The 288358-nt window shown below is 42.4% G+C and overlaps 4 protein-coding genes across 5 annotated transcripts; 1 reads left to right on the top strand and 3 right to left on the bottom strand.

The window, feature by feature from the left end:
- Nucleotides 1-50431: 50431 nt before the first annotated feature.
- On the bottom strand, nt 50432-55894 carry EMX2 (empty spiracles homeobox 2). 2 transcript variants are annotated; one of them, XM_068399589.1, is made up of 3 exons: nt 55504-55894; nt 53350-53534; nt 50432-50599 (listed from the first exon to the last, which is right to left on the bottom strand). In XM_068399589.1, exons 1-3 carry the CDS (start codon nt 55892-55894, stop codon nt 50432-50434), a joined length of 744 nt encoding a protein of 247 aa, XP_068255690.1. The 2 variants fall into 2 exon arrangements, with proteins under 2 accessions (XP_068255690.1, XP_068255691.1); XM_068399590.1 differs by lacking the exon at nt 53350-53534 and having other exon boundaries at nt 50496-50599.
- Nucleotides 55895-139263: 83369 nt separating this feature from the next.
- On the top strand, nt 139264-203383 carry PDZD8 (PDZ domain containing 8). Its single transcript, XM_068398782.1, has 5 exons — nt 139264-140214; nt 159780-159902; nt 164701-164803; nt 197463-197625; nt 198771-203383. Exons 1-5 carry the CDS (start codon nt 139313-139315, stop codon nt 200966-200968), a joined length of 3489 nt encoding a protein of 1162 aa, XP_068254883.1. The 5' UTR covers nt 139264-139312; the 3' UTR covers nt 200969-203383.
- Nucleotides 203384-206807: 3424 nt separating this feature from the next.
- Nucleotides 206808-236429, bottom strand: SLC18A2 (solute carrier family 18 member A2). Its single transcript, XM_068398783.1, has 15 exons — nt 236309-236429; nt 234193-234544; nt 226662-226720; nt 224649-224732; nt 221741-221833; nt 221226-221315; nt 221075-221118; nt 220939-220999; nt 215424-215519; nt 212278-212356; nt 211980-212031; nt 211465-211528; nt 210256-210375; nt 209561-209694; nt 206808-206935 (listed from the first exon to the last, which is right to left on the bottom strand). Exons 1-15 carry the CDS (start codon nt 236427-236429, stop codon nt 206828-206830), a joined length of 1557 nt encoding a protein of 518 aa, XP_068254884.1. The 3' UTR covers nt 206808-206827.
- Nucleotides 236430-268765: 32336 nt separating this feature from the next.
- On the bottom strand, nt 268766-274080 carry KCNK18 (potassium two pore domain channel subfamily K member 18). The gene is made up of 3 exons (XM_068400161.1): nt 273864-274080; nt 272616-272762; nt 268766-269577 (listed from the first exon to the last, which is right to left on the bottom strand). Exons 1-3 carry the CDS (start codon nt 274078-274080, stop codon nt 268766-268768), a joined length of 1176 nt encoding a protein of 391 aa, XP_068256262.1.
- Between the last annotated feature and the right edge of the window lie 14278 nt (nt 274081-288358).

Raw genomic sequence — 288358 nt, 5'->3', positions numbered from 1 at the left:
ATTGGACTGGTTTCTACTCCTTGTGCATTGCTCAGTTGAAAGCTGAGATTCTGAGTGAGAATTAGCAGAAGAGTGAAATTCATTGCAAATCCTGCAATCACAGAATAGAGGTGCAGACTTATGCACCTCTCCATCATATCTTAATAGTTAGCTTCTTTAAAACTCCTGGTAACCGTGAACAGAAAAGCCCATCCTTGAGACTGAACTCTGTCCTGTTTTCACAACAGCAGCCAGATCCTGAGATGAATAGCTGGGACTTAAAGCTCTTTCAGAAAACGAAAAACCCTGTCAATTCTAATATTTGCTACCAGCTCAGAAATAGCATTCTGTAATATTTTTCAGCCCTTTTAGCTCCCAGTCCTTCAAGGAAGGTTTGTGTTTCACAAAGACAAAGACTCCCTAAAAGCAAAAGAGTTCCCCACAAAGGAAGCCAGTTTGTGGTTTGATGGGTGATGGCTTCGTTTCTTTCACATTTTTTCTTCTAAATATTTGCCTGATCGTAATATCCAAGTCAAGAAAAGGCAAAAATAATCTCAGCCCCTGGGAATAAGATTAGTGGTTGTTTACCTGTGAGTTTTCTTCTAATGGATGGTAGGAATGAAAAGCCTCGTTGTTCAAAGGCAGATAAATAAAACCCCACTTACTGTAGATATTGAGAGAGTATATGTATCTATATGCCATACAGAACTCTGCCATTAGCTAATAATAGCATTAACAGTTCAGAAGGAAAAAAAAAGTCTCTAATACTTAGTCTTAGCAGTTGATAATGTAAAATAGGGTGGCATTTGGAAGCATAGGATGATGCCAGTCCCTGGGGAGAGAAAGGTGTTAACTTCTAATAGCTTTTCAGTAATAGCCAAGCATCTGCAGTCCCCCATAAAAAAGGGTTTTTAAAAATTAATAGAGCTGAATGTGCTTCACACTGAGGAGAATGCCAGATTAATAAGCGCATTAAGGACCGCTTTGGATTGGAAATAATTATGGAAGATGACAAGGAGCAGAGGTGGCATTGGTGGTGCTTTCAGGAATGCATTTTAAAAAGCAGTTTAAAGAGCCTTCAGATGTTGGTATTATCCTGCGTGACCAAATTAAGAGCAAATGAGAAAAGTTTATCTGGCATTTTGGAGTATTGAAAGGGCTTAGTGTTATAAATTATACAGTATGAGGATAGGCAGTGGCGAGTAAATTCATGTTAAACATTATTGGCAGTTTAAATAGCAACTGCTTTATAAAGCACTAAATATTTTAATTTGGAAGTCAAAGTATATTCAGTCCCCTTCCAAAAAAGCATGTTTGACTTATTTATTTGCCAGCACAATCATTAGACATTTTCTCAGTGATGAATTGGTGTATATCTTTCCCAATAGGCTGTTGTAAATGTAGAATAATAGAGATGGGTTATAGGTTTAGAATTGGTTTAGAGCTTTACTGATGAAAAAGTTGAAAGCCACAATGACATCTTAATCTTTAGCTGCAGGCTAGGCTGTACGCATTCAAGGCTATTTCCAAATGGGTCTAGTGCTTATCAATATTTAATTGTCTTGTTTCAGCTCCTTTTTTACTACTTGCTCTTTCAACCCTTACAGGACAGATATCCTCACACCAAGTTTCTTGATGTTATTGATACAAACTAAATCAGACTCCATTTCTTGATGATGTTAATAAAAACAAAGGTTTCAAAGTTTTAATAGCTATATGATTCTCTGACACAGCAAGTCCTTTGTGCATACATTAGAGCTGTTGCAATTCTACCTGATGGGTAGTTAGTGCAGAGACTGTCATCCACAAATCACACAAGGCAGGCCACAGTGCTTCCACAGCAAATAAAGCAACAACAAAGTGCTATTTCATGTCTGCATAATGACCAGTTTCCCTAAACGCAAAAATATTAATGAAAAAAGGAATAGCTTTTACATGAAGACAAAAGTCTGCAGACTTCCAAATTGTTTTTAAGACTTTTTCCTCTTAGTCTAAACTTGTGTTGCTTTTTTCTTTTACCTGATTAAGTATTTGCAAGAAGTTTCAAAAAAGAATGCCTTTAATATCCAATTTTCTAATAATTACTTTCAGAAAAAGCAAAACTAATATTGAGATATCTTCTAGGTGAGTGATACTTGTAAAGAGGCAAACCCCACAATTATAGCAGCATCTTCCATTAAACAGTTCTAAGTACCGTATATGCAACATGCTGGAGACTCATTATTTCAAATCCAACTTCTCAAAGATTTATTTTTCTTTTGAAACAATTTCTGACAGCTTTTGATCTTCTAAACTGAAAAAAATCAAAGAAATCTGTTTCTCTGGCATATTAATAGCAAAGGAATTTCTGGATGCTGCAAAGTAGGAACTGAATATAATAGCATCTCAGTTTTATTCATCTTCAAAGAAAACCAAATATATTTTTGAGACTAAAAAAATAGGATACCCTACAGATTTTGAAGGGATGGGATAAACCTCTTTTCACAAGAAAAGATGACAAGAAATTCATCTTGAAGGACGTTCACTATGCCTCTGTCCATTTAATACATTTACAAGCCAGCTGCCATGAGTTAATCTGGCTTTTACATCTGAAGCAAAATTATTTTATAATTTGGAGCTCACATGCCTGAGAGATATTTTTCTTTTCCCAAATTCTTTGGATATTATAGATCAACCTGCCAACAGACGTGGCAGTAGTGTACACTGTCACTAAAATTTATGCAAGAGTTTCATTAAAAATCCTTTTGTAAAAGTTATATGTATGAATCTTAAAATCTTTCATTCATGTCTTCCTCACTCCAACTCTTTGAAGGTGTAAAAATTAAATAAGCAATAGCAATTGATCATCAGTTATCAGGATGTATGTGTTGTATGTGCACATGTATATCTATATTACTACAACGAAACTAATATACAGTCAAACCCTTAAGAAAGAAATACTTTAAAACCCACATTTTACAAAGATTCATAAATTTTGGTAATCTTGCAGAGTTTTTCTTGTACAGCTGACTGGTCAAAATATTATCTTTCTTTAATACCATTCTGCTAGCTGAATAGGTCCAAAACATTCATCACACACAGTCATGAGCTTAGCTATGGCTGCCATAGGAAGTTTCAATCCTGTGAGTATTGTGTTACTTATAGTGCCAGGCTTGTCAAGAGAAGGTCAAAGTGACATCTCAAAGAAGTGGTTGGTCATTAAAAATCAGTAGGGTATGCTAATTTCCAGAGATAAATTATACAAAAAAAAAAGATAATTTAGACCGTAGACGGTGAAGTTAGACAATGCAAAAAAACTACCAGCTGTGATAGGGCTGAAAAACTCTTGCTATGGAAACTGCTAGATTACACATCCTAGGTAATATAATGAAAATCGTAACATGTGCATGTTATTAGCATCCAAAAAAGAACAAAATAAGGAATTATGCACAGTAAGGTACATGAGAGAAATTGTAAAACCTGCAGCCACTCTGATAGTCCAGAGAATTTTACGTGTATTAGCCAGTTGAATGGCATATCTTCCTATGTTTAGTAGATGCAATTCATGGATGGCATAACTACTGCTTTTCAAAACACCTTGTCTGTATATGTATAAAGAAAAGGTTGAGGGTTTTGATTCTATCTTAAATAATAGAAAGAAACAAACCTTGATGGAAATGCTTAGCTGGCATAAATTGCCACTGTTTAGTTATCTATGGCAAATTATGCCAGGTGAGATTCAAAGGATTCCAAAGATGGCACTGCCTCTGCATGATTAGGCTTGAAGTCACAGTAGAGGTTATCATAGTAAAACGATGACATTTGAAAGGCCATGTTTTAAGAAAAAATAAAGGAAAACAAACATCTTAAAAATCACATTTAGGGGACAAAAAAAGACACAAATATTTGACTCTGCATGAAATGGATTCCAAATTCACACAAACCACTACCAGTTGCGCTTTCTCATGTCTTATTTTTCCAACGAAAGTCTCTTTCTAAACTTCATTTTTACAAAAAAAACCACAGTATCTTATGACAACCAGCTATACTGCACTATAACCATTAAATCATTCACTTCTACATGAGTAGTTCTAACAGTTGTTTGCTGGGTTTCATTATAGAAAGAAATATTACTTCTTATAAACTATGAAGTACATAAACATGGGATGGTATAAGAACATATATATATAAGTCCTTCATATCCTGAGCCTCTCCTAACTCCCCAATAGTCTGACCCAGCACTGAGATCCCAAAACTTCTCTCAGCCCCAAATCCAATGTTTTTCAATTCTCCTGTCCCAAAGCCCTGAAGCACCCATTTTAGAAGAGTTACATTTCTCCTCGCTAATGTACCCTTTATCCCAATCTCCATAAATGTATAAAACCTTAGCTTCTTTCTAAAGTGACACTAGCCTGACCAGAAATGTATTAGGCACTGCTCTGAAAGTAAGAGAGGAAACGTATACAGGAACAGGCAGGTGGTTCTAGGCAAGGGACAGGAAAAATTGTGAAGTAACTAAATCCAGTCAGTGTCTTCTCTCTGCTGCAATTTTTGCTTCTGTCATGAGCCATGTCAGTAATACTGTAAGACCAGTCAATGCAGACGAAATCTCTGGATAAGTGCCTTGCCCAGAGAAATCCCAGAAGCAGATTTAATACTGTGTGAACGCAGTATGGGAAGCAACCAAGCAGGATGTACATAGATATTCCTGTGCTCACCACCAGGAAAATCTTCAGTCAGGTCTCCATCAGCTCCATGCTAATGGAGGAGCTGTCAGAAAATTGCAGGGAGGAAAGGAGCGTGGTCTAGAGATGGAAATATGAGAGGGATTGGTGGGTCAGTACCAGCAGAGATGTCCTCTACCATTTTTCCATTCTTCACAACACCAGCTCCTTCAGCCCTGCTGAAAAAGAAAGCCTCACAATTAGATCCCAAGGGATCTACCTAAAACAACAGCAATTCCATTTGAATAACAAGGATCTGTGCTCCATGGCTTTTCATCTGCGGACCCTAAGAGTCAAAGGGACTACTGCTGAGGGTTTTGAGAAAGGTGACTAAGAAATATATTTTCCATAGAGACAGCTCAGTATGGAATGGTCCAAAAGACTCCATATCTGAAGAAACCCTATGGTATCGGCAAGCTCCTAAGCTACTCAGAAGTCTTTGCCTGAAAGTTTCCAAATATTTCCAAAAGCTGCATCAAATTCTCAGCTGGGTGGGGAGCCAAGCAAAGCAAGGGCAGATGCGAGTTTATTAGCAGCTTCCTGCTTCTGCTGCTGCCCTCTTGTTTCCAGGCTCAGATGCATATGGAGCATCTGGGTGCTTATAACAGTTAAATTCTGTTACTTCTGGCTATTCGCACTGTTTTCAGGCTGGCACTGAGGTGATGTGGGGAAGAACAGGATATTCCCTCTGCATGGATGTTGTATTGGCCATTGTGTAATGATATTTTACAATAGTATTACCAGTTTTCCGCCAGTCACGTGTTCCCTCTTCCACACTGGTTGCTGTTTCTGGCATGGCAGTGAGTCTGTAGCTTTAGACGGAACATGTGAAGCCTGAGCTCAAACACAATTGCAAGGCAAAAAAAAATGCTTTAGTACCATGCAACAATGATAAATTGCCAACACATACTGAATATAGATAGGCAGGAGATGTCTGTACAACTCCCTCTCCTAGAAGGAAACTAAAAGCAAACCTGTAGCAGACCTGGAAAAGAGATGGGGTAGATATAGCCCAAGTTCTGATGAAAGTAATTCAGATTAAGTTGTTGATGATTTTGTGCCTCATGTTACAAAGTCTGCCTATAATCTGATGATCTTTACTAGCTTGAATCATTTTGAAGAGAAAAGAGCATTAAGTCAACGAGCTGACAATGAAAAAGGAAAGTATCTATTTGGCCACTTAAGTGAATGCTGTAATCTTTAAAGTGTCTTCTCACTTGAGTTACCATATTGCTGAAGCCAGAAAACTTTGCTTTGTCACAGAAGACTTGTTTGTACCTGCCAGGACAAACAGACGATCAGCAAAACTGAATGGAAAGTCAGACAAGAATCCTGATTTAATACCTCCCTCAGACAACGCCACTCTCCTTGGATGCAGAAAACAGATCAAGACGTTCAAAAGAAGCTCCTTCCTTGCAGTGTCTACTGTCACTGTTGCTGTCACCAGCTTGCCTGCATGTGTGATAAGCATTTCAAAGTGAGGTGCTGGAAGGTGTTTTGGTTTGTCACTGCTTACCAAGCTGGCAGTGGTCAGAGCACATGTCAATGCACTTGAAGTTACAAGGAAATTACATGAAGTGTGGAAAGTACATCAAGATTTACCTAGATGGTGCACAGTCAATGATAGGAAGTTTTCTTACTTGACAGGACACTTCTCCAAAACCACTGGAGGTGACCACTGGAAACATCATAGTAGTCACCTGGAAGCTCTGGTAGCCAACATGAAAAGCATCCTGGGTGATTTTATCAGAGTTTTACCAGTAGAGTCACATCTATTTTTAGATCCATGTAATGAAATGATTAGCAAACATGTGAGTAATGGTTGTCAAGAGCAAAGTACTTGCTTAGTGCTTTGAACTCCAAAAGTTTCTTTCATGATGATCTGTTTAAACATCATCTAGAAATCTAAGCATGGCTTTGCTGGATTGTTTTCTCTCTGGTTGTTTTCATGACTAGGTGATTTCAGCTTACATTTGCAAGTAAAAAGACCAATAGCTTTGAATATGCGTGCTAAAACTGCGAGTTCATCAAAGAAAAAAAAAAGGTTTGAATGTAAATAAGAGTTGCCGTTCATCATTTTTTGGCTCATAGTGATATAGGAAGTGAAACAGAGGAGCACTTCCTAGTGTTTAAATGTCTTTTTCCCTAATATTTCTCTAAAGTGAGCAAAGAGAGTCATTATATAAGAAATGGCAGTGCTGCTCTGGTTACAACCTGGCTGCTATGAAGAAACAACAAACTACTTGAATTACCCAGCAAAGATGACCTGGTGCTTGAATTCAAACAAGACTCTCTTACCTGATTACAGCAAAAAAGGAAGAACGAGAAGCCTGACTTGCAGAGCGTGCATTATATTCTTGATGACATTCACAGCTGTAGACTTTTGTGAAGTTGGTTTTCAGTATGTTAGTGAAAATGTACTGTCATTATAAAATAGATGTAAAAAGGGATCTCTGTTTAAAAGTGCCATCCATCCTATCAAGCCTTCACTTTCTGCCAAAAGCAATCTCAGCCATCTCAAATTATAAGTACACAGAAGTGTATCAGTTTCTCCTTTGTTTTAACAACCAGTTTAACCATTTCTAGTTAAAATAGTTCATTACAGATACATTAGAAATCAGTTTATGTAAATAATACTTCTCCAGATTCCGTATGTCTAAGGAATGACAAAACACTAAAGGTTCAAAAAAGCTTTTGTCAGATGTAGAACTTATCCTGGAATAGGTCCGCTTGCTTTGAAGGACTTCTGATCAGCATCAAGGCTCACAAAGCTTCCCTGATAACACTGATTTTTCTAGGTTTTGAAGATTAAGACATTGGCCTTAGAATATCCATCTGAGAAAAGGATCTAGTTAGTCTCTTCTCTACGTATTGTTACATTTCATTCATGTTTGAAAAGCACACTGACACCTTCATGTGTAAAGCACCAGGGAAGGAGATGCTGCAAGAGGCAAGAGAAACAGGGAGCTGAAACAAAAGTCCTAAACTTTGAGAATTTTCCAGTCTGGAGCAGGACCTCATGATTCTCGCCCCTTTCATTTGTTACCCCAGTTTTTGTTATTTGCACACTCCTAACCAATGAAAATATGAAAAAATACTTTCCAAAGCTTTAATTAAAAACTTCTTCTCTCTAGTCACTTAGGCTGTCATTTAATTCATATTAACCGTAATTTTGAGGCAAAACATTTTTTTCTTCATATTTGGAAGCTTAATGAACCAAGTAACGATGGAAATATTCTGTCTCCTGCTTTAAATAAATTGTTAAGGAACAATGTTATCCTGAAACCTGAACATTCGTGTTAAAGGGGAGAGCAAATTTGATTACGTGATCCATCTATTTATTTTAATCTGCTCATTCTTTGAAAAAATGAATGAGACTTTAAACACACACAGCAGTTTTACAAGGAGCAACTTTTTTTCTAATTATGTATTCTTTACTTATTAATCAGTGCTACAATTTCCTGTGACATTTAACACAGACACAAGTTATTTTCATTCCAAAAGTTAACAGTTCACTGTATCACTATACACATGGCACAAGCATTGCAAATGTAAATAAATGTAGGCGTCTGGGTTTTAACCACTGCTCTCAGAGAAACGTCTCTTTTAATGTGGTGTAACTTGCAATCACACTGAATGTCATCACAGCTTTTCGGAGTGGGCAAGTCTTCATGCAAACTTAATTTTTCACAGAAAAAAAATCCTGGCATTTGTGCAAAAATAATGAAGCCCATAAAAGAGGAAAGAGAGGAATGTAGCTAATAATCCTATTTATGTTCTTATGCACTACATTTCATTTACTAGAAATAGCATGACTAAATTCTAATAAATAAATATACTAATTGGTCATTGGAAATGCAAATTTCAACAACAATCTTTAATGCAGTATAATAAAACCCATTACAAGCACCAGCTTTGTAGATGCTTTGATTGTAAATAAGAGATTAGTTTTAAATTCAGATGTGCTGAGCAAGTTGGCATAATTTCAGGTAGCAGTGGATTTAGGCTGCTTGCCAATCTGTGGGAAGAGCAGATATATTAATACCTGCACTGTTTCTACTCTCATATATGCAGTCTGAGTATTTGCTATTTGCTACATTAAATTATATCGGGTGGCAGACATAAATATGGTTTTCGTCTTCCAGTTTCTTGCAGATCACTTTTCTTAGTTTTAGTGGATTCCATGGGGCCATATTGTCTCAGAGCTTGTTTCACTTTTCCATCATGTCCAAATTACCTGTCTTGATGACCACAGGATAAGACACCTTCTCTCTGAAAATGAAAAACTAATGTGCCATTTCCCTTGCAGCTGGGATATTGCAAACATGTGCCTTCACCATCCTTCATTTTCTCTTTCTGTGGTATTGTCCATCCCAGTTCCCATGAAATCAATAAGCAAATTTCTCCTTTGCAAATCTGCAGATGGTCTCAACTATCCTAGGCCCAGGCCAGTTTACAGTGGCCAAAGGTCTATTCCTTGCCTGACATGACTTAAATTACCACTGAGAAAGGATATATGTGTGATATCGCTTGAGTAGACAAAGATCTTGGTCCTACAACATACAAAATAGTAGAAGTTTTGGCCCCAGTGCCAGAGGGAGAAAATCAAACACTTAATTTTGGATAGGGCCACAATAATGTGATTTGTAGTAATGTTCCTCACTAACCTTTACTGATTTTAACACTTTTATCCTTCTAGGCTGTATTTCCACTTCTCCAGACTTTTACCCAAGCCTTCATGGGAGAAAAATATCTTACAGAGTTATTAACAAAAAATATTTTATTAGCCTGAACAGTGCTGCCCTGATGACAGTTTATCAGCTGGTACTAGAGACCTTTGAGCTTTCCCAGCCTCAGCCACCTGTCTTCCTAAAATGAAGAATTCAGCTGACACTTGGGTAAACATAATTGATGAGTTTTGCAAGCCACATCTTTCAGATTTTTTAAAGAGGTGGCAGCTTAAGCTCTAAATCACAATTGTATCTATTTTATTTGTTTATATCTCAGCATTAAAAAAAAAATTGCAGCTGACTCTAAACCACAAGGCTGTGTGGAGCTAATCAATGTGACCACATGTTGTTACTACTGGTTTCCTCTCCAATCCCCTCACCTTAATTATTATCTCCCATGCCCACTTGTTGCATCCTGCCTTAAATTAATTGTAAATTCTTTAGTACTGGGAGTGTTTCCAGCTCTACTTCAGCACACCTCCAAGCACAGGAGTCTGAGCAGGACCTAAGGGACTTTTGTAATAGGAATAATTAGTACTGAAATTGGGATGGTTTGGCTTGAAGGGGAAAAGCCACAACAGGGAAATTGATTGAGGTGTCTAAAACAAAGTCTGTTTTCCTAAAAAAAAAGGCCTGAGTGGCATCTCTGAGTGATGATATAACAGAGTGACAGATCTTTTTGATATACCAGGTAAGCACAGTACCTGAGGTAGGCAACTTTGACATGTGGTGCAAACACTTTGGGGCAAGCCATCCCTTCTTGCCCTCAGGAGCAGACAGCTGACTACTTTATCTTGAATTTTCCCTCACATTCCTTGGTGACATATAAGTTTCCTCAGGAATTTTCATGGCCAAGTCCCAGCAAAAGTCTGAGCACCTTGAGAAAATCCCAGTCTGTGCAACCAGTATTTTTCTCCTTTCTACTTTGAAAGGCCAGTAGACCTTCCACAGCACCCTAGATTGTGTAAGAAACACCCTTTTAGCAACATTTTGAGAATAGCCAGGTTGTTTTTTCATAGAAAGGAATGGCAAGACTTAACTGGTTTGGAGTAAACTTTGGTACCCATGGGATCCAAAGGACAGGCTCCAGTTTTACAGACCTTGGACATTTATGTTTCATACTTTTATTGTAACCCATTGCAGCCTGATCAACACTCCTGCATTTTTTATAAATTGAATACTGTGTGAAGTGGTCGTATAGTTTAGTTAATCAGCTAGATCTCCCTGTGGGACATTTTTCAGTCTTCAGCAATGTCTGTAGCAATCCAAAGATCTTTATACAAATTTATCAATTATTTATGAAAAGAGTACTTAACTGTAGTACAACAGACCCAAAGACCAAAATTCATCCCTCATGAAAGTAAGCCGAGCTACACATACTTCAGTGAAGACCTGCCTCCATTACATTACTGCTGCATTTGACTGCCAGCCTTGAATATGCTGAACTGTTATTAATAAATGATCTTAATGATTGTTTTTAGCTAAAACAATAATTTACAAATTTCCTGTATACATGCACACACAAAATTGCCACAAGGTTTTATATTTTGATCTTTTATTTCTCATATCCTGTTGAATGCCCTACATAAATTATTCATTTCTAGCCTTGCTGTGTCCCTGTTTCTTAGTTATGACTTGCTGATGCCAAAGAATAAAATGTGATTCAGCCCTCCAGCGCACGAAGAGGGCCCACTGGGGCTGGCTTTAGTCCGCTCCCTGTCATTGCAACCTGCTGGGTTTGCGCAAATAATTTAGCTTTGGGGCTAAAACAGCTAGCCTCGGTATTTCCAAGGTAGTAGGATATTAATGATCATAAAACCCACTTCCCGACTCTGTCCCAAGAGACCTTTCGAAGTTGTTTTATGAGAGACTAGAGAGATCTATTAATGAGTCAAGTAATTGTTACCTGTGGGCACAGATTTAGAACAACTTCATGCTTCAGATTCCAAAAGCATAGATGTTTTTGTTACAACCATGTCATGCGCAGCAAACAAAAGGGATGTTCACAGAATCAGAGATATGGATGTTAGGCTGCACAATATGTATTTTTTTTACACTCAGATAAACAGAAGATTTGGTATCATAAGCTCTTGTAACCAAAAACAAAAAAATCAAAACAATAAATGGAGTAATTTTCTATAAAATGAGCATGATGAAATCTACATGTTATTTACAAGCACACACAAAATTAAACTACATTTCCTGTTGAATTTACAGTGTTAAACAAAGGCACAATATCAGATCCTGATACCACTGTGTTAATTCAGGATGTGCTCGCTTTTGTTTTATTTCCAATATTTAGTTCTTAATTTAATCTTGTGTACTAATCTGGTATATTTATAGTTACAAACATATTCATGAGATGATATTATATAATTGTAGTATAATCTATTTCAGCATAGCCTTTTTGCACAATACCAGCAAGCATACAAGAGACTCAAAAACTCAAACGGCCACATGGCCATCTTGTGAGATGATCTTTTAAGTTCTTTGGGATTCCTTAAAGCTTTCAGTAGTACCTCTGCTCCATCGCTGGGCAGACTAGAGGACAGGGACAGGTATCAGGGCTGTGGGTAGCATGGCTTGTACTGTTTGTATTCTCTATTTTCCACAGTCCTTAGGGGGCAAATAAAACTTCAAGGTGGTCTTGAAGCTACCGTTACTCCAGAAGCCACATGATGCCCTGAACATACTGAGAAGCTGTGAAGCACGGAGGTAGGTCAGAGGTATGTGAGACAGGATCAGGTCCCCAAAGTCACGTAAAGGGAGGAAAAAAAACAGTTTGACAAGAATTCTTGCTTTCAGTTTAGCTCCTCTCTGTGTTTGGGGGGCTTTGCTGAAATGATGTGACTATCATGAAATGATGTGACACTTATGACAAGCATATGTATGCACAGGCATGCAAAAACTTTCTTTCCGGATTCCTCCCTTGTGAGTGTGAAAATGAGACGTCTCTCATTGTCTGTAAAAAGTGGCATCACCACTCCACCCAAACTTCTCCACAATCCCTCAAAGAATGATGGTCTCATTTTCTCTGTCACTGCACTCACTCCTTTCCTCGCAGTTCAGTTGAACTTCTCACTCTTCAACAACTACTAATTCCTGAAGGACCTCAGCGCCAAGCACCCCAGCTGCCTATGATCTTTCACTCAAAATCAGTCCTTTCCTTGTATCATCTCTTACCCTATTACACTGCACTATATTGCCTGAAAGCTCTGGAGATCAGCAGCTATGCAGCACTATATAGGTGGGAACAGACTTGACATCTATAGGAAACGTACTCTCTTCTCTACAAGCATATATTGTTTGTGTCCCCAGATTGTAAGCAGAAACCATTTTATAACTTTTTTTTCATGCCATTATGGGCCAATACAACAGTTAAACATGTGCAATATGGCCAAGGTAGTGGATCCACAGCAAAAGAGAAGATTCAGAGAGTGAATTATTTCAAAGATATCGCAAATGTTATGTTTTCTTCTCTGCCCCCACTTCTCCAAATCCCCCAACAGCCATGAGATGATGAAGGAAGGGGAAGGAAGCACCTGGCTTCATGTAGCCCATCATTGTGCTCCTCAGGAAGAGCTTTTAGGAGCCTCAGCTGTGCTCCCTTAGAGGAGAAGCTCAGGTATCAGCTTCTCTAGCAAGCAGAGACCCTTGCACAGGGGACAGGCAGACTCGAGCAAACGTGGGGAAATGGGTATTTGCACAGCAGAAAACCATTTTTTGCAAGTCATTTTATCTGTTCCCTCTTGGTTTCACTTCAGCTGCTCGTGGGTCTATAACAGACCCTCCTCAAGAGACAGCATTATCTTCTGGTGGTTTGAACAGTTTAATCATCATTTGAAAGCCATTACAATGGGTTTCATCACCTTCAGGCACACATGGCCATTACACTTCTTCTGGGGTACCCCATGTGCAGAACACAAGGAGATGAGTCAGGAAGGAAAAGTTCTTATTTCAGACTAAATGCCTTCAAAAGTTAGTGATGATTATCTAAAAAGATTTAAAAAATAACTGCAAGTGTCAAGGCTTAAGGTTCATTATAGAGTACATTAAAAGGGATGAAGAGATCTGGGTACCTGCTTGCAAGTACTCAGTGGTTACAGTAGTCAAGACAGGTAAGGAGGTCATTTAAAGTGTAGCTTAATGCAATCAAAAAGAAAAAAGATTTCTATTCACAAAGGGAAAATGACTAAAATAACACCCGGAAAACTGATATAATGGATATCAGAATCTCACCCAAAGCAGCAAGAAAGGTAATTACCAGATTCATGTCATACAGGAAACACATGGTCTAAATTTTTCTTTTAGATGGAGCTCAACCCCTCTGTGAGATTCTACCCCAACAGCGGCGTTTTGCTGCTTTGTGGGTGTCTGATGAGTTAATGTAAGACGAGGTCAGGGCTGGCTTATGGCCAGGCATGCGACAACCATAAAAGATTTTCTCAGTGTTCTTGAATACAAAACGCACTGTCAGTAAATGCATCCTTAGTGTAAAGCCACTGAAATCAGGTATTGTGCAATAAATCAGTTTGATTTTATGATCTGCAGTTGCTCAATTGATATTCTGCTGACCTAAGCTGGATCTCATCTAGCTAGCTGTTTCACTTTCTAGATTTCCCTTCCTCAAACAGTATTTCTTACTTTTGTTGTGGAGTTTGCATTTTACACCAAAAAAAAGGTAAAGATATATCCCAGACCCAGCTGGGTCCCAAGTATCTGTTTACTGAAAATGTGAAATTATGCAAGCCTTGATAAAACTGCCTCTGTTGTTGTGTTTTGGAGTCTTCAGAAACGCAGAACATAGTGAGCACTTGAACAAGGCTGGCAATCCTTTTAAAGGAGAACCACCACCTATACTATGAGACGATTTTTAAAGCGTTTTCATTCCTAAAGTCATAGATTATCACTTACATGCTTTTGTAAACCCTATTACATATTTAGCTGCAGCTTGTGTACCTAAATGGGATAAAAATACAACTTTGCTTCTTCCATCTTTTTGTTTTTATTTTATATTCCTTGTTTGCGGTTTATATAGCAACCACTTGTCTCAAACAGGAATGAAACTTTTTTTTTCCTGCTGAGAGGTATGAATTCCTGAATGGCAATTTAGCATGTACACTTCAGGGAAACACTGCATGACTTTTCATGTGATTTACAACAACCTTTCATTAAAAATGAGCATGACTTGGATCCTAGTGCATAAGAGCAGCAAAAGGTAAATGGTAGTCTCCAGAAACTGGAGCTTTTTTTATCTAACTGGAGAGACTGAGTATTGCGTTATTATTTGAAATATTCTCCCTCCTTTTCATATGTTAAGAATACTAAGGTAGCTGTTGGGAGTAGCAGAAAAACATGGGGATCTGTATCAGTTTGGGGAAGTGGAGTCATAGGGAGTGAGCTGGTCAGGGGCCCTCTCTGCTCACATCTAATAAACTATCTGACATTCTAGTGGGAGAAGGGTTAAGTTTTAGAGCTGATCCATTTGACCCAGTTTGCCCATTAGCCTGCGTACAATCAGGAGTGCGTGTCTAGAAGATACGTTCTTGCCTGTTGGACTCCACACCAGCATCACTGGCTAAAATCAACAATATTCTCATGCAGAAATCCAGAGTAAATAGGGATATTGGTCCCTGCTGGCCTTAAAATCTATGAATATATGTCCAATATAGCCACTTCCAAATGAAGATCATCTACCATGTAATTTTCAGAGAGATTGAAGCCATGGCAAGGGTAGGACAAGAATAGCATCAAATAAAGGCAAATATTCCTGAAATCTGCATGCTATTATTTCTGCCCAGAAAAAGGGTCTGCAGGTCCAGGATGGTGGTAGTGGGAAAGAACATCTGGCAGCTGGAAGGTAACCAGAAATAAGGAACATATGGAAAAGGGGCTGTGGAGAGGCGGGGATGGGGTTATTTCCAATACCCTGTGTCATAATGCCTAACCCCAGATTTAGTAGGGGCCACTGAGCGGGTTTGTGTGGTGTTTGCCAGTGCTTTGTGTAGCATTATTGTTGCTTTGTTTTGTTTCTAAGGAGAATTACAATCTGTTACTATATTAAATACGGGTTTTGTACGTGTGTAGAGATGCGTGTGTTTCTCTTCTGCTTTAAAGCATGGTTTTCAGCTTCAGAAAACATTTTCAGATTCAGAAAGCGTGGAAGAGCCAAGGAAATGTGAATTGTTTGTCTACATTACCTGGGAACTACATGACTTGCTGTTTCCTAGGGAAAGCTCTATAATTTGATCGCAAATCTATATTTAAATGTGGGAGAGAGTCTAAAGGGAACCTGACACCTCCACTGTAAAAATTCAGATAATACAGACTTCAGGAGTTTAGAGTTCAAGGTATTTACATATTGACATTTTCCAGCACCGGTGCAAGCAATCTAACAGCACAGGATTTGCTACCAAATGAGTGTTTGGGTTGGGTTGGGGGTTTTTCAGCTCTCATTTAAGTGCGAATTCCTAGATATCTGAATTTACAAAGGCAGGTCCACTGGATTTCCATTTGCATATTTTTGGCAGCAGTCCACCTCATTAATGCAGGAGAGAATCAGCCAATACTATAAGAAAAACGCATATGACACTCAAGGGAATTAGAAATATATTGTTAATTTGACAAAGTGTTAATAGGCCCCCTAATGTCACCAGTTTTTTCTAGCAGTTGTCTGCAATGTTTATTTCTTGTTGGACCAACAAAATCCTGGTTCATATTATAGACATGAGCTCCACGGTGATGGTGGCTCTTTAAGAGAGATGTGTTCTCCAGTGGGTTTTCAGCATTTAGTACTCCTTCATTTTCATCAAGGAAAAGTCTCTAAGTCAAAGGAGGGAGGAAATCAAACTCTAACTTAAATCTCTCATGTAAAAGTAGATATTATTTTTGAGTTATGCCTCCTGAGAAACTTTTCATTGACCTCTAAAGCAGAAAGGCTGCAATGGAGCGGTTATCAGGTTTAACTTTTGTGACCCACAGCTGAAATCATTGTAGACTAGTGGCTAGAGGGAGATTAAATTCAGAATGTCCTGTAAGCTGAAAGAAATATGAATCTAAGCAGTGCTCTTTAAGGAGCATTAAAGAGTGTGTATAGAAACTTTAAAATTCCTCTGTGTTAAGTTATTTGGTGTTCCTTTGCCGTTCCTCATAGATTTATAAAGGACTACACCATTATTTTTGACCTTTTGGTGCTAAGGGCCAGGAGGTTGCAAGTTTTGCTCTAGTAATTACCTATCAGTCTAACAAAGTAACCTTAATTAGTGGGATTTTTTCAAACCATATATAGGAATGGGGCATGGTGTGAACATATGTTATTATGATTTAACACCTTGCTCAGATCTCATGTATATCCTTTGTCTTCTGCTGTCACCGCTGTAATTAGGCAGCAGAGGTGCAATATATTGAGATTTTTGTCAATACCTGCCCACAGCTCTAAATGCACGTGTGATAGAAATGAAGGCTAATATGCAAAGAAAAGCTATAATGACCATTGCAGACAACTGCGCTCCACTTAGCTCACTGTAGTGAGCTCACCCTAGTGCACACGCTTTCTTCATGTGATCACTATGGTTTCATCAGGATGGTTTATTGCTTAGAAAGAGTGGGGTTTTGTCTTTCATTTTAGTGCAAATCTGTTTTATCTTCCCTCAGTCTGACTTTTGATTAGGACAGGTTGGTGAGTGCTGCAGACAACACTAGTATCTCACAGTCTGTGGATTTTCAATTCAATTTGCACTGATTAATCAACTTCATTATGTATAAATTCCAAGCACCTCTGTACCATGCTTCCCTCCCTCTGTGCAAGAGGACTTGAGAAAAGATCTTCTTACTGAACAGTAGGCAGAATGTTTTCCATCTTTCCCTGCCCCTACACACTGGGACCACATACACCCAGTTAGTTTGTGTAAAGGTCACATGAAAAAAATGAATTTAATCTGCACAACGATGTATTGCTAGAAATACTCATTAGGTAAAATATTGGTTGGCACACATTTACCCAAAATGTTCCACTTCCTTCTCATTTGTTTCCTGTCTAGCAACACGATCTCAGTCCCCAGAGGGTTTCTTCTCCTGATCCCAAGAGAAAAATTTATTCACTCAGGGATTAAAAACCATGCTGTATGATATAGGTAACTAATCACAACTAATCACATAACTCAGACATTGACTATCAAATCATTTCAGTGAAATCTTTTCACCAAAAAAAGAAAGCAGCATAAAAAACTCTTATGAAGGAAATGGGATTTCTTTTTTTAAGTTTGCCAGGAGACAGTCAGAAAGCAGGAAAAAGGCAAATTTCACTAATTTATTTATTGTGAATAACATGATGTCACCTGTTTTCTTCATCAAGCATATATTGTTCAGCAGATAGCACAAACAGTACCCTCATTATATGAGCGACCTGCTTTTATTATCATTTGCACTTTTCCCTCAATATATTATTTGGAATTACCAAAAACACTTTACAATTGCTACAACAGTAAATAACTTATTTCTAAGGATCCCTATTGCAATTTTTGTTGTGATAAAATAGCACTTGTACCCTGTGAAATTTGTGAGCTACCAGTTTCTAAAAGAACTTTTCTTATCTCTTACTTTTTTTCACAAACTCATGGGAAATCTTCCTCCAAGCCACCTTAGGATATAGTTCATTAAAGCTGTGTACATGATGAAGAGCCATCTGGGAGGGAAGGGGTGCTGCTACAATACATAGTAGGAGGATGGATGCAGAATACACAGGATGTGTATAGTGGGGGAGGGATGAAAAAGGATGGAAGTGGCATATGGGAATGTAATCTAAGTACTGGAGAAATATAAATTATTACAAATGCATACATTAGGCTTTAAATTAAGATGAACAATTCCTCCCATTGAAGTCCATGAAAGTTCTTGAAAGTAAAGGAGTAATTAGTATGAACTGGAGTACGTATTTTGCAAATAAGCCAAGAAATCACATAAAGTAGGTAGTTAAAAGTAGACATGTAGATTCAAGTGAATTGTCTAACTTTTCTTCATAATTAGGGGGAAAAAATAGGCACTGCAAGGGCAATTCATCCTACCAAAAAAATCTAAAACAATCAGCTGAATTGCACCTTATTCTTCACTGTTGACTGTGATAGTCACGTACGAGTCCAGACTCCATCCAGACAAATAGCTCAGATGAAGATGTCTGTATTTCAAGCAGCTAAAACTAGGCGAGAGGAACTTTACGCCATGTATGTGCATGTTCCAACAAACTCAGAGGAGAAATAAGCAACAGAGGGAATAAAGAAAAATTTGTTTTAATAAAAGACACATCCTCATATAACTCTCTGTAGTTTCATTTTGTGGTATAATAGTTATGCTGCTCAGTAGCTGACTGAAAAGTGAAAACTCTTGATACTGTAAATTATCCTTTAATGTAATTAAAAATTATAATTGTTAACAAAGATTCATGATCTATTAAATGCTGCTTTAGTTATATCTTTCAGTTATAATATGTAACAAAAATACTAAAAGCCTTCTATCCCAGAGGTATGTATGCCATCCTTTTCTAGATGCATAAGAGTCAATGTTCTGTAAACATCAACTTTACACATTTTTGTCTAATGAAGACACGGTGAGAATCTCTCATTAGGTTAATGTGTCAGTGTATCCAAGTTACATCATCAGGACAGTTTAACGAAACAAATGTATCAACATATGTACCTTATGTTTAAAACACAGAGCTAAGAAAAGAAATTCTGGAGTTTACAAATCTCAGGCGATAAACCATCTCTGAATGTAGATATGCAAGATTATTTCCTTTTTTCCACTGTTTCCTGTGTAAGTGGCAATGTATTTATTTCCCCCAATAGGCTTTCTTGCTGGAAAGGAAGATACAGGGCTGAAAAATTGCACAGGAGGAAAGGCTTCCACAGCTTTACTCCTTTACAAGTCATCTGTATGTAACAAGGCTTTAAAAATATTTTCATTTTTATGTAGATTTCCTTAGTATCCATCGATACAACATCTCAATACTGTGCATAAACTAATGTACACTTAGACATGGCTCAATCCTTACTCTGATTTCTACCAGTGCAACATCGACTTCAATGTGCTTATTTCAGATTTTCGCTAAAGGAATTGAAATTGGAGGCAGACTTCTCTTTTAGCAGCACTCAGCATTATGTAGTTCAGCAGAATTTACTCAGTTTCTATTAGCACTTATTTAAAGTTGACCACAAGTGTCAAATGAAGCTCCCATTTATAGAAATCAAGGTACTTAATTAAAATCTTACCAATAAAAAAGGGATTTTCTATTGTGTAATTGGAAGTCCAGATACTTAATCCTACTTAAAAATAACAAGTACTCACACTTTTAAATAAAGTGCCGTTTTTATTTTACTTTCAATAGTGTGTGAACAGTAAGCTCCCTATGGTTTTAACCACTGAATTCTTATAATTTAAATGTTTTTGAACTTCTGGTAAATGTTCATATTTGGTTTTGACTTTGAATTTTATTATATCATTTTATACTGTGAAGTTCCTTAGACCCTTGTCAGAATAGGGAAGTTTCCTTTAGAAATCAAGTTTTCATCAGGATTAATAAAAGAAAATAGGTTGTATTTTTTTAACTAGTGTTAAGGAATATCTAATATGCCAAGTCGCTCGAACCAGAAGTTCAGGGTCAGACCCAAAGGCTTTGAGACTGCTTTTCTACCTGACCATCCAAGGCAAATGATGAGTTAGAGGGTGTGTAACGATGATTTAGAGTCTGTGTAACAGCAACTATCTAACATTATGGAAATCCTCTCCTCTACAGACCTCAGGGTTTTACAACAGGAATCTGCATTTCATTTGACAGATGGAGAAACCGAGGTACAAAGAATGGGGTAAGATGTATCTCAGGTGATTCAGCAGGACAGTGGCAGGTCTCTGTGAGGCGGCCAGTGCCACATCCAGTAGGTCAGGCTGCCTGAAAAATAAACTATCAGGGCCTCAGACTCCACAGCTCCCTTCAGGAAGCAGACAAAACACTGAAAAATCAGTTCTGAATGTGGAAGACAGATATTTTGAATCAACACATCTTTTTGACCAGCGGGAGCTCCAAATGCAGAAAGACCAGCACAACGCTGTGTTATAACAATTACACCATTCATTTCCAAACTTACATCCATGAGCGTGCTTGCTGAGCTTCTTGAGGCGCTATAGCAACTTATGAAACGATCGGGAACGTATTTATTTAGACATTGTTTAAATAGGACCATCTGGGAATTCTTTTTAATATAAGCAGAAACTAATAGAGAACTTATCCATTTGGAGGGATACTGTGCAGGGACTGGTGTGTGCTTACATGTTCAAATTAAATTGCCTTTTTTGCTTGTTCTGCATGCTAGGCAAGTTATGAATCATTGTCTTTGAATAATTTTATCTACAATTTGAGATCATTGTGCTGTGCTGTATTGCCATGGACAAAGTATTTTTAATCATTGCTGAAGTGTGGGTGGAGCAGCAGAAGGCATCTCAGAAGTCTTGTAACATTTGCCTTCTTGCGTCTGAAGGCAAACCAAAACTGTGAGGTTCCTCTTTGGAGAGAACCTCCTCCTCTCCAGAAATCACCATAGGTTTTGGCAGAATTACATGCCCTTTGGCAGGTGCTGTGAGGGCTTGAGAATTGTCAGGCCTTCATTTGCCAGGGGAGAAAACTGATCCAAAGCTTAAAGGAGTTAATTGAGAGTGTTCCCGTGGATTCAACGAGCTTTAGAGCAAGCCTAGGTCAGAGATGATGCACCTCAATAAAGCATTTCTAAGCAACAAGTATGACTTCATACTAGCTACACCCCATAAAAGCCAATTTGGTTACTTTTGGTTAGATTCAAAAGACTGTCAGGGACCACTGAGGTGTCCTGGCCTTTCCCTCTCTGGGGTGGTTTGCATTTTAGGATCATCTAGGCATTTCACCTGCCGCATGGGAACAGGAACACAGAGGACTGAGTGCAGTTGTAGGGACCTCAGATGTTTGTGCAGCCCTTCATTTCACCTGCTGTCTTTCTGGGACACGGAACTATGAAAGGCTAAAGCTACAGCTGCTGGTGTCCACTGCAGAATGCTGGGAACCAAGCTGTGCTGTACAGGGATTAATGGGTGGGTGCTCTGTGGATCTGTCTGAATTGGGCCCAAAAGAGCACGTATTGCATGGGTGCTTGTAACAGCCAACACTGGAATTCTGTGACTCACGTGAGCTCTTCTAGACCCATTTATTCTTCTACTAATTCACAGTCTCAGTCAAAATGGACACTGGGATATCTCTGCCCTAGTGAACTCTGTTACCTATGTGAGAGGGAATGATGCTTTCTACACCATCCTCCAAAGCATGGTCAACAACATAGGTTAACCAACAGTATGATGTGTGTCTCAGAGAAACAAACTAGAGGTATGATTTAAGGGCTTTGGAGATGTCCAGTCTTATTTACCACTGACATATTTGTTCAATTTTTAATTATTCTCATGAGTAGAGCAGTTAACATATTACAGCTCAAAACACTGTTCATCCTCTATACTTTCTTTGCTGAGCTGGACACACTGCAATAAGCTAGAGGCTTAACTAAAACACAAACTATGACTAGTCCTTGTCAAGTATCCAGAATATAAACATGGAGATACAGTGCCTGTTTTCAGATTCCTTTGAAATGGATGGACAGTCATCCACAGAGATGACTGAACTTCTCTAAGGTTTCAAGTCTTGTAAAGATGCTTAACTTGCCTGAAATTAGGAAGCATTAAGCCTGTGAGTGAAAGTTAAAACCCCTTTCACTTCCTATCTATAACCCAAGCTGTGTGCCCTATTCTTAGCCTAGAAGCTTACAACAGACATAACACAAACCATAACCACTATTTAGTTGATAGGATAAAAACTGCAAATATAAGAATATCTGTTTTGTTCTTATTCTAATTATTATGCACTTTCTCCAGTTTTCTCCAGAGATTTGAGACTTGTTTGTTGCAGCAGACATATCTATTATTAATCTTTAGGTAGTTAGTAGAATAATTTGCAACATTCATTAACAAGTATCACCTTATGGATTACTAAAAAGCATCTATGCTTTGCTAATGAGCCCCAGTAGTGCAATACTTTACATATTTTATAGCCAGACAATTATGTGATGCCTTGCTTTCATAGTCAATCTGCAAATAAATTGTTTCAGACATAAAGATAGATAGCTAACATGAGAGTAGTTAGCACTGGGAAATCTTGCCTCCTGAGCTGTTGAGTTATAACTGTGAAGAGATGACACATTTCCAAAGTATTCTTTTATTATTTCTAAAATCCTGCAGCCCACAAAAAAAATGCTTGTTATTCACACTTAGGATAAATCATAATAAATGCAAAAAAAAAAAGGAGCCAAGGAGATTCAGAACTAAATTGTTCCTCCGTGGAGTGTTTTGCTACTTTGATTTTAAACAGGTTGCATCTAAAAATACAGATATTTAACCCATGCCCATTTAAGGTGATAGTAAAATCTGTATTACATCAGTAAGTAGCTGGTGAAATCATTCAGCTCTCAAAAAATGGCAGTATTTAGTATTAAGCTGTACATTTACATGAACTGGGTACCTCCATGAAGTCAAGACATTCACCAGTTTATATAAGTGAAGAATTCAACCATTTTGCCTCACATTCATCCAGGAAAAAATATTTGCTTCAATTCCAAGGTGTCCTTGTGAAACAACATGCTGTTCTTTTACTTCCCCTGTTATTCTAGATTTCTCATGTCTCCCTTTTGTCTTTGTCCTGTTTAAAAATATCAGTAAAGCAAACCCATCACAAGTGGTGGCAGTTCAGGCGTCTAGCACTGGCCTGCCTGTGTCTCAGTACAGTTCTGGAGGGACCACCTCGAGGCATATGGGAATAATTCACTCTCAGTGCCCATTAAATCTTTAGCCTCCCCTTTGAGACTGCAACAAGGGTGCCAATTAATGTCAATTGTCGTGGTGGTTTATGTGACTGGGACACCTGCCCACGAGGAGCTGAACAGAGATCACCAGCTGAGACGGTGCAGCACTTGACTGTGATGCTCCAGTATATAAATAATTTCATATGTGATAAAGCAGTGTTGACTCATCACAAATTTCATTCATTACCAACATAAGTGGGATGGGAGCTGGAGTTCAACCGGAGGGGAAGGCTCTGTGGCACAGCTCAGTTCTGCTGTGGTCTTTTCCTCTTTCCATGACCTCTCTCTTGCAGCAGGGCTGACATTCTCTATTTTCTTCTTTGCAAACTGACAAGAATCTATGCTTCATTGATAGCTGCTGCTTACACAGCTTTGCAGTCCAGCAGGTACAGACCAAGCCTGTGAAAAAGAAGAAGAAGGAAAAAAATACTTCTATTCTGTGTAAAACCAGCTAAAAAACAAGTTCTGCAACAAGTGAAACATCTGGCTTTTTGCCTCAAGCTTATTAAGCTTTCAGGATGACCAGGTCAAATCATTTAGACTGAAACATCCTTTAAAAATACTTACTGCCCACCACCACTCCATACAGCAAGGAGTAGATGATGCCCTTCCCATCACCATAGATTAGCCTTTCTACACACTGCAGAATTACATTTTTTAGAAAAAAGCCCCCAGGTCAGCAAGGCCAGCCCAGTTCCATGGCAGGTCCCTAAAACCCTGCAAAACTCCACAGTTAACACTATCCACAGTGCCTTGAGAAACAACATGCTGAGCCTTTCCTGCTCAGCCTGCTGGAGGGTCCGGCTGACGGAGAGATACTTGTGTGAGGCAGCACCACTGTTATAGCTGCAATGTGAGGGGAGAAGGTAGAAATCATTGTACTTTTTTAATTAGTGTAACACTTAAGAGATGCACAAGGCATTTACAAAGTTCTCAGATTCCTTGGTCTAGGAACTAGATTGCCCACCCAGACGTCATCTACTTTGGCAGGACAACAGAGAGGAAAAACTAACAGGATTTCCTAGGGTATCCCCATTTTTTGTCCCTTCCTGACCTCCTGGGGACTATATTGGTGGACTGAGCCCACAAGCATTAAAACTATAGATCAGATTAAAAAATGAATCACGGTGTATTTTAAGGATAGTAGTACATTTAAACTGGATTTTGACAAGTATGTAATGGTGTGGGGTTTTCTCCCTCAGGACACATTTATGATAAGTGTAAAATGGGTACTCAAGCCTGTAAGACAAAAAGTCTCAATATCAGTAATGTCATCTACATGTCTCTCAGTGCACCATGTTTCCTAGCTGAGCACATCAAATCCCACAGCAGAATTGTATCAGGCAGGGCTGAAGTCTGTCTTCAGAACACGGGCTCATCTTCTCACCTTGGTCTCCACTTGCTTGCATACTAGGATTTTTTTTTTCCCCTTTACTAGATGTTTCTTTTTTCAGTGTTCCTGGGGCTTTTTTTTGTTTGTTTGCTTTGTCACGAAAAAGTATTTGAAAAAGAATTCAGCAACGAAAAATAAAAGAGGGAATTAACTATTTAATTAAAAATGTAAAAGGTCTCTGGGAAGTCTCACTTAGGCTTTCAGAAAAGCAAAACATTCTAACCAACTCTGATACCAGTAGATAATACATGTTTATGTATGCGTGCATGTGTTTATGTAACATTCGAAGTGGCAACTTCTTTGAGAAGTGAATTCACAAATGAAACACAACTCATATCCATTTCTCTTTAAATCTCGCTTCTTTACAGAATAACTGTCATGCCAGATGCAAATTATTTAAGTAGTGTTTGTTCTATACCTCCACAAAAGCGGGTCAGAAACATTCTAGGAGTGATCAATTATTGTAATTTACCATTCTTCAAAAGTTTCTTAGCTTATTAAAGAGAGTGGAGTGTTAACCAGAAAACATCTCCTGCAAGCTTCTACTCTCCACATCTTCCCTTGTTGTACCCCTAACTGTATCCTGTGGTGACTGGGTATGACTGCCCACATCTCACCCTTGTGTTTCCAAAATCCATTTTTTGGCACGGCACAGCTAATTTTGAAAGTAAATATGGCAAAGCAAACTAGTTGGTTTAGGAGTGGAGGGACTAACGAACCTTGGGCTTCCCCCAGCCAGGCTTGTGCACCCACCCTGACTACAGACGACACTGAAGTTTCCCTTTCTGCCTCATATGTTTATATATTTCCCCTTTCTTTTCCCAGATGTGTTCACTCACTGATTTTCACTGGAATAATATTTGGCCTCGTTCCTTGATTTTCAGTGGAGCCTCTGTTAAAATTAATTGGTCCCCCAGGACCGACAACATTTGTCGATATCGCCAATAACCTGTTACAGAGAGAAGTGGATTCTACCCACCCAAGAGAATAATTAGGGAGAAAATTCAGTGGGGAAAGCTTCATGGAGAATTTTTACTCTCTTGCTCACTGGCATGGGCTTTACTAGGAAATTGGCTTATAGTGCTGACGTACTGATGAACTGATTCGTGTGACCGAATGGCTGTCAGCGCGTATTTGAACTCATTGGCAAAGAGTTCAGTGGGATCTCATGTTGTGCCACAACATGAGATGAATGATTTTCTCTTTTTCTTCCTATATGTCCAGCTATTCCTCAGTTATATTCTGTTTGTAAACTGGCCCCATCACCTTGGAATCTGAATCACCCATCTGCCAGTAAGCTATGGAAACTGCGGAGTGGTAATGCCACCCTGCAATTAGTTGTACAATATAATTAGTGTATTTTCCAGGATTTCTGAGTCATGTCCTTGCAACATTCTGCAGTGAGAATTATAGAGGTGTTTTAGGCTTAGGTGTTCATGGGAATCAGAATCCCTCTGTGAGATGCTCCTGAAAACATTAAAGACTGTTCAGAGTAAAATCAAATTATAGTGAGATATTATTATACTGGGTTTGAGAACTGATGCTGGATTGCACACATTTAGGCATATAATTGTACACACTGGAATAAAAAAAGAATAAAAAGAAACTTCTGAATATTAAACTTTGATTGTAAGTATATCAGGGCAATGTCTTTATTTTCTTACAAATCTAGATATCATTGAACCGCTAAAAAAGCAAGGAATAAATATCCAAAATCAGACATTCTAATTACATCTCCCATCCCTCCAGATTTTTCCCATGCATACTGCAAAGTTAAGGGTTGAGCCCATCCACTACGCAGGTTCATCCTTTCTTTGGCAAACTGTAAAATTTTCCTGGTATCAGAAAACTGCAGCAGCATGGAGAAGTTTCCATCCAGGCTTCCATTTTCTTATCCCTTTGACGTCAGACTCACAGTAAATGACAACGAGCATCCAAACATTAATTTCTACCTGGTAGGGGTGTTCGGTTGCCACCCCAGCAGCCAAACATTAGATGGATCCCGCGGAGCTGTGCGAGGGGTGGCAGAGGTGTACGCTCATGTTTATTCCATAATGGAACGAGGTGTGATCCTCTGAGTGCTGAACTCTGCACATTTCCTGATGCATAACCGGAGTTTTTCTCATTTAGCCAATTGCCCTGCACTCTGGCTGTGGGTGTGTGATTTGCATAATCATTGCCCAGGTACAGAACAGTGTGTGCATCCCCCTGCTCTGGCAATCAGCCGCCGCTCACCCAATCAGGGATTTGCATAATCCCTTTGCAGCTCTTTCCCAGCAGCTTCACTCTGGATATTCAAATCCCTCCATTCTCGTTGGCTGCTGCAACTCCTCTGTGCCAATTGGTTTCTCTGCTGCTTCATTTTTCAGATGTTTTCCAGCAATAGACATTTCTTTTGCTCCTGTTGTCCTTTTCCATGAAAAGAAGAGAGAAATCACCCTGAAATCTCCACACAGATTGGTCTCTCCAGTAACTTCCTCTTCCATTCCCTTTTTATCTTCCCTGTCCTGTCATCCCACCCAGGGCAAGGCTCCCAGGCAATCTGGTTGTGGTTCCACCGGGAGATCCATGTCCCGATTTCCACTCAAGCTTTGCAAGATGACAGGTACAGCCAGGCCAGATCCTTTGGGAAGGAGAAAGGGAAAGGAGAGGAAGCGGGGAGGAATACAGAAGAACTTACGAATGGATAGATCACCTCCAGAGATACAGCTCCCAATGACCTTACTGTACTTAATCTATATAATTTCCATTGCTATTTCTGGCCTTTCTGATCTTGCACCATTGAGTCTAATGTGCTTTCAGGGCAATGCAATATATAAACCAGCTAACCTGAGCTCCACAATACCAGTGTCCCTCATTTGCCCCATTTAATATTACTGTAAGTTACAGAGCTATGAAATTTACAGGTGAAATCCTGACTTCAGAGAGGTCAGTGAACAGTAGAAGCACATTGGATGAAAGCAGCAGATGAGTGTGGCTGATTTTCCCTTCAACCATTTTAAATGTGTATACGTAACTCCATTTGCTTTTAGTGTGTTGTACCAGTGCACAGGAAAATCACATATAATGAGTGCATGATGAATCATCAGTCTCAGAAATAAGGCTGATTACCAACACCAACATTATTGTAATGTTGAGGTCACGGCTTCAACCTGGAAAAAGTATTTCAAACCTCAAGATAATTACTTTGTTTTGAAAAAAACAAATGGTATTAACTTCAACTGCTAATGGAATAAAAGGTGCTCCCAGTCTGACTCCTGAGGTCATAGGCTATTTGTGATATACAACACCTTTTCCAAGACCTTTCAAGGAAATAACCTTAAGAATGATGTATGGCACAGCCTAATAATCTAAGAAGAGTTCTTTTGCTGACCAGTCAAACAGTCGCGCACTTCAGATTCCCCACATTTTATGATTTCACAGAATACCATAGCCCATAAATCTTTGGTAAATACGTACTTATCTCTAAAGCACCTATACACATTGTTGACAACGTTTTTGTAGAACTGTAAATTCTGACTAGTTACAGGTATTTTAATGTTTCTGTAGCTCAGATATTCACTGATCTGCCTTAGGAAGAAATATGCTTAAGGCAAAATTTTTACTTTATTGCTCTCTGTAATAGGCAGATATTTTTCTTGCAAGGGATTTCCTGCAATAAATACCATTGTCATTCTTACGACTGAAGTTGTTGCCTTGAAACACCTTGTCCTGAAATACTGCCTTTCCAAGCCATTATTACATAATTACTACAGCGTTTGGCCTAGTTACACAAAACATACAGGATGATGCTCTTTTCTTTTCAGTATTCCCAAGGATAGGAAAAAGAAATATTTATTTTTCACATGAAAAACGGTTAGCTTAGAACTACGGAGAGACAGGTAGAAAACCCCTTTGAGTTGTGTCTGGGGCTGTATGTGCTTTGTAGCTCCAGTGAACAACCTGCAATGGAGAACGATTTCAAAAAACACAATAGAAATTATCCAATTACTATTAAACCCGTCAAACCACAGGGTGACAAAGGAATTGCTTGAAGTGGTGCCGGGGTGTCACAGGCTGACGAGACGCTTTATACTGCCTGTGAGCTCTGCTGTAACACACACACAACAGGTGGGTTCAGAGGATGGGCTCAACATCACCACTGTCTTCTGTTCTCAGCTGGTATATGGTGCTGAAGGGGCAGAAGCAGAACTATCCACCAGAGCAGATCTTTCTTGTTGGATTTGTGGCAACACAAGCAAACCAGAGGAAAATGAAGGTTCAGTGGGGATAGTCTAGCCCAAATCAGCAGCCACATTCAGCCACTTTCAGGTGTGCCCAAAGCAGTACGTACAGTCCATGCCTGGATATTGAGGATAAATGATTCTGGCCCTCATCATAGAATTATCCAAACCCAAGTACTTAAAATGCTGTCTGCACAGAGGACTGTGGTTGACATCATCACAGGGAGGCCTGAAATAATCTCCCATAGTTGAACAGAAGCATACAGCTGAAAAATTACTTTAATTTGTCCTTTGAAAAATCAAAAATTTGCTGTGAAGCCAGGCAAATGTAGCAGATGAAACCCATTCTTTCACCAGTCTGGACTGTTCTCTTTCCCCATTGCATATTTGTCTCAATGCCAGTTAGACAATTCTAATACAATACTTGCGAATAAAATGGTTTTATTACACAAAATGCAAAAATGATTTATTAGTGTCCCAGACCTCATTGCAGACATCTAGTTTAATTTGTTTTTCAAAAAAAATTCTCTTTTTCTCCCCTCTGGATTATAATCTTGCTTTACATGCAATTAAATGTTTGCTTTCCTCTTGGAGTACTGCAGCTTCCTGTTTGCAAGTACTAGGACTCATGCTCTTTAAACTGCAGTTGGTATTAATAAAGATCTCAGTGACTGACAAGTCCCTACTTCATGCCTCTTTATTTTACTCTTGGGAGATAGTTGAGCTGTATTGTTTGATTTGTATACATTGATGTTCTGATAGCACTGGCCACTCCTATTTCAGCTGGAGTGGAAATACATTCCTTGTTGGCTCCTTATTAAACATTTGTTAGCCAATTTTTATGTCTGCTCAGAATCTCTTCTTTTCTGACCACTTAAACACTGCTCTAATTTTTTGTCATTTTCTAATCTCCCATAGTCGTCTGAGTGTAGGAAGAAAAATAATTCCCTTATTTATGTCTGATTCTCCCTTAACTTAACCAGTTCTTCCAAAAATGTCTCTATATAATTACTGTGTTGTTAAACCACCTATCCGGAATTCCTTAGAAATGCACTTCTTATCTCCCTTGGAAGTAAATCACAGCTTAATCACCTGCCAAAGCTGGTATTAAGTGTCCAATTAAAAAACAAACCTTTGCAGCTTATCACTTTCTGCGGTAAGGAACAGGTGTGTTTTTAGGTGAGTCCTGGGCCAATTTCTATTGAATTATCTGGTAGGACTCCCACTGGCTTCAGAGGGTGTGGAATGAGGTAGACGGTGGAGGATTTGTTTGGGGTAAGGATTTGATGGATGTCTTCTGAGCCTGGATAACTCCCCCAAGGCTCATCGAAGGCTGCAGGTCCAAAATTCCTAAGGATCTGTCCCTATTACGTTCCACAGCCATACAGCTGTGTTTTTGCACATTAAGCAGAACTGGAAAGAAACAGCATTAGGAAAAGCTGCTGGAATAGCTGAGGAATCACTGAGGGGCACATCCTAACCGAATGTCTTAGTCATTGGCCCAGGCTTCCTAGCCCTGTTTTGAGATGGTGAATAGCTGTCACTGCGGCACCTGGAGAAGGTGTTATTGTCATTGCCTGACTGATGAATTTGGCACGAAGTTTGTCCTGGTTGCACCGTTATGGTTGTCCCATTATTCGTGAGTACAAAGTCAGCACAATTCTGTGCAAATTACACCAAGAAATTGTTCCAAGAAAGCATTCAGCCCATGTTGTTGGGCATTTAGGTGGGTTTATGCCGGAAAGCTGCTGATGTCAGGAGCTTTCCTCTACAGGAAATTTCAACGACTGTGCAGGAGAGCAAAGAGAAATCAATGCAACAGCAGAGTCTCAGCTTGAGCTGTAGCATACCTGGAGTGCTGTACCAGGGAAAAAGGGGTAGCAGTCATATTTACCTTGCCCCTAAACCTGCCCATGCTTTAAATTAATCCCTACCCAGTAAAGCAGAGCTGCACCAGTTTCTTTTTCTGGGAATGTCTGTATCTGGGGAGGTAACCAGCTGGATTTGCTCTTTATTGAACTGTACGTGTTCCATCACCATGCACAGAGAGAGATTATTTACCTTACACTTGTGCTGTCCTATTTCTGTGTTGGTGATGAATTCACATCCAAAGCTATGTGCAGTACACAGTAAGTGCAGCATCTCTTGTAAGCCCTTCCTGACCCCAAACACCAGTCCAGCCATCTTCAACATTGCGTCTCAATCGTTCCTAGCGATACTAACAATCAAGCCAATCTCCAGAGACTCTCCTCTTTTCTACACACAGTATTTCTGCGGTGCTGAATAATGCACTGCACACACCCTCGTTTTCAGATATCTTCATTTTTTAATCTTTTATGTGACCTTTACACATGATGAATGATAAAAGGTAGTTCTTCCATATCCAGAAATGGTGTCATTCCATAAACAGGCCATTTTGTCAGGATAGCGCAAAAAATACTCATACTCTCTTAATAAATGTCCTAAAGGTATGCCAAAGCACAGAAGACTGTGACTGAATGGAAACTTGAATTCTTCTGATTCACTCTGCTATTACAATGTACAAAGCCCTTTCCAGAGGATGTTGTTGCAAATGGATATGCTGGGTCAGATCTTGAAGACCCTGCTTAAGGAAAACTCCTGCTGAACTCAAGCCCTGGGTGAGAAGTGAAGTCAGACCCTCAAAGTCTGTTCAAATAAATCAGGGCTGATTATCAATGAGTGATGAAATCACCGTTTTTGCACAATGATGTGTACACATTTGGTTGTTTGCGTTTTTTGTAGTTACATTCATTTCAGTCATCTTGTTAAATGAAAAACAGATGCCACCATCAGGTATTAAAGCTCACAAAGATGGATTTTCACATTTCTTTCGTGAGTGTTTTTATCAATAATACACATGAAAAGAGCCTGGGAAGTTTTATTACATTAATTTAGCCACCATAAATCAGCACAGAATACAAAACTCATTTAAATTACCACCTTAGGGCCAACATAGGAATGATGAAGTGTTATGTTCCAACCCTTACCACAGATTTGGTGACAATCCTCTTTTTAAACATTGGTGAAGTGATTCACGAGGGAGTTAGGGAGTGTGATGGACTTTGTGAAGGTTTTATTCTGCTCATCCAGAGAAGACACGAAAGCAAAGGCAGCAGACCTGACGCAAAAGTAGCTCACCAGTGAGGGTATGTTAGCAGCCCCTGCCAGGGCCAGGGCAAAGGAGAGGAGATGTGACCTCTGCCCGCTACACAGTGTTTGCTCAGCCTTAGTGCAGCTCACGCTTTTGCCTGGGAAAGACACCAGTTTCCTACCTGGTGTGTTGTCCTCCGGAGGAGTAATCACACAAAAGGGATTTGAACTGCTGGGGGCGAGCCAGAAGGAAGGACGCAAGCCATGGGAGAACATGTGTCACCGGTCCTCCCACCGCAGGGGCTGCAAAGGTAGAACTCTTTTTGTTCGTGCAATAGCAGCTGGTGCTTTTAGCTCTAAAGCACTGAGAGCTCTGGTTCAAACCCTGCTCTGTTAGCCAAGTTAGCAGTGGCCACAGATGCTTTCCTAATCCAACCACATCTCGCATCCCGCACCTCAGCCCTGCTTTACAGGAATCCCATTTGGCTGTATAATTGCTGCCACAATTGTGGTAATTTCCTCTTGTGAATAAATGACATTAACTATTGTTGGGATTTTTTTATTGTTATTATTTGCTCGCTCCATCAGTCCTTTGGCTTCCTATGGACATGGCCAACAATGTCAAGCAGAAATTGTTGTTTTGTTTGAATACTGCCATATGTCCCCTAAAGCTGGTATTAAGCCTTTTTATAGCAGCCTTCCAGTACCTGAAGGGGGCCTACAAGAAAGCTGAAGAGGGACTTCTTACAAGGGCGTGGAGTGTTAGGATGAGGGGTAACAGTTTTAAACTGAAAGAGGGTAGATTTAGATTAGATATTAGGAAGAAATTCTTTACTGTGAAGGCAGTGAGACACTGGACCAGGCTGCGCAGACAAGTTGTGGATGCCCCCTCCCTGTCAGTGTTCAAGGCCAGGTTGCATGGGGCTTTGAGCAACCTGGTCTAGTGGAAAGATGTCCCTGCCTGTGGTAGGGGGATTGGAACTAGATGATCTTTAAGGTCCCTTCCAACCCAAACCATTATATGGTTCTATGATTCTACGATTGAGACCAGCAGTTTCTTCCAGAGACAACATGTTCAATAACTATCAGATGATCATGACTAACTGGTTTATGGAGTCAAGTTAGTGGTCTGGAAGTGAAAGGATTAATTTTTTTGTTTGCTTTTTTTAATCTCGACACCAACCCTCAGAGCCAGAGTTATCCCATTTTTGTCACTCCGTCAAGCTGTGGTTATACCGATTCATCAAAATTATTTGAAATTCTTTTCCCTTGCCCTTTGAGATCAGGGGCTTCTTTGTTCTTTAATATTTTCCTCTCCTCAGTATATTTTAGGATGGTTCTCTAACACTGTCTTGTTAAACTTAATTGAACAGGACCTTAATCGAGGTGACTACATCAAATCTCATGTTTTCCTCTTCTCTAACCAGTACTGTACCCACTTCCAGGAGCTATTCTTTTGGAGAAACTGTTTCTTAGGAAGTATAAATATTTGGAAAACAAATTAGCTCCAAATGTGACTAGCCACTTACGCATAAGCCATGATTTGCCTATTTTCCCATGCTTTGTTTCTTGTACCAGTCAAAGGAAAGCTAAAAACAAAATAGATTAAATGTTTTCGCAACATAGCATCAAAGGCTATAATTTTGTCCATTCACATAATTTAAACAAGATCAGACTAAGTGAATACTTGGACAGCACCCATTCTAAACTCACAGGAAACCTAAACGTTTCAGGAACCGATGGTGTCTGAGCAAGATGGGCAGTTAGTGCTGAAGTGATGCCACAGTGTGGTTTTCAGACAAAATTGTGAAAAACTAATCAGTTTGAGTATATCCAGTCAAAATGAAGGAATGTTTTGTGCACCAGATTTATGGTTTTAGTTAGCAGAAGTGAGATTTGTTGACTACAACATATCTTTTCAAAGCACTTTTAAGTGGGGACGTGGTGCTTTCCAATCACTGAATGTTGTTCACAAAGGATTTTTTTTCCACTGGCTCTTGTTTTTGACCTGAAATGCAAAGCTAGTTCTTGATCCCATGATACTTTTCGAAGTATTAAGTACACAGCAAAATAAATATGCACAATGAACTAATTAGCCAGTGAAAACCAGCCTATTTTTCTGCTTGTGAGTTGTCTCAGCAGAATGTGACTTCTATAAATATGGAAGCTTATAAATCCTAACACTTTGCTCATTTACAATGCTAACAAGATGAGAATCATTTCATTTAAAAGAAGAGCAAGCCTGGAGCTGAGAGCTTCCCAAAACCTTTCTGACGATGCTCACAGCCTGCAGCAACACTATGTCCACCTCCTGTGCTGAGGCCAGTACCGAAGACAGCAGGTCTTCTCCATGGCTGCTCAAGCCCAACGAGCCTCAGCAGGCCACAGGGCTGTGTTCAATTAGTTGTGTGAGAGACAACTGCAAGCTCCTTCTCATGTCCAACAGGCTCATCAAATCAAATATGTTACATCCGTTGCACTGGAGTCCTGGTGAGATATTACGTCACCCAGAAGGAAAAATATTCACATTTGGATCGTCCAGATGCAAACCCAGGAGCTTATTAATGAAATTGTGTTTGAAGACATTGAATCATATTCAGTTATGTCTTCTAATAGTTGCCCAATTGCATATCATGCATATTCAGCCTTGAGGTACTCCACTTAAATGTCTTTGCATTGCTTGTGAAAACATCAATTGCTTTGTAAAGGCTAAATAAATATGTAATTGCATTTCAGTAATATATTTTTCTCCAAAACAATTCTTAAAAACACTCACAGATAAACCCTTTACCATTTAAACTGTGCATAAAACATGAGGTTTTTTTCAGGGTGAAATCCTGGCCCCAATGAAATCAATGGGAGTTTTGCCACTGACTTCAGTGGGGCCAAGATTTCTCCCTTGATGCACATGATATATTTTTCCTGACATTTAGTATGATGAAACAGCCCTGGTTCTGATTAGTCCAGGGTATAAATAGTATCAGTCAACTAGAGCAAAATTCAAATCAAACCTCAGGCATCTTTGCTGATGGCGCTTTGTTTCGTAGTGCTATGTACTAGCAAGGAGACCCAAATGGCTATTTGGAGTCAAGGACTTCATCTGAATCTCTTTCTGTGGATGTGCATTTAACCATAAATCAATGCATGGGGAGCAAAGGGTTAGTAATCAGGGAGGCATCTATTCATACGTCTTGTGACTTATATTTTTCCAGCGTGGATTCTTCATTAAAAGAACGCTTGATGTCTCACAGCTTGTTACCAAATTGGGCCTTGACTCTTAATATAATTTAGATGTGTTTAAAATACGCTTCTCAGAAAAGCTGCCTCCACATTTATGAAAACTATATGCAATAATATTAGAAAGAAATCTGCTGCTTGTTTTGACAAGTTTTATTTTTTAATGTCTTATGAATGAGCATATGAATATATTTTAACCTGTTGCTTTCTGTTTGAATCAACGATACTGAAGGAGGAGATCTACATAGCTTGTCTTCTGAGACCATTCAATAAATTGCTTGCACATTACACAGCAGAGGAAAATATTTCTAATCTTTCCCTAAAATTCTGATTCATTTTCTTACACAAAAGGAGAACAAAAATGGGGTGGTGTCATCTGAAAGTAAAACTAATGGAGAGACAGCGGCAGAGATGAATAGATGTTAGATCTAAAGGGAATCATAATCTTGTCGTTTACTTTACAGAGTTAATCCATAGTTTCTAGGGCCTAATTGCGTAGTTTCCTTGGCCCACGCAATGCTGTCCGTAGAGCATCTTCCAGACGGCTCCAGCACGGATGGGAACTCGCCAGCCGGAGGGAGACAGCAGCAGGGAGGCAATGGCACTGCCCCGCCACGCCGCTCGCCTCCCAACTCCCTCTTATTGCTGCCTCGTTATCTGCCTCCGCAACGCATGCGGCGCTGTGATACTGCATGAGACGTGATAGAGAATAAGGACCTGTTATTTGCCTGCTCTTCAGGCAAAGCTCCCACTGGCATCTCCGAGCCCTTAAATAGTACAGTATGTTGCAAGTGGAATTGTTTATTGTGTTCAGTCAGAGCCGGCTACAGCCAGCTCTCACTACTGACTCAACTACACGAAAGCTCGCCCTCCTGTCATCCCACACGGCAACGCTCACTGGGCCCAGTTCTGTTTCCACTTAAGTGCTGGAATAAATGGAGTCAAGACAGCTCCACCACCTCCTTCTTCTGAATGCCGGCGCTCTTGAAAAGCAATGAGAGCGCCTGGAAGATGGAGGCGGCAGGTCAGACGTTGCGTTGGTGCAAAGGCAGTGTGATTTACACAGCCCCTTGAGCAAGGGGTGACCTGAGTGCCTGAGATCTGCTTTTACTGCAGCTCGCCCCTCTAAAAACCAGCACATCAAAACCATGGAGTAGCTCGAAGTGAATATGGGCAGCAGGATTTAGTCTCTAGTGGGCCAAAAAGATAGACTGTCCCCTGCTCTCCTGCTTTGTGCTCCAGTAGCACCCAGGCATAGCCCCTCGCTGTAGATTTATCCCCGGACATCTCCAAACATCTAACAGTGGCTGGAATTAGGACTTACAGGTATTGTTGCAATTTACTTGGCTTTCTGAATTCTCCTTGCAGCCTTATTCACACATACCACTTGGGAATGCTGCATGCAGCAGGTTGTATTCTCGTTTCAGCAGTGTTAAAATTCATCTGGTATCTCTCTCTTGCTAAGTGCAGGTAGAGACACACTCTTGAGTGAATAGGATATGCTCCACTTGTGAAGTGTAGAAGCAGGTCAATAGATGACTTTCAAAAGGAACCATTTAGGATAATTAAGCAGCACATACACACCAGCAAGAGTTTATTTTGTATTGGAAGGCATGTGGTTAGGGAAACAATAGCAGTTTTTTCCCTGGAGAATGTTAATTAAATTGAACACCCTGGAAAACTGAACTATTCTTACCACAAATCTATAAATCAAACTGTTCTGTTTGCTTAATATAATGCTTTGCTATTCTAGTCACACTGAAGTGGGCCAGCCGCACAATGCCAAGATATTTCCATGATGAGCACATTAGAAACACTGATTGACTATAGATCTTATGGATGTAAGGCCAAACCCATATCTCATTTACTCCAGAATAACTAAGATCAAAATCTGGCCCACGCTGTTCAGATTAGTACATAAATAGCATGAAAGGTTTGTGAGCTCTCTAGCAGATGCATTATGTACTTGTTATTTGTACTGTAGATGTCCCTGGCAGCTCCAGTAGTGGACCAGGACTTTGCTGTGCTAGATGGTGTACAAATACAGAGCAAAAGGATTTGTCTTTCTGGTTTGCCAAACTAGCTTGAAAATACCTGTGAGCAGATATTCATCTCCCCTACTTCTCTTCTTACTTGAATGACAGAGCAACACTCTCTGCCAGAGGGTACTGGAGGGCAGGCGTTAGCAGGGTGGTCTACTTGGTTCCCTCTTCTCAGAGGCTAAAGCAGCTCTTTTCATTAAGAGGTATTCTAACTCTGAAGCTCATATTCCCAGTTTGTATATCCTGGGGCCAACTTTTCAGCTGGCATAAACCAAATTTCCCAACCAGACTGTGGCTGGCAGTTGGGGATTTGGCCATCTCAGTAGCAGCCCCTGAGAGCATCACTCCCAACAGGGCTCAGTGCTGTGGTGGGACTTCAGCTGCTACTCAGATCTGTATCACAGGCCACATCAAAATACACTGCACACACGGGGGCCAGTGTTCATGTTCTCCTCCTTGCAATACTCTGGGTTGATCCAGAATCTGGTAAAATATTTTCATGTTCTCTTGAGTGGGCTATGACTCAGGTTCCCATGGAAAACTCTTGCCTTTCCCATTACACGCAGCTGTCCCTCTTTGGAAGAAAGGTCATCTTAGTTCCAGCCTTCCAACTTGCTGCCTACATCTCACTTAGATGCTAAACAGAGTTTAAGTAAGGAAAAGATCAGAAATTTAAGGTTCTGAAAGGAGTTTTGCATGCACTGAGGCAATGAGTTTACTATCAGGCTCTGTGTTCTGCAAAAGCAATGCACATGAGTGAGTGTGTGTCCCTTAGTGGCAAGCTTTAGGAATGGTCACGTATAGAGAAACGAAGGAGCCACACCAACCTTCACATGGGTGAATTACTGGCTGTACAAATCAGCAGTGGATCAATATCTCTGGAAGAGGTTCTCCTTAAATGGAAATGGTCCGAGGGATGCATAATTGGTAACGGTCTTTGTGGTATACAGAAGATTTTCTGGGCCGTATATGGATCACAGAGGCTGTATTAGTCAGCAGAACAGTGATTAGACTCAAATAGCCATAGGAATGTAGAATCAGGAGGACATAGTTGTACCCTGAGCACCTTAAACTCACCAGAGGCATGTCTGCTGCGCCGTTAGCTGAAAGGGCTCTCGCTACAAGGTCACCTGCGTGGCATCCCAGTAGTGAATGTAAAGGCATCTGACACCAGTTGTGACACAAGACAGCCTCATTTATCACAATGTGTAAGTCCTGTTTATTGAAAAGTTAAAAAAAAAGGTGACTTCTTCCACCAGTCTCAGCATGACAGCTAAAAGCTTTGCAGAAATTTCTGCATCCTTTTCCAAGCAAAGCTCACTGGCTGCCTTTCAACCGTACCTCATCCCTGCGCCAGAAGTGGAAAGGTTTCCAGTGTTTGACCTGGTGGCTCCATTTGGAAGAGCAATCTTACCTTGAACTAGTACCTCTGCAGTGACAACAGATAGGCAGGAAAATACAGATATTTTGTGTCACCCTAAAAAACTAAGAAAAAGTGCCAGTGTGGAACAAGGGCTATGAACATGTGCACAGATCTTTCACAATTTACTGATCTGCATTTTAAGATAAAACGTAAAACCTTTATTTTAGAGCATGTAGATTTACTGGTCCTGAATGTATAGCCCAAATATGCTACATATACCCACTGGAATGGTTTAGCTGCTACTGAATTGCAGTTATTTCTTGAAAAAAAAAAAAAAAACCAAAACAGTTCTTCAGCATTAAAATAGTGTCATGAGATGCACATAGCTGGAACTTGCCAAAACATGTAATTTAGCCTTTTTAAGGGAGTTATTTTTAATTCTGTCATGTATTGGGCTTTCTCACAAGATTCACAGAAGTATGTTATATTAAGGGAAAGGTCTGGTATAAACCACAGTTGTTCAGCCAGCCATCAGTCACATTACAGGAAAAAATGAACACTTCTTTCATTCTCGCTTTTGACCCCTCCAACATTGTATTGTCCCTGCTAATGAGCTGAACATTTTTGCTGATTTGTTATATGTAGCAAATATAGAAGCAATGAAACCCATCTGTGTAATTTATTCATTGATTTGGACTTGAATCCAAGTGTGTTCTAAGTAGCTCTTGTCTCTGTGCATGTGTGTGTGAGACAAAGAATAGCTCAGCAGCAACAAAAAAGTCTTAAACTTACCTGCTTGAAATATTTATGAATAATGGAAAATATCCTGAATCTCCTTGTGTGCGACCCAGCATCCATCTCAGAAATGGTTTACTGTTGAGCAAGGGCCAGCAGTCTCAGCCCTATGTTTGTGGTAAGATGACAAGATCGGTTTTAGGGAGGTTTTCTGATAACCCTTTCCGTTTAAAAAAAAAAAAAATCAAGGAAGGCTGGAAAGCTGCAATAAAGCTTTCAGGGGGAGGGGACTTTATGCCCCCTGCTTAGTGCTGAAAAAATACATCATGACAGCAATTCTGCGGCTCCCATCCGATCGCCACTTTCTGTAAAACATTTCTGATTGGGGGGGGAGTTGTGGTTTCTACCCAGAGCTCTTCAAAACACTGCCGATTCCAAGTCACCTGTTAAAAACCTGTTTTCCCTTAAGCCACACAAGGGCCTATCTCTTCTTTCAGACGCAAAGTAACCTTGTGATGGAATTGTTTTTAAACAGATGGTTTCAGCCTGTTTTAAGTTTCTTTTTCACACTTCCAGCCGCTGTGGGTGTTTGTTCTGGGATCCAAGGGTTTACAAAGCCTTCCACCCAAACAGTCCCGCCTGCACGAGCAGGACAGCAACTCCTTCCCTGCTTTATTATGAATGAAGGAGAGAGGTTTATGTGAGCCAAGTTTCTGGAGGGGTGAAGGCCTACATGCGCCTCCCAAACTTTCTGATCATGCAGCCACTCTCTGACCGGGAGGTGCAAAGGCCGAGCTGCCGAATGGTGCTCCCTGCTCTGTGGAGACCCTCTGGTTCCTCCTTCCAACAGTCTGGTGTCAAACCTTATGAGATCCAAATGAAGGAAGGGGAGAAAAAGATCCAAAAATCCTGGAAGAACAAATTAAACCACGGATGATATATTACACTCAGCACATATAGTAACAGTCTGATTGAACAGAGATGGGGTTTCCCTCAGGAACATTTCTTTCTTGATGAGTTGAGCATTAACAAGCTGACCAGGTCTGAGATAAGTCAAAGACTTTTTCTCGGTTCTGCAGCTTTTTTTTTTTTCCTCCCTGGCTGAGTGCTGGTGGCAACAGATTAACAGGTCACCGGACTGGGTCTGAGAATTGCTGCCAATTACCTCGGCTCTGCTTGTTGCACTACAGTCTAATGGCATCATTTAACATGCACTTCTCTCCCAACACCCCAGCTGGCACCCAATAAAAACCGTGATTGATAGATAAGCCTGCCTGGGTACATCCAGGGGGGAGCAGGGCTCATCATTTCGGAGGTGAATGTCCTTTCCCCTTCCTTTTCGCTTCTTCCCCATCCAGACAGCGTGATCAGGAACCTGCAAAGGCTGTTTGCCAGGGGGACGTCGAGCCCTCCGGCCATCCAGCCTGCTCAGCCGGCTCGTCTGGAGAGAGGGGAGAAGCGGGGCCGAGCCCGCCCGGGGGAAGCGGCCCCGACCCGGCGCCTCCCTCCCGCACCGGCTGCCAGTCGCTGAGTTTGAGCCTCTGCTGTTCCCCTCAGACAGCAATTACGGCGAGAAACATCTGAATCAACACAGCATCATTTACTTAAAGAATTGACAGCCCTTGCACTTGAACTGGTTTAAATTAGTCGACGCCACATTCTTTTCCTCCTGTGTGTTTTGTTTTCTGCCCTTTTTTTTCCTTCCTTTAAATAGGAATATATAATTGCAGTAATTCACCCAGCTGAATGCGAAACAGCTCAGTGGGGAGCGGGGGGAGACAGAGAAGCCGAGGGCACGGCTGGAGGGACTGAGCGAGGGAGGTGCGCACCCGCGGGCGAGCCGCAGCCGAGCGCTCCCCGTCGCCCCGTTCCCCACGTTCTGCGGGAGGCTGCGGAGGGCTCCGCAGGTGCGGAGGGCGCCGGCCTCCACCGGGACGGGCCGCGGGAGGGCCGGGGGGCGGCCGGGTCCCGGCCGGGAGGGGCAGCGTTTCCTAGCCCTGGCTTCATCACGGGGACTTACCTTCCGGACATGTGCAGATGGAAAAGCGGGGACATTAAAATCAAATTACATATATGTGTAAAGGCAGAGCCTTTCGTTAGCAGCAGGAACGATTAAACGGAGCAGCTCGGGAAAACTCTTGTATGAATATTTCATGTTAAAGGATGCAATTCCCCCGAAGGTACAAGAGCTCTCCTTAATTAAACTGGTGTAAAAGTTGCCTTTTACTCCTTTTTCATTTAATCCACAGAGGCGAGCGGGGAAAGTGCCCGAGTTTTACCCTTATACCCAAAAAAGAAGAAGCGGCCGCGTCCCGCGGGAGGGGGGACCCGGCGGGGCTGCAGCTCCCGCAGCGCTGGGCGCATCCGCAGGGCCGGGAACAGGGACAGGGAGCCCGGGGAGATGCGGGAGCCGGTGGTCGGGACGGGGGAAGCTCCCGGGAGGGCAGAGGAGGGCAGCGGCCGAGAGGGACCAGCTCTACTCCTGCATCTGCCGGCCCTGTGTCCTGCCGCCGCGCATCTCCATCCTTTCCACACGTCTCCCCAAGGTCCCTCCAACAAGGGGGGGCTATAGAAAGTTGGCAGCCGATGTCACCCCCCGGTTTGCTGCCGCTGAGCTCAGAGCCATCCCCCCACCCACCTTTTACCCCCGTGCCCAGGGTGGAAAAGGCAACAGAAAGGCTCTTGCCGGCAGAGCTGCCCGGAGCTGAGCTTTTGCCCACCGACGGCCGTGGGTCGTTTCGGGGGGCTGCGCCCCTCTCCCGGCAGCTGCGGGGGGTGGGGGCGGCTGGCGGGTCCCTGCCGGGGCACCCGGGGCTGAGCCGCCGGGAAACTTTGATCTGCAGCTGCAGCGGTTTCCATGGCAATGCGTGGGGTGGCAGCGGGAGGGTGGTCCCCGCCACGGGGGACACGGCTGCTGCCCACCCCGGGCTGCCCCCTGCCTCCCTTCCTGCCTTCTCGAGCCCAGGATTGGGCCCCTGGGCAACAGAAACACCCACCGGGGAGAGGAAAGAGGCCACCGGGAGGACACCGCAGCTCGGCCCCGCCGCGGTGCAGCCCTGCCTGCCCTGCCTGGAGCCGGTGCTCGACGCTGCACAGGCGGAACGGCTCCTACCGCCCGGGCAGGGCTCCCCCTTCTGCCGAGGGGGGCTCTTTGGGGGTCGCCTTGATTTGCCAGGGGAAACCGACAGACAGACCGACCCCAACCTCTCAGGACTTTGCCACAATGGTGGCAAAAACAGCGGATTTCCGAAAAGCCCTTGACTCTCCCAAAGGCTAATTGGCGTGAATTTCCCAGCCGGTCCGACGCTGAGCTCACGACTCTTCCCCATACTCCCTCTGACAACGTCCCTGCCACACTTTCATTCATTCTCACACTGCGACCTTGGCTTCTCCTTCCACACATGACATTTCCCTCTCTCTCTCCCCCTTCCTCCCTCCCTTCTTTTCTTCCTTCCTTCTCTTTCTTTTTTCTATCTTCTTTCTTTCTTTTTCTTCTTCCTTTCTTTCTTCTCTTTCTTTCTTTTTTCTACTTTCTTTCCTTCCTTCTTTCTTCCTTTCGTCTTTCTGTATCTTTTCTCTCATCTCTCTCTCATCTCTCTTTCTGCTTCTTTCACTCTTTATCTCATTTTCTCGTTCTTTTTCTCTCTCTTCCTTACAGATTTTAGTCAGTGCTTTCGCGAGGATCTGGCTTCCTATTATTTTGCATTCCCCGGGAATTAAAATAAAATAACGTTATTGTTATGAAAAGACCTTTTCAGGTTTTATTTGAACAGCCGTTACTCTTCCAAATCCCGTCTTCCTCTTTCGTCCCTTTTGCATGACTCTAAGCAGTGACATTTGGCAGCCCAAGGGGAAGCACGCAAGGTCCGGGCTTACAGACCGCTTCAAAAAGGCAACAAAGAGGGTGACACAGGAGATGATAACTCTCCGAAAAAAAAAAAAAAAAAAAAAAAGCTGTATAATCATATTTGGATCCTAAACATCCCATCACGGCAAACGTCTCCTCTCGGCATACGTATGCCAAATAAAATAGCCGTGATCGTGTGGATTATAAATGAGATCACAGAAGAGTTTATCTGGGAATATCTCCCTCTCGCAACCCACAAGAATGCACTTTCTTCCCTGCCTCTGATACCAACTTGCTGATATAAAGATAAAATAACAGCCGTGGCTGTGTTCTCCGGCCTCGTGGAGAAAGTCGGGGCTTCGCGCTCTCTGTGAACACAGCAAAACCGCTAAAAGGTTGTTCAAACACCGATAAAGCTACCAGCGAAACCCACAAAAACACGGGAATTCGGCAGCTTCTTACTACTTAGAGGCTTGGATCAGCTGCTGTTTCCACACATTGACAGATGAGTCCCCACATCTTATCTGAGTTTGTCTGGGGCCAGGTCACCAACACTCATTCAGTCAACACTTTCACTCGGGGACTGAAATAGTTTTGAATTCCTCCTGGTTTCTTTTTTACCTTTTTAAATAAAAAACACAATTATATGGGCGGGGGGGAAGCCAGTGAAGCCGAGCATCGCTGCTCTCTTGGGCTGTTCCTTTCCTGCCCGGGAATCGTTGAGACTTTCCAGAGCTCCGTGTGTCAGACGGGGGAGAGCGGAGAGGGGAAAGAGGGGGCACTAGTTTGTCCTCTCCTTCCCAGGAAAAGACCCTCACTTTTAAAAGATAATCCCAAGCAAGAGGCTTGGTTTCCTGGTGAGGCTGCGGGGTGGCTTTCTGCCCCCTCTTCAAGTCTCCAACGAACGTTTGCAGGCGACGCAGGAGGCGAGGAGAACCTCCGCTCCCACTTTATAACCAGGTTGTAAACGCCTCGCGGAGGTTTACTCACACTCAAACGGTTAATTAAGAAAACATTAAGGGTCCAGCTTAAACCAACAAAAGCCAGGCAGCTCCGAGAAGGGTTCCTGCTCCCCCTCCCCGCCCCGAGACGCCGTACCCCCCATCCCCTCCTGCAGCTGGGACTGCCCGGGTGCCTGACCCCCGCCTGAGAGCCCTTCTCGTCCTTCTCTTACTGCTTCTCCTCTCCTTCCCTTCCAGGGGGAATCGTCACCAGTGCCCAAAGCCTTCCCCGCTCCCTCCCTCATCCCCCGCCCCGGACCAAAGTCAGATGGGACTCGATGGTTTTTTGGAGCACCCTTCCCAGAATGGCAAAGAAAAGAGTCACCCACGGGAGGGTGTCGTGGGACCTGAGTGGAGAGCATCGCGGGGGGGTGTGGGGTGATGTCCCCGCCTCTCCCCGGCCGGTCCCCACCAGCCCGAGCGAAGGACCGGGGCGTTTCTACCTGTCCAGGTTAACGGGCCGGGTTTTCTCCCATCTCCCAGGGATGGTGCACCATGAGCGAGAGGACTGTGTGCCTGAGAGCTCCTTTGCTTTCCCCAGCTCCTGCCTCTGCCTGCTCCATTATTTAACTGTCCCAGGGAAAAAAATCGGTCAGTTTTTCTATCTGTCCAGCCTTAGGGAGGGAATAAGGATTAATACGGGGGAGGCGACGTGCAGAGCATTGGTGGAAAAGGGTGGACTTTGTTTTAAGACATCAAAAAGGAAAGACAGAAAAGGATGGACACTACCTTCCAATACACTTTAGTTAGCTGGCGACAAAAACTCCGGGCATGCACTGAATGCATAATTACCCCCAACTGAAAATTCCCTATCTAATTTGATATTTGGTGCTCAGCAGAAGCTAGCCTTCGTAAATAATATACAAAGTAAGAAACCTAATCCAGCAGGCTAGAATGTTTAATTCATCATTATGCGAGCTAATTGGAAGGTGATTATATGGTAATTGCTCATTAGTGGTGTATATTTATCGCTGTACCTTATGTCAAGGCCATGGGAATTGTGTAGAGTCTGTTCTCTCATTTCAAGGATCAGTTTCAGAAGCAGGAGCAAAGCGGGCGAGATCAAGTTCTTCCTGACGTCAGGTCCAGCCGTGGGCGATGGAGAGCGGGTCTATATAAATGCTCACCCGGAGCCCCCGCAGCATCCAAGGCTCCAGCCGGGCCGTGCGGGAGGGGAGCAGGGGCTGCGAGGCAGCAGGGCCGAGCGGCCCCGCGGCGGTGGGGAGGAGGAGGAAGCAGAGCCCTCTTCGCCTGCTCCCGGGCCGGGGAAGCCACCTGCGAGAAGGGCTGAGCCCCGGCGGGGAGAGGTGCCCGCAGCAGCCGCCCGCCCCGCTCCTTGCGGGGGGAGCCACGGAGGGGGCTGGGGCGGCCACGTCGCCCCCTCCCCGGGGAAGAGGGGACCGAGGTGGGCTACCGGCGGGGTTCGCTCACCCTGCAACAGGCGTTAATTGCAAAAGGCCAATTAAAAGCGAGCGAGGGAAGGTGATTAATAATCCTTTCGCTTTCAAGCGTGGACCACAGCCTGGGCTTCCCCGGCTGAGAGCGTGTCCCACCAGGAGAAGGGATGGAGAGGAGAGAGGTTACGGCTCGGGGTCAGGAGGTTCTCTAAACTCCCGCGTCCCCCTCGCAGCGGGACCCTTTGGAGAAGTAAATCAGTTGCTGTATTAGCTCCCAGCGGTTATGAACCGCTGAGGGACACGGCAGCAGGGACTGAGAGAATCCTGTTTATCAGGGAATCCGGGCTGGCCGGAGCTGCTTTGCCTATTTCCTACGGGGCAGGCAGATAGGCTGTGTGCTAATTAGGGGGGACCCGCTAATTTCCGCCAAGCCCTGCGAAGTAACAGCGCGATCCATCAAAGCGGGGGGAGGTAAATAAACAGCGTTTCGAAACACAACACAGCGAGGACTCCAAAGGCCTCTGGCCTCACCCTGGTCGAGTGGCAAAGAGAGGGGTGCGTGGGTGCGTGTTTGGGCCGGCGTGGGGGGTGCAAATCACACTGCGTGGCAGCCGGTGGGAACTGGCCGCGGAGGGGCTGGGAGCCGCCGGCTTTGTTCGAAGGGAAAGGGTTAAAAATCCAAGGCCAGGGGAGCCAGATCCTGGGCGCGGAGCAGAGCCGGGAAGGCGCTGCGCGGAGCCGGCGGAGTTGCGGCGAGGTCAGGATGCGGCCCCCTGCGCCTCTCACCTCGGCATCGGGGCGGGCCGGGCGGGGAGAGGCATCGGCGGGATCCCCCGGTCCTCGGGACAGATGCTGGGTGGTGACACGGCTGAGAGGAGCCGGGGGGAGGCGAGACGGGGCGGGGGGGCGGGTTGTGCCGCCCTTGGTCGATAGACAGGGTAAAGGGATGGAGGAGGGAGACGGCGCAAAACCGGCCGGTCCGATTTGCGGTCACTTGCCAGCAGCCGTGCGCGGGGGGTTGCGCACCGCTCCGCGCCCGCGGGCCGCCCCCGCGCAGCGTTGCCGGCGGGCAGAGCCGGGGGGCGGCCCTGGGCAGGTGACGTGGGGGGTGGGGGGGTCTCCGCTCGGCCTGCAGCCCCCTGCCCAGCCCGGGAGGGTACCTGGCCAGATCCCTGGCGAGGCGCGGAGGGCAGCGGGCTTTCCGCGGGGCCGTCTGGCCTCCGGGGAGGCCGGAGGCCTCCGGCAGCCGGCACCGAGTTTACCTTCGAAAGAACCGTAAAAATCCTCCCGAGTCTGCAATTCGCCACCCAAAATACACCCTCCCTCCTTCCCCCACCCCTCTCAGTTATTTAATATAAAATGTATTTTTAAACACCCTCTCGGATAGCATCTCGCCAATATTTATATTTCCACGTTGCCTGGCATCCACTGTCCCACATTAGACTCTGCCTCTCTCTCTCCCGCTCTCTAATCCTGCCACTTTAAATAGATGAATTAATAAAGCAAATGAGGGTCTAATAAGCTGACTGTCCTGCCTATTGAGGCAGGGGGAGAGAGACTAGAAAGTGCGCCAAATTTGTTTGCAGTGGATCAAGGCTAGCCGCCTTTGCTTCACTTTCTTTATCTTAATTCCGACTTGAAAAGATATAATTATCTAGTTTGAACAGAGCTGCTATCAAATCCTTCTCTAGGCAAGGCAGGGGAGAGCTGGAGTGGATTGCAGTGTTCTGAGCCGCTTGGTGCAGCCGGAGATAGGGAGTAATGAAGTTGTGGAGTCCTGAGATACAAAGGGCATTAACCTCATTAGCATGAAACCTTTTCTTCTAACCATTGTGGGACCCTTTCAGACTCCTAATCCCCCCTATTTTCAAAGCTTGGTTTGTAATAAAGCTTTTAGGGTTTTTTTTCAAAGCTAATGGCATTCTCTGAAGATTTTATTGCTGTTACGCTACATAGGACGCTTAATTTTTTCCCCTCTCTCCCTCTCTTCCCTCACGGTTAAAAAAAAAAAATGGAGGGGGGGGGGGGACTATATGGTTGCTGCAGAAATAAGCCTTTTATCAAGATGGGAAACAATTTCTAGAAAGGCCCAAGTCTGCTGTTCTTAATGTTCGCCCGTTTGCCATGGGTTTGAAGAGGAGTGCAAGGCAACCTGGGCAAACTCAGGTGAGCCGTACGCCCTGCTTGGTTTCACGATCTGCACCATCAGCTGTTCGAGGAGGGGGGAAAAGCAACGAGAAGTTTACCTTGGGAATAGCTCTACTAAATAATTAGCCTAGATTTAAATGGAAAGGACTGCATTGCGACATGCGTCCTAACCCTGCCTGGGCCTCTCTCATATTTGTAGCGCTAGTGAATGGAAAGTCACCGGGATTGTATAAGAAGCAACGTTAAAAAAAAAAATAAGACCGGATTTTTAAAAAAAAAAAAATTTACATAGTACCCGATAGAGCCAACACGTGCACAGAATGTCTAATCTTAACTTTTCAAGGCAGGATGTTTAACAAAGCTCGTATTTTCGCGCTGCATTGTAACTTCGCCTTATCACAGTGTAAAGGGTAGTCAGATTGTCCTAAATTATGTCCAACTAGCCCCCCTGGATCCACGGATTAAGAGATTAAAGGAGACCACTGGGCAATGCCTCCTCTTTCCCCTTCATATTCCTGGTATGATAATTGCCTAAACTGATTTGCACTTTCACAAAAGCTTGCAGGATTCTTTGTAGCTCGAACAGAGCAGACGAGGTTTCTCTATCAATGGAAATAAAACTGATTAATGCAGTCTATCAGGCTAAGGAGCAAATGAAGCATGAAAAAACAACTGTGTACCCCCAGAAAACCAGCTAGTTTCCTCAAGGACCCAGAGCAACTTTTTTTTTCCCCCCCCTCCACGTCTTTAATGTCAGAGTTTTACCCTGAGCCCGGGATCGCTCCCTTAGGGCGGCGGGGAGCGCAGCAGCCGGGGCGCAGTCCCTGCCCCCCAGGACCGGCTCCTCACTGCAAGGACCTGGAGAGGGCATTTAAAAGGCGGGGAAAAAAAAAAAAAAAAAGAAAAAAAAAGAAAGGAAAAATTCTCTCCCGCTAAATAAAATGCATTTTTTTGCCAAGGAAAGCCCCTATACCTCTCAGCTGTGCGGAGCAGTTTCACCGTCCTATTACGAGCCGGTTCGCACTTCAGTTTCTAAACTGGGAAGGGGTTGGGTTTGGTGGTGGTGGTTTTGTGTTGCCTTTTTTTTTTTTCCTTAAAGGTATTTATTTACAGCAAGTGGGTCTCTGCGGCTTCTTTTTAGAGGTCTCTTTCCCAACCAGCGGATTCACCAGGAAAAGGTGCCCGTGGCCGCAGGAATGCGCGGGGCGGCCGGGGGAGCGAGGGCTCCGCGCCCGGGGGTTCAGCGGCCGAAAATAAGGGGGGGTGGGATGGGGAAACTACCGCTTTCCGATAAATTTTGGGGGGAAAGAGTGAAAATATATTGCTTAAAAATTTAGGGCATATTGATAAATCTTTATTGACAAAATATTGACAATGACATACTTCTTGGAAGTATATAGTGTGTTAGAATTCTAACAAATTAAACACAAAACACAAAAATATTTACATTCTGGTATAGAAGACATGAAGGAAACATTTGTCACTTTTTTTTTAGTAGCTCTATGATCTCGGAATATTATAAGGTCAGTGCTTGAAAATTGCCCCAATGAAAATGGCCATTCAAAAAAGAAAAATTAAAAAAAAATCAATCCGCGATTTTAAGTCCCTTTTCTCTGGATCCTCCCAGCCTGGGAGGTGTCCCCACCGCCAAACCTGGTCGCTGGGTTTGCGCTTTATTAATCTTAAAAAATAATCATCATCCGGTTTTGCAATGGGGATACAATGGGGGGGAGAAGAATAATTTGATTTGATTTTTTTTTTTTTGGCAGCAAAAGTTACGACCAGCCCCAAACGCCCCCCCCCCCTTCCCACCCGTCCCTCCCCTGCCCCACCGTGTTTGTCCATCCGGAAGGAACACTATGCTTTGTTACTGCTACTTCATTTAGCTTTCACAAACACTTTGACGCCAGAAGTTATCATAAAATGTTTACAGACTGCACATTTCTCGTAAAATAAAATTAAAAAGCACACAGAACCTGTCTTAAAGGGAAAAAAATTACAATTCATTTCTGTCTGTAGGAACCGGAGTAATTTTTTTCCGTTTTTTTCTTTTTTTTTTCCTTTTTTTTTTTTTTTGCCCAGACGGCTTTACACATGCAATTCAAGTTTCTGAAACAGGTGTGGGTCTTGGCTGCTTATGGAAATTTCTCTTTTAAAGACGGAAAAAACTGTGAAGTGCAAAATGTCCTGTAAGGTGGTTATTTTTCTGGTTTGGTTGGGGGTTTTTTTGTTTCGTTTTTTTTTTTTCTTTTTAAGATTTTTTTTCCCAATATTTTTTAATTTTATTTTTTGACGTTACGCTTTTAAAAGTGGACTGCGAGAAACGGAATACCTGTCAATCACCTCGTCGCGGTGTTTTGGCTTTGATTGACAGATCCCCCCTTGCCAGAGCGCTGCCGGCAGTGCCACAGTCCGGACCTCTCGCCGTCTCGCCCTCGCTGGCTCCCAGCTGCCCTCCCAGGCGGGAATCGCATTTTTGATGAAGATCTCCGTGTCCCTTCCCCGCACCGCCACGCCGGATGGGGGGTGGGGGGTGTGTGTGAGCCTTTAACACTTTCTGTTGTTGGGGTGCCTGGCTTTGAAAAGTCCAAAAGTGCCAGTTTTTAATCGTCCGACGTGACGTCGATTTCCTCTGGACTGGCTTGTTTGGTGGCGATTCTCCACCGGTTAATGTGATGAGTCCCTTTTTTCTTCTGTTGTGAGTCTGAACCTTCTTCTTCCAACTTTTGCCGCTTGAACTTTGTCCGTCTGTTCTGAAACCAAACTTTTACCTGCGGGTAGAAAGGCACCGGGCGTTAGTCCGACGCCTGCCCGGACACCGGTGCTGCCCGCCTCCCGCTGCCCTGCCGAGTTCTGCTTGCTCCGTGCCCTGCCTGTTCCGTGCCCTGCCTGCTCCGTGCCTTGCCTGTTCCGTGCCCCGCCTGCACCGTGCCCTGCCTGCTCCGTGCCCTGCCTGCTCCGTGCCCTGCCTGCGCCGTGCCCTGCCTGCGCCGTGCCCTGCCTGCACCGCTACCCAGCCTGGAGCGGGGCGAGCAGAGCCGGGCCCCCTGTGCCACCTACACCTCCCCGGGAAAGGCAGAGGAACACTGACCCGCGCCCACCAAGCACCTCCAGAAGCCCACGCGTGGGCAGCCGCACCGATACGTGTGTGTGGGTCCGCTCTCCGCAGCCGCGCAGCCGAGCGCGGGGCGGGCAGCGCTGCAGGCGGGAGGCACCGTGTGCGCACCTGGCGCAGGGACGCAGATCTTCCGCGCACGAGTAGCCCCGCGCGTGGCGCCAGGCACCCCACGCAGGGAAAACCACGCGTGGCTACGCGGCGGTGGGCTGTCAGCACGCCGGCCCCGCCGTCGGGGCAGCCACCGGGGCGGCTCTTGTTACCGGCGCCCGCCGAGGTGTCCCCCGGCCTCCGACACGGGGAAAGCGATCCGGGGCTGCGGCGGGGCAGGCCGGGCCGGCTGGGAGGCGGCCCCCGACAGGCACCCCCGGGCCCGGCCCGGCCCGGCCCGGCCGGCGGGGCAAAGCAGGGCGAGGGCCTCGTCCCTCCTAACGGTGCGGCGGGATGGGGCCGGGGGGCGGCGGAGCGAGTTCTTTTCCTCTTGGAAAAGAGAAGAAAATGAAAGAAAAAGGCCCGAAATGGAAAACGTCCGGCGCTCCCCGCAGCGTCTCGCCGGGACGCGCCGTCCAGGAGCGATCGTAGTGAGGCGAAACCCGCAAGTGCCATTGTAAATAACCCTCTGAATTTGCGCAGCGCTGAATAAATCTGACTTAACCATCCGGCAGCTGACTTCAGTGCTTTAATTACAGATAGTATTGATCTGGGAGCTATCTCCAGGGCTGGCCACGCTCCTTGTAGAGGCCAAAGGTAAACATATTATTTTTTTAAAGCAGTTTAAACTCTGGTTCTGTCTGAAAGTGCCTGATAAAGGCCCCAGCAAGGGGGGAAAGGGGAACTGGAGCATTTTAATAAGCTGGTTTAACCCGCTTCGCTGCCTCTTCAGAACAGAGACCTGCCTGGCCGGACACACATCTCTGCTGCATTTTCATATTCTCCAAAAGTCCCCCATTAAAAAGCTGAACGGGGAACAAGGGGTGAGTTTAATTTGCTTTTAGTTTGCTAATTGAAGGGGAGGACGGTTCATTTCTGCACGCTGATCTCCCAAAAGGGAGCTCATTTGTAGGGGACTGGGGGTTTGACATCCGGACAAAAGACCCCAACCAGCTTCGGAATCAAGCAGCACAAAGACCACCTTAAATACAGCTTTCCAGTGGAAATAAGCCTGTGACCGGTCCCTTGTTCGAAGAACCTCATAAAAGTGGCGATCCCTTTTTATTGTTTTGTTAGGGAGACATTTTAAAACAAAAGCTCCAACCTCTTTATTGCTTCCCCCACGAAAAGGAGGGTTTTTTTTAAAAAAAAAAGTGTTACAACTTAATCCGCCCAGAGAACGCTGTGTTTACTGGGAACTTTGAACTAGGCTGCGGCTGGGTATTTTGGCTTTTTTTTTTTTTTTAAAGTACAGTGCCACATACTGTAGCAGAGACAATCCCCATCTGGAGCCCTCTCTCCACGAGTCTCCTGGAAGGGCACAAAACAAAAAGCCCGACACAACAACAACAACAACCACCAACCCCCCCAACACCCCAGCCTTTCTTCCGGCGAGGAGAAAACCCCGTGAAAAACGCCCTCGCAGTGGGCCCGCCGGCCGTGGGTCCCCGTCGTCGGGGGGAACCCCGCGCCCACCCCCGCTCCGCGCCGCCCCACGGGTGTCCGACCTCGGTACCCACGGAGACCCTCGCCCCGGGACAACCGAAGCAGAAACGCCGCTAATCGTCCCTCCAGATAGACGACCGAAATAGTCTGCGGTGCGGTTCTGGCCCGCAGCCAGCCAGCGGGGGGGGCGGGGGGGGAGATTCCTTGTAGTTAGCAATTTCTTTGCTTTTATTTTTCATCTTTATGCCCTTCTGAACTGGCTCCTCATATCCCCGCTGCCGGACGCGGGGCTAGAAACGAGTGAAAAATCATCCAAAAACCTGTATTTCTGCCGTAGTGTCCAAAGGGGGGTTCTCCCCCCCCCTCCCATCTTTTGTTTTGGGGGCTTTTTCCCTGACATTCAACTACTTCTTCACAGTCACACGAGTCCCGCAGGAAAATATCCAGGATCGCCTTTCCTTTGCAGATCGCAGACCTCGCCGCTCCCCTTCCCGCTGGGGCCGGGGCTCCGGCCGGGTCTCTCCAGGGAGACCCAAACGGTGCCCCGGGACCTCCGGCTTCCCACGCCCGACAGAGGCCCCGCCACCCCCGGCACAGGGGGTTCGTCTCACGAACGGGACAGGGTTTTATAACACCCAGGTGCGGAGGGAACCCTCACTCCGCTCCATCGGCTCGGGGCTAGAGGCCTAAATACCCCCAGAATTTGCCCCTGTTTTTTCCCACACGTCCGGGCCGGCCGGGTGGGTTTTCCCAAGGAGATCCCGGTACTTTCACTTTCCCAGCTGCCCGCTCTCCCTGCTTCCCCCTTACCTGAGTTTCCGTGAGGCTGAGGCTGTGTGCCAGCTGTTTTCTCTCTGCTCCTACTACATAATGGTTCTTCTCAAAGGCATGTTCCAGTCTCAGTAATTGGGATGGGGAGAAAGCTGTACGGATCCGTTTGGGTTTCCTGGCCAGTGCATTGTGCAATAGGAAGCTCTCCGGGCTGGTTTCATTCCCTGGGCAACAGGGTAAAACAGAGATTAGCAAAACACCTTCCCCAAACGCACTCGAGAGGACTTTTTAGCACAAGAATTTTTGTCTCCCACCATTACCCGCACGAGAAATCTGACTATAGTTTCTTTTTTATTTTTAGCTCCTTTTTTTAATTAAATATTCCTTCGATAAATAGGTGGAAGGAACGAGCAGGGGAAGAAGAGAACCGGGAAAAATAAAAATACTAAAACCCAACCAAGGGAGCACTACGGCAAAATAATAATTAAACAAAAAGGCAAAAGAATTGGGGAGAGCCCAGCTGCGGTGTCTGCGGCTTCATCCCGCAGCTTCCCCTCGCCCACCGGCAGCCTCACATCTTCCCTGGTTTGTCTGGTATTTACACCCTCCCGGCGCGGCCAACGGGGCAGCGGTGCTCGGTGCGGCCCCGGCCGGCCGCCGCGCTCCGGGAGCCGCCAGCCCGCTCCCCCGGCCTCTCCCCGCTTCCCTCGCCCAAAACGGCCGGAGCCTTTCTCCTCCCTCTCCCTTTCGTTTTGCCGGTGTGCTCGCCGGAGCCGAGCCGTGCCCCTGCCCGCTGCCCGCTGCCCCGGCGGCGGCTGGGACCGGCGGGGAAATACAGGAACACACTTAGGGGAGGCCACGGGGCGGCCATCCCAGCCGGCCTGCTGCAAGGGGGGGTCAGCAGGGGCTTTTTGGTGGGTTTCTCCCTCCGGGTTGGTCCTGTGCCGCTTCTCCGCGCCGGTCCTTTCAAGGTGGGAAAGGCACCGAGGGTCTCTCTCCGTAAGTGCATTAAAAATCGTTGCAGGAGGAGGATGTGTTTGAAATCAGGCTGTGGCTCAACACCAGGACATTTCCGCCTTTCATCTACCACTCTTTACCAATAGCCTGATGACTGCGACGAATAATTTGGTGAGCGAACCCTGTAATTTTGTTCTGAGAGGGTAATAATCCATTTTGTATCTCTGTCCGCCTGGCTTCGGAGAGAGCGGCTCCTTTTCCAACCCGGGTGCAACGACTCGGCTGCAGAAGGCCGGGGAACTGGATATTGCAGGTGGTTTGTTTTCGTTCGGAAATAATAAATAAAAATAGCGGGGGAAAAAAAAGCAGATGGATCCCTCCGAGCGGAGGCTGATTTTTTTGTGTGTGTGTGTATAACGAAAGAGGCAGGAGCTGGACCCATTACGGAAGAAATCGGCTCACCCTTCGGAGAAGAAGCTGCCGGTTGCAAAGGGTTAAACAAGGGGAATTTTATTGATTGTGCGCCATTGGATTTGGTTATTTTCCTTCAGCCGGTTATTAATCGCTTGGCAGCTGGGAGCCCTTCCCTGCCCGTACGGACGGACTCGCCCCCTCCACCCCCAGCCCTGGCTCTCCTCCGCAGCCCCATCTCCCCACGCTGCTCCGGCGCTGGGATTTTTTTCCCCCTTCTCCTTTCTCTGGGGTTCGTTTCATTTTTCTCCCTTCCCCACTAACAAGGGGAGCGGTCGGATTTGGGGCGGCGGCGGCTCCCCGCGGCCCCGGCAGCCCGAAGGGCACCGCCGCCTTCCCGGGGGAGCCTAAACCTCACGACCCTTCCATTCCCCTCTCTTCTGGGCGGCTTTCTTCGGGGGCTCCTGCTTTTAACCCACCGGAACAAAAAACATCCACCTTTTTTTCCCCCCTGTTTTTAATCCCCGGTTCTTTCGGAGCGAGGAAGTCCCAGCCGGCCTTGCCTTCCCGCCTGCCCCCCTCCTCCCAGGGAAACCAAAACAAACCGGGAAAAAAGAAGCAAAGCAAAACCAAGCCCAAGCCCCTGGGCTCTGACAGCTCCCCAAGTTCGGTGGCGGGCGAAGCAGGCACAAAAGTCCCTCGACCCAGCCGAGCCGAGCCCACGGCTCCCGGCAGCGGCCGCCCGCCCACCCACCCGCGGACCCCGGCATCCGGCCGCCGGAGCATGGAGGGGTGGATCGGAGGGAGAAGAAAAGTTGCACGTACCTTGGAACCTGTGGCCCAGATACCGGTAGCGGTGTATTAGCCAGGGGTAGAAGGTGGAGGGGTCCCTTTGCTGCGAGGCGAAGAGCGGGTGCGTGGAGTGCGAAGCGGGCAGCGGGTGGGCGGCCAGGGCGTGGGGAGGGGGAACGGGATGGACCGGCACGGCCGGGTTAGGCGGGTGGGAGACGGCCTCTGCAAAGACCAAGTCCGGGTTGGAGTAGACCCCCCTGCCAGTGGAGTGGAAGCCGTTGAGAAAAGGGTTCATCGGGCTGGAATTGGCATAGCTGAGCGCCGCCGGCCGGATCGGATCCTCGGAGCGAGACGCGGGCAAGGGGCTGTCTTTGGCCACCAGCGACTCGATGGTGAAACACCGCTTGGGTGTGGGCTGAAACATGCTGCCGCGGCGAGAGTCCCCGACCAAATCTCTGCCTGGCTCTCTCTGGTGCGCGGGAGGCGATCCGGGGAAGTTTGCAGCAGGGAGTGACTTGAGGAGGGATAGATACACACATAAATAGACAGGGGCTGGAGGAAAAGGAGGCAGCGGCAGCCAGCGGTACCCAAAAGGGAGACACACACACACACACGCACCACGCACACACACACACACAAAAAGTTGCTGGGAGAAGTTTCCCTCCTGCAAGGAAAAGGCGGTCGCCCCCCCCCCCTCCCTCCCTAAGTCCAAAGACAATCCATGGATGTGATCGGCCCCTTCACAAGTTGTGCAAACGATTTGTTAGTTCATGAGCCTAATTAGTGCTGGGATCACATAAACAGCTTCCTCTGAAGCCTGGTAAATGGCTTGATGATTGGTCGCTATTACTCGCCTTGAGGTTGAAGGGGGAGACTCTTTAAAGTGCGTCAGAGGGGAGGCGAGCGCCGGGCAGCGCCATCGGGAGGGATGGAGCCGCGGCGCGGCGCGGATCGGAGTGCGGCGGGAGCGCGCCCCCCCGCGCAGCCTCGCCCCCGCCGCCTCCGCCCCCGCGCAGCGCCGCGGCGGCCCCGCTCCGCTACCGCGCTGCCCTCCCTCCCCTGCCGCGGCCCGGCGATCGAGGTAGGGGGACGGGGGGGCACAGGGGGGTGCTCAGCGGGGGCGCGGCGACGGGGGGGGGGGGTACAGCGCGGAGCAGGGGGCGGGGGACGCCGCATCTCCTCTCGGGGTTGTGGGGGGGACTTAGGGCCGCTCCGCCAGCGTGACACCCCTCTCCCTGCCACCTCTCGGGTGCTCTCGGCCCGGTGAGGTTACCTTGATGAGCCCCGGGGCGTCCCGGAGAGCTGCCCCGCTTGGGAAAGGTTTCGTCCCGGGGAGAGAACGGGTCGCCCTCCTCCTCCTCCGAACTTACTTATTCCCCCCTTGGCTCCTCCGCGCTCCCCGCACCCGCGGTGCGGAAAACAAAGCGGAGGGCAGTTGCATTATGCAAAGCTGGGACTCGCCGGGCTCTCGCAGACGGGACAGAGGAGCAAGTCCCCGGTTCCAGCCTTGTCCGTATTTTCGCGATTACCTTTGGGTCCGGGGATGATTTTAGGGCTGAGTTCTCCTCCTCCCATTGGCTGGGGCTGCAGAATAATTATGATCACATCCTAATACTCTTGGCTGGTGCTTACTGTTTATTGGTAGTTAAGGATCTATTATCTATTCATCAGCCTCCCATTTTTGCCAATTACATTCTTCTAAAGTGAAGTACCAGCAGGTATTTTGCACATTTACAATTAATGATAAAAAATCTGGCGTACTTTAAATCTATTACGCCGCTGTGTAATTTATCTTAAAGATGCGGAATTGCTAATGTAAATTAATGTTTCTGTTGAACCAAGGGATAGGGGGGAGTCTTAAAACAAGTCTAGCGTTTCATTCCTTCGTTCCCGGACTTTGTTTTCTATTTTCTTTCCACTTTATACACAAAGAATCCGTTACTCCGCTGCATTAAAATATGCTAAAAAATTGTTGTCTAAACGGTCCTCGCTTCTTTCCAGTAAAGGGCGAGCTGAACTTTCTTCGCCTTCCCCGCTCTCTCCTAAAAGCCCCTGTTTGCAGCCAGCCGGTATTTTTAACACAACACCGAACGGACGACTAAATAGAAGTGACAAAACTTCTCAAGGATGCCGCTGTTCGGGCGCCTTTGTTTGGGGGACGTGTTTTCCTTTGTGTACCCCACGCTGTCTGCACTTTGTGAAGGGAGAAGTTCACTTTCCGTACGACATATAAATCTGTTCTCCAGGCGCTGGGCGGCTGTACGTACAGACATCCATATCCACACGTGCAGCCGATTGCAGAGACAAAGTGAGAGAGATGGTTGTAAGGCAGGCGCGTTGGCGTAACTCAAGTCTCCCGACAGATTTTTGCAGCGAGGTGCCTTTCTCTCAGGTCTCACACACGTTTGGGAAAACCTCTCCTGCCCGCAGACACCCGGGCGCAGGGCTCCGGCCCCGCTGCGCTGAGCTTGCTGCGGAGAGGAGAAAAGGATTTCCCTCCAGCCCCACTCGTGTCCCTCGTGAATCGCTCGTATTTTAACTTTTGAAGTTCCCTCGCCCCTTTTTCCGTGCAATCTTTTTCCCCTTGGGAAGGCTCTTCTCGCAGGGATCTGGGGTTATTGACACGGGCGAGGCTGAGAAAGCACCCTAAATACGACGGGTGTTTGATGTGCTGAATTCGACTGGGGTCTTGGTTCCTGAGCACTGAAAAGGAAAAAAAAAAAGGGAAACTTCTCCTAGGAAGAGCCGTGTTCTGTATCGGCATGTTTACACTTCCCCGGGACTGCAGAATGAATCTGAATTGGAAAAACTTCAACTCCTTTTTTCTTTTTTTTTTTTTCCCAGACATCCTGACATAATCACAGGGCTCCTTTGAAAACTGCATCGGTAATTCAGCAGTTGGGGAGGGGGGAATTATATCCGTGTGAGAAAAAACATCACACACGCAGAGCGGGGATAACCCTCCAGAACGCTCGATAAATTTTCCCCGACCCTCTTTAGTGCTGAGGAAATATCCTCTAGCCTAAAATCCCTTTCCGAAGGGGGGTCCCGTTGCTCTGGGGCTCAGCGGAGGAGGCTGCGGCTGCAGCGGGGAGCTCTCCCCTGCCAAGTCCCGTTTCGCCCGGGTAAGCGGGTGATCTCGGCCGCAGCAACCTGGAGGTCCCCGAGCCGCACCGAGCCCCGCTCGCTCCCTGTGCTACATGCGTACATAGACATATCTATGCATATATATATGTGTGCGTGGATACATACAGGCAGAGAAACCGCAAATGGAGCCTGGGGAGCACCAGCTCTCTCTGGGTTTTGTCATAGCGAAAATAGGCCGGGGACAGTCAGAACAAAAACCAAAGGAACTCGGGATGGTTTTTCCCAGGATTTACCGCTTCCCCCTACATTTCTGTATCACTCTCCCACTCGTCGCCGGGGCCTTTTTCTCCCGCGTAGCCCACGGCCCCTGCGGACCCGGTGCCCGGCTCTGCCCCGGCCGGGGCTGCTGCGCTCCAGCCCGGGCTGCTCCGGGAGCATCTTCCCGAAGCTCTTCTCTTGAACTTTTCCTACCCAGCGTCTTGACAGCCTGCTCTCGCTGTCCTCTTGGCGTCTACAAGGAGAAAATCTGGCAGGGGCTCCCTTCCCAGCAATCCCCGATCAGCTCCAAGCGCACTTAGAGGCAGCCTCTCTCGGAGGGAGGGGTGCGCTACATTCGCAGTCAAATTACATGGCTGGCCTCAAAGGCACTAGCTTCGGATTTCCAAACTAATACTCATCTTTTAAAAGCCGAGCCAAGAAGAAAATGCGAGGAAGGCCTCACATGCGGGAGACCTCGGGGTAAGACGGTTGTTTACGGGCTGATCCAGGCTGAACTTTCTCGGGTGGGGGGGATGGCGGTGAGGGAAGTTTCAGCCTCTCCTTAACTTTCTTTTCCAGGCATGATCCGTCTCCCCCTTCTCTCTCCGGTCCCAGGGATCTGTGCCCACAGCGGGGAGGAGAGGTGGCCCAGGCAGGTCGTGTCTGGAGGGGGGGCTGCGTGAGTTAAAGGAGCGGCTGAAATGCCTAATTTAGTTCGTTTCTGGATGTTCTATATCCCAGTCAGTATGTCTGAGCGTGCTGCGAGCCCTTCACAAAAACCCAGTACGTGACGGGAGAGACGGGAGCCCGGGCCGCGAAGGGCAGCCCGGCGCTGAGCCGAGCCGTGCCGGGCTCCCCAGAGCCGGGACGGGCTGCGGGGCTCCGGGAGCGCCCGGGTCCTGTCCGGTCCCTTCGGGGCGCCCCGGGGGCCTCCGCCGAGCAGGTGGATTTCGTCCGAAGGGCTGTCGCTGCCGGCTCTGGTTACCCCCGAGCACCCGCAGCCCCGCGTGAACAGGGCCTCGCCCCCCACGCAGCCAGGGCTCCCGAGTGCGGTCGACACACGGAGTGCTTTCCACGGGCCTCCTCATCGAGGAGAGCATCCTTGAAACCCTCACCCCCCTATTCCGGCCCTGCAAAGCCGGAGCGGCGCTGGTGCCACCGGGGGCCCGTCTCACCGGCGGCGCGGGCTGCAGCGGCCGAGGGGTACCGGGAAACGGCCTTAGCGCCCGGGTTCCCTCCCGCCAGGCCCGGCAATCAGCAATCCGGAACCATCGCTTTATTTTTTTTTCTCGATGCTAATTCAGAGCATCCTTCTTTCTCGCTCCCGAAACCTCCCACCTGGCCTCGCACCCCCGGCCGGCAGCGAGGGGCTGCTTGCGCTCGGCGCTGTACAAGCCCGGCCCGGCGCTCGCCAGCCGTGGGCAGCCCCGGTCTTTGTTTCGCGCATCTATTTTCGTCTCGGGGAGGTCGGACTTGCGGTTCCGAAATGACGTTAGTAACGCGGGACATCAAGAAAAAGAGCAAATCTCCGGGTTTACACACGAAGCCGTAATCTGCACCGATCCGTGCCAGGCTCCCGGTCAATTTTAAATGTCAACATGTGCGGAGGAAGAGGGAGAAAATACCGGAGCTGCGTGCGGGCGCAGTGAGCAGCGGGATAAAGAGAGCGCACCTCGACGGGACGGACCCGACGCGCATCCCTGCACATGTCTCCTGCCGGTCCCTGCCCGGTTTCTGCCCGGTCCCTGCCCGGTCCTTGCCTGGACCCTGCCCGATCGCTGCCCGGTCCCTGCGCGGTCCAGCCCCTGCCACTGCGCGGGGCGCGGTGGCGGCAGCCGCGGGCGCGCATCCGCAGGGCGGCAGCGCCCCCTGCCGGCCGCCGGGCATAGGCCGCCCGCCCCGCGGCGCCGCCGCCGGCAGCGGCTTTGGGGAGGGCCCGGCTGCCCCCCCGGGGCGCGCAGGCAGCCGCCCGTGGGAGACCTGCGCTCGCCGAGCCCGGGAAAAAGCCACAGGGAACCTTAAGGCTGCTGTACATATATATATGTGTGTGTATATATAAAGCCCATAAGGGCTTTCGGTTTTTTTTTGGAGGGGCGCAGGCTGTTCACGCACACACCTACACGCACAGACACACTCACCTACACGCACAGACGCACACGTGTGTATGCACACACGTCCACGCACACGCACTTTACATCCCACACAACGCTTATTTTAAGCCCAGCGTTTTAAATAGCCACCCCCAACAGACCAGTCGCACCTCTAAAACCGTAACTGCAGGGAAGCCTCCGTGACAGCTTCCAAACGGCGGATTCAGCCCTTGCCCTTATTTTCACACCTCGTTCAAAATCGTGGCTTGCTACACGCCATGTATGGCAACTTCTCGCAGTCGTGCGTGGCGCGATATGGGCGAGAGGCGTTTTTAAACGTGTCTGCCTTCCCTGCCCGCCCGGCGGGTTGACCTGTCGGCTCCATTCCGAAAAGAATCGGAAAGCCCATGGGGGCTCCCGTGGCCTCGGAAACTCTCGGGGTGTCGGCGGTACCGCACGCCGGGGAGTTACTGTCCGTTTCCAGCAGCCGGGTGCTGAACTCGCAAACAGGCTTTGCCCGACACCAGCTACCTGGGGAACCCCTGGAACTGCGGGTTTCGGACCATTTCTCATCTGTAAAAGCCCGTGTCTGCCACGAGGGCTCTCCCTGGGTGCAAACTCGCCAAACTCAAAAAAAACCCCAACCCAAAACTAAAACAGAGGCAGAGCTGCAGGCCAGCAAGGGACAGCAAGTGTCCGGGCTCCGGACATCCCACGGGAAACCTCTCGTCATGTCGTTTGCGAGCGACAAAGTGCCCGAGCCTCCACCGGCGGGGCCGAGGTTGCTTTTGCGTGGGAAGAGCATGCGGGGGCAGCTCTTGCACCCGGTGCTTATTTTTCTTGGTAGAAGACGATGCATCCCAAAACAGAAAGGCACCGTCCACGACATAACCCCCCGCTCTCCACCTGGGCGGGACGTTAACTGCCCCGAGCGGGGCGGTGGGGACACGGGTGGGCTCCGGGGGTGCGAGGCGCCGTGGAGCTGCCTTATCTCACCGGCTTTGGTCTCCTCGCTCTCCCCCCACCCCGACCCCCAGTTAGTGTTCCCCATCAGTGCCGCTCCTGGGCAGCGGAGTCGGTCTGTTCTGCAGTCGGCGGGAAGGCGCGGAGCTGCCTCCCTGCCCGGGTGCCGGCACGTCCCGCACCGCAGCCCCGGCGGGTCCCACACCGCAGCTCCCGCCGGTCCCGCACCGCAGCCCCGGCGGGTCCCACACCGGACCCACACCGGAGCCCCCGGCCCGAGGTGGCAGAGGGATCCCCGCGGGAGGGAGCACGCCCGAGGAGGGGGCTGTAGTTACAAACTCCCTTAACTTTCCTCTGGAGTGAGCGCACCACTGTCGGTACGGGGGGGAAAAAAACAAACTAAAACATTTCTTCAAAAGCTTTGTTTCTAAAGAAAAATAGAAAATCACACCATTATTTACCACTAGTTCTATTCGGCACTTTTTGTTACTACTTTTAGTACTTTTAGTTTCTCATTCACACATTCAATTTTGATAATTAGTCCTTTTTACTGTGCTCCTAAAGGGCCCGATCCTGCGGTCCCGCCTAAGCACGTTTGCTTTTCATTCCACGAAGCGTTTTGCTGGGCAATAGGAAGGATCATCGCTATTTTCTTCAGGATCCAGGACTTTTTATGCAACAGACGGTGCCATGTGCTGAACTCCCGTGCTGGCCTCCCGCAGCGGGAAGCCCCTGCCTGGCCCTGCCGCGGGGCGGGGAGGGCGGTGTCCCCGGGAAACCGCAAATGCCACGGGCGGCCGGTGCCGCCTCACCGAGCAGCTGCGGACCCAGCCGCTTGGGTCGAGCCTGGAGGGAAGTTAGCTCTGCTGGGAGTCAGCTCCCTCTCCTCCTTCTGCTCGATGGTCGGATCGGGGTGTTTGTTTTTTTTTTTTGTGTTCACTTTCGGCCATCGTTTGGGTAAATTCGAGCCTGCAAAGAGCAGAGGGTTTTTCGGGGACGATTCACTCTGTAACCCCCCCAGCCCCTCCATCCATCCGAGACATCGGTCTCGCGGTGACCCGCATGAGGCAGGAGGAGTTTGCAGTGAAAGAGACGGAACAACTCTCAAATAATTCTCCAAGCTTCGAAAGTGTAGTGATTCAATATTGACACATTGAAGTGTCATTTAGGTTACTAATTAATACGTATTTCATTTTAAATAATGCATTTTTTCCAGGACTTGAAGTACATATTTGCTTGCAGTGGCATCTTGGAATAGAAAAATAAGTATCCGGCTTTGACACGCATAACCTCGCTGAATTCCTTCCCTGGCTGATTTGTGTTCCCAAACATTCAAGCTCGCAGGGATGTGCGCGTTGTGGAAGCCATACCGAGTGTAATAAAACAGAGCTCCTAAAGCAAAAGCAGCAGTTTCCGTGGATGTTTCAGGCCGCCGAGGCCCGGGGTGGCTTTTTTTTTACATGCATAATGTATGTCAAACACATACGTGGGGGCTTTTGCTTAAACTGCGTGAGTGATTCCATCGGGCTACCGCTCCGTTACGTTGTGTTGGATGCTCCCATGCATTCAGCCCCAGAGTAGTTCCGAACTAAAGGCGCTTTTACAGTCTAATTTTTTTTTTCTTTCCTGGAAGGGAAAAAGATCAGGAAAAAGCTTGTTTCGGAGTTTTAGAAAACTTCACCTCGGTGCAGTGCACAAATGAGGGGATACCTGGGGCAGAGGTGCCTGCCTTTCCCCGGGTCCCTTGGCTGGCCATGCCCCTCCGGAGGGCTCAGCTCGCTCACCGCTGCTCCGGCTCTTTTCGCCGCAGGAACAACGGGGAAGGTCAGGCCGTTGCGGGGAATCATCGCAGAAGTGCGGTGCCCGCCTCCGCGCCCCCTACTCCGCGGGCGCGCACCGGGCTGCGAGGGGGCACGGACCGTGGTGCTCGGCCGACCGCTTCATAACCTCCAAACCTCTCTGTAAGCACCTAGACACACCGATCCGGTGGCAGGGAGCAGGCGTACGAGCAGGGAGCGGGACCGTGGCACCGAGCACTGGTAACGCCTGGCCGGGCAGGGCTTTGCCCCCGGGCACGGTGCGGGGCTGCAGCAGCTCCGGGGAGCCGGCCTCCTCGCTCCCCTCTCCGGCCGTTCAGACGGAGGAGTAGCAGCCGGGAAACGAAAGTGACCCCCTCTCCCGACTCCTGCTAGGTCTGGGCTGTTTGATGCTTCAGTCCAACGAAAGTCTGAACTCGAGGGATAATTTTCTCCATATGGGCAAGCGAGCGCGCACACGGCGGTTCTCTCCAGAAATCGCCTACCTCCAATTGCTTTTCACTTTCCACAGACAGTTACAGGGAGAAGGAAAAAAAAAAAAGAAAAAGAAAAAAAAAAGATGATACGGTAAAGAAAGTGGTTTTTTTTGATCGCAGGTTGGAGAAGGCAGCGGGAGCTCCGGGCAGAGCGGGCGAGCTGCCCCGCGCTCCGCGCCCCTCCGCGGGGAAGGCGCCCCACTACGCAGCGCAGCCAGCAGCTTTCGGGGAGGGGGGTCCCGGAGAGGGAGAGCTCCCCACAGCCAAAGACAAGGGATGGTGAAGGCAGAGCAGGAGCCTGGACCTCCTTGTAGGAACCAGTGCGTGAGGCTGAGAGGGGTCTGCTCCACAGACAGTACCGCAGCAGAGCCCCGCTGCTGAAAATCTGCTCTGCAGCTTCCCCGCGCCCCAGCGCAGCGCAGCCAAGCCCCGGCTAGCCCTGCCCGCAGCTCCCCGCACAGGTAGAGCAAAAAACGGGCAGCGGAGGCACGGTTGCAGGCAGGGCGGCGGCGAGGCGGCGCGCCCCGGAGACCCGAGGGGGCCGGCGGCAGGGAGAAGGGCCGCCCGGTCTCCGCTTCCCACCTTTCGGGGAGGTTAGCACGGGGGGGCTTGTCTCCCCTTTCGCCGTTACTTCAGGAGAAGGGAGCGGGGGAGGAAGAGGAGAAGCTTGCGGAGGGTTTGGGGAAGGCTGCAGCCGGGCCGCGGTGTGATATTGCAGAGAGGAACAGAGCGGCTCCGGGGGGCAGCGGAGCGGGGCGCAATGCGTGACCCCCCAGGGGGCAGCGGGGACCCTCGCAGTCGGTGTAATTTATTTTATTATTTCTTTTAAAGGCATCAGTGAAACTAAGGGATTTATTGATAGTTCGCTCCTTCCAGCCCAGCGATGAAACCCACGCATCAGCAGGAGAGGATGTTTACGGAGATGGCCGATGGTCCCTCGCCTCATTCCCCGCTTGTATCGCGACGGGATCGAATTGCTCCACGAAGCGATCTTCCAAAATTCGGGCGATTCCTTATAAACGAGCAAACCCGGTGTGTTTATTTGTTTGTTTTTTTTTTTTTAATTTGTTTGTAAGAGTTGTGCCGTTTTGCCGCTTGCAATTTAACTGCGCGCTGATGCAGAGCAGTCCCGCTCCCGGCGATCGCCGCCGTGACGTTAAGGAAATACTACAGGTGTTACTGCGGTGTTTGGGAATTAATTCTCCTTCCTTCTCCCCCCTCCTCCTTCCCGGAGTTATTTCCTAGCCTACCCAGATAGCTGGGAAAGGGTCCCAAATACCCCGGAGCTGTAAATTGAGCGCTGAAATACTTGATCTCACTGATCTTTGGAGAGTTAAATCTGGCCTCATTTTACAGGAGGAAGCGAAGTCAATCTCGGAGGTTTTGCGAAGAAAGGCTGTTATTTCCTAGAGGATAGGCGTTTAAGTTGTTAAATATTAGTTTTTAATTGCATATTGTTCTTTTGAAAAATAATATTTATACTTAGGTCCGGGCAGGTATTCAATTGAATTTTCAAGCCATCAGCTAACCATTCTTTACACGACTGATGGAAAATCGCCCATTGTGCGGACGCCCGGCTATGTTTCTTCAGCAGACGGCGCTTGAAGTGTTCACCATTGTCCCCCGTGCCCCTCACCGAGGCCGCCGGGCAGCGCCGGGCCCGGGGCTTCACACGCCCCGCGGGCGCGGAGCGGGCGTTAGCGGTGAGCCCGGCTCTGACCCGCGGAGCGGGGCTGCGCGGGGATGCGATATCTAACAAAACTGAGCTGCGAACTACGGGAGGGAGCAGGAGAGGCTCTTTCTGGCGCAGCCGGTCAAAGCCAGAGAGCGAAGAAACTAAGGAACTGGTAAAAATGAATAAACCCTTCGGTATTACACGCAGCCGCGAACCCCGCGGTGATTTACGAGGTCCCCGAGGCCAACCGCATCCCCGCGGCAGGGATCTGGTGGAGGGTCGCTGCGGGCGCCTCCAGCCCTTGGGGGGCTCCGCGGGGGCCGGGAGCTGAACCCCGGCTGTGGGGCCGGGGGGTGCGTACCCCAGCCGGGACTTACTGCACATGTGGAGGGGGTACCCCTCGGCTCCGCAGGGCTGACCCTGGCCTCCCCCACCAGCGCCGTCCCCCTCTGCTCCCCAGCACCCTCAGCTCTGCTCCTTATATAGAAGCACCACTGACACTTTCTTTTCGGGCCGAACCCGTTTGCAAATACCTTCAATCGGAGGCTTTGAGCCCCCCCCCCCCCAGCACTCTCCCTCCATCCGAGGAGGCCATTTTGCAAAATTACTCTTGCTTCCCTCTACCCCCAGCCCTCCCTGTGCCCTGTCCCCGCACCCTGCTGGCTCTCCCCCACCCCTTCCCCCAGCAGCACCATTTGCAACCCCCCGGCCTCAGCATCCCCCGGGACTGGGCCACTGCTCCCTCATGCAGGCCCCCAGAACCACAGAGGGGGCCGGGGTCCCTTGGGCCCACAGGCCGCAGGTCACCCTCTGCTTTACGGAGAGGCACAAGGACCTCTGGACAGGTAAACACGCTTTAAAACCAGTGGTACAGGCACTTTGCACTGGAGCTGCCTGGTTTGGAATTCAAGTTTGTGGGTTTGGAGGGGGTGAGAGACTTATTTTGGCGTGTAAATATTTCTGCTCTCCATAAACTGGCAGAGTGGACTAAAACGAACACATGCGGTTCAGCATCTGTTTAGCTAGATGCATTTCACAGAGGAATATTGGCTTTTCACCTCCAGGTCCTAAATGGGAAATAAAAAGAGGTTGGTGTCCTCTATTCTGTTTGCAATTGCCTATCCCAGGATTAAAGAGATCTCCATTTTACTGGCTGTCTTTCATTTAACTGTTTGGAGACCAGAGATGGAAAATATTTGCCGAGAAGAAAAGAATAGCTGCATGGGATCATTTGCAATTCAGTGTGAAAATATTCTACCAAACCCATTTTCTATCCCAGTGCAGCTGAAAAAAATAGCACATAGCCGTCAACAGCCCATTCCGCTCTGCTGGACAGCACGGAAAGTTTTAGGCAACTAAATTCCTAATGGGAGACAGCAGCAAACAGCACAATCATGTCTTTGACTAAACTATGTGGCAGCTTTAATTGCTAGAAATGTTAGTAATGGCTAAAATATTACAGTTTTGGTAAATGGGAGACTTCCCACGAATGGTAAACGGTATAGCCTATATGGATAGAACCCAACAGCAGCATGAGCTTCAAGTGGCCCACTTGGAAGCGCAGAGGAATGAACACTTGGAAGGAAGTCAGGATAAAAGCAGAGCCGTCCAGCGTAGCACACAGGGTGTGTGCTTGAGAGAAGCACATCCAGAAACAACTGCTTTTCAAATTGACGCTGACAAAGAAATGAGCATCATTTATGTTTAAATACCTTTTCGTTGTCGCTACTACCATGGGCAGAACATTTCATATAAAAATATGCTTCGTAAAGCATGAGCAGAGCTGGCCACCCTCAAATCGCCCCCAAAGCCTTGATTTACTTCTTGCAGAGGACTCTGCTCCTGACGCTGGGAGCAAATCCCTGAGCCCTGAGCTCCCCGGCCTGTGCTTGTCCCCAGGGCTGGGGGGACGCCGCAGTGGGGCAGTGCCCACTTGTGGCTGACCTTGTTTGGAGCAGAAGATGCAAAAAGTCCCTGCAGGGGGGCCAGCCAGAAGACTCTTGGAAAATGCAGTGCTTGACTTGTTCAGAGTTGATTCTTGCTTGCTTGGGACACCCCAAAATGGACAAGGAGGGAGGAAGAAGGGAATTACAGGCATCTGCGTATCCACTCTGTGTTACAGTTGCATGTGAACACCCAGGACCCCGGCGGAGCCCCAGCTCTCATGAATCCCATCACTGGAGTCAAGTCATGTACAGTTCAATGGAACTCCGATACTGTGGAATCTAAAAGCTTTCTTGGAGGAACGTTTGGTTATGGATTCTTCATCTGCCTTGCAATAACATTTAGCAGACTCTGTCAAGAATTAGGGCTCAGTTGTGCCAGGCTCCTCTTCGGTGCACAGATGACAGTCCCTGGCACAGGGGTCTAAGAGGGCAAAGTAAGTGCTGTGTCTTGAACAAAGCAAGAAGACAAAGTGTCAAAACCACAGTAGGTGAGAAATGGTGAAGCTGAGGACAAAAGGACTGCTCCCAACTCCAGTGTACTGATTATGAACTGTTTTCTGCTCTGGCTAAAGTCGGTGGTAAAATGTCTCTTGATACTCAGGGTGCAAGATTAAACCTTGTTGCATGATGCAATGATGGCATTTAGCTCTCAAATACTATTTCTCATCTTGTTTTTTCTACAGTCTTAAACAAGTGCATCATCATGCAATGCTATACATTATTTGGTATAGAGACAGAACCATCAAGAATGTCAAAAAGCAAATCACAGGACAAGCTGCAGAAGCAGGATGTGCAGTCACAGTGAAGGTGTCAAGCGTACGTGATTTAGGAATTACATTGCAACACTTACTCTCTGAGCTACTGCATCACTATGAACGATGCTTTGTCAATACTTCCTATAGAAAATCTCCCTTCATACTTAGAACAATTAGATAGTTAGCAAGTCATCAAAAAATGGCCATCTGAGCTCAGAGGAGGGAGATTGCTACCAAATTCCCTTTCTGACAATGATGCTATATAACCCATATCTGTGGTCAAAATGAAGGAAGAAAACTGAGGTCTCAGAGGGAATCAATCACAACAGATTTATTTAGTTTTGCATTTTTCCTGATTTTTTCAACTTTTTCAATAGACACTGATCCCTCACCTGTCATCCTTAGATTGGAGAGTCTCAGACAAGGGGTAAGGAACTATAGCTCCAGTCACAGCTTCCTACTTCAACTTAATCAAAACCTGCCAGTAGCTGGGGAAGCTCACTGAAACGAATGGGAAAGGTAAAGTGCTTGCAGGTACATACCCACTCAGTCCCAGCCTCCCTCTTCAGCCGTATCAGACTGGAGACTGCACCTTAACCAGTGATGAACTCCACCTTCAGCTCCAAGCACGTTTCTTGCTGTCAGACATGTTCTGGAGAAGACGCAGACTGCCATTGTTTCTGAGCAAACTATTCCCTTAAGGCTGTCTGTCAGGCAACTTTTCTGAGTCATAAACATGTTCTGCAATTTAGATCAGAAACATTTAGCGACTACCAAACAAAAACATACAACACACGCAAGCAGCCAAAATAGCATAAATAAAACCGGTCCGGCCTCTGCTATGCAAATACTTTCAGTTAGGTAAAGCAGCGCTACATTACTTTCAAAAAGTTCATTAAAAGGTTCCCTGGAGCTGTATTTTTTACCCACAGCAGTCAGTTTTCAGGTCACTTGCCAAGCAACCTGCCAGAGATCGTCGGGCGCTGGCTGTATTATTCGGCCTTGCTGTTTGCAGTACTGTTGTTCCAGGCAGGCAGGCTCCATGGAACAAAAGGATGGTCCCTGCCCCAGAGCACTTCCACTCTTAATCTAAGATGTAAAAGAGAGGCGGGGGGGGAGGGGGGAATAAAAAGGAAAAGAAAACAGCAGGTGGAGACAGGGAAGTGAAAAGAAAGGATGAGACAGGACTGATTAGTGTGATACTGAGCGGCCTCAACACAACAGCTGCTATTTGGCCTCGTATTCTTTGCATAAGAGATGGCTGGATGGGGCCTATAGGGAACTTGCCAGCACATTTTACCACATGAGCCATACGTTATGTGTCACAACTGCCAAAAGCGCTTTGGGGTTGTAAGGATGGTTTGTGGTTGTGGCTTGGCAAAAAGTACAAGGAGGCAAGAGCGTGTGTCTTTCAACTGCACTGATATGCCAAGAATAAAGAAAAAAATATTAGCAAGGCTCTCCAGCCCAGTCCCTGTGACGCTATCATGAAAAGAAATGTTTATTTATAACAAGAGAGCAAATTTGTGAATCACAAAACCTAACTGGCAGCCTCAAGTGATTTGGAAGAATCAGTTTGAAAGTCTCTCCCCCCCTCCCCAAGCTGCAGTTGCAGGCTAAGTCACTTCGCGTCGATTTGCAGCCCACACAGTGCTCGGCGAGCCTGGTTTTTGAAGGGAGGCTGGGAGCAGCGTTTGGGAGCTCCTGGTTCCTGCAAGGAACTGCCAGATGTTCACAGGAGGGTGTCATACAGTCAGGGTAGGAGCTGAACTGCCCCAGTGGTTTTTTCTTTTGCTTGCACGTATCTGGCATGATACGCACCTCAGTTTGGAAACCTTGACCCATATTAGGTTACACTTCCAGTTAAAAAATCATTCATGTCAGCTTGAAAACCACATCCTTCAAAACATAATAACGTCCTTTAACATTCTTTCGCTCCCCCCCGCCCCATGGCCTCTGATTTAGTAGGGTTTTGAGAGCATCATGTGCTCGAACTCTGAGCTGCTCCCAGGCATCTAAAAAAGTAATTGGAGTATTTAGGCTTTAAATGGATTCTCTTTTCAATCTAAATGGTATCACACATCAGAGATGTCAGTATGAGTGGTTGAAGAGAGATTAGAAATTCTCCTGAAAAGTCTGGTATTAAATCATCTGCATGTCCACATATTTGGTTGAAGAATGTCTGATTGTCCTAGGCCTCATCTCCTCTGTGCCCCCACCACCTCAGAGAATATGGTATAAAAAAAACTTCTTGCCTGAAGACATGGGGTGTCAGTCCCGCTATTGGCTGTTCATTTGGGGTTCCTCAGGACCTCTCCCTGAAAGAATACTGAATGGAGACTCCTGAGCCCAGACCCAGGCACTTATTTTGTTGCCCAACTTTAGCCAGTAGTTGATGGAATTAGACACTAAAACATGTTCAGGATTTATGCCTTCATCTTTTTCTTCCCTTGCATACAATCTAGTGCCTATCAACCATTGCAAATAGGAATATGGTAAGTAATGGCTAAATTCTGCTCCAAGTTCAGACCTGAGAGCAGTTGTTATAATTAAGCCGTATTAGTTAGTTACCATTTTAGTTTCTTTTTCTAAGCTCACAAGTTTTATCTTCTTTGAAAAGAGGCATAAACAACAGCAGGAATGGCCCTGCCTCACATGGGGTAACGGTTGGTACCACTGCACAAAGAGGCTGAGGATGCACTTGCACTCTGTCCCTCGTGTCCCCCTGCCACTGGACAGGTTACCACTGGAAGGAGATTACAGTCAGCATCAGACTGCTCAGTATCACAGTGATATCCTGCACATACACTCTCTGGAAAGTCTAACCTGTCAATATTTACATAGCAAAGATACTATAAATAAAATCAAACCTTCATCTTTCTGCTTTCCTAATTGTAGATCCAGATATTGATCCTAAAACAGTGCACACCTGAAGCAGACTTTGCTAATTATGAGTGGCCCAAATGATCACTCTCTAATGTTCTAATAACTATCATCAGCTTTGTTTTCTTTCTTTACTTTGTTTACAGAGGAGCTGCTGCATGGATATTCTCACTTTCTATTAGGGTAACTAAATTTGCAGAGCTGTGTGCAGGATCATTCCTGATACAGAAACAGAGACAGGCCCTTTTCCTACTCCTTCCCTTCCAAAACATATAAAAATTATGAAGAGGTCAACAACTTAGAATGCAATGCAAGTTTTCCTATGCTATTGTACTCAGTAACGTGGAAATGGCAACAGCAGCTCTTCTGCTAACTGGACTGTTCTTATTACAGTAATTGCTACAATAATTCGGAAACACACCATCTCAAATACACATGCCCAGCTATACCAATAGATAATAAGATTTTAAAGTCACCAGCACTGAATTTAATCATATCTACCAACCCTTAGCAAATATTTTGTCTTAAAAACCTGTCAGAATTCCTCTACTTTGTCATTCTGTCTGTGTGGTCACCCTTCTGAGCATGCCAGAATGCAATGTTAATCCTAAACAATGACATCTCCAGGGTGGATTTTACATTCTGCAAGATCAGTTTCTTTATGCCTGGGAAGGAGTTTGGTGACTCACACCAGCCCAGTAACCGAAGGTAACTATGCAATATATACAGTGACTCCAGCAGCTTCCCCAAGGGCTCTCGTTCCACACCCTCTGCCACGAGTCACAAAGCAGCTGACCAGATTTCAGATTTTTCATATAAAATACCGAACCTTACACTTAGCATGTCTTAGCCACCTGGGCTTGGGGCATGCACATCATCAAGGGAGAAAATCCCTGCAACTTAAGTGCAGTTTAAAAAATGGATTAATGTTTTTTAAACACTCCTCTCCCTTGTCCTGAGCTACCAGCACCAAAGCAGTCATGCCCAAGGACTCCAAGAGCCAAGTCAAGGGGCATGATGAACTGTCTCTCTTTCAAGTGTCTGCAGCCTCTACATTTGCTGTTTTATTTGGGCTTTCTGAAAATGCCCTTCAATGAACTGAATTACTTTCAGTTGTAAATCTAAGATGGAAAAATGCAATATTAGGCATATCTGGCTCGCCATCCCTCAAGTAATATCCATATGCACATTCCTTCCCTTTGCCAATCTCTGTTTGCTCATGATTCTGTTGGATTTTAAGCAAAGGACCTTGCATATGGTAGCAGCACTCCACTGGTCACAATTCAAGGCAGCTGCAGATTTCTAAATGAAATACAATGTGGAAGTCCTTAAAATAAACAGAGACGCTTGGACTTTAAAGAACAGAAGTGTTTGAGATTCACTAAATATACACAACAGCTCATTCTTTGTGCTTCTGAAGCTCACTGGAGGAAGCAGGGCTTGTCATTTAGTAGAGTAATTATAATGACTCATTATTATGATTATTAATTATAATCATATAATCACAGTAATGATTAATAATTATAGTCATTACTATTTATATTAGAAGAGATCCTAGAGGCCCCAGTCAGGATAGTGGGCCCCATTGTGTTTCATATGGTAAGGACAGATGATTAGGGGCACCCTAATGATACGGGGACTGTGGTCAAGGACCCGGATCCTCCAGATCTGAGCACTGCGTTTGCTTAATGCAATGTGCATACTGCGGTGGGGCACCACGCTGGGTGTGAAGGGAGATGTGCAGTGCTGTCAGGAATGGGGTGTCAAAAGGCAGATGATACCCCGGGGAACGGCAAGGGGACAATGACAGGGGAAAGACTAATTGACAGTTACAGCTTAGAGGAGGGACCTGCAGCTGCAATGTTTGCAAAAAATAGTGTCTGCTTCTATGCATCTCCTGGTCCTCCTCTTTGTGACAATCTCGTGCTTGGGCAAGATGGGGTACTGTGATGAGCACTGCCTAACTCCAGCAGTTTCCAACTCATCAGGCTCTTCTTGCCCAGTCAGCTCATGTAGATGTACTTCTCTAGGTACATCTGCCCTGTACTTCCTGCCTTGACTTGTGAGTGACTTACCTCCTTCTCCCCTCTCTTCTCTAGCATTGCCACACCATCATCTACATGATTTAAACTTGGGATTCTGAGATGTAAAAATACCACTCGTGCTTGTGTAAATGTTCATTTTATCATATTATACCATAACTTCTGCCAAGCAGGGGACAACAGTCTATCTTGTCTGCGCAGGCACTGCCTGCAGTAACTGCTGAGCTCGCGACCCTCCACAGCACACTTTGTTCACTCCTGGAGTTTGCTCTCTGCAGCAGCTTAACACAGCGCGTGCTAATGCAATAGTCTAATATTGCATGCTCAGAAGCCTCGTGAAGATGAGGCACTACCAAAATTACTGGGCCTAAGCATAAGCGTAAAGATAAGTTGTGTAAGCTTTTGCAAGATTAAGCCCTTGGCCTTTTGTTCTGCCTATACATAAATTGCTGCTTTCTTGACACCTCCTTGTACGTGTTTGGCTTTGAAGATGCAAAAGGTATGGAGCTCTGCATCCAGTGCTGTAATTTCTCTGTTCTTCTCCAGTCTGCTCCTAAACTGAAATTTCTCTATTCTTCTAGTCTAGTCCCAAGTTGCTCGGTTAACCAGCAAAAGCTGTTGGGATTACTCTGTTTAGAGACTACAGGACAGATTCAACTAATGAGTTGTGAGCCAGTCTAACTTAACGAACTTAAAATGTGTCTATACTAGCTCAAGTGATAGAAACAAGGAACAAAGTCCTTTTGTAAAATGAGTGAAAATCCATTGCTTCAAAACCTGAGGAATATAAAAAATAGTGATGCTTTATACATCTCCCCCCACCTCCCCCAAACGGAGAAGCACAGGTGATAATAGGCTTATCTTGTTCTTATCAAACACTGAAAAGTCGATCTCCCATTGCACAGGCATATCTGCTGCAAACTTCATTAGGAAAGTTAATGAGAGTGTATTTGGTATGTGCTCTGTGACACAATGCAGAAAGAAAAACAGGAGCAGCCCTGGAGGTATGTTGGTTCTTTCAGCAACGCAAGAAGAGGGACTGGCCAGTACAGATGTCCTTGTTTCTGCAGGACAGGGGTGCTGTTTAATTGCACAATGTGATGCGATTCTTCAGGGGATTATTTTGTTATTAAAAAGCTTTACCTCCCTAGGTATTCTCAATAAAAACTTCCACGGAAAGAAAATCTGAGGCTGGAAAATGAAGTTTGGAAATGACAAAGTTAAAGCTTTCCTATGATCCAGTCCCTGATTACGTGATCACATATGTATGTCGAACAGGGAGCAAGGCGGAGCTGGATACTCTGAGTGAGTGAGTTATGGTGGAGCCTTGTCTGATTCACTACAAAGGTTGGATGGTATGCACTCTATGAGACATGTGGCCGCACAGCAAACAATGAGCATAAAAATAAAAATTGAACAGCTGCCTCCTTTGCTAAGCACGTCCATCTTGTACATTGAGCAAGCCTGGGTTCCTGCGAGGGGGAAAAAAAAGCGGCTGATTGTATTAGCTATATATATACACTGCATGCAGATACATCAATATCGGATGCTTTATAAGGCTGGGATATGTCCTGGACTCCAGACAGATATAAGAATAAAAGACATCTTAGAGAATACTGCCTTTCTGGCAACATGTGTTGGCTCAAAGGAATTGTAAAGGAAGTAAATTAAATACTACTAAGAATGTACGTATTTATAGCACTTTTCATACAAGGATCCCAAAACACCTCTCAAAAAATTAAGCTTCACAACATTGCTGTGATCTAAGTAACAAGCATCGTTTTTTTCCAATGTGCTAAGTGAATCAGAAAAAAACGAGGTAGTTTAACCAGACCATCAAGAGCAAGAATGTCTGAATTTTAGGCTCACAATATGACTCTTAGACAAACTGTCTTCTACGAAAACAGCCAGGGAAACTATTGATTTTCATGCTTCCTTACCCTTTTCCAGCAGTCCAGCACAATGCTCAGGCATATGGTTAACTTAAGGCCATTGACTGTTGTCCTGTGTTTCCGAAAAACCTTTTGGCATGAAGTACATATAGTTTTGAGCAAAAAAGTAGGTTTATAAGAGTAATGGTCATTTTACCAACTGTGCCTAGAATTTCCTGGACGTTATGAATGTTCAGCTGAATCCCCAGTGTCAGATTGTATTAAAAGACTGTCCTCAGAAAGGAACATTCCAAGTTTCCATGTTCTTTGCCAGTTTCCAATGATTTGACGTTTATTTGAGCTATTGTGCAAAGTTTTCTGTTGAGTCAGATCATTCAGGACTAGCTGCTGAGACCACAGAGTGTCAGCAGAATATAATTCATCTGCAGCTAATGGCAGCACAGTTTATCAAATAGGTAATGCTTCTTCACGCCGAGATACGCCACTAGGAAATTGGGTGGGTTTTTTTTCCCATTAAAACAGGAATTAAGCATTCCGTTGCCCCTTTGGTTGCTTGTTGGATCTCTTTAGGAGGAGAAATTTCTGTAGCATCTTTCTGGGGTGAGAAGAGAGAGGGAGAAGCAATATATTGATTTTAAAGAATGCCCTCAGCACCCTGTTTTCTGCATCATCCGTGCTGCCTTGGGTCTTTGTTGGCTTTTTGGCTGATTTAGCTTTATCTTTCTGCTTCCTACATGTACACACACATCTGATCAACCTCTGCCTTTTCAGTCTATTCCTAGGGGAATTCCCTCAGACTGCACAAAGTGCTCATACTAAGCTTTTTTCCTTCGTAATAGAAGAAATACCCACCAAGATTACGCCTCGCTTTTGTAGTATGAGTTACAGTTGAATAAAACTTCCCCAGCTGCACAGTGAGACCAGGTCTTTGAGCCCACATATGCTTTATGTGAAAACATCTCACCCATAAAGGTAAAGCAAGAAAAAAAAATGTTGTGAACTGTTCTCAAAAGTAAGTATGTATGGAGCTCTAATTAGTTTTTACCTCTGTAGATGGGACATCTTGGCTTCAAGATAGAGCTTGAGTTGACTTAATTGCTTAGATCTTAAGCTATGCAAGGCAAAGACCCTCTGTGCTTGTGTAGTATCTAGCAGCGCTGGAACCAGACTGAAGTTCCTCAGCAAGATCTCAATGCAAATAATGAATGCAGCTACATAAGAGGACATTGAGTGACTCATTCTAAACCACAAGATGTTTGGACTGCAAATAAAGAAAGATATGTGGGATATAATCTGCTGTTGAGTTTTAACACAATTCCTGTTAACTCGGAGCTCGACACAGCCAGAACAATAGCAGGCTATAGATTTTGTTTGCATCCCTGACATTTACTAAGCGCTGCAAGACTAAAACATTTTGAAGGTTATATCCAGTGTCCTGTGGAATGAATGACAAATGTCCACTCTTACACTCTTGCAAGATCTGAGCAGGAATAAGACAACTCTATAGACTGAGGCAAGTTTATTATTACAAATACCTTATTAAATCTAAATGGTAATGGCATTCCAATTAGCTCATTGTTAGGAATCTTTCATGTTTGACTTTCATTTAGACTGATTACGGGAATAATGCAGACCCTGTATAAGTAATTGGCACAAAATAAAAGCGTTCGAGCTGCAAAAACCCTCCTAGAGGCTGCGCTCTTTAAAAAAAAAAATAAATAAAAGCTTCCTATCTTTCCCAGCTCATGAGCTCTCTCTGTTCACCATAATAATGAGACAACCCATTGAGTCTCCTGTGGGCTTGGTGGTATCAGAGCTCCCTTTTTACCTACCCCTCTCTTCTCAGGAGCTGTAGGGGGGCTCCTTCTCTTTTACTCTCCACCACCCTATTCTCTGCTCCCTCCGTTGCAAGCCTCAGCACTGTTTTATTGATCCTGCTCAACTGTGGATTCTTTCACACACAGATCACAGGCTAGCCTCCATCTCTCCCACACCCGCCTCCTCTTCCTATCAGCCCTGTCGGTCTCTCCAGACAAACAGCTGGGAACATGCCTTTCTGTGTCCTGGCTCCCTGCTCCTTGCAGAGAAAAGGTGTTTTCTGCTGCAGGAGAGCCTCCACGAGCCTGACAGAGGCTATCGGTGACTCCTCACAGCAGGTTCCTGCTTGTCTCCTTCAGAGGAGTGGATATGGGAAAGGACTTTTTCAAGAATATACTGCAACCTGGGATGGAGATTGTCCTTTCTTCCCTTGGTGGAAGGAGGTCCAGAGAAAGAGCACCCACCATGGAGTCCCTCTTGCCATGAGGAGGGCCAGAGCGCAGCCCTTGTAGAACTCAACCAGGCTGGTGAGTCCTGGTTTCCCCCCACGGGTTAATTTCCAGTTGGGCAAGGGTGCACTGAGCCTGGAGGACCCGGCTCACAACCGGGTGTGGGCTGAGGAGGAAACATCTCATTGTGAAAGACACTGGTTTCAGGGAAAGGCATCCAAAACCATTGCCTGGAGCCCCAGCTCGTTAGGTTAAGAGAAGGAGCAGCACGAGATATTTGGTGAGAGAAGAGAAGGCCGCATGCATTCATCTCTGCCAGACCTCCCTTCCTCCTTCTCTGACTAAGCTGGTGCCAGCCCTGTCCTGTTTCTGGGCACAGAGACTACAGTAAAATGTGCCATGTAGGAAAGCTTTCCTGCTCTTTGGTCTGGGTATGCACCTCGGTTGCACCCTGCTCTACGCCGAGGCCAGACACAAGCCTACATCTTCTGCCCCTTCCCACCCCACTGTGGGTGGGAAGGAAACCCAGCAGGTGGGCTGTGGGGACCTGAGACATACTCCAGCCACTTCCCCACCACTGGGATGAAGCTAGGAGCAGCACTCTGAATCACAGCTTCCTGGCAGTGTAGACACAGCATGTGTTAGCCGTATGACAGCACGCCAGGAAAGGTCTCTCTGGTGTGGGAAGGGGAAGGGCCAGCAGTTCCTACTTAGGAACTCTTTGGCTTCTGCAGGGCTCTGGAGTGTGTGCTAGAAGCTACGTGTAAGCAGCAGCAGCAGCAGCAGCAGGGTTTTGGGAAAAGCTGGGGAAGTAGATGGCAACAGCAGGCAGCTGTAGAATAACAGGCAACTGAAAACTGGGACCAAACAGCCTGAAAGCTGGGTCAGGATCTGTTCTGCTGCTCTTAGAGAAGAATGGTGGTACCCACGGCATAAAGGTGCTGGACTAATTGGGCAGTGGAGCAGGGCCCCAGAAAGGCTGTGAGATCCCCATCCTTGGAGGTTCTCAATACTCAGATGAACAAAGCCCTGAGCAACCTGGTCTGAATTCAGTGTTGACCCTACTTTGAGCAGGAGCTTAGACTGGAGATCTCCGGAGGTCTCTTTTGACAGTAATTGTATGACTGAATATGGGTTGGGAACAGCTATTTTGGTCTCTCCATTTGGTGAAAGCATCTTTTATTTCTGACAGCATTGATTAAAGAATCTCTTCCATTACTGGAACTGCACAGTGTTTGGAGAAACCTGCCCGTGCTGGAGGGTATTGTCCCTGGGGTGCCAGTGGTCCCCATGCTCACCAGACAACCAGCCTGCAAACCTGTAGATCAGCTTGGTAATCCTTTGCATTTGATCTCCTACAGTGCCTCTGTAGGGTTGGGGACCATTAGCCTGCTGGTAGCATACCTTTATTCCTTCCTCTTGCCTGTTAAGGACCAGTGGGTGACTGTCCTGATGAAATTAGGGAAAGACTCCCATGGATTTCCATAGATGGGTCAAGACTTTCAAATCTTTCTGCGCAGTGATGCTTATTGGACTCTTCGTATTGGCTGGATCATGATCTGGTTTGAAAATCAGTAGTGTTTTACAACATTTAATCTACCGAAACCTGGTATCACAGTCTTGGTAGGAATTAGTTGCCTTTAAAAAAAAAAATCAAATAATTAAGTAACTGGCTCAAAAAGCTATGACAAGTGAAATGATGAGAACTTATGGGCACATGCCTAGCTAAAACACATAGCTAAGCACGTGCTTAACTACTTTTCTGGACTGAATATGGGTACTTTCTTGAACCGAAATGGAAAATTGCTTCATAGCTGAAAGATATAAACAGACCTGTACAAGAGAGCCTGTATTGTGTGAATGAGAAATATTCCCATGCATGGCTAAGTTTTAAATTAACTCTGATTTTTATGGGACTCTTTGAACCAGAAACCACGACAGAACTTTTAATACTAAGCTGGCAGTAATTTAGGCTTTGCTGTATTGTCAGGCGTATTTATCCTGCCTTTGTATTTGTAACTGGTTTATATTTACTTGTCACATTAAAATAACCAAGAATTCACTTTTGCGTGTTTGAGCCATTCTGATGAGGTATATGCGGATAAGAGCCTTGCTATCTGTCTGCAGTCATAAAGATAAAAAACTTGCTGACATCCCAAACAAGCTGTAAACTAGTAGTTTAACAAAGTTCGTGTTAATGCTTAAAATTGCTATGTTGTCATTGTAAATTAGGAACTTCAGGTGAAACCTTGGATGTGTCAAAGTCATCTGCAACAACGGATCTGGAGGCGGTAACTGGCTTAATAGCTACAAAATTCTTCTGAATAACCCTACTTACACTTCTGTCTGTAAGGTTAACCAGAAAGGAAATTACGCAGAGTAAATTTTCTCTGTTTAAAACCCATAAGCCTTACAAATTATATTTACATTTAATTAAAAAGTAGACACATTAGCCATTTTTTTTCTGCACGTTTTTTCAGATGCTGCACTGGTTCAGAATTTCTCTGCAAGATGTTTAATGATAATCTTTTTATAAATAATAAGACAGTTAGACAGGGTTGACTTTAACCCCAAGTCTTGATTTGTAAGTTTAATAAGTTTCCAAACATGTTATCAAGAATTGTGGACAAAAAAAAAAGGGAAAAAAAAAAGGAGAGAGAACAAAGAATCAAGATGCATTAATAATACTCAGGAGTGATATTGTTCCGCCCTCAGAGCTGGATGAATTCCTTGTGTAGCCCTTGAAATTTAACCTTCTTATCTGTTTCAGAATTAAATCATCTCCTTATCTCAGCCGTATATCCATACTGTACTCTTTATCATAGAATATATTCGTTGTCAACATCCTAAAAGTTATAGCCAGAATGATTAGTGAATTTGGTATCTGGATTTTGACATGAGGCTCCTCAGAGAGTGCCTAATTTGGGTTGTGATTCCATGGCTTCTGCTAAGAAGCGTATTTAATTGTGGGAAAAAAATAATTGGAGGCTGCTGAACATTAGATTCCCAAAGCTAACATGAATTTCAAGTACTGTTCAGCTACCAAGACAACTCTGTCCTCTGCATACACCAGTATCGACCTGTGGTCTCTGAGGGAGCTCCAGGAAAGGACACATGAAACAAGTCCCAAGGTGAACTTTCAGATTAGGAACAAAACCTTGTTCACGGGTGAAAGCAGACCTCCAGGACAATGCTGTCCCTAAGCCCTGCATTGCTAAATTAACACCATCTGAACTAAATTAAGCCTTTTTTGGGATCAAGGTGTAGAGGACACGAATGCATTGCTCATAACAAGCAAGTTCAAATGAGAAAGATGAGATAATCAGGCCAGGGGGAGGTGAAAGAGGGAATTCTGATGATTATAGTTCTTTGGAAATCCAGCGGAGGGAGGATCCCTATGGCTGAAAAACATTTCCACACCTAGAATTTGTGGAGGATGAGGTTTTGGTGGTGACTAGTTCTTTGATGTCTCTTCCTTTCCCCGCCTTTATCTCAGCTTCACTTGAGCCTCAACCAGCAGCTTGCTCCCAGGTGAGGTTAATTCCTAGATGCTGTGAGGAGCTATCAACCGACTTCTTAAAACACTGTTTAATTAGCAGTGATATTTCATTTTCAGAATGGAAGCATGTACACAAAGGGCTGGAGTTACGAATTACAGTAACAGAGGATAATCTACAGAGAGACAACAAGATATATTAACGCAGTGCCCAGACATGCCCATGTATTGTGCTTAAAGCTGTCCAAGTGATGAGTGTGTATGTGGGATATTTGACTAAAGGCTCACATAGCAGAAAACAAAATAAAGCAAATAGAAGAAGGGATAGAGAGGTGAAGAGGAAGGAAAAACTAAGACTTAATTCCCCAAGCCACTACGCCACCTGCAAATTCAGACATCGATAGTCTTCCACTGGAGAGGCAGTTGCACTGGGCAAAAATTAGACAGGTTTCCCTGTGTGTGGTGTGATGCAATAGCACAAAGAAATACATGTCATAGTTGTCTTACAGGTCAGGAGCCTGTACTGGTACCATGTCCATATTTAACAATACATAGTTCACAAATGAAACTAATTTACCATAAAGTCAAATTTAATTCCTTTTTTTTTCTGGAGCTCCAGTGCTACTTTGGAAAACCTAATTAGCTGCTCACTACAAAAAGTATTGTTTTCTCCTGCACCAATGGATCCCCTTTTTTAACATTAAGTTTAGAGAAACACACCCAGCTAATAACCCCAGCTCCCTATCCCCCAGCTTCCACTTGACAAAACCAGACCAGTTCAGAGTAAAGAGCCAGTGAGAAGAACAAACCAAACCTGAACAATCTGTGTGTGAAAAACACGGCTGAATGGTTTGAGCAGTTTCAGGCCTGACACTGAAGTTCCTCTCTGGCAAAAGCAAATGAAGGGCATGATGGGATCATCAAGTCTTTCTTTGCATAAATTACAGCAAGGCCAGGGATTTGTTAGTAAACTAAACACAAATTAAGCTGTTATTAACCAGGAAAACCAACGTAGTTGACAAGCAGCATTTTAACAAAATAGATCTTCAACAATAAAATGTCCTGATGAGTATTCCTCAGGTTTCTGCCCTTTTCTCAGAAGAGCAAACATTGCATTATCGCGTTTTAGAAATCCTTACTGCTTTGTTCCCAAAATGTCCTGAAAAAATTCACACATTTTCCTCTGTTCTCATTTACAGCTTGAAGGTCCATCTATGTTTTCCACAGCACATTATGAAACTGGCACTTCCCTTATCCTCTTTCCATCTGGAAAGGGTGGTTTTGTTCAAGATCTTCAAAGGGGAGTGAGCCACTCAAGTGTCTTTAGGGATCCAGTCCAACGGACTCACAAAGAGTTCAGCAGAGGAAGAGGAGGCACAGACTAGGGGTGGGTGACGGAGAACTTCCCATGGGATCATCCCAGGGTTGATGTTAGTGGTGAGTAAACACAATTGGATGAGTCACAACTTGTAAGAAAGATCCAGCTCCTCAGAGGTACCCACGCTACTGGGCCCAGATCCTTGGAGCATTACAGGTATACAATGCCCATTGATTGCAGAGGGATTAAGCACATCAAGACCGTTCTCTATGGATTTGGGAACTGAGCAGAGATCTCAGACTCCAACCACTATAAAACAAAATGGGTGACTTCAGGATAGCCCAGAAGAGAGGAACAAGGAATGGTATGGGGTCATCAAGTACAAACAACCAAGCAGAGCACCAAGCTTGCCAAGGTCCTTCTGTATGGCTCGCTGAAGTCAATGAAAAGATCCTTCAGGATTTCAGTAGATGAGCCCCAGTGCTCTACTATTCAGCTGAGCGGGTTGGAACATTGCCTGTCTCCTGCCTCTTCTCAGGGTGAGTGAAAAGCAGCCCAGAGACGTTAAGGCAAATTCACCCTTTGATTTAAACAAGGTTTGGCCAGGGCCCAGGCTGGCCCAAAGTGAGCCTCTGGTTATATCAACAGTTGTAAGTGACTTAGCCTGTGTCAAAGTGCAAACGACATCTCCGTCTGCCACGTGCAAACCCTGCAACAGTAAAGATGTCATTAGATACTCCACATCTGAGGCAGACCACTCTCGCCAAGCCCAGACCCTGTAGAATTTGGCATGACTTATAAAGATTAATCTATTAGTATTTATTATCATTACTATTTAATATTATTCTCCGAATTGTGAGCAGGGGAGTTGAGGTTGTGGGTAACCTGCAGGCAAATTAAATTTCAGGACGAGCAAATTTCTGGACTTCTAGAGCTATTTCTCTTTGCTTTGCAGGGAGCGTGCCTGTCTGGCTGAGCAATATGTGGAGCTAGGGTGACAGCCTGTGGCAAAACAGAAGAATTTCAATATCTTAATCCTTTTGATTTCCACTTGCTTTTGATCTTTTCTCCACTTCCTGCTTGTCAGGCCAGACAAAGGTGGTAATGTTGTGGTTGCTACCATCACCCCTGGTTTGAAGGATGGGAAATTGCCATCCTTTCTCCCTCTTTCCCCACTCCTCTTCTACGTTGCTGTTTTCAGGTGCTGCATTACCTAACAGCCCATTTGACGAAAGTGCGCCGTTCCCGGCTGCATAACCTGAAGGAAATAATCTTGTGTGCATCTTTGCAAGCATCACTCAGGTGGGATGGCTGGTTGGCTTCTTTTAACTCGAAAAGAGAGGAGCGATGGAGCAGCCTAACCCTCAGTTCTGCATTTTTTCAAATTTTGCTTCTGGCCTATTCCTCCTTCCGTGACTTGGGCCCTTTTAGAGCCACCTGATGTTGAGGTCTTCTAGTCGGCAGGGCAAAAATCAGCTATCTTAAGAGCAAGGCAGCAGCCTCTGCACTTCTAATAACACTTTAGGCATTTTTCATTCCTAAAATGTTTATTCTGGGTCACAGTTTTCTGCTGCTGCTGCTTCTTTCTCTTGAGCAGTAGAGTTAAAAACAAATAAATCTATATTATTTCTATACTCTGCCTGAATTAATCAAATAAATTTTCTTTAAAGCGACACTAAATGAGTCACAGATGGTTTTGCCCTTTTACAGGTTGCAGAAATCACCCATTACAGTTCTTTTAATTTATCAGTGAGGGAAAATAAGATGGCCTCTTGCTCCCTTTGCAATAATAATCAGAAACAGTCTATTTGGAGTTCAATTTACCCCAAATATGTATTGATAGTTGCAATGAGGAATATGTGACCTCTCTGGGAGTCAGCAGTGGATGGAAGGTGGATAGCTTTTATAAAACCACCTTTAATAAAAAAGAGTGTTATATTGAGTATGTTTGGTGGTGTATTTAAGCATATGGTTTCCATATCAGGAGCTAAGATGGCAAACACATGCTTTACCTTCTGACTAACCTTTCTTATACTCATCACTCCTTGCAAAAAGAAAGCTGCAAGGGATTTTTTTATTTTATTTTATTTTATTTTTTTATTTTATAACTGATTATATGGAAGAGACAAAGAAATTTCACAAGGAACGTAAAGCTCGTGTCTCGTTTGCTTATTTTTTTTTTTCCCGCTAGTACAAAGAGAGGAGCCGATGAGATTTGTCCGTAGGCTTAGCCCGGCTCTCCCGGCGGGATCCCTCGGGAGGGGACCAAGCCGCCGCCGCCAAGAAGCAGCGAAGATGTGCTGCGGCTCCGCGGCCCCGAGCACACCCCGGGCGGCGGGGCCGGGCTCCCCGCGGGACCCCGGGGCAGATCCCTGCGACTGGATCCGGCTCCCCGCGGGACCCCGGGGCAGATCTCCGCCACCGGATCCGCTCCCCTCCGCCGCCTCCTTCGCCTTGGCAAAACGCCGCCTGCGAAAAGCATCCCCGGGCGGCCCCGGCCCTTCCCGGGGGGTCGGGGGTGGCAGGGCTGGCGGTGCGGGGGCGAGCAGGGCTTTGCCTGCGGGTCCCAGCGGTGCAGCCCCCGCCCGGGGCCGGGGCCGGGGCCGGGGCAGCCCGGCGCTGGCTGCCGAGGCGCTGCGGAGAGGTGCTGCCTGGCCCCGCCAGTGATAAATCTAGCGGTCCCCTTGCTTTTTCGTCACTTGCCTAATCCCGTGCCCTTCTTTTCATGTGCGGTAATTGCTCGCAGCCGCCCCCGCAGCCCGAGCCGTGCGGAGCTCGCGAAGGCAGAACAATGGCAACAGCTGTTTCATTTCGCCCCGGGCCGACGCTTCCTGTTCAGTCTGCAGCTGCCCTTCTGGGTCCAATTTATGGTCCTGGGTTGGGGTGGTGTTATTTTTTTTCCCCCTATGACCCCGCTGTACGCTGAGGAGGGATCTGGAGGAGCGCACGCTCCAGCCCGTTTCTGGTACAGCCGGCCCCGGCGGGACCCTCCGCCCAGCCCCGGGCTGCTGGAGAGAAGGGGGGCAAGGGGAGCAGGGGGGGTGCCCTGCTTCTTCAAACAAAAATAATAACAAATATCGGGGGGAAAAAACCCCAAACACCCCGATGTGATATAAATGAGCTGTAAGGCTGGGCTGCAGTGCAAGGCAGGCAGCCCCTGAGCACATACGTCCCCGTGGGGAGTGGGGTGGCCAAGGTCTGGTCAGGGTTGGCTGGTCAGCAAGGACCGACCCCAGCTCCACAGGCCCCACAGAGCACAGCCCGCGGTGCTGGTGGCCTTTGGGGGTGCTCTTAATCCCCTCCCACCCTGACCCCCAGGCTCCTCATCCCTTGATTTCCCAACCCCCAAAAAAACATTGCCTGGGCGAGGGGAGGCAAATGGGCTCAGCCCTTCCAGGGGGGAAGGAGAGTTGGTTTCAGGCTGGATCCCACAAGTGTTTGGGGCCAGGATTGGGCCTTGTTAGGCTGTGGGCTTGTTTAAAGCTCTGGAGTTGACCAGGTCATTCCTTTCAAGTCGGGTTCATACCCAGGATCTGTAGGATCAGCGCTTCATACTTCACCTTTTAACGTGAATTCTTCCTTCCTCCCTTTATTTTTTTTACCCCTGAGAAAGCGGATGCATTCTTTCCTGAGTTAATTGTATCTTTCTGTGTTGGATAAGGCATATCTCATCAGAGGGGGAGAGAGATTTAATGTGAACTTCAAGCTGCCTTCTTCATGCTACAGAAAAGAAATCCCTAATCAGCACAGTATATATTTTGTATAATTGCTCTTTGACATTCCCCCTTTCCTTGCTAATTAAAGTGAAAGAAAATGGTGTTGAAATGTTCCAGTGTGTTTTTATAGGACAAGAAAAACTAAAACCCTCTGTTGTTTATAAATACAGGGTATTTTCATGGTTCAGATAATCAGCTGTTTTCACAGGCATGCTGCTGAAATTTATTATTATTTTTCTTTTGAGCCAGGCATTGAGCACATCTACAGTTTTGGATCAGCTTCGCAGGGGTGCAAATGGCCACGGCTTGGTGGAGGTTACCTGGTCGCCTCCAGCCCAGCCAGGGTTGTGACAAGGGATGCTGTATGCCTGCTGGGAATCAGGAAAAAGGTTGTCTCCTCCTGCACTGTGCAAGAACCTCAAACCAAGATATTTTGGAGTAAAATACTCAGTTTTATGCAGTGAAATATTTTTTTTCTTTCTAGAGTGAAAATTGAAGCAATAAAAAGCGAGTAAAGTGTAAACAGTAGCAGGGATCTGTAGCTACTGCTGATTATTTCCAGTGTTCTGGAGATTGTACGATGATTTTTTGCAGTTTTGCCCTAGCAGAAAGGGGTTGTCCTCTCCTCCCTTCAGGTTTGTGTTTTAAAGGCTGAACAGTTCATCCACACGCAGACACCCCCCGCCTCCCCCCCCCGCCATCCTTCCTGAGCTCCAGGCACAGAGATGGCCTGGCTACTCTTCTCCCCATCACCTGAATCGCCAGCCTCCATGTGTCTCTCGCACATGAGCTCTTGCAGCCCGTGAGGAGCTCTTCCACCTCCGGAGCAGCCCCTCTCCTGGGAAGCAGCAGTGGGGCTGTCCTGGCCCCCTCCCTGGGGAGCCTGGCACCATGGTGGGCCCTGGAGCAGGTACAGGGCTTGGCCACCTTCTGCCCACCCCCATTCCTGAAATAGGTACAGGAAAGAAAATTGAGTCTCTAATGGATTGATGAGGTGGGGAAGCCTCCTCAAGGTCTTCCCTGGCATGTCTGGCCCTGATTTCTCTTCCTTGAGGTTTTCCATAGGGAGGGTGGGCCTGATCCGTCATGCAGAGGACTGAGCGGCTCCTTCGGGTGCTCACTGCCAGCCAAAGGAAGACTGCAATGTTGATGACTCCAGATTTTATCCCAGGTCTCCTGGGATGGATACTAGATTTTTTTTTTTATAAAGTTCTGAGAGTTGAGGGGTGGGAGGGAATGACAATATTACCCTCCTTTTTTTTTGTATTTAGGAAACACTGAGGTTTTGGAAACTGCACTAATGGTCACAGTAGCAGGAAAAACAGAGAAAATACTTGCAGATGCAAACAAGTCCAAAACCAGAACAACAAAAAAAGAAGATAGTCTCGAATGTATGATTTCTTTCAAAATCTCGTGATTATTTATGCCAGACTTTTGATTTTAAGTAGGCAGTTCTTGATTACTAGAGCTAAAATCACCACAGCTGCCACAGTGGTGGCATTGACTACCCTTCTCCACCCTCAGCATGTGAAGTTTGTGGTAATATTTTACCCAGATAGAAAGGTGTCTGAAGGATTTTAAGAGCAAACACTCCACAGGAATGGCTTGGATGTACTTGCAGAGTGCCACATGACTCAAGAAAGGCAGTACATGCTTATCACTGGCAGTTAAGGATAGTTTGTCAGCAATTTCTTTTTAGGGGAGACAGCATTATATACATTTAGTGAGTATACATGTATGGTGTGTATATACTTTTTTTCTAATGTGTATTTATTGCTGATTCCTGGTATTTATTTGGGCAAGGCTAAGTGGCACTGAACAGCTGTCACTACATTGACTCTCATTTGTCACGTTCCCCTGTTCATATGAAATGCTTACACTATTTGGGATGTGATCACACCCTCTGCTACCGAGGACAAGAAACCTCCTAGGTCCTATCCAAGCTGCATGGGAGAGGGAATGGGACAAGGAAGACACTGTTCTGTCTTGCGCTGCTCAGCCCCACTGCATCTGTGCCTCAGGTCTTGCTACTCTGAGCATCCAGAGGGTGATACTGGGTGATACTGGTCATCACTCACCTGCTTCCCAAATCCACTAGGATTTCCCTACTCATGGCAGTGATGATGCTCATGCTCCCTGTAAGCCCCCAGCATTGTGGTGGAGGACTGGGCAGATGTCTCCAAGGAGATTATTGCCATTGTGGTGAATGAAGGTGTCTCACAATAAAGTGGAGTCGCAGACCATCTGCAAGTCCTCTGAGATCAGGGGATTATTCCCACAGTTTCAGGAACTCTGCGCATATGAGGTTCATATCACCCTCACGAGGGAAGCATACTCTGTCCTTCCAATGCGAGCATCTTGTATTTTTTACTTCATAATAACCTTCTGCAAGTTTTTACAATTTGTTCTCAAGGTAGTACTAAAACCAGCTCTTTCTCTTCCTCCCCTCAAGCCCTTTTTTAAAGAGATATTTTTATTTTTTACACCTCTTGCATGAGGGGGCAGGAAGAAATGTGGTCACCTGTGTGTCCTATCCTGATTCCCCCCCTTACTGACTGTAGGGCTGATTTTGTCTCTGGTGCAGTTTTGTTTCTGCTGGATGATACATTAAGGCCATTTGGGTGCCAGGAGGTCATCTAAGCCCACGAGTGCTGCAGCCCTGATCTCAGAGGCAGCCCTGTGTCACCTGGGACACATCTCTGTCCACCACACACTCCCCATTAGGGATCAGGACATTAATCCTTCTTGAACCAGAGAAAATCCTGAAGTTCCAGGTGCTGCCCTTTGCCCCAAGGCTGCCTCCCCCCACCTCCCCTCCAAAACAATTTGGGTATCTATCTGAAATACCACCATGTTTAATTATTTGCTCTTTTTTTCTATAAGCAGGTTCTTGCCAGGGGACGTGCTACCAAAGCGTCAGTACTTGTTCTCTGGATGGGATCTCCTGCATCATGATGCTAATACTTGGCATCTTTTTGAGCCAAGTGGGATCTACTTTAAAAGTACTCCATCACACGAAAAACAGAGATGAGAATGTGCTGGTTTAGTTAAGGAAAATGCCTTGTAATATGCATTTCACATGGCCCTGATTTGAGAGGTACCTAGGGTATTAGTTCACATTGATGTATTCACAGACCACACACAATCAGACATGTGCAGCACGAGTCTCTCCCTCCTGCCCTGTTGACGATGTCCACCCCGGGCTGGAGGACCACCCTCCCTCCAGCATACCCAGCTGGGTGCGTTGGTCCCAGCAGCCCGGTGCTGAGCTGCCACGCCATGCTGCCTTGTTGCATCACACCTTTGTTGTGATGACATCAGATCACATCATTGCCCCCCGGGAGAGAGCCAGAAGGGTATTCAAAGCTGCTGATCACACAAGGGAGCCAGAGTAACTAGTTGCTGACAGATTTATAGGTTTTAGTCCAATTAAAATGCTGTTTATTGCCTTTAGAAGGGCCTGTTTGTTTCTAATTTTAGAAGTAAGTTTGGGAAGTGACTAGTTTGGCAGTGAATTGTGAGTATGGGACCTGAAATTTTCCACTAGAACTATTGTTATTATTAATTAATAAGTATTATTAATAAGTATTTGGCCTCAGACCTCATCCTGCCATGGCAGAGCAGGACTTCAGGACACCACCCAAACACAAAACCAACAAAATAGCTTTACTGTGAAAGGGCTCATCTTTGCTCCTCTCACTCCATATTACATCTGCTTTGACCGGGACTGGATTTATCTCCAGTTTTTTTGAACACAGCCTATTGCTTTCCACCATTCCTGCTGCTCTTCTTCTTCTTCTTAGCTTTACCATCAGCACAGCAGTAGCCATCACTCTGCAAATACCCTGTGGCAATTAAGTGATTGATAAAAAAACCCAAATGCATATAGGTATATGTACCTATGTATTTATATTCTTGCATAGCAAGGAAGCGAGCGCCTGCAGGTGATCTCCAGGGAGCTCTCAAAGGTGATGCACTGGCTCAGGAGCAGCTAACACTGATTTTGTACATGCAGTTAGTGTTAGAACCTGTTGCTCCTCCTTGCCCTCACACAGTTTCTTTTCTGATCACTCAAATTTATGCATCTTACTTATTCACGTTAAAGAGGGAGAGAAGTTTTGAGGGAAAAAATGTGCAGTGGTGTAAGGGATCATTTCTATCTCTGGCTAGAGGTGATGGGAACCTTGGATGAATAAAAAGTGCAGAAATAACAAATTTTGTTTAAGAAATGAAACTGGACTTGGAATCAGGACTCATAAACTCTGTTCATAAGTTGGTGCAGTTTTGTTGTGTGACTGCAGGAAAGGCACTTGGATGTCAGCTTGCCTAATATCTAGAAAAACTGGAATACGACGTTATTGTAAAACTTGGCTATTTATCTGTGAAGTACTTTGAGAGCCTCTGCTGAAAGGTGCTGGATAGCTGCATGATTCCCTGCGGTTTATTAAATAGACATCGAGGAAAATTTGCTCGAGGCAATGACAGTAGATTTTTCAACCAAAACACAGGATCCTCCTGTTTCCAGGTCTTGGAGGGGTCCACGTGCTGGACTCAGACCCAAAGCTGGCGTCTTTGCAGAAGGGAGAATGAAGACCACAAGCCTTCATGCAAGCCTTGAAATCTCGAGGGAAGGCAGGGGCTTGACTCCATCTCCTGCCTGGTTGTTCTTAATCTCCTGCAGGAATGTGACATTCCAGAAAAGCTCTTCTCGGGGCAACTATGGAGGCCACTGCCAAACTCCAGCGATCTGTACCTTTCCTTCCTCTACCCTGAATCATCCACGATAATCCTTTAGCTGGGGGCAGAAGGCATAGAAAAAAGAAAAGATGAAAGGGAGCTTGAATTAACGCCGACTTCTGTGGTAGCTAAGGCTTTAAAAATGCCTGAAGATCACCTCGATTGCACACTGTCTGGGCCATGTGCCATCCTTTTGTTACTTATCCATGTACAGGAGAGCTCACTGACATTCCGTTAAAAGATATATTTCTTTTGGCCAAATCCAGATTTTTTTAAGCAGAAAACAAAAAATATTTTCACTGAAATTAATTTTTTCCCCAAAGTGATTCCCGCCCCACCTCCCCCACAACAAGTAGAGGAAAGCAGGTTTTTTTTGAGAAGCTTTTGAGTTCAATAAAAAACACATTTCTGCTGAAATACATTTCAAGGCAATTTTTTGCCTATAGTTAATTTTTTGGCTATGTCTAACATCCAGTAGCTCCTTAGGAACCTCTTTGCTGTAAACAGGATTATTACTAAAAAACAGAAGAGTGTGAGGATGCCAGGAGGGGCAAATGTAATCCCACCATTTTCTTTTATCCTAGGTAGATCACTTCAATGGGCTAATAGCCAAGAAGGTTAAAATATTAATGGATCCTGCACAGACCACACCAGATGGAAAAGATCTGAATTGGGAAAAAAGCTCTTTGATGAAAGTTGTTCTTTTCAGAAGGGTAGAGCATCAGGCAAAGGAGCATCTCACCCTTTGGACGCATTTGTGTGATACTTTAAAGGAAAAGTTGTGAATTTTTACTTGCAGTGTCATTGGTGTATTTTCCTTCTAGCACTCTGAAAAACTTCCTTCTCCAACGAGGTTTGGTCCTATGGGTCAGTGGCTCCTCCTGGCAAGCTGGTGAAATGTTCTCTGTGCTACCAAGGGAAATGCCTTCAGGTCAGCACTTGCACTGAGGTGTCTGCCTCTGCCCTCCCTCCAAGCTATGGGCTGACTTTAGATATGGTCTTCAGGGACCTAGCACCAGTTGTCACTTTTAGATGGGCAGGAGGAAGCGGGAGGCAGCAGTGATGAAGAAATAGCTGTTATGGCAGAATGAAGACTGCGACAGTGACATGATAACACCACATAGCAGCCCTGGCATGTGAGCCTCAGTAAACTGAGGGGTTTTATAGATCTATGGATGCTGACAGTCAGTAACTGCGTTACTTGATGGAATGATTATTTTGGTATTAACTGGATGAATATTTACACTCATAAACTTCTTCCTAAGTAATTGTTAATATATGACATTATGAAAATAACAAATATGTTGAAGGAGCTTTCAAGCCAGCATGTGGGCTCTGCTACTGACTTACTCTGTACTCTTGGGTGAATCTCTTACTTTCAAGTACCTCTTACTTCCCTCTGATGAGTTATTGCTTGTACAGCCCTGCAAAAAAATTAAGAAGATGATCCATGAGGGCAGGTTTCTTTGGGATTTCAGTGCAAGAGTCCTGTAGACATTTGACTGGAGCTCAATGGAGAAAATGTTCCTACGCATCAGGAGGAATAACATGTAGGCATGTGAATAGATATGCTAGCTGCTGTCCTGTTTTATTGTGCTGTCCCTGACATATCTCAGTGTCCTCTTGGCAGCAGGGGAAATCAATACCAAGAGGCAAAGCAGCAAGGCCCCATTTTCCTGGGGCAGAAGAACGAACTTCTGCTACAGCAGCATCAATTCACAGTCCAACAGGAAGGTGGCAGTCAGGTTCGGTAGGTAACGGGAGCATGTTTTCAGATCAGCTGATGCCAATAGCCCATTGCCAACAGGGCTTTGGGGAGAATCCACTCTTCTGGGCATGGCATTAATGAAAAAAATGTGTCATGCTTGAGGTGAAACAGAATGAATTCTGTTTCCCAGACACATCCCTGACATGGGCTAAGGTCCCAAAGAGAATGCCTTTGTAATACCCAGGGGACAAAAGTGATCCCAGAGGCTGCTGGCACACTGAGCCATTAGAGTAAAGACCTTTTAGGTAAAATTCAGGTTCCTTTTTGTGCTTAAAAATGGTGAGACTGAAAATATAAAAAGAGTTCCAACTCATAGAAGTCATTTAGGTGCGCAGTTGATACCCCTGAGCCTTGCTGGATATACTCTTAATGTCACAAAAATCTTGCCGGCAGGCAATTGTGGGTACAGAGCTGTCCCTGTCAAAAGCAAATCTGGATGAAAAACTAGTTCTTGTTTCAAATGCTTAGGAGCATGGCTTATTTGAGTCTCTCCACAGCCCTCAGGAGGCAGAAAAGCGAAACAGTTTTTGTCTCTCACTTATGGAAGGGGCTCCCTGGGCAGACAGTGTGTGTGTTTTCCTTGGAGCCAAAGGCTGAACCCTAGAGGCATATGGGCACACATGGAGCAGCTCTGCACCTCCAGCCATCCAGGCAGGGGTCTGCCCAGGCTCTGCCCCTGCTCTCTGTGCACTGGGGTTCACTGGGGTACAGCAAAGATGTACAAGGGGCAGAGGCATGCATTTGGGATGCCCAGATTTAGTACAAGGGTATGGCCAGGGTACAGTGTGGACGTGGCCAGGAGAGCTGCTGTGGGAGGCCGGGATTCAAGAGCATCTCTCAGTGGGATGATCAAGCACTGGCCCCTGCATTGGATGGAAATGAAGCTTACAAACTCTTGAGCTCTTATGTTAGACATTATACCTGACCCAGCCAGGCTTTCCCGGCTGATCACAGTGTCTGCGCTGATGTGTTTCATATATTAAGTACCAAATGATGCTGCTATGCAAAAAGGTCCAGTTTACCTCAGTGCTGTGTTGTCTAGTGAAACAACAGTGAACTGAGCTGGAAATGTGGGAAGTTTTCCAAGTGGAGTGGAAACTGAAATCTTTTTTACACATGGAAAAACCCCATCTTTTGTGGGCAAGACCAAGGACCAACAAAACGGGAGGTATGCTGTCTTTAGCCAGGCTCAGCAGAGATTAATGAAAACTGATTTAAAAGGCTCACAAATACAGTGATTTCATCCTTTTCCTTTTTTTACCCAGCTGCTATCCACCTTCTCTAGTGGGTTTAACTGCCCCCTTTCCTATGTATGAAAGAAATGTGGCTCTATGTATCATGGCCTGTTGGATGTCTCAGGCACTGCTGCACGAAATGAAAGCCTTATTGTTTTTCTGCTTTTTTTCCTCTCTGTTTGAATATTAAATGCCAGGAAGATCGGTAAAGATTTCAGAAAAACAAATTGACATTTGGCCTAATAAAATACTGTACACAGTTTTTCCTTTTGGCTTTGACTTGGCAGAAGAGTGTGTGAAAAGCTCAGAGAAGAAACATTCCATTTTTCCTGGAGGGAGGCAGGAAACCATTAACATACAGCACTGGAACACAATATCCTGATATGCCCTTTAAAATTAGCTCATAAAGACACAAAAATGTGAGATCTGTACATTAAGATTAAATTCAGAAATCACAAATGTTCTAGTAGGAATGGCTCTCTCTTAAGCAAGATTCTTTGTTGTCAGCTCTCACAATTTTTTCATGCCATATATAACACTTCCCTTTATTGGTCCAGCTGCTGAAAGCATGCAAAAAGGAGAAAAATATCAGATTTTTGTTTTTAAAACAATTTTTTTAAGAAAAGTATCTTTAAAATATGGTAAAAATAACTCAAAGCTTTCAAGTTCAGAAGGGAAAATAAGACAAAGCCCCAAACATGGTGCTCTTATTATTAAGCTAATCCCATGCGTTTTGGGACTTGACTCTTCTCTCTAAAATATTTCAGTACTGGCAATCTCAAAAATTGCCTCTCAACATTTTGCTTTGGGGTTGACAAGTCCCTGCACCCCTTTGCATCCTGGTTTCTCTAACCCAAGAGCTGGTCTAACTCCTAGGCAAATTATTATCTCTCTCTCCCAAATTACAGCTGCCCACGTGTCCCCAGGGCCACTGGTGTGATGTGCCCTCTGCTCCAGCCCAGTCCCTCAGCATGACCCGTTGGGTGATGCCACCATTCTCCACCTGGTAAATAATGGGGATGGGCTATGGAAGTTAGCATTCCCTTGTCAGCTTTCAGAATAGGATGTCTGGATCTGACTGCAAGCGGTTGTTTCTCGCTGTTAAAAAAGCTGGGCTTCTGCAGGAGGTGAAAACTGCAATTTTACCAACGTAATAACTTGGCAGGTCAAAACTTCCCATGTGGCAATTCAGTTATGATGGCTCTCAGAAAAATTCTGTGGCAAATTGGGGGAAAGATAATAAAATTAAATTTACTATTGAAACAAAAGACAGAAGGTGTAGTGGTTTTATTCACTAAAATCATCCACTTCTCAGCTTACTGAAAGTTATTGTTGTGTTGGCCAGTTTGCCATGAAGCAGATGGCTGCCATTTTGCAGGGCTTTGGCTTTGTAAGCTGACGGTATGTTTTCTATAGGCTCCAGATACAGCATTAATAAGTGCAGAACCTTGGAGAACCTTGGTTTAAAGCAAAAAATGTTGATAATTTTAATCTGCATAACTGGAAATGGGTCAGCATCGTGGTTTTGGGAAGACTTCATAGATCATAGAATAGAATCATAGAATGTTTGGGTTGGAAGGGACCTTTAAAGGCCATCTAGTCCAACCCGTTGGCAATGAGCAAGGACATCTTCAACTAGATCAGGTTGCTCAGAGCCCCGTCCAACCTGACCTTGAATGTTTCCAGGGATGGGGCTTATACCACCTCTCTAGGCAATCTGCTCCATTGTTTCACCACCCTCATGGTAAAAAGTTTCTTCCTTATATCTAGTGTGAATCTACCCTCTTTTAGTTTAAAACCATCACCCGTTGTTCTATTGCAACAGGCCCTGCTAAAAAATTTATCCCCATGTTTCTTATATGCCTTGTTTAAGTATTGAAAGGCCACACTAAGGTCTCCCCGGAGCCTTCTCTTCTCCAGGCTGAACAGCCCCAACTCTCTCAGCCTTTCTCCATAGGAGAGGTGCTCCAGCCCTCTGATCGTCTTCATGGTCCTCCTCTGGACCCACTCCAAAAGATCCATGTCTTTCCTGTGCTGAGGACCCCAGAACTGGACACAGCACCAGGTCTCACCAGAGTGGAGCAGAGGGGCAGAATCACCTCTCTCGACCTGCGGGCCACGCTGCTTTTGATGCAGCCCAGGATATGGTTGGCCACCTCGCCTGCGAGTGCACACTGCTGGCTCATGTCCAGCTTTTCATCCCCCAGTACCCCCAAGTTAATTTGGGTCAGTGGGAGCTGAGTTTAGAGGAGTCAAAAAGGAGCAGGAATAGAAATTACAGCAGCAACAAGTAAAAAGCCCAGTGGCTGTAAAGGAGCTGAGCTGTTCTGCCTGGAAAAAAGCAGAGAGAATTAAAAAGTAATGGTTGGAAAAAGGAAGGTACCTCCTCTCAGCCCAGTTAAGAAAGATGAGCAAAGCCAAGGAGTGCAGAAGGAGCAGGGGACTGCAGTGCAATGAAGAGATCTGCCTCTATTAGTTCCCAAAGGAGAAACCAGGACTGGGGAGAAAATACCCTGAATGCAGCCCCTGAAAGAGGAGTACAAGGGAGCACTGAGGAACGGACCCAGCTGCATTCGGGGGTTGTGAAAGCGAGTCCTGGTGTCTGCCCGGCTGAAGTGCCCAGTCAATAGAGGACACCATGCTGGAACATCTGCCACTCTTATTTGGTCTTACATTAAAAATAGGGCACAGACAGGAGTGTCAGAAGAAAAACTGCTTTTATTACTGTCTGCACCGAGCGCATGTATAAACAGCTACCGGAACCCAGCAGACGAAGGCTGTCAGCCTGGCAGAAGCTCGGTCAGATTTTCAGCTGATGTAAATCAGGAGGACTCCGTTATTAGCGCTGAACTGGCTTACAACAGCTAAGGCTCTAGCCGAGCCACTGAAGTGGTAAATAGTGCTGACAGCAAGTTGTGGCTTAAACAACCTTAAATGAACTCCATTAAGTGCTTGTTTCTGAAGAGAATGTTGTTGAAACCTGGAAATGAGGCTTTCAAAGGTTTAACATATTTGTCTGTTGTAGAGGGTTTGTTTTGAAACCAGATGCACTGAGAAGCTCAGTGTTGCTCCACATGGCAGGAGAGGCAGCATGCTAGGGACGGACCCTGCTCTCTCCTTCCTGCTGAAATTGGAAGTAACCTCCACAGAGTCAATGTCATCACATTAGTGTCAGCAAGATCAGAGGTAGGGCAAGCGTGCGTAATTCCTTCCAGGGAGATGGAGACGATGACAAGCTAAAACCTATCTGAATAATTGAAAAATGTTGGTGATGTTGCATTCTTGGAAATAAAACTGGCACGCGTTCCGCAGAAATCTCAAAGTGGCTGAAACAATCGATCATGACGGCGTTGGGTGAAGAAACGAAGCAGACTTTTGTGGGTTTGAACAACTCACAGGGAGTTTTAGTAAAAGACAGAGTGGGCAGGGGCAGAACCAAGCAGCAAAGGACAGGGCAGCGGTACTCAGGCTGAAGTTTGCCCCATGAATCAGGCTTGGAGAGCTCAGGATGTGGGGCCAGCAGCAGGGCTAGGACTTCATGCAAGAGATTATCCAAGGGGACTAATGTGCAACCCAATTCACTGTTAGTAACAAATGCAAGCACTAGCCTCAGGTTAGAGTTAGTAAGAGGGCTCTCTGTGACTTGATTTTTCAGGTATTTGGGTAAGATGCACCTGGGTCACATTTTTAAAGGAGTGTAGCTCACTGCAGTGCCTGGCTTGTCCAGGGAGGGAGATGTAGATCATTAATTACACTCTCAAACAGAAGATGTCCACTGCAAGAAGCTTTCTTGCAGGGCAAGTCTAGCAAGAAGTTACAGGTGACAATACTGACTGTGAGAGGCTGGAAGGAGAGAAAGAGCAAAGGTAAAAGTGAAGGGACTCGGTGAAGGCCATGGATGGTGGAGATTTCTAACCACCTGCTGTCCTCAGAGTGCTGGAGAAGGTGCAAAGCAGAGAGGAGACAACTTTGATCCAACATGTGTGCTAAAACACAGCTGACATCATGCAGTTTTCAGATGGATCTGCCTGGGAAATGAAAATAGTTTTCAGAATTGATTGGGTAAGTTTAAACCCTAACTGATCCATAGTAGTAGGATTTCTACTTGCCTAGACCATTATTTCCTTAAAAATAAACAATGGCAGAAAGAAACATGAGAAAATGTTTTTTGCAAGTCAGATAACAGAAAATATATTGGCTTCTAATGCCCTGCTTGACTCTAGTGCTGGTTCATTCAGTGCCACAGACTTTAAGATAGGCATTGAAAAAGAACTGGCTGCCTGGAATCACAATAGCATGGATGGAGATGTTCCACCATCGTATTAAGGCTTCTCACGAGCCCACATTCAATTCCTTGGCCAGATCCAGCAAAGGACAGAGGCATCTCCAAGAAGAATTTCAATAGAACTCCAGAGAATTACAATGGAATTACACAACAGCACAGAAAATAAAATTTGTTGGTTATTATGGTTTGTATTTCTGCGGGCTGCAAAAAACCAATCTCAGTGTAAATATTCCAAAAGCCATTGGAGTCCGTTCTCAAAAAAAAAAAGAAAAAAACAGGCAGATATAAACCCAGTGTCTTGTTGTTTATTCATTCAACAACCCTTCAAAACCTAGTGCCATCCAGACGTTCCAGCAACACGCTCCTACCTCAGAGAGATTACGCACTGAAGATTTAGGCTAGAGAAAACACAAACCATAGGCCAGAGGGAAGAGCAGGTGACAGACGAGGTTTCATTTAGGCGGCAGTATCTGGGGGACAGGGACTGTCTGTTTGCTCTGTTTATGCCATCCACAGCACAATTGGGGCCCTGGGGCTCTTAGGCTTGACTGCAGTAGAAACTACAAACACCAATAACACAATAAGGTCTAAGACATTTTAAGGTTGGTTGTCTGGAGGAAACCATTATGCATCCATTATGTGGCAGTGTGACCCCATGCTCTGTATGCCTCAAACTGGGAGATTTTTCCAGCGAGTTCTCAAAGCTGTTTGTTTTTCCATTGAAATATGCACAGTTAAAATGGCATATTGATTATCTCTGTGTATACTGATATTGTTTTTCAGACTACAGGCATGTTTATTGCTAGGGAATCATAAATATGTTTCATTTTTCACTCCTGCTTTATACTGTACAAGGACAGAGACATTTCTTTGATTACGAAAGCCTGATTTTTTTTCTTCCCAGATTTCTTGTTGACATGAATAGCCTTTGTCTTTTGTTTTCCCACATTGCTGGGGGATGATAGCAAAAACATTAATGGATTTGGACCAGCAACACCACTTAAAGACTGGGAGAGGAGAAAGAATGTCTCATCTTTCACAGCTGAAGCCTAATACTAATTCATTAGTTAATCCATGGCATCAACATTGCTGCCAACAGATGCAGAGTTTCCAGAGGCAAACGAGCCACTAAAGGGTCAAAAGTCTTTCTCAATATGATTTAACTTGCTCAATCGAGACCAAAAAAGAAATCAGCTCATGTAGATTACCGTATCAGATCACACCAAGGATCTTTGCCTTACTGTCATGTAGCAAAGACCGCCATGATGGTATGCACTGCACAGAAAAATATTGTTATCTCACTATAGGTAAGCACTACAGTTAAACAATTTTTGGTCACATTCAGTGAATAAGAAATCAGAAAAAAGATCACAGCAATCAAATAAAAATTTGTGAGCATTAAGTTGAGCCTCCAAATGCAGAGGTCAAGCATACTATTAAAACCAAAAAGCAAAATAATAATATCACTTACAAGCTGCATGGGTAATCAATACTGAAATGTGATGCCTTTTAATCAGAGGATCTTTTAAACACCCTTGGAAAGAAAAAAAAAGAAACAAAAGAAAAAAGAAGAAAAAGGAGTGTTTAATTGCAAGAGCAGTATTTGGTACTTGGGAAGTTGAAATCCATTTCTGATACGAAGCTTCCTAGAAGAAAGTAGGTCAGAGTTAGGATGGCGTAAGCAATAGGGTTTGTAGCACTCAGATTACCAGTGAGATAAAAGGCCTTATTTATTTAATTCCTGTGGCTTAGTCTATTTTCTATGCTCAAAGTATAATAAGGAGAATGAAGTCCCCTGTCTAGAGGATTCCCTCCAGACCTATGGTACAGCACCTACAAATTAAAGCTTCCTGACCACAACCTCTGGACAAACCCAACAGAGCTAACACGCTGGAGAGGCAGCTATTTCCCAGAACTCAAACAGTTTCCAAAACAAAAAAAGCATCTGAGCAAACTGTTATTTTGCATTAAATTTTCCTCAGCCATACTAGAATATGTATTTTTTTTTTTAACCTAAGATCTTTTTACAACTCTGAATCACCTTCTGCAGTTCCAGCGCATCCTCCACCGCACGCAGGACTCTGGGTTGATGTGTTAGGCTGGAGCTCTTGTTCACTCCCTGCCCATCTTATTCTGCATGCTGTGAGACAAGTTGGCTCTCTGTTGATGAATGAGTGCCGTGGAGCAGATGGGATGGAAACAGAGATGTTCTTGCCATTCAGTCAGCTCCTCATGGGCGGTGTTTTGGCACCAATATCCTGAGATGTGCCCACTTCTTAAGTGCTGCTTTTTCATTTATGTGACCCCATGTGACGGCTCCCTCTCATGAGATTTCCTCTAACTCGATTTATTAAATCTGAATTCCAGCTGTAAGCTACTTGGGGCACAGACCGGTCAAAGCTTGAGGAGGGGGAGCCATCGTTAGCAGCTGAGGGGAAGAGAAGCCATGCAGGGACTGTGCTGTAGGAAAATCTTCAGCTAAACCGTTATCTCCCCTATACGATTGCCTACGCTTAGCCTATTCAAGGAAGTCTTTGGGAAAATACCTAAGAGGATTTTTGCTTTCAGATTAAGCGATTTCTAGATGATTTTACCCATAGCAAATCAGCAGGGGGTGAGTTTAGCTGCATTTTGCCTACACCAGAGGAAGAGGCTCACTCTTCTGAAAATCATCCACTAAATTAATGAAGACATGAATGTACATTAGGCTGAACCTATTTAGCTTATTAAAGTCTCCTCTCCCAGATCATTTCCTTCTGTGTGTGTCTTTACATCACAGGCTCTTCTGTTTGTAATTTCCAAAGCTAAAAAAAAAAAAAGATCATATCTTTTTTAGGGGTTACCCTCAGCTTTCAGCAGTCAGAAGCTACATGCACAGTAGTCAGCCTAAAATCCCATAGGAAGATTAAAGACCATGCTGTATGCAGTTAATACAATCATGATGACTGTCACTGTATTCATCAAGTATAATCTGAGGTGAGTGTCACTATTAGCAAGGAAGGAAGAACCTAAATGTGATGTCAATTTACGTTTTGCTGTGTTGGACGTATTACTGGAATCTTTGTTCTATAAAACTTTGGCTAGGATCATTCTTACTCTCCTGAGGAAAATAAAATCTTTTGTCAATGCCAGTTTCTTTGACTCCCATTGTTTTCACTGGCTTTGAGAACAGATCCTTATTTTTGCTTTATTTTTTAATTCTCTTTTACATCCTCCTATCTAATGAATAGACTGATGCAAGAAATCAGCAAAGAAGGGAAACTGCACTGATGGAAAATAAGGAAGCCACAAAAAAACCACAGAGGCCATTTCAGGAGAAAGCAAAAAATTTTCTGTAAGATGAAGACTTTTCTCCTAATGGTTTGAATCCTTGTTTGAGTGATGCAGGTAAGGGAAGCTGAGGGGGCAGTGGGTAGCAGAGGAAATGGACGCTCTTCTTTTCCTCTGAAAGATATTCAGAATTCTTCTGCTGTTATTGGGCTGAGGTTCTCAAATACCTCCTGCACAGCTCCGTGCTGCTGAAATAGAAAGAAAAAAGGGAAAAATAAGTGACGTATTCTGTTCTGGAGTCAGAAAAGCAGGTAAGCATCCTCTGGCCCTCGCCAATGGTTCAGCTGTCTGGCCTCCCACACCTCTCTCCTTCCTGCAGGAGGACATGGCAGACGTGTCCAAGGAGACACCTGCCTTCCAGCCCTAAGAAGATCTACAAGGAAAGCAGGCCCTTTCCCAGGCAGAATAAGAATGATCTCCTGCATTACAGAGCCCTGAACTCCGATTAACCACGTAATCATGAAACAGATGTTATGAATTTGCATTGTCAAGAAATTAGGCTCCTTGCAGAAATTTCTAGATGAAAAAACATAACGTTCTTTTGCGTTCTTTCAGCACTTGGTGTATATTGATTAAAAAGAATTTAAAACGAGCTATCATAAATTCCCCAGTCCTATAAATTACAGTGGGTGGAGAGTAGCCTTTGGCAGCAGGGGTTTGACTACTGACAGCGGTGGAGAGGGAGATGCTCTAGCCCTGGCCAGTTGCACATCTCACCCTGGAGAGCTACGGGGCATCCCTGATCCTGCTGCCGGCTGCAGTAACCCATGTGGGATCCCGTGGGGTCTTATGGCAGAGCCCGGACCCACAGCTGCGGAGGAAGGACCTTGGCTGCTCTGGATGTCTTCCACAGCATTTCATGTATAGGGACCTTGTGTTGATAAATTTTACTTGTTTTTCCTTTCCTTTTTTTTCCCCCCCAGCCACATTTCTGTCAAATCCCAGTTTCCACATGAAGTTTTGCACCAAACTGAGTAAAAGCGCTAAGATAATCTATTTGTAATAAAATACTTTCCCTTTGCTTTGGTAAACTTAGCGCTTCCCTGTAAAAACAAACTCTTTAGTTATTCAGGTGTGACTAGTCACCATGTTAAATCACCCTACTACCTCCTCAGCGTAATAATACATTTATTTAAAATTTCATTTTAGAATCACTCTTCTTTTGCTGACATTTAATTTTGCACAGGAGTAACACTATCATAAAAGAGCCCAGGTGTAAAAATATTACGTTTTTAGTAATTATGTACTGTCCATTACTACTAAAAACTAGAAAAACTATCAATATTTCTTAAAATTGACTGGAATTACTAAGCTTACATATTTAAGAGGAATCATTTAAGAGCTATGTTGCAGCATAAATGCCTGTGTGCCTCTGCTACGCTTGGCCATTTGCTGAGATCCTTTTTTAAGTGAAATTGTAAGCTTTTGTCCAGGTAATTGGCATTTTTTAACATTTTAACATTAACATTGCTAAGATAAAGGTCTATCAGCAGAGGAGAGCGTGAGGAAGAGGAGAGACAAGGATGAGCTGCATGTTTAGTGAATGACACTTTGACAGGTTTGTATCTATGGCTTTCAGATGATGTTTTGGCTTCCCAAATGATGCTCAGGCTCCTCTAATAGGAACAATTATGACTGCAGCAGCTTTCAGTTATTCTGTTTTAATTTGATATATTAGGGACTCTTTACAATGGAACTTGAAGGAGCCTGAGTCTAACCAAAGTCTATGGCAAGACAGACTGGAATTAATCTCTGTGACCTTTGACAGTGAAGTTTACCAACTAGGTAACTCATAGGTAACCAACTAGGTGCCTTCTTTCATTCATGGAGAATCATAGTCTCCAGTGAATGAGACTATGAGAAATTCCAGTGAATGACTCATGCCATCCTGACACAGGTACCTAAAATGGGTAAGTCAGTACACATGGTTACTTCTCTCTTGCTCCATAGACCAGAACGGCAACCTAAAGGATTTGCTTAGCTTAAATATCCAGCTCACACGTGGCTAGTGTTTGGTTAGAAGAATCCACTCAGATGACTTTAACACGTTTGGATCAGACCCTACAACGGCATGTGCATTTGGAAGTAGAGCTGTCTGGGAAATTTCAGTTAAGCCCTTTGATTTGGAGAAATGTCTGTATATCTATTTCATAGAAACATTTAGGTTGGAAAAGACCCTTAAGATCACTGAGTCCAACTGTTAACGTAACACTATCAAGTCCACCACTAAACCATGTCCCTAAGCACCACATCTCCACATCTTTTAAATACCTCCAGGGATGGTGACTCAAGCACTTCCCTGGGCAGCCTGTTCCAGTGCTTGACAACCCTTTTAGTAAAGGATTTTTTCCTAATGTCCAATCTAAACCTCCCGTGGCGCAACTTCACGCTGTTTCCTCTTGTCCTATCACCTGTTACTTGGGAAATGAGATGACCCCCTCACCTCACTACAACCTCCTTTCAGGTAGCTGTAGGGAGCCATAAGGTCTCCCCCGAGCCTTCTTTTCTCCAGCCTAAACAACCCCAGTTCCCTCAGCCGCTCCTCCTGAGACACGTGCTCTAGACCCTTCACCAGCTTCGTTGCTCAAATTAATGTTGTCCAAATTAAGACTTTTTTGTCAGGGCAGGGGTACCATGCTAGTTCTAAAATTGCCTGGGAAAGATTTCTCACCCCAGGCTAGAGAATTTGCTGTCAAAATGAAGAAAAGACTCCAATCACAAGATAAACCTGTGGTGATTCACTTGAGAAAGGAGAGAGCTGGCCTTAATAGTAGGTCTTAAAAGGCAGGTGTCAAGGCCACTAGGCTAATATGTGCTCTGGTGAGAGTCTTTCTCTTTCTCTGGTTGTTCATGTAAAACATCAGGGAGTCGTGGCTTCATTCTAGCACAGAGCAGACCAGACCATTTTTACAATAGAAGTTTTCATAGGGTAGAAATATTAGTTCCCCTTTCACCACTTTGAAAGAGTATTCCAGAGGGCAGACAAAAATCTGCACTAAATACCAGCCAACTTTGCTTTTTGGCTTCCTTGCAATGGGCAATATTATCTTTTCCAAGCTAACAAGAGTCAGTCAATTCAGTTTTGATGCTGTGAGGTTTAGACTATACTCTGCTATTTATTGTTTGGGCCATTGCAGTTGTCTCAGAGCCCTCGCAGGGGACTGAGCCTGCAGTGTGCTGTAGAATGCAAAAAAACCTGAAAGGACAGCCTCTCTCTCCAAGTGGTTGCAAGAGCTGAGGTCTGCTTCCAGAGCTGACCTGTAGTAAGGCTGCAACAGCAGCACTACGTTGCAGTCCAACCTCCCTCTTCACGCAGAGATGTTTGAGGTGAGGTGGAAGAACTGCTGTGTTTTCCCTCCTTTCGTAATGCTCAGCAATTGGTGAGCTTCTCCAGATCTATTGCAACTTTTCAACTCCATGTTCTCACAACTTACTTCCTTCATGATTTTCTCCTCTCTGCTGGCCTTTCAGCACATCTGGATCTCTTAGAGTTCTCTTTATGTGAATCTCGCCCTTGTTTTTCTCCCCGATTTATCTCAGAAAGTTTCCCCACATTGTTATCTGCAACTCCCATCTCTGCCTGGTTGCTATTCTTTTTCCTGAGCTGAAAGTGGTTTGCATGATGGTTTCTCCCATCATGTTTTTATCAGGCATCCTCCAGTAACATTTCTGCATTCACCGTTTTTTGCCCAAGGTTTTGTTTACCTTCTCTATCTGCTCTGGGTCCGCATGTTTTGGGGCTGTTGTATTTCTCATATTGCAAAGTTTGGGTATTTTTTTTTAAGGGTTGGGTTTTTATCTTTCTAAGATGTATGTTTCTCTTTTCTTCCTGCATTGGACTGTTCATTTTTAAAACTTTGTTTTAATCAAATGAAAGGAATTAAAATGAGGAGGGAAAGCCCAAGAATTTAAATTCCAGTCTTCTTTCTACCACAAGGAACCAAGAATTCTTTCTATTTAAGACAGTCACAGATTTTATCATTGTGACTGGTTTCCATTAACTTTGTGAGTAGAAAGATATTTAGTAAAGTTGAAAGCTGTCTCTTATGTGATGACAGACTTTGCCTGTTTTAATATTTTTACTGGTTAACTACCAAATCCCGAGTCTACCACTGTCTACAGCCAACATTTAGTGTTCACTACTCCTCTGGCAAGAAACGTGACTTAGAAAAGTATCTTCCATACTAGGCTTTTGAAAACATATAGTATTTTGTGTTAGAAAAACAACAGTTTCAACATGTGAAAGAAATTGCCACAGCGAGGCCTCCCTGAGAGAAAGAAACAGCAAAAAAAGGGTGCAAAGGGTCAGGCAGAGAGTTTGCTTTGGCACACACAAGACATGAGACTCTAATTAATACTAATGCATACACCTCAAGAAGGATAATTTGGTTACATAGATTGAGAAACTGGTTAAAACAACGGTGCCATGTTGGGATGCAGCGATACCAAGTGGGATTTTGTTTCTGGAAGTCAGGACCCAGTTTAGTCCCGTTGAAACCCTTGTCATTGCCATCAGTGATCAGAACGAAGCCCTCATATCCAGTCTGCTGTCTGTTCCCATACCTGGTGTCACGGCCACTTGCAGCTGCTCCCACTCTTCGCCTCGCTCAGGGAAATGGGAGCAATGGGAGCTAAAAAAATCTGAGCAGCTTAGAAGAGACATCCAGATATATGTAACATACAGTCATCTATTCTTGCACATATCTCAATGTCTGGCACATTTCATTCTACAAAAAGAAATATCCCTGGACATACTGTGATTTATTTAATATTCTTCAGTGTAAGCAATATTGGCTGGATGAAATAGTCCACTCCAAGCCCAGGTCCAACCAACAGCAGGAAGGCACTGCCAGCCCAATTCTGCTATGAGGAGAAAAAAATCACATCTGTCTGGGAGAGTTATGCTGCTAAAAATGGCCACGTAGGTATTGCTGATGTCCAAATAGCTGCTTCCAGCACAGCTGCTTCCAGCACAGTGACCCAACTGCAAACCACTACTGGTGGCTCCCCTGGTCCTGGATGGCTGCTGGGCGGGGAGCACAGGGGTAGCAATGAAATTCACCTGGTCTGCCCGATGGTGCAGGGGGTGACTTGAGAACCCCATTCACCCACCTTGTTTTCCCTCTCCACTGAGCAAGGCAGACAAGAGGCAAGGCATTTTGCTCTGCCCGTGAAAGGAGAAGTTTGCACTTTCTGACTCTTTCAAATGTTGGTTTCTGTGCTGCAGGGTCCATCTGGTACTGCTGTGACACGGGATGTATTCCTTAGGAGCTCAGCAAACCTACCTTCACCTTTTGCAAACAGGCTACCTCACGTTTACTAGATGCTACCCATTTTAGATTACTGGCCATGGAAGTCAGATTCAGATAGAGGACCAAGAGACAAGCTCCTCCCGTGATCCATTTCCTGCGTGCCTAGATTTTTCTTTTTACAGTTTCTTGGGAGAGCTTTTCTGTTACAAAAGTTCTTCTCTGATGTCCTTCCACATTGCTTCTTCCCTCAATATTTGAGCTTCTGAAAGGCTCCAATATTACAGTAAGTTGCAAAAAAAAAATCAAAGTGGGGCCCATAAATCAGGCTCTGCAAAATTCCCTTCAAAGAGGTTCCTTGGGAAGGGAACCTCACTCACCCCCTCTTCAAAACAAACAGATGCCATGTCCTGCAGGACAGGGAGGACCACATCCATCCTTGGCATTATCTGGAGACATGTGTCCCCGTACTGATGGCAGGGCCCCTTCCTCCTTCTCCAGTTGCATAACCGCAAGGCAGTCATCCCAGTAGGTCTTCCTCCACCTCAAGTCTTCCCTTGTGTTGCACCTCAAAGTCCCTCCCAAGCCATGCTGAATGCGTCCAAAGGCCAGAGACCTGCTGGTAGGAACTGAACATAGCCTCAGGCCATTCTGGCTTGACCTCCCGTTGAGCTGCAGGGCTGAGGCTGCCCAGGATCCCAGCACAGCAGGCCAAGATCTAACACGTGGAGTCTCCTCCAAGCCAGGCTGGAGAGGGCTTAGTCAACCCAAACATCACCTAACCCCACCTGCTCCGCAGAACTGCAGTTTTGGCTTTTAATCCTGCGTGTTTGCTTCTATTCAAATACAACTGTTGCTGATTTCATTCTTGGCTTATTATTGAGCATAGCTGTCCCTATTTAGTTATTAGAAACAGAGAATCCATAATATATTCAAAGCTGTGAAAACTTAATCCTGGATAATTTTTTACTCTCTGAGAAAAGTCGCTAGGACTGATCTATTCTTTCAATCAAGTACACCCATTTAGTTTATTTTTAACATTCCTTTCATTATGTTATGAGCTTCTTAAGGATAATGAAATAATTGCTTGTCTCTTTGATTGATCTTTGTTTTGAAAGGAAACTTTAATAGTGTTATTTCTAGAGCAGGTTTACGGTATAATACAATTAAAGGAAAACATGACATTAAAACACATTAAAGCACATGTTCCAATAATTAGACCTACAATCCTCGTCAGCTAGAGCACTGTGCAGGGAGGAGTTACTGTAAAAATTTATGAGGGAAGAATTCATATTATTTTGCTTAATAAAGCGAATATATTAATAATGACATCTATTAACATTGTATAGCTGTAGCAATCGGTGAACAAGCTCCTTTCCTGGACTGCTCTGGAAAGCTGTTCACATGCTACAGAGAATCCCAAATTCTGGCATTTTATTTTGTTAACATGAAAATATGTTAAAAATATGGTAACGTGGGATCAGCTCTAAATTTGTCCCTTGTGTAAGAGTTTGAGATTCTTCCTGTTTGGGAAATTTACCTTCATCCTGGATCTTCCTTTGCTGAGGACCCACCACCACCTCTTCTGGTGCTGGTGAGCAGAGAAGCTCTCCAGCCCCAGAGTCAACAACACCCGTTTGCAGAGCAGGTTATTTTTGGCATTACCTTAGCATGCGTGAAAATTGAAAGCAGCCGGGATTGCGCAGACCCTGCCTCCCAGAACAATTCTGGATGGATTCCTGGCTGCCTCTATTTCCAGACCATTTGCTTCCAAGGTATCAGACTAAATGAAGCGCAGACATAGGGCGTAAGTAACCACTTGTGATGTTTTACATATCACCTTCTGTCTTTGGTAGCCAAGTGGCATCTCCCAGATACACCTTTCCTACATTAAATAGCAGTGGGATAGATCCTTTTCTGGCATAGCTTTGGTGGACTGACTTACTCTCACAACTTTCTGACCAGATATGCTGTAAGTCTGGTCCCCAGGGAAGAAAAGTAGGTATATATTTCCTGGGTGTTTTTAACTGCTAAAACGTGTTCAGCCAGCATACACATGATGGCTGTGTTAACTGAATTAATGTGTTATGAAAGTATTATCTATAGGTATGGGACACACCACTGTACATGGGAGATCTTGGAGACAATGGTACTGAGGAACAATTCTACTATTTCTTTTCCATGTTAGCATTCCCCATGTCCTCCATTAGCTTTCCAGAAATGAATGAGTAAATGGAATAAAAACTGAAGAGCTGCAGTTGTATATATTAAATACAATGCATGGCAGGCATTGCGGCTCTGTTTGGGATAGTTACTGTGTAGACAAACATAACAAAAAATGCTGATTACCTAAGAGCTGCCAGGTTGCTTGGAGTATAGAAACACTTTCTTGTTTAGACAACTAGATCTCTCTAAAATCACTCATCTTTTAATAACATTCAAAGCCCATCTCTTGTTCTTTAAAATGAATTGTATGCTGGACGCTTATGTATTTTAGGAAAAATCACTTTTTTAAGCTTTTATTCAGGCAAGAAATGGAAAGAATCCCTACAGCAAAGCATCATTAGCATATCAGTAGAAAGCTGTATAGAGGAGCGCTTTGACAAGCTCTGGCTTTCAGAAGTGAGAATTCTAGTTTGCACAATTCTCTGTGATAGCACATGATGGGGGAAAGTTCAAAACCTGATATAATTGAGTATCTCTGAAGTGTGGATGTGTATGCATGCACATCAGAAGAAAAAAAAAAAGAAAGAAAAGAGCAGAGTTCCTGAACTTGGATGCACATGCTGTCAGCCTGAAATACAGCTGTGCTGATGATTAGACCATAAATGAGATAGTACAGGCAGGCTGTACCAGACCATATAGGCAGGCTATAGTAGACTGTACAGGCAGACACCTCCTGCTCCCACAATGAATTAAAAAAGAATTGGGCAGAAAAGCCTTTCATCCTCAGGTGATGACCTCATGTCCTGTTAGGACACTGACACAAGGGCAAGGCTGTAGCACTGGGATCAAGGATTTTCTAAGATGTACTTTCTTTCCCATCTTCTGTAACCTGATTTCTCAGTAACAAGGCTGAGATCCCAGATAATCAAAATATTCAGGACTTTTTTTTTTTGTCCAGTTGCATTCAATTTAAATATTTGGGGTTTGGCAGGGAAGGGCGGAAGGGTGGAAATTTTTCACTTCTTTGAATCCTAGACCCAATAATCTTTTCTTCATTTAAGATCAGTGAAATCACTTAGAGACTGTTAGTTTGGTTGGATTCGTGCTGGACAAACAACCTGCCCTCTGCCTCGGAGGAAAGGAGAAGCGGGTCCGGGATGCCCCAGGGAGCTCTGTATGGAAGCACATGGCTCGATCTTCTGATGAGGTTTCAGTGATGCTGTAGTGCTTTTTTTTATAGCAGATGAGGATTCACTAATGATAACGACTTTTTAGCATCCACTCAGATGTGGCACTAACAGCGCAAAACCACACCAGGATCTACGCAGTGTCTGACAACTGGATTTGGCAACTTAGGAGGGAAAGTGAAGACTCTGAGTGAACCAAGGAGATTTAGGTCATGCTCCATACTTGTCCAAAGTGGAATAATGGGTTTATCATTTCTGCTCTTGAGAGGTTGGGACGCTGACCAGCGTTACTTCTGCAAGGTGGATGGGATCTTCTAGTCTTATCTGAGAGGTGTCCAGGCTGTAGATACACTTAAGGAGCAGTTCAAGCCTGGGACTCTCTGGACTTCTGCGTTCAGGCTGGGAAAGGACACCATCCTTGTTTTTCAGGATGCCTGTACGCCTGCATTAGTAAACACAGATGATGGCAATTACGCCTTTGGGAGAATCTTGGCACATTGGGACTGACCGTTTTTCTGATGGAGAACTGAGATAGCAGGAGAAACCTTTGTCCTTTGGCTGAACAAGAACATCTTGATTCTGTTTATGTGTGTATGAAAAAAATTAATCAAACCTCTACGGGCTAGATTCCTCGAGGATGATAAACACTCGGCTTGCTTCAGAATCCTGCACAAAAAGTATGGATTAACCTGGTGAGCTGTTTGACTTGAGATAAACTTGAGGAGCAAGGCTGTGGGGCACACGTAATGAAATGTTATCACAAGGAGAGGTCAAGTCTTTACTGTGCACAGAGCAGGTACTGAGTCACTTCAGTTTTACCCACTTGGGTTTCTTTCACTTTGTGGTACTAATAAAGCCAAAAAATATTACCCCTCTCTTTGCTTTTATTTGCTTTTATGTCCCGGAGGTCAGAACCTGATCTCTGCCATGATGAGTAAGGATTCTGGCTTGGTGGTAGACAACCTCTGAGTTTCAGTTTAAGAAGGATTAATAGGAAATAAAACACAGAAATCAAACACTGGTTTCTCTGGGAGAGGGGCACAGGGAAGGTGAGCCCAACCTTGCCTCTGCATGGCTGAAAGGGATGATGGTTGAACGTAAAAGTGGTCTGGCTTAGTCTGTGAGGTCAAACCGAGCCTCCTGCTTGGTTCAGTATCCCATCCCAGCTCCCCTGCAGCTCAGGAGCTGCAGAAGGACACATAGCCCAAGTGTTACAAGTAGCTGGTCAAACCTCAGGTTGCCTGAATCATTCTCTCTCACCCCATCATTCCCTATACAGCAAGATGCTGATGGTAGTCACTTCCCAGGGGGTGGATTCAAATCCACTTCCCCAGAGAGATCTGAACCTGCATCTCCCACACCTTGGCTGAGTGCCTTAAATATTTGGTAAAGTATCTGGATATCCTCTGCAGTGTTGTAAACCTAGGCCAAAAATAGTTTCCAGCTGCAACTATATGACTAATTTGACCTGGGGCTACTTTTCGGGGGGCAAATATTTTATTCACAGACGAAAAATAATTGCCCTCCCTTATTAAGAAGACAGAAGGGAAGAGGCTCTACTGCTATGGGAAATGAGCCACTAGATCTTGTAGACAATGTTGGGAGGCTACACTAATATACACCACTGTTTCCCAAGCTATAGTTTGAAAAATCCGGAGTTCTCCTCCCCATCTCCTCTTGTATATAGCCTTATACTTATGTATGGGTTTCCAGGATAGCTCAAAGTCACTAGCATATTCTCATAACGTGCATTAATAATTAAATACATTCTATGGCTGTAACCCCTGGGAGTGCAGGTAGATGTCTCAAATACATGTCTTTCCAGAAATAAACATTCAAATTACAGAATGATAGAATCATTTAGGTTGGAAAAGACCCTTAAAATCATCAAATCTGATCCTGGGTTTTAAAAGGCTTTTAAAGTTAGGCTCCTAGGATCATACTTAGGCCTATAAATAAGTAATTCAATTTTCACATGTGCTATGTTCAGCACCTTCTCCTAGCTTACGTGGTTGCAGCTGGAAGGCCAACATTTTTGAAAAATCAGGATGCTTAGGGGCTTGAATGCAGACTTGAGATGAAGATTTGCAAAGGGAGTTAGGTGCCCAATTTCTACTGATAAAAGGTTTAGGAGTTTCATGAGCGTAACTTTTAGGTATCCATCAGGAAAATCTCAGCTTTGCTTTAAATGCCTCTGGATTCCTTAGATTTCATTCATTTGGCAGCCAGGCACCTAGTTCTGTCATCTGAACCAAAAGAAATTTGCCGAGTTCTGTATAACTTATGTAGTCTTTCTTTGGAAAATAAATAAATCATTCCAATGGAAATACTCAAATAGCTGGGCACATGTCCAGATACAGTATGCCCAGCTTAGTGGCAAAAAAGTTACAGCACACATCCTGCATTGTCAAGGACACTGAATGTTTTGGCTGCCCTAATAGAAAAACAATAATTCAATCATGTATTATAAAGGAATTTCCTGCAGAAGTTTGGACCCACTCAATCATCCTATTAGATTTTTCCTTAATGTGGAAGAACGGCACATTAAATTCATTACATACGTTAGACCAGCTACATTTATTTCCAGATGGGTTTCCATAAAGTGGTTGAAATGCCTAAAAAAAGACATTTTGAAGATGCCTTTATGAGTAACTCATACAGCATAATAACGACACTACAGTCTTACACTACTGTACGCCCAGGAATTCTTTCTCACAGTGGAAGGACACATTTAACACAACTAGTATTTTATAAATCAATAATAATAAGGCCCGCAGGGCTAGGATCATTGTTTTATTTTGCTGGCAGGGGCCCACAGGTCTTGGATATTATGCAAAGACTAGAGAGGATGTGTGAGGAGATAGTTATGTTAATATATGCCACTTTCCCCCTCCTTCTCTCCTCCCTGGAGTAACTGTCTTAACATTACACGTGGTGATTTGTCCTCAGCTGTCCCAAATTACCTGCACCTGTTGGCTCTGGCACATTAAATAAATACCCGATTAAGCATTTCTCTACTCAGAGCGTATGAGGAAAATGCAGTTCAAAGTGCTCTGCCACAGCCCTGCAACTCTCACCAAAGTGTTTTAGATAGCTTTCAGATGGAGAGGAGTTAGACCAATACCAAGGCTTTGGAAAACAGGGCTGCAGAGCGATCTTTATGTAATTGTAGAGTTTTAACTTTCCCAGAATGCAGCCTTGCACACTCAGTCCTCACCAGGGCCTGGGATCGTGCTGCTTGAAAGCAGCTCTGTGCTCCCATCAGAGCCTGTAAGGGATAGTGCCTATGATGAGGAGACTGAAGCTCCCTAAGCAAAAGTAAGGGAGGTTTGTCACCTCCAGAGATGATACTGCTCGCGAGAAGCCCTTTCCTAAAGCTTCTCAAAGACCAGAACCTCCTGTTTCTGAAGACTGTCCTGTATTGCCTCACTTTCTCCCAGCCGCAGAGCCTCAACTGTCAGCAAGCTCTTGGTGTTCACAGGGTACGTTTTAATTTCTCAGGGTCCTTTAGATGCTCCTACCTCACAGTCAGCTTCATCTCATGAATCTGCCGTGCATCCTGCCACCTCTCTCTGGCTCAGAGACCTGGATGCTGCTGGTTAGCCAAAGCACCACGGTCACTTCCCGTGGGGTCCCAGGCCAGAAGAAGGACAGCAGTTTGTGGGGCAGCTGAGAGGCTGTGCCTGCAGATGATAACCAAGCATCAGGTTATCAGCATGCACCCACCCTTCCTACCTCATCCCATATGGATGGGATAGTGGACCCAAGCCCACCCTATGACCACCCCAATGTCACCTGTGCCCCTCCAGCAATGCCCATACCCACCAAGTGCTGCAACACGTGAGTCTCGTGGGGCAGCTTCTCAGTAACAGAATGAGAGATCAGCACCATTCCTCAGTCATGACCTGCATCTTAAACATCTTGCACTCCCACACCCAGGAATTTTTGAGCAGAAATGCTTGATGTGATTTTTCAATTCCTCCCATCTCATTCAAAGCAGATCCAGATGAAGGTAATAATCTTGATGGCAACGTCCCTCCTACCTGAGGCTGCTCTGAGGAGCCCATGGAGGTTTCTGAGCAATATTAACACCACTGTGTACATTCTGCTCTCAGGCACACAGTCAGCCCTGTAACAAGTTAGCAGCAACACAGCCAGGCTTAAGGAGAATCTCCCATGAAACTTCCCGATTATTGACTTGTTTACACAAAGCAGAACTGCCTCTCCAGAGGGAAGATGAGCTTATCGTGGGAGGTTGGTGTACGCTGTTTTGGTGTACAGCACCTTCTCTGCTGATAACATTGCACATGCTGCAGGTGTGCAGGGATGGGCTGGCTTACTATTTCAGTAAAAAATCACCCCTGAACTGAAATTGTATAAAATTGCATGTAGACTAGGCTTCAAAAAGACTCTTTACTTTAGTAACAAAGGATATTTAGCTAAAGTACATAGTTTTTTGGTGCCTGAACAAGCCCAGGACACAGCTGTGGTCACGGAGCAGCTGTGCACACTCCACTACACTGGGCTGGGTGCTATTTGGGTGCCACTTCACCTATTCTCCTTCTCTGTTAGGGTTACCAGACACGTGGAAGTTCCACAGCAGAAGTCTGGACTGAGGCAGATCCAGATAGCTGTTAATTACACCTAGCAAGTGACTGCAAACTCATTTCAACGGTACTGGGTACTGGGAAAAGCTTACTATTCTTGGATCTGTCACAAGAACATTTCAAGTTGTTACAACGCCTCTCTCTGAAAAGAGGCAGAAGGCTCCAGTATTTCAGTGGTGCCAGTGCAAACAGTTTCTTAATCACCTTCACTCAAGTGTCTCCTAATGACACCCCTGTACCCCACTTTGTCCTCCAGTAAACATATGCTGTCACATATTTCAAAAATATCTACACTTTATGCATATGTAAATATACCTACTTTGCATTCATGCATATAATATAGGTATCACTTTCCTAAGTCTACAAGGTCTGTAGCTTTACTGGTGCACATGCATGTCTTCTGCATACTTAGAAACTGTATCAACAAGATGTACGTGCCAAGATTTTTCAGGAAGGAATCTGAATTGGGTAACAGCTGGAAGACAAGCCAGAAATTGCGATATATGCCCACAAAGTACTGCTACAGGCACTGGAGCCATATGTTGTACTCCTCCCAGTGCCTGTGGTGGCACCCCAGTAGTTCTCCTGCACACCCAGAGCCTTTACGGAAGGTCTCCTGGGTGTCCCTCTGTACGCTGCTGGTATCATTTGCCTATAATATAATATATGTTTGGGCTGCCTCTGTAGGCTTAGAAAATGTTAAACACATATATATTTGTAAAAACTCTGGGTTGCCTGATATGCTGGAAACTTGTTAGGTGCCTATAATGGGTTTCCTCTAGTCAAACTGAATTCTTTCCCTGTTCATTTCTGCCCGGCTTTTCATAGTCCCAAAGGGGCAAAGCCCTCACCCAATACTTCCAAATTACTAGGACCACAAGGTTGAGAACATCACAGTTATTGAAAGCTCAGAAACTATAAATGGAGGGTCCATTTATAATATTTTGCTATGTGGTCTCCTGCTGTGCTGAACCCAGTGTCCCTGCTCTTCAAGCCGTAGGCCCTTTGTTCTGCACTGATGGAAACAGTTTCATACAATTTTGGGTGTCCCACAGGGACAGCTCACTGTGGTTGTTACATTAATCATTCTTTTCTCTGAACTTGCAATGTCCCTAATTCTAGATCTATGTTTGTAGTCACACTCCATCTGCAAATTTGTAAGTTCATAATTTTCTTCACCTTTCTTAACGGTCAAACCCTTTCTTCCTCATTGTTTATGTTATCCAGAGCAAAAATGAGGAATTAAAGATAGAACTCAACTGGACAGGCCCTTATGAAGTCTTTCTGTATATCAGTTAATTTATATTGTTTATAAAAATGGAGAAAACCTGATAAAAAAGTGAAATCATTATTAAGTACACTGTTAAAACTAGGTAATAATTTGTTGCTCTCGCTACAGGGAAGCTTGGCACATTTTCTGCCTTGTATGTTTTCCAACTTTTTTCTCCATCACTAACATCCATTGCTGGAGAGCATTGCCTCTCTCTGAATACAGCTCTACAGACATATTGAGATTACAGACTGTGTTCTGATTTCCCGTATGTTAAAGAAATACAGTATGATGCCAATTACTTTAGGGGGGAATGACTCTGGACTTATACCACTGTATCTGAGATCATAATTCGCCTCCTCGTGAGTAATTGAGGTCATGTGTCTTCCTTTTTAACTTCCCCACTGTAATGCCTACGCCTCATGCTGGAGGGTGAGTAGCTTGAACCATCCCAGATGACTGAGTCATGAACATTTTTTCTAGATGAATACATGAGAGTTTATATGAGAGCAAGTAATTGCTCTTCATATGTGCCTGGGATATTATTTCATTAAGCAAACTACTCCCTGTTCATGCAGAAGCCCTAAAGATCAAGCAGCTGCTAGTGCCAAATTAAGTTTTCCTTGGGGTTAGAGCACAAAGTCAAAACTCTTGGGTCCTTTTTTATTAACTTCCTCAATTTGTGACTTTGGACAAACTCCCTGGGATCTCTGTGCATCAGTTACCCATCTATAAAGTGGAATGAATGCTTACTTTACGAGGGAGAGGAGATGTGGAAGTTAAGCATGCGGGGCCAAATTCTGTCCTCTTACTCATACTGAAACAGTCCCTTGCTCTGTGCTCCATAACTGTCTGGCTCCATGACATCACTGAGGAAAGCCGGACTTGGTGTAAGTTCGTATGTTTACCCCTGGCTCTCCGGGTTGGTAAAACACTCTGAAATTCTCCGATGAAAGCTGCCCTATAAATACAAAGTGTTCTGGTGACTCAGGTTCGCTCTCTGTTTGGGTACAGATTCAACATCTCACTTTCTCGGCTTATGAGACAGCTTGTTATTACAACGCTCTTTCCTACCTCCTAACACCTACTTAAACAGCAATCACTTCTTCTGCTCTCACATTCAGGGCACAGCAATCTATTTAAACTTTCCTTTTGACTCGAAGGAAATCATTAAAATCAACCTCAATCCCTCTCCCCCTGAGGGACTGCTGTCTTGTTACACCGAACCTCGACAAGGAAAGCCTATAGCATGTCCTTAACTTTGCTTTTCTTAGGAAGGACCTCAGCTTTTGAGAGTGAACAGACTTCTCTGAAGCCATGAGCAGCACGGGAGAGCAAGGACATGGGGGAAAAGAGAAGTTCTTCTCTCCAGGGAGGTTTAATATGCCTGAAGAATGGAATTATGACTTCAGATCAAGGCTTTAGCACCCTGTTATAGAAAGTGACACCCTTTAGCACAAAATCACTGCATTGAGGGAAAGCAAGGCATTATCAGTTATGTTTATATAATCAAATTTGAGAATATATTGTAACCATTTCATGCATCTGTAAGTGGCTACATAACCTGTAAGGCCCTAGAGGTCTGTTTTGCGAAGTTTTCTCCCTATGGCAGTAACTTTTCCTCCCTATATGTAATATTTAAGTTATAGTCATCCAAGTTAGTGATAGAAAACTCTTATTTTCAATCATCTCCCACAGCTGCAGAGGTGGCAGGTTGCATTAGTAGCAGGATGGGGTCAAACAGAACAGCACTGAGCCCCAGCAGACACCCACCCAACACCCCCAGCACACACACACCTTGGACATTTCTTACCTTGCCTTGCACAAGCCTGAGGGTCCAGAGCCACCAAAGCCAGATGTGTTCCAGAGATCTATTAGTGCACACACTAAAGAGCATATTTATGACACCACGAATATTTAAGTGTGGTCTCTGCAAGTGGGAGGAGAAACTGCTCTCTCTGAAAGCTTCTGGCCACAGAATTTCCCTATATTGCCAGCCTCCATGCATCCCCCTGAAGGTATGGGTTTGGTGGGAAGGCCTCAGATAATCATCTGGCATCTTTCATAATGCTCATAAAAAGAGCTGGTGAGAACTCCTTACATGTTATCATGCATATTTGAGTCTCCAGAGGACAAAGCAACACTTCCAGGAAAGGAGGGAGAAAGCATGCAGTCGGTGCTAAGGCATTCGGGGAGTCATCTGCCAGGCGATGGAATGGGGAAGGAAGGATCCTGCCAATGGGTCTCGGAAAGCTCTGGCCAGCTCTTTCCCTCTTTGCTTTCTTGTTAGGAAAATTCAACTTTACTAGCCTAATATATAGTGTGATTGTGAAATGACACTGATGAAAAGATGATTTAAATTTGATATTCAATCTCCTAGTTTGGACTGATAAATGGCTTTCCTGCAATACGCTGCTTTACAGAATAGCCACCTTTTGCTCTGGCTTGAGCGAGAGCCAAACTGAGCCTCTGCGAAATTGAAATGATCCTTGCCCCAGAGTTTACATCTTCAGCTGAAAACAAGGGATCAGGTTCCCTCCCTCAGGCTGAGCGGATTCTTACTCTGCAAGTAATCCTACTGAAACCAATGGGACTACTCATGGAGTTGCAAGATGTACTGGCATGGTGTAAAGGTTGCTGGCTTTGGTTCCAAATATTCATTCACCTTGTTTTTTTATTTCTGTATTAAAAAGCTTTTAACCCTACAGGCATCACAATGTATTGGGACTGAGGCGCAACAGCTGAGCTTTGCTGCCTGCTTGGCTCTCCCAGGGTACGTAAAGAAATCCAGGGTCTGTAAAGATGAAGCAATTTTGGCCAAAACGGCATTTTGTTTCTTCTGGTTGGGTTTTTTGGTTGGGTTGTTTTTGCTTTTCTTCCTTCCTCTAGAAAAACTCCCAGTCATACTGGCAAAGTGTGCTGTACTTCACTGGACACCCTGTCTTAAAAAAGAAAGTAGCTTTTCCACTAGCAGAGGGAAAGGACATATCCCATGTGCATGGACTTGCTGCTTCTTTTTCTGACCAAAGTCAGCTGATTAAGTGAAGTACCTGCTCTGTATACCCTCTCTGCTGTTACTTGTAAGTACTTCTTTCAATTCCCATGACATTAATACAGCTCTGCACGTAATGCCATTTCCCCATGGCACTAATATGGCTCCGTGTGTAAGGAAATAGGAGGCAAAAAGGAGCTGCACAGAAGACCTCCTTGGGTTATCCTTTAGCTCTCACTGAAACGGGTTGGAAATTTCAGAGAGGAAATTTTTATGCTGGCAAAATGCCAGACTGATTAAATCAAAATGAACCTCCCAGCAGAAACCAGACAAGTTTCTCAGGTTTCTGATGAGCTCAGTGGGCTGGTAGGCTGCTGCAGAGCCTGGTGACGGGGAGAGCCCCAGCTCAGTCCCGTTAGATCCACGGCTCCGTTAGATAACGAGGTGTTAGTCACTGCTATCTTTATCTGGCTATGTCACTGCAAGGAATTCATCAAGCTGATGTAATCTACACCGGACCAAGCTCCTGGGTTGGGTGAGGAGGTTCTAAGGCCATGCTCTGCTCCTCGAGAGCCTGTAATGGAGCTTGGGAACCCCAGAGCTCAGGTGTCCTCTGCTTTTGAAAATACCTGAACCACCCTGAACACCACCCCACCACAAACTAGTTCACAAAGGGAAGATACCCACGCCAAAAATTACATTCAAAACACTTTAAGGTGGCAAGGAGGAGCTCAAAGGCAGTAATTTTGGGTTGCCTGTAACAACTTCCACCTTGAGCGTAACATCATCTCTCCACCCCTCTAGCTGTCTGGTCCTGTTCTCCTTTCTCCTCCCAGTCTGTCACTCAGTCTTTAAATGGCTTGGGGACCCCTGCTTGCCTAAAGGGGATAAATCTTGGAAGAGTCCAATTATTAACCTCTAGAAGTCTCTACTAAGTATATATGAATTCTCTTTCAATTTTCTTTCTTAAAAATAGATGAATAGTTTTATCCCCTTGTTTTTCAGCTTGAGGCAGAAAATCTAACAGAAATTTTCAGCTGGAATGATTAAAGTTTAGTGAAGCTACACTGAATGGGAAATAGGATCTTCTCCTGGGAAGTGCTGAGCAACCTTGGCATGAGGTGGGACTCAGGCGTGCAGGGTGGACTGGCAGAGTGTTCAGCAGAGCACCCCACCGGTCGGGCTGGTGAGTGGTGCCAGACCCTCCAGAGCACTGCACTGAGTGTGTAAACGTATATGATCTGCCCTGAGGTCTCAGGGAAGCGAGGCTGATTCCTGGTTTCATGATGTTTTCTATGTGATTGTCCCAGAATCTCCTTAATTTCCCTTTCCTTGCCATAAAACTCTAGTCTCTCATCCAAATCTTGATGCCATCTTCTCTCTTCCCTCCCCAGTGCCCCATTTCATCTGTTCCTATCAGATTGCCTCCCCTCTTGTCTGTGGGGATGCCAGCAGAGCACAGCAAAGATATCACAGAAAAGAATCTTTTTGTCCTCTCATCTCTGCTATCTGCTTCATCGCAAGGCTTCAGAAGCAGACCCACCTCTTGCCTGATGTCTATGCAAGTGTCCAGCACAGCGGGATGGATCTATAGAGAACTCGTCTTTAGTACCTGGCAGGTGCTTTGTCTCTATGGCTTTTTAAAATTTATAATACATGGAATCAGTCTTTTATCCCCAAGAAAACAAGCAGATTTGCACTGTGTCATAGAAGAGTCAGTGAAAGAAGGTGGTGATGAGCTGGTGCTTAGCACCAGCCCCAGGAAAGCATGGAGCAGGGTCCCAGCACCCACACCTGCCTCCTGGGGTCTTAGCACCTACATCTGCTTGCCTCCTGGGGTCCCCCAGCTCATGAGCCCAGACTGCACGGAGGTGCTCCTGCTCCACACCTGATGTGGTGTGATCGCTCTAGAAGCCACAGTTTCTTCTCCTTGATCCTGAGGTCTCTTCCCCGACGAGAGGAAGTTGTCCAGCAGTACAAGAAAACAGTCCGTGTGTGTGCTCCTTTGCAGTTACAGCCAAGGTGACAGGCGTGCTACGCTGACTTAGGAAAATGAGCTGACAAGTTCTCATAAACAATAATAATAAGTAAAATAATATTACATTTTCTCCAAATGAGGATGGGGGTTTTGTTTTGCTCTCATAAAAATCTGCTGGTCCCCTGAAATGGATCAGTGGTGACATCCAGTGGCCACAAAACGAGACAGCTATAATAATTCTGGGTGGTAATAGAGTGCTCTGGATTTACCACTAGTTACATGTATCCTAAAAATGTTCTGTATGCAAAAAAATTTATACACTTTTTATAAGTACCACTGTCCAGGGAGTGAAGAAAAACACCACACATTCACCCAGATCATCTTTTTGAGGGCTAGTGCAATGACTTCTTGTCCTTAGAGCTATTGCTCTGCTCTGCCTCACATAGTGAAGTATGTTCCTCCCATTAGGGCTGGCCTTTGGAAGAAGCTTAATTCACTTAACAAGGTATGTTGAAGTGAGTTAAAGGTAAAGGTCTTACGGAAGAACCTGGGTTGCCTGTGCAGGTTGGCAGATTGTTTTATCAGTTTTTTCAAAGGGCTTTGTGAGTCTCAAATGGCTTCTATTTATCTGCTCAGCTTCTTAGGTGTCTTCTGTCAATGCTGTCCGAGCAAAGGGGCTATCTGCACTGCACAGAGTCGTACAGATGTTGTGGTTTGTATATGATGGGGTGAAGGAACTGCTAATAGTGCTTTTTTAAGGGAAATGTGTATGAAACACAGAGTTTCCCAGCACAGACACTGATTAAAACTTTCACAGCATTATTTCCAGAGATTGGGAAAAGGCCACTAGATCTAGGCAGTCCAAGTCTAACTTGGCAATCCTACATCATGAGTGATTTTTTTCTACATCATGATTTTTTTCTTATCATGTTATCATGGCGTTCCAACCCACAATGTGCTAAATACAGCAAAGGCATACTTCAAGCATCCAAATAGCTCCCTGACCTTGAGCAAGCAGACACGGGAGCACTGTCTTGGCTTGCAGACATCCTGCTTCACTTCTTGCTGATCCAGGGTTGCAGAGTGACTTAGCTCCTGATGGGGAATATGCACCAGGCCACCAACGAGCGATTCAGCTGGTTTGTACGACTCAGGGAACTTGGAGAAGAACTTGCTTCTCTTTCTTGGTGTGTTAGAAAAACACCGACCAGGCCAGCATGTGGTCAGAAGAGCCCAGCGTGAGCCAGGCATGGAATATTTTTTAGTGACTAAATGTGCACTAGGAAATGCTCAGCTCTCCCTCAGAGACAATCGACTTTAGTAAAGTGCTGACGCTGTGACTCCATAAAGTAAATCCTTGGTAAAATACTCTTTCTCATTTGATCTCACTTGCTATTTAAGAAGTTAAATTTACACCCTCTCTGACAGCCTCGTCCCTCTCGCTCAGTTCTAATCTGAAGTGACTGCTGTGGTTCAATTCAGGGCTGGGAGAGATAATCAAGTTACTGTTGGCTGGAGAGTTACTGTGTGTTCCTTGAGGCTGAGGTTCAACCACATGCATACTCCTAGACCCTCACAAACACATGGCAAAAATGCATTATCTTAAATCTTTTTTTTTTTCTGACATTTAAATGAACACATTTTTCCTCAAATATGTGACAGGTCCAGAGCATCTGGCTCCACTGATGCTCATTAAGTAACTCATTACACTGCAGGAGATCACTCATTTTTGAGCCCCAGGCTTTGGTAATGCTCTTGCCTGGTTTATGGCACTGGCGTACTTGATTTGTGATTGAGCCAGGGTATTATATTTAGGCATTTGAGCACCAAATTTTGCACAGAGATCCAAACCTTTAATTCACAGCTATGGGAAACATTGGAGTAAAGCCTCTGCTCATTATTCATTGTTAGCATTTAGAATATGGATGCTTCAAGGAATAACAGAATGTACAGAGTCTAAAAACATAGGTATTGAAACTAAAAAGCAGAGGCACATAAGCCAGCCTTTCAGATCCTGCTGATGCTTTATCTGAGATAGCAGCCTGATAAAACATCCTTCTTGTCTGTTTAGGATGGTTGCTTAAGGACATTGTGATGACTGACATATCTGGCATGTCACTTTTTGTTTTGTGATTGTCAGGATAGCTGTAATTTCTCTCCATCTTCCTTTTCTTGTAATGCTTATTTACTTACTTGGTAATGCTTAGTCCTCTTTCAGAATTAAAAGATGCTAAGGCTACAAATAGGACACAGATGGCAGCAAGCTCCTATTATTTAACAGTAAAGCACCAAACACATACAACTATTTATACTCAGCTAGATCATATGCTAGATCACTCATATTAATTTCCAACAGAGACGGGTATCTTCAGAAAATCCAGATTCTGCTGCTTTCAGAAAATTTTGGGATGACTTCCCAAAAGATATCCAAGGAACTTACTAATACGGCAGCAGTAAAATTACCACCTCTCTCCTAATGTGCTGAACAGACCAAGAAGCTCATCATTATCTAGACATCTGATTCCTGCTAAGGAAACAGAAGAGGAAAGTAAGCAGTGCCTGTCTCCATAGATGCTCTGAGCATCCATGTGAGCCATTACCTGGGATGTGAAACACCCTATGAGCCAGGAGAGAGTGAACAGGTTACCACTAGCAGATGTCAGGATAATGTCTGAGAAAAATATCAGGCTGCAAAGGAGGAGTTAAAAATGGAAAGCTTTATGTCGTCGGTGCCAGGTTGGGTGACAGAGCAGGCTGGTTGAAAGAAAGGAAGAAGGGAGTAAGTGAGAATACTGGTCTCCAGCAGAGTCTTTATGAGGCAGTGTAAGTCTAACAGGGGTTAATAGAAAGTAATAGGATTAAACTTGGCTGAATTCAGAGAAAATAGTGAGATCTGCTTCCTCAGAAGTTTGAGATTTGTAGGTTTGGCAGTTCACTAAGAAATGAAACCTTAAAAGGGGTGGTTGGAGTATTATTATTATTATTATTATTATTATTATTATTAATCTTTCAAATCCCTGGTAGGGATATGGTCCTTAGGTGACCCATCTGCAGAAGAGGTAATCTGTATGGAGGGGGGCTGCTGGCTGAAAAGACTGGTCATGTAGTGCTGCACTGTCTTGAAGTGCAGCATCCTTCTGCTTGGGTGCCTTGGTCTTTCTCCGAGACTTGAGATCACTAGCACTGTGGGGAAGGATCCATGACAGCTACCTGCTGCTGGAGATACAGGGCATGTAGATTTAGTCCTTACTATACGTGGAAGAGGGAACTGTTTTGTTTGTATAGCCAGCAACTGTTGGCTGTATCTCCATTTTTAACTTTTTTTTTTAATTCCTGTAGCAAAAAATAAAGGTGGAACCGCCTGAGCTTCCTAGAAAGTAAGTTTTGTTGGAGAAAAATAGAGTTTTATTTCTTTCCTGACAACCTCTCCCCCCCCTCAAAGTAAATTAATGTTATAGCATTGACCAAATCCATTGACAAGGCCAGCTTGTGTAGAGCATGGTTGAAACAATAAAACTCTATTGGTATCTGGTCTCATGCAGGCACTTGGAAGGCAAGTACCAGGCCAAAGTAGGGGTGACTATTAGCAATACAATCACCTTAGGAAGGCTGGAGCTCACCCTTTGCCTCATGCTCCTAACCCTACCACAAAAAAAGAAAATAGTGTTTGTAAAAGAAGAAAGAATATCTGACCTGTTGTTTTTTTCCCTATAGGATTTCTTCATTCCTGTGCTGGAAAGCTCTGTCACTTTACACACTGGAAATCCAAACAATGTATAAGGATATACCTTGAGGAGCAAATACTGCACTGACCCTATGTCTGTCCTGCAGCCCATGTAAAGGGACCAACCCAGCTCCCAGTGAAGACATACGAGAAATACAGAGGGACTGATAAGGTACAAAATCTCTATTAAATTATGCTAAAAAAAAAATTGGTGCCTCTGTCCAGAAAAGTCTCAGCTATTGAGACAACCAGGAAATAGGTTACTTGCTTGGTGGTGGTGCCACCACAAGAAGTGGATGCCCCAAGGGGAATGGAGGTGGCTGATTCAATGCTGAATCAATGCTGATTTTAAGTGGAGCTCTCCCAGGCTCTCCTGAATGCAGACAAGAGTAACATTTGCTGGCTGTCTTTTATCTTCTTTCAGCTGTCCTCTTAGAACCTCTCTCTAGAGAAGAGTTCATTGTAGCTTTACTTATCTACAGGTGAGGGAACTCAACTGAGTGGTGGGAAATGTACTTGTGCTTTTCAAAAATTGTTAAGAAATGTGGGTCATACTCCCTGGTGATGGTAGCAGTTGCATCATTAGCCACAGATGAAAAAAAGTCATCCAGCGCTGCATATTTTTATGCATGGGGTCAAGGCTCCTTGTGCTGTTTCTAGCTCAATAGGGGCTCAATCTGGGGGCAAAAAAGGAAGAAGCTGAAAGTCGTCTTCATTGTAATGATTGCTTGAGTTTGCCTACACAACTACAAAGCTTTCCTGTTAACATCAATAAGTAGTAATGAAACCAACCATTTAGACACGATATAATGGCATATTATGGCCTGTGAAGGAATTGCACTTAGGTTTTCCAGTATTCCTCTGTTGCTAGATTTAGTATCACATTACAGGAAGCCTGACTGGACAAACCTTGGCAAGACCTAATGATCTCATGTTCCTCGCTGCTCTGTTATACAGGCTGACGTGCAGATGCTGATCTGTTTTGGAGAAAGTATGGGCTGGCTTTGCATCTTTTGCTGTTTAAAAAGAACTAAGTTTTAGAGCCCCATGTCCTGGAAGACTTGTGAGGATGAAGCTTTAGACTGTATTTTGTCTCTTCAAGCCAAGAATGCTCCTCAATCTCCAGAAGAAGCTATAAAAAGGATCATGTATTTTTATTGTGCTGGTTAGTCAGTGAAACTTTTAATGCCACAGGAAACCTGCGTGATGCAGTTATGAGTCTCTATGTGGTTAACTACTGAGGCACTTGGACGAATATATTCCAGGCTTAGTTTTAAAAAAAACAAACACAAACAAAAACCACCAACAAAATAACCTTAGAAAATAAAATCACAAACCCCAGTATTTGTAATATGAGAAGATACAGAGCTCCCTCCATTCTTACCTACATGAAAACGAATTTGCTTTGATTATGACCATCCTCTCTGTGCTTTTTCATCCACTCAGCTGTGTTAGCCTATAGTATCTATTTAGCAATAGCCTGTTTGGATCTATGTGTCCAGCAAAATCTTTCAAGTTACTCCTTGGCATCTTTATTGCCTTTACAAATAACAGGCTATGGTTATCAAGTTCTCCACCTGCTACTTCGTCATAGTGCACAAGAACATACGCACTGTCTGCCAGATCAACTCAGGACTTAATTTCCTTTGAGGAGCTAATGAGCAAACAGGCGCCAGCTAAAGCAGAATGAACCAAGGCAATCTCAAAAAAGTCAGTGGAAGTTTTGTTCTCAGACAAAAAAAAAAAAAGAAATGCATGAGATGTATTGAGCATGAAATCTTCAGATGCTAAGGATCCGATATTGCAAATTCTCATCACCCATCACAAATTCTGGACTAGAGAAGCACTGAGTACATCAGTGGTATTGCTGAAACCATTAACAGTTGGGTCCCATGTGTAAGCAGTGGGCTATGGAAGGGAGACGTGCTGCATGAAGATAAGCATTCCTCAGAAAAGATGTGAACCCAAACTCTTAATGGCTACCAAGAATAATTTTTACATTGTTTACCAGAACCCAGAGTTTCTAAATGCTTCTCTATTAGAAAACTTTGTACTTTGTGTTGTCGGTAAATGGGATAATAAGGAAGTGTGAAAGATGAGTCACCAAGCCACAGGGAAAGAAAATGTAGTGTGAGCAACCGCAGCACCCTCGCTCACCCTGTGGTCCTTCAATAGAGCGTAATGCAGTTTCCTGCAGCTGTGGCCTCCAACAAGAGCTGTATTCAGCTCGCTGGTGCGGACGAAGGTTAAGGATATTTATTCCAGCTGCCCCAGATGTGCCTACGTGACCAAGTTATCTAAACAGCTTGTAATTTTAGTAAGTACGTTTATCCTGATCTTACAGGTGTGACTTTAAGGCTTGAAGAGCTAAGCCCCATCTTCTCACAGGATTCAGGGGCCAACATACCTTCTGAAGATACGAAGCCACTCAGATGATGTCTGTGATGAGAGTGAGGGCAGGAATCCTGGCACTGCTGTCTAACAGGGTGTCCTTCTCTCAATGTTTGGTATCCATATTGTTACAATACCCTCCTTGAATGTCGTGATAGGGCAGATTCAAAGCAAAACCACCCTGGAAGCTGGGCAACTTGAGCCCAGACACAGAACAACACAGGAGCAAAATGTTGAGCCAGTACGAGTAGGGAGGGAAGACAGGGCTGTGCTACTGAATTCTGAGCAAAACCTATTTCTGTAGATAACACTTGTGTCAAAAAAACAAAACAACAACAAAACGAAACACAAAATGCAAACCAACCACAGGCCATATTATTACTGCTAACGCTACTAAAAGTTACAAGTGGGGGAAGTAGAAGGGAAAAGTCGATGGTGTGTGGTAGAGCAGCAATAACTTTTTAATCTGCATTGCATCTGAGACCTCCTCTTTCACCTAAATTTGAACCTGTGCTTGCTTTTAATTGCACCTATCTTGTGTCAAGTGAACAGTCTCCCCCGTAAATCTATCTTTCCAATAAAACACGCTAAGAAAAAAGTTACTGTGGGAAGAGTCACGCTGATGAGAGTAACTGTAGGAAGCAAAGAAGAACTTGGCCTTGTGGAAAAGCAGTATTTTCTCTGTTCTGAGAGGGTTTCACAAATAACTTGGCACATACTTTGAAAATGTCCTTGACGGTGCCCTTTTAACCAACAAGAAAGCCGGCAAGCTCACGTTACAGCATCAGATATGCTGAGCAACTGGTGCGGAGGAAGTATTAATGCCCACAAATCTCCTGTGTAAAATCAAACACAGACAATTACCTTGGTTATGAACCACGGTGGTGTAAGAGGCTTCAGCTAGCAGCCTGTCCAGCTGCTCTTTGGCACGGATCCCGAACAGACCTCGCAGTTGATCCTAAATCTGCAGATACTTTCCCTCTCCCCCATCCCCTTGGCCTGCAGCCCCACCGGTTACATTAAGCATTCACGCAGCTGCTGCTGGCTGCCCTTTTCCTAGAGATACAGGCAGCTCGGCCGAATTGCCATCGACAGGCTCCCTCCCAGGCTTTCCCAGTAAGACAGCACAGGGTATAAGTGAAAGGGGGATATAGTCCTGAAGAAAGAGAACTTCCTAGGCAATTGCCATCCAGAACAGAGCTGTAATTAGCTGAAGAAATCTGTGCTCCCTTCCTAATGGAAGAGAAAGAGAGGAACGCCCAAATATACCAGTTCCCCCCACCTCAGGCAATTCTGTTGCACAAATGCAACTCTTTGCCTATCTCTGTTAAAGACCTCTGGTCTCCCTTGAAGAGATCCAGCATGGGACTGAGCTCGCTCCTTTTACCTATCCATGGACACCCTGTTCTTGACAAGGCCTGTTGTAAAAACCCCACTCATTTTTTTCCTGCCATCCTTCTTACCATGTCACTTACACATGTTTACCTGCAATTTTCTTCCCCTGCCTTTGACATCCATTGTGCCTAAGCTGCTCCAGAGATCGAGCAGAGGCGTGTGTGTATTAATGGAGTGGATAAGAGATGAGCACACTCTCATGCTCCCTGGCTCGTGCTCCCTCCAAAGTAGATCACTTCTGCATGGTACAAACAGTATTGCCAGACTGTGTTTTAAGCATTTAAGCTAATGAAACAAAGATTAGCATCTCAAAAGTCTATTAACAAACTTAGGAGGGTTGGTTTTTCTACCCAGTATGCGTATTTTTACATTATTAATGAAATCCAAGATTTGCAGTATACCTCTATTACTCCTATATCACTCCTGTGTATGGCAGTGTATAAATTATTCCTATTATTGGCCCTTGCTTGTTGTCTCTTAAGGAGTTAACAATGAAAAGCAAGAGCTTTATGTTCCTTCCAGAAATGAAGCCCCACTACCACGCCAAGCACGGGGCTGAGCTTAGCCCACTCTCTACCTGTTTTACCTGCCTGAAATCTGCGTTCCCCCTGCGAACTGCTTTGTCTAATGTAGGGGTGAGAAACCAGGGGGAAGCGACAGGACTAGCCTGAAATAACAAAGAAAAATTCTGGGTATGAGGAGATCTGGGAATCCATGCCAGCCTTAACTCTGTCCTTACGCTGGAATCAGCAGAGGATGAAGCTCTGGGGAAAAGGTCTAAAGGAGGGGTATGCAAAAAAAAACCCCCACATGCTGCTTCATTTCTCAGAAAAATATTATCGTCCTTCCTGCTCCTCCTCCAGAAGCAGCCACTTCTGATCCCCGACATAAACCCAGCTGTTTTCTGTTGTTCTTCCTCTCTTAACCAAGCTCTGCTCCCGTGGCGGCTCCTCCACTGCAGTGCCTGCGGCACTGTTCTCAGGGGCTCGGGGAGGTGCCTTCCAGCTTCCTCCTTCTCCTCCTCCTCCTCACCACCTTACCTGCCAACTCTGCCTCCCCTAGCCCTGCTCCCAAGCATGATGTGCCTCCTCAGCCTTTTGTTTTCTACCCTTTTTCCATTGCTTGTGTGCTACCAGTTTGGGGGATCTTTGGCCACAACCTGCTCAGGTTTTCCTCATTAGATCGTTTCTACTCCCGTACCCCTTCTTCCTCCTCCCAAGAGGAGAGGGAGCTCTTACAGGTTCATTTTCCAAATCAACTGCATGTTGATAAATAACTATGCAGTATTTAGTGGATATTTCCTGACTGCAAAGGAAAGCAAGCATGCAGTGATCTGCAGAAAAAGATGGCAAGGATCACCTTTTCAAGCCTCGACAAAGGAGTTTTGTTGGATGATTCACTCATCGCAGCATCGCAGTGGAAACAGTTAACAGTTGTATTTAAAAAAACATGAACTAAGGTAGAACATTTAAAAATAACTGTTCTTAATGTTGCTACAGAGGCTTTTATTATAGCCATTGTACGTGATGTGCATTGATTTTATTCCACGTAGGTAACATTGCTCTCTCAGACTAGTAGAAGCTGACAATACTCCCACTTGTAGGAGATGGTACATAGGAGCATACAGGTTGTGGAATGAAACAACACTAGAGAGAAGGTTTATTTGGTTTTTCAACTCTTAAAAATCTGTAAATGTGCAGTTTTAGTACTTCATTAATGGTTTTTCACCCTTGCAGACATCCCTTGTTTAATACAACCTGCCTTTTCTAATGCAAAAGTGCTTGGGATCATTGTAATTGGGGTGATAAACGCAGCAATCTCATTATAAAAATAAGGGTTGTAATTCATATGGCTGGCAGTGCATGCATCTGGAGCTCTCGGTTAAATCTGAGTAGTTTCAATACATGGCATTCAAACAAAAACTGTATTGACTGTGTTAAAGATTTTATTTGTCTTTAAGCCTAGTTGATTAGGTCACAGCAGCAAAGGCAGAAAATGTATTGCTGGTGCTCATGTAGTTACATGGGCTGCTTGTTTAAAATGCTTTCGAGAAAATGTTGCTGATCAAAAGCGGTTAAGTCAAAATCTTGGCAAAAACCCTCCAAGTTTTCATTACCATATTCTAAGCTTTACCGATTCCAATAAAAATAATGGTATTTGGAAACGCAGTCCTCACAGAACTTCAGTTTCTTTTTTTATATGACAGTTTTCATCTTCCTGGCTTTTTTTTTTTTTAATATTGACTCGGATTAAATAACCTTGTACGGATGACAAATTGTAGCAGAAATTATGCAGGAAGCCAAGCTTCTTTAGGGCTTATTTCAGAGAAGTTTTAAATTTCATATTGAAAATATTTACTTCAGTTTTTCCATTTGTGAGATGGAGAGCTCAATAAGTAAATTCAAATAGAAGTGTACAGGCTGCATTTCAGGCAGCTGTGGTTTTAGAGACACGCTTCTAAAATTATTGGAATAACCGAAAAGTTGTAGGCTGGTAGTGGGTGGAATTCCTCATTTGCTGCGATACTGAGGACAACAGACAAGTTCCTCACTTCTTTTAGCCCTCAGACTAGAACTTCACTTTCTCAGTCAACCCAGTATCCTCAGCATCACTGAGTGCTCTGGAAAAAAGAACAAAAATTGAACATAACCAAAACTGTATGAATATCTACGAGTTTTGTCTTCTGTCTTAATGAAGCTACAAGAATACAGGTTGTCTGAAAATGGGGAAATTATTCTTCAGTTAAGAGGGATTTGAATTTTCTTCCCTGTCAGTAGTTTGGAAGTGAACATGAAGAACACTGATTTAAATTACATTTCTGCCAGAGGTTTTTATCTATTTTTACTGATAATCCAAACATTAGAACAACCTCTCACCCCTGATATTTTTCCTAATTAATTAATCTTCTTAATTATTTTTGATACTTTCCTTGTGTAGGCAGTTCACTCAGCCCATTCCCCTGCAGTGTCTTATGCACAAACAAGGCAGAAGGTACGAAAAAGTTATGGCCCATACTCAGTGTCGAAGGATAAGACCAGATCTCTCTGTTACTACAGAGATAATATAGCTTTCCAGCTTGCAAAATGTTTGTGAAACTACGAGTTGCTTCTGTCCTTTCAAACGTCTCTTTTTTGAGTGTTTCTGGGTGAATTTAAATTTGGCTGGTGTTTGCCTTTCTCTGAACAGACTCTGAACAGAAGCAGTGCAGACAGCGTAGTATGAAACCAGACTATTAAATAAACTCTAACAGGAGAAAGGCGGGAATTGTAACATTGTGCTTTCTCAGCTGAAACGTGTTACTAATGATATTTACAGAGACTTCAGTAATATAGCTATTTGTCTTACATATTTGAACAGATAACTTATGTTATTAGAAATATGTAGCCCAGGTTGTGTAAGTAAGTATTACATATGCATACTTAACGTATATGTAGTATACTGTGTAGTCCAGATACGTGTGCAATGATTATTATTTGGCATTAAACAGTCTTCAGGCCATCTGCAGAAAAGCTACTTGAGTTTGTGCAAAAGTATGTTGTGAAGGGAATAAAACTACGTGTGTAAAGATCAGCCATGGGAGCCCGCGTGCATCTTTTCATCCTCTGAATATAGAAGCCTCAATACAGGCATGGGAAGACTGTTGTGAAAACCTGTTAGCAGGAAGGTATAGAAACGAGAATATGTAAATAAGTGTTTCTGTTTACCTTTCCCAAGCTTCCTGCCAATACAAAAGATCGAGCAACAAAAAGCCAATCTCCTTCTCCATGCTCAAATGGCCTTGAGCTCGTACAAGGAACGGAGCTGAATGGCCATCTTCCAGCTTTGCTGTGGGAACTGAGGAGACAGTTTCTTTACTCAGTGCCTGTCAGACTCACCTCTAAAATAGATAATTTCCCCCTTCCAGGTTTATTTACATCAAAATGCCTGGTCTAGCTCCCACTGCCTGGAACAAGTTATTTTCATTTTAGTTTAAACTGTTAGGTTTGGAGGAGCGGGGGGCTGATCTAACAGGAGGGGAAACGAAAGGATCTCTCCAGGCATTTGTGAAAGGTTCAGCTCCACAAATATGTTTATGTATGCTTAGATGGACAGCGTTTATGTACAGCCCTATGTGGATGCCTACAGGCACCGAAAAGCCTGAGCAGTCCCAGCGTGGCAGTACACAGACGTGCCTGCCCGCTGCGCTTACACAGACCACACCTTCTCCATAGAGGAAGTCGATGAGCTGACCAGAAAAGTCCTTTTTTACCTTTTTAGTGGCTTGATACCATGTATGAAACTTAGTGGCAATCAGAGAGGCAAAGGTGAATAACAGAGAAATCCCAGAATCTTCCTTTTCCAAGAAACCTCACGGATCTGGGCTAAAATTTCTGAGACTTGGAGACTGGCTTGGAGAACTGGGGCAGCTTCCCTCAAATCCCCTACTGTCCCTTTATTTAGTTCTTCTCTCCATCTGAGCCAGCATCAGGATACATGGGAGCTGCGAGCAGCTAGAGAAACCCAAGACCTGCCACGGCATGTCACTGATCCCAGGACGGTAGCTGGTGAAATTGGATTACCGAGCATTTGCACAAGTAAGCACTCTCCTGAGACCAGGACATGGATCTTGGGCTCGCATTGTTGAAGTGCCAGGCAGTTCTTTTCCCACTTCCCCTGTGCAGCCCTTTCACCCCCCTCTTCATGGCAATAAAGGCCAATAAAGAGTCTCAGCTCTGTGCCGAAATGGCTGCAGCATGGACACGTGTTCAGCTCTGACCTTACCGCAGGGTTGGTAACCTCCAGCAGAAGGGAGGAAGCTTCTCGCCGTGGCCCGATTTGGCTGAGCTTATCTGGAGGCTAATGAGACAGAGCAGATGCTCTGCGACCGGCTGCTGCTGGGACCCGAGGCAGAAACTCCAGCCCAGCCACTGTGCAAGCCATGAAAGCAACCAACTACCTGCGGACCGATGCAGGGAATTACAATTTTAATGAAGGGCAAGTCAGGCACAAAGCCTCACAGGGACCCTCATCTCAAAAATTACGTTCATTCCTGAAGTGTGTATTAACTCTTTAGCCATTGAACCCTTACACAAACTCAAAATTGCTTTTTAATGCAGTTTCTTGAAGCTTCTCCATCAGCCAGAGGCTGCTTTGGGCTAATCCAGGAAGTGAGCCAAGTATTAAAAAAAATAATGAGAGGTTGTGGAACATCTAAAACATATTGATCATGGTGTAATTACACTTGAAATGTATTAGGGGAAGTAGCTAAAACAATCTCCATTCTGAGAAAGATGATTTGGGAGCGTGCAAGAGGGCCTCGGGGAGGCTGCCAGTAATTCTTATGAGGGATGGTGAATCTGCTTCAGAGTATGTAAGGAAAAGGTACTTGAGTGAACACTAAATGACAGATGTGATAGTAACTATCCCAAACATATAATTTTTTAAAGCTTAAGCAAGCCAGCATTTACATGAATACCAGAAGTCAGCAAAGCAAATGCAGCAAGAAGCAAAATACGTGTGACAAACCTCACTTGCGTCTGCCATTTAAAGAACAGTTTCTGGACTTAAGATGTAACAGCAGGCAGGGAATAGAGGAAATCTTCAGTTTGCCTTGGATACTGGTAACATAAAAAGCCTGAATTTGTTATATTTACATTTAAAATGGCTTTTTTTTTTTAATCTTGGAAAAGTTATCTCAGCGCTACAGTCCCTAAGTGAAGGATCTTGTTTCATGATATAATACAAGCCAGGGTCTGGGTGAGATAGTAACAGAATCCCTAATTAAGAGACAGGATACTTTAAGCTTGAACATGAGCCTCTCGAGGTAAGTGTCCAAAGCATCTTTACATCCAAAATACTAAGCTCTTGATTAAATAAGCAGAACATACTTTTGATGATAATTAAAGATGAACTTCAGTCAAAATATTGGATTTGTATCTGGGCCAAACTAAACCTTGGATGCGAACTCTCACTCTCTTTTAGTTTTGACACATTCTGATCCAAACTCTTTCGGCTCTAAGCCACCATTACTAACCAAATCAAGTGCTTTACTTGTTGTGTGTGAGACTGCAAAGCTGTTCATAACCAGCCAGAGCATCCCTGTTGTGAGACAGATCATATCAGATCAGTAGATTGAGACACAAACTTAAAAGCCTCTTTTTTTCAGAAGTGAATGTTGATTTGGGGCACTGGCATCTGTGGGCAGCCAACAGACAATTTTCTTTCTGCCGCTGCATGCAGCGTTTACAATTCCAAAGTAAACTCTGCAGTTTCTCAATAGCTCTGAAATTGAGGTTTCGTTGTCTCAGGTAGGATCCAACCAAAAAGCAGCATTTAAAAAGCAATCCAATCCCAAAACCATGGGTCTGGCTTCTTTTTCTGAATTCATATGGTAAGTCATTTCTAGGATAGGAATAAAACCCCCTAAAATTCTTAGTTGTCATCCTTAAATATAACTAAAAGTTGGAGTGTCAGATTTTTCAGTAGGACAGATGAATGTATTCAACTCAATGCACCCAGCAATTCAATACGGCTAATGATCTGCTGGCGGTTCCCTATAGCACTAATACAGCCTAAATATGATTGAATCACCCAAACTGTATTTTTTTCCTCCACTTCTGAGTGGAGGAACTTAGCTCATGACAGCGAAATGTACTTGAGGGATTTGGAAATGAATACTGAGCCACAAGAGGTGGACTGTCCTCGGTGCAAGGAATGGACTCAGAGGGGTCGTGACAGATGAGTTTCTCCAAGTGAGTTGAATAGAAAGTCTTCCCAGGGACCAGCTGGAGGTGGGGTGAGCCCTTTCTGCCAGCACTGGGAGCAGACTCATACTGCAACCTACCCCTCCAAAGGCAGAATTAAAAAAAAAAGGAAAAAAACAAATTTGGATGGCATCAAAGGAAATCTCACATGATCTAAAGCCTCAGTGTTTTAAAGAGGTTCACTCCAATACAATGTAGGATCACTTGATAATAAGACGACATTGTGCTGGGCAGAGTTCAGAACTAGAAGTGGAAGCAGTCCCGCTCACTCTTTTCTTTAATGTATCTTCAGAATTGGACCACATCAGCTGCCCTCTGTGCAGTGTATCCTGTCTGAAATTGAGATGCTTGAGGACAGTTAAAAGAAAAGGAGACCCCCCCCCACCAGTCTGTCACCAGTGTACCTTCCAGCAATCTCTTCAATGGATTTTTTTTCCTCATGAATTTACCTAATCACTTTCTAAATCCTGTTTCATGCAGCACCATGAGAATGATAAGCTAATTTTGGTCTCTAACACATGTAATACAAAAACAATAGGAGGCCCAGGAAAGAATGAAACATTTTTGCCAAGATATTACAAAAGCAGGCAATGACTCCAGTCCAATGATGAAGAGAAGTACTAAAACCACTCATTACAAAACAACCCAGCACTTCCTGCTTTGAAAAATAATCTATTTAGACTACTTTGCAGTTTTGAAAAAAAGCCCCACCTGTAATCACTTTTCTAAGCTTGTGATAAAGATGTTTCTTTCTTCAGCACCATGATGTGAACTTCAAAGTGCACCTCTTCGACTGGTCCTACTGTCTGGAGTTAACTAAAAATGCTTCTAAACCCAAAGATCCTTGGATCAGTCATGACTGAGATGAATAAAGGCAAATGTTCCCAGGGTGTCACTACTCTTTGCTTAGAGCAGGAGAAATGGCTCAAACACATCTCTTCTCTGAACTTATGCTACTTGTTCTCTACTAAATTACTGGGCTCTATATCTTTTTGCAATCTTCGCACACCATCGCCGTTGCAATTTCCTGCAAAATGTTGAAAATTGGTTTTGAAGTTCTACACTTACAGGTTTGTTGCCATCATGTCTGAAATTGATTTGCAAAAGAGAGAGAGTATTTTCCTTGCCTAAGTATAAGTGAAATAGCCCTTTTAATACACTCTCCCCTAGTACCTAAAAAAAAAATAAATCAAATACACATATATGCTCTACTTTTTGCATGCCTTGCTTCCTATTTAATAATTTCCAGCTGTTCAAAGTGCAAACAGTTGAGTATATTCTACAGTTTTACAAAGCTTTATGTAACCACAGTGGAAGTTGGTGAGATTGCATTCTATTTCTATTTATCCAGACTTCCAGAAAATGCAAATAACTTCCAAATTGAAGCCAAAGTAAAATATGCTCTTAAAGGCCCTTTTTAGATGGTATTAAGATGAATCTTTTTTCCTCCTCTACCTGACAAATTTAAATAATATTCTCTCTTATTTCAATACTATTTTATGTTATATAACATTTTTGCACATCCTTTTTGTAGTCATGTTAACGCATTTGCTGCTATTTCCCTTTATTCTTTCATTCTCATTGAAAATGCTGAACCATGCCCGATTCTTTCTTCATAACGTGTCTTTAAGATAACACAGCTCCTGCTGAAAACGTTCCTGGGAGGAGAAAAGCGATTACTGAGCTGAACATTTCAGAGGCTCTTAAGCTGCCATCAGGTGCACAAAATGTGCCTCATTTCCTATTCTGCTTGTTTAACAGAAGAAAATACTCAATTGAGACATCCGTAACATGACTGTTTTTTATTCCTGCTGTTCCTCCTGACCCAAAACCAAGGCTGCTATTGCCTTTCTGAATATATTACTCCTTATCTGAAAAGCCATTTAGTTGCAAATCCAAAACCTTTCCATTCTTACCGCTTATGCCTGTATTAGCCATGGTAAAGGCCCGTAGCAGACCAGTTCAAATGTTGGACTAATGACCTCTCTGGTATTTCTATAGAAATGCTCTGTTAAACACCCAGGCATTTCAACTTTCAGTCACAAGACCTATAAAAAATTCATACTCTGAATCTCTGGTTTCAAACCACAGCACTGCATCATTAAGAGCTTTTCAATCCTCCCACCCCACACACTTCATGAAGCGGGAGGGGGAAGAGGGCTTTTATCTTCCTGGCATTTGAATTTCACATTTTTTTCTCCTCTTCTTTGCATTTTTAAGTAGTTTGGGAGGTTGTCAAAGAAAAAACAACCAACAACGTGAGCCTGAGTTTTCTTTTATTCTATTAAAACATAACATTATCTAAGAACTTTTTGGCTATTTAACTAACAATGAAAACAGGTGTAAAAACCGAGCTTTATCATTTAAGTAACTTTTGTCTTAACTGTGGCTGTCTTTCAGAAATTATAAAACTTCTATTTCAAGATTGAAAGAAGACTACCCGTGACACAGGGAAGCACCTGAAAAAACAATATGCAGCTGTCATAGTACATTCTCCGGCAGTATGTACAGCTTTGATCTAGCCTTTAAATAAGTTTGCTGGATTAGAATAACAGTTTTTTTGGAAGTATGTTTATATTTTCCAGTAAAAATATGGTTATTTTATATGACACTTCTGTAAACCAAATTTGAATATAATTGGTCTTCTGGGTTAGTCTCTCAAAATGTTCAAAACGACTGTTTCTGAAGAGTTCCCACACACGTTCTTCCCACTCACTGTACCCCCGCCTCATGTCATGTTCCTTCATTTTATCCTTGTTCATTGTTTTTAAAGGAATTTTTGTGGATGTCCATTCTTCCTGGTCCTCAGTTTGATCGGCTGCCACTCACCCTGCCTCCTGCAGGGATTACATCTGTTGGCTCCCCTGAAAGGGTTACACGCACTCTGGGAGGCGAGATGCCCTCCTCTCCTTGCCTCTCTGACCTACACGAAACCGCTGTCCTTGATTGTCGCAGCAGTTCAGTCCTCCATACAAGGCAACAGGGATCTCATGTACATTATAGGCTGAAATATCATGATGTCGTGCAAAGTTCTCAGCTTGCTTTCTTCGTACTCCTTTCCTCCCTGCGTCTGGTTTCTTACTTCATTTATTCAATGACAGCTTTTAAGCATTAGTAAATAGTTGAAGAGGATGGAAACAGATGTCTATCTCATCACCAATAACAGCAGAGCTTGATGAAGTGTCATCTGTGTAGTATTTTTAAAATTTGCTAAAAGCATCTCTCATCTGCAGGAAACTGAGCAGAGGTTCTAGGAAGCCACAGAACTCCCACGACAACAGATCTTGTCTCTTTGTCCCTCTCCAGTAAAACGACCAGCATCCACCTGCCTATTTTTGAACGGACTACATGTCCTTCCCCTCCCATCACTCCCTCCTCCTACGTTGCCCAAGGACGCCGGTCACCTTGCCACAGGCGGGACGTTTTCCCTCTCCGTCCCCCCGCTCAGCCGTGATGCCCGAACTACCGCTGCGGGCGGCGGCGTCCCGGGCACCCCCCGACTGACATTTAACGGCACTGAGGTAACCTCCCCACCCCAGCCCAGCCGCCTTCTGGCAAAGCACTGAAATGAACCGAGCCGCACGGCACTCTCGTTCACAGGCGGCGGCTGCGGGGCAGGCTCGGCCGCCACAAAGCCCTCCCTCCCGAGCGACCGTGCCGAGGGACGGGCTTTGCAGGCTCTCACGCTTTGTGCGTGTGTCCGTGTGCCCGGGAGCGGGCCGCGGAGGGGAGCGGCGGCTGTGCCCGCCCCCGCCGCTCACACCGTCCTCAGCCGCCCTCCAGCCCATAGCGCGGGCCGAGAACCTCCCTCTGCGCATGCGCCCGCTGCGCTATGACACCACACGGCGCCGTGACGTACCCGGCGAAGCCTTCGCGGCTCCGCCAATGAGGCCCCGCGGAGGGGAGGGTCGCGCCGCCGTTGGCTGTCCCCGCCGCTCCGCCCCGCCCCCTGCCCGCCGCCGCGGAGAGGGCGGTGGGAGGACCCGGATGAGGCGGCCTGGGGCGGCCGCGGCCGTTAAACGGCGGCCTGCGGGCGCGGCCCCCGCCATGGCGGCGGCGCGGTGAGAGCAGCGCGCTCGGGGCGCGGCGCGGGGCGCGGCGAGGATGCTGCTGGTCTATGTGATCCTGCTCTCGGCTCTGGCCGGCTGCTTCCTCACGCTCCTGCTCCAGCTCCTGCTCCTCTACAGGAAGAATCCAGAGCCCCCCGGGGCGGCCGGAGCCTCCGATGGCCTCGTCTACGCCCGCGTCGTGGCCGACCACAGCCTCAGGGACTACCTCCAGGACTCGGAGCCGGCCGGCAGCCAGGCGTCTCCGGAGCCGGCCCCCGGCTCTGCCCCGGCCTCAGCGCCGGCTGCCTCCGCGGCTCCTGCCGCCGCCCCGGGCCCGGAGCCCAGCGCCAAGCAACCGCAACAACAGCCAGAGCCCCCTCCGAACCCCTCCTCCCGCGAGGAGACGTGCCACTTCCTCAATGCTATCTTCCTCTTCCTCTTCAGGGAGCTCAGGGACACGGCCCTGGTCAGGAACTGGGTCACCAAGAAGATCAAGGTGGAGTTTGAGGAGCTGCTCCAGGCCAAGATGACGGGGAAGGTGCTGGAGGGGCTCAGCCTCAGGGACGTCTCTCTTGGCAACGTCCTGCCCGTCTTCAAAGCTGTCAAGCTGATTCGGCCGGTGGTCTGCAACGAAGAGGGCTGCCCCGAGGAGCTGGGCTTTGAGGTAGACCTGGAGTACAATGGTGGCTTCCATTTGGCCATCGATGCTGACCTGGTCTTTGGCAAGTCGGCCTACCTCTTTGTCAAGATCTCCCGGGTGATGGGAAAGCTGAAGCTGGTCTTCACGCGCCTGCCCTTCACGCACTGGTCCTTCTCTTTTATGGATGACCCTGTGATACTCTTTGAAGTGAAGTCTCAGTTTGAAGGGAGACCCATGCCTCAGCTCACTTCCATCATTGTGAACCAGTTCAAGAAAGTTATTAAGCGCAAGCACACCTTACCCAATTATAAAATCAGGTAAGATGTCCTGCATCCTCAGTGTCACTTTGGGTGGCCTCCATTGGAATTACTGTTTTGCTCTTAATAGGTGAAAAGAGATTTCTGTTGGCACTGGTACAATAGGGGTACTTGTATGTTGATTGTCTAGTATCAAAAGCTTTCTATGAAGTTAAGTCTTGTTTTCCATTTGTAATAGGTGAAGAAGCCATTGCACAGTGAGATTGTGTCATGCCCCAAACTACATGTAACTAAATGGCAGAATTAGTAGATATCAAAAATTTTGGGATCCTGTGAGGTGTCCCAACAACAGGACCATGATATCCCTCTTTGGAAAAGGTAGAAGGATGGCTCTGAGGACAGCGTGTGGGTTTAGGGTGTCCTTCTTCCAAGCTTTTGCCACTGGTGAGCCACCTGAGCAAGACTTGTGGCTTATGCTTACCTATAGAGGTAAGGTGGTTGTTACTTAATGTGAGAAAGGATAAAGTTCACTCTCTAGGGAATATTTTTGAGATCCCATGATAGATGGTGTCCTCTTCCTTTCTGTTTGCTGAATTCCTTCAATAACTTTGGGGAAATGTAAAAGTTGATAAGAGAAGTATTGCCACTGTTTTGGTAAGTAAAACTTTGGGGGACCTCTGGGGTTTTCTTGTCTTTTTTTTTGTAAGATAGGATGTTTTCTTTTATAAATGCACACACTGCAGCACAGACTGCATTATATAGTGAATATAATGAAATGTTCAGTGATACTTCTGTAGCAGAAGTAGCAAGGGACATCTTTACTTTTAAAAGATACTGAATGTCTTACCACTGTTCAGGTACCATGTTCCCTTTCTGTCATGTGTCTTACCACTCTTAGGATACCTTGTTTCCTTTCTCTTTTGTTTATTCTTTTTATCTTGCATTATGTGTTAAGTAAGGATTTTTGTTTTGTTTACCACATTCTTCAGCAATAAGCCTTTTCTCTGAAATTCATCAGAGATGAGTAACTGAAAATGCCTATTTGAATTTTGAAGTGTAATTAGCTTTGCAGTGATGTAATTTTTAAAGCCTTTTCAGCCAGTTCTTCTGCAGTTGAATTTATGAGAGTTCTCATGAAAGTGGATGTGTAAAATATCCAAGATTTGGAAAGCCCTGACAGGGCAATAAGTAGTTTCTTCAAGTAATGTGGTGATCCTTTCTAATTTTGAGGTACTGAATTGCTCTCCAGAAGAGAGCAATCCCTGGGCAGCAGCAGAGCTGTCAAGAGCAAGTTTGCTTCCATTCTTACTGTGTTGGAAAGAGACTGAAGCTGTTAAATGTGGAGAAGAGCCCAAAGGAGAGGCTGGGATAGCACAGTCGTGGTGCAGAGTGAGCGCTCCCGGCATACCTAGAAAGAGCAAGTAAAGCAAATGATCTTTACACTCTCTAGACAGGTTTTTAGGGTGCCTGTGGAACCAGTGATGATGTGCTCCTCCCCTTCAGCAGAGGAAGAGAGACATCTTCATTTTTCCTCTGGGAGATGCACCTATGTAGGGTGCTCTCATCATTTAGTTAGAGGTAATGAATTTTCCACGTATTTCTCAAACTTTCTGTGCCAGAAAGAATGGTTGAGGCATGTGTGGGCCACTGACATGTTAAAGGGACTGGAGGAGAAAATAAGGAAAGAAGCAGAGTGCAATGTTTGGGGCAGAAATGAGTAGAAGTGTGAGGATAGAAGGTAACTGACACTGAGAACAATATAGGAAGCATAAATTATTATAGAACTAGGAAGAATGAACTGTTATTTGAAAATGTTTTCTTTAAGTTATAAAGAGTTGGGAATTTGTGAATGCTTGAGAGGGAAATACAGTATCACAGCTGGTTTTCACACTAGATAGTAGGCTGGTAGCACAGGGTGACAAATGTTCAGTCAGACAGTGTCCAACCCTGTATATGGTGCTTTTGACCTTTAAATTTTATGCTATGTTCTAAACAGGTCATTCTGACCCACTGTGTTGTGAAGGGGGAAGGCAGGGCACTAAGCTTAATGCGCATTAATGAAATTGTCTTAAGGAAGGAATATTGGGTCGTTGGTGTCCTAACTGTCTAGAACTTTGCCTTTAAAGCTTCAAGTGGGAACACACACCCCTCCATGGGAACCTTTAGCTGTCTAGGAACCTTTAGTTGTCCACAGTTGTCCAAGGTTTTGTGGAACACAGGCTGAAAACACATATTCTACACCAGTATGTCTCAGATGAGTTTATGCAGGTAGATCCCTACACGGCAAAACTTGGTCACAGCAGAGTAGTAACAATACACTCTTATGTGGTGGCAGAGTTGAGGATTGAGACATTATGGTTTAGACAGGATGGAGAACTGATTTGTAAAATCAAGCCCTCTGCTGCTAAGATGCAAAACTTGGTGTTTTTAATAGAATTTTTAAGAATACATTGGTTTGGGATTATGATATGTTACTATATTCCTTAGCAAAGAATGTATAGGAAGAAGTCAGGAGAGTTCCACAACTGCTTAATAACCTGTTACTTTACTTAAAGCTTAATAGTTTCTCATCTACAGAGAATGTACTTATCCTCTCCCCATTTTTTTCCTATGGCCTATATGCCTTTTGTTTAAGTACATAGTCAGTATTTACTTTCATGTGTAGTTCAAAACCTTTTTGATGTCTCCCTACTCTTGCTCAAGTAACTTTGTAAATAATTTTTTGAATAGCAGTAATTACAACCTTGTAAACAAAAGCACTTGGAGTGTGAGGAGTTCTCTTTTCAGCTGGTTGAAAGGGGCACTTTGTTACCCTGCTAGCTTCCAGATTGAAGTCCACAGAGGAGTTTTACCTTGTTTCAAGATGCTAAGTAGCATTAAAAAATAAAATATGCCATCTTCTGTCTTTTGTATTAGGCGACTTCTAGAGGTTATTTCTTGGTAGTGAATGGCATAAGAAGAGAACTTTTGCCAATAGTTGATTTTTGAACATCCTATAACTACATTTGTGTAAAGCAGATTGCCCTCTCCTCTGTTATTTAATCGTAAAATACTGCATTAAAAAAAAGTGTTGTGTCTTCACACGTGTACTATCTGTTGCTACAGCCAAATTACTACACACGTACTTTCATATTCTTTCCAGTTATGTACAAAATTTTATGCAGCAAAACAGTGATTATTAAGATCATCTTCTTTTGTGTCATCCTTTGCTAGGAGTGACTTTGTGTGATGTTCATGACTGTAGCTTGAAAGTGGAAGAAGGCATCTTGCATTCCTGATGCGTTCTTAAGTGTCTGTCAGGGGAGGCAATGTAGACTAGTAAGTGCGTTTAAGGTTTGCCTGGCATTTTATGTACAATTTTCTCCATAAAAGCAATTGTCTACTAATTGAAAAAGGAGGGATGCACTTTATGTCTAAACAAATAAGTAGTAATTTGTGTTTTATTCTAATAGTGTGTAATCGCTTTTCTTCGGCTCTTTAAGAAATGTGTGTGTGTCCGTATTTTGAAGCTGCTCTGCCATTGAATGGCTATTGCTATCTCGTATAGTAGAGTTTGGTTAAATCTCCGGAAGCAAGGCTGCTGGTAAAATTCGGTAAATGGTAGGGCTTTTTTTTTTCAATAGTCATTGTTGATAAGGGATTTGTGCAATTCAGTTGATAGTAGCAAGAGTTCCTACAGTTTTATAGTTAACTTTAATCTTAATGTATTTGTTGTTGCTTAGTAATAGAAATGCAAACAGCTTTTCTGAAAACATTGTGGTCTGTCAGAGAGGTTTCTTGTTCAGATGTGGGGAAAATCTAAAATGACTTTTTTTTTCTTCTCCAATATACATGAGTTCTGGTGCACTCTTGAGAAACTAGGTAACTGTGAGGCAAGATTTTTTTTTTTTTTTTTTTTTTAATAACTAGCCCTAACCTGAGTAAGGTAATGAAGAATTGTAGGTATTATTTATTTGGCTCCACATACTCCATAACTCTATTTTGACTTGAATTAAGTGTTTAAATAATGCCTTTTTTTAGTTCTAAGGTGAGTTGGCCAATGGGTGGAGCTTGAGAGTGAGCATGGAAAGCCTTGACTTCCTCATTGGTTGGTTGTGATGTCAACTCTTGGTGTTCTGCAGGGCGGCCACTGACCCACCAGCTGGGTCTTGCTGTCCCAAAATCTCTAATGCTGACACTCTCAGGAACTGTATTCAGTCAGTCTTGCCTATCGGCATAGCTTGACTTGACACTCTATTTTTCATGTGGGTTTCTTTTACGAGAGCAGGATATTAGATACTAATTATCAGTGCAAAGCAGAGTTTATCTAGTGGCCTGAATCCAGCCTTTGGTTTTTCATTGTATACAGTCAAACAGTTCTTGAAAAGTAGTACTATAGGCATTGTTTATGTTGGTTTTAACTTCTATATCGTGTCCTTTTAATAGTAGGATGAAGTGGTTAACACTAAGCTGTGGTTACTAGCATTGCCATAGCGTGTTTAGTATTTAGAGACCTGTAGTAAGGACTATTTCAGGTGTCTATCTCTTTGCTTGCTTGTGCTGGTGCAGTGGTCACGAGTTCATCTCTGTTAGTTCTCTAATGAGCTGTACCTTGCTCATTAACCTATTATTATGTTGCTTATTGGTGGCAACCTTGATATTCCCCCCCATCATGTCAGGTATATAGGCACACTTATTATGCTCTATTGTCTACCCTATTCTTAACAGTCAGCTGTAGTTTTGTTGTTCTGAACAGGTCCTGATCTCACTTTGTGTAGGTTTTGGAGAGCTTTGGTTTTGGGTTCTTTCAAGATAACAAAAGCACATTTTGTCATAATGAAGATAGAAAGCCCTTTGTGTGTCTGCAAAGGGTGAGGAAGAAGTACTTGCAGTCTAGTGTCCCTCCAGAATTTTAATTTCCCAGTATTTCTTAATGATGTAAAAAATCTGACAGCTGCTGTTTTTTTTTCTAAATTTAAGGTCTTCCAAGTTCATTCATTTAGATTCTAAGCGGATTAGGTATTGCCTAAGCAGTGAGTCAGTTCTGGATATTTTAAGAACGCTTGTTCTCTCAGTTTGTTACATTAAAAAAAGCTAATATTTTGTATTGATACTAGCCTGTCTGAGAAACTATGCTTTGCTTTGTTTTAATGCATGCTACCACAGAGTGGAATAACTTTCTTTTCTTTAGAAGTAATCTCACAAAGGATTATTTCTAACATTTCTGTATCAGGTATTTAGATGAACTCCTGAGGTCCCTTCTGACATGAATCATGCTTGCAACTGATCATTTACAGTATAGTTAGTAATGTTAAATAGTTTTATGCTTTGTTTGGAAGCAGGGGCTATATTGAATTTCACTGGGAAGAACCATTAGACAAGCCTGTTTTAATTTACCATTATAGAATGCAGTTTGAGAGTTACACAGCAGTTTATTTTTGGCAAAACTTAAGAAGTAATGTAAGTAACTATTGATTTGAAGTGTGTTTTATAATAGAAATGACTTCATAACATGGTAATAGAAGTATTGGCAAAAGTATAAAATTTAAAAAATATATATTATTCATGTGATGAGGTTATACTCAGAAATACCAGAAATAATCTTAGAGATTGGGATTGTGAGCATGTCTTAACTTCAGAAATCAGCAGCCAGTAGGGATACCTGTTTTCTCTACAGCTTCTGCAAAGGGAGAGGATATGAGGATTCTTTTCCTGAGTGGATTTCTACTGTAGTTGTGGTATGAATCTCTCTTACTAGTTAAATCTGTAAGGTACTACTGTTTGAAGTTCTCATTCTTGTTGCTGCTGAAAGGAAAGAGGAGGCTTTTTTTTTTTTTTTTTTTTTTTTTTAATGCCATGCCTATTCTAGGTGCAAAAATCTTATAGTATACAGAAGCATTAAAACCCCCCCCCCAGGATCTGAGTCCTATTCTGCTCTGCAAAAATCGATGGTAAAGCAGCACTGTGATACCTGTGAGTTTTCAGGCTGTTACAGAGAGATAATGCTCTGAATGATGCCAGCACAAAGACTTATTCTGCTAATGGCAAAGCAGTGATAATTGGAATCAATAGATCTGTCTGTGGACACTGGTTTCATGCTTGGAAGATATCTTTGTAGTGCATGGACAAGTAGCTTTTCTTATTCATACAGGAATTAGATAAATGGATCTGTAGGCAACCTGACTTAGTAAACAAAACCAAACCCCAGAACATTAAATATTTTCATTTCTTCAAGAGTGCTACATGTGTAGAAGGAAGCTTTTTGTAGTGCAGAGCTTTCTACTGTCTTTATTTTGGGAGTGGTCTATCTCAGAACGTTGTGTCTGGAGGGTCACTAAATGCATGTTTCTTCAGATTAAATTAAAGTATGTGGTACAAAGTATGTATGTAAATCTCCTTATGTAGCTACAAAGTTCAAAACCTATTGGTTCTAGGGGTTTTGAAACCTTTTAGTTGTCTTCCCCAGCTCCAGCATTTCACGGGCTTTCACACTGGAAAGATCTAATTCTGAAAGAATGCCAGTTTGAAACTTGTTCGTTATAAAGTCAGATTTAATGAATGACCAGTTACATGTTGGACATTTCCCGGTATACAAGTGGTGTTCTTTTCAGGTTGAGTGAGCCTTTTCCTATGATTGGTCAACAAATGTTACATTTTCTTTTCTTACCTGCAAGGGTGAGGAACTAAAAAGCCACTGATTTGAGCTGGATTAGTGAAGAAACTGGGAGACCAGAGGTATAGTCAGGGACAAAAAAAAAAAAGAAATCTTAGTTGGAGGGAAAGATGGATGAAGACATAAAAGAATAAGTTTTGGTGATTACTGTTTGCATTTGCTGCAGATAGCAATCCAATAAGCAATATGTAAAGGGCAAGTGTCATGAGGATGGAGCCAGGCTCTTCTCAGTGACATCCATTGACAGGACAAGGGGCAATGGGTGCAAGCTGGAACACAGGAGGTTCCACATAAATATGAGGAAAAACTTCTTTACGGTGAGGGTAACTGAACACTGGAACAGGCTGCCCAGAGAGGTTGTGGAGTCTCCTTCTCTGAAGACATTCAAAACCCGCCTGGAGCGTTCCTGTGTGATATGATCTAGGTAATCCTGCTCCGGCAGGGGGATTGGACTAGATGATCTTTCGAGGTCCCTTCCAGTCCCTAACATTCTGTGATTCTGTGATTCTGTGATTCTGTGATTAAGGTTAATTGGTCTGACAAGAAAATAAAACTTCTTTCAACTTCTCTTTCTCGAAACAGCATGTAAAAGATTCTTTGTGCAATAATAATGAAAACAAAATTGCCTCATTTAACACCTTTGCTGTTAGCAAAGCATGAGAGTTGGGCTATTCTGAATCACATTCTACAGGCTGGATTATGATTTTTGGTTTCTGTGGATAGTGTGACTATGTGACTAACGTTCCCTACCTGTCACACAAAACTGAACACTGGATTTTCCTTGAATGAGATTACTTCAAGGAACAAAGGCACAGAATTTACCTGTGAAGATGGGTAGCTAATACAGCTCTCAGTATCTCATTTGATGTCAAAATGTATGAGTCTCTTGCAGAACCTATTTTATATATATTAAGCATGTGAAATAGTTAATCTTTTTATTAGCAGCCTGGGTAAGGACAGTAAGTTTTAGTAATCAGTGTAGCAGAACAGTGTGGTGCTCCAGTGAGCAAGCTTAGTCTCAGGCTGCCGGTTTCACTCTTGGAGCTAGTCCTTTCATGTTAGTGGGTTTCTATGGGAAACTGCTTATTCTGCATTCCTGCAGAGATTGCCTGAAGTCACCCGATATGCTCCTGTGTTTACAGTTCATGTTCACACTTGTTTGATTTAAAACTATTTAAACATTTGGTTATTCTTGATATTATTGTTCTTTAGAGGGATAGTAAAATACTTTATTAATCCTAGAAGTTTTAAGTTTAAGCTTTGTTGTCTAAATGAGTATGGAGAGAATGTTACATACCTATGTGGCTTGTTAATTTAATAGATAATTTGTGCCACCCCACTCTGCTAAAATCCATTAGTTGCAGAACTACAAGAACCTTTGCATGATGATCTCAAACTGTGCTTTTGTCCAGAAGAAAGCAATGATCCGATATTATAAATGTTAGCTGGGAACAATTAGCTTTTCGAGCAGGCTCCATTCTGGGTGATACATGAATATCAATATTTTATATAATTAAGAAAAAATGCTCTGCTGAAAGTGTTTGGATTTTTGAGGGTTGAAGAGGGCTTGTTCATAACAGTGGATAAATTCTCATTTTGGAAATGAGTGTGGATGCCAGTTTGTGTGAAGGGGATTTGGGAGTCATTATTTTGTAAACATTTGTCAGCTTAATTGTGACATACTAAGCTTTTATAAATTTATAGATATTTATAGAATTACAGAATTTATAAATAATTTATTTGAGTAGTGTCTGCTGCAGTCACCGAGTTTCTGGTTAAACTAAAGAATTTACTGCTGGAATGGAGTTCATCTTGGTTGAGAGACAGGAGTAAGGTCCACACAAGTTTTGGAAGCTTTTCCTGTTATTATTTACCTTCACAGTTTAACAAATTGCAGTTCTTTCACAAGCCAATTGAATCTAGGCTAGAATTCAGACCTTCAAGATGTTCAATGATCCCATCCAGCGTATCTAATAAATTAGTGAAAAAAAAAATCTGCAATGAAGACTTCAGTTGACAGATATGTTTGCGTTGCAAAGCAAGTTTCTACAGTACAGTTAAAGTGCCCAGCCAGCAGTGAAATGGTTGTGTATGCGGTGACATGGATGTGGGTGCTCCTAAATTGCTCTACCCACCAAGCTGGGCATATGCTGTGTTGGGTTTGGTAGCTCAGACTTCTGCATCACACCTGCCCAAAGCCATTTGGGTGCATCTGCTTCCCTAAGGAGTCTTCCTTATGGAAAGCCTCTTACTCCTGTGGAGCCCTGCCCAGGTTAATAAGCCCTCTCAGGGCTTGGGAGTGCACCTCTGTTTGCTGTGGGACCCAGCTGGAGCCTGGCAGCATTTTAGACCTGTCTGTGGCTGTATATAGCTATGAAAAATGCCAAGGAGATGCTAGGTGTAGCAGAGAAGAAAAACCTTATTTTTTGTGGGATGAGAGAAAGGCAGAAGTTGTTTTCAGCTCTGGGTTTTGCTCTGGAGAGCTACTTTATTATTTTTTTTTCCCACTAGCTGTTGTAATTCATTTTAGCCTTAAAACTACATGGGAACAACTTACCTTTATAATTTCTCAATTCCCCTGTTCAGCTTGCAGCTCTGCAGTAGTTCAGCAGAAGGGTCTGTGAGGAGCAGTGCACCCAGCCCTCCCCATTAAAGCTGTTTTGTGTGATGGAAAATACAGGGATTCTACTACAGCAATACGGTTTTCACATTTTTGAAGACTTACCAGAAGTTATAAAAATCCGTTGGCAATAAAGAGTGTATTACAGAGATCAGCTGATGATAGAGTTAATCAGACTGTTACACATATTCAGACAGTAATTAATTGCCAGATATGACTAGATTAAATTGGGATAATCATTCGGGAATACTTTTTTTTTTTAGCAATTTTGTGTTGCTTTAACTGTAAAACTTACAGGGACTATTTGAGATGTAAATTTACAAAACTATTTCTTAATTTCTGTCCAATATTTTAATATTTAATGTTTTATGTCCAATATTTTAGATATCTGTGGATATCTAATGGAAATCATAACACTTAGATACTTTGTTCCTGACTTTCTTAACTTAGTCTTAATGCTAAGCTTCAGTATATTTTCCTGCATCAGTTTTAATGGCAACATAGTTGTGAGAAATGCCCATTCAGGAGGAAATGTGTACAAATATTACTATCTGCATTTGTAATGGCATTAAGTACAAGATTATGTGTTGTTTGCCAGTGACACCGAAATGAAGATACTAATACTTACAATACCACATACGTAAAATGCTTTAAATGATGCTAAAAGCTTTGAAAAATATCCTGTCAAATATACTTTTTATATAGTATTTAAGATGTAAGCCATTGTGTAGTAAGAACTAAAATGGACTTTTACAGGAATGTCACTTGCGTAATAAATGACTTAAACCATTATTCCTGTTTGCCTGAGCTAAAATTGGAAGAGTAGAAATTGAAGGTCATCGTCTTGCAGTGACATGGCAGAAGGCTTCATGGTGGTGTTTGAATCACCGCTGTGAATGACCTGGCTTGGTGAATAATTCCTAAGTAATTAAACAGTGGAAATGATGCAGTGTAACTCTGAGAACTTCAACAGTTTGTTTTTTTTTTTTTTAAGAATATAACTCTGCGTACTTGCTAACAAAACTTAATGCAATATGGTAGAATAAACAAAACACGTTCTAATGTTGCCAAGCAAAGAGCCCAGTGGATTGCAAGGGGAGGTGGGGTGGGAACAGCAATGTTAGTCAGTGGTATTGTTTTAAAACAATACTACAAAAACTCAGATTTTTTTTTCTTTTTTTTTCCCGGTTCCTCTGAAAGAAGGGCAAATTAGAGAAAATATCCAAATTCATTATGGGGATGGTGGGAGAAGACTATGGTAATTTGAGCAGCTGTTTCTTTCAGATGTAATCACAAGTCCCAACTGTAACTTGCCATCAGTGATGCAGGATTTGCAAAGTGCAGGAATCCTTCCTGTGGATGAATCTCACAAGCCCCTCCTGTATTTGATTGTCAACAGTGGTGCCACAGGTCACATCCAGACTGAGCTGCTGTGTTATTTGATCCTGTTTGTTTACAGTACGGGCCTGTGAATAAAATGCTGTGACTCAAGTGGTGACACCTTTGCTTGGGGGACAGTTGGCAAGTATGTGCCATGGTGTGTCCCTTGGTCCCCATCAGTCCCCACCATTGCAATGTGAATAGCTGAGCTGTCTGTGAAACACATCCTTAATTACTGCTGTTTACAATTTTAAGGTGAACTGTCAGTCATCTCACATTTGAAAATGGTACTACTAATCCTGAGCTAGACTATCTCCACCACTTTGGAAGACTTTAAGGGTGCGAATTGGACCGTTTTCTATCTTGTCAGAAGTGACTAGGTAAATGTAGATTGAGGAGAAGCTTCTGTAGTTCCAGCATTTTTAAAATGAACTGGAGGAGTGAGGATAAACTGTGGAAAGCTATGGTGTCTAGAACTCAGAATAAATACAAATATTTTTTCACTTTTGGTTTACAGCTGTCAGAGACTCTTTTCAGCAGTGAGACAGTCATTTTCTAGAGTGATCTGAGAGGATGCCATTAGTTTTCATATGGATGTAGGCTGGTGTTTAGAGCAGAGGATTAAAACTCCTAAGATCAGTGGATGAGCCATGTACAGACCTTAGACTTCTATTGGAACATCAACATTGTTTTCCTCTGACCAGTATTGCAGAGAGATGGTGTTTGTAGAGAGACTTGAGACCTCCTTATGAGGCAATATATTGCTGAAGTGAGAAGCAGCTAGCATTTTGCTAGCATCAGTTACTGGAACCAATCTCTAATCCAACTGGCTGAAAGTAGAGTTTTGAGGTGGCTTGGATTTGTTTATTTTTGGGAGGTTTTTTCCTGCTATTTTTCTCCTCGAATGTCTAAAGCTTGGTGTGGTTGCTGAACCACACCTGCCTCTCTTCCAGCTCTATGTGAACGAGAGCATATTCTGCGTCTTCTGTCCCGTTTGGAGCAGACTGTCTGAGACTGAAATATAGCAGGATTTTGATCTCTTTCTTCATTTGAACCAACAGTTGGCTTCAGCTAGGTCACAATTTAAAAAACCAAACACATAAAAGCTTAGAGATCAGACATTGACTGCATTAACTAAGTTATTTCAGTATTTATGGAATTTAGAAAACTAGTGTTATTGAAATGGGGAGAAAAGTCTGTGCATGGTCAGTTTGATCTTGTTTATGCTGATAAGTAGTTTTGATAAGCCTGATTGAAGATTTCTTTTTTACCTGTGGCTATGTCGATGCAGACAGCAATGGCAAGTCTTTTAAGACTCTCCTGGCTGTATTTACAATGACTTCTGTCATATAAACAGGACAAAAAAATCTATTATCCTTTTTGGAAGGAGCTACTTGACTATTTACATTTGTTCTTTTATTTGTTCTTGTAGAGTGGGTCTTAAAGTTTTAAAAGTGCTTGTTTTGAATGTCTGATTGGAGATATATCTCAGAGGTGCTCATATCACCGTAACAAAGAAGACTGTAGTTTAAGAATCTGGAAATGTGTGAAACATCTTTGAAGAAAAAAAAACGAATAATACAGTCCCTGCTGCTTTTTTTTTTTTGAGGTCTTGATTTAAAAAGTAACTGTTCATATATTGAGAACTCGTGTGTATGAGCCTCCCACATGCCTGTGGCAGAATATCCTGTAACACAGTGGGTAGAGTACTAGAACTGATTTGCAGTTTTCCATGAAATTTCCTAGAAAATAAACCTACTCTCTTATTGCAATGTTTTTCAGGTTGTTTGTAAGCCAGATTTCATAGGTGCAAGTAGAGCTGAAATTAGTCGATTTCTATACTGAATAAGAGTATAATTTGAATTACTGAAGTCCCCTGAATACGAATACTGACACTGCTGCAGCTTTATTCCTTGTGAAATCAGTGGTAGCTGGAGAATTGCTTTTGCAAAATCTACAGTGGTGGTACTTTTCTTTTTAAAGTACTTTAAAAAAAATAAACAGTACAACTAAGTTTTTTTTCAGAATAAAGATGAGTTCCATTTTTATATCTTCAGTGTAAAGAATGATATAAGTTGTTAGCTTGTTAGGTATTACAATGCATAAATGCTAGCTGATAAGTACTTTTAAAATCTTACAAATGTGATCACGCCTTTTTAGGAGTTGGTTGTAATATTTTAGAATTTTTGTAGAAGTAAACTTCATCTTAAATTACACACAAGGTAAGAATAGAGGACTTTTTTATGACTTAAAATATCTGGTGTCAATCACTCTTTGAAATTTCTGCACTTCACAAGCGCATGATTTGTACTTCTGTGAATCAGATAAAAAAGGCGATCTAAAAATGATGGAGTTCTGTTCTGTAGTTAGTTGAACTTTTTGAGTACTCCCAAAACTGAAAATAAATTCAGCAGTTAGTTTTTCAAATAGATTTTAGATGCTAGAATCTTCAAATACAGTAGCACTTACAAAAGTAAAGTGATGCTTTACTAAACACAGTCTGACTTTCGATTTTGATTTAACTTTTACTTAGAATGGTAAGCAAAATTCCAAGACACATAATGTATACAAAGTAGTGTTTTGCTAAAGATACTTTCATTTTTAGCTGGTGGGCTGTTCTGAGATTTAAGGTCTCTTTTTGCCTTGTTTATGAAGATTTAAATATTCAGTTAATGTAACTCGATTAAAAAATTCATAAACCTGTCTGTGTTTAAACTTTATGGCAGTAGAGTAGCACTGGAATTCATATAATACAAATGATGCCTGTGGTCTTAAACAGATATCCAGTATTTTTTAGACCACTGCTTTGATATCAAACTTCCTTTATAAAGCCAGAGAATAATTTAAAACTTCTCCCAGAACTTATTCTAGGAAAGTGTTCTCACTTCTTAGCAAAAGCTTTACAAAATCCTAGCCTGTTCCTGCGTTTACAAATGAAGCTGTAAGTCTTTTTGCTTCTCCAATTAGGAAATGGACTACTGAGAGCTTTTGCAGTTTATTCCTGTCTGTATTTAGCCCTTAACAATTATTTTTGTACCGTAATTCTAGCTATTCTTAACAGATGCAATGAACAGAAACGCGTAAGTGCTTGGTTATCTTTGGCTGGATAAATTGATTTTTTTTTTTTTTTTCCCCTCAGTTCTTAATAGATTTCCTCGTGCAAATACAGTTATTGTAGTTAAGTAGGTACTGGTGGGAGCAGTTAATTTAGGTAATAGGTTAATTAAACTGAAGTATAAAAGACTTATCTTCTGTTAAAAGCTGGCTTAAGGATCACAAAACAATCGTCACGGAATAGTGAATACAAATTAATACGAATATAGGTCAGACATTTCTAAAGCTAAACCACTGAATTACTTGTTCCAAGTAGGTGAGTTCCTCCTCCATGGAACTGGCAAGTGGAAGGAGGAATAGCGTTATTCAGGGGCTGAAAACACACAAAATGAAGGGAACAAACTTGATTTGTTTGGTGTGGGGTTGTTTTTTGGTTGGTTGGTTTGTTTGTTTGTTTGATATAATTTTGATGTAGACTTTGAGTGAAGTGGTGATGAGATGAGAGCAAATGAGCCACTGAGGTGACTCTGAAATCTGGCATGAATGGAGTGTAGGGTTTTTTGTATGAAGGAAACATACTGACTGTGTGCAGTGTCTGGAAACATTTTTGCTGTGCTTTGTATGTGGAAGAGCTCAGTATTATACTATTTTAGAGTATAACTTTAATCCTGTATATTAATTGAGTAACCTTATCTTAAATGATTATATGGGAAGATAATTATAATTCCTCATGTGAAATGACCTTTTTTTTTGCTGTTTGTGTCTTGTGTTATTTGTCAAGAAACACTTTTGCTACTCGACAGCGTCTTTTAAATATTATTCTTAGGTTTTGTTTTTTTTTTTTTCACTTGCTAAAATTTCACATTGTTTGATTGGTGGATATTCCTCTTCATATTAAGTTAAAATGTTGCTTTTTAACATTTTCTTAGGTGTGCGATTTGAATTTTAGACTTCTGGACAAATAAGGTGATCAGTTTGAGGAGAGCAACTGATAATTTAAAAACAAATTGAAAAAGCACTATAAGCTTCTAAGATAAGGCACTTTTAAAGGCTTTTTTTTTTTTCTTAATAGCATGCCATATCCAAGCAGGGTTTTGGGGCAGGGGCGTTAGGTGGTTTGTTTTTGGGTTTTTTTTTGTATTGCTGTGATATGCCTATTTTGTTTCTCTGGAGAAGATGAAGAGTTTACAAAGACTTAACAAATATGGTTTAAAGACAGTGAAATCTCTCCCCCACAAAATCTGCTTCGCTTCTGATAGTTGTTTAGTATCATTTCACAGGTTTGGAATGGAAAAGGAGGCTTTTGGATGTAATCCTGCTTTGTAGGTCAAGGATTTGTGACATGAGCATGAATTTTGCCTTTTGACCTTGCTTGAATAAGGAGATGGCAGCATTAGACCCCACTTGAAAGGGGTCTAATATAGACGCAATGAAAATCTCTGCCTTGGAGAACCTGGTAATAGCTCAGCAGTGTTTAGAAAAGTACTATATTTCTTGTAAGTACCTTTTGCTAACTTTTTCTCAACTGTTGTACTGTCAGGAGCAACTCCTAGATTTCCCCACACCGTTGTCATGGCTTAAAATCTTTTTCTCAGGCAGCAGCAGTGAATGGACCGATTGCAAACCATTTGTTATGGGCTCATTGTCCACTGATGGAGGTCCCCTAACTTTTTTGGTTACTGGTTAAAGTTAAGAAGGGGAGCTGAGAATACTGGATGAGTGTTTAAAGATCTAGCCAGCCAAATAGAAAGAACATTTTCTTTTTTTTTTTTCTTGTTTGGAGTTTGCAAAGTGAGAGTCTTGAGTTCACAAGAGCAACCTACCAGAACTGACCAGATCCTGGGATTTGTATGTGATTGTTTTGTATGTATGATCCTGATTAACTGAGGCATTTAGTTTGCTGTCAAGGTTTCTTTATAGACTTTTTGAACAGAGGCTTACTGGTAGGTTATATGGTCTTTTTCCTTTCATCAGTGTGATTCATTTCCCGAAGGCAGACTTTTGCTCTTTAAAGATGGAATAAATGTTAGAGGGTAGCAAAATACACTCTTAAAGCTATTACAGAAATTACAGCAAGGTTATTGACACAAGGTATTTGATAAACTTAGTTCTACATTATAACAAACCCAGGATGACAGGAAACTTCTCTCTCCTTTACATAGGGAAGTTTGGGACAGGAAGATACTGAATCACCAAAGCTACTGTAGTCTGCAGGGCCTGGGAATAGAGTTTGTATCTCTCGCCTTGTTCACTGAATTGTTTTATGGGCAGCAGTATTAGCTAAAAGCCTACTCTTGGTATGTTAATATGATGAAATACAGCTTTGCTTTCCTATTAAAAGTGTGTTTTGTTGTCTTTACTGTAAATTCTTTATGAAACAAACTTCATGATTACATTTTGTCTAGCAACATGATTGTTTTCAAGCGGGAAAATTAGACATTGCAGAGGTGGGGAGTGTGGCCCCTCTGCAGAGAGGAGAACATCCGTCGCTGTTCTGCTGCACTCCTGCTACACCGAACGTGATTGCGGCAGCGATGGCTCTGTAAGAATGCACTCCTCAGTGCCCTTCGTTGTCCGTGACTGTGTTTTAAAAGGTAGGGTAGCTCATAGGCTTTCCCTACCATGGGGAAAAAGATGGGAGAACCTGTGATGCCTGACTCAGTTACGTGCATGGAGTGCAGGTTGGCTACGTGTGGTTTTACAACACAAGGGAACGGAGTCTCGCTGTGTTACTATCGCCTTCTGGGTCTATGCCAATTCACCAGTTTCCACTAGGAAAGTCATCCCAAATAAATTTGGGTTATCTTGTGCTTAAATAGTCTGTCAACAGTTCACTTACCCAATATGTAATTGAAATGTACTTGAAATAGTAGATGTTTAATTTTGGAAATGTACAAACTCTCAGCAAGTTACCTTAAATAGATAAGTGCTATGTTATAAAATTGGAAGGCTTCAGAGCAGAACTTAAACATGAAAAACACATTTAACGCAGGGTATTTAGCTCTTTGTATATTTGCTAATGGCAGTGGAAATAGGCAATGTGTTAGGCTTTTTGCTAAGGATTTTGCAAATTAGTTGCAGTGGTAAGAATGTGAACATAAGTGCTTGTTGTAAATTAAAAATGATCTTGAGACTGTTTTTTAATCTCATATTTGTAGGAAATTTAACTAGTGCTGCACAAAGTCCAGCATACACTGTTAAGTGTTTTGCATATTATTGTATATAACTGCATTGGTATTTTAGATTTTTTCCTCTTTAATTGTTGTATTAATAAAAAAAATTTTGAAAATAGAAATCAAAATTTAGTAAACATTATGTCTTAATCTATCAAGAAAAATGGCTTGTTCTGAAAATTATTTCATCATTCTGTTCTGCAGCAGAAGATCGCAGTGTGTGCTGTACTTAACACTTTGTTCTGAAGTTACTTGAGAGATAACATTTTTGGTTTGAATATGTAGGCAGATATGTCTGCATCCTTGCCGGAATATTTTAGTCTGTTATTTTGCTTTTTTGTTTTCTTCTTATTTTAAGTATTGAAAATACATTTGTCCAGGTTTGTGTTTTTGTTAAATATCCTGCAGGCTGTTTTGTGGTGTATATATAAGGGAAAGACCTTATCAATACCAACACTTTTAGGCCTGGCATTTGCAGAAATTCAGAGAGGTGATGGTAACCTATTGGATCCTTTTTCTTTGTCTGTTCCTCCATCCCAGAAATCTCGTTTCAGTAGCTCACTGAGGCTCCTGATGGTGGTCATTAGTTTGAGGTTTCCATGGAAAAGTATCTTTTTTTTTTTTTTTTTTAATAGATTTTGGGAGAAGGTATATGGGCAGTTGCTGGTACTAATGGAAAAGTTGTTTATTTGTGCTAAAAAAACCCTCAAACCTACCAGAATTTATTGACTCAAAACTTGGCATTATTTTCCAGTGTTCTTGCCTAACTCTTCCTTTTTTGCCTAACAAAATCTGAGCTAAATCTGTATTTTGGGAGGGTAAAAATCATTCCTAAAAGGAACAAGGTACCCTTGCTTGTGCTTAAAGTGAGAAACGTGTGGGACAGTGTGTGCTGTGATGGCTGGGGTGGGTCTGAGCAGGGAGGTGGCCAGCCCCTGAAGTGGCAGTAAGTCTTGTAGAGGGAAAATAGTGTGGTTGCCTTGGTTGGTAGTTTCTGTGCCTTTGTGATGCTTATTATTTCTTTAATAATTCAAGAACTATAAAGGAAGATTATGAGTGAAATATCAGACCAGATAGTACATGCATGAGGCATATTTTGAGTTGGTTGTTTATGGTATAGTCATAAGCCTAAACCATGGCCAGTGTGATTTAATCTTCATATTTTTCGTACACAGACTTAAAAAAAAAAAAAGGAATAAAGTATTTAAAATTGATTTTTTTTTTTTTTTTTTTTTAACTTGACCAATTTCAAACCGGTTTTCTTCCTGAAGGATTTAATGAGGGAGAAACTTGGAACCAAATTAAAGTTAGAAGTTGAATTGGATTTCAGGAAAATAGCTGGAGTGTTGAGTTGTATTTGTTCACAAGGAGAACAAAAGAAATGTCTTTCTCATGGCTCTGTAGGAGGCTGATGCTCGTACAGAAACGAAGTGTCTCAAATCAGAGCGTGGAGCTCCCTCCCGAAGAGTGTGCCGACAGTTAAAGGGAGCTTAATTATTTATTTGTATTTCTGAAACTCTTCAGTTCAGATCTGTGTGACTGTTTCCTGAACATATTGTGATCTCTGAATGTGACAAGCAGATGCCTCTGATGGTTGAACAAACAGTACTTATGAAAGACTTCTTTCTCATGAAATGGCAGATACATCCTGCAGGCAGTGGTGCTCGTGTCCTGCTGTTTGTAAGTCTTCTCAACAGAAATGATCACTGGGAGGCTGTGTCAGTGACCCAGGATGGAAACCAAGGCACGGGGCAGTGCTAGGAAGTGAGCAATAAATAAAAACAGAAAGAAGGAATACCCTGCAAGTGCTTTTTCAAATACTTTATATAAATGCTAGTGCAGGTTCCGTGGCATCTTTCCATTGGCAGGGATGTGGCCCTTGCTGTTGGGATTGCACGTGTGTGTCTGCTGTGTGATGGGGCTGCAGCTGTGCAGCCTCTCCCCCTCCTTCCTTCCCTCAGATCCTGCCTGTGTCCGACACTGAAGCACTATCACTTAAAAATGCAATCGGTATTTATAACTCGCCATATTCTAATCAAAGAGAGAGAATTATGTGGTGAGATAACGTGTGTAAAATGCTTAGTATCTTGAACATGAACTGCTTTTCCTGTGAATCACACGCTGTGGTGAGGGAAATAAAGCTCAAGGGCAAATATTTAGAATACCTGTATCTTTATTTTAATTCAAGAAGACTGGCTGAAAAGAGCAACCAAATGTTTTTCACAAAATGAGAGAAATATCAATCTGTGTATCTGAAGTGTACTGTTTATTAGGATGCACCAGTCCTCTAAGTACAGCAGTGTCATAAAAATTTATGCTTTAGGATTATAGTATATTTTTGCCTTTCAGTGCTGTGATGTTTTATGCAGATGAACTTAAAGACCTGATAAGATATTTACTGCAAAAGGACTCTTGTGTTAAATCACATTTGCAATCATAAACATATTCTGTGATTTGATCAGGTTCCCACTTTCTCAAAATTATCTGCACTAGTAAATATAACTCAAATAATCTATTCCTATGAAGCAATCTTTGTTTATATATTCTCCAGTCTTCTGCATTCAGAAAGTTTTAGTAGCTTCTACTTGTTCCTTTTGACCAATGAATATATAGGAATGGTAGTATTTCTCTTTAGGAGTGTTAAAGATTAATTGTAATCCTCTTTACCTTTTTTTTACTTTTATTTCTGTGTGTTTGTGTTATTTATGTCATTTGAATTAAGATAAGTCTCTTCTGTTTTTTTCAGGTTTAAGCCATTTTTTCCATTTCAAGTATTGCCACCTGATGAATATGAAGATAGAAATCTCTGTATGCAGAATTTTCTGTTGACAGAAGGTCGGCTAAAAGTCACGTTAATTGAATGTACAAGGTACGTTTTGTGGTCTTCTGCTTATTTTTGACTAAGCAAGTACCTGTGCTAAGTTTCTAGTAATTATAGCTGTAGGCCTGTTCTGTTTCATGAGATAGCAGCTTCAGTGTTGTGATTGCACTCTAATCAAGAAATATATATTTTTTTTTTAAGTAAAAATGAACCAATAAAAGTTGCAGTAAGTTTCTGAGGTACTTCTGTGTTTTGTGTGGGTGCATGCATTTGCCTTTCTTCTGAATTTTGCCTGGTTACAAGCTAATCTGTGCCTCCTGTTACTTGTTTGTTGTTGCTTTTTTTTTTTTTTTTTTTGTTTGGTACACTGAATTATGAATCTCTTTCCAGGACAGTATAAATGTTGTAATTAGCCCATTGTATTATGTTGTAAGCAAAGGGAAATAATCGTTTCACTCAGTCTTACTTAGATTAATCCAAATAACTTTTATAAGGCATTATTTATTGTCTTTGTCTTGAACACAATAATGGAAAGAAATAAAATCTGCTTCCTTCATTCATTGAAGAGAAAATTATTTTCTTTAAAGCTGGAGAAAAGGTGTGTGGGATCTTGCTTTGTTTTTTTTTTTTTTTTTTTTTTTTTTTGTTTGTCAGACCTCTTAGTTCTTGGTTTATGTTAGATCTTATCCAAGTAGTGCTCAGGCTTTGATCTAGTGTGTGCAGTTCTGCTCTTTATGAACTAAACTCTGGTTTGCAGCAAGCCTTTTTTTTAACCTGTTCTTTTCATTGCTTCTGTTACTATAATGGGCTTCTCTTAGCACTATTTTTCTGTAGCCTTTTACAACTGTTTGAACTGTATTTGCAGTACTAATGTGGTTTATCACTGCCATGGATTTCCAGAAGATATTCTTCTGCTTCTAAGGATTGTGTGGGCCACAGCAGTGATTATTTTTTATAGTAAAATTGCTGCTTACCTGTCTGCCTAGCTTTGTGATATGTTTTCTGTGAATGATCCAAGAATACTAAATGACTCTGTACACTCCTTGGCTGCTCAGAGTGTTTCCTCTTTACCTGTACTGAGTAAGGGAACTCATGATCTCCCATTATAGGCAGTCTCCAACTTCAGTCCAGTAGTGCACTCATTTTTGTTACAATAGGGCCCAAAATAACTACCTTAAGTTGTGTGCAGTTGTTCTTGGTTTGGAAAGTAATCTTTTAAATACTATGTCTTTCCTGAATCTGAAGCACAGTGTAACATGGCCAACATATCACTAGTGTTGTGTTTCTTTCAATTATGGTTAGAAGCCAGATTGCTTGGTTTGACATCATCATCTGACCTCTCAGTATTTTCAGCTGTCACAGATGCTTATCAGATGGCTGGGAGAGGATGCAGTTGCTGGATTGTCAGGTCTCTTAAGCTTCGGGTCTGACTTAATCTGACTGTTCTATGTAGCTTGGAATTTCTTGACACATGCTTGAAAATTATGTCTCAACAGACACCTCTCCATCTAGATATCTGACTCTTGGTCCCATAGTAATTCCTCAGATTTTCCAGGTGTCCTATCACTTTTTGAACTAAACAACTGCTGTCCATAGAGTCCCCCTGTGAGTAAATATTCTTGCTTACTTTGCACCTGAAGATATTAATGAGGTAGGAGCTGAAAGACACATAGAGGATGTTGGTAGTAAAAGAAGAAATATACAATATATATATGAAAGTAACAATAACAAAATTCCCCTCTTTCATCACCACTGTGTGTGAGCTGGTGTGAAGGTTGCCTGGGACCATTCTCAACAGTGCAGTGCAGCACTGCATGCTGAAATACAGAACTTTTTCACTCATGTCTGCCATAGGGACCCGAAAATTTCTCTTGGTGATCATTCTCGTTCCAGAAATGAAAGAACACTTTAATTTCTGTGTTTTTTTCCAGTTTTGCTTCGTGCCCCAAAAGGTTTTTATATTCCCTGTCAGTACAGTAGCTATTCTTTGACTTCTGTACAGAATTGGAGTAGGATTCTTGACTGCTGATGTATTCAATATAGTCTGGTAACAGAGTTCTGCTGCTTCTCTTGATTAAGTCTGAAATACAGTGGTGACACTATAGTGATAAAATATTTAGCAAACTTTTTGTATGTTATAAATATCTAGTTTAATTTCATTATATTCTTCACATGACCAAATACCTGCACTTTTTGCACTTGTCTCTTTTCTAATTGCAGGCTTGACCATATTAATTTCCTCGCTGTCATGATATTGAAAGACAAATGAAATTTTGCACATTTTTAAAATTAAATTAATGAAAGGATGGGAAGTTTGGTGTAAATAATAAGGAATATGTCTTGGAGTCCTCATAGCTCTCAGACTGGAAAGCAGGACAGCTACAGCAATGGTTTCCATATCCATTGCTACTTTGTTGAATCATCCTCTTCTACCTCATGCTTGCTGCTGCAGGGAACCATACAATTTACAGCTGGGGAGGGAATAGAAATTCACTTTCTGTATACATATTTTAATTACTCAGGTGGTAATTTAATCACATTTCTTTATTGATTTAATTATAGCTGGGGTTATAAACTTTGTTTCAGGATGTCTTTCATATGTCCTTTCATACTGATTTACAAACTTTCAATCTGTAGGATATAGATATCTCCTTAATATCGAGTTGTTTTGGGTGTGTTGCAATACAATCTTAATGTCAGTCTTTGTCTGCAGCTGTGTTACAGAATACAGTACCTCTGTTTGCACGCTAATGGGGGTATTATTCAACCAAAAATTTCCTTAGTGTAGTAGCAGTTAAAATTTCCTCTTTGTCTTTCTGAAATTGGAAATTGAATTCCAAACTCCAGCGTGAAGAGCTCTTTACAATTTAAATGTGTGGTTTTGCTGTTTTGTGATACGTTTCTTCAAGTTGGTAACGTAATGTAAGATGAAATGTCATCATGGCTTATTGTTTTCCTTGTGACTTATGTTATAGTTCTGGCTGAAAATTGTTTCATTCCTGTTTTGAGCTACCTCCTGTCCTTGTTATTCTTAGTTGCCACCAGTACAAGATGGCTAAATAACTACTGTGCTGATATTTTAGAGGAACAATAAGTACCCCTGGAAAATTCCCCATGTGTGTCTAGGTGATCAGAAGATGAAATGTATGCAACCAGTGATCAGCTGTGGAAAAGCTTTAATGAAGGAAAAAGCTTTTTTTGAGGAAAACCTGTGTTACTCAAAAGCAGAACAGAAAAGTCACACAGGGTTGCTGGGGATTGCTTAAAAATAAGCCAAGAAGGCATGAGTTTGTCAGTTCAAGTAACCTTGAGCAAACTTAGTCTTGTCCAGACAAAGTACCTAATCAGTTGGTTCTGAGGCTGGATTTCTGCTTCCAGTAATCAAATCAATAGTGTCTAGACAAATGGGTGCTGAAGGTCAAGCTGGAAGTGAGGTTGACAGCTGCTCTTTGCAGTGTTTCACTAGAGCACGGCAAACTTTCCAGCTGGAGATGGGGTTACAGGATACAGCCACTAGTCTGAACAAAAAACAGTTGACACTTTGTAAAGCAGGTGTGCTGGATACCAACCCAAATGCGATCTTCCCCTGGCATCTCCCCCATGCATTCATGCACTCAACTAAAAGCTAGTTAAACAAATTCTTCATAGAGAGACATAGGAAAGAAATACTTATTTACCTCTTCTTGCTGCAATGCAAGCTAGAGAACCGTTGTAGCCTGAGAGGTGTTTTCCCTTGGCATTGGCTTAACTTTACCAGTTCTAATTGTTGGTGAAAGTTGTTTTCAATCGCTTTGCTGAATTTTTGAAGTATGTTTACTAAATATCTCCACATTGGGAAGGCTAGGCACTTTTTGATCATAAATATTTAACCTTGAAATGTTATTTAACAGCATCAAGATAAACAGAAAATTGACGTGTTTTTCTGACAGCTTGTGTCTATGTCATCTAGACAGTTGTGTAACACATCACGGTCACAAGCAAGATACTTTGGATGAAAGTAGAAAGTTAGAAACTGTCTTTGTCAAATGTATATAGAAAGTTTGGGGGGGAATTAAAATCTAATAGCTCTTTTGAAAGAGTAGCATTTGTTTGAAGTTCTTATTCCAAAATATTTCTTTGCTTCCAGCTACTGTGAGATAAGCTGTGTACCACTTTATTGCTGTTCTATAGCCTAAGGTTATGTTTTTTTTTTTTATAGTACTGATATCTACCTGAAAAACTTTATAGCCTTCTAGAGTAGAGTATCATACATGAAGAACAACTCTTCTGTTTGTTATGAATGTTACAAAAAATTACAGATATGAGATGATCCCAGTTTAGTGAAATAGAAACATAAGCAGTAGTAAACTGGGGCTTTCATCTACAGTAATGCTCTCTTGAGGCAAGAAGAGCTGCAGTATGTTGTGAAGTTTAGGACTAGAATAGAAGACTCCTGTAGCTCTTGCTGCTTTTTTAAAAAAAAACCCAAAAGTTATTCTTTTATGGAAAAATACTAGTCTGCCAGTTGAACACTTTGTTTAAAAAAAAAAAAAAGAAAAAGGGAAACACAATAGCAAAAAACCCGCAAAACCAAAAGCAACCCACCCTCCCCCCCAAAAAAATCCCAAACAAAAAACTAGCTAAAAATTTTAAGTTCTATTTAATATTTATGGAGCTCTTCCACTAGAGGGAGGCAATGTCTTTCCTTTGGTGTAAGGCTGTGCCTGTGGAATCTTCTGTGTGGACTTAGCTGTGTATACACATTCATAATAATAACAGTGTATAAATGAAGAATGGTGAGTTTAATATGGCATCTGGGATATGTGTAATAGTATTACAATTCTTACTGTAGGCTTTTCTATTTCAGGTTACTTATATTTGGATCCTATGAAAGAGAAACAAATGTTCATTGCACAATGGAGCTGAGCAGCAACGTTTGGGAAGAAAAATCAAGAAGTTCTATTAAAACGGTAAAAAAGGGTATAATCTTTGCATATTGCAGTATGTCTTATGCTCTTAATACACTGTCTAGAAAGAGTGTATCTTTGGACAATGAAATGGGTGATGTGGCAAGGAAAACACCCCCAAAACATAACAGACCAGTTATTTACTTTTTCATCCAAATATTTCACGGTCAAATTGACATGTATGGATAACATCATGTTCAGTTATCATAACTGTGCTTGAAAATGTACCTGGTTTGAATACATTGTCAACTGTACATCTGTGTTAAAACAAATAGTGTAAAATATGTATTTTTATAGTCCTGTTATATTTGGGTGAGGTGATGTTTAGAAAATGGTGAGTAAGATTCACCTGTCTTTCACTGGCCAGTAGTGTATTCCCTTCTGATGTAGGTGTTGAAGACACGCGTGATCAGAGGTAGCTCATGTGACTGACTTCCTCCTTTTGTCCTGCATTTTGTGAAAATGCAGGCAATCGCCATAGATCTCTTAACTTTTTTTAGAGCATATGAATCCTACCCTGTCTGCTAAAGAAAAATACTTTTACAAGTGTGTGCAAATGTAGAAAGTGTTAGTATTGGTGGTATTGTAAGGTAATGTTTTACTAATTATCATGCTTGATAACATGAGTTTAGCAGCATGCAGCCTACAAATTGCCTTTCTTTTTTTGTGCGTATATGAGGATAAGAGTTACCTTTCTTTTTTTTTTCTTCAAACAAGAGGTGCAATGTATAAAAATCCTTTCAGTTTCACATTAGAGTGGTATTGTGGTAGTCATCAAATTAAATGGGGCTTATGCTGAGCAATAAGTAATGTCCTTATTGGGAAAAAACAAAACAAAACAAAACAAAAACAGAAGCTTTAAAAAGACTTTACGTTAACAATTGGTTTCATGCAAAGAAATCAGTGGAACAAAAATCAATGTCCTGCATTTTACCTTCTGCTGTCTGAGTGCAACTAGCTTAAGCCCTGTGCCTTTGTTATATCTGACTGGAGTTGTGTTTGAAGACGAGCATCATTTTCCCACTGGAGCAGCAAGAATCCAGAATTTCAGCATCTCATTCAGTTTCTGCAATTAAATTCCACTTTGTATTATTTTTAAAACTCCTTGTGACAAATGCTATGATACTTGTTTTCAGCTTACTGGATATTATGTTTTGCCAAAAGGGGTATGTGTCTGAGAAACAGCCAGAAAGCATCTTTTTGTTGTCTTAGCTGCTGTATTCTTAGTCAAATGGGAAACTTGAAGGGAGGGTAGAGGTTCACCTATGCTCTCTTAGAAACCCATAACACTCGGTGGCAGTTAGCTTTCTGAGGGCAGCAGGGGAGCGACAAGCAGGGAGCCTACAGCTGCAGCGCAGACCTACACACTTCAGAGAAGAACTTTCCCAGAGCGTGGTTCAGCAGCCAGACATCATGGAAACCAATAGAGGCTCAGGACTGCGTTATCCAGAGCTGTCTCTGTCTTGGACACCCCCTTTACCTGCTCTTAATACAGTCAGTGGTGTTTATGTGGCTGCGAGTTAGCCATGTCAGCTCCCTGAGTTGGCTTGCCACATGACAGCTGCAGTGCTGGTGGAAAGGAGAAAGAAAGGTGGGATGGCAGCAGCTTCAGCTAGATGAAGCTGCTGAAGCATGACATCACCAGAGGTGATGGCATAAAGCGTTCCAGTGGTCCTGAGAGGTACTGAGTTTGCTTAACTCTAGAGGTTGCTAGACTTCATTGAAGCACTAGACAGGAGGTAGATTTGAGTAATTTATTTTCAGACCTTTTTGTTTAACCTGTTTTATGCAGCAGTTTTTAATTTTGTGTAACTTTTTCTGGTTTGTTTTTATCTAAAGGTTTAAGCCTCTTTGCATGATCACATAAGGATAAGGTAGGAGCAATTTGGACTTAGTAGTCTGGCCAGTTCATAGTCTCAACCCTTTCTTAATAATAATAAATATTTCAAAATTTTCAAGAAACAAGCAATACTGCCAGGGTTAAAAAAAAACCAAAAAAAAACAAAACAAAAAAAACCCAAAAAAAACCAAACCAAAAAACCCAATCTGGACCCAATCCTGCTAATACTTACTCATGTGAATGACCCTTTTGTTGACCACCTGTGTATGAAACCATGCACAGATCTGCAGGGTTGATGCTCAAGCAATGAAAGTGGCAGTACACTGATTTACCATTACGCTTCTCTGGACAAATTAATTTGTGCTTATTTTTAGGTAATTTTGAATAGCAATATTGGAATATATTCTTTTACGCTCTAACAACAGAAGAGGGAAGAAAAAACACTCTGCAGACAGCATGGCACTGGTGTGCTTGACAGCAGATGGCAGTAGGACTAAACTGATGGAGGGCAGAATGGCTCCTTTTTAAAACTACAGAGAAGTACTCAGGGTGAGACTCTGAAGAACTCATCTTCTATTTCAGCATCTAAAATGAAATGGCAGGTTTTTAAAATTCCTTAAGCTTTTGGAAATCTGGCCTGCAATGTACAGAAGGGTTTTCTATGCTTCTGTGTTGCAGTCCTTCATTAAGCATCATTCAAACACTGCCTGCCAGAGCACAGAGACTGCTTGACCTGAGTTACTGCATCTCTAGCTCTGCTGTCAGTATGAAAAATTCACTGTGCTCAACCACCTTGAACTTCAGGCCACTGGATAGGTGGCCTAATTTTAAGATCCAGCTTTTGAAAATCTTGATATGGTAGAATATGAAAACTGAAAATTAGCAACTTGCAGAACTACTTCTTGCTTCTCAACTTACATTCAACAGATGTAATGAAATCATGGAAGTCTCTTTTCCTTAGGAAATCAGGTTAAATATGCAAGTTAAGTTACAAAATGTTAGGACATCTCTCTCTGGGTGGCAAGAGTGTTGCCAAAGTTCCTCAACAAATTAATGAGTTGCTAACTTAATAGCAAATAATTGCTAGCTTAACACTGGAACTTAGTTATTTTTCTCAGAAACTGTAACTGTGTGAATAGTTAAATAGGAAAATTTATAAAGAAAAAACATTGTGATGTTTTCCAAACAAAAAGTTTACTTGTATCTTTAATTGTGATTTTTAGCTCTAATACAATGTTAACCACAAGGTAGCTGATCGCAATACTTAGTATCTTTCTAATATTAAATCCTTTTAATGCTCACATGTGCAATAATTATTTGAGATGAAGTTGTCAGAATAAATAACAACTTCAGAAACTAGGGAGCAGAAAAGATAGACAGAGTTGAAGTGAAACCCATCTTCGATGGGTTAAAAACTGTCTGGATGGCCAAGCCCAGAGAGTGGTGGTGAATGGGGCAAAGTCCAACTGGCGGCGGGTCACTAGCGGTGTTCCCCAGGGCTCAGTTCTGGGGCTGGTGCTGTTCAATATCTTTATAGATGATCTAGACATAGGGATTGAGTGCACCCTCAGCAAATTTGCAGATGACACCAAGCTGGGTGGCAGTGTCGATCTGCTGGAGGGTAGGAAGGCCCTACAGAGGGATCTGGACAAGTTAGATAGATGGGCCGAGACCAACGGCATGAGGTTCAACAAGAACAAGTGCTGGGTCTTACACTTCGGCCACAACAACCCCATGCAGTGCTACAGGCTGGGGGAAGAGTGGTTAGAAAGCGGCCCGGCGGAAAGAGACTTGGGGGTGCTGATCGACAGCCGGCTAAACATGAGCCAGCAGTGTGCCCAGGTGGCCAAGAAGGCCAATGGCATCCTGGCCTCTATTAGGAATAGTGTAGCCAGCTGGTCTAGGGAAGTGATCGTCCCTCTGTACTCGGCACTGGTGAGGCCACATCTTGAGTACTGTGTCCAGTTCTGGGCCCCGCACTTCAAGAAAGATGTTGAGGTGTTGGAGCGAGTCCAGAGGAGGGCGACCAAGCTGGTGAAGGGTCTGGAGGGTCTGACCTACGAGGAACGGCTGAAGGAGCTCGGGTTGTTTAGCCTGGAGAAGAGGAGGCTCAGAGGTGACCGTATTGCAGTCTACAACTACCTGAAGGGAGGTTGTAGTGAAGTGGGAGTCGGCCTCTTCTCCCAGGCAATTAGCGATAGGACGAGAGGACACAGCCTCAAGCTTTGCCAGGGGAGGTTCAGGTTGGACATTAGGAAGCATTTCTTCTCAGCAAGGGTCATTAGACATTGGAAGGGACTGCCCAGGGAGGTGGTGGAGTCACCATCGCTGGATGTGTTAAAAAAAAGACTGGACGTGGCACTTAGTGCCATGGTCTAGTTGACAGGGTGGTGTCAGGGCAATGGTTGGACTCGATGATCCCAGAGGTCTCTTCCAACCTGGTTGATTCTGTGTGTGATTCGGTGTGATTCTGTGAAAAGTAGAAAGATATGTTCAGGTTTAAAAGCATCTGATTTATGAGAGTCTCACACAGGCATGACAATACATCCTCTGTTTCAGACTGTTCTACAATGCTTCGGAGGAAAATTCTCATAACTTTATATACTTCCTGGCATTTTCATTCTTTTTATTATGTTAGTAGTAGTGATAAAAGATTAGACAGGTTTAATACTTCGTAATGAATTTTGGCGAGACTGTAATCTGATCCCATTATTTATGGAATATTAGTGTCAAAATTGGTTTTGAAAAAAGGTGCTCTGTTATTGAACATATCCAGAGCATTATTGAAGTGTCTGTTATAATACAAAGTTGTCTCAGGCTGCTGTTTATCAAATCAATCTGAAACACCATTAAGGCTTTGGAGAGGTGATCTGGCACATTCCCATGTGACACAGGTAAACATTCTTAAATATCTTAATTAGTAGTACAAGCTGCTGGAATTAACATTAATCACTGCATTGCTATGTAAAACTTAATTATGTACGGATAGAATGTAGTAATTAGCATTAGCAGCATTGGATTACTAGACAGGTGTTCTATGGCTAAATAATTAGATATGTCTAAATAATTAGATATGTGTTTGTAGGTATTAAATGGAGGCTGTGTCATAAATTGATTTGTGCAAACAAAAAGAATTGTTCTATTTTTCCTTGGAGCACATCTGTTTAGAGTGGACCCTTGGCCTTATTACACTTGGTGAGAATCTTGCTGCTGACTTTACCTGTGCCAGCACTTCATGTATAGTGTTGTCAAAGAATAATGGAATTTTTCAGCAGAAACTGAAGTTGCTCTATGAATAAAAGGAAAGTACAGTCTGCCTTCCTCAAAAGTGGCAGCAGAACAGACATAGAAATGATCTTGAAGTATTAGTAACAGAGACTTTGCAGGTATAAGTACCCCTTACATTGACTATGCAATGCATTGACTGCTCCATAGATGCTTGGCTGTCCAGCACTGTAGAGAAAAATGAATGAAGAGTATAGTTGTATCGAAATGAGAATCTTGGTTCTTATGAACTGCTCTGCATATCTTGGTAGTCATGTGGCCTTTCTTTAGGTACTGATTTTTCTGACAGATAAATTAGTTTTCTAGAAATTGTAGAAACTATTGCAAATAGATTGGTATCTTCTGATACTCTTTATACCCAGTAAGCATGTACAAACTCTAAATGGTTTGTGCTTTTTATTGGTTATATGAATGTAAAGTAATGGGTGAGAGGTGCTGAACTGCAAAACAAAATGTATCTGTTCCAAGTTTCCTCTTAAGTCTTTTTTTATAGAAATTCAGGAACACAAGATCATTATCAATCTTGGAATAATAAAGTTAGATAATCTAAGAAAAATATGAGGAAGCACCTTTAAATTCTGGTTTCAACTAATACGTTGTCTGAGGTGATACTGTAGGAATAGCCAGAGTTTCATATTCTGAAAGGTAGTAAGTGTTGGGGCTTTTTTGTTATTGGTGTGTTTTCTTTTTTTTTTTTTTTGGAACCCCCTTCTGTAAATATTAACTTTTTTTGTATTCTGCAAAATAAAATTTTCCATCTAAGACTCCACATCTAGTAGCCCATAGGGTTTACTTTTGCAGCAGTTGTCTCAGAAGCACACAAATATCCTCTGAAGTAACTTAATAATAGAAAGAATTAAAGAATTAAGATAAACATCCCACCACTTCTTTAGGAATTCTGCTTGACGTTTTCTCCAGTTCATTCTGAACATTGTGATTGGCACCGGTGTCACTAACTGAAGGGGAAGACCAGTGACACCGTCTTTCTATTGCACCCTGAATTTGTGCATGTGTATACATACATGTATATAGGCCATGATCTCCCCTTCTTTTGGTGAAGTTATCTTGATGGATATGGCCTTTTATAGGTATATTTAATGGTAACTTTGAAATAGCTGTAGGCAGGCGGGTTGGTACCTGTTTATAAGAACAAAACAATATTTCTCAGCCTTTCATAAAACTAAATTCCATTTATCAGGGATTAAGGGAAACTTAAAGGTATTCCAGTACCATAACATATGGAAGAAAAATGAGAAATAATGTAAATCAAATCCAGCACCTTCTGAAATGAGTTGCCTGAAGATACTAAACTATAATGTCAAAATTTAAAGCAACTGTGAAACGTTAATTTGTAAATACATGGGGTTAAATGCCTCACAGTTGGCATTTCAGTGTGCTTATTTAACAGCCTGCCATTTCAGCATTTAATCCTATCAAAAGAAAGGAGGAGGATTAAAGCAAGAGAAGCTTTTGGAAAATGTCACTTTTTATGAAAATTCATGATCTTGTAAAATTTGATAATATTTGTAAATACAATGGGGAATAGTTCTGAGATTTGTGCCTTACATAATATTCTGTAATCTGTCTTTCAAATAAACTTGAAGGCCATCAGGATTTTTTCAGTCTCATTCTAAACATGTAAGCTTTTTGACTTGGGGCTTCAGAAAGCTTTTCTGTAATTTAATGAGACCTTCTGTGAAAATGCACTGTAGTTCTTTACTGCTCAGAGACTATTGAATATGATCATTAACACCACACCACCCCAAAAAAAACCCAAAACATTAGCAGCTTTTTTTTTTTTTTAGTGCATGTATATTCGGATAGTTGTTTAGAACCAGATGTCATCGCTCTAGTCACAGCCTGGCCTGATACTTCTTGCCTGCTTGTAGATCATTGAGAAGCTATCACGTACTGCATCCCTGGGCATGCATACCCTTACCTGGGACAGGTAGAAAGTGGAGCTTGCTACACTTTTGCATGTGGCAGCAGACAGTACTAAATGCATCATGTGCAACCAAGTCTGTAGCTTCCTTTACACGCACCTTCTTTCTCCTAATATCCAACCTTGAAGTTGTGATCCTTCCCAGCCTGCCCTGGAGTGCTGCAGAGATTGACTGCTTGCAATGACTCTGACTTGCTGATTCTCAAATTTAAAATACAAGATGAAAAGATTAATGGATAAAATAACTTGAGTGAGAAGAATCTGTAATGAGCAGGGCATAATGCTCTGTGTGTGCTTGCACTTCCCCATCCCCAACTCTTACTTTAAGAGCTGCCAACAGAACTCATCCATGGTACTCAGACTTAGGACAAGGAGTTCTTCTGCAGCCAAATACTTGACTTGTATAGTGAAATAAGTCTGTTTTGAAGCCACTTAATTCCAGTCTAAATCTCCATTAGATTTTGTAACTGAGTTGTATTGCGGGTGTCATTGGAGATACTGTCTATTCAGTTGAGGTCTTTCAAGCTGATGTTTTGCAGGGTGTTGTACTCTCTGAAAGTGTGTTAGTGACCTCCTCCTGATTCATCAGGAGTCGTGAAAGAGGCGCAAGCCTTTTAGATGGCTGCGTTGGGGGAATTCATCTTTGTAACACCTCTCTGTATGACTGTTCCAGGACAAAAATTATATAAAACTTCAATCTTGATCAGGGATTAGTTCTGTTCTTTTAATGCTTTTACAGAGCTAAGAAAGAACATTAATTTTTGCTGTGGGTTTTTTTTTTTCCTTGAAGGTTGCTCATGTAATAACCAACCTGTAGTACAGATATCTTTGAGTTACCTTTTAGTTGCCGATCTTCCATATCCTCCTGATATAGTACCCAGTTTGAATAGCAATTGTAAGCTTTTCTTGTCATGCTTTTAAACTTACAACTTTGTATTTAAAATATAAAACTATTAAGTAAACACTAAGTGGTATCTTTTCCTTGAAAGTGCTTGTAAAAGCTAAGATGGGCATACTGTTTTAGTGTCACTAGATGTGGTGCTGATGACTTTTTTTTTTAATTTTTGTCATCTGTTCTGCTGCATGTCCAAATATTGGATACAGGAAAGAGTTTTAAGTAGATTTTACAGCAGCTGTGCTTCTCATTTGCAAAGAAATTGATTTACAGTGATAGCTGATCTTGCTAAATAAATAGATGGTTGATGCATGAGAGCTAGCTTCGTTTGTATAAACAGTATGGCCTATTGTAAGAGAGATAACATTGTTTTATTGACCAGAGTCAACAAAGTGGTTTCTGGGTAATTTAGTATATTTCTGGAATGACTTTCTAAACTATTTTGTTACATCCTATTGCAAGATTGTATGGCCAGATGAGCCAGCAGCTCAGGTCGGAGGCTGCTGCCCATGGGTGGAGTGGAAGGGGAGGGACTTAAACACAGATATCCACAAACATCTTGGGAAAAATAAGCTGTTGTCACTCTCATTGGTTTGGAGTTAATTTTCCTCTTTGGTCTTCTAGTTTACTTTTTTAAATATATTTTATCAGAGCACCTTTATAAAAGTTAACCTCTTCTTAACATACTAGGTTTTTTCTTTTCAGATTGAGAGACTGGGATCTGTTCCTAGTAAGGAGGTAGTAATTGGATTGAAACTAATTTACGCATTTGTATGGATTTTAGTGATGTCGTAGTGTTTCCATACCAAATCAAGACCTCGCCAAGTAAACAGTTGGGCATGTTGAAAACTGTTTCCTTCCATTGATGAATGATCACATCTCCCAAAATAACGAAGAAGGGAGCCTGTGTTCAAATGTTTAATTACTGCTACGGAGTTTTATCTACCCTTGTTCTCTATGCTATTTATTGCTGCTGTGGGCTGTACTAGAGAAGGATCAGGGAGAGTTTTTTGCAAATGAATGTCCAGGAGGAGTTAACTTATTTTTAGTAGGATTTTGCCCAAATAGGTTATGTCATTCATTTGTTGTTATTTGTGGTTTTGTTTTTTGTTCTTGTTGTTTTGTTTTTTTTTTAACCCAGATTGGCAGATTGAGTTTGGAGACTTGACAGTCTTTAACTCCTGCTAAAGCACTAAAAATGATGGATAAATCTGGCAGACCTTTTCTTGACATAAAGTAAACCTGTTACTGGTTGGCCTTCTGGAAAGTTTCTACTTTTCATTTTATAGACTGAAAAAGGATTAGGAGTAATATCAGCTCTTTAGCAACTCATTTTGGCAAAATGAAAGAGTAGGAGTGAGGCATAATGGCATATTTTTGGCTGCTGAACTGTGCCATCTGAGATGTTTTAGGTGACAAACTAATACAGGGAGAAGATGGAGATGGCAGAGAGGTAGATGGATTGGTACTTACTAACTGGTGTTCATCACCAGGCGAGCAGGTTCTTCAGCACTAAGAGGCTTTAGAGGGATGTATGAAATGAAGTGGTCCCGAACAGGCTGGTTATTACAGGCTGCTGTGTAACTGAAAATGCCCTTTTGTTGGTAGGTCATCTGTCACTTCTGTAACAGAGGTTTGCTTGGCTGTCGGTGTTGCTCACTTTTAATGCCCATAGATGCATCAAAGTATCCAAAACAACAGCTTGCTTTTAGTGAACGGACACAACACTGAGAGCTGATCGGAGTTTGTGGCATTGTGGCAGTTGTGTTCCCATCTTTCTCCCAGTTCCCCCCACTCAGAATGCACGCTCTATGACAACAGGACAAGGTATCTGGTTACTCTGCAAGTCTTTCGGGATCCTGAAGAGGATCATGAACAGCATGGGCAGCCAGCAGCAATGCATTGTGAAAGGTGTGGCCATATCATAGTTCGGACAAGCATGGTAACTACTGGCACAAATGTAGTTTGGTGTGAGCCACAGCATGTCTTCTCTCATAGTGTGTGAAGGGAAGAGGAGAACTTACCGGGCAAATTGCACTGGATTCCTTAATTTTGCTTCTCACAAAATGGCTTGTATATAAACATTCTTATTAGTAGAAGAAAGCTCAGCTGCTTGGTTCTGATTCTCATTTTTATATTTACACCAGCTACATTGACAATTACATTAGCTTAAACAAAAGCATAATCAAGTTAAATACCAGGAAGAAATTTGGAATGGAGATTTCTTAAAATATCCTTAATTAATAATATATAGTGTGGTAATAATTATTAGTATTAATGATTTAACTAATGAACCCACCATTCTTTAATGTAGATATTTGATGCCCTTCAATGGGATGGAAATAACTTTTCATACACCACAAATAGTTGATAACTAGGGGTCTTAAATTTTATGGTTCAAGGGTCAAAATACAGGCATAAAAACTACTGAATGACTGCAAAGAAAGCCTTTAATTTTGTGGGAGGAATTCCTTATTCTGAGTACACTCTTATGTGATGGAGCTATTTTTATGAAGTCGAGTTAAGTAGTTCAGATTCTTGTACTCAAGGTAATGCAGTGTTGTTACATGTGTCATGTCTTACCTGCCTAGAATGTAATTCTTTGACTGAACATTATCTCAAAATGATATTTGGGTTTTTTTCTTCCTTTCTCCCTCTTCAGTCACTAGGTGAAGCAGAAATTAGGTGTTTGTCTCAATGTTACAAATCTCTTCTAGGTCTAGTAGGGTGGAGCTCAATACCTGGATGCAGCACAGAGTGAATGAGAGTGGTGTTTGGACTATTTATATGTTGTCATTGTAATTTTCACTGGTTACAATGCTGTGGCTATTCTACGTCTGTAGAACAGCAGGAGCAAAGTCTTGCTTTGTGGGCAGAAGTGCATGTTAAGGTAATTATTAGTGCAGGATAAATTATTCTTCTTGCTTTTCCTAAAGAGTGACCATGCATTTTAAAAATACTTTCCATAATCAGAAAAAATGCATAAGCAAGCATTTTGTAATGCAAGTGCGGTGCGTGTTCTCCAAATGCTCTATAATGATGGCAGATAGAAATGAAAGTAATATGAGTGGGCAGTGTAGCAATTGCCCTGGAAAAGCCTTGGGGAACAAAAATAGAATTGCTGATTCCCGTCATACAAATGAAATGACTGAAAGGTCATTCCAGTGTATTAAGGTTAGATATAGCAGAGTGATGCTCTGCAAAGGATGCCTACGTATCGGAAGTAATCTGTAGTGAATCATCATTAGAAAATGGAGCATTTCCCTTAATGCAGCCTGTTAAAAGGCTGCCTCCATTAAAGTTTTGGTAAGATAAATAGAATCTTTGAACTACGAATATCTTCACAAATATTTTAACCAAAAGTCAGTCTCTTCAGATCTATACTTATGTTATCTGCTTCCATTTTTAGGTGCTTAATTTGGAACAAGTATCATGTCTGTGCACCCTCAGATCCATTTGATGTTAAATTGAAGCTATATATTTTTCCCTAGCTGAAGAAAGAAAACAAAACAAAAAAGCCCTTAGAAATCTGAGACTGGATATGTAGAAAGGGGTTGTTTTTATAATAAAAATGGCCATAAAGTTTTTCACATCTAAATGAATATATACACATATAAAGTGTATATATATAAATATGTGTTGTGCAAATATATAAATACATGCACTTAATATCTATAGATTTGTGTATATATATATATAAAAAACGAAAAACTTCAGTTGTTCTTCAGTTACATTTAAATGGAAGTCTCATGGATAACAAGTTGACTGCATTAAAAAATGTAGATACTTGTAAATACAATAAATGACCCCTGAGAAATTGAGCGTGGCTTATCTGAAGTTCATCAGTGCTTACAGCTCCAATGAGATATGAAAGAGTCAAGAAGTACAAAGATGTTTATGACAGCAATTGCAGAAACCTGTTTCTAGGTTCCTCGGTAGTTGAATCACACATCTGTGGGAATGTATTAAGAATAGGCTATACAGCAGCTTGTAAACTAAAAATACAATCGCTTTACATAACAATGTGAACTACATGTGCAGTGAGCAGGATTACAGTGTTCATACACAAACAAACATGTGGTCCATCTCTTCCCCTTTCAAACCAGTGATTTCCACTGGTCTCAAATCAGATGTGCATTTGTGATAAGTAGGGACAAAAATACACAGTGTATATGATTTCATTGAATTAGTTAAGTGTATAACAAGTGACCTTCTTAAATTATAAATTGCTGTTCAGTCAAATGGTGTTGCTGTGAAATGTGGAGTAAAAACAGATTTGTGTTATACAGCCTGTTCTTAGGGAGTATGAAGAACACCATGTGACAAAGGTGTTGATACATACTCATGTGTAACATGCATTTACTCCTAATTTTCAGATCTGAGACCTATGTATAAACTGTAGATAAAGTTGTCCTCTCTATGGACACATATATATAAATAAATGGAGGACAGTTTGGAAAATAGATGTGTGTATCACAAACTATGTCAACAGTAGGATGTTTAGGCTGTCCCTCCCTTAGTAGGTGGTACAGCCTGGGGGCTGAGGACATGACTTCCACGCATATGCATTGTGGAGGTTTTACTGAGGTCTGCTTCTGGTCTGTCCTCCTGGGCTGACTGTGCGTTAGCATTAGGAGCACATTGTCAGGTGTAGCGTCCTCTGGAGGGAGTGCACTTTGTGTTCCAGGAGCACTTCGTAGCGCAAATCAAAGCACTGTCGGTGGAGACCATGGGAAGTTCTGCGTGAGAGCACACACCTGAACTGAACTAAAAAGCAACTGTTAAATTCCAAATTCCATCTTCGGTGTTGGCTGGCTTGCTGCTCCTACCTGTTTTGTCTCTCAAATGAGCTAAAAAACTAGAAAATTTGTTTTGTCACTGTCTTGCATGTGGCACAGAGGTCTATCTGCAAAGGGTCATCAAGCTTATATTTTTTTCTGTTCATGGGGGTGTAGTGAAGAAGTAACTGAGGGGCTGTTGAAGCCTGGGTTAAACTTTACCTCCTGTGGGGTGGCAGGGAGGTGGGTTGCTTGTTGATGGATTTAGGTTATTCAGTGAGGCTGATGCAGAAGTCATTTTGTGTAAAGGGCTAGAGATTGTGGGAAGAAAGCATTTCACATATCAGCATGGGAGAGAAAAGCTGCCTGTATGTTAAGTATTTGAGAGGGGGGAACTGTGGGCAAGACAGGATAAATCTGATACATAAGACTCAAATCCCATAAAATAGCTCAAAAATGGAAAAGAAACAGGTAGCAATGATGTGAAGGTGAATATATTCTTGTTTAGGTAACTTGATTTCTTGTGACACCTAAAATGAAGCAGCTACACTTGCTTTGGTAGTTGTTTGTTATGTCTTTGAACTATTGCTTTACTTTGGAGGAGTGAAGTCTAGTGCCAAGTATTGATGTGATGAGAATTCTGAGAGTGCTCCTGAATTGTCTTAGTTGTGATGTCCTGGTAAAGTACTGGGAAGTAAGGGAGAGGTAGGGGTGAGTGTGTTGATGGGTAGGGTTGGGTTTGTTCTTTCAAGGCTGATAGGAATGTGCCTGAATTGCAGGCATGCAGTTTTGGCTTGAAGAAGGCTCTCCACTTAGGTGGGATAGGATGTGTTAGGAGTGAAATACTGCACTCTGTTTAGCATGGGAGCTTAGGAAGGCCACGGCCAGAGCCTTGCTAGTCAAGCAGCCGTGTCAGCAAGGGAAAATAAGGCACTCAGGAAAAAGAGTTCAGTTAGCCAGAATTTCTTTGAAGGCTTCCAGTAAGGAAAATACCCTGGGTGCTAGGAATTGTATTACTTAACCAAACCAGTTCTCTAAGCAGTGCTTAGAGATGTAATGTCTGTTAATTATTAAAGGAGAAAGCATGCACAGTAGTAAGGGAGAGCAAATAATGACTATGAGCTTGGTGCGAGAGGCCAGGTGCGATGACGAGTAACTGCATCAATTCAGCTGCATAAACAGAGAGCAGAGGATGTATGACAAGAATAATACTGCCAACAAAGTCATAGGAGTAGTAAGGTCATGGGAGTAGAGTAGCTGTAAATATTTGGCTAGTGTGGAATCTTTAAAGTGCTTGATTAATGTGTGTTATCTATAGGTTATAGAAACTCCCAGGAAATATGTGGTTGTACTATCAGAAACATTAAACAGCTGGTTTCAGCGGAAAAAAAATGGCTTGATTTCAAGCATAACATATATATATATATATCTCAAGCTATATATATATATATAAAATTCCAAATAAGTTTTAAATGCTATCTGGGTAAAGTATCTGTTTACTTATTAGAGTCAGAGTAATTTAGAATGGAAGGGACCTCTGGAGATAGTATGAGCCCAGCTCTACCCAGGTCAGGGCTGAGCTGGCTCAGACTGCTCAGGACCCTGTTCAGAGGGGCCCTGACAGCCAGGCACTGCCAGTTGTTAAAAAAGTCTTTTTCTTGAAATTTTGTTTTTTCCCTCACTAAATAGTATGTGACAGACTATACTGTTACACAGGGAGAGAGGAGCGGAGCTATCTGAACTCATTTTGACTAGTTAAATAAAAATAATTCATAAAAAGAGTGATTTAGTCTCAAGACCAGTCTAGAACTATTTCTACAGGGATGGCTTCAGATGGAGTAAGATTTCTTTGTGTTGCAGGCAGTCCAGGCAGGAGGCAGGTTTAGCCTAAAATCTCCGTAATGAAATTGCATCAAGGCTATGCCTGAGCTTACAGAGAGAGAAAGTAGTAAATACATAATATCTTTGTTTCATTTATTAAACTTCTGTAGTCTGGCTACAGTGGGTGTTTAGCCAAAACCTGGGAACATCTATAATGAATTTTTATTCCTCGAGAACAATATTTGAGCAAAGAATTCTTTTTTTAAACAAAGTTTTGTGCCAGGTTTGTTGAATGTTTCTATTTCCACTACAGTTCTTGAAGCTTTAGCTTCAAGAGAATATGAAATGACATATATTATAAAAATGTGTTTGTAATAACTAGGAACAAACTTTTGGCTGCTGTTGTGAGCAAAGGCATTCAGATTCTTGCCAGCTGATGTGTAGAAGTGCATTAGGAACCACAGCCTTGGTTACATATGATTGAGGTAACCAAGAATTGTAATTAATTCCTGAGCGTTAAAAATAGCTGCTAGGAGGAAGCAGTTTTATGAAAGGTCATTAAGGGAATATTCTCTCATAGCTAATAATTGGAATGAAAGTAAACGCGATCTACCAGAAAGTAAGGAACCTGATTCTAGCTAAAAATACACAATATACTTTTACAGAGATTAGTTTCATTGCTGGATTTGTTTTGACAGCTGGAAGTAGAAACCTATAAAGGCATTGGAAATGTGTCCTGGACAGAATACACTCTTTTCTACACGTTTAAAAAATAATTTAGTGGAGCAAAGAGATCTCTTTTGATATTGCCAAACCCCCAACCCACTGTGTAACTCTTCAAATGCTGAAATAAGTATTTTAAAGCTACAGTAGCAAAGAAGCAAGGAATGTTGCTGTGGCTGCAGGAAGAACAGTTTAGGGAAGGATGCTGTATGGATCCTGACTGTATGGCCTCCTTTTCAGCAAAGCAGTAGTAAAATAGGAGAGGTGCAAGGAAATTCCTTCCTCTTACTGCTCTTCTATCTATATCAGAAGATAAATCTTTGACAATGAAACTTGGCACTCTTTCTTATTTTTTTATTTTTACGTTTTATTGGGGAGTAACTTTACCAACTTATGAAGGGAATTTTTCCTCTTCATTCTTTTGAAAGCTAGGTTATTTTTTTTCTTGCTCCGTGCTTCCGGGTGGCTGGTGTCTAGCAGTCCTACAGATTACTAGGTAAGCTTCAAGTGTTATGTATTGTTAAATGCGAAGTGCAGGAGTATAAATTCTATTGTCAATAGAATAGATTGATTTTATATTTTTTTTAAAGGTGGAATTTCTATTGAGGCAACAGCATAAACCCAAAATAGGAGAGCTATAGTTAAACAACCATTACTGAAGAGAGAAGATTTGCCAATAGATCATGAACTTGAAGTGTATAGTCATCCTTTTATCTACCTATAGGTATTGTACATTTCTACATATTACTTATTAAGGAAAGAATAGCAGCTGAGAATGCTGAATGAGCCAGCAGCTAGAAACTGTCAGTTGGCCAGAAACACTTTAAAGCAGTGCCTTCTGTAAGAGAGAGAGTATGGCTGATATGCAAAACTTGAATGAGTGCACTGTGCATGCAGACATGCTTTTTCGTGAGTATCTGTTTATCACTTCACCCCTTCCCCAACATATCTTTAGTTTCATTCTCTGAATAATGCTGCCATTTCTCTTGAATACTTGGTATAATGGGACTGTTGGCTAGGGGTCTTATCTAGTGTAAGGACTAATTTTTAATTGGTTATTGTTAATATTGCAATTTTTTTATTATTTAGCAATTTGAGAAAATCACATTTAGCCACTCTGTGTTGAGGTAGTTATGTCAACTGAGTGAGTGTCACTTAAGTCTGGAGGCATAAGTTTGATACCCATTTCAATATGTCTCGTTATTCATTCAAAGGGTCTCATCTTCATATTAATTTAGATATCTGTCTTTTTATGTACCTATGAGTGTCTGTATACCTGTATAATGCCTTTTTTGAAGAAAGGTGTTATACAGGTATACAGATACTGTATAGAAAGGTGTTATACAGGTATCCCCAGGTTGGATGGGGCTTTGAGCAACCTGGTCTAGTGGAAGGTGTCCCTGCCCACGGTAGGGGGGTTGCAACTAGATGATCTTTGAGGTCCCTTCCAACCCAAACCACTCTGATTCTATGGGTCGATGGTTGGACTTGATGACCTTTTAGGTCTTTTCCAACCTTAACAATTCTATGATTCCATGAAAGCACAGTGGGTTTGAACTTCTGTTGGGGAAAAAAAAAAAAAGTGAGTATTTAACCAGGCAGAGACTTAAACCAGGGAGATGGTCCAGCTTGGCTCTAGTCCCTTCGTTAGCCCTGTGTCCTCATTAGAGCTTTGCTATCTGTTTTTCCCCCAACAACACAGAGCTACAAGAAGCCCAGGTAAAAGCTCTGGTTTTCTGTAGGGGTGAATTGGTCCTCGGGCCCCACACCACAGCGGGGACACCCATCCCAGCGGGGCAGCCTGGCTGCCCAGGGCGTCCTGCTGCCACGGGAGTGCCAAGGGTGCTGCTGTGGGACCCCCCCCGTACCTCTCCACTCCCCTTTGGGCAGGGATGGATCTTGTCACTTGTTCCCATCAGGGCTGTGTTTATCCCTGTGAACCACAGCACTGAGAGCTGCCGTGGAGAAGGGCCCTTACAAGAAACCGTATATTCTCCACAAAAGCAAGCACATTCACTCTCTGTGTAATAAAACCATAGCTCTTTCAAGAATTATAAGCAACATATTACTTGGTTTCATAGTCGTATACAAGTTATGATCCTTGCGTGCTGTTTTTAACCTTGGACTGCTTTGTATGCAGAACACTATTCCCAGTTCAACTCAGAAAAGCATCCTTGTATGAAAATGGCAGAAAAATCAATGATGCTTCTGCTGAAAATACCTAAATTGCAGTTCATTTTGGTATTTGTATGACTTAGCAGTGTAGAATTACCTCAGGTTTAATTATCTTGCAATGTTCAAATGATATTAAAGTATGTGAGTCAAAGGCTATTTTTGTGAACTTCAAGAGTTCATCAAGAAAGGCAAGCTGTGCATGATGACCGCACATGTTTATTCATTATGATTTTCTCCTGGCAATGCAGGCCAACAGACTCCTAAATAAAAAAAATAAAGCACTGCACTGATAATTTTACCTTTTTAGCTCCTCAAATTGTCTTATTTTTCCCTCTTGCAAAAAAGACAATCCTTCATACCTTTCTCTGAATATATTGTAATACATGCATGGCAGTCTCTACCTCAGCGTAACATTGTACGCAAATAGGTAGTTGAAAATCTGAGTTTAAGCTATGGGTTTCTTGGTAGTTGATGTAAATTAATAAAGTTTTAATAATCAGAGGTCATGGGAATGGGAAAATTAGGAGTGTTTGGCCATGGTACCATCCCCATGGACTTGCAGACTGCAGCTCTCCAGATCTAATTTCTTTCTATTTCCATCCTCCTTTCCCTCCCCATCTCTACATATGCAGTGTTTTTACTCCTTTTTCCTCCCAAAACTCTGACTGAATATAATTTCTCAGGTACTTTTTTCTTAGGCTTTTTAGAGTGCAGCAGAGATTATAAAAGCAAACAATTTTTTTGAGTTAACACGTCTTTTAAAAAGTACAAATTTAGGAGAAAACTCAGACTTTGAATACTTAGTATTGAATGTGCTGTTTATGAACAGTGACTTTTTTTGGGGCTGCTCCACTAACAGCCGTACAGTGATGGTCAAGAAGGTATAGTACCATGGCCTGGTATCACATTCAAATTATGTCACACAGAGTGTTTTCATCAACTTCTTGGATACAATTTTAAATTTTTTGTTTGTTTGTTTGATAGAGCTCATTCAAATTATTAAGTAAACTGAATTATTCATACTTAAGAAATCAAAGAAACAAATAACTCATGCTTTCAGAACTGATGCAGATTCCATCCCTGTAATATGTGGAAAGATAATATTTACCACCTTAAAGTAAACAAGTAAGATCTACTTAAGGACAGTTTCTGTCATGCATGTGCATCTGACAGTCTTCTCCCCCCCATGCCTTGTTCACTATGCTTTTTTTTAAAATATATTTATTTCTCAGACATTCTATGGTATTGACTAATTCTTTGTTCATTTTTAAATTAAATGAGGGGTGAGGTGTAAATTCTTTTGTTAAGGTAATTGGTTGGGGTCGCAAGCCAGCCCTGTTTCTGGTGGCAGGGAAGGGGGAAAGGGAAATAGAAAGATGTTGCGTTGTGAAATCTGCTGGGTATTTTTCTTATATATTTCAGTAGCTATCAATAAGATCTGTTGCTAATTTAAAAATAATAGAGCACAAAGCCAGAGTATATGAAGTTATAGTGAGTGCTGAAGTAAAAGAAGTTTTTAAGCTTGACATAATTTCCTATTCATTCTTCCACTTACCTTACGATAGGGAAAGGAGGAATTGGTATGTATTACTTCACTGAGCCAGAAAATACTGCAAAAAAACAGTCAAAATCAATGAAGTTATACTTCTCTTATGGGTAGCATCCTGTTCCTCTTGTAACTTATTTTTTTCTTTGATTCCTAGTAAGCTGTTTCTGGAAGAGTATTTTTCTTTCAGCACTTTTGCATGCTTCCGTGATTGCGCTGTGGGGTCTCAAATGGGTTTCTGGAGAACTCGTATGTTCTGCTACCTCCAGAAATACATGGCAGGGAGGTAAATTATGGGAGAGATTTCTGCCAGAATCATGACTAAGCCTCGTGATAATGCACAGTCCCTGTTTCAAACGTTTAACAGAAATCTTTGTGGCACAGCTAAGTGGGTTTTGTTTGTTTTGTTTTCTGGACATCCGTTGTGTTAAAGCTTTTTGATAGCCTAGAAATGGAGGATATTGGACTCTCTGTCTAAGTAGCTATACCAGTTCTCTTTTCTTGTCACTCAGATATCTAACTGTAGGGGGAAAAAAATCCTACTTTTTTGGTAGCCAATTACATGATCAGATTGATTACATGGAGAGAAAACTGCAACACAAAGCTCTCTTCCAAGCCAAACCATTCTGTGATTCTGAGAAATTCAGACCTTTGCATCTTCATGAAGCATTTATAGAACCTAGGCTGCAAAGTTGGATAGCGTGTTGATTCCAATTTACAGATAACAGTTTCTAAATCGTTTATCAGATATATTGGGAAGTGATCTTTATGTGTGTTTGGGAGGAAAAAAGAATCTAGAATATTTTTCAAGTGCAAAGCAAATGTAGCTAGGTATTGATTTCTTTTGCAAAGTGAATTGTCAGTGTTTGACTTTGTTGGTGTAAAGATCTTTTTCAGTTTAATAGTTGTGGCAATTTTTAAGTGATGAACAGTAACGGTATTAAAATCTGGCTTCTAGGTGTGCTGTTGTCTTGGTGCTACTAATTAGACGTGACATTGAGCTGCTGTTTCACTGCCTGGCAGCGACTTGTGCCCTATAGCCATAAACAAATTGATTTGATGTGATGTGTTCAACAAAATAACCAGAATGGATGTATGGTTGTGGAAATCTTTACTGGTTATATAGTTATGTGTTTATACTGCAGTGTTTTGTCCAGAACTTAATTGAAAACAAAGTGTGGTTTGGCTGCCTTTCTATGTAGAGAAAGATTATTATATATAAAACCTTGGCCTTCTTACAGTAATTATTCGGAATAAGCTAGATACAAATCCCCATCTTTTCTGGCCTTGGCGATGTAGGATTTTGGAAGAAAACTGATCTTCTGGTTTTACCAGGCAAAGGGTGCGGTTGAGGAGTTGTATGTAACAGGAACTTAATTTTGATACAGACAGATCTTCTATTTAATCTCTGAAGAGCTGTTATAATGACAAATCAATTTACTACATCTGCTTTATTCCTTTGAGTTTAGCTAGTTCAGTGGGAACGTAGGAATCTGAAAAGTGATCGGGTCATACAGGATATTATTCAGGCTTGTGCTTTTCTTTAATAGCCATCTAGCCATTAATATGGATGAGAAATGTTAACAGTTGTCAAAAAGATAGTATGTTTATGCAGCGCAGAAATAACAAACTGCATTCACTTAAGCCCTATGATATTTCAAATTGTATAATTACGTTGATTCTAGGTACCTGCAAGGTCCCTGTGGCTTAGACAATGTTATTGATAAGAATGTAATTTATATTACCTGAAATTGTAATGGTTTGTTTGTAAGAGTATAGTCTCTTACATATTTTTGCACACCCTTGTGTAAGTAACTGTTTAAATATGTCGCATCTTTAATAAGTTGAATGACACTGCTTGATTTCCTCAACTGTGGTACAAAGCTTGATCTGATAATCCCGTTAGTTGAGATCAGCCAGGCTGCAGGGCTGGGGAGAGCTGGGCACACCAGTGCCTGCTGCTGCAGCATCTCCTGGGCTGCCCGCACCCAGTTCTGCCTCGGAGCAGGGCTTCTGCTCCCATCTCAAATCCCAGAGCTCTGCGGAAGATTCCCAGTCAAGGAGTGTTCGTGAAGCTCCTGCTCGTTTCAGAAGGTGCGCTGTGCTCCAGATGTGACCCTGCCATTAGCATTGCTGCTGCTCTAAAGAAAACACTTCTGCTCCAGATTAAAATCAACCTATAGATAATGCACTTATTCTTTCCATCAACATTTTTCCTTCAGAAATGTAACTTTTAAGCCCTTTAAAATGTGACTTTTAAACCCATTAGTGAGATCTAAGAGGTATGATTTGTATGCAATAGAAAGTAGTATTGTATATTTTATTTCCATGGAAACTGGCATCTGTGATGCGTGTTACTATAACTACAGTGCATAATAACTTTTCATATTTCTAGTTTTGATGGCAATATCCATGTCAGTAATCAGGTGGTTAATGCTGCTGGGTGTGATAGTCAGAATTGTCAAGCAGTTTCTCTGTGTGGAAAAGAAAACTCTTCACCATGAAGATTATTTCCGTTATAAAGAACTTTTGCCTGATAGTCTAATATTTTGAATTTATTACATGAAGATTAATGGTAACTGTTTTATCACTATTAATTAGGTACTTCCAAGATAAATATAAGTAATTACTAGCTGTTGTAGAGGATTTGCTTTTAATGTATACACTTGAATGTTTTTCTTTTTTCTTTTTTTTTTTTTGCTTCCATCTCAGAGATGAACAAAACCCAGGCCTGACCTCTCTCTCGTGTGCACATATTCACAGTGCATAAACTCTTTATGTTCTCATTAATGTCCTTTATCTGTAATTTGCATTGCAGCAATTCATAACAAATTTATAAAAAACTCCATTAACTAGGTAAACTTTCTATTGGTTTGGTGTCACACGTGGTATTATTAATGAACTTTCTCTGTTCTTTTTACTATCCAGTTTCAGTAACGTTATTTCAGTATTTGCTATTAAACTACATGAGTTTTTTATGACATATTTATATGATGACTGAGTCATGCTTAACCAGTATTGGAGGAAGACTTTTTCCATCAAAGACATAGAATGATATAAGGTTCGAAAAAAAAAGAAAAATCAATTTTTTCCATTTTTTCAGGGCCAAAGGAAATCATCACAGTTGGGTTTAATAAAGACTAAAAGGATGTCAGTGAGTAAGAGCACTTAAAGAAGAGCTACATTGGTGTTTCTATTAAATTGCTCTCCAGAGAAGAGCTCCGTGTAAAAATGAAGGTCTGCATTTTACCTGCTTCTGACACTTTGGAGTTAAATGCAGGTTTTGTGCTGCCTTGTTTGTCTTTAACTCCTCCATTCAACTCCTGTAATTGCCGTTTAGTAAGAATGCCTCAGCAATTCGCGATAATTGCTAAACAGTTTAGTTTTTGCTGTCACATAACCTGTTTCACTGTACAACTGGAAGGTACACTTTTTTTTTAATAGTAGCTTAGTCAAAGAGTACCTGCAATGTGCCAGAAGTACTGAGGAAAATAAGATGTAGCTCCTTATTTTGTTCAGCAACTACCCTGCCCTGGATTTTGCTGATGTGAAATGTTTTTAGTGCTCATCAGGCAGATGTGCAGATGTTTAACTTTACTACCATGGATTGTCACATTTATTTCAGACAAATAGCGTGTGATGGTGAAGTTAGACATGTGCGTAACATTTGCAGTATTGTGGCCTTAGTGAATTATTACTTTAAATGTGATCTTTGTCCGATATGTAACTCACTTCAGAATGAAATTACCATCATATTTTGTAACTTATGTTTTTTGGTTTTTATAAAATACCGTGTAGAACAGAAAATAATGAGGTCTACTGACTTGCTATATGAGAAGACGAGTAAAAAAGTTTCAAGAAATTTATCCATAAATATGGTTCTTTCTAAAAGTGAAAAAAAAAACAAAAAACAATCAAACATGAAAACTGCAGCCTTCATCTGAGATAGTTGTGTCTATCTTTCCAGTATAGCTTGGAAAAAATTCTATTATGATTAGAGATACTTGAAATGGACAAGAAGAGATTAAAAACAGTGGAGAATAGTAAAAATCTTAGATACTCTAAAAGCAACTGAAGGTAGGTCCACGCTGCATTACAGCACTATAATATTGATATACCTGAAATAACTCAGCAGTACCAACTTATCTGTACTAAGGTTTAGCGCTGTCTCAACATCAAACTCAGAGTGGGCTAATTCATCTTGTGCTGACTACTTTGACATCAGAATACAGACTAACTGGTTTAAAGTCAGCGTGTACATTTCTATGTTTTAGTCACAAGAGAGCGTAATAAGAACTGATTACTCACTGGCCATTTCCAGATGCCAGTAAATGTAACAAGTCTTTTGAAGGCAAAGGTGTTTCATGTGTGCGTTTGTGAGGGCTGTTGGTTGGTTGGTTTTGGTTTTTATTGCTCTTAGGAAAGGGGAGAAGAAATAGGAAAGTGGTGTGTAGGTCATGTGTATCATTTGCTGAGTGGGAGAACAGTAACCACAATTTAAAAAAAAAAATTTTTCTGGACCTGAGTTTTTCACAACTTAAAAAAAGTCTTTAGAAGGTCTGGTGCTATTAGGACTCCAGTGTTTCTTTCTTAACTTCTCTCTGAATGGTTTATTTTCTAGCATTTGAACTGAAACTGTACCTTTGGAAATGGCTATATAATTCCTCTGCTTTAATCCGCGGTCAAAGCTCCATGTGACAAGTCCGTGGCAGTCAAACTAAACTTGCAGAGATACTAGTGATGGTGGATGAATGCCTGAGTCAATCCATTGTGTTAGAAGTGGGTAATTTTATAAAATTCCGTGCAAGGAAACATGAAGGGTCCCCAACCTAATGATTTTAGTATCTGTTCAGTGACACCCAAAAAGGCACAGACGTGTAGCCAGTCCCATACAGTACAGTATGATCAGTAGTGCCGTTGGTACATGATTTGCCAGTAGTAATTGGTGTTTCAGTTGGTTATGTATACTTCAATCTGCAAGCGTTTTCCACTGATATAATATATAACACAAACATATGTATACAAATGCAGTAATTGCAAAACTGACAATATTGAATAAAACTAAACAAGCTGAAGAACACTTTCTAATGTTGCAAATATTTGTACTAGAAAAATTGTGCGAATATTCATTCTCAAGATGATTTTGAGTGTTGGCTGATTCCTTTGTTTTACTGACAAAGACTGTTTTCAAGACAGAATGCATTGTTCAGAGTTTTTTGTTGTGAAAGGTGATCAACGTAAAAGGTTGACTTTTTTAGTGGACAACAGATGAGGCAAGTGAATGGCTGCCGAGGACAGCTATGTGAGTATGGAAAAACCTCTCTAGAGTCGTGGGTTTTCAGAGCAGGGTAAGAGCTGCAGTGGAGGAAAGCAGAACACCAGGTAAAGCAAAAAGCAAGTAATTAAAATTGTCTAAAATTTGAAGGATCAGCCTGGTTCAGAAACACACTGCAAACACTTCAGTGAACATTGGGTAAAGGCAAGGGATGGTTTAACTATCAGACTAAGTGATATAGGATGGATTAAGAAAATGTGGTTTTGCACCTAAATAATTTCCATAATATCCCGGTGGAGACAGATTTCTGATAAAACTTTTGTATTTTTGTATTCACTGTAACTCAGTCTTGTTTGCCATGAAGTTTTATTTTTATCGGTAGTATCTGCTTATGGTGAAAGCTCATTCTCCAGTTACTAGCTTTTTCAGACTTATTTTTCTTTTGCATGTTAAGTTTTTAATGGTTATATCAAATTTCTTCTTCTAAGCAAAACGGGCAGAAGAATATCTTGTTGGGAGTTGCTTAGTTGTGTACTGTAAAATGAATGGTGCAAAACCAATAATTTGTATCTTCAGGATGGATGTTTGACAAATTAATTTTTTTCATAAGCAGATATTTTCCTTTTTTTTATTGAAATTTTTATTCATATATTTTTTAAATGTTTAAATATATTTATAAATTAAGTTATTTTGAATAAACAAACACCCCCCACCCCCTGTTCTAGTGTATCTAGAACAAATATGTGTTCATTCAACATATTTGTCTAATATGTTTTGGCAAAATATTTTAAAAAATCGAGGGGAGGGAACCAAATCAATGTATTTGTTGGAATTAACTGAATCAATATAAACCTGGGAATAGGGGGAAAAATACATGAAAATTTTCAACCAAGTCTGATATTAAAGGTGTATGTTTATTTGTTATTGAGAGAACATCACATGCAAGAAAGAGTATGTTAATTATTGTCCTAGAAGTCTTGATACAGATTTTAGAACAGTAACAACTTTAGAGTTTAAGATTTAGCTTCAGTCATATTTTTATTCAAGTACTCTTAGGAACACATTTTATGAATGATTTGAAAAAATTAATCCACAAATCAGTAAACTAACTTCCAAGTTTGTAAGTGTGTTTCCTAGTATGTGTTGGTTTCTTAACATACAGTATTGCTTGTAGCTGTGATGTATACCGATGTTTTAAGTAGCTGGTATATAATCTTTTGCATTAGATTGCCTTCAGCTTTTTTCGTAATAGTGGTTTGTAATTAATGCCTGTTTCTAGTGGGGGAGAAAATAAATGTTAAAAAGAGTCAGTTTTCTATGTAGGGTTAGTTTTATTACAGAGGTTATTTCTATTCTTTTTATTGTTTGTCACACTATATAGTCTATAAATACTACTGTAGCTTTTGATTTTTTTTTTTTTTTTTTAACTCTTCTGTCAGCATGTTTTCACACATCTGAACCTGCTACAGGAAACATAAAGATTAAGGAGATGGAGGCACATGTCCATTTTTAGGTACTGAGTTCCTGGGTTTGTTCTTTTTTTTGGTCTGTATCTGTTTTTATGTATATTTGAATGCATACTTACCAGGGAGTCGCTTGGGAATTCCAGCCGAGTTAGCAAGTTTATGAACTGAATTTTTAATGGCTTTCTGTGCAACTGTGTGTGAGTGTATGTATGTAATACACCTACATACACATATGACATAATAGTGAACACAGTTTATAGTTGATAATCAATACATATGTTATTGACTGCTGACCTATTTAAGCATCCCAAGAGCAAGGCTTGCTCTCAGATGCTCAGAAAGCTGTCTCCTCTTTCTGTTGTTGGGAGTTTTCTCTATGCCTGGGAAATTTAGTGTCTGTCATCATGGATTCCTTGGTCGAGGTCCACATCAGACACTTTGTATGCAGGATTGTTTTCTGACAGTTTCCCCAGAACACTTCAGGGGTTGTCCTCCCATGTGGATAGCAGGGCCGGAGAATCGGTTGCAAAAGGCTTGTGCTACTCTGGTCCTGTAGTTCTGGGCTTTGGGGCTGTGTCACAAAGAGAAGAAAAACATCTACTCCTTCTCTAAAGCATAGATGGAAATCCTCTCAGAACATTAAAAAAAAAAAGTCCTTTTTTTTCCTTTGAGTCTAGTGTTACTGAGGAGTGTATCATGAGATTGGCGATACCTGTTTCCTTTCACTGTCTCCTCTAGCCCGTATAAATAATCTAGCAATCCCTTCACTGTGCAGGTCATGTATAATGACTGCATTCAATAATGGGGTGGAAAAAAGAAAAAATGTTAAAGTCCATATTTTAAAGATATATGCCAAAAACCTTTTTTTAATAATATAAATATCTGAGTCTTCAGAATAGAAGGAACTACTTCCTGGTTTAGTACTTTAATGTTGTTTGATTTTTTTATTTTTTTTTTTTTTTTTTGGACATGAAATATTCCTTCCTCTCCTCTCAGCATGCAGGGTTGTCTGGGAGAACGTAATAGCTTACAGGCATATTTATAGACACTATCTCTTCTTTTTCCCCAAAACACATTACACCATACCTTGCAAGAATACGTAAGATCCACTGTAGTAACTCTGACGGGTTGGAAAAAAATAAGGTTTTTATATACAGTATAGTACTGCTGTGGTGTCAATTTGTGATACATACAGCATGTTACATAGCACTGATAGGGATTAAGAAATATTTGTAAAAATATTGTTCTTTAGTTGATCTAAAGTCAATAAAATAAGATTTCTTATATGTGCTTGGGTGATCAAGCTTTTCTTAGCATTTATTCAAAAGAGTGTGACATTCTTGCTAAATTCTGATGAAGATTTATAATAATGCTTACAAATAGTTAAGCAAATATGGAATATTAGTTACAGAGCAAAATTTAAGCTTTCAGCGAAAACAATTTCCTTTTTAGTTCCTGAAAACAAGTAATTTGTTTAAAAGCCAAAGTCTTATACTCTAATTATCATTCTGTGGCTTAACTTTGTGACTCTGTTTTTGTATGCATCTAATAGTTTTTAAAGTTTAGCTGAATGATGTTGCACTACTAGTAAGAGGTTGTCATACATACTTTTCCAGATGATGTAATCTCCATATTTATTGAGGACATTATTTATTATGTCTTAGCTTAGAAACTAATGTTGTATCTAGTGTTAACTTACATTGTAGTTATGACTTACATTGTAGTTATGAGACTACAGTATTATTGATGACATTCATACGTCTCTATTCAAAAATAACCTAACTTTGTAGGTACAGTTTTGGAAGCAAATAGTAAATGAGATGGCGTCACATTTGTGTCTGTTGCCTAGAAGAGGGATGTTTATTTATAATCCCTGCGCATTTGCAGATTCTTTCAGATTGATGATTTAATGAAGCATTTGAAGATTAAAACTGCACCTTGGATTGACACTGGTTTAAATATTTGGCCATTTAAATGATGTTAGCAAGGTGTAAACTTCTGAATGTTCACTATGTAGCTGTGAAGTTCAGTATCAGTATGTTAAAAAAGGTTGGAAAAATTTATTTTCACTGATATCCAACATCTGCTAGGCTTTCAGCATGACAAGGCTGAGGTAAGGAAAGGTGGTGAGACACAATATAATTTTCTGCGGCATTGTATTTCCAGAGCATACTTACAGTATTGAACTGAAGGTAGTGGTGGGGTTACGCTCTGCAGTGGCTCATACGCTGATGCATATAAATGAACTCAAGCTTGTACTGTGAAATCAGTGCTTATAGACTTCATCCTGTAAAAGTCAGGCATTCGCAGCCCCACATCAAAATGTTTTATTAATTTTAAAGTGAATGGACATCTTGTGTCCTCTTCGTGGGTTTTTTTTTCCTTGAATAATAAAACACTATGGAAATTACTTATTTTCATTTTTTTTCCCCAAGATAGTCATTCCTGTTCTCTTCCATCTTAATCTCAACAAGTATTTCATAAATAATCTAAAGGTTGCTTACCTTTTTAAAAAAAGGTACATTTTCTAAGTTCCATGACACAGTTTAGCTCTAACTCCTTCAATATAAATTACTTGGAATATATGCCTTTCACTGACAAGCATGTAATATTATCTGCTTTGTCTTGCTCCTTATTTAAGTAACTACTAAGGTGTGCAGGAACTAGTAAAACAGAGCTATTAATTAGATCAAATTAAAATAAACTTGCTTTAATATTGTGTAGCTAGTTGGTTAAAATTTCCCTTTCTCCTAGGCACAGCTGTTAATTTTTCTCCCTTGCAGCGAGCTTCCTTGATAATAAATGTCCTTTCATTATCAGTGATTTTCTTCTAACCTCTGTGTCATTTAGCTGATTCTTGTCCTTCTGATGTTTCGTTTTCCAGTAGATCTTTGGCTCTTTGTGTTTATTATCAAGTTTTAATTTGAGGGAGAGGCAGAAAGGCATAAAGTATCTGTGCTGGGGAGTACGACGATGCTTGGTTCTGTGAGTGCTGGGGTGGGGGCTGTTTGAGAGCTTGAAATGGTGTTTACCTGCACTGCAGCTAGTGTGAGATACTGGTGGTGTTATTTGGTGAGACATTGGAGTTGCTGGAGAGAAAAATCAAGGAAACTATTCATCTGGTTTGGGTTGATAAAACCAGTTTACTTCGTGAGAAAGCTTGTAACTGTGCCAAAGTTAATAAAAAGTTGAGATGAACTTTGCTTGTTATGTTCAAAGGCGTTCTCCCTCCAAAAACAGCTTTCCATCAGATACTGCTGGAATATTGGAAGTCTCCTCGCCATCAGTGAGTCATACACTCTGTAATCTGCGGTTGGTGTCCCTGCATGGGAGCCAAATGTTCAGAGGTACCTTAAGTGTCTTTGGTCCCAGCTGTCCCTCATTTCTTTCATGTGGTCTCGCCCTGGGGGAGGAGGGAAGGGTGAAATGCTGGGAATCACCTCAGAGGTTTCTAGTCCTTTACAGTAGAGAATATTTTCATTGTTAAGTCATCCACTATTGAGATCTGCTCAAAGTAGTGCTTGGATTCAAAGGAAGCTCAAGAGGATGAGGGTCTGTACTGACAAACTGTAAGAAAACTTTTGGTAATTTTTTTTTTTTCCTTTTTAGTGTCTACTTATGCCCTTCCCCATACGTGCTCATCATGCAGTTTGCTATGATTGCATGTACTAGCAGTGGTTAGAGATCACTGCTGCCTTTCTTAGAAATGCTAGATGTTGCAGTACCGGCTCTTTTTTTCCTTCTGACATTCTCTTTCAAATAAGGCTTGTTGCTTTCTGAAGAGTGAGTCTTTAGAAATCTTATCACTTCTTTGTGCCACTCTGTAAATGGATGAGAAGATATCCAACTGTAAAAGAAAGTGGATTTGCATGAGGTAACTCTTGTCAGAGTGTTAGCATGGCCAGCTTCCTTCAGGAGTTGGATGTTTTTCTGATCTGCACAAGAGTTATCTTATGTTGCAAACAAACTTACAGCAACGTTTCTTCTGCAGTGACGCAAAACGAACAAACTATCTTGGATGAGCCATGACTTTGAAACATCTTGTCTTATTAATTAACTCCAATTCTGGGCATTAAGATCCAGAACTAATGTAAGATTTCAGAAGAAACTATATATCGTCAAAATAGATGTATCCCTAAAGGAGCGTAATTAAATGGCCAGAATAACTTAGTGTTAAGAGGAAAATCATCCTATTCTGGTGGTTTTTTTTCCCCTCACCGTTCTGTCTAAGCATCCATTTCTTTCCTGAAATTCTCTCACTAAAGAGCTTTATACTTCAGTGGACTAAAAAAAATTAGGGCAAAAAATGGTTATAATTTACTTTTCTGTCCTTTGTAATATTCATGTTTGTCAGCATTCGTGAAGGGAGAGTTTAATTTCTGATCTTCATTATGATAGTTTCGTTATCTATTCAAACATAAGGACTCAGAAGTCTTTTTCCAACCTTAGTCATTTAGAGCAAGACTTTGAAAGGAACCATCACACGAAAACTGAGATTTGAGTACTTAGACTCTGTAGCAAATTGCAGAAATAATGGTCTCCTCGTTGTTTGATAATAATACACAGAGCTACATAGCATAGGGGAGTGATTTTTGGAAGGAGTTTTTGTTGCCGGTTTGTATGCTACCACAGCAAATTCATGTCACTTGTGATTTTGACAGTTAAAATATTCCACTAGTGTTGTTTGAAATTGTAGTAATTGTTCATGCTGTTTCCATACAGCACATGCAACATTTGTGAATTGCTGACTTAAAGCCATGTTATATATAAATAAAGGACTAAAGCAGAACAGTAATTCTTTTCTTTAAATAAAGTTTCTCTTTTCTTCCACAGGTATTTTGAATACTCTTTCTTTGTTTCTTAACACTTAAGAGCTTATTATTTAATTTTTAACAACTTAATTATGTATCAGAGTTTCTTTGACGTAAATTGGACGAGGGGGAATGGTTTTAAACTGAAAGAGGGTAGATTTAGATAGGAAGAAATTCTTTACTGTGAGGGTGGTGAGACACTGGCCTAGGTTGCCGAGAGAAGCTGTGGCTGCCCCCTCCCTGGCAGCGTTCAAGGCCAGGTTCGATGGGGCTTTGAGCAACCTGGTCTAGTGGAAGGTGTCCCTGCCTATGGCAGGGGGGTTGGAACTACATGATCTCTAAGGTCCCTTCCGACCCAAACCATTCTATGATTCTATGAAATTGGAACGGCCTTAATTAAACAAACAAACAAAAAACCCCCAAAACCCCTGCCACAGTTGTTTCTGTAGACAACAATTTACTTGTTTGCATTATAGAAGAACCTTGAATCTTGGAACTGGAATTAAGCTTATATTTGGTCTTGTATTCTTACATACATTACTGGGTATTCACAAGAGACGTTAACGTTTGAGAGAAAATATTAAGTGATTGTGGGAAATGCAGAAAATTAGTGAGAAAGCTTAGAAAGTTAATGCAAGTCTGCTTCTTCAAACTTAATGCTGTTCTTAAGCAAACTGTTAAGTAGCGTAGCATTTTTATAAAGAACTGAACAACTATTAACAAAAAAAAACAAGATGTGGTGCTATTAAGATTGTAGGAAAGGAGTGAAAGCCATGCAGCCAAGGAGGGAGGCGTGTACCAAAGTAATCCACGTAATCTGTGGGAAGCCATTGTACAGCACTAAGCAAACGAACACATCCTCAAAGAGGAGGATCAACTCCAGATAGTTCAAACATTGACAATTGAATAGCAACAAAGTAAATGCAGAAGGAAGGCGAAGACTGTCTACCTAAACTCAGTAAATTGAAACCAAATAGAAAATTTCCTGTGGAGATTTTCTACAAACAATGTCTGTCTCTCTGTTCTTGGGAATCAAAAATTAAATCTCTGGCCTTGGAGCTGAAACACAGACTGAGTTCCTCTTTCAAATAGACAGAATATACATTGGTGGAATGATTAGTAGACAGTCATTTGAAATCAGTCCAGAAGGAATATGTTTCAGGAAAAAAAGTGCATTTTTAAGTTCATTAAGGACAATCTTTATTAAGAAAAAGTTGCCAAAGATCTCAGACACTGAGATGTGTAAACAATTGACCACTATCTAGATATATTCTTCAATAAGGACTTCCAGATTACGAGAGATCCGTGCATGGGTGTGGGATGAAACTCTTCTACAGCGATTGCACCTCAGTCTTTTTTTTTTTTAAGAATAAGATATTTGAGATTATTGAGTTAAAATTTATCTTGCAAGATAAATATGAGGAATGGGTTCTGAGTCTTTGAAGAATCTTCTTAGTTTATTGTTAATTCAGATTTGTTCTAAATATGCTTTAGCAATGTGTTAAGTACATAAATTTTCTCACTCCAAACACCTTTTTGCATAGAGTGCTGACGAGCTACTCATAGGAACAGGTTTTACAACGCAAATGTGGTATGTTCAAAGTGATACCTAGATTGATGGTACAGGGCTCCTTTTAATAAAACTTCTTCCCAATAAAATGGAGGTTGTGTTTAGTTGTGGCTTTGTTAGGACTGGAGCTTTTTGCAAAGATGAGCCTTTCCTGCTGATTTGTATTTGCATAGGTTAGCTCAGTATTGTAATGAATTGTATATAAACTATTGAACAGAAGTGTACACACATACACTTATATATATATATATATATATATATTTATTTTGCTGACAAGTCCTTGCACTGCTCTCTAGTTTTGGCATATTTGGCTCTTCAGAATTGGTGACATGTGGTTCCATCTTTCTACAAAGGTGTGAACTGGATTGGCAGACAGGTAATCTATTCTGTGATAATCTGCTTAATGAAGTCAATGGATGTCCTAATGTAGTTTTTAAAATAATATCAGTTGTATAATTTTATTTAAACAGTCATTAGTAACCATGAATCCTTGCAGTCACCTTAATCAACATACTCTTAACTTCTTTCTCTCTAGGCAGAACTAGTGAAAGGGAATCTGCAAAGTGTTGGGCTCACGCTCCGCCTCGTGCAGTCCAAGGAAGAAGACGCAGGGCATGTTGTCATTGAAACTGTGACTCCAAACTCACCTGCTGCAGCTGCTGATCTACAGAGGGGAGACAGACTTCTAGCAATTGGCAGTGAGTAATATGTCAGCATTCAAAATAAGTGTCATCTTGCAAAGTGGGAGGATGTGTCTGCATACAGTCCAACTAGATTGTCTTTCTCAACAGTTACAGTTGTGCCTGGGACTCATAATAAAAACTAACATTTATGTATTTATGGGCACTTAAGGTTATCACTTACTTGGTTTGTTTCCGTGCATATTTATTTACTCTTTGCTAGGTAAAACCCAAAATAAAGTTTAATAAACATTTGAATGTAAATATTTTCTAACTGCTCTAATAGTGATGCTGTGAGGTTCTCTACTTAGTTTCTTCCAGTGATGTTATAAAACGTCAAAGAAAACCACAACATTTTACGTCCTAGGCCTGCATACTCAGCTTTGAACCTAAAGGTACTAAATAGAGTATGGAACAAGTAGTATAAACATATTTTTGACTAACAGAATAATTGTCTCAAATGACAAAATGACCCAAGAAGATCTGCTGAGTATTTGATAGTATTTTTATACTTTTAGTATCAATTTTTGTCAGCTCTGACATGTAGGAGCCTAACTATTATGAGAACTCTGAAGTTCTCATATTTGAAGACTTTTGGCCAAATTGTAACTGGCAGATAAGTGCTGTGTTGAGGCAAAAAGTAACCCTTGACTTTTGTGGGGGAGGGCACTGTGGGTTTTTTTATAAAGATTCTGTTGAAAACCCTGGGCATGGTGAAGTGTATTCATAGTAGTTTATATTCTACAATTTTAAATTAGACCATCTCCAGATATAGCTTGAATACTGTTTTATATGGATGGTGATACCAACAGAGAACTAGGTCATAATTGCAAACCGATACTGTAAATCTTACTGCTTTAAAATTGAGAATTGGAGGGGACCTACAGAATATGGCAGTGGACAGCATTAATAACAGACAGCAAACTGGAGTATTTATGTTAATATGTTTTCCAGCTCCTGAAGTGATACATTTGTATGAATAAAATGGAAAGGATCTATCTGCTACATTTCAATTAAGCTCTTCCGTCATAATTGACTTCCTCTGTTAGTGAGCAACAATATTATTACCCACTATTAAAGATCTAAACATGTTTGTCAACTATTTTTGGCCATTTAGATTATTATCATAATTAAAATAGAACATTTTTGTCTTTTTTTAATAGGTGTTAAAATCACATCAACTGTCCAAGTGTTGAAGCTTATTAGACAGGCTGGGGACAGAGTTTTAGTCTTTTATGAAAGGCCTGTTGGGTATAATCAGCATGGTTCAGCACTGCAGGATGGATTTGGACAACTGGAAGACACTGCTTTCTTGACACAGCCAGAGGATGACCAAGCGAGTTTAACAGCTGATGTTGATAACAGAGATTTTGATTCAGAGTTTGAGGACTTAGCTTGTGAATCACCTGACCAAAAAGAAGAACTGCTATCAACTCTGAGTCCCAAACGTTCAGTAGTAATACTTGCTGCTAAACCACTTGGAACTATATCTCCAATTCTGAATCGAAAGTTACATTTAGGAAATTATCAGACAACGTCAAAAACGCAACAAAAAGATGGAGCTAAAGTGGCAACACCCAAAACTATTGAGGGTTCAGATGCATCACAGCAATCGGGTAAACAATCACAAGGATCCAGTACTAAGCCTTCTGTGCCACCTAGGCCACAAAGTAAGCCTATTTTGCCTACTAGTGAAACTCAAAATCTGTTAGAAGCTGGAGGTGTGTCTTCTGAAAAACCAGAGAGGCCACCTCCACCTGCAAATAACGGAGATAAATGTACAGAGAAGGTAGTAAAGAATAATGAGCAAATAGAAGACCCAACGGTATCAAAAGTAACAACGGCACCAAAACAAGATACATTAAAGGATGGACTTCCAGAAAATGCACGTAGTTACAAAGATAGCGGAGATAATCATCAAACATGGGAATCACCAGAAATTCCATATAAGATCCGTCAAGGCCGATGGCCAAGGACGAGAACATCCGCCTGTCTATTTGAAGTAGAAGGATACCATAAGTACCTTAATGTTGCACTGTGGTGCAGGGACCCTTTCAAAGCAGGTGGTTTTATCTGCTTAGGATATGCAAGCATAAAACTTGAAGAAATTGCTTTAGATTGTATAGCTACATCCTCAATGGAATATATTAGAACGTTTAGACTGGATGCTCCTACACCTAAAGCAGAGGTCACCAGAACAGCATTGAGGAATTTGACAACCCATAAGGGATTCAATGAAAAATTTTGTTATGGTGATGTAACTTTACACTTCAAATATTTAAAAGAAGGTGAAATAGATGATTCAAACTTTCTCCTGGAGAAAGAAAAGGAATGTCACTTGGAAGAAGAAGCTCGTGCACCTCAGAAAGAAGATCCTTACTTGGGACAAACTGTTCTTACGGAGAACAAGCATAACTTTCAAGATACTCAGTTTCAGAATCCAACTTGGTGTGATTACTGCAAAAAGAAAGTATGGACTAAAGCGGCTTCACAGTGCATGCTCTGTGCTTACGTTTGCCATAAAAAATGTCAAGAAAAATGTCTAACGGAGACACCCTTTTGTGTAGGAGCTGAAAAGCGACTTGATCGAACTGTGGGGGGCTGTAGAGCAGAAGGACAGGAAGCTCCCCAAGCTGCATCCTCTCGTGTTGATTCAGAATCTAAATCTGTTAACAGAACTACAGGTTTGACCAGGCATATCATCAATACAAGCACCCGTTTGTTAAACCTTCGTCAGGTCCCCAAAGCTCGCCTTTCTGAGCCAGGAACAGAGGTGGTAGAACCTTCGCCAAAGCACACACCCAACACTTCTGATAATGAAAGTAGCGATACCGAAATCAGTGGGCCGAGCAGTCCTTCAAAACGTGCAGCAGGTACTGGGATAAAGTTGGTCCGAAAGGAGGGTGGTCTAGATGACAGTGTCTTCATTGCTGTTAAAGAAATTGGACGTGATCTCTACAGAAGTTTACCCACAGAGGAGCGTTTTCAGAAATTAGAATTTATGTTGGATAAGCTGCAGAATGAAATAGACCAGGAACTGGAAAATAATAATTCACTCGTTAAAGAAGAAAAAGAGACAACCGATGCAAGGAAAAAAGCCTTGATTTCTGCTGCGCTGGCTAAGTCAGGTGAAAGACTACAGGCCCTTACGCTGCTGATGATCCACTACAGAGCAGGCATTGAGGATATAGAGTCTTTGGAGAACATGTCGTTAGAGCGGCAGTCCAAAAGAGTGACTAAAGATTCAGAGGAACCCAACATAGCAGAAGAAATGGATAAAGAAGATGTCAGTCTGACGGAGGCTCCAACATTCAACATCATATCGGAAGAACCAGTTGATCCACCTCAATCAGCAGACTGATATTAACATATTTAACCTTTGAAGGAATGGACTAAAAGAATACTTTGCACTTAATTACACACACAATTTAAAACACTGGCATAATGTACGTGTCCTGCTTCTCCACAGTTATTTGCCTGTGTAAGAGTACAGCTAATAATGGTTCTTCTCCAGCTACAGCACCATAATTTTGTTAAAGTGGCTGGTTAAAACTACATTTTGGGGTTTATATTGGAAATTTATTTTTAATAACTTATTTTTATTTTTTCTAATTATGTAACCTTACCATTTCACATTAATGTGTGTGGTGTCCTTAATGTATTACTTGCTCCCTGCCCCCCCTGTCCTTTTTCTTCTGAGCTAGTGTTTTCAACAGGAAACTGGCAGGATTTTCAATATGTTTAGTTACCATTGTATGATGAAAAAATTATAAGCTTGTTGCATGCCTGTGCTGATGACTGACACAGAAGTCACTGAGGGACCAGGCTTTGAAATGTTGATCACAGTTATTGTACGTCTTCTAGGTAGTTGTGTATTTTTTGCCAAACATATCATAAAAGCAAACAAAAGGTCTTTCATTTTGGTCTGTTGTTAGTATCTACTAAATTTAACATTGCATATTGTTTGTTTTCCATATTTTTGTTAAATACAAGAACTTCTCATAGTTTGTACTTAACATGAAATACAGTAATGCTATGGTAAAAAAAAAAACCTCCTTAGAACTTTGGGCTATTGTATCCTGATTGAATAATACTAGATATCAAAGTACATATCAGTATCTCATAATAATTTATTGGGAATATTTTTGAGATAAGAGGCTGGTTGCCTTCCAGAACAAAATTATGTGTTTAAGCGTTGTTGTATTATCTGATAACCTGATAAAGGAAAATTGTTCTTCACAAGAGTTGGAGGTTTCACTGCATTCTATGAAAAAGCATGTAATGACGGTTTAAGTAATTTAAAAAAAAAAAATTAATATTTTGCTGCAGACTTCATCATTTCAGGAAGCTTAAGGTACAAAATACTTTACAAAATAGCTAAACGTTCTCTCAACACTTTTGAGTAATCATATAGGGGTAAGCTGCATTCGGCTTCTCAGACAGAAGAGGCAGTCTGAGCGGAAGGATCACCTTTGTCAGAAGAATGTCCTATAGTGTATATAACATGTTTTGTTTGAGTCAAAATAAGTGAGGCCAGTAGAGATGAGGAAGAATTTCAGCCAGCAGCTTTTGAAAATAATTATCTGGTCTTGTGCTACATGTAAATTGTGGAACTTAGCATCACCTGGCTAAGGCCATTGTTCTTACTTATTTCCTGTAAACATGTCTTTGTTTCATCTTCTGTGTATAGAAATGCCGTATAAAATATCTTTATTTTAGGTACTGTGTTAGGTACTGGTATCGGTATCACTGGTAGTAGAAAAAAATGCCTTTGTGGAAATGGAGTTGAATCTAAGATGGTAAAATAACTCATTTAAATTTTCAGGCAGTCTGTAATGTACCTCTCCGTTAAATTTGCTTCTCAGTTTATTTTGTGATGGGCAAAATTAAGAAGCAATGGTTTTCACAGACGGAAAAGCATAGTTGTACTTCTGAACAAAACGGTTACTTCCACTCATGCAACTACTTGCACTTTTTTGTGAGTTCTGGCCAGTTGATACTTATTTAGTTGATGTATGGAAAACACTATCCATGCTAAAATAGGCATGTGACACATTTCTGAAATTAAGCTTCAGCAAATAATCGCACAAAATTAGCTTCCCTTATTGACTAAAAGTTATTTAACCTATACTTGCTTGAGATGCGTATTAAGACTTCCCCACTCCATTTTCCCAGTGGCTTACCATTGGTGGTGATCTGCATTCAGTCTCCATCAGTGTTTGCTCTTAGGGACTACTATAGAGGTTTTCAAATATATCCAAGTACTTTATGTCAATCCTGGTACACATGAAGGAGCTGTGAAAACAATGCAAATACTGATTTCAAAAACACATTCATGGTTTTAAATTGACTTGTGTAATACAGTGGGTAAGAAAAGCTGGATATAGTTTTCCTCGTATAGTATTGCTAATGATGATTGTAAGAGAGAAATTCAACGTAGTGCAATATTTTTAAATATACTGAATGGGAAAATGGCAAAATAGTTGTATTTTAGTGATAAGAAGGAAAACATAAATTCCTATCTGGCATTAATTACAATAAATGGTGAATCTCGAGGGGAAAATTGTAATACTACATTCCTGATGTAATCTTTGCTTCATGCTTGACTGTAAATAGCTGAAAATAAAGAATACCACAGAAAACAAGAATATCTTGACTTAATGATATCTGAATAGGTGGCAGCTACACACATTTGCAGAAGATCTGCCTAATATGATTTTGTTGGCTATTATTTTATCATGAGAATAAGCTTTAATAAAATAGTTTTGCTAAATTATCAACTTCTTTGCATTGTGTTAATATTTTTTTTTTTAAACGTTTGTATTGCAGTAGTTTTATCATCTAAAGCCACTACTTAAAGGAAAGATCTCTGGGAGAAAAACACACATTTTGCATTAACTAAAACTACTCATTGCTGGATTATTTGGGCTTTTATGCATTCTTTCTATTTGCATATGCAGGTTTTTTTTATTCTACACAGTTTAATAGTAGACATAGATTTCTTTCCAAATGGTGATTCCAGTTGATTGTTTGTGTAGGTAGAGAATCTTATAAAATGCTAAGGATATTTGTGGGCTTTTGTTTTTTTTAAGACCTCCAAGCACTGCCCAAGGAATAATTGAATTGGTGGTAGTGACTACTACCAGAGGTACATTAGAGGAAAAAATTGTCCAAGAAAAATTCTTCTGAGTTGCCCTGTCCTTCAGAAAATGTTAATGGGTAGTAACTAAACAAATCCTTACTGTTTACTAGCTCATTTTTATCTAATTGCTTTTTCCTTGTAATTCCCTATCCTTGGATTTTTTCCCCTCAAATTTGAAATCAAACATATATGGAAGTTTACAGCTCCAGGGGAGGACTAAGTGTGGGAGCAAATGAACAAAGTGACTTTATCACACTTAAATTTACACAGATCAAAGTATATAAATATGAAAGAACACAAATTATTCCAGGACAGAATGGGAGGGTTTCTGTGTATTTTCTGTGACTGAAGTTACTTCCTGACTGTCAGCAAAAGGGGTTTGATTACTTATTCCTCCAAAAATCCAAAATGTAGAACAACTGCTAGATGTCTATTTTTTGGGGAGAAGGTGGTGTAGAGAGCCCAAACATGAGTGTCTGGGTGGCTCTTAACTCTGTCTTCCTCTGTCTTCTGGTGGACCAGGAGCAGAGCAGGAGCATGGGGGAGCCAGGCTGAGCTGTGTGGGTCTACTGCAGGTCTGCTGAGCAAACGGTGGTAAGATGCTGGTCCCTGAGGCCCCAGTAGAAACCTGGCTCCATCTGCAGAGGAGGGATGTGATCAATTCATCTGCCCTTGGGCTGCTGCCTCATACTCGTTTTGTGTTGCAGATTAATGTGAACTCTTCCTTAATTTTGAGGTGCTCCAAAGTACAAAACCAAGCCATGAGGTAAGCCATTCTATGCTTTTTTTAAAATATATAAGTTGCTATGTTTGCATTACTTTTATACTTGTGAATTTAAATACACTAGTTAATCAGCTGGCAAATAAATGAACATGTTGTGTGATAATTTAGAATTCTAACATTGGTGTATTAGTTTCAGATTTAATTGGATTAACAATTTCATGTCTTCCAAAAGAGTTCAGTGAAGCTAAGTAAAATAACTTCTCTTGGGGCAAAGTTTCAAGTATCCCAATGATCTACGACATTAAAATCAGAACCTGATGTAGATAATCATCGATCTGCACAATTGTTACTTATTCAGTGGCAGTGAAGTACTCAACATATGACAGCATCTTGGTTTATGCTGTATTAATGTCTGTCTCAAACCACCTCTCAGCTTTGAAGGAAGGATTCCCATCTGTTAGATATTCAAAAGAATGCAATTGAAAATATACCCCTACAAAAATCTCTTAGTGGATTTTTCAAATCAACCATAGGACATGTTGCTTGGCCTTTCATGCCATTTAAGCCTCTTGTGATATTTTCTCAGAATTTTCACCCTTATTTAAAGAACATACAGGGCTGTCCCCTGGTACTGCACATTTTGGCTTTATCTGTTTCCCAAAAGTTAAATCTCAGACCAGCAGCCACATGACAGATTTTGGAAGCTATTGCGCTTACTTAAACAAGTTGCACATATTTATGACCTGGAGTGAGAATGTTTGTCCCGAGTTGCAAATGGACTAGAAATGAGGTGTGCTTTCTCACAACCTGAAATATTTGTCAGCTTCCCCCCCTGCCCCCCCCCCTCAGTACAGTAAAACACCATGCATGAGGCAAATAATGAGGGGCATTATTTCTTTTTTTATTATTTTTACTTTATTACAATAGATCATGAACTTCTTTCAGATAACTTCATTTTAATGTGGTCTGAATGCATAATTTTTGACAAAGCAATACTTGAAGTTTGATCCACTATATTTTTCATATTTTCTGAGCATAGTATATACACTTTACAAAACTATGTGTAAACATAATGTCTATGCTGTAGTACATAAAACATCTGCAATTACATGAAAGAAGGCACATAAAGATTTTAATTTTACAAACTAAAAGATACACCACGGTTGAGAAGGACATTGGGATTGTTTTAAAATGCTTTCCTTCCAAGTCTCATTTTTCTCAGTGCAGATAGGGACTGCCTAATACAATGCTTTACCTGTATTAGACTGTGTCCCTAAATGTTAAGAGATGTTGGCAACAAACTAGTCATTTTTTTCATAATTTTTAACAAAGTTGATATTTTAACTTATCTTTTAAAAATAGATATTTATTGAATTTCTAGATGTGCAAGCAAATGCACGTAAAATAGTTTTTTGTTTGAACTGCTTGAGTCATCAGCTTACTGTCAGTAAATGCCAAGACTAAATACTGTGATACTGCGGCTTTTCTTAACCAGTCACTTAGGATGCATCTAAAATGAAGTTAAGATATGTTAAAATTAGAAGATTCAAAAGATAGAAATACAAAAAGTATCTTGGTGCTGTTCTTACTGCCTTTAAGGGAAAGGAACAATGCACATTCATACCTACGTGTTTACCCGGTGTTGTGTGTTTTGTGGGTTTTGTATTGCACAACTGGTTAACTAATTAAAACTTCATTAGATAGTACTGACTAATAGCAGTAGAGTCATCTGTTTAAAGTACTGTTTTCCCCACCATTCCATGAGTGGCTCAGGGAGATCTCATTTTTTAAACTGGCAAAGAAGTTGTGCCTTTTATTTTACTAATGCATGGCCTAAAGTTGATCGAAAAGTCAATGGCAATGTCCACACTCTGAATTCCAGCCTTCAGCTCCTCTCAATGTACTTACAAGGGTACCAATGAAAAGGATGCAAATTAGATAGGCTTGCTTTGAGCTTGGCTTTTTTTTTCCCCTTCCAATTAGATAAAAAAGACGCGTGCTCTTGCCAGTAAGTCATGACTCCAAACACAATGTGAAATACTGTATGTCAATGAGTTGACTTTAAAAAAGATTTATACTACACATTTAATAAAAAATATAGTGTAATATTCAATAAAATTAAATACACAAAATAAAAATTAACACTATACAAATCCTCTATAAAAGCTTTTCCTCCCCTTGTAAGGCAGTTAGCAGTCTGCTTTATAACCACAAGCGATGAACATTATACCTTTGGCTTTTTTGACCATTTCACTGTTAAATGTACAGTAACAACTAAAACCTATTTCTGGATGAGATGTTTCACAAGAAACACTGCATTTTGTACACTGAAATATGTTATATGGCTTTTCGTGTTACTCATCACTTTCATATTCTTCCTCATCACCTATGGGGTAGGACTGGCTGTTGTTCTGGGTGTACATTTTGGTTTTCACAGGACAGTTGTGATCCATGAGTATTGCCTAAAAGAAAAGAGAGTGTGAATATTACTGTTTCGGCTTAGCATCCAGCTGAAGTCTGTGGCTGACTCCACCGCCCAGCGCTCTGGCTGCAGCCACCGTTCAGGGATTCACCTCTCCTCCCTGAAAGTAGAACCCACACTGATTTCAGGTAGAGTAAATCAAGTCCATAGGTCTGTGTGAGGTGGGATCTTGGCCCTAAAGACATCACCAGCAAATGTCTTACCTTGCTGGAATGAGTATTTCAGCCCATGTATGGAATTGAAATACATCTACCTGCTCTCCAGTTACAGTAACTTACCTCTCCTGTATTTAACTCCATCTATTAAAAGCTGGATGAATGAGCAGGAGCAGTCCTGCTGTCTCTGGCTGGGTCTCCCTTACTGGCTTGGCTTTTCCCACTGCTTTCTGTGGAGCTCCAGAACAGCATAACTGGGCTCCGCTGAGAGCAGTGGTCCAAATATTGTGACTTGACACCCAGGGCAAGCTAAAAGTGATTATCATAGTTAGGGGCCAGCTCCAGTATCACATTCTTTGGGATGATTTTTTTCCTGGGACAATCGGAGTCTGTACTCGGAGCAGTTGCGTAGCATATTTCATGTTGAATGTGATTAAGTTTGGGTTTTAATTAATTATGCAAAGAGCACAAAGTAGGAACCCACCTTTTGACTCTTCAAACCCAACAGAAATGGCACATCAGTTCACTGGCCCAAGCCACTTGGGAATAGGAGTCGCTCTGCATTTAAAGGTATGTTTGGGGGCAGACACTGGAAGGTGTTTAAGCCGTAAGGAGAAATCCTGTCCCTTCAGTGATTACCACGTTACAAGTGCAACCCTGTCAGTGACCAGGGAAGCACACGATAAACTTCATATCTCTAGCAAACAACAGTTTGGTTTTTTTTTTTCTTTCTGTTCCTCAGCCTTAGTCAATGTGAAAAAAAACAAAATCTGTGCAGTCTGCAAAGGTCACGACAAGGGATTAACTGGGTTCTCTGGGATTCTGCAGTCTAAATATGTGCAAAACAAAAGGTCTCTGGCCTCACATACACCACTATTTCAGCAAGATTCCTTTTTCTGCCTTCTGTTCTCTCCTGCCTGTACAAAGGGCAAGCAGCAAATGCAGCAGGTTCTGTCCTTACCTTGCAGAGATGTGATGCTGCATAGTAAGACCATGGCCATGCAAAGTTACATTATCTTCTCACCCAAATAAACAACTAGCAACTACATTTTGCGCCCAAGTCAACCTTGTTCAGCATGAGCAAGGATGGAGCGCAGGGTGGGCTAGACCTACAGCTGGTGACAGATGTTGCAGCAAAGATCGGTACTTGTTTGCCGGGATTTTCCCAGCCCCAGAATCACAGCAGGGATTGTTCTGCCTACTGACTGCACTGCTTTGTCACTAATTCCTTTGGGAGCTTCCCATCTTCCTGCTGAGCAGAGGAAACCTAGTGAGGAAAGCAATGGATCCCCTCCTGCAGTAAGAGGGCTTTTGAACTTGGTCTAGTATAAATCTATAGGAACAGCAAGTCTTGTAACAGCAGAGTAGGGGAGCAGGTAAAGGATGTTATGTGAAAGGGCAAATTGAGCTACAGAAATGGGAAAGGGAGAGCGAAGTATAGGAGGGGAAATGAAGGAAAATGACTACCAAAACAGGATTTTTTTTTTTTTTGTGGGGGGGAGGGGGGGGGACACAGGCTAAGCAAACAGTGAGCAATAGGTGTGAAGGAGTGAAACAGTCCTGCAGGCACATTCGTGGGTGTCCTGAGGCAGAACTCCTGGAATAAGCAGGGAAACTCCTCACTCTGGGTCTTGTGGAAAGCAGACTTTTACATTTACTCAACAGAGCAAATGTGAACATCAGTGGGGAAAAAGTCTGTTAAAGGCTCTTAATCACAGTGTAACTTTTGACTTAGGTCTCTTAGCCCCTAATTATAGAGATGTATCACAACACATTCACCTGCTCTGAGACTCGTCCCTAGGTACCCTCTGTGGGCTTCAGGAGACTGGACAAGATGCTGATTTGGCCAAGCATCATTCTTCTCACACACCATACAACGACTGGGGAGCGCTGACTGCTCGAGAAAATTAAGTCATTGGCAAAGTTATATTAAAAAAAAAGGAGTCAGGATAAGACCTGTGGTGCAGATAGGGTAAGAGAAGCCATTAACTTGTAAGGGCAGGTGAGCCATATGGAGGAAAAAGGAGGAGGAAAAAATATGATGCAAAAGATAGATACTGTAGAGGACCATGTCAAAAAAAACAGGTTGAGGCACACAAAGGAATAAACCAAAATTGGTCAATAAAGTTCTGGTACTTCAAGGAAAACAAAAATGCCTTTTATACTGACTGTGCCACGGCATGTGCTGTTGCAGATGGATGTCTGCTGAACCCTGTTTCGTGATAATCAAATTTGTGCCTTTGTAACACATAACTGATAAAAAGTTTTTCTTTATACACCTTAGATATAAAAAGAAGGGGGTGTTCATTCCAAAGATGATGCATGAGGGTGAAATAAACTGTGCTGGTCACATTTTGGGGAAGTTAGAGGCAAAAATGTAGAAATAAGTTATCATTTGTTTCACTGAAAAAAAAAATAAAACCAAAAGAATGAAACCATGTTACGCTTACCATTTTCTCCTCTTTGGCAGGTGGACTTCGAAGGAAAAAGCACAGGGGTGCGAAGAGGATATCCACAATCCCTATAATTGTCATCAGCCACGGAAATCCAATGGCCTTTGCAATGGCACCACCCGCAGAGGGACCTTGTATAAATAAAAAAACCCTTTTCTGAAGATCACTCAGACACAAAATTTGTAGCAGTCACTTTAAACAACAGTAATTTTATATACAAAACTCCCACTTTACAAATTGATTTGAGGAATGTGAAGACATGTTTGTAATTATAACAAAAACCTTTCCTGGTTCCGTACTCCACATTCATTGAAGAAATTAGAGATGGTTCTTGGGGCATCTGTATCCTGCACTCAAGGAGGCAGGGGGGTCAGTGGGGAGTTGTTCCTGTCACAGACTATTAGGAGCACAGCTGTGCTGTGACTTTTAAATGTTCAAAGGCCTCTTTCCTAGGGACATCCTATTTGTGCTCAGTGCCTGACACCTTCAAGCCTCTTATAGCTAACGAAGCTCAGCACGGCACCGCGGCAGAGGAGGGGAACAGATGACAAAAAGAATTCCCTCTGCTTTGATTTCTTGTAGGAAATAAGAACCCCTGCTCATAAAGCCTGCGCATGCCACCGGGATTCACACCTGCCATCGTAGCGTATTCTCTTAATTGTGCGTTATAGGCAGGAAAAGGCTGGACTTACCTATGGCGAAGCCCATGCAAAAAGCAACATCAGCTATTGCATACACGCTGCCATAGACTGATACGTGACGCAGATCTACGAGGTAGCCCATAATTGGCATCATGGAGGAGTCCACCATTCCTGGTCAGGAGGGAGGGAAACATATTTCAGGAAAACACTGCCTTTTTTTTTTTTTTTTTTTTTTTTAATTTTAATGTTTTGGCCAACTAAGTGCTAAAAAGGGATGCAAAAGCAACTAAGCAAAAGATTTGTATAAGAATAGACTGTATTATCTGTGCTTTTTATGGTCTTTACTGTGTCTGAGGTCACATATGGACATACATAGATGCGTACATGTGACACTTGCCAGAGGACAAGAGAAATGCAAGCTTAGAGAGTATCAGGCACTTCCCAGCAGCTGTCTGTGCAAAGGCTCCCATCTTTCATTACCAGCCAAGTAGCTTTCATTTAGGAGAAATTTATTTTGTATGAACTTACACTTACTGTAGGCCTAGAAGATTGCACTAATCTCCAGTCAATCAAAATTATTACAGTGGTTTTAACATGACTTTTGAGCCATACTGTCATTGCTAGCAAGAAACAGCACAAGCAGCTGACAAAACTGCTGAGATACTGGGGACCTGTAGTTGTGCCTGTAACTTCTTTCCTAACTACACATCCCTCATGTGTGAAGATGCGCCAGAACATTTGCTGACCAACCAAGCGCTAAAATCTAAGCCATGGTCCCCACTCCAGCCTGACTGCATGGTCCAGCATGAGCAAAATTCACACACATTACTCAAAGGAGAGTATGTGTGCATGGTCTTGGGAATTCCTATTTGATGGACAAAAATTCAAGCCTGTTTTTTTTTTTCTATGAAAATGTCTATATAAATTCTTTTCCACAACAGGGAAGACTGTGGGTTTTGGGCAGTGCATGGCTTTATTCCTGAAAACAACATATGCATTCATGGACAGTTCAAAAGATGTGTTGAGGCTGATGGAGCAATTCTGGACAGACTTCAGCATCCAGCTTGTCTAACAGCAGCCTGGTTCAAACCACCTGAGCACCGTCCTTTAATCCTTTGTGCTATACCTACCAGTTTGGGCCACAGCTCAGGCTTCACTACTGTCAGATCAGAATGGCAACAAAACTAATTTTCCATGTAATTTCATATAAAATCATTTTTACATAAACAGACTGTAAGAAGTCATTGTAATTTTTCTTACCAATAGCAAATCCAACACCAAAATTTGGTGCTATGAGTCCATAAATGTTTTTAGCAAATGGTACCTATAAAGGAAATGTCAGGCAGTTAATTATGTCACACTGCACATGCTAATGAGGTTAGTTTTCTTTTTCCAAGATAAATTCTCCAAGTAGTTATGGCACGCTTTGTACAGATGTGAGAGTTAGAGTTTGATCCTTGTTCTGCGCTACCGTTTCAGACAACTGTGCCATTAAACCACTGACACACTTACTATTACGAGCAAGAATGAACTGTTGAGTGACAGCTCAAAAAAAGGATCATCCTCCTCCTTTCAGAGCCATTCTTCCTTAAAATAATTGCAGCACTGAAATTTGAAAGCACTCAAAACTCTGATCTGGAACCTATTAACTACCCATTGTTTAATAACGTATCATAAAGCAGAAACTTCAGCAAAATCTCATGGGGAAAGCACATATTTGAAGATGAACACACAAACATTTGGATGGTTTGAAAGATACATGATCTTCTACTTACGCATAAAATACTTATTCCCACGATCAGCATCCCGATTAAAGCACAAAGCCACCTATCAAAGAAGAAACATCACTCAGCGATCGGTGATACTGAGATGTTAGAGCTGATCTTGAATGTTTCAAAGTCACATCCGAAGTGCCGAGTCACACAACCAAAGTGGCATCATGTTCAAAAAAGCAGTTTTACTACTATAGAGCAAACTTTAATAATTTCCACTATCAATAAACAGCCCTGGAAAACACTGGAAATGGCACATGAACAGACTGGAAGATTATTAGTATTTTTAAATTAAGCATACCTTCCCATTTTGTGTGCAAGTATCCCAAAAAGATTAGTCCCAATGAGATAAGAGATACTAGCTGGAATAAAAGCAACGCCTGAAAAATATGAATGAGATGGTTTATCAGCAAAGATTTTAGCGAAGTGTTAGAAGAAACTAATAAATTCCAGACATTGCAATTTTGATTTGAACGCGTCTAATACGATTCTTCGTGCATAGCCCAAAGAATCAAATATCCGGTTTGTTGCAGCCTTCTCATGAAATCTAAGGCCATCATCTATGAAACACGGGAGCGATGTGACCCCTTTGAAAACAGTTTTTCAGCATCAGCTACAAGAACTGGTATGGGAGAGGGGACAGAACAACAAAGAGCAAAAAGTTTATATCTATCTAACTACAATAAGCTTTGGGATAGGTCAAGGAGATCAACTTTTTCGTGCTTGCGTGGCTTATGGAGCATGTGCTCAGCACATGCAGCAAGCCCAGAACGGTCAGGGGTGGGTGAATCCCTCCCCGGAGATGGGACGGCAGGACTGCTGCTGTGGCTTTGCAAGTCACGGTCCCCCTCCAAGCCTGTGAATGTCGTGAGGCCTCGTGTTACAGGCGAGTTTCTAATGCCATGATGTGGTCCTTGGTCAAGCAGCGACTGAGGTCAAGCATATATCAATAACGTAAAGGTGAAAAAGCCTTAAAAACATGGTTTTAAAATTATTTAGCCAATACATTTACAGTAAAATCTAATTTTAAAAAAATCAGTTATTGGTTTAAATTAAAAAAAATTATTTGTAATGACTGGCAGATGAGGACACCTGAGTAAATTCATTCTGACCTTGATGGGAGGGTACCTGGACCCTCCCATCTCCCCTACATCCGCTTGGAAAAACACACTGTTGGGACCAGCAAGTCCACGTATGAAAAAATATCCGAGAGGCAGAGGAACAGGATGGCTGTGCCTAATGCTGGATGCTGGTGCAATGACGTTGAATGGTTCATGTGTCTTGGAAGAAATAACACACTTTTTTTCTGTTGTTCCTGTTAAATTTTGCATCTTCTTAAGAAGAATAAAACTGGGAAACCTGACAAAACTGTGAAAGTCTGACAAATTAGCACATGCCATGATAAGCCTTCCGTTTGGTCACTGTTAAATCAGGTAATTCAGATTTAGGCAGCAGCCGTGGCATTACAGTACACAATCAAACCATTTCCTTAAGTGTATATGCTCCTCAGCTTTCACCAGGGCAACATAGATTTTCTCATTTCCTGCCTATCCATCTTCCTTCCCATCTCTCTGATATTAATAAGAAAAAAAAATTGAGAGGTCATTTTTAGCACAGCAATATCCTGTGATTAAAATCCTTGTGGGTTACAATGGTGATGCTGGGGAAACATTTTCACCTGTGTAACCACAGCTACTTCTGTGCTGCTTGGAACTGTCTGTTTATATGAAATGGTCGCATACAGCAGACCTTGTCAGCTGTAAAAAAATTATAAATACTGCAAAAGCTTGTTAAATAAGACTTGCAGGTTGGTATGTAAGCTGTAGTATATTGAAACAGAACCGTAATTTTCTAAATAAGCTTTATGCACAGTAACATTAATTGATCAAATCAAGGTTTTTTTATACCTTCTTCAGATCATGCTTTAAACAGCTGGATCTCCAAATTGCATAAGATAATCGTTTGCTTAAAACCCTACAGTTCAAGATATCATTTAAGAGGCTTAAAAACTTTAATTAATGCTTTCAAATCAGACAAAGTGTAATGGAGTCAATTACTTATATCATTAAGGGGTAAAATAAGTCTTAATTTAAAATGGATATTTTCCTTCCAGAAACCTCTGTTCAACTAAGAGATTTGTAAATCTCATTTCCCTCAAACCAGTAATATGAAACTTCAGTGATAAGCAATCTTTCTTTTTCTTCATAAGGTTTAAAATATCTAAGTTTGTGTGTTAATTTTGCTATATTGCAGGCTAGCAGTCATTACCACGTTCCACAGTACAGAAACACATTAAGCTATGGCCACCCTAGAGCTGATTTTGCGTTAATTAGAACTAAGGTTTGTGCTTTCCCTGTGGTGTAGGGACACCTACATTCACATAGAGTTGGGTTATTAGTCGGATGCTAACTGAACATCATTTTCATGAAGGAGTTTTCTTTTTCTTTCAAATGCTGTATATTGATATTAAAAAATACCCTAATGAAAAGTCACAGCCCAGAACATTTGTTAACATTATCAAATATATGTTGGGGGTTTAACGGTAACTCTTTCCTGCACCCAAGATCATTCACATTAATGTCCTGCACACAGTTTGACATTCACTGGAAGTTAGTCCATTCCCCCCGGCCCCTTGCCCCTTGTTCACCTCAAAGAGAATATAACTGCCCCAATTTTACTCTCTAGTCTAACTTGATACGTAGGACAAATTCCCAGTTTGCCTGTGGACACTGGTTTCCTGAGACTGTCTCCCTATTACAGGTCATAAAGTGGTCCAAGTTGGGGCTCTCCCATTGCTTTCTGTTGAATGGGATGACTGAATAACCACTGAAAGGGTGCCAAATTTGTCAGATTCAAGGGAAAATGCTCCTCATGCCCTTGGTGGCTACATTTTAAGGGAAGTCCGTCCTTCTTCCACACATTGCCAGTCCTGGAAGGAGTATGTGTTGGCATGGGCATACTCTGCACCAAACGTACTGCACCTGCTGCAGATTTCTGTGGCTACCTGCTCCTGGCAATCCCAGTTAGGAGCTGAGGAAGGATTCCCTCTGGCAAAAACCCAAAACAAGTTGGTTTGCCTTGCTGGGCTGGCTCTGCAGCTCACAGGGCATCTTCCAGCTGCCCCAGCCAACACTCACTCCCAGATGTGATGCTGGGGCTCCCAAAGGAGCAGGCACAAGCACAGTGCTGTGGCTGCCTGCATTTATTTCTGCTTGCAGTGTGAGTGTTGTCCTGTACTGGAGTGTCTATTGCTATAACATCAATCCACTAACTATTTTTCTTACAGACCAATGTTTGCAATTGTGCAGGTATAACACTGACAATTTAAAGATGATAAAAAAAAAATTTACTACCCTGAAGCATGTAAGGAGGCCATTATTAACAGGACCAGAACTGAGACAGTCATTAGACAGACTATAGAGATGCAAATAATATACTGTACTTTACCAAGCTGCCATTTTTTTGAACACATGGTCTCCATCATCCAAATGGGTAGAGCTGGTTCAAGCATAGCAATAGCCATGTTGGCAAAGCAGATTGATCCTTAGAAACAAAAGGGAAGGAAAAAGAAAAGTAGTAGTAATTATTTCTTTTGACTACGAACAAAAAGCCATGCAAAGAATGGATGCTTTTACATAAAACATTGCACTTTTTACGGTCCTATTTGTCACACATCAGATGTTGATTAACATTAAATAGAACAGAACATAAAATCACTGAAGACTAACTTTCTATCTATTTCTATTCTAGAAATTCTACGGTAAAGGTTAAGCTATTTTCATAAAGTGAAAGTTTGCAGTGAGCTAGATGACATTTAGAAAGTTCATGAGGTCCGACTGTTGTACAAACGATTAGCTAAAACTACAGTCTTCTGGTCTTTATCTAGTCTCCTGGGGCAAAACCTGTTGTGTAAGAGGCACAGGCTCTGACCCTATGCCTCCACCATCTGAGAATGACTGTGATGAGATGTGGAGGTCTTGATCCTAAAAATACCAAGAGACAACCACAGAGATGTCTGTCCCCTACAAAAGGGAATTTTGTGTCGAGATCCTATAGGTAGAAGCCAGTGAGTCCACACAGCAAAACATGGGCTTGGCTGAGCTTGCCCAGCCCTATGAATTTCAAATGCTTCCAAATCTCTTGTGAATTTCTGGACCTTTAGTCACCCAGATGCAAAGGATAACACTTGGTGGGAGTGCTGTTTCAGTCTTGCCCGCCAGTTCAGCTCTGCCCTACACCACTGCCTGCAGATCCAGACTCCAGTGGGTTTGTGTCAGGTTAATCTATCCTCGGTAGTGCACTTCAGCTTTAGTGCAGGGATTATGAAACCCCATGGTATTTCTTTGGATTCAAGATGCCTTTCCCACTTAGTCAAAAGACCCTTAGGCAGTCAAAGCCTAATGCAGGGCAACAGACACATCCCCTCTGCTAATCCCTTACAAAATGGCTTTCAAGGGAGTTTGGAATTCACTGTTGGAAGTGACAACCTCAAACTTGTGTTCCCATTTTTCTTCCCAATATTTACGATCTCTGAAATTTAGGAAAATATTCTAGAGTCTTACAGTCATTTACCATCCAAATTTTACTTTATTTTTTAAAAGTTTTTCTGAGGTCAGAGAAACATTATTTCTCCTGAAACAAGTTCCTCATCATACAGTTCAGAACAAAATGAGCACTGATGTCATTCTTTGCTCAAACCTGTCAGAATGTATTATACTGTGTATCCATGATTCCTAAGATGAACTTGCAGTCTAGCTGGCTCATTCCCTTCCAGGGGCAAGGAGCAACAGCCCAGCACTGCTTTACCCTAAAGACGAAAGGTTAGATCTAAAGCTAACCTTTCCACTCTGGTGCAAGCTCCCACTAGTGCAGCGTCTGCAAGGAGCTCCAGTTAAACACCTCGGGGCTGCCCTCTTCCGAGCCAAAATCAGCCATGCTCAAGCAGCTTCCTTGATGCTGGAAAAACATTTCAGGCCACATAAAGTGCAGCCAGAGGAAGCAGGGCTGTTCTAACAGAGAGGGCTTAAATAGCAAAGGTCTTACTCTACTCTTAAAAAACTTCACGAAGAAAAGAAACAGGTGTGTGTGGCATCTGCTTCTTGTTAGGTCAGGAAGCATCACCAGAGCTTACCAAAGTACTCAGGTATATGGTGACAAAGGTACTTCAGATCTTTAGGATGTACCCCAAGAGAAAAGTGAGAGCCTGACCTGGTACTCTGCAAACTCAGGACAAAGTCCAATAAAGACCATGCTGCTTTAGCAAAGCTTCCCCAGAAGAAGATAATTTTTTTCCCCCCTCTGTCTTGCATGGAGCTGACCTCTCTTTAAAGGGCCATGTCTCAAGAGCATAAATCCTACATTGTTTCTTCTTTAAATTAGATTAAACATCTTGCATTGGCCGGAAGGTGTGAAATTGCAGCTTTCCAGCTGGATCCCATCTGCACAGCTGAGATCCCACTCAGCTTTTGGCAGAGTGCCATAGACATCACTGGTATTTTTCTGTGAAAAAGCAGGTACCCAGTGAAAAGCTGTCGCACACCTTCTCAAGAACCCGCGTGCTCATGATATCTGTCTCAACTCTGTTTTTTACATCTGATAATTTAAACTAACTTGTCTGTCCATGCAACTCTGTCAGCCAGTAGCACCTAACCTTTCTTTAATCCCTGTCAGTGAGGCCTGGCTGTGAGAATGCCATTGACTTCATTCACTGAGCTCCTACCAGCAGTGACAAAACATGTCAGTAACATTTCTTCTGCCTGGGTCAGTGAGTACTGACGGCACCGACTTGGCAGCACCACCTCTGACACAACCCACATAGGAGGCAGAGTCTACATTTGCTCCCATTTCTTTTCTCCTGCAGAGATTTTCATGTGAACAGTTTCATCTGGTCCTGTCCCTCCGATACTCACATCTTTGTGACCTCTCCACCTGGACTGATGAGTGCATGTTCAACAGGAATGGCCACAGCGCATCCTGCAGTAGCTCTTGCTGGCACCAAAGGCGACCAGGCAGTAGGGCCAGCCATAGGGACTGTGATATACAGTGAGCGAATGAGAGCACTGGCCTCCTGTCTGTTGTGACAGTCAACGTTATTAACTCACAGGCAACATGGGTTTATCGAGGGAAAAAGTTACACTTTCAGAAAGAAGAGAGAGGAACTCCATGCTTCAGTTCAAGACACCTTGTGTTAGAGTAATATTGTGCTATAGATAAGCCAAATTGTTCATGAAGTGCTTGTACTTTGGAACAATTACAACTCAAGTGTATGACACATGCTCAGGAGATTGAATCTGAATTTATACCATGAAATTAGTGTACCTAAATCAAGAGTGCAAGAACCTCTGAAACTGTTAGCCCATTTGCAGCATGCCTCAAATATCCCTGGCTTTTATTTGTGGTTAACAAGTCAGCCCACTAGAGATGCAGTCAGCTGTTTAATGAGGTAGTTAACTGCCTTAAAAGCCATTCAAAACCACTAATCTCCCTGAGCAGTGCAAACCCAATGGGACTTTTAACCTTCTCCTCTCTAATCATTGTGTCTGAACATCATACACAGTGTGGGACATCTACATTCACAGCATCCTTGTGAAGCAGAAGCCATATTAGCTTGGCTTAGATATGGAGAAATGTGCCATGGTGCCTTGACTGATTGCCCCAAGGTGTCAGAGCATGGAGCTAACTCTGCCCCCTCAACCAACCACTTACCCACCCTTCCCTGTTAACATCAGGATCAGAAGTTCCCATCTTAGAAAATAAAGCAAGGAAAATACCGAACTCAAAATCACAGAATCAACTAGGTTGGAAGAGACCTCTGGGATCATCGAGTCCAACCTTTGACCCAACACCACTGTGTCAACTAGACGATGGCATTAAGTGCCACATCCAGTCTTTTCTTAAACACCTCCAGGGATGGTGACTCCACCACCTCCCTGGGTAGCCCATTCCAACGCCTAATAAACCTTTCTATGAAAAAAGGATTGTTAGGCATTGAACTGAACTCCTTGGGGTAAGGGAGAGGAAATGAAACTTTCAGACCCTTTTCACTGTAAAAAAGCAACAGCTTCAGAACTGAAGCAATTAACATTTAAGCAGCGTGTTCCTGGTGCATCAAGAGAGCTGCATGTGGACTGATGTGCACTCGTAGGCCAGATAAAAGGCTGAATTTATAGTTGGTATTTGGCGTTCAGTTCTGACAAAGCCAAATTTGGTCTGCAAGGGAAATAAAGTAGGAAGAGAAGAGGCTGAGGTTAGAGAACATCAGCATCATCTGTACTGTCAAAGGGCTGGGCAGTCTCTGTCTCTGGAGGCAGAGCCCCTGGGTGCTGTACCTAACCCTGCCGCTAACCCACCGGAGGGACTTTCTCATATCCTGGGCGCTGATGCCTGGTGGGAGCAGGACAGGTCACCCAGAGCAGCTGGTGAGAGCAGGAAGGATAGGAACAGAGAGAGTCTTTATGTTTCTACCTCTCTGTACATCCTTCCTTTCCCTGCCTCCTGTTGTGTCCAGCTGCACTGGGTCGAAGATGGGAAGGGGAAACAGGAGGCACCAGCAGTGTCTGCAAACATGTGCAAGGAAGCAAGAGGCAAAAAGAGCCAGGGCAGAAAAGGCAAGGTCTCTCTGACACACACTGCCCAGGCTACCCATCCCTGAGCATTCTTCACCACTTTGGGGCTCTGAGACTGCACAGCCCTGCTTTACAGAGCTCCAAAACTTCAGCTGAAACAGCTTCAGAGAAGAGAATAGCTGCAGAAATTGAATGCCATGCAAATATATTAGAAAATTGGAACAAAGGCCATCCCTGCTCTTAGCAGACATGGACATGGTCAAAATAGTGGGATCTATGGTCCTTGGTACCCTCTCTCTTCCTTGACTAAGACTAAGCTTGGCAGGAGCAGCTGAGTCTTAGTCAAGCAAAGTACCCCTTAAAATCAGTCCCCTTGTCATATTTTGTGGTGTAAGCCAAGTTCTGTCACAGATTAGACTTTGTCAGGGACTGCATATAAATTAGACATCTGGAGAATAATGTTAGAATAACCTCACCTTACAGCACCTGCTTTAACCACTGTAAGAGGCAAGGTACTGAGTTAGATGAATGATAGATCTGATCTCTTATAAGAGGCACTGTCTTTGCTACTCTTTTCCCTCAAATACTTTTATTCTATGGAAAGGTCTTTTAATGCACCACAAATTTCTCAAGCAAAAGTTTTTGTATAACTTTAGTCACAGCTTGACCAAGTGTCTAGTCACAGAGTTCAGGTTATGATAATTCCCTAAGATCACCAAGAAACAGAGAACTAAAAAATGCCTGGAAGAATTGCTTTGTTGGACAAGCAGGTTAGGACTAAGAAACAAAACTGTGAAAATAATTATCTGTTTCCAGGTATTTTATCAACATTTAAAAAGGCCAGGCTTAGTTACAGACTTCAGAATAAACATTCAACAGAACACAATGCAAAAAGGCAAACTTCCCTCGAGTCAGAAAGACTCATTAGACCAACGATACATGTAATACCAAACATCATTCACCGTTCAACCCCGACTTTTACCTGAAATATAATCCACACTCTAGAGAACAACCTCACTCCCTCGTCAAACGGAAACAAAGTTCAGTGTTATTCCCTACACCTGCCTGCGACGTGCTGGCAATCCCTCCCTCCGAAAGCCTTGGCCCTATTCACTTGCCTCAGAGAAAGCTCCGTGGCCACATCTCAGTGCGGTGCAGCAATTCATTGCCTTAGCAAGCAACCACAAGGCACTAGTGTCCTCTCAGCTGGAAAGACACCTGCATTTCAAACTTTCTGCCTGTTATGTTTCTACTGATGTATTCATCCTGTATTACCAACAGATTATGAAACCAGAAAATGACAATATTGTTAAATCAGCTCAGCGTGAGGCATTCCTCAATGCCAGGTATAACACCAGTGGTTGATTTAAAGAAAAAAAGGAAAAAGGATCTGGTACCTGCTGCAATAATGATATATGGGTCCTTCAAAAGTGTCAGTAATGGCGTCCCCTTCTGACTCTATGAAAGAAAAGCTTCGGATTAGGAAAGGCAAAGTGTCATCCATTGCCTAGAGTGTTTTACCTTAATACTTACTTCTGCTTGTGCTCTGGATGGCTGCAGGACAAATAATTGAACAGCTGCAAAAAGAAATCAATACTGTAACGTTTCTTCAAGAAGGGGTTAGATGGTAGTAATAGGAAAGGGATGTGCTGCATGGTGATATTGACTCTTTATATTTACTGACCTCCATCTAACAGAGCTAGTGCTGCCAGCACCAGGAAAGGAGAACTCTTCCCCACAAACTCGTACATGACGCTCCCAAAAGGTGGGCCCACTGCCGGGGAGAAAGAAAGGACACAGTTGGGAAGCCGCACCTCTGACTCTGAACAAACAAGCATTTGGGCATCCTGCTATTGGCACTCAGCGACCAAAAAGCTCAATTAAAAAAACCCAGCAAACTGAACGCAAAGCTCATTGATCATGACAACAACCATATTCATCACTCCCCAAAACACTTTTCCATGTAAACAAAACCCAAACATCTCAGAGATTATTGCCTGACATATATATCCGCATAAGAAGTGTGCTGCTGTGGGAAAAACTATTCTCAACATGCACCATGAATCCAATGTGGAGACGGCATGATAACATTGCACTCAATGAGGCTCTTCTGCTGCTTTCATAGATCACAAGCACATGCTTTGGGGATTGCTGGGGTGGCGGTGTTTCTCTTGCCAGCAGAGCCTCCATCTCACTGACCTAATACTCCCAGAGCAAGGCCTCCTAGTGCCATTCCCATTGCATTGCCTCTCTCTTCATCATCTGTATATACACTGGCGAGCATACCCATCCCTAAAATAAAAAAAAAATAAATATATTTTTTTTAAAAAGAGCACAACACACAATTAGGCACCTGTGTACTACAGTTTATGGTCATCATTTGCCAGCCCTACTAAACCTTATACAGACATGACAGCAGGTATCTCTCTCTATGAAAATAGAAATACATATATAACCCCTCCACATGGAATTCACCTTAAAGCAAAAAGGAGGTTTGGCAAATGTAAATGATCTCTAAGACCATGTTCTATTATACAGTATTACTCAGGTAACTTAATGATGCCCTCATTTGCTAGATTCTTTGTCTCTCTCTTTCACAGAGCTTTTAGATGATGCTTTTCATCTAGGTGAAACAAAGCTTTTCACAAGCATTCACTATCTGTTATTTGTACTCTGGGCACTTGACACAAAGGTCTGGTGACCACTCACAGCTGTAACTGTGGTCAGTGGTAGCTGCGCTCTGGGCATGAGGCATCACGCAGAGTTGATTCCTTTGAAAATGAGCGTTTCAAGTTTAGCATCCAAAATTAAAGGATTCTTTTGACCTTTATCTTCAGGTGCCTCGCTTCTGCGTTTGATGATGAGCCTTCATTTCACAAAAGGAAACATGAAGCCCAATGTATTTGTGTTTTCTGTGAAGCACTCGAACACTGTAGAGGTAAATGCTGCAGAAGAGACCTCATAGAAATTAATAATTCTGTTTTCAAATCAAGGTTTAAGTAGGAATCAGTAAATAGGGTCCACAGCTATACAGTGAGCCAGAAAAAGAACACAAAATATTCCATGATTGATCATTAAATGAATACCATCCATCACATGCACCAAAAGATCAGAGGTCCTGTGTGGATGAACATGCTTAGAAAATTGTGGCTGACATCAAATTGTTTGCATGAACAGTTTAAGAGCAAGTTAGAGAACGATATCAGAATTCACAATACATTTGTGAGACTTGGAGAAACATTCTGGAAAAAAAATAGGAGGCAATACAAAGAAGATAACAGAGCTTTACACTTAGGTAGGAATGATACATGCACAAATGCAGGGTGGGGGTAAATGACTGGCAGCAATACTACAGAAAACTTCCTTTGTCTGTGAGGTATGTGAAGAGACTCTCAGTGCCGTTGGCCCTGGCAAGGAGTCAGAGCTGCTTCTGAGTGCTGGGTCTGGTTTTGGTGCAGCACAGGAAGAAAAGGGGGGGGGGGGGGTTGTGACTGGAGACTACCCAGAGAAGAGCAATGAGGGGGAACAAAGGCTTCAAAAAATATCTGTGAGGGACAACTGCAACAATTAAAACCAGAGAGGAGAAAAAGAACATGGGATATGATAATATTCTTGCAACATGAAGAAGAGCCACGAAGATAAAGAAACGGTTTTTTTTGTGTTCTCTCAGGTACAGGAAGCAGAAATGGATTTATGTGACAGTAAGGAGACTTTAGATGAGACATCAGAAAAAACTTCCTGCCAGTAAAGGTACTTAAGCACAAAGCTGAGGGCATTTCTGAAGGCTTCAGAAAACATGCCTGTCAAGTACGCATGAGGAATGACAGATACAAAGCTGATCCTGCCTTCAGGAAGGAGGTGGACTAGAAGTTCTCTCGGCCTTTTCTGCTCTATTTTGTAGGTTGTCTGTGAAAAAAAGTGATGTACTCGTCTAAGAGCCGTATCTCAAGGTGTGCACTTACACAGAAGCTGAGTTAGAGCTGAACAATAATTTTGATTCTGGCACGTCTTCCCTTTGGAAAGCTGGATTTGTAATTTTAACAGGTACAAGGAGACAAGATGGATTTTCTTGCTCTACCCCTCCTGCTTGTCTTTGCCCTTCCCATCCCTGGGCCCTCATCCCAGCCCCTGCCTGCTCCTTTAGCCACATCCCTACACTTCCCACTACTCATCCAGGCTAAAATATCTCTGCTTAACTAGTGCTTGTTGAGCAGCTTCAAACCCATCTTGAGCACAAGATGCTCCTCGCTCCCCGTTTGAATGCTCAGTCTGGGGCATTGCATCTCCCCAGATGCCCCAAGCAGCGCTGCCCAGACATGGGCTGGAGCAAAATCCCTGCAAAAGGAACCTAGGAGGAATCCCAGCTGTCAAATTCTTGTTCAGTTTCTATGAAGTGTATGCGAACCCTGCTTATAGAGCAGTCCAACTTGGAAGAGGGAATTTTCCCAAGGGAGACAAAAGACACATTCTTGACAAAAAGCTCTCTTCACCTCCCCTCCCAAGCCAAATTTATATTCCTGCTGTTGTCACAGGAAATTTTTCCAAGGAAAGATTGTGAAATGTTCTAACATTAACAAATCATATTTTCGCCAGTCTTGGTCTCAGAAATGGTTGAATAATTTGGGCTGAAAACCCATACTCCATTTCACCGACTCATTTAAAACTTATAACCTTGTATTGGAAATCTGATACAGGTAACCTGAGTCCAAACTGGCAAACAGCATGGTAAGTCCTTGAAAACAATATTTTATAACAGGAATTTCAGTAAGAGACAGAGCTGCTATAATAAGTACCAACAGAAGTTCCTGATGACCTTTAAAATGGCTAAAAATGAATTTAAAATGTTGAAAACGCACATATAGAAATCCCAGGGAGAGCACAGTTCATTTAGTGCTCTACCTTCCTGCAACCCAAATACCAAGGAAGTCTGAAAAGACATTTGCTTTTGAGCTACTTTATATGAAAGGTACAGAAAAAAACCATGAAATTTATTTAATTGAATATTTTTGTATTAATTATTGAAACTGAAGACAAAATACAATTCAGAAAATGACTAAAAATGACAGAATCAGTGATCTGCATTTTGCTCTATCATCTCTTCTCTTACCTGCCACTGAAGAACAAGAAGAACCCACTCCTTGAAGGGACCTAGCAATAAACAGTAACGTGTAGCTTCCAGAGAAGGCAAACACTACAGAAAAAAAAACAGAGGTAGTTTTTTAAAATTAGGTTAACTCTAACTAGGTTAAAAAGTTAGATTTCTTAAAACTATCACAAAAACTTCATTCAATTCAGTCAAGTGTTTACAGTGAGTTGTGACACTTTCAATACTAACTGCATTATTTCCTCTTATTGCATTTAGATGTGTCAGTGTTGAATTGCTCTCAGGTGTCTCAGCCTCCTGAATGCAAGCACACAAGCAGTTTTAACTAATTACTTAGGATTTGATTACATCCTGCTCTGATTCAGCTGCACACAGAAGGAGTAATAAGACCTTTCTTTCCAGCCTTGCCTCCCCTCACTGCTTCATTTAAGGCTGCCCAGTCTGAAGCTCCAGGCGTTGAGGGAAAGCAGGATTTAACCACACATCTGCACGCACCGATGTTTCCCCCAGTAAGTAAATGAGTGGAGAGAGGTTTTACCCCGGTGTTGTCAGCTCTGCCATAGATGCTGTGCAGCACAGCTGGCTGAAGGTGCATGGAGGCCAGCTCCACCCATTCAAGGGCTGTAGCAAGTTTCTGATCTTCCCAAGAACAGAGCACCAAAGAAATTGCACCTGAGGAGGTGCCTCTCTATATCTCCCCAAGAGACTTTACCCTGGGGTCTACTCTGCTTTTTGGGACAGAGCCCTTGGATGCTGCACTCATCAGTCCAGCTCAATTCCCCATCCACAACACTCAAAGCAGGAGTGTTCCAGAAACCCAAGCACATCTCTGCTTGTAGAGCCTGTGTCATGGTTAGTGTCACTAAATCTACGGGGAGTTTTTAAACCTTTTTTTTAGCTTCTATCTGTTGGCCACCTAAGGAATTTTGCCAGACAGGTTATAGCTGGGGAAGCTGTTACGTGCCAACTAAACACAAGATCCACGTGCACTTCTCCCACCTGCCCTGTGGCATTGTGCCTCTTGGGCTTTTCACTAGGTCTTACAAAAATCCCTACCCACATGGACAGAGAAAAATCAAGAAAAATAAAGGAAGCAGGATGTCAGCAGATCAACAGTACTCCCCTCTGCCATGAATTAGGCTCACTACTCTTATCTCCACCCCAACCAAAATTTGTCTAACATGTTCCTAAAATGTGGAGTTGTCAGTGACTCTAAGACCAGGTAATCTTCTCCAGCACTTCAGTCCCCTTGGTAATACAGTTTTAAGCTTGTTATTCCTTCTCTTATGTACAGTGGACATGGAAAACTGTTTGTTTCCTTCCTTTTTATCATAGACTGATACATTTTACATCTGCCTTCTGAAGCAAACTGTTCTTTCACCGTTCCTCACAGGCTTCTAACGACTGTTGATGTTCTCCTCTGTACTCTTTCCATCTGGGCCACAACTTTTAAGTGCCGTGCCAAAACCAAACATAAAACAGCAGCTGAAGCCTTATCAATGCCATTAGAGCAGACAAATTATCTCAGCTGACTTGCAGGCTGTGCTCCTGTTTGCACACCCCATAGTGATGTTTAGCAACGCTATGATACTGTTGACTCATATTCTAATCATGAGCCATTGCAGCCTCACGATCTTTCTGATAAGCCCCTACGACAGCTAGTTGTTATGACCCTGCAAGATAGCCCTCTCATGGCTGATAGCCCTCCCATGGCTAACTATCTGTTTAAAGCTATCTGAGCACCACTTCAGATTACAAGAACCTGAGAGAAATATTCAGCTAAGGAAGAGACCTGCCGAGGTGGGGTGGAAGGTGATTAATTCCTTAGAGCACGTTCATAAAAGCATATTTGTCAAATCTTATCAGCACCACTATCCACATGGAGCAGCCACTCTTTAATTTTCCTTGGAAGTCAGTTCCTCTACATCAACAAGAAGAATTCCTAGTGGTAATTATTACAGATCATTTATTTAAAAGTTGCATCTGGGCCAGACCAAATAAAATGTGGACACTTACTGATTGTTGACAAAAACATGATGCAGAAGCCAGCAAACAGTGGAATCTGGTAGCCTATTCTGGAAAACAAAATGAACATTCACATTTCTGGGATTGTCTCACTGACATTTTGAGTTAGACTTGATGACATCAGTGCACACACAGCAAAAACCCAACCTGTAGTTCCTTGGTAGGCTTTGAACTATTTATTGTGAACCACATGATCCAATTTGTCCATCTTACAAATGCCTGTTCATCTGGCACAGCAGACTTTGTATCTGAAATCCCTGGAAGAAATCCTTCTTTCACTAGAATCTGATTGCCCTGTTCTTGTTCCACCATAATTGCTCCCAATAAAGCCCCTCTGGGCCTCCATGGGGCTGCCAAGAATATGCGAAGGGAAGATTCGTCTGAGCATGCCGAGCTTTGAAATATCCCAGTAGTGTTTCAATGCTCATCTGTTTCCATCCTCATGAGACAATGACTATAATGAGACACAGTCAAACCAATGGCTTTTTTACTGGAAAAATGTGTCGTCAGTTTTGTTGGGAGTTCTGCCTCAGCCAGGAGCATTGGAAGAGTCCCAAAGAGCCTGAGAATAATATTTTTGCTTTCCATGGGTTTAGGAATAAAAATGGAGCTTATCAAAGCTTTCTTCATCAGCTCGCTTCTTCATCGGGACTCTAAACAGCCTGTAGAAATGCCTGGTTGCTATAAGTATTCACAAGCTTCTGGGAAATAAAGAATTTTCTGTTTGGAAAGCAAATACACTTTTTGAGCAGCTAAAACTGAAATTTCAACAAAAAATTCACAATATACTATTTTTCATGCCATTAAAAACCTACTCTAGAATCAAAACCACTACCCGGGTAGGTGTGAAGACAGTCTGTATACTCTATTCAGCACACTTCATTCACGGCTTCTTTTTTTGTAGGATTGTGCATCTCAAATGTATTTGCAAAGACATTATTTAATGGCCAAAGTCTTCAACAATGGATGATGCTATTCAAAGGAGTATTGATTGACTTCAGCTTCCAATGATTTACAGTATTGGGCATTTATATTGGCAGTATTGGCTGAAGTAGGTCAATCAAATAACGGAAGAGTCTATAATGGCCCTTTTCATTTTTAATAATAGCAGATGCAACATACGCAAACCAAAATAATTATTCTGAGCTTTGTTTTTTTTGTTAATATAATTTTTATACAATTAAGGACCTTGGTTAATGGAAAATTCTCTGAAGTGCAGGGCTCAATGTTCATTATATGTCTCATTGTAACATTTGTTTGCGTTTTGTGAATGAAAGAAATCTAGCATGCACATTTCTACACACCACAGAACTCTCTAATGAAGAACAATTTTGCCTTAAACATCATCACTACATTAAAATATGAGAAAAACATAGCATGCAGAGTCTTCTAGTCAAAATTTTTAAGTGGATGTTACAAATATCCAGCAGAGACTAGTTACTCATGTAGTACTTGACTGGTATCTCCAAAGCAAATTAAACCCCTGGCACTATCACAGACTTCTGTAGCCTTATGATAATCATTTTAATCTCTCAGCACCTTGATGGTCTGTAAGAGAATAATACTACCTCTTTTTGTCTGCTTTTTTTAAAGTGGATGATTTTTCTAAGCCTGTCTATTCTCTTGCTGTGTGTATAGTAGGTATTATACAACAGGATGCTAATCTCCACTGATGTTTCTATGTAAATGAGGAAATAAAAAAATATCCCCTCCTGTTACCAACTTCTTGCCTTCCTCAGAGCTGAAGTGGGCACTTCCCTTCCCAGTGAGCTCAGATAGAACAGGCCACCGAAAGTTTGACCATAATTGCTTTGATTTTTCATTTTTCATTTAAAGAAAGCATTGATAAAAGTACAGGTTAAAAAATCCCCTTCAGTTATGACTGCTGCAGTTGGTGAGTGATATCATCTTTCAAGCAAAAGTTCAATGTCCTTATGCCTTCTTCCATTGCAAAGTAGAGTTGTGTCTGTCAAGGCCATCCCAGAGGCATCCCACATTCACATTCCCATCACTAGATCAGAGATGTGAGCTGTGAGATCTTCCATAAACAATAATGAGTTAAACAAAGAGAAGGGCTATCATACTAGTTCTGTAGCCTTAACTGAAGGATCAACCTCTATCAAGTTAAAACAGATTTCACTTCTAATCGGGTTCCTACATTTGGAAAGTTTCTGGTGGTTGAAAGCTGTAAGAAAACAAGTATTTTGGAAATAACTTTTAATGCTCAATGGAATACTGTTCAAACATTGTTCTTAACTTTTGCAGCCGCAGATGTTATTCCTCCTTTATCTTAGACAGAGTCACAGCAAGGTATGGAGTGGTACATAGCAGAGGGTGATGAGGGCAGAACTGGAGAAGAACTCAGTTCTACTCTTGCTAGCCAGCAGACCATGATGCTTTATTGCACATACCGAGGTCTAACACATACCTTTTCCTCCACACAGAAATTAATCATTTCAGAACCAGACTCTGTGTGGGCACAGCTGGTCCTTTCAGCCAAAGTCTGCATTGCCAGTGATCCGTCATACAAGATGATGCAAAGGTATACAGGTCAGCACAGGACATGCATTTGTGCTGAATCAAACAAGTCATTATAATCCTCTGAAAAGCTTAAAATTGCCTGGAGCTTCACCCACAATTTGGAGATGTAACGATTCTGGTGTGCTAATCTTGCATGAGACTGCTGAACCTCTAGAAGTTGTGGTTGCTCTTACTCAGGGGACAGTCTTACCCACATTCAGCTGACGTTTAGTTAGATATGCAGATTGTCTTTTCCTGCATAATCTTAGCAAACCCTGCCTCCTCCTGAAATAACAGTACTAATTAGTTGGTAGTTGTGCTGCCACAAATGTCTAATCTGCAGCTGCATTCCCTGATCTGTCCAACAGATATTAGAGGGCATAGACTGGGAGTTTTTGCTGAACAGTTACACTATATAACATAAATAATCACAAAAAGGAGAGGCGCTACCTGTAGCAGCCAACCATTCAGTGATTCTGTCCCTTGGTCCTGGGCCATTCATGTTCTTCCCATGTGAAACCTGTGAATATGCAGTTTCTACTTCTTGGCCATGACTTGACATAGTCCATCACAGTTATCGCTACATTTTGTTCCTCTGCATGTGTGCAACAGAAAAGAATATTACAGCCTGTCTTGTCTCTTCTTCTTTCTTGTTGCCACACTCAAGCATCTCATTTTTTTGGGCACTCCTTTCAAAAAACTCCAAAAGAATCTGAAGCAGAGTCCAGCATGTTTCACCAAGGCTACCTGCAGCTAAAAATTCTTCCTACAAGTATTTCTGACCTCTGAAAACGCCAAAGTCATTAGTCAAAGGAGGGAGAGGAAAGGCTACCTCTAATGGAGAACACCTAAGTTACTCTGTTTCAGTGCCGTGTTGACCCCAGATCACAGGACTGTTTGAAAGTGGATTATACCCATTAATAAGGTTACCCTACAATAAGACAACTGATCGATGGGCCCTGTGCAGCAGTAAAATAAAGGTTACACTGACCAGGTTAGCAGCTGTGGATCATTAGAGCCTAATTATCATCCATTACAGTGCTGCAAATCCAGTGATTTCAACCTTGTTGTTCTACAGCTACCCCAGGACCACTGTGAGCACTCCTTGCTAAGTCTGCCCTTGTTGGCAGTCTGGCTATCCATCTTCTTCACTGCCAGTGAAGACTGGGGAGGACATATGGCAAGAAGAATTATTTTCCTGAAGGTGATGAACCAATATCTCCATGATCCATGCTGTGGCACAGGGTAGGCAGAGCGGCTTTATGCAACATGCAGAACTAGTCATTTCAATCACCTGCCAAAACCTGGAAGGAAAGCTTACATAGGAACTGACCTGTAACTAAGTAGTTACAAATGCTATTTATTTCTCTGTCTCATTCTTTGCATGTATGTTGGTCATGAACATATCATGGTCCTAGCCACTCTCTTTCTCATTCAAAGAAGCTCAAAGCTGTATTCAAGTTGGTGTAAAAATGGTGATGAAAATATCTGTTCATTTTTAAATGATTTTTGAGGCCAATATGGATAAGCACAAGGTTAAAACTACATATTATTTCAGACTGATAAATAAAGGGAGAGACATGGCAGGGGAGACATTCATTGGCTCTATTGGATTGTGAGGCTAGCACAGGTGCGCTCATAGCCCTATTCATAGAGCTTGGTAAGAGTCTGAAAAAAATAATGGAGCAAATCAGTTATAGAGGACACAGCAGCCTTTTGCCCTCTCTCTTCACTGGAAAGGATTAGGCAGAGCCTTCAATCTCCCCTTGCCAGTGCATCCTACTCACAAAATGCCCTGTCTCAAGTGCTGGGCTATTCATATAGTTTCTTACCAATTTCACTACAAGGAAAAACACAATGTGCACCTGAGCCACAAAATCTGATCAGCTCTGCCCTGAAATCATGCCATGATGGGAAGTGTGTTGTTGGCATCCTATGGCAAAACCATCACCCAGCCTTTTCTTTGCTAGGACTTTGTTAGACCAAGGGTAAATTATGTTGTTTCATGAGTTGCAAACCAGTTCACTAAGCCAGGTGTGTGTTTTGTCTGGTAATCCATTGAAAGAAGTGGCCTTTAAATAAGAAATATTTTTAGCAGAACTTACTTGTTGAATGAAACTGATTTTGAAATTTATGTTTAAAAATCCACACCTCCAGGAGTTATAGAAAAAGGCAAAAACATCCTAAAAATCTTCCAGAAAACTAAGAATAAAGTAATTATTAGCATGGACTCATATGAATAGAACATCCTGTTGCATCCTGTACAAACTCAAGCGCTCAAAGCCAGTGCCTACTGAAAGCCAGCAACTGCATACTCGATTAAAAATCTGAACCACTCTTGAACAACTATATTTGATTGAAAAATAAAAACCATGAACAGAGTGTGCTACCTGTTTGAAAAAGAAAATTATTGCCATCTTAACAAACTGTGCACACCAATCTTGAACTAAGCAGCCCATTCTCTTTCAGCTGTGATATTTTGCTGAAATTTTCCAAAAGTAATAAGAGCAATAACAATTATCACTAAACAACTTATCAGTGGTAAGGAAGAGTCTTTATAATGATAACTCAGATAATTTCTGTTTCATTTATAATAATCACAATTTTCACACTGCTTTTTAACTGATCATATATACATTGTTATTAGGAAACATCAACTGTAGGGGTTTTTTTGCCAATGACTTCTACATTTAGTTGATAAATGTGTTAACTGATAGTTCCCACTAAACATTTCTCAGAAGAAAGGCAGATCCTGGTTCCAAGAAACAAATAAAGCACGTAAGAAAACCAGTAATCCTTCAATCTAATTAAGGGCCACTTTGCCACTGACGGCACTCATTGCTGCTGTATGAGAGAAGAGTCTGTCACACAGGATGCTGGGGTGATGCACTCCTTGATTTTTGTTTTCCCACTTGTTGGGCGTCTGAGCTTGTGAACCTGCCCCTGTGATTGCAGTCATGCACTCAGCCCTGTGCAAAAACCTGTATGACGTTTCCAGGAGGAAATCTCAGCTCACAGCACTAATGTTCACACCGGTGTGTTGCCAACCCTGCTCCTAACAGCAGCGAAGGGAGATGCTACAAGAACTCCTGCCGCCCCACCGCCAAACCTAAGGATGTATCACACACGTCCCACAGCCAGCTCCAGGGGAGAAGTGTAACCCCGTGACTTGGCACAGGCAGCACCAGGCTCCTGTCCTGAGATGTGCAGGCACATGGAGAGGCATCGGCAGGGACACGTACCCTCTTGCTTAGGCAGATATCTGCCAAAGAAAGAGCGGAGATCATATCTACAGTATGACGTACCCCCGCTATTGAAAAAACCATCGACAATGTGGAGTGTATTGTTGCCTTTCTCCTGGTTTGGCAGGTTGTGGAAACGATGATACTAACAGCAGAATGCAGAGAAAAGTAAATATCAGTAGGGCGGTAATTTAGACATTTAGGAAAATCTAGAAGAATATCTAAAGAACTATTATGAAAATATTATTTGACATTATGTTACTTTGCCTGTGGATGAGCTATCATATCCTCACAAAACAATACAGAAAATCCAGGTAACAAAAATCTGCTTTCCTCCTCAACTTGCAGCAATATTTGCGGAAAAGTCATTTTGCAATGGTGTACTTACATCTGCGTAGGTGGTATGCAGCAGGAGATAAGGTGAAATGAGAGAGAAATGAAACTGTCCATCTCATTTAAAGCTTTTGTGTTTAGATCAGTTCCACAGATTGAATACAGGTTTTGAATCCATAACACTGTGAGTCAAACCACTGCTTAGCCCTCAGTTGGATACTCTTCTATCAGATTGAAATTAAACACTTAGACAATATATTATAAGCTGTAAAACCTAAGAAAGGTAGTTTTGGCTTCAAAATCTGAAATATCTAGCAGGGAAGTATGATGGTTGTTCTGGGTATCATCACATATGATAGGCATTGACTGCTCAAACAAAAGTGTTTTACAAGAACAAATTTATGCTGCATATTATTTTCTGAAAGGAAAAATTCTCCTTTATAGAAACAGCTTAAATAAGAAATGAAAATTAGGCACTTGACTAAATACAATTTGGAGTTTATTTCCTGCAGAGATTGCTCTCGTGTTCTGTTTAGGAGGACTGCAGCTGCTTCTGTGGGGAACAGTTACACAAAACGCTAACAATAAAATCAAATTAATTATTAACATCAAAAATTTAAATTATATTATAAATACTTTTTAATCTCCATGTAAACATCATTAGTGTTTGGATTTGGAGGGGGGGTTGTAAGTCAATGATATCGGTGCTTATACCCTTGATCCTGTCTCAAATAGATTTTCTATGAAGTACCATTTAAACATATTTTGTGCAAGAATTTAGAGGGAACAATTTGAAGGCTGGGCTAGATCATGTACTGATGGAAATCTGTGATCCACTGAACTCAGTGATGAGCATGGCATCAGCAAAATTTGACACTTTTTTATTTTTCACTGAAGTCCACATGAATTTCTGACTGATTCTTACCTCAGACGACTCCAAATCATCGAATACCAAATCGCACCAAGATCTGTGCATCTCTGTGGAGAGCAAGGGAGGGATCTGAACCCTGCCTACAGCTTCAATAGCACATTTGCCTAATGTAGGTGTAACAAATATATCATCAGTTCACAGAGCTTTGTAAATACTATGTTGTAGTGTCTTTTGGCCCCATATAACTGCATTGAAGATGATTCAACATCATTTCAGCAAAAGTTTCTATAAAAACCTGAGGTCTCAGGAGCTGGAGGAAAAGCGTACTATGCTGAACCTATCAGGTGGTTCACGTGCAGCTTACCAATTCATTTTGGAAAGGATGTAGGTCTTTAGAAGTGTTCGCCAAAAGTATTTCACTAAAATATTCCTCCAGATAAAGTGAGAAGGCCAGTAAGCCAGGGCCACAATAGAATTAAAAATACTTTGTTTGAAATACTAGTCTGGACTAAAACATCACTATAAAATCCTAAGTAACGTAGCAGAAATAACATACCTGTTTGTCAGCGGCCCTATGAAGGGGTTAGTGATTAGCTGCACCGTTGCTTTTGAAGCAAACAAAAGACCGACTTGAACATTTTCATTCAGCAGGTCCTTATCTTCCTTAGGGCAGTCAGAGGGGGAAGGAGTCACATTCGCTACCATTTGTTCTGTCTGAGTCTGATGCAACTCCCTGAGTCCTGTCTTATCAGATTCATTTCCAGTAATCATCGTTGAGTTGTCGTAGTAGGAGAAGATGCTCTGAAAATTGCCCGTCATTGTGGAGACTACATCAGGCTTAGCAGTCTGGATTTCTGTGGCATTTTTCTCATGTTTGATGCTGTAAAGGTAACTGGGAATTATTGGCACTGGAAAAACAAATAGAATATATTGGCATCTTACTATCAGGTTATTTGTAAATGGAATCACCAAATTTTCTTGTGTGCTTTGCCGTTGTTTAGGAAATAAAAGGCTTTCCTACAGAGCACATTAGTAAGGATTTTGAATGGCGGAAACGTAGAATTGAAACAGAAGTTTTCTCATGGGAAAAAACACACCCATAACTCAGAAATGCAGTTTAAAACAAAAAGTTTTTTTACAATAGTATTTAATTTTTGCCATTTTTCATAAATGTAAGGTTTTCTATACACACATCATTTGGAAAGCAAAATATAAGAAGTATCAAAACCCATGTCTAAAGAGTCTCGTTGTTGCACATGACTGTACAAATACATTTATTAGATTGTGAAGACATGAAAGATGAGAAAATCATTGAAACCATTATTAAACCAAAACATAAAAAAGAAATAAAACACATTTCTAAAATAAACCACAAAAATATTGATAAGTAACAGCCATAAGAAGGAAAAAAACATAACACTCCTATATTAAGTAATTGGAATTAATGTGTTAATATTTGCATATCTCACTATTTTTTAAAAAATTTACTTTGAAAAGATCATCCAGAAGGGACCTTCTTTATATGCTTTAGGATCTTAGCTGCAATTTAATTGCATTGATATGTATCTCAGAAATTAACATTTCAGAATTTGTAAAAACAGATGTCAGGTTCGTTCAACTTAACACCAGTGACAGAATCACCCCTCCTTGTCTTGCATCTCTTCCTGAAAATGCCCACTCTTTCAATAAGTCTGCAAACTATAATAATTTCTAGGGCTTCTAGCTTACATATTAGTGAATAAGTAATTAAATGTTAATAACTTTATAAGAAAGTATATTCATGCAAAAAAAAAATCCCAAATCGACTTACTAAAAATATATATGTTTTTAGGTAAGGTCTACATTGTGGCATCAGCTTTTAAGCTGAGGTCCCCCAAGAATTTCAGGAGTGTGATTCAGAAGCTGACACTGCAGCATCGTCCAAGCCCTGGCTCTGCACAGCTCGATTCACTTCTGAGAGAAGCATGTGCATTCATGTGTGTGTGTGTGTGTGTGCGTCCACGAACCACTAGTTTCTCTGAACCCTTTTCTTTCAATTCATATAATCATTTGAATATGAGGACTAAAACTACCAGTGAAAAATGTTCAAGTGCTTTATTTGAGTAGATTCCTAAATCTTGACACTGTGCCACTGAAGCCCATCAAAATTGCATATTCGACGTTGATCAAAACTTGGATTATTTTATTAAACCAACTCATAGAAGTACTTTTCTTAAAACCCAGTTAAATAGTTTTCTTATTAATCTATCATTTTAAGACCTATGTGGGGGAAAGAGGAACTATCACAAGGAAACAGGCATCTCCAATGTTATCTAGCCTGTTGTTTCAGTTGCATGACCACAGGAGAAAAAAAGATGATGAGCTAAAAATACTGTTATCTATCGTTCTGTGAAGTATTAGTGGTGTTTAGTAGAAAAAAAGGAACTATGAAGACCTTTTTACACCATTTCTTATCCATAGCAATAAAGCGAGACTTTGGTGTGTATGGCAGTGTGTTTGCAATACCTAGAATATAATTTGTGGTTTAAAAAAAAAAAAAAATCAGTGCTTGAAAATGTTTGGTTTGAGAGCATTAATCGTGCATTCAGGGAGTACATCTGTCACTGGAGATTATTTCTGGCATAAATCGGGGAGGGGGGGAAAAAAAACCCACCAAAACCCATTCTACCTACCAACTACCGTCAGCAGCATGTTGTCCAGGAGCAAGGCGATGAACACGATCAGCAGGATGAGTTTCCTGGACTGCCGGCTCTCCCGCAGCCAGCGCAGGAGGCTGAACTCCCCCCAAGCCATGGTCCCCGTCCCTGCGCCGCTGGCTCTCGCTGCAGACACAAAGGCCGTTGAGAGGCTGCCGGGGCAAGGCGGGGAGCCCGGGGCGGCAGCTCCGCGGCGTGCCCGGGCGCAGGAGCCCCGCAGCCCCGGAGCCCCGCAGCCCGCAGCCCCGGAGCCCCGCAGCCCGCAGCCCCGAAGCCCCGCAGCCCTGGAGCCCCGGAGCCCCGCACCCCGCGGCCCCGCGGCCCCGGAGCCCCGCAGCCCGCAGCCCCGGAGCCCCGCAGCCCGCAGCCCCGGAGCCCCGCAGCCCCGCTCCGCGCCCCCCGCCGCCCCTCAGCCCGCACCCAGCCCGGCTCCCAGCTCCCGCCACCGGTCCCCGTCCAGCCACACGCTGCGAGCGGCAAGGCAGGAGCGGGGAGGAAGAGGAGGAGGAGGAGGAAGAGGAGGAGGAGGCGGCACCTCTGGTCCTAGTGTGAGCCCAGGGAGCGCTGGAAGCGGCGCAGGGAGGGGACTCCCCTCCTCTCCCCTCCCCGGGCAGCGGGGATGCCCCGGGGCAAGCAGCGGGTCGGGCTGCCTTGCCTGCGGCTCTGGGCCACGGCAAAACCTCTGGGTGCCCACTGAGATGTGCCGAAACTGATACGGAGGGGAAGAAAGTCACTGCTCGTACGCTGAGACACGCGAGCTGTGTGCCCCATTGGCGAGCCAAATCGGAATAGTGCCGCTGGTTTACTTAGATGATCCTTAAGGTCCCTTCCAACCAAAACCATTCTATGATTCTATGATTCGATGATTGCTGCTTTTCCTAAAATTAGGAATTGGCACCTAAATGGCATTTAAATTGCTCATTTTTCTTGTCTGCTCTGCACAGAATTCCAGGTGTTGCACCCAGACTGTGGCATTTGGTCATCATCATTATGAATTTCTTTTCTTCTCAGTCTGTGTCGTAGAAGAGATTAACTGCGCTGAACTGAGCAAGAAACACGTTTTAATAAAGCTTTGCATTTTTTTAAAACATTGTCTCTCATATCACATAATACTCTGCTTTCTTTTAGTCACCCAGTACTGAACTTTGTGAACTGTTCTTTGCTTCACTGTCTTCACTGAGCCTCACTTTTGGTAAAGCCCCACTGAACACGAGGGAAGTCTCTTAATGAGCTTAATGGTCCCAGAACCAAACGTCAGACTGAAGCTGATGACATCATCACTATGCAAATCGTTTATTCCTTTAACAACCTACCTTGCCTACCGTGTATGTTAACCAGTTTAGCGGTGTCCATTTTCAATGTGATGCGATTTCATTACTAATGCAGGTTTCTTAGTGCTCAGACTTGTGCTGGTGCTTCCGTGGCAGCAGTCATGTCGTGCTGTAAACGCCTAGTTTCAGGAATAACAAAAGACATTTACACTGTGGAATTTTGCCAATGTGAGTAACAGCAGAAGATAAATGTTTATCATCTAAATTGCTCTCTTAGGTCCTAATCCATCTCTGGATAAAGTTTAACAGCCCTTGGGAATGGGAGTAAATTTTCAATAGTGTGTTATTGGCTATACACAGATTTTTTCTAAAAATAATGAGAAGTGCAAGAGGATATGCTAATAGCATCTCTCTCTTTTGTTTGCGTGCAGGTAGCTTTGATTTTATTTGACACGTGGACCATGTATTATTTTTAGATGGGACCTATTACGCTGGTACTTGATAAATATCACCCAAGGCTATTAATAAGCTATTGATTCTTGAATGATGGCTTATAAATGGTTTGGCTTTTCCAAACTTCTTTAACCAGCAGCATCAGGAGTTGGGCACATTCATGTTTGAAGTTGAATTTCCAAAACAGAGCTTCTACTTCTGTATTCAGAGGAAATAGAAAAGTATGATCTACTGGACTGGACTGGGGAGAAATGGTTCATCTTCCAAGTATCAGATCTGGAATGCACTTAACAGCAAATTACATCGTTTAGCGGAGAACTTGTGTGGAGTGCAGTAGGAGAAGGGGAACACTGGCTCTGGTCAGCAGGAGAAGCAGCATTAATATGGGATGCATGTCAGTGAAATGTCAATAGTGACATTCTACCAGGAAAACACGGGTTTGGGTATTTTGTATTCCCAGCAGTTCACAGGAGAGCTAACTGACAGCGGTGCTGCTGTTTCTGTTACCTGTCAGAAAGCAGATGTGGAGAGAAAGAAGACGCTTTTCCAGCCATTTCTGATGAGGGACATGGTTGTAGAAGCAACTTGCTTCTTTCTTTGTATCATCTATGTGACAAGGTGAACCTCCCCTTCCCCCTGTGTCCCCTCCCAGTCTTTTCTTTGAGAATATTTCTCCTCTTCATCCGTCTATCACTGAGGTGTTGACACTCACACTGACAGCATCTGGCCACTTTGCTTTGCTGGACTTTACATCACTCCTCTTTTCCACCATCCTAGTTTCTCTTGCCTTCAGCCAATTGGTTCTTTGATAAATAATGGTAAAATATATATACAAAATCATGTCTGCACTATTAGCATGGATAAGCGTGAGAGCATTTGAATACATTTTTTTGCATGTAAAGATGCCTACTCGTGCGCGGATACTATTGTTTTACTAATCTAGACAATGAAATTGTGGTCACCTCTAGGAAGTGAGCAGGTCAAGAACCTGCTAGGATTGCTGTTCTGCAGGTGCAAACTGGATTCAGGTCAATAATGATTCCTTCACTAATATTTATTTATATTTAATCGGTGATCTTCACGTCTACTGAATAACAAGCAGAAAAGGAATAGGACCACAGCCAAATCAGCAATTACTTTTGGGAAGCTGTTGATGATTTAGTTTTCCTATTGAACTTTTTACTATTATATAATTGTTAATTAAGATTGGTCAAAAAGGAGGGAAGAAAAGCCGTGGGATTTTTTCCAGTTGTTTGAGCTTTCAACAGAACAGTTGAGCAAAATTTCATGCTTTGAAAAATGCTGGTCAGCTCCACCTCTTTTGGTAAGTCTCTACCATTTATTTGCTTCAACTATCCTTTAAAGTATACACGTGCTTATTATACCCAGACTTAATGATATCATCACTTTATTAAGTTTTAGTAAGAAATAATTATAAACTCTGAAATGAGTTCCAAAAGCATATATTTATTTAGGAATCATAATTTTGAGGGCTTACAAATGCTCCCCTCTAAGTGAAACACCCCTGAGCCACTAGGGCATAGGCTTAAAGGTGATGAAAAAAAAAGTTTTAATTGTGGCATCTGACTCCCAGGCTTTGGCAGACTGAATGGTAGACTCTCCTGACTCACCCCTGCGATGCCACAGAGCCTGCATAGCCAAGTGAGCTATGCAGACAAATGAAATAGCCATAAACACACATGCAATGGTACTGCGAATGATCACCAGTCTGGAAATGATGTTGGAGAACAGTACTTATTAGCAGTCAAAATCTTGACCTCAGCTGAAAATTCCTCCATGGCAAGACGTCCAGGATGCTGTCGTGGGAAGCGGCATGATGTCGTTACAAGCACCGGGTAGAAATGATGTTTTGCTGGTTTGCCTACAGGTTCCTTACATGCTGAAATTTAGAAAAAAACACTTCTGGTTCTCACTGTCCAGGCTGAGAAATGCACCACCTTGCTGGCTTCTTTGGGAAAAGCAATCCCTTTTAAAGCTGTCTCTTTTTAAGATTTACATTTATTTTCAGTACTTGGAGTTTAATTTGCAATAATTCATAATTATCTTAACTTCTGTATGAATTAATCATTTGCAGTTATTGCTATTGGGGAAAATTCCTGCTATAAATAGTTCTTACAATTTAAGTTGGAAGACATACCTGGCAGCTTATGTTTTACTAATAACAAGTAATACACTTAGTCAGCTTTTTCAACCTTCCTAGCTCTTTCAAGACTTTTTTCTTTGTGCCCAACAGTCATGCTACTAATTACTCTGTAGTAAGACTCTGGTAGTTAGTTCCACTGAATAATGCATCTCCTCTTCTCCAGGCATTGAGGATATGCATTGTATTTTAATCTTCTGCCATAGAGCCTATAGTAAGTGAATGTATATATTTATATATATATGATTGCTCACTATAACATGTAATGTTCAGAGAAGAGAGAAAAAAAAGCAGAAATTTTGCTTCTAAAAGAGTCACTTATCAATTAATCTATTATGCTAAACACTTATTTAGCTGAAAAACTCTATGTGTGATAACCAGGTCTGAGACTATGAGGGGTTCATCTTTAAAGCTAGAAAGGCTCAGGGTGGAGAAAGGGTGTGCTGGGGAAGAAGAGATATTACACAGCTCATGAGTCTCTGCTAAAAAGAAGTAAAACATCACTTGCTCCCCTTTGCACAGAAACAACATTAATTTTAATGTAGGAACAGAGGGCAGCCATTTCCCTGTGCACCAAGAAACAGTGGCAGGAGGTGCAGACATTTTTTAGAGTTGTAGGAAGGCTGTAGTGGAAGAGGAGTAGAAGGAGAGATGAAGAAAAATAGGTGATGCTTTGTTGTGATGTTTATGGGAAGTGATAGATATCAGGAGACACATAGATGTGTCGTGAAGAAAATCCTGGGCCACAATACATAATGGCATAGGCTATCTCTATGCAGTAAATAATTTAACCTGTTAAAAATTAAAGTTTTTCAAATTAGGACACTTATTCTAAAATATTGTTTGCACATAGTCTTGATCCAAAGTAGCAGCAGCAGTCTGAGGTCCAGTCCCTTCAGGTTTTCTCAATACCATTCACAATGAAAAAAATAAAACCCGAAAGTTGATATAGTTGGGAAACAGTATTGTAAGAGTTTCAATGAGGGTTTGAAATTTTCAGAGTGCTTCAGAACTAGGAAATTTTATTCTACAGCACAACATCCCTCCTCTAAAATTCACTTTTTAAACTGTTTTGCTATTTATATCCGAAAAAACATTTGGCTGTTCTGGAGTTGGGGAAGCATCTGAGTAGAAAATCACTGCTTACCCTGCTGCCTGTCTAAACCCCTGAAGAAAACACATAGCCTGTAATACTTAAGCTAGCATATTATAATGTGAAAACAGTATTTAGCTGTATATGGGAAAATATTTAGCTGCATATGGGTAGAAAAGCTAAAGTAATGGCAGAATAAATGCCAGTAATGCTTGATAAGTGCAATGGTTTCCTGGTATGCCTCAGGTGTATATCCTCACCTTTTAGGCTTGCTTGAAAATTTAAGCTAAAGAAACCCACAACTAATGAAGGAGGGGTCAGATATCAGCACTGGCCCTGATTTCTCCTCCTGTCTTCCAGTGCTATGTTACTACTGCCTGTCTGCGACACAAGAGGAGGGAAGGGCAGTCCCCTTTGGTCCCGAGCCCCAGAACATCATCATTTCTCTGCTGGCTTTTTGCACCCAGAATATTTGTCCTTCTTGAGAGTGGACACCAGCAAGAAGTGCATGATGCTGAGGATTTAACATGACTGTCCTCGGGATCTGTCAGGAGAGCCATCGCACCGCAAGGTGGCCAGGGAAGCTATTTTAGCGTTTTCTGTGGCGGGCTTTGTCTAACCACTCTGGTATTACTGACCACAGGTTAGTGATGGGGAGGTCTGGCTCTAACACGTTTCATTGCTCTGACAAGAAAAAAAGGTCTGCCAAGCACATTAAAAGCTGGAAAATAACTAGGCTAAATAACACCTTGTTTCATCTGTTCTTTCCAAGCTGGTATTCTGTTTGCAGTGAACACAACCCTGAGGGCAACCCACTGTTAGCTCCATGATCAATGGGAAGACATGCTGGCCTCAGTTTTACAAACCTAATTATTTTCTTCAGAAATCTGTCTGAAACTAAAAGGCATCCGACAAAAAATCATTCCTATCCCTGGAGCTTAGAGGAATTCAGTCATTGCATGTAAATTGTGTTTATATTGACCACTTACATGTCTTTTGAAACTGATGCCTTTTAGGTGCCTTTGCAAGAAAACACAGTCCCCTCCAGGCACAAACTGTGAACTCCATATATTAAGAAATATGGTTAGTAATAAAAAGGTAGTAGGTGTTTGTATTTATACACACACAGACATATGCATGTAAATGGTTGCATGCTTGTGTGTGTGCCTGCTTATATATGTGTGTGCATGTAAAATGCCACTGTGCATCAGTCACTCCGGTAACAGTGCACAAGCCACATGCCCTGGGAAGTCTGAAGGCAAAGCAAAGGGTGAGCAGGTTGTGGGAAAGGAAGCAATAGCTTTTCCTTCAGTGACTGGGCTTCAGAGGCAAGTACCTTGCTTTTTTAGTCGAGGCGTCAGCCTTTGCAGTAACTCAGAGTGTACAGGGAGCTTTAAGGTCAATTTGGTTTAAGTAGTTGTTCACCTTGAACATTTGTCGACTGGTTAAAAGATTAGCCAGCTTTCACGCACATCATAAGCCCTTTGCCACAACATGGCTCTACATCAGAAAGTGGATTTAAAAGACAAGTAGATGTGGTGCTTAGGGATATTGTTTAGTGGTGGACTTGGCAGTTCTAGGTTAATGATTGGATTCAATGATCTTAAAGGTCCTTTCCAACCAAAATGATTCTATGATTCTATGATTCTTCTTTCAGCTGACATATAACACATTGCCTGCATTAGCACCGATTAGTTTTGCAGAACTGTCCAAGGCTGGGGGCATGAATGCAGGGGTCTCCTGAGCAACAGAGATCAGTTTGAAGTATGACATGCATTCACCATCAGCTGTGATGTTGGTAGAAGAAAGGAAATGCTTAGAGACAGCAACAGTCACGAAGTCAAAAAAGTTCACAAAGCGGAACCACAGAGGTGGAGACATAAAGCAGAACTGCTAGGCAGCAAAATACTTTCGCCAGGTCTTGAATCAGTTACAGGGGATATCCTGCTTGAACTCAACCCAAGTATTGCTATACATTCAAGACATAACTCAAGAGTTAGTGAAGGGGGTTATGTGAAATATTTGCCTCCAATAGGAGGAAATAGCTGACGGCCAGGGCAGGCTCTCCTCTTTCTGCCTACCTTTGAAACTGTCAGGAGTGAAGAGATGGCTCCATACCTCCCATAGATCTGTAAACCTTCATTTAGCTCAAAGAAAGATGTAAAAACAAAGAGAGATGGGTAAAACACACAAAGAAGCACTTCTACCTCTTGGATGAACTGTTTCAGGACCTGCTGGCTGGCTCAGTCTTATTCATGCGCTGTTGTAAAGGGACCTCCAGTTCCCATGTGGTGAGTAAGTGTTACTGGCACCTAATGGCACACCACATCACAAGGGCACAGCAGTCATGTCAGGGCTGGCACATGGAGCAGTGGGATGCCTGGGACTTCTTGTGGAGTCATTCTTTCTCCCTTAACACAGTTTTAGGGCAGCTGGCTTCTGCTTGCGTAAAAAGGTTAAACCAAGCTGTAACTCTGTTTTTCTAAAGGGCGAGTTGAGTGTCAATAAAATAAAACAAGGTTTCGTTTGCCATGTTTAAGAATTATGATATTATAGTAGAATCCCCCAAATACACAATCATGATTAGAGGAAGTGGCTCCAAAATTTGGCCTACTTCATTAATGTTTAAGAGCAAATCCCATCCGTTGTGGAAAGCGAATCCACTCTAAAATCCTTGAGTTGCCTGCCAGATCTACATCTAAATATATTATCCTAGATTAAACCTTGTGGAAAATTCATAATGAAAAGCAAGCCAATCACACAAAGCAGGTGTGACCTGCAGGCTGCTGAATACTGTGATTGCTACCCATAGATTATAATTTTAGCAACACCTGGGCTGAATGTGCTGTGCTGATGCAACAGCCTTATGGATCCTAATGAAATAAGGGATAAGAGCACAAAGAAACATTCAGAGCTTGCGAGAAAACAAACAACTGTAATGCAGGAACAAAGATACTAGATTAGCTGGGAGATGAAAAGCTTTTGAATAGCCTTATTTGTATTGCTGGCATAAATAAAATCTCTTCAGACCTGTACGTAATATGTTATATATAAATGCAATCAATGAGAAATTTTGACTGCCCAGTCTGGAGGGAATCGCTATAGTTCTGCAGAAGGACAGGGCCTATCTTACATGAACTTGTTGAATCATAATTCTTAACACAGAGAAACATGATTTATGATCTAGAATGACTGAAATCCTTTGCTTCATCAAATCTGTCGTAATCTCTTAGATACCTGCATACACTTCTGGAAATGCTGAAGTAAATTTCTTCAGCCAAATTCCTTTTTAAAAATCTTATTCAATTTTCTTCCACCAAGAGGGCTTGTGTTTTTGCATTTGTTTTCAACCGGAGACTTTTTTTGTCCCTTGCATTGTACAGTCTTCATATGAGTCTAAACACACGTGGAAAAATAGGAAGCCCTGCCTGGGAATATAAATTGCACTGCTGTGCTTAGTCACAAATGGCTGAGCTCAATGAGATTTTACAATAAACCAGAAATGTCTGTGTTTTGTTGTGTCAATAAATGTTCCAGTGATGCTCTTAAAGACAATAAATTACTGGTAATGGAACACTATCCTCAGCATGTAGAAGTCATTTTCTACTTCCAGACATTCTCAGATTAGGTTTAAATTGCTATTAGAAAATCCTAAATGTGTTTGTTTGAAGAAAATCTTTTTAATGCCTAGAAATAAATCGAGAGTGGCTGGTTAGAGCAGAGGTAGATGGAGTATTCCTGGGGAGCACAGTTTACACATTGGGAGGGGAACTCAGCTCCAACAGATCCTTACCGCTAGCAGAGGGAACAATACAGAGACATTTCACAGCCTGTAATTCTTTGCAGCTGCTTGGTGGTACCATTCAGCCAAAGAGAAAACATGTTGTCAGTCTGCTAAGAAAATCACTGTGAGAGTCTGAGTTTGTAACATGGATCTAAGACTTGATCCTGAGACAGGACATCTGGGCTGCAATTGGCAGAGGGCATCTTCGTAACTGTTGTTCACAGAAAGCCTCTGAGGCAGCAGAAGTAAACGATGGACATTGCATGCAGGGCAGGATAGAAGGTGAGCGGGAGAAAGGAAGAAGCGATAAGTGAGAGAAACAGCAGAAAACAGGATTCTGGTGCACAACAATTAGCACTTTTGTAAGTAGAGCTGTTGGTTTCCCTGAAGATTCACTGAAAGCCATGGTGTTTTCATCGTTAGTGTTCATGTGCTTGGTGGTGCTTACAGTCTGGACCTGAAGGCACAAATGTTGGGCTTCTCACACATCCTTTCCTTCAGCACTGGCGTTAGCAACAGAAAATCTAAGCGGGACAAACCCTTTACATTTTTTCCTTATTAATGGCAGCAATAGTAAATATCAGAATAACGTATGTGTTTAAAATTGTAATGAGTTGTGAATAATCTTCAAGACTGTGGTATTCTTCCTGGTCCTACACTGAAAAATAAAGAGTGAGTGGAGATGTAAAGCATTAACGGAATTTTTATACTGACTTTCTGAGGTTTTTCAGAAAGAAATCACAAGGGATCAAGCAGGAATTTCAGAGAGGCTAATTAGCTCCAGTCTCAAAGAGAACCATCGCTGGCAAACTTAGACTGCGCTGGATCACACTGTGCTGTCTTACAGACTAATGAGCCCCGAAACACTGGGCAAGTGATTCTTTCCTGATCAGTGCCCAAAATGAATTCCATACATTCAGATTCAAAACTGCATTTCCCTTAGCATAAATCTTGCTTTGCTTCTTATTTTATTTCACTTTATAGAACCAAAAACCAAGAAGATAATAAATGAGTGTTGCTAATGTATATATTTCCATTAGCTATAGCAGGGTTTGCCTGTACGCATGGTGTCTGGCCTGTGTTGACATAACTGAAAGACAAAGGTTACCATTTCACGTTGGAAGTCATCAAAATTGGCTGTGCTATTTCCTATTTTCTGTCAGTGCTTTGAGGTTTTGTAAGTCTTTTGCAGACTTAATGTGATATTTAATTTTGTATAGCAGGGGTGTATGAGCATGGACATGTAATATCACCTTTATATATAAACATATATATATGTATGTGTGGGTACACTATATATATAAAGTGTGCTCTGCAGTTTTATTTTCAACCCTACTTAATAGAGATGTGAAACCTCACATAATGTATGCACTGCAGCTGCACATCCATGTTGCAGCATACTTGACCGAGCTTTCCCTGATGTCTTTATTGATATTCTCCATGGGGACACAAAGAGCAAAAGTATTAATGAACTCTCTGATTCTGGCTGAGCAGAAACTATGTTAAATGCATTCGGTAAAAGAGGAAGCAAATATGAGCCAGAAGGCTCCAAACAGTGAAGAAAGTTCTGGCCGTTGGCAAGCTTGCTGCACATTTTCACGTGAGATTCCTCTTTTAAGGAACAAATCTTTCCCAAGGTGTTAGATCTGCTGTCAGTGACAGCTTCTCAGGGCCACAGGAGTCCTAAGATGAGCTCTAAATGGTACATGGGCTAGAGGATTTCCATAGATCTTCCAGGGGAAAACAGTTCAAGAAAATGCTTTCTTACCGTTGTACTTTCTTATATGTCTTTCTTTTTGCCATTGTATTCAAATATTAATACTAATGTAACAGAGGAGTGAAGCTGGCATGGTGTCTGATGGCTAACAAACCAGTAATTAACAGATATAACAGCAAGAAATCTTGACTAGTTGTGTCTGGCATGTAGGAAAGGAGGGTGTGTAGGTGTGAAGCATGTGGTATCAGTAAGCAAACTTCTATGATCAGCCTTAACGCAGGGGTGAAAAGAGTTGAGCAAGGGCTCTCATGGCTTCCTCTCACAGAGAAGGGAGTTTGCAGCATCTCTCAGATGAGACTCTTCTCAGTAATTGGGTGCCAATGCGCGGTCCCAAGCTTCCTCACAGAGTCAGGGAAGGGGGCGATTCAGCCCTTTTATGTTGAAAAGATAACTATAAATAACAAAGCTACTGCTGAGTCAAAAGACGCCTTAAAAAGGCTTAGTTTGGCAACCAGATATTTTTTTCTTTAATATAGCAGAATGCAACATGATGGATAAGACCATAGAAGCCATAAAATGGAAAAATGTGATTTGCTGAACGCTGCATTTGAAAACCTGCAGTACATCCATCTTTATACAGGGACAAACCTGTGAGTAGGGGAGTGTTTCTACAAAGGCAGCGAAGGGATCCCTCTGTGCATGACATCAAGGGTATTGAACTTTTACTATGTAGCATTTCTACCTTTCTGAAAAGGAAAGAGAAGTTATGTAACATCGAGATTCTGTGACATGGAATATCTTCTTTGTCATACAATCCTAGCTTTATATAACTTTATATAAGCTATATAGGTTTATATAATTTCCCCTTCAGTTTTTCTGAGTGAAAAAAGCCAGTCACATATGAAATATTTGGGGCCAGATCTTCCATAGTCATAAGTCACTCTAGCTCCTCTGCTTTCCATGGCAGCTCACCACAACTGAAGTTTTGACCCAAGGCAGGTTAATCACCGAAAAGTTTAAATGTTTCAGGGGAGGGAAGCTCCACAGTTAGATATTCAGTTGTGGCAAATGTTCAGCATCTTGTTACGTGAGATGTGACTAGAGATGACATACCTTCCCACCCCTGAACATCATCGGAGGTCTCATCTGCCTAAGTGCCTGCCAGCAGCACGTTACTAGAGGCATGGAGCAGCATTGCTGTCCCTCTTCTTCTCCAGAATCTCATGTGCCAGGTATGGCAGGTCAACCTACAAACTATCTGCGGCTGACATGGGGGTGCTGGAGCAGGAGTCAGGCAGCAGCAGCTTTCTGCAGATGTGTGGGATGCAGGCACCACGGCTGAGTGGTGCGACGTGGGGCCAAGAGGCTCGATCTCGCGCCCAGCGTGTGACGCTGGCCAGGCTGTGTATTAGATTAAACATCCACATTTTCCAGTCACCAGATTTTCCCTGCAGGAAGAGTCAGTCATTGTCAATATTTATAAAGCCTAATGAGACCTTCTCACTGAAGGGCAGAAGGAGCGAAAAGTGTTTCGTCATTATGAGTTTCCAGCTCTTCACTGACATTTGATGAAATCATATTAAGCATAATTGTATTTGAAGGGAGCACGTCCAAGTTCTAATGAGCCTTTATAGTTATTCATTATCTGATTTCCTCATTTTCATTTTCCAAGGGTTTGTTTGCTTCATTCAGTTAAATTAAGGGAGAACCATTTTCATAACCTCTTCCTTTCAACTTTCAGGTCTTTTACTGAGCTTTATGGCTCTACGCCAGTGAATATTTGCACACACTTGATGTTTAGCTTCTAGGGGGTCCCGTCATATGCATGAAGTTATGGACAAGAATAGCTTTATGGGTAAGCACTTGCAGGTTTACAGGCTACATTTGTTTGTTTTCTATCAAAGGAAATTGTTACATAAAGAAAGCGGGCTTTGCATTTTCAGAAATTACTACAGTTAGCGGGATGAAATCCAGGCACTACAGGTGCTTCACACAAGAACTATATGCAGGTTTAAAGCATAAATCCCATTTTGTCCATTCTAAGGGCATGCTCTGGATTTAAGTGGAAATGGACACAGCAGCACACTGACTTGTACTAAAGATGAATATCTTCTCTGGCAGTCTGGTTTAGTTCATTATTTAAGCCCCTGATGCAGGGAAAAAATGTTCTGGATTTTAACAGGAGCGCATCTCTTCATCCATTTTTGCCTTCTCTTTCTATGCCTTTTTCATGAGGAATCCTGGTTAGATATATCCATTGAAAGCTGCACATTATATCTGTAAATGTAATTACAATTAACTATCATCTAGATTACCTACAGTAAAGAAGGTGAAGAACTGATGAAGATGCCAGTTGGCTTCTGTATACCTATGTGTTTCCCAATAACTATTCTCATTAAAAATCTATTTTTGGGAAATAAAGGATGTTTGAAATAGTACATTGTGAACCACCACCATAAGAAAAAGCTTCTGATAAAAAATATGAAGCACCAAAATATTAACAGAACATAGTTGTTCACACTGTGTATCTGTAATTGATAAATTTCCAAAATTAAATCTTGATTTTTAAAATGTAGCTTACATTTTGCCCACATCTTTTTTTTGTATCTCTGAGATTCCCCTATCCACTTTTCTATCTACTGGACACTACTGATCATCTACTGCAGATTCACAGCAGCCAAAACCTGAAGTAGCATCATTTCTGAAGAGGCTTTCCTCTTTTTCTAGAGGACCATAGATCAGGCCTTGGGGTCAACGCTGGAATTTCCTTCCCTCTTTGTAACTGCAAGAGCCCTCACATCCTTCTGCTATATTTTGTGTTAAATATTAAACAGCACACTGTCAGCCATCCAGCTATAGTGAAATAATATTTTGCTTGGATTGCAGTCATTCAAACGCAGTTTTTGGATGCAAAATTATCCCATGGAGCACTGCATCTTCTCTTCCATTACCCTAACAAGTACACCTCTGTTATTCTAGAAACTTTATTTTCTTTCTGTATCTTCTTAGATTGTCATGTAAGTATATTGTAGCAGATCCCACGTACATTCAGAGAGAGAAGACCCAAGCCAAGAATCTGAGAATCAACTCCTGTAAAGTTCAGGCGTTCTGGAAATTCAAAACTCACATCTAGGTATTTGTAAATAGCCCTTGTTTTTGTTATGAGCTAGACACCTTCTGAATTCTGGACTGTTCTCAGTCTCACTCTGAATCCAAATGTAGCTTGAACATCTCTTTAATTTCACCTATCGTTGAAAACTATATGTTTTCCTTCCCATGTGCTTTCTCTTTGTAAAAAATAATCAGGTACTCCAACTTCCACTTTTTGCAAAATATTACATCTAATTTGGCTCTGCTAGAGCCTGCATCTACATGAAAGGAGCTTGCAATAAACTGCCTCCATCGCCTATATTTTCAAATCACATTATTTGCCTAGGCTCTCTCTTCACAAGAATAAATAAAAGAGAGAAAGCAAAGTAATAAAGGGAAAACTCAAGGATAAAAGAAATAATTTGCAATCATAGTTAAGGCAAAGCATCATGCTACACCTTTGTTTTTCAGATAACCCAAAACAACTTCAAAGTTAGACTCTCAAGGCAGGATCAATATCCATAGCAACTAATTGCATTTACTGCACCTGCTGGAAAGTGCAGTGGCTGTGTCCATGAATACCAAAGTAAACCACGCTGCTACAAATACACACAGAACCTGGCTGAAGGTGTGTCCTTGGGTGCTTCCATGCTACCAGGATGCTTCCACTCTGCTGCTGATGCTCAGACTTTGTTATATTTTTAAGAAATATCTTGTGCTTCCTCTCCTGTTATTCTTGACACCAAAAGCATTCTCCAAGGAAGAATTAAAGAAACTTTGTTGTCCTCCTTCAGCCCATGATAAGTACAAAAATCTTGGCAAGCAGACGGACAGATGGCACAGAGAAATCGCTGCCTGCTTGATCATTAGTTTCCCCTTGAGCTCCTTAATGCAGCTCTCCCTACCTCTCTTCTGTTTGATGTAGATTGTATGCTACTCAGGGCAGGCATTACCTTTGCATTATTTAGTTCTGCAGCGCATAGCATAAAGAGCTTCTAGTCCTGGACTGGGACTACAAGCTACCTCCATACAGATACTAATACATCAATAGGGAATTATCATCACTAGTAGCAACACCCCTCTATGAGAGAGCACCAAGCTGAGCAGTTTGTTCCGTTGCAGACTGAACACGACTACCCAAGTCCAAACAGCACTTCTATTAACCATTTAGCAGTGCTGTATTTAAAATGTTTACAAAAGCAGAAGCAATATTCTGTAGTTGGAACTTCTCCTTGTGGATATTGCACAAGCAGAGCACAAGTTCTTGGTATTTATCAAATATTGTAATTAATTTGAATTTCTTTACGAGACAACAAGCCATTCAGTATAAATGGCTGATAATATTAGAAACTCTTTTCTATGTGATTTAGTTCTATTTGATTACATGTTTCCGTTTGTATTTGTCAGTTATACATACAGAACCTGTAGAACTAGAAAGAGAACTGGGTCTGAAGGTATATAGAGGAGATCAATAAACAGAAACAAAGTCATCTTTTGGATATTAAACATTTCCTTTCTGGGTCACGTAAGCCTTGCTAGGAATTGTCTGTGGATAGATGATACTATTTAGAACACAATGCTTTGATGATAGGTGTTCAAATGGTACCTTTAGGGAACAGATCTTGCTCTTTTTAAAAATTGTGTTTGTCTAAAACAAATTAATTGACGAACGTTGACGAATACTCACCAAAGTAATATTTTGCTCCGGTATAACTCTTGAGCATTTTGTTAGTGATTTCCAGTCATCCCTTTCTAATAAAAGAAGCGACATTAATTGGGCAGACAGCAAAAGTGATACTTGGACTTATTTTCTGTACACTACAGCCACCATCTCCCTCTGTATGAACTACACTTCTGTTTTCTCTTACTCTTATCTGACAATAACCACTGCCTGGGAAAATATGGCCTGTTGCAGCTCCAAGTCACGGAGTCACAGATATGGCTTACGCAAACATAAATGAGGATGTTGACGCAGCCCAGAGCGATAAATCTGTGTCAGGGAGGTGAATTTGGGTCAGTTTTCACCCTTTCATGCACCTCTGTGCAGGCCTGGGTCTGCACAGCAGGCCGATGGGCACAGCGCTCTCGCTGCCCTGATCTCCATTGCTCTCCTTCTCTCTCTGAAGCCTTCGCTGGCAAGTCTACGCTGCTCTAAGCGACATTAATTTCTGCCCAGATTTCTGTCTGAACCCACCTGAGATTTGCTCGGGGGGAGGCAGGGGGAGAGGGGAGAGGGCAGGCGGGGGGACGGGCGCAGGGGGAGGGCATGGTGGCCGCTGTGTTTGCTCTGCATGCTCAGCACCTGCCCTGTCCCCCCCTTCAAAAGCAAACACAAGAAACCCCTTCAAAGGTGCAGCGCCGGCAGGCTGCAGGGAAGGGAAAAGAGGCAGCACGGGGCCATTAGCAGTGATCTGTGCCCATTGCCCCCCCTCCTCGCAGAAAGGTACCCCAAGGTCGCTCGCTGTACTCCATGGCCCAGGAATGACACTTGGGAGCACGTCGCCGCTGGTTAACATCTCCTTTTCCTTCCCAACTTCAACAGAGTCATCCACAATGTATTTATTGCCTTTGCTGGCAGCCATTATGTTTCCCCGTGTGTTATATTTCCCCCTGCGTTCAGGGCAGGGAAAGTTCAGCGGCCGGAGCAGCATTTAAAGGGGTAGTAAGGTCAGTGTTATTCTGGGATGGGGCTGTGGTGCAGGAGCTGACATTTCGTGTATTTACATCAGATCTGCCTCATGCACTTATAATCAGCCATGCTACCAAGACTATAAGCCAGAATGATTCAGGCCCCGTGGCCTCTACCATTGCAACTTAAATTCCACTAAAAATAGTAATAATAAGAGGAACCAGCGACATTTAAGCAGAAGTCTGGGCCAAGCATGAGCAAGGGTGGAAGAGAACAAACAAAAGATTATCTGTCCTTTGAAACACCCACCTTCTTGCCAATTCAAATATTGACCGGCTACAGAATAGGGAAATCACTGCTTGCAGTGGGATGGAAAGGGCTGAGTTTGCTTCAGAGATAACCTGTAAAGCAAAAATGGTGTTTGAAGGCTTCCAACAAAGGCCAGGACTCCAAAGCAGAGAAAAGGCATTGTGTGCATTGAGGGGGCTATCTCAGGGATACTATTTCAGTGTGAAATCTGAGTGGAGATGTAGATTTCACTCCCAGGTTGCTATGTGACATTTAGAATTGCTCGATGGTGACACCAGCTTAAGGGGTTGTGAGAACATCCTCCCCCCAGCTGTTTTCATGGGCATAGTGTGAAACGGATGGGGGAACTGATCTGGCTGAAAAGAAAACTTGTGCATTTGGGGTATTGTTCAACTGGATTCATTCCCTAATCTGGGTCCCAGCTCAGCCATCCAAGCAGAAATGCCACGACAAGAGGTGTGGGGTAGCGTTGGGCACGGATGTGCTGAAAGGGAAAGGGAGGAAAAGGCAAGGCAGGAGCAAGACCTTGAGTGTCGTGGTACCAACACTCACCTCTTTATAACATCAAATCATGGTCTTAGCACAGCTGGTTGCTAGAACATGTGCACAGAAACACCGCATGTGGTTTCATCAATTAAGAAGGAAGACATCTGGGCTCCCTCCCTCATCAATGTTGAAAGGTTGGTTGGAAATGCCTGTTTCTCCCCTCTGACCACAGATAAGGTTTTGACATGGCTCAGACTGCATGACTCTGTCTCCAGTCACTCCAGTTAGGTAGGATGAATATTCCATTTGTAATCACCTTCAGAGGACAGCTTTCTGGACCTTGCCTCCAACAGGATTCAGTATCAGTTACCACATGTCTGCGTCAGCAAGTAAAGCAGTGCAGTAGGAGCAGGTCTGCAGGGTGGCATAGCTGGCAATGGGGACTCCTGTCCACACTGTCTGTGTTTCAGGGGTTTTACTTTGGATTAGGTCTGATTTGCTTCTGTCAACTCAGCAGCCATCAGCGATGGAAGTGCTTCAGGCACATTCCTGGTGAGCGCCCTGCAGTTTCCCAGGGATCCACGTGCCCGCTCCAGTGCAGCAAGTGGGGACAAACAAGAGATTCACTTCCAAGTGCACTCCTGGTCTGAACAAAACTACTGGAGTAACCATATTCCTACCCACCTCATATTACTCTTGTTTCTCAACTATCTCCAGAAAGCAGAAAGGGTGAACTCCTGCAGCTTCTTTACTTTAAGAAAGCTATTGCTCAAAGAAAATCAAGGACCGAAGGACTTATTTCTTCTTTCTTGCTCTGTTCCTAATACTGAAATGATAACAAGCACCTTTCCATTGAACTCCTGAAGTGATTACCCATCTTCCACCACCAGTTGTACATGGCGTATGCTTGGTGACATGACTTCCGAGATCTTGCCTGTCTTCCAACACCCCCTGAAGTCAACATTATTCTGACTATGTTAGAGTTTGTTTTGACCATTATTTTAGTTTTAGTGTGATGGGTGGTGGTTTCTTTTGCCTTTTTTATACCTTTTTTTTTGTCCGGTGATTTTTTTTGGTACTTTAAGACAGAAAAATTTCAAAATAAGTCTTTCTGTCTGAGATGTTTTGTATGTTCATTTTCTAATGCTAGAAAGGCCTGTAAAGATCAATTCTGAGAACAAAGAATTAGCATCTAGTCCCTCCTCTGGTATTAATTAAATCTTTTATCCTATGCTTAGCAAACAGCATATTAGGCCTTGCCACAGTCCTCAAAGATATTATTAACACACTTCAATGGATGAGGGTAAATGAAGCCAAGGAAGGTTGTAATTTGCTTTAGGTCATTCAGCCAAAGTGATGAAAAAACGAAAAATAGAGCAGAAAGTGCCCAATTCTATATCATATTTTCTTTCCATCAGCCAGTGGTTCTCCCTGGCGACACACACAGCTACGTGGGCAGTGGTTGTACCCCGCTTGGCCTTCCTCATACATCAACAAGGGTTGCAAAAGTAAAGTCTCAGTTTTCCTTGGCTGCCTCTCATATGCGTTTGAGTGGGTCTGGCTGAGGAATGGGCACTTTGTCACTTTCTCTGGAGGAAATTCTTTTTTTCACCTTCTGAGGAATAGAAGAGGAATTAGGGAGGGTTGTGGGGGGCGGACAGCACTGCTGCAGAGTCAGCAGCCCCAGTTTCTGGCGCTGGCCCCGAGCTGCTGTGTTAAGATTTCTGTGCCTCAATTTACCCATTCATATGGCCGTGGTTAAGAAATGTGAGATGTTTTGATACATCCTATGTATTTTTGTCTAAAAGAAAGGTTAAAATAAGAATTGATTGAGGAGCATCCTAAAATCTATGCTCTCTCTGTGGAGGTAGATGTAACATTGCCTAAAATTTTCGAAGCCATTCTCTGCTTACCAAAGCGATGAACACCAACAGTGCAGGACCAGATCCCGAGGCGGTGTCAAACGGCTGTCAGGATCCGATTAAAGGGAAAGATCGGCTCCAGCCCTCCCCCTGCAGCTCCCGAGCTCTCGGCCGGGCTGGCTGGGGGAAGGAAGAAGGTCTGGTTGCACCATCTAGTGGCTTCAGGTTACTGAGCTCAAGGGATTTTCTGTTCGCAGCCCAAATCACCGACAAGCCTGAATAATAAAAAAATAGAGACCAGGCATTTCCAGGTTAACTCTGTGTGAACATAGGAAACACAAAAAGCAAACTTACCTACACTAATATAATGAGAATTTAAAAATCATAAATTCCTTTTTTTCCCCCATTTTTATTTCATATTATCACCATTAAAAGCACAAAAAAGCAGCATCTGTAAGAAAGAAAATGATAAGGAAGGTTCTTCCACAATAATACCAAAAAAGGCATCAGTCATTTGGAGAAGAGAAGACTGAGACTGAGGGGGGATCTTATCAATGCTTACAAATACCTTAGGGGCGGGTGTCAAGAGGATGGGGCCAGACTCTTCTCAGTGGTACCCAGCGACAGGACAAGAGGCAATGGGCACAAACTGAAAGATGGGAAGTTCTATCTGAATACGAGGAAAAACTTCTTTACTTTGAGGGTGCCAGAGCACTGGAACAGGCTGTCCAGGGAGGCTGTGGAGTCTCCTTCTCTGGAGATATTCAAAACCCACCTGGACACGACCCTGTGCAATGTGCTCTAGGTGAACCTGCTTTGGCAGGGGGTTGGATTAGGTGATCTCCAGAGGTCTCTTCCAACCCCAGCCATTCTGTGATTCTGTGATTCTGTGATCAGTCCAACCTCACCTCAAGGGCCGAGATTATGGAGGTCAGACCATAATTTTTATCACATATCATTCATTTTGCAGTTGCATAAGAACAGCTTTACTTTCCTCCAGAGAGAAGTAGAGCTGTGAAAGGGATGCTAGAGAGAGCATCCCATCACTCTTCCTGAGTGAAGAATGAAAAGAAAGGGACATTTCTAGGAAGAAATGTTAAAGGAAAAGATCGTTTTCCATAAATACATTTCTACTATTTTTCAGTGGCAACCATAATACTGAAAAAAATAATCCAAAACCAGGATAGCTTCTGTTGGGATCGAATAACTTAGTTTTTTTCCTAAGTATTCCCAGAAAAAAAATATTTTTTTCCTAAGTATTCCTTTAAAAATAAGCCTTTTGCTCTTATTTCTGCAAGCTTCATAGGCTGAGGTCTAAATCTTCAACTGTATTCAGACAGGGAGAGTATGTCCTGGCAAAGCATAGCAATACAGCAGGATTCAGCAGGTCCTGGCACCAGTAGGAACACTGGTGCAGTCTGGACCAGCCCTATGCCACTGAGATGAGGTTTTGTGCAGTAGGAAGAAACATCCCATGCATCCATTAGGTGTTTAACCCCCACCATGAGGTTGTCTGAAAACCTGACTATTAGGAGAGATGTTCCAGCTGGCTAAGCTCCTTCTCATGCACCCCTCAAGGCATTTTAGGAATTCCCAGCTCTGCTCCTTCAAAGTCTGCTACTGTCTTGGGAGCGTTACAATAATCAGTGCTACACCACCCCAAAAACAAGTGCCTAGCACAAATCTGGGGCATTTGCCCAGCCCAAATGTGCTGTCACAGTGTGAAAATTTCTATATTTACTGACGTCAGTGCTTGCTTCACACCTTGCTCTTGCCAGTGCTACCGAAGGGAAGCAGGGAAGATGTAGATTTGATAGGGGCACAAACCCTGAGAGGTGCAGACAGCCAAAGCCAAAATACTAAAATCAGTCTTTGGCAGCAGGAGACGACTTGGTCTCTGACCCTAACTGCAAGAACAAACTTCAGTATGGACAATTCTGCCCTGTTTTTCCTCTCACCTTCCCTTGGATTCATACCTGCTGCCCAGGCAAGGCAGCGAGCAAGCTGCCTGAACTGGAGCAGAGTTGTTCTGCTCATGGTGGGTAGCTTTGTGACTCCAGACTCGGGCATGAGTGTGCTTGGTTCCCCTCTTTTGAAGATGGGGATGAAGGCTTAGAGCAGTGCCCCTGTCTCGGGAGAGCAGCCTAATTCACAGCATCCTGTGTGTTTCCAGGTTACTCTTAAGTCAACTCAATGAGAGATGACCTCTCATTCCCCTCTTTTCTTTCCTCCAGCCTTGCCCAGGGTAGGGAGCAGAAATGTTAACTAAGAGCCCCCAAGTCCAGACTAAGCAGGACTAGAAGACAAGTTTCATAAGATTAAGTATCTCTGGCCAAGGACTGGGAGCCCAGAGCTGGCAGCTTACGGGAGCCCTGCCATTGGGTGACCTTAGGCATGCCTCTTCACTCCTCCACTTCCCTCCTTACCCCACTTCATAAAATAATAAAACTGCTCAGCTTTGAGGGAGGCTTAGAAATATACTCATGAAATATAAGGCATTATTTCTATACTCTGTATGAAATACAGAGTATCATTGCATATGATTTTCCAGTGAATGATTTTCCATATTACTGTTGCAATGGACGCTGAGGCAGATGAGGGGAATACCCACAGCTGGGAATCACCAGGAATCTTCTGCACACCCAGTTACAGAGAAGAGGGCAATTAAAGGCCTTGACTCCACAGAGGCAATACTTCCCTTGGCTTGAATGACAGTATTGTCTTTGAAATGCACTGAGTCCTCTCCTAGGACTTTAGCAGTGCAAGTAAAATGGCAGGAGCTGCATTATTCAGGGATAGGGTCACATTTAAAGTCTTTGTTTTTCCTTTGAAGAAAATGAGAGTTTTGCAACTGGTGTCAGTCACTCAGAGTTTGGGAGTTAGGAGTTATGCAAGAGCACCTTGTCCTCTCACCACGGAGATCCATCTGAATCATGTCAGAGGATGTAAAGCATCCAGGAAGTACTGAGAGAGGCACTTGGCTGTGAAGTTCCAGGTTATATTTAATGGGTGCCTATAGACTTCCTGAAATACAAATGCTTCATTCTTCAAGACAGTATGGTATATATAGAAAGTAGAGCTTCACCTGTTAGGAAACAATTTATGCCCCTCAGGACAATTAGAAATGTAAAACTCTTTTTGGGAGGCAGATGTAATAGCTGAGATTTGCATCTTGTTGACGATCACATGTAAATGCGTTTCAAAGAACTAGCCATCAGAGTAGAACAAGCATACAGTCAGCGTGTCGAGGTCCCTGGTACCCCAAAGAGCCTATGTGCCCTACCTAGCTGATTGCTTCCACCAAAGGCCTCCAGTTCCAGAACAAAAATAAAAGCTGAAGTAAAAAAAATAGTTCCTAGCACAGAGCGGTCAGGTGAGGACTCAGGATGCTTATTAATATTATGACTCCATTTATTTTACAAGCTAAGCACATGACCTGCTAAACCACCTGGACTGAGTTCTTTGTAAATTATATCCTTCACTCAGAATAGCCTTTGATCATGTCAGAGTGTAAGTGCACACCAACTTGGAAAGTCTTTCTAGGAATTTAAGCACTTGCTAGTTGCTATAACCTATTTGTTTTGACTGTCCTTCTGAAGATTGAGTTACACCTAGCAGAGGCAACAGATCATATGCATGCAGAGGAACTCTCAGCTGAAAGAATGACGAATCTGAGATTGCTAAAGTGTTTTGATAGATCAACAGTACATTATGACACCTCAGCTTTTATTGCCATGGGAGGAGCAGTTAAACTCTGTGTGTCCAGAAGCAGGGAGAGTCACAGAGTACATGAAGATGAGCATGGTAGCAAGGCATGGAAGCAATTCACCTGCAAGGCAGGTAGCATCCTCCTGTAATCAAAGACCCCAGCTCCAGAAACAGATACTCACCTGAGATTTTTACACATGTAGGCTCCTCCTCTCAGAAGGAGGACATCACAATGAAAAAGCCTGCATGAACACCCACCACATTTACATTCAAACCCTAAGCAAGATCATTTCATCTCTGCACTCCTCTGTTTCCTCTCCGTGGAACAGAGACAGGAGTTCCTGCACCCATGAGGACAGTGTGCTGATAAATAATTAGAAGACACTCACAATATTATAGTGACCAAAACTCTACAAGAGTGTAGAACTTATGCTTAATACGTAGGTACAGAAATTGCTGAGATCATGAGCACTAGAGACCAGGCTGGGACGTCAGCCTGTGGGTCAGCCCAGCTCAGCGGGTCCATGGTCGGGCAGAGCAGGGCTGTGGGAAGCTGGAGACCGGCATCCTATGCCATAGCTGGGGCAGGGACTGCTGACCCTAGGCTGGTCCTCGGCAGGGTCGGGGGACCCCTGGAGGGGCTGGGCAGGGACATTGTGGCCTGTTAGTGCTCTCGGGACCCAGACAGACGGAGGCTCTAACTAGCTTCTCTGCTTTGCTCTTCTGTTGGCATTTTGACTTTTCTTTACCTTGCACAAGTAGGAGGTAGTAGGGAGCCTATTTGTTTTAAAAGGCTCTGGGACTTGTTATGAAGATCTCTCCCAGTTTAGCATATTCCTGCCCAATTTTGACATACGTACCAGAGAGCGAGCCAGGCAGGCTCTGACAATTCAATAAATGTATCTTCTCCCCTGAGGACCTATCAGTCTCTCTCAGTCTCGTCTCCCCAAATAACAAGTGTGGTTGCTCTCCTGACCGATCTCTTTTCTGCACCTGTTCCAGCCTGGTTCAAAGGCAATGCCCCTCTGTGAACAAGTGATGCTCATGGACTCATGAATACAGATTCTCCTACTACAAATCACATAATCTTGACAATGTAATAATACAGCTATAAACACGTCTATATAAGCACTTCTCTTACATACATGTCTTCTAGTCCATTTCACAAAATGTGCTCGATGATTTGCAATTTTGCAGGTTTATCACATTTCTCTTTCCCCACTCTGGAGAAGGGATAATGCTTTACTCTCTCTGTGCTTGTCAGATTTGTGCTCTGTTGGATCACCCTGCTCCTCCAGCTTTCCAGGCAGCTGCAAGCACCTTGAACAAGAGCTATCCAGGTCATTGTTGAGTGCTAAATTAACGGTTGAAGACTGACAAACTCATGCTTTTCCCAACAGTCAGAGGAGTAAGCCAAGAGGTTTATGCAGAGATCACAATAGGTATTTATAAATACTAACACCCAAAACTAATGCATTGGTTAGGCATTGATTGATGGATCGGTCGGGTCAAGCGCCCATGAGCTGGACCACAGCTGGTAGGGTGAAGTGACACAGCTGGAACAGAACAACTAGGCAATGCACACACTTTCCTTGTCATGAAATTTCCTTGGGTTGCATGAGGCTTCTGCGTTCACGGCTCCTATTTCACTAGGTTTCTTCCTTTTTGAAATACACCGCAGCTGCTTCACAGATCTACTCAATCACCCAGTGACACATATTTGTACACTTGCCATAAAGATTTTTTCTTTCTTGCTTAGCCAGCACAGGCAGGAAGTGATAAGGGCTGCTTTACTTACAGTGAGAGATGTATGCTGCAGCAGGCATGCATCTAGAGGCTCTCAGATAAAGGATGGTTATCTAAGATGCTCCAAGGAACTGCCATAATAAAAATAATAAACACCAGCAATAATAATTATTAACAGAATTCAAGGAGTCTGACTCTAATCCCATGCTGGGTTTATAATGTAATGATTTTGCTGACTTTGACAGAGCTGCTTCCCTCTGAAACTACTGAAAGTGAAATCAGAATCAGGGCCCAAATCTTTTGTCCCCCTTTTTTGTAACTTAGCTGCTCTGAAAGGCTGCATAGCTCCTCAGGGATGCTCCTCAGACTAAAAAGCAGGTGAGATTTTTTAGGGCAAAGAAGATTTTCCTGAAGTCAACCACTTCAAATCCTTCTGTCTGAAGTGGTAGGCTGGAGAATTTTACAGGAACAGACTCCTGAGTGGTTTTTGTGACCCCGTTTTCCAAACAGCAGAAATACTGAGGACAGTTTCTAACTTGGTTTCCTGTTTCCATCAGTAAAACCTTATAAATTAAAAAATAAAATGCCTGATTTTAAAAACATTGGGCTTCCATTAAGTTCAAGGGTTTGTCAAAGTTTTTATTTTAACATCATCCCTAAACTCTATTTTAAAATTACCTGGAGACTGAGTTAAATGACTTCCTTGGTTGCTGGGTTCACAGTATTGTTAATATCTGGGCCTCTATTTCCCTGTTCTCTTTTAATGGAAAACAAGGGCAACAAAGGGGATCTCCATGCTTCTCCAAGGGAGAAGTGACCCTCTGGCCCATCACAGGGTGATCTGCGGTGTCACACGGAGCACATCACACGTCTTGGGTTCTGCCTGGGGACCTGAGGGCGTGCTGGGCCATTGACGGGAACTGAGATGGGGAGCTCTGCCCAAAAGAAATGACAAAACATGGCCACAGGAAAAACAATTAACAACGACAAGAGAGCTTGGTGTAGGTATAAGACACATCTTAATGTTTTTCTATGCTTGACAAGAAAATCTTGGGTTTATTTCATTGAGAAATTTCCCTGTCTCCAGAGTCTGCGATCACATCCTGATTGTGGGTCACTGTTGACAGTGAAGAAAAACAGCTACCCCTTTAATGAGAAAAAGAGAAGACAAGCAACAACCATCAGGAATCTAGCCAGTTTGCGTGTATAAAAAACCTTTCCATGAGATGGCAGTTTAGGCATGAAACGGCCCTTCTAAAACCAGGATCAAATGGATTAATGGCAATACATACTCTATCTGTTACTTGTTTCCAAATCTGATTTCACTAAAGGCACCGTGAGCTTTGCCATGCATTTCAAGATCAGAATTCAGCCCTCTGCTTCTTAGGTAGCATTTAGAAGTGGCTTTTTCCATAAAGTAAAAATATGTATACATGCCAATCCCTAATCTCTTTGAGCACAAAATGTATTTGTTTCATTGGCATAGCAAATTGCTGTGAAAATCATTTGGCAGCGTAACGTCTCTTGCAGAGCAGATAGAAAAGAAGTGGTGTTGGCTGACAAATGTTAGCCCAAGCACGCTCTTTTTATTCACAGACCCAGACAGTAAATCTTCGTATAACAAATCTCCTGCTCTTAAACTCCAAGCAAAGTTCTTGCACCTTAATTTGCTTTTTTTTTTTTTTATTCCCAGTAACTACAAAGCTGTGTGAACATAAGACTATTTAAACTGTTTGAGAAATATCTTTTAACAAGAATACCATGTATTGCTTTGTCTGAAGTAGATCATACCAGAGTTTGCTCTTCTCCTGGGAGATATGGAAAAACTTGGAATCAACCCTGGAGAAAGCTAGTTCTCTTTCAGCAGCAGAGTGACCTGACATGTCACCGTCTCTGTGTGAGAAGTTAGAGCTACAGCGACAGCATGGGGGGATCACAAGGAGCTTTATCTTTCAGGTCCTTCCCTTCTTACATGAACGGTTTACCTCAGGGAGATAAAATTGCTAAAACCTTTTTGAAAGTCTTCTTTTGACCATCAACATCTTGCAGTTCAACCAATAATTCTCCTGCAAATTCAGATTTGCTTTGAAAACATTTTATGAAAATGTTGCTATGATATATTCAAAACTTCTGTTTTCTTCAAACTTCTTTTAAGTGTCATCAGAAGTTTTCATCCAGGAAGCACACAAGCCCTGTGCTTTTGGCTAGCAAGTATATTTGGAAAGCTGTTCGTTAAGTGTCAGTGAAATCTAGACAGCCAGTCTAGTTCTCCTGAGGCTTTGAATGGTTGTGAGAGAGAAAAACAGCCCAAAACCAAGTGTAACATCAAGCCATTGAGTAGAAGGCTTCATACACACACTGAATTCCCCAAACTCCCAAATTCCTTCATCAGCAACAACTTTTATTATTCGCCACAAAAAAAAGGTGTAAAGTGGGGAAATTGTAGAACATGAGTGTCTTACACCCGCAGTCAGAGCCCCGGCATTGCTTCTCAAATTTTTTTGTTGCGTGTGACAAAAGACAGTGAATGGGTGGCTTTCCCCTGCAGGGCACTGATCAGAGAGCACGCTGACAGGCTGCATCGCACGGCAGATCAAACAACTCTCTTCCAGCAGCGCATCAAGTGCATTGGCAATTTTATATGGTGATTTTGTGGTGTCTTCTCTCTCAGTTTTCCTGTTCACACAGGACTTTGTGGAAGCAGACAATGTAATGAGTCAATCTTGTTAGACAACATCGTTACTCTGATTTCTCATCAGTAGATGCTTAACACAGCAATTCATTTTTCACTGTCAAATCTCTGCTGTTTTCTTCTTGCTTTGCTTTCCCTTCCCTTCTTGCCCATTTACTCTGGACTTTGGAACATCCTGACAATGCACAGACATAAAGTTTTAGGCACAAGTTCAGCGCCAGAAGGATTTTGGCTGTGCCAAGACACTGAGATCTTCACCAGCTTGAAATAGTCTGAACTAACCCCAAAAGAACTAGATTTTTTTCTATTGAGAGACCGGATTTTTAACTCAAAGCAAAATAAAAAAAGCTCAGATTCACATGCAAAACCGTTAGCACACAACTAAAATTTGTACAAGCACTTCCTAAACTCTCTAATGAGCACCACGTGCAGACAACCAGCTATTGGCACGCACAAGCAATGTGTTCATGGTCTTCATTGTCCATGAAGGTCTGCACTTAGACCTCGGGCTGCTATCCTAAAAATATTGGCCTCACATATGAGAGATATGTTGTCTTCACACAGCTATTACTTGCTATGAGTGATGAAGCAAATTCCTAGTATTTCTGTCACCATCTGTGTCCATGTACTTTAACAAAGATGATTGAAATTTATCCTGAGCAACTCGATCTCCCTTGCTTTGTGTGTAATGCAGGATATCGCTTTGGATGGCTTGAGAAATAATTTTTCTACCATTCATGTGGAGCATGGATAAGGAAGAAAGGGAAAGGTAGCATAACTAAATACTTTAAGTTGCTCTTAGAATATCATATATCCAGGTAGAACAGCTGAGTACAGCCTGTGAAGGAGTTTTTTAATAATAATAATTAATAATAATAACATAGAATAATAAATAAAAATAATAAAAATAAAAATAAAAATAAAAATAAAAATTAAAGTATTCAGTTTGTTCAAGCCAGGGAAAATAACAAGACCCATCATTCTGAGTTCACAAAATACTCATATTGCACGCAACAGCCCCACATGCTGCATTTTGTGCACCCTGTGGTCTGGAAATTAGTATCACAAGGTATGCTGGGAACCTGGAAGCAAAGGGGACTGCAGGGACTCCTCTCAGCTGGAGTCTCAGCCTTTGCCTCTGCTGAGCCTGCCACCACCCATGCTATTAGCATTCATTATATGAGAGTGTTTTTGTGATGTGGGTGCGTCTCCACCTGGAACGAGTTGAAAAAGCATAAAGGCCATCAAAGTGCTATCAGATGTTATTAACGTTGAGCCCACTAAAATCTGGACTGCATCTGAACTACTGGCACACAGATGACAAGTCCTACATCCCAGTAAGAATTTCCTGAGTCCTCAGATGTATTGCTCATGTAAAAGATGCTTCTGAATGGATTGTCGTTCTTTAAATGACAAAGCAGAGAATAAGAGGAATGTTTCTGATGATTTCATTAATGGCTTTTCAGTTCAGTCCCTATATCTTCATTCTGACACTGTTTTATCTCTCAAGGGGCTTCCTTGCACAGACTCTTGCGCCCTCCCCATGGCTGCTGATGGTGAGACCTGTGCTGGAGCCCAACAACCATGACCACTGTGCTGATATAAGAAGGGCTCTCCAACAATGGGCTGGCTGCGCAAACCCTCCCCAGGCCAGAAGCACCGATCCTCACCATATTTTCAGTACTTCTCAACCATCTCTTCACCGTATTTATGTCTATACATAAAATGGCTCCTTCCTCTACCATTGCTACCATTTTCTTCCTCTAACCTTTCTGCCTAAAGATTATTTTCTGCCCCTTCCATTCATTCCTCCATCCCTCACTCTATAATTCCCACACCAGGAATACCCTCCTCTCTTCTCCTAAGTGCTCGTGACAGCTGCCATCTTGGCCCAATCAGGAGCGATTGATCCAGCATCCTTCAGCGCCAAGTGCATTTGATCTGTAAAGCTCTCCAGCTGGGCCTGTAATAACTCATATCCTTTGTGGGTTACACATCAAGCAACTCTTTCCCCATCAGTCACGTCTTTCCTGATAGAAAAGTTCTTCCATGAAGCTCTTCATGGCTAATCCACCACCTCATGTGGCACGTGATGGAAAAAGTTATGAAAAGCAGTATTTTGTACTGCTTTGATGCAAACAAAGCTGATTTCCATGTTGATTTTGTTAAATAAAAACTTCTGCGGACAGAGGCTGTGAATTCTGCTAGGATTTAGACCATGATCAGAGCAGTCAACTCATAAATATTTATGCCTGAGGCTCACTAAATGAGCACTACTCACTGCTTTGTTTCATTTTCATTAACTCTGTTGCTGTATTTACTGAGCTACATTTGGATCCTGCTATGCAGACCGAACCGCTGCTATCACTGTCAGCACAAGGCTGCTGCGTACCTCTCTGTCATCTGGGAAATTGTCTTCGAACTTCGATAGTAAGAAAATGAAGGCCAGATATTCCTGGTTGTGTGGGAGCAATGTTTCAGTGCACCTGAGAAAACATAAATACCTTTTTATCCCTGACATTTGGGTGTGTGTTCAGCTCTCCACCCTCCTTTAGGTCCACAACACAAGACAAATGACCGTGTTATATTTGCTGTAGTCTGGTTGTGTTGCCTAAATCACATTTTTTTGTGATGTGATATGTTTTGCAGAATCAGAGTGTGCTGGTTTATCTACCTTGTATGCAAATATGAAATTAAATAACTCTTCAGAAATCAGATTTTCTGAATATTTTGTTAGCTATATAGCAATCTGTTTTGATGCATTACAGGCACTGAAATCAGGCTGGAACAAGACTGTGCAGACGAGCATTCTGTCTCTGAGCGATATCGTGTTGCAAAGGAAGAACACAAGGACAGGAAAGTCTGTAGAGATGCTTCGTCCTCATCTGCCAATTTGGGACTCAGTGATTATTGAGCCAGAAGTGCTATCTTTGTATTTAATTGTTTTTCAAGTTTTTCTTTCATGATTTTGTCCCATCTACCATTGATCTAATGTGAACTTTTAATCACCACATCCTCCCATGCCAAGGAGTATCTACAGCTTAATTATATGTTGTGTGAAGTACCATTTTCTCTTCTTTTTGTTTCTTTTCTTAAACCTGCCACATGCTAGTTTCATTTGGCAGCCCTAGCTCTCATAATGAAAGAAGTTTAACAATCATTCCGTCATTGTCTATTTCCCTCCTCTGTGCCCTCATAATGTTCCACATCTCTCCTTTATTCTCTCACCTCTTTCCAGACTAGACAGCTACTCTACTTGTCTCATATGGAAGTTGTTCCCTATCTTTGTTCATCTTTTTCCCTGGCCTATAAACTTTTTCCAATTTTACATATACTTTGGGAGGTGAAGGACCAGAGCCATGCATTGTATTCAAGAGGCAGGTGCACTGTCATTTTATAAAGGGTTATAGTGATGTGAATTTTTCTCTCTCCTTCTGTAAAATACATTTTTATCCCCCGTAACTGATGGGTTCTATATGACGGAAAGCCGTTTATTGGCATTCCTTGGCCATAACTAGAATGATTTGGTGCAGAATCCTTACTGCAAGTCCAGCAAAAGATCCCTGACTAAGTCTGTAAAGTAAATGTGAAGGTATCAAAGTACCATGTCAATGAGAAATCTATAGGGGATTAATTCAGGATGAATACCTCTGCATAAATGAGATCTCATTGATATGAGAGAAACGAATCGAATGATATAAAGACCTGTTCTTATTAATGCTGGCAGTGTTAGGCGTATCACAAGGCAAAACCCTGAGGAGCAGGAAGTGCAGTTCTCTGATCCAAAGCCCATTAAATCAGAGTCTTTTCATTGATTTCTGAGAACTGTGGCATGGGTCCAAAGTTCTACACTGATTTTAATCCAAAGACATAAAATAAAGTAATATGAGAGCAGTCTGAATGGAGCGACTTTGTATGTGAAGCCAAAGTCACGGCAAACATGAAAAAGTTAACCAGAGTTCCTTCCAGCTGCTGTATTCTTTATTGTTATTCTTATAAAGCACTTTACTATATACCATCATTTGTTATATATTTTGCATATCATCAGTGCTTAATCACAACTAATTATTAATAAGGACTGAATACACATTACCACACACATGGAGTGTAAGAGAGATAAGATACCATGTAAATATTCCGAAAATCTCAGCTTCAAATGGCAATTTACTATGGAGAATAATGTACATTCTGTCATAATCAAGCATGCTTTCATATTTAGAGATGTTGTTCACATTCAGTGGGCATGCACATAGTTTACAAGTTAAGAGGTGGTTAATTAAATTCAATGGTTTCTTTTATAGAGTGTGTATTTTTTTTGACAAAAAAAAATATTTATCATTGATAGCTCGATCCAGATTATGAATAATACAAGCAACATCTTGAAGAAACAGCATTATTCACATATTAATGTGCTCCACAAGTATACAACTACAAGATCCTCACCACACCCCAGTGAAACAGTTAGGCTTTTCTTTCTATGAGTGGGTCAAGGACCTCCCAGAAGTCAAGCAGTCTGTGCAGAGTAAAAGCTGGATTAGCAGTGAGGATGTCTGGGATCGGTGTGTGTCCCCAGGCCATCGTGCTTCTTTGACAGCAAAGAGATGGAGCTTCATTCCACGGCTGTAGTCACCTTCAGGTTTGCTGCGTGCCTTTCCCCAGGTTGCCATCTCAAGAGCAGAACTTGTCATAAACACTGCTATAGCTGGATACCATAAGACACATATCAACTTTGGGCTGAGTACAGATATGGTAAATCATGATGGAAAAGGAGTGGTTTCAGCCCTGAACAGATGAACAGTTCTCTGACCAATTTCTGGACAGGGAACAGAGAAAGAGGTGAAAATTTGGTGTCCTTCCTTTCATTTTAAAATTCCTCTGGCCTTCACAAAGGTGCAATGTTTGCAATACATTCAGTCATGACAGAAGAGCAGCTGGGTTCATACTTCTTCTTCCCAGCTCTCTCTGATGTTGAATCACTTTGCAGTAGTATGCTGTCACAGTTGAGTAGACAGCCACAACCAAGATGTCCCTGGCTGCAGACAAGGTGGCAGGATGAAACAGTAATCTGGGCCTTGCTTGGACAAGCGGTGAAAATAAATCCTAAATTGGCTTGCTGTGGGAGAGAGGGCAGAAAGGCTGCTGAAAGACAGAGCTTTGCAAAAGATGCTAGGGAGCACTGGCAGGGAGAGCCTTCCGCTTTTTCATTATGCACCATCTTCTTTTACTATTTAGGAGACTTCACCCTGTTGGAAAGTACTCCCTGGAGATGCCTTCACCAAGTGTCTCCTGAGGTATTCAGCCATTTTACAGCAGATTCTCAGAGGAAATCAGAATAAAATATGCCTCCTGCCAGCCCAAGGCAGAAATGCAGAGGAACAGTTTTATCTCATTGCAGTGACCAATGCTCACAAGTGAAGGAGAAATGACTGCTCTTATTTTGGATATACTTTCTTTGATGGCATCTTTTTCTCCCCACAGAATGAAATCACCTTTTTATACAAACCAATTAAGCGGTCTTGTCCCAGCTTAAAAGCAATGAAGACAATTTCCATGCCAATAATAATATAGAGGGAAAAAAACAAGAAAAACTTGGGATGTTCCAGTTGCGTATCTCCAAATCCAATAGTTGTCAAGGTGATAAAGCAGAAGTAAAAAGCTTCCTGAAAATCCAACCTGGTTTCCCAGTTTGGAAGAATAGCAGCTGCACAGGAGATGTACACAAAGATAACTAGCACCATTAATACAATAGGCACATCAAATTTTTCTAACTGTTTCCCGATTTTGTCAAAGTTCTCTATTACTCTGGACATTGTCTTTCCCCTGGCTAGTTCGGGACATGAACTCCATCTCTCAATGCTTTTATTTCTTTCTGGTTTTGTGTGTTCGTTTTCTCTGGCAATTAACATTTCAAAAATCTCAGCATTGCGATATTTGATTGGCTTTCTTTTAACACCTGGCTGAATTTTCAGCACTTCCATAATAGTCAAGGGTTCATTGATGGCTACTTTAGACTGTGTTCTGGATTTCAGTTCATCCTCTTTGTTACATGTGGATCCAGAACATAGTTTAGAGGCTAGAATCTTTGACTGGAGTTTTCTGAATTCATTGTAAGACTTGGATAAGACAGTCGCAAGGATGTCTCCCATGTCTGTCAGGACCAAGAACATCAGGGGGATGCCAAATAAAGCATACAACATACAGAGATATTTTCCAATCCGTGTCACAGGATAGGTATTACCATAACCTTGAACAAAATCAAAAAGAGGAAGAGAAGGGAAAGGGGGGAGAGAAAGAGAACATTGTGATTTATGAGGTATTCACATCCTCTGAGCTTTTTATTGTTGTCAATTTTAAAAGTAAATTTTTAGTCCAGAGCACACTGTTCTTTTTGGCTTTGCTTTGAAGCTGTCCAGATTTCTGAGTCTCAAATTCTGGTTACTAATGCAGACATCCTACTTCTTCAAGCACTTGGAACTTTGGAGTTTACCAGTTCTGTTGAATTAACTCTTCCTACCTTATCTGCACTTCATCGGCTGTTTGACTTAACTGACTGACAACAAGAGGCCGTTTAGGGAGGAGAAGCAAAAGGTTTGGGCCAGCCCAAGACCAATGTGCAGCCTGTGTCCTGCTGGAGACCATTATCAGGAAGATTTCCTGACCTGGGCGTCTGGGTTAAGAAGGATCCAGAAGACAAGACAGTAAGAAAGGTCTTGGGTCCGTGGGTCCCTCTGCAGGGAAGCTGAGCCGAGGGTTGAGCCCAGAAGGACCCATGGGCTCCCTAAATGGCTTCTGTCTTTATTTCTTTGCCAAAACTACTTGTGATGAATAGTAAGCTAATAATAGAATTTGAAATTGGACAATAGTTCATCAGATCTAGCTCTAATGGCATATGTTGTATTGACATTGTGGTTGTATTGACTTCATAGTTTTTGGAGTCTCTTAAATGTACTCAGTAAAACAAAGGATCACGTGAGGAAGTATATGTTTATCCCATGAGGAAATGCATGTTTATTCTAGAGTACTAAAGCTTACAAATATCAATTCCAAAAAATAGGGAAATACTACCAGACACACGGCCTTTATGACACATAAAATGGTAGCAGAAGATATGCCCTTTCCCTAAATTCAATTTGGGTATTTATATTTCCTTCTTCTAACATATTGGATGTGAAACTTAAATTGTACGTTAGTGTTTTTCCATTACAGTGGGAGAAAACATCAGCATTATATTAATTGTATTAAATTTTAACAACCATTTTCTTCTCATCCTTCAAAAAGACATAAAGTGTTTCTTCTCTCCCTTCAAAAACATTGTTCTTTTCTAGGTGATCTTCCAGGCCAGGTATTTAGCCTGTAAGGTTATTAGCTCATATGCTGAGGTATGGTTTCCTTCATGTTCTTCGGCCATTCATGTTTATTTTCTCTAATGGCTGCCATAGCCTTTGGTCTGAATCCATCCTTGGTCCCTCCTTTGTGGTGAGACACTAAAAAAACATTTATTCTCTGTCATCACTCTGTTCCCCACTGGCTAGCTGGGAATGCTAATCCTTACTGCTGAAGCAAATGGGGAATATTAATTATTGTAGTTATTGTACAGAGTAATTTTCTTTTCTTTTTTTTTTTCTCAATTTCCATGCATTAAAAATACCTTGTGCAGCTTCAAGAGTTAAAACTTATCTTGAGCTTAAATTTAGCTTTCCAGAAATCTAGCTCAGCTGAGAGCCATTAGGCAACCTCCATGGGCAGTGAAGAGATGGCAGTTCAAACCACCGACCTTCAGACTAGATGCCTTGCTTCTCCTAAATAATTACAGGTAGCTAAGCCGACTTTCACCTAGAGTGATTTATCAGTTTGTAATACTGCAAATAACAAACCCACCACAATGGAAACAGCCACCTATTAGCAACAAATATTCCAGGCTTCATACTGGTCCCAAAACTCTGCTCAAAGCTTGAGGAAGATTTGTTAATGCTCAGTGCTATGAAGGCCAAAAACAATAGCAGTTTAAACATAAATATGTTGGGTCAGTGTGCATGGGGACATTTGCAAAGTCCCATGTCAATGGAGATGGGTAAGTATCCCCAGGCAAGAAGTTTTCAATGATATGGTTTTTCATCAGTTTGCTGAAGTCAAAGCTTTCTGATAAAGTGTCATCTTTCAAACGTTTCTAGCTGTTGTGTTCGTACTAGGAAATATTCACTGGGGTGAGGATTCAGGTCTGCATCTCCAGTATGTGTCTCTGACAACCTAGATGACTGTCTTCAAACTCAGGGGCTGCAAGAAGCTGAGTTTGAACAGCCACCTAAGACATCAGAGTCTGAGGTTCAAGCCTCTGCTGTGACTTAGCACGCAAGGGTCTCCTACATGCTCCAAGTGAGTGTATTAACTCTCACACTATTCCTCGTATAGGATAAACTCTTTTTCAAGGTTCAATTTTAATTTTGCATTAAGATGCATACCCGTGCTGGGATCATGAGTATATCCTAACACAGTGGAGAAATGTCTTCGCAATTTGGCGCAACGCTGTGGGACTATTTCCCATCCAGCTTTGATTCTGACAAATTTAGATAATCAGTGTCTGTACTTGCCAGCACTTGAGAAAAAATAGCAAAGGGATAAAAGTAGCTTTGGAAATGAGCATGAGAAGTTGTATTTAGCAATGCAGAGGGAGCCAAAACTGGAGCAGATGTTTCTGTTTGATCTGGGTCCTCCTTTGAAATGTGAAGTCAGAATGAAAGATTTCAGAGGTGTGACTTAAGCATCGCTGTGTGCCGTTAACCCAGAGAAGTGTGAACAACAGCAGCATGGTTAATTATAGACCCATAGATTTACAAAGTTGGCTTAGGCATAAATAACAGGGAAGCAATTGAAAAACAATATATGCATAATGAATTACCTCTTCCAGTGAAGAAAACATTACCCAACATAACATGCAATAGTAGAAAGGACAAGGTTTGACTGAAAGATGGAGCTTTCTTTTTACTTCAATATAATAGTTTTGTGTGCATGTCACATATGAGTATGTTATAGTATGCATGTAATGATGCAGCTAATCAGCATGTACCATCACTAGTTACTAAATTCTGACTTGCTGCTGTGACTCAGCTGCATCTCTGCAGTCTGTGTTTGCAGAACACCTTGCAGACTCATTGTCTATACTCAGGATAAAATTTCAAGGGGATTTGGGTTTGCGGGTTTTTTTTGATTCCCTGGAAGAAATACATTACAGAAAGCAGCAATAGCAATTGGTTCTGTAGGGGGTTACTTTACCTTTGAACTTACCCACAGTTGTGAATACTGTGCAGCAGAAAAAGAGAGACCCAAAGAAAGTCCATATATCTTTTGGATTGACAAACCAGTGCCGTTCAGCTGTGCTGAGCAGTGCATGGATTTTTTCCTTAAATACCTCCTCATTTTCTGTCATGTTATCTGTTACAGTGACAAGAGACACACTGAGTGTTTGCAGACCACCACTCAGGGAGCAGCCATCCTGTTATTCCAGTGAAGTTTACTCCAGCTAAGGATTTGCTCGTATTCTTTTAGAAGATAAAAATATTCACCTCACCCTCCCATTCCCCCTCACCCCCGAAAAAATCAGGTGGCTCCATTGGCTTCGATCAGTAAAGAAACAAGGAATAAACAAGCTCTGCTCCAACAGAGCTCTGCTCCACAATTCTGTGCTCCAACAAAGTCAAAACATGACTTAAAAATAAGCATAAAGAAGTACAGTAAGACTGAATATTCAGCTTCCAGCCTGAATGTCCTGTTTCAGTTTGGACTCATGAGATTCTTTTGACCCAAAGACACTTAGAAACATGGAGTCATCAGTACATGACTGATATGAACCACTCGGGTGGCACAGCCCAGTGCCCCGCTGTGAATCCCAGAGCCTGCACCCCTTGTTCCTCCTCCCCGTGGCTGAGCTCTGCTTGAAAGTACATTATCTACAGGGATGCTTGCCCCAAACAGATCATCGTGTCAGCACAGCTACCTGAGTGAAAGTCCAAGCCCGTGTACAAGCCCCGACACAGATCCAGGAGGATTTCTACCCCTTCTCCTCCCCTCTACCCCCTCCATCAGCACCGTCGGGTCGGGGCGCAGCACAGCACCTGCTTCCATCTGAGCATCCCATTGCCAGAGGGCTGGTAGGGAAGCTCAGAGCTGGGAAGAGGGAGCTGGAAGAGACTTTCTGAGACAGAGGATTCAGTCCCCATCAATCAGAGGGAAATACCGTGGGAATCTCAGCTGCTCTTTAAGGACCTGGGGTAAATTGGGCAAAAGGGGGAACACAGGCACCTCAGGAAAAGTCTTTTCAGGCAGGAACACAGGGACCAGGGAAGCTTGCAGTCAAAAATCACAGCTAAGGAAGACAAGCAAACAACAGCAATTATTAGCTAGGCAGAGGGAAAATCCTGTTTGCAGCTGTTAGTATTTTGAAGAATGTTGTCAAAAGCCAAAAATCTCATTCAAAAAGCAAGCGAATGAGTAACTCACTGCACAGTTAAGTCATTTTGAAATTCCGGTACATACCTGATAAGTTTCTGGAGATGTGCCACAGATTCTGTAGAAATTTTCTATATTCTTCACTTAAATTGACCTTCCGATTACCTTCAATGTGGGAAAACATGAGAGCCCCAAGAAAAGCATAGATCACAAGAGACAGAATGAAGCAGGCATGAGGAAATACGGCCCAAAATATTTTTTTACATGCCCTTTTACCTCGCAGAGGCTGTGATGTTGATGCCATCCTAAGCTCACTTTCTATTTGTTTGTTTGTTTTTAATTTTGTGGAGAAGACACAGCTTTTAGAAACAAGGATGAGGATGCAAAAGCTTTTGCATCCTAGAAAAGCTTCTCCTGTGAAAACAAGGATTGTTCTGCCTCAGGCTTTCAGATCACATGTCTTTGTAAGTGAAGATTGCACTACAGTCCCAATGGAAAAGGAGCACAACTAATCAAGCCTTGAAATATTTCTCGGTTGACGATACACCGCTCTATCCCTGAATTGCTATTGATCAGCCAGCGCTGTAATGCACACAGATGATCGGCTTCTGTGGGTTTCCATTGGAGCCAACTCTTGTTTAAAGTTTCTTGTTCTGAACTACAGTTTCCCATTGATACAGTAGAAACATTTCCAACTCCCAGGAGGGAAAATGCACACTGTAAAGCATGGATTTCTTTAAAGATTTCTCCCAGAAATGAACGGGGAAATTTAAAATTAATCAAAAGAAGAAGTTGGCATTAATTGTTGTTGCCTCTAGGCAGACTGTAGAGCAATTAATTTCTCTTTCAGATGGCTCAGAGAATCTCTCTCTGCATACCATGTAATCTTTGTAGGGGGTTCTTTTGAATTTTAAAGGATTTTTCTCAAAAAAAGAGTCAATAAGGTTTTCCCCAGTTCTCACTTGGTTAAAAATCTTATTAATTGAAACTCCCACTGACCTCAGTAAGAGCTGCAGGATTCAGTTCAAGGTTAGTGATCTTTGCAAACTATATCCAACTTTAAAAATAAAACCTTTCTTTTCATCCATCACTCTAAAACACTTATACCAATGAGCAGTGTCACTGCCCTTTAAAACGTTAATAGTGGTAGTAAGGAGAGTTGGACTTTACAGAAAGAGATCTTAAATATTTCATTTCTAGGAGTCTTTCATTAAAAATTGAAACAGCCTGGTGCAGCCAAGATGTACTGAGCTGTATACAAGTACATGTCCATACTGCAATGAAATCTTACGTGGTTACAGTGATTTCTTCTAGGTCAAACTCTCAGCAAATTGGATTACAAGATATCATATGCTCATCAATATGGAAGCCTCCACTACAGAAAAGAAGCTTTCAGGGCTAAGACAAAAATAAGCCTCTGTGCTTGCTACTTTTCTGGTTATCATCTGCCTCGTTGACTCAGTCTTGCTTTTTCACAACAGATTTATAAATCCTCTTATTGCAGTCAATCTCTTTTTTTTTTCCCCATTGACCTGAAACACAGAGTTGAAAACTACTAATGTTCATAATTATTCAAAAGCAGCAGAACTTCCTGAGAGGTTGTACTTAGAGATAATATGCTTAGGTTTGGTGTTCCTACCAGGGGAGTAAGGGATATAGAGAAGTCAAAGGGGCAGCTGGAAGAGCAAAGTGGCTGTAGACAGTGGGGTGCTCCATGCTAGAAGCACAACGCTGGCTTCTCTTGGAATGTTTTGTTGAGAGTGGGCACCAGTGTTATACAAATTGATAGAGTTTACTTCGATTTCTAAAGAAGTCTTGACCAAGTCCCTCTCCAAAGGTTTTTAAGGTAATTAAACAGCTATGGCATAAGAGAGAAAGTCTTCACATGTAGAAATTAATGGAACAACTTGTCCTTGGTGCTGTGTCTAGGCATATAAAGGATAAGAGGATCATTAGGGGCAGTCAACATGGCTTCAGCAAGGGAAAGTCATGCTTAACCAACTTGATAGCCTTTTATGAGGACATAACCTGGTAGACAGATGATGGTAAAGCAGTGGATGTGGTCTATCTTGATTTCAGTAAAGTGTTTGACACAGTCTCCCACAGCATCCTCGCAGCTAAACTGAGGGAGTGTGGTCTGGATGATCAGATAGTGAGGTGGATTGTGAACTGGCTGAAGGAAAGAAGCCAGAGAGTGGTGGTCAATGGGACAGAGTCCAGTTGGAGGCCTGTATCTAGTGGAGTCCCTCAAGGGTCGCTACTGGGACCAATACTATTCAATATATTCATTAATGACCTGGATGAGGGAATAGAGTGCACTGTCAGCCAGTTTGCTGATGACACCAAACTGGGAAGAGTGGCTGACACACCAGAAGGCTGTGCTGCCATTCAGAGAGACCTGGACAGGCTGGAGAGTTGGTTGGGGAGGAATTTAATGAAATATAACAAGGTCAAGTGTAGAGTCCTGCATCTGGGCAAGAACAACCCCATGTATGAGTACACATTGGGGACAGACCTGTTGGAGAGCAGAGTAGGGGAAAGGGACCTGGGGGTCCTGGTGGACAGCAGGATGACCATGAGCCAGCAATGTGCCCATGTGCCCTTGTGGCCAAGAAGGCCAATGGCATCCTGGGGTGTATTAGAAGGGGTGTGGTTAGTAGGTCAAGAGAGGTTCTCCTCCCCCTCTACTCTGCCCTGGTGAGGCCGCATCTGGAATATTGTGTCCAGTTCTGGGCCCTTCAGTTCAAGAAGGACAGGGAACTGCTAGAGAGAGTCCAGCGCAGAGCCACAAAGATGATTAAGGGGGTGGAACATCTCCCTTATGAGGAGAGGCTGAGGGAGCTGTGTCTCTTTAGCTTGGAGAAGAGGAGACTGAGGGATGACCTCATTAATGTTTATAAATATGTAAAGGGCAAGTGTCATGAGGATGGAGCCAGGCTCTTCTCAGTGACATCCATTGACAGGACAAGGGGCAACGGGTGCAAGCTGGAACACAGGAGGTTCTACATAAATATGAGGAAAAACTTCTTTACAGTGAGGGTAACTGAACACTGGAACAGGCTGCCCAGAGAGGTTGTGGAGTCTCCTTCTCTGGAGACATTCAAAACCTGCCTGGATGCATTCCTGTGTGATATGATCTAGGTAATCCTGCTCCGGCAGGGGGATTGGACTAGATGATCTTTTGAGGTCCCTTCCAATCCCTAACATTCTGTGATTCTGTTAATAGAGAGGAACAGAGGGCAGGAATAAAAGGCAGAGGGAGATCCCTGGTGGAGTTATGTGTGGGTCTGTGCTGGAGCTCTGCTGTTCCACACGTTCATAAATGACCTGGAAAGAGGGTAAACAGGGAGATGGCAACGTTTGTTCAGAGCAGTGAGACTAAGGGCAGATTGGAATTGTAGGAGGACCTGAGGATGCCTAGTCATGAAATGGCAGATAAAAGCAGTGTAGATACATGTAAAATGGGATAAACAATCCTAACTTCACGTACAAAGTGATGGGCTCTGTGCTAACCATCACCACTAGCAGCAAGGTCCGGGGTACAACATAACAGTACCACAAACATATCAGCCCAACAACAGATCTTGGCGAAAAGGCAAAGCGTATATTGGGAATATGAGTTAAAATCAAGACAAAACATTGGACATCTATATACTACTGTACAAATGCATGGTTTGCACATACCTGCAGGAGTCAATGTTGTTCTGGTACCCTGCTCTCAGCACATATTAAAACTGGGAAAATTGCAAACAGCAACAAGGATGACTGAAGGTACGGACAGCTTTCAGACAAGGAATGACTGAGTAGTGCCTTTGGCCAGGGAGAAAAAACAATAGCTGAAGGAGAATATAACAGCAGTCTTCAAACTCATGGATGGTCTGGAGAGAGCAGGTGAGGGATCAACTGTTCGTACTCTCTTCTGGGGCCAAAAATTGGGAACCATCAAATGAAGCAAGCAGAAATCTTATTCAGAACAAATAAAACAGGATGGTTTCTCACGTATCTGGAAAATTCTTTGCCAAAGGATGTTGGGTTTACATACATTAAAGCAGAGGATGGAGAGATGTTTAGAAGAACAATCATTAATACTGACTACAAACCACATGGCATTCAATAACCCCCTGAACTGCAAATAGTTTGCAGCTGGAAAAGTGAAACGGTGTACTGGGCCAAATGGGCCCTATATCTTAGGCCCATTTTTTCCTAAATTCACATTTACGGTCTTCTAAAATAGGTTTTCACTGCCCAGTATGGTAATTCTGACACAATTTGTCCTGCAGATTTTTTCATCTACATCTCAGATATAAACCTCTTTCCTCCAAAGTGCTTTAAAAATCTTCTCAGCCTCCTCCTATGCATGGTAAGACTGCAAAGTATTTAGCAATTCCCAGGAGCTTCTTAGCCATCTGCAACATCAGGCTCTGAGCTTGTGACAATGAGAAAATTTAATAAAAATATATCCAGAAATGATTTTTACATTATTTACTTAAATCTAAACCATTTCCCACTATTGCTGTATTACATATTTGAACTCAGTTGCTTAAAAGCAAATCCCACTAACCACAAGTTATTCCAAATTGAGTTACTGGTACTTGAATTGAGAGAGATTTTTGCAATACACATTTCCTATTCACGTTAATGGACAGCAAACCCGCACTTTTCCTAACTTCCATTTCTTTGATTAGGGCAAATGTGAGTGCTCTGAAGGTGCTGCTTGAAAGGAAAGTTTGTGACCACAGCTGCAAGGTTTAATCATCCAGTACAAATATACATGTGTTAGAATTCCTACTATAGCTGATGTCCTGGATTACAAGGGTTAAACCGAGAAGGTCATTGTTTGGGCAGTGCGATGTTTTTCAGTAATCTGTAAAACTACTCCTGCATCAAGTCATCTACCATGTTGTCAAAGACCTGCTGTGTTTTACCTCTCTTCTATGAAACACCATTGGATGCAGCACAGTGTACTGACAACTATTCAATAGTGTAACGCCTTCTCCTTTTTTGAACAAAACCAAAGTGACTTGAAGGACAGCAAGTGCCCTATATAAAAAAATGGCAACGGATTAAATTCTTTGCTTTTATTTGCATCTGGCATTGATTCTGATGGGAATTTTTTGATAAAGGACTAACACCTTGGCCTGGCAGCACTTCATGACAATGACAATTTAAAATGTTCAGTTCAAGATTGAACGTTAACAAGGATCACGGAGGATTTGATCTATTGCTGTAGCATAAACACCCTGGAAAGTATTTCCAGAATGCACTAATATGCTCAAGCTCCCCAAGAAAATGGGTGTTTCTGTGTAAAGGTGATATCAACCCCAAGAAAAAATCCCCACTCCAAACCAACAAAAACAAGGAGCAGCAGTACTTGTATTAAGAAAGCAATCTCAAGGCTGTGTAAGCACTAGATTTGATCCCCAGACATAGACACCCCACTGGGTGAGGAAGGCTAGGGGTGTCAGTGAGGTTTCAGTAGTATCCACGAGCACTTTCAAAGGACTCTTTCCACCTCCCACCCACCACACTTACTCCTATCCCTCCCATTCCTCAGGCTCTTGAGACCTGTCCCTGTAGGATTTCAGCCCACAGCAGGGCCCAGAAGCAGTGATGGCTCAAGCCCACCCCCAACACAGACACATGACATTTCTGTAGAGCATATATATCCTGCTGGATGAGAGACACGTGCTTTTCAGACACCCTGCAATTATTTTTCTCCTCCAGACCCCAACCATATTCCCCTAGAGTATGAGTTTCCCTGATACCTCCTGTTCTTCCCACTGTCCCCTTACACCTCACACTGCTGGGATGGACAGAGAAATGCACTAATTGGCTGCGTAGGGTCTATTGGATACCCCAGGGGAAGGTTTAACTTGCTTTGAATCCATCTTTAAAAGTCTCAGCTTTTGCGTGAGTCACATGCTTGAGCTTATAACCTCTGGGAATATTTGAGAGCACTCAGGACTAGCATCCTGACACTGCATATAATGCTAAGTGGATTCAAAGACATCCAGGACTCTCACCCTGAATAGGAACATTTCATATTTCATTCTTTGTTCGCACCAAAGCCAAGCAAGTGGTCCCATCATTTCATTTACAAGAGCCAAACACTCTTCCTGTGCCCCAGTAGCAGCTAAGGTTTGGGTATTAGTCTCTGTTCCTCCTCTTTCTTTAGCATGGATGAAGTCACACAGCCAGAAAACACCCTTGATGGGAGGCTTTTTTGCCTGGTCCCTAAACAGGACAAGCTTTAGCTCACTTGCAAGCTAACCAGCCACTTCTTCATCCCCTCTCCCCCATGCCCAAATCATTGCCTGCGTAGAAAGACTTCACTTGCCCCTCTTCTTTCATCCCTTTCACAAACATGAGCAACTTGCAATAGTCTAGAAGGAGCACAGCTGCTCCCTCAAATGCACCCAAAATGGGGGAAATATTACCCCTTCCTCCACAGGGAACTTGTAATCTCAACATCTTCTCTCTCAGGGCTTCGTGTGCAGTTGCCCACAGGAGCCAGGAACGCAAGCATCCATGGAGAGTTTGGTTGCTGCAAAGCTCAGGTTTCCCATGCAGCAGAGCTCTGAGACAGGTACTTCTCCCTCCTTCTACTCATTCTGCTGTCTGAACCATGTGCTAACTGAGGATACATTTGGGACTGGGAGGGGAAGCTGCTTCTGGACAGACAACACTACTCCAGCCCCTTTCTAAAAGGCCATGGAGAAGTAAACTCAAACGCTGACAGATGCAGTGCAACAACTTCTAACCAGCGTGCAGAAGGCTTTGCAAACAAAGCCCATCCACGTCACCTCACAGCAATGTGTACATTGCTCATTTATTTGCGTGGCTCCTTTGAATGCCATGATAATGCTTCAGGGTGTTATAACAAATGGAAAGGTTAATATCGCAATGAGTCACCAGCGTAAGACCCCGCCGCAAATGAGACACGGGTGCAAGAGCCTCAGGTTTCCAGATAAGCAAAGGGGATTACTGAGGTTCAGCTACATGTCTTATGCCAAAGCCTTTACTGAGTTAATGTAGTGAACGTAATGCTGGTATAGTGGAGACTATCTCAGCCCAGTAGTTTCATTTTAAAGCAAACAAGCTCCCTGCAGAGAGATCAGAAAACTGCTTCTTTGGAATTTAATTAACATTAGAGCATGTGAGATCATATGCTGCATAAAAGCTAAGCATCATGATTCATGTCAACAGAGCAATTTTACACTATTTGAACTGGAAAAAAAAAACAAACCTTAGATTCAAGGTGACAAGTCTACTCTGCTCTTTAAAAAAAATGGTGTTTATTCTTTATTGTTATTAATGTGACACCATATGTATATAAGCAGTTTAAAAGAGGGGAATCTAAAACCTCAAATACAGGAACAAGCTTTTGGCTGTAAATATCCACCAGCATGCATCTGAGACTGTCTCTGTGAGTGGCATAGACCCTCTCAATTCTCAGCAAGTGAAACGCTAATGAAAAAAACCATCTACTGATCTTATGTCCAATGTCATATACATGTTCAGTTAAACAGGACACAGATAAGCAGTCATCCTTTGCAGGCTGTAGTATTGGCCAAATATTACTGATAACATTGAGGTCAAACCTCTCTTTGGAACAGCTCTGAGGTTATTAAGGACTATTAATCCCCAAAGTACACTGCTTACAGGATTTTCTACCCTCAGCCATCCACGGCACTTTATAAACCACAGGCAGGAGTCTGTAGGATGTCAACAATCAGACACCTTTTTCTGCTTCCCATCACTGGCAATCGAACTGGACATGGATTTATGCCAGTGGCTCAGAGTTTCTTGAACCTCAGGCTAAATTTTCCATCATTTATTTTCATCCCAATTTTCCTAATGACACTCTAAGTAATTTCTCTTCCCCTTTTTTGTATGAAGTATTCCTACAATAGTTTTAGCTCCATTATCGTACCACTCATTAGTCATTGTGGATTCAAGGAGTGTAAGATGCTTTCACAGATGGGTGCGCCTTAGGACATCATTGAGTTGACACTTGTCTTCAAATTTCTTTCAGTTCTGCTGATCTCCTTTAGCTCTGAGCAAGCATACATGAACTTTTCGAACCCTGTCCCACCCATTTCAGCTAATACACCATGAATTAGCTTACCCTTTGTAACACTGGCCCTTTAAATGTTTTTAGCAGTTGTGGGAATAGCTCTTAAGTGCTTTTTAGTGATTCAGTAAACAACACTTTGCCACCTTAGTGGGGAACACTCTTTCAAGCTCTAGATCCGTCAAGTGTAGCTTCACATCTTTAATTAGTTTAAGCCACAATTCCCTGGTGATGCAATCCTGCCTGGATTGATGAGTAAGACTGCATTATGAAAGTGCCTTCTGCAAAATGTTTTGGGTTAGAAAGGAATGTAGCATTGCAAACTGCATGCAAAATTGCCCATCTTTTCTGAAGAATTTCGTATAAAAATTGAGTGTGGTATGAAGTCTTTTCTTCCACTCTTAAGAAAAAAGAAAACTCTTGTTGCAGTTACAAATGAGTCATCTGGGCCAAAGGCCCCATGTGAAATGAACCCAGCAGATTCACGAAGACCACATGGCACCCAGGGACTGTGGCGTGGGCTCTTCCCGAGACTGCCTGGCACCCAGGCTGCCCATCACCAGCGACACTCACTACCACTGCCTGACGCTCAGGCTGCATGCAAAAAGCCATCGAAATGGCATTGGCCTTCTCCACAGCCACTTGAGAATTTGAGATGTATGGGTGGAGTAGCTCAACTGCAGGATGAATGTAAATTCAGGAAGGGTTATAGCTTGAATCCTGCCAAGCAGCCAAAACCAGGTGGTTACATCATACTCTAAGAGATGGGGCTTTAGGGCAGAGCAGTAGCTAGATGCAAGCTTGGACTGGGAAGTGGGGAGTTTATCTTTTATCTAAACTAAAAGACATGGGAAACATATCAGAAAGGAAAGGTTGGGCAGTTGAGAGAAACATTTTATAGATGCTATAATGGGGATTTCAGATGAACCCTGAAGGTCCTACACACGCAGAGGAGGGAGAAGGCAGGACTAAAGGTGACTGCATGCCCCCATACAGTAATGCATGTGGCAGTGATGGCCATGAGGAGAAGCACAGCCTCTTGAATCCTACAGCACCAGATGCCTTTGCACCCCCACTGCCCTCCTCATGCTACAAGCGGGAAGGGGGTATGGAGCACAACAGCCATATTTCACCCAAGGGGTACATCCATGTCCAGGAGTCTGGCTGGAAAGCAAGTGCCCCCAACTCAACAGAGCTGCCACCAGTCCTCAGCATGGAGCAAGGCAAAGACTCTTGGCAGGCTGCCTTGTTGATGCTGCTGCCTTTTCCTTATATTTTCAGGCTAACTGCTGATGAAAGAACTGCAGTGGCAGCCATTCTTGTGCTGCCCTCTTATGCACTCTTCAAGAGGTTATTACTCAGCTGCTTACCTCTACCCGATGGTACAATGGCATCAACTTACTTAAGCGGTTGGGTATCGCATCACGGCTGCCAGGATTTCTTGGTCTGTATGCCAGGACTTTCTTCCAGATTATAGAAGACCTCTCCCTGCGGAGGCATACACACAGGCACCAAATTTCAGTAGTATGCAGAACTGAGCATGTTCTCCCTGGATCACAGTGTCCTTAAGGAGAGGTCAAAGGGATCCTTTCCCCCACTGAGTCACTTCCCTTCCTGAAGGCTGCTGGTGCCCAGAAGACCCTAAGAGAATAAATATCTGGTCACAACACTGAATAATGCGTTAAAAGACCATCCCTAGCAGCTGGCTGAAATGCTTGCCCCAAAACAGACCCTCATCACATCACACCTGCTGTCTTCATTTAGCCCACACACAGGGCTAAACAATAGCAGTTTTTCTCTCACCCAATGTCCCTTTCCCAACTGAGGAAGGAAATTGTGAAAAAGAGGGAGACTCTTGGGTTAAAATTAAACAGATTTAATAAAATAAAGAAACCAATATAAATGCTAACGCAAAACACACAAAAATATACTTAGCTACAGGTTGCAGCAGGCTGTCCAGGAATAGCGATTGTCAGCAATGAGGGGAAAAAGGCAAGGCCAGAAGAGAGGAGAGCAAAAAGAGCCCCACCTCTCCCCAGCTCTCTTTTATAGTGAGCTTGATTATTAATGATATATAATACACCTGTGGGCCAGCCTGAGTCAGCTGCCCTGCATTTAACTGCTAATAGCCCTGATCACCATGGCTGGTCACAAACTGAAAGAAATCCCAATGAAACCAGGACACCTGCTAAGTAGCTTCTCTGGCTGATGAACCACATCTTAAATAGCTCAGAGGTGCAGTACACAGCAAGAGCAAAAAGCTCATCATCTCATTTCAACATGTTACAGGTCCCAGTTGCATGTAAAGCCTGGAAACACAGCATAACTCTTCAAAACTCTGCCAGACTAGGGTTCCCTCAATAAAATATTGCTGTCATAACTGCATTGGCAGATGTGTTCAAAAAAAAAAACCTCATGCTCTTTACCAGCAAAACCACTGCTGTAGAGCTCAATCAACGGAATGGTTTCAGTACTGTTGGTCAGGGTGATGTGCAACTATGCTTTCAGAAAATCTTGCTGGTATATGCCACACCATCACTAAAGGCCAATTCCAGAATAACTGTCCTGCCAAAACTATGTATCCACAGACTCTTCCGCTGTAGACAACAGCTAGGTCTAATGAGACAATATTGCTCAAGGAAGGGAGCTGGCACTAGGTAACTGGGAGATTTCAATGCCTGGGCCCTCTGTGGTATTGGTTATCCCTCAGCAAGGTATGCGTGAGAACTGTATTCCCCGATCCCACTGCTCCTCATGTGGGGTTGCAGAGAGCCACAACTGCTTCTCTCCTAAAGCCCAGCTCCTTGCTGGTTTTCACACATAGGAAAAGGTGGAGAGCCATAATTCTTGCTTTTCACTAGAATGTTTAGTTAAAAGTGCTCATATTTAAATTATTTTTGGCCATCTAAGCAAATATTTCTTGAGAAAGAGGCAGTTCACGCTGCCTCAGAGCTAGCATCTCACTACTTGTGTTCTTGAGAGAGAAAACCTTCTGTAGGGATTTTATTGGATCATATTTGGGAGTATTTTTGTCTCATCCATCTCTTCTTCTACACACAGCTGCAGTAAATGCTGTATTTTTGGGTCAAATACAATTTCTTACTCATATTTTCTAGCTAGACTTCAGGTGCTTTACCTGTTCATGAGCAGTTACTGTCCGGCTTCTCACTTCAGCTGTTGTTCATGGTGCCTGTACCAAGAGGTATCAGTAAAACTATGGTCTAGTCTTTCAGAACAGGATCTAGAAAAAAGAAAATTGCAATTGCTCTGTTTGTTACAACTCATTAAATTGGGATGGATGTAGTATTTTATCAACAACCTGGAGAGAGTCCAGTGGAAGTCTGCTAAGATGTTTAGGTGGCTGGAGCATACGACAAATGAAGATTCCCTGAAGAAACCAGGTGGGTTTAGTGCAGAGAAAAGAAGTTTTATGGGTGATCTAATTGCTGCCTTTAACAATCTGAAGAAGATTACAGGAAAGATTGAGTCACGTTTTCCTCAGAGTTGCACAGAAAAATAACAAGAGGCAATGACAAGGAAAAAGCTGATTAGATACAAGAAGGGAAAAAAAAAATCACAAGGTTGGTGGTTAAAGACCAGAGAGGGGTCCAGAGAGACTATAAAATCTCAGTCCTTGGAGACTTTTAACATTCAGCTGGATTGGGCCATGAGAAGCTTTGCAGTTAAGACGAGAGACCTCCAGAGAGCCCTTCCAACTTAAATTCTCCTAGAATTCTATGTATTCTAGCACCATGGTATGTTTTGTTTCTTGTTCAGGTATAACTATTAGAAAACAGCCATGTCTAAGAAATTAATCAGTCATTAGGTCAAATCTTCCACAGCACAGTGGCTGCAAGGCCTGCAGGGTTAAGGGAGTTGTTCTTTAAAACTCCAGCAAGAAGCTGGGCTGAAAAGGTCAGAGAGAATTTAGTGGGAACCCTAAAATCAGGGGCCAAACAGGAAAGATCTGTATTTTTTTCTGAACATGCCTCCTGCAGTTGCAAGCATTTGTAACGGGGCACTTGCAGTTGGGATGGCTGAGCAAAAGTGGGAAACATAAGGAGAGAACATCACAACCCACATTCAGATGCCAAAAGCATAAAAGGGAGCTCTGCGCCTTCACCCTCAGCTCTGTATGGCCTGAGCCCTCCTTTCACAGATGGAGCAGGAGGGCAGTGTTGGCTCCATGCACCAGGGCCAGTGTTGGGCAGCATCAAGTGGCACCGGACACCGGGTGGCATTGGTGACCCAAACCACAGTTTTCCCTTATATCCCATAAACTCATCCTTCCATTACCCACCCAGCTGTAGGTGGCATCTCATAACAGCCCTTGGCTAACCCTCCTTTGCTAACAAACCTTGAAGGCAGAGAAGCATCTCTGGACACATTGAGGCTTGCAGTACTCTGAGTGCCAACGACTGTGATCTATGTGCCCCATCCAGAGGACAGGGGAGGACAGGACCACCCCTGTCCCTGCACCCCTCTGCCCACAGAGGGAACTCATGTCATGGCCTGGGTGCCTGCTTGCAGCAATGATCAAAAAAGGCCAGTCCACACTGAACACTGATCACAGCAGCACTGAGTACCATCAAAGAGCATCTGCCTCCTTTCCTCTGCTATCACCCAAGCAGAGCATGTCAGGTGTGTGGCTGCTCCACCTGAATCTCACACTGCATCTGGGTGGGAAGAGAAAACCCTGTTCCATAGCCCTCACCCCCAGCTGCTCACTCCCTGATGCTGGAGCCAGGACCCTGGATCCTACTGTTCAATCCAAGCTGCTGCGACACAGCAAACCCGACCTCTGAACTGCTGAGACCTGAGCTGCTCAAAACCCTCTTTCGTCCAGAGGGGACTAGATCTATTCCTAAGTGCTCAGATGGTACACAATAATTTCTGTTGTGTTACCTGCTGATGTGGTTCTCTGCATACTGCTCTCAGGTGAATAACTGATTTCTTTGCATGTACTGATTCCTCTACCAGTTGCCCTGGGTAGGAACTAGAGATCTGCCAGGGTTTGCTACAGGTCACTGTTGTTAAAAATATTCCCTAACTGAATGAAGGATTTGCTAAAACCTGGCCAATGTTGCAGGCTGGATAAGGCATCTTAAAACCAGGAGCTTTGGACATAACTGAGGTTTGTTTCCAAACGTGGAGGAAGAAGGTTGCCAAAGGATAACCCGAAATTTTCTTCCTGAAATTTCGTTCCAGCATTACAGAGAACCACACTCCTTTCTTGTGGTCAGAGTTTACGTAAGAAAAAGTAAAATATCTTGGGAAGTGTCCTTTGTAGTTTTGGACCTTTTTGACCCTTTTGAAATGATCATAATTTTTGTTCATTAATTGGAGACTGAGGTTGTTTCCAGTCCAACACTAATAGCAGAAATATGCCATTTATACCAATTAAGCAGTCAACTTAATGCTTTTATATAGCTGATTTGTAGCAGAATTTGGTTAGACTCTACCTTCATTTAAACTCATGTAACCCAGTTTAATGGATATGAAAGCAGAATTAGCTTTTTTTTCTTGAATAAGGCACTGCAGATATTCTAGCTGTAGACTCATTGCTCAAACCATACTCCTGTTTCCTGCTTGACTTCTCTCTTATTTTCCCTGTCCCAGGACTTGCTGCTCTCTGCTGTCGTGTAGGAGAAACGTGCAACACATACAACATAAAACAGTGGGAAATCCCAGCCCAGGGAATAATCATGCTCTATTTTAGAGACTTAAGATGGCTAAGTTGAGTACTCAAAAGTATAAAGGCTGTGTTAAGGCTGTAACCTAGACACATGCCCTTATGCACTTGCATGGAGTTAATGTCTTTAATTTACACGAAGTCACCCTATATCTTCATCAGGACAATGGTCTTATTCAGTACACAAAATGGGTACAGTTCACTTCGTGAACATTTATGCAATAGTTATTTTTACCTTTATGTCTATTTATCAAAAGCAAGTTCTTCAGCAGATATATGATACGGAGAATTTCAGTTCGAATGTTTTAGCTATGATCATGCTTCTGGAAAAAAACACAACTTGCTTCTCCTTGGGAGTACTGCTGGTCCTCTTCTTCCCCTGGGACCATGCAATGCCTCCCTTTGCCATAAGACACCCCTGAAGGAAGGTCCAGGGGGACCAGGCTGAAGTTGTGGTCACCACAAAGTGGCCCTCAGAAAAGAGGTCAGTTAGGAACAGGACATTCAAATTGTTCACGCAACAGCAAACCATTCTCAACAAAACTCTATTCCATAGCAACTCTGGGGCATGCACAGATTCAGCTGAGCATGTGTGCTACATGACATATACCCAGGATATTCATACAAGCAAACACTGACCCTGCTAAGAATGAATAAATCAGCTGTATGGCCCTACAGTACTGGAGAAAGTTTCTGTGCAGCCAGACCTTGTTGAACTTCCCCATTGCAAGCCACAGAAAGCAGGTTCTGATGAACAGCATGTGTAAGGTGACCTTGCTAGGAGTGGTAAGGATAGGACATGTAAGAAGCTGAGCC

The sequence above is a fragment of the Nyctibius grandis genome, chromosome 4 (genome assembly GCF_013368605.1).
Source record: "Nyctibius grandis isolate bNycGra1 chromosome 4, bNycGra1.pri, whole genome shotgun sequence".
Classification (NCBI taxonomy): domain Eukaryota; kingdom Metazoa; phylum Chordata; class Aves; order Nyctibiiformes; family Nyctibiidae; genus Nyctibius; species Nyctibius grandis.
The sequence above is the reverse complement of the archived record's forward strand: the minus strand, read 5'-3'. Positions and strand labels throughout refer to the sequence as shown.

Excerpts from the sequence above, each read along its gene's own strand:
- EMX2 (XM_068399589.1), bottom strand. The coding sequence starts at position 55,894 with ATGTTTCAGCCCACACCCAAGCGGTGTTTCACCATCGAGTCGCTGGTG. Across the intron at positions 53,535-55,503 it reads TCTGGGCCACAGGTTCCAAG|GGAATGAAACCAGCCCGGAG; the intron begins GTACGTGCAACT and ends CCTGTTGCCCAG. Across the intron at positions 50,600-53,349 it reads TCAGCCTCACGGAAACTCAG|GTAAAAGTTTGGTTTCAGAA; the intron begins GTAAGGGGGAAG and ends TTCTACCCGCAG.
- PDZD8 (XM_068398782.1), top strand. The coding sequence starts at position 139,313 with ATGCTGCTGGTCTATGTGATCCTGCTCTCGGCTCTGGCCGGCTGCTTC. Across the intron at positions 164,804-197,462 it reads CAAGAAGTTCTATTAAAACG|GCAGAACTAGTGAAAGGGAA; the intron begins GTAAAAAAGGGT and ends CTTTCTCTCTAG. Across the intron at positions 197,626-198,770 it reads CAGACTTCTAGCAATTGGCA|GTGTTAAAATCACATCAACT; the intron begins GTGAGTAATATG and ends TTTTTTTAATAG.
- SLC18A2 (XM_068398783.1), bottom strand. The coding sequence starts at position 236,429 with ATGGCTTGGGGGGAGTTCAGCCTCCTGCGCTGGCTGCGGGAGAGCCGG. Across the intron at positions 221,834-224,648 it reads TTCTTGTTCTTCAGTGGCAG|GGATGGGTATGCTCGCCAGT; the intron begins GTAAGAGAAGAG and ends TTTTTATTTTAG. Across the intron at positions 221,316-221,740 it reads CCTTGCTCTGGGAGTATTAG|TGGGCCCACCTTTTGGGAGC; the intron begins GTCAGTGAGATG and ends TCTCCCCGGCAG.
- KCNK18 (XM_068400161.1), bottom strand. The coding sequence starts at position 274,080 with ATGGCATCAACATCACAGCCTCTGCGAGGTAAAAGGGCATGTAAAAAA. Across the intron at positions 272,763-273,863 it reads CATCTCCAGAAACTTATCAG|ATAACATGACAGAAAATGAG; the intron begins GTATGTACCGGA and ends TCACTGTAACAG. Across the intron at positions 269,578-272,615 it reads CACAGTATTCACAACTGTGG|GTTATGGTAATACCTATCCT; the intron begins GTAAGTTCAAAG and ends ATTTTGTTCAAG.